The 277694-nt window shown below is 43.8% G+C and overlaps 9 protein-coding genes, 1 long non-coding RNA gene and 1 other non-coding gene across 28 annotated transcripts; 4 read left to right on the plus strand and 7 right to left on the minus strand.

Annotated features, from left to right (window-relative positions):
* Positions 1-877: 877 nt before the first annotated feature.
* ADNP2 (ADNP homeobox 2) lies at positions 878-22977 on the minus strand. 4 transcript variants are annotated; one of them, XM_052799692.1, is made up of 7 exons: positions 22450-22977; positions 16286-16446; positions 14591-14710; positions 10356-10445; positions 8256-8305; positions 6514-6597; positions 878-6428 (listed from the first exon to the last, which is right to left on the minus strand). In XM_052799692.1, exon 7 carries the CDS (start codon positions 6327-6329, stop codon positions 3249-3251), a length of 3081 nt encoding a protein of 1026 aa, XP_052655652.1. In that variant the 5' UTR covers positions 6330-6428; positions 6514-6597; positions 8256-8305; positions 10356-10445; positions 14591-14710; positions 16286-16446; positions 22450-22977; the 3' UTR covers positions 878-3248. The 4 variants fall into 4 exon arrangements, with proteins under 4 accessions (XP_052655652.1, XP_052655576.1, XP_052655490.1 ...); XM_052799616.1 differs by lacking the exon at positions 6514-6597 and having other exon boundaries at positions 22450-22976; XM_052799530.1 differs by lacking the exons at positions 6514-6597; positions 8256-8305 and adding an exon at positions 16623-16797 and having other exon boundaries at positions 22450-22973.
* Positions 22978-48837: 25860 nt separating this feature from the next.
* RBFA (ribosome binding factor A) lies at positions 48838-58951 on the minus strand. Of its 2 annotated transcripts, XM_052799800.1 has the most exons (7): positions 58811-58951; positions 58316-58358; positions 57482-57658; positions 54818-54930; positions 53536-53620; positions 51271-51347; positions 48838-49574 (listed from the first exon to the last, which is right to left on the minus strand). In XM_052799800.1, the coding sequence occupies exons 1-7, from the start codon at positions 58921-58923 to the stop codon at positions 49184-49186; spliced, it is 999 nt and encodes a 332-aa protein (XP_052655760.1). In that variant the 5' UTR covers positions 58924-58951; the 3' UTR covers positions 48838-49183. The 2 variants fall into 2 exon arrangements, with proteins under 2 accessions (XP_052655760.1, XP_052655844.1); XM_052799884.1 differs by lacking the exon at positions 58316-58358 and having other exon boundaries at positions 58811-58920.
* Positions 58952-59463: 512 nt separating this feature from the next.
* LOC128147420 (probable 2-ketogluconate reductase) lies at positions 59464-64706 on the minus strand. Of its 2 annotated transcripts, none has more exons than XM_052800095.1 (6): positions 64538-64706; positions 63450-63836; positions 62326-62497; positions 60793-60971; positions 60139-60235; positions 59464-59757 (listed from the first exon to the last, which is right to left on the minus strand). In XM_052800095.1, the coding sequence occupies exons 2-6, from the start codon at positions 63829-63831 to the stop codon at positions 59604-59606; spliced, it is 984 nt and encodes a 327-aa protein (XP_052656055.1). In that variant the 5' UTR covers positions 63832-63836; positions 64538-64706; the 3' UTR covers positions 59464-59603. The 2 variants fall into 2 exon arrangements, with proteins under 2 accessions (XP_052656055.1, XP_052655966.1); XM_052800006.1 differs by having other exon boundaries at positions 64345-64706.
* A 3752-nt stretch (positions 64707-68458) lies between these two features.
* Positions 68459-76963, minus strand: LOC128147729 (probable 2-ketogluconate reductase). Of its 2 annotated transcripts, none has more exons than XM_052800689.1 (5): positions 75078-76963; positions 73150-73321; positions 70916-71094; positions 70605-70701; positions 68459-69720 (listed from the first exon to the last, which is right to left on the minus strand). In XM_052800689.1, the coding sequence occupies exons 1-5, from the start codon at positions 75460-75462 to the stop codon at positions 69609-69611; spliced, it is 945 nt and encodes a 314-aa protein (XP_052656649.1). In that variant the 5' UTR covers positions 75463-76963; the 3' UTR covers positions 68459-69608. The 2 variants fall into 2 exon arrangements, 1 of the variants encoding a protein (XP_052656649.1); XR_008237106.1 differs by having other exon boundaries at positions 69557-69720; positions 70605-70748.
* A 115-nt stretch (positions 76964-77078) lies between these two features.
* Positions 77079-85125, minus strand: LOC128147537 (probable 2-ketogluconate reductase). Of its 5 annotated transcripts, none has more exons than XM_052800375.1 (7): positions 84587-85125; positions 83712-83959; positions 81093-81477; positions 79669-79840; positions 78662-78837; positions 77827-77923; positions 77079-77451 (listed from the first exon to the last, which is right to left on the minus strand). In XM_052800375.1, the coding sequence occupies exons 2-7, from the start codon at positions 83910-83912 to the stop codon at positions 77295-77297; spliced, it is 1188 nt and encodes a 395-aa protein (XP_052656335.1). In that variant the 5' UTR covers positions 83913-83959; positions 84587-85125; the 3' UTR covers positions 77079-77294. The 5 variants fall into 5 exon arrangements, with proteins under 5 accessions (XP_052656335.1, XP_052656180.1, XP_052656271.1 ...); XM_052800220.1 differs by having other exon boundaries at positions 78662-78840; positions 84587-85116; XM_052800311.1 differs by lacking the exon at positions 84587-85125 and adding an exon at positions 84438-84557 and having other exon boundaries at positions 78662-78840.
* A 1684-nt stretch (positions 85126-86809) lies between these two features.
* TXNL4A (thioredoxin like 4A) lies at positions 86810-95587 on the plus strand. 3 transcript variants are annotated; one of them, XM_052801050.1, is made up of 5 exons: positions 87224-87340; positions 88470-88547; positions 89516-89624; positions 94217-94320; positions 94999-95587. In XM_052801050.1, the coding sequence occupies exons 4-5, from the start codon at positions 94277-94279 to the stop codon at positions 95168-95170; spliced, it is 216 nt and encodes a 71-aa protein (XP_052657010.1). In that variant the 5' UTR covers positions 87224-87340; positions 88470-88547; positions 89516-89624; positions 94217-94276; the 3' UTR covers positions 95171-95587. The 3 variants fall into 3 exon arrangements, with proteins under 3 accessions (XP_052656828.1, XP_052657010.1, XP_052656918.1); XM_052800868.1 differs by lacking the exons at positions 88470-88547; positions 89516-89624 and adding an exon at positions 86810-86908 and having other exon boundaries at positions 87166-87340; XM_052800958.1 differs by lacking the exon at positions 89516-89624.
* A 2652-nt stretch (positions 95588-98239) lies between these two features.
* On the minus strand, positions 98240-100758 carry HSBP1L1 (heat shock factor binding protein 1 like 1). The gene is given in 4 exon segments (XM_052801181.1): positions 98240-98991; positions 99234-99335; positions 100301-100360; positions 100595-100758. Coding segments are annotated over 4 exon segments (294 nt in total). The 5' UTR covers positions 100640-100758; the 3' UTR covers positions 98240-98904.
* Positions 100759-106811: 6053 nt separating this feature from the next.
* TRNAW-CCA (transfer RNA tryptophan (anticodon CCA)) lies at positions 106812-106883 on the plus strand. Its single transcript has one exon. It is a non-coding gene; the product is annotated as a tRNA-Trp (tRNA).
* Positions 106884-112215: 5332 nt separating this feature from the next.
* On the plus strand, positions 112216-177708 carry SLC66A2 (solute carrier family 66 member 2). 3 transcript variants are annotated; one of them, XM_052801302.1, is made up of 7 exons: positions 112216-112308; positions 112644-113021; positions 122846-122979; positions 127289-127342; positions 129669-129707; positions 157473-157689; positions 177233-177708. In XM_052801302.1, exons 2-7 carry the CDS (start codon positions 112819-112821, stop codon positions 177438-177440), a joined length of 855 nt encoding a protein of 284 aa, XP_052657262.1. In that variant the 5' UTR covers positions 112216-112308; positions 112644-112818; the 3' UTR covers positions 177441-177708. The 3 variants fall into 3 exon arrangements, with proteins under 3 accessions (XP_052657262.1, XP_052657352.1, XP_052657423.1); XM_052801392.1 differs by lacking the exon at positions 129669-129707; XM_052801463.1 differs by lacking the exons at positions 127289-127342; positions 129669-129707.
* Positions 177709-183974: 6266 nt separating this feature from the next.
* On the minus strand, positions 183975-244807 carry KCNG2 (potassium voltage-gated channel modifier subfamily G member 2). 3 transcript variants are annotated; one of them, XM_052801599.1, is made up of 3 exons: positions 244660-244807; positions 208684-209507; positions 183975-186233 (listed from the first exon to the last, which is right to left on the minus strand). In XM_052801599.1, the coding sequence occupies exons 2-3, from the start codon at positions 209437-209439 to the stop codon at positions 185421-185423; spliced, it is 1569 nt and encodes a 522-aa protein (XP_052657559.1). In that variant the 5' UTR covers positions 209440-209507; positions 244660-244807; the 3' UTR covers positions 183975-185420. The 3 variants fall into 3 exon arrangements, with proteins under 3 accessions (XP_052657559.1, XP_052657714.1, XP_052657646.1); XM_052801754.1 differs by lacking the exon at positions 244660-244807 and adding an exon at positions 241669-241688; XM_052801686.1 differs by lacking the exon at positions 244660-244807 and adding an exon at positions 231187-231393.
* Positions 244808-244951: 144 nt separating this feature from the next.
* LOC128148244 (uncharacterized) lies at positions 244952-250860 on the plus strand. Of its 2 annotated transcripts, XR_008237233.1 has the most exons (4): positions 244952-244988; positions 249532-249669; positions 249942-250028; positions 250682-250860. It is a non-coding gene; the product is annotated as an uncharacterized LOC128148244 (long non-coding RNA). The 2 variants fall into 2 exon arrangements; XR_008237228.1 differs by lacking the exons at positions 244952-244988; positions 249532-249669 and adding an exon at positions 245117-245257.
* Positions 250861-277694: the final 26834 nt, after the last annotated feature.

Genomic DNA, 277694 nt, shown 5'->3' on the forward strand with positions numbered 1-277694 from the left:
TACATATTCAAATAATAGGTTATCACACTATCTCACAAGCACAATTTTTCTGCTCATAAACTCAAGACACCACAACAAAGTATTTCTCAAACACAGAGACTTCTCCAGACCAATACATTTCAGAAGAACAACACATGGCAGGTGGGTTTTTTTTTGTTCCCATAAGGAACGAAGTACTTGCTGCAATCATCCTGCAAACCGACCAGTATTCTTCCCACGTGCTTTAAGGACTTGCATTCGGAAAATCTGCTGCAGAGGGCAGCTCCGTTGCTAGATTTCTCTTCCCCAACAGCATCCACCAGGACCGTTGGGGTCTGCCCTTAGTAAAGCACCAGAGGCATTTACATTACTGCCCACACATGGCCCTTGACACGGGCAGGAGAATCTTTCCAGACTAACATTTTCTAACCAAACGACTTCACAAGTGAGAAGCCTACAGCAAAAGCCTAATTTAGTTAAAGCCGCTGATTTAACTTGGCTGTTTTCAGGCTCCTTGGCTTTTCTGAAAACCATGACCATACTCTGTCTCAGTCACTGCTGTCACATTTCAAAATTCTCCTGGTTTTTGTTTGTTTCTACAGTCCTCTTCTAATTAAGAGAGCAGGGGCATTTAGTGATAGCAAATTAGTACCAAGACTTAAGAACATCAGTCTCTAGGAAAATATGCAGCCCTCAGTATTTGAGATAATAAAAGATATTACTATAATGCACTAAGGTCTACCTAAAGCATCTGGATCTAAGTTCTAGGTCTTACTTGCCTTTTGTGTCTTTTAATAGCTATTTTGCACCAAAAGAAATTTTCACATCAAGTTCCCTGAATACATTAAAAAGGGCGGGGAGGGGGGAGATAGGCAATCATTTGCACACACACCTAAGAGAAAGTTAGAAAGCTGGTTTATTTGAAACTGTGAAATCAAAGTCCAATAAATAAAATGCTCAAAATCAACACTGGACACTAGGTAGGAAAACTCTGGTAAGACTGGACTGCTCCCTTGGTGCCCCAAGCATGGATGAACCCTGAAATGACTTCCCAGCTCCCCACTCCAAGCCATGCTGTTATCTCAAGAACAATCTTTAACCATTCGTGGCAAGCCTTCCCCAGATGCACGCTGCCAAATTCCTCCCTGCTGGAGTTTCAGCAATACCAGCAGAACTACCCCAAAGATGACAGGGCTCACAGTATCGAGGTTTTAAGAGTGAAAATGAGTGCCCAGATTTCAGAACTTCTATAGAGCATCCCTCTTGCCCACTCAGAGCCCTTCCAACTGGTTCATGAACTGTGTTATGCCCAAATATCATTTTTTTATTTTTAATGAGCTATTATTAGGCTATAAGAACACACTGCTTCTTACTGTCACTCTTTGGGGTGGGGCGTGCGGACAATCCCATAAATGGTACTTATCTTTGTTCAAGACTGCTATTAAATGACTAGGTTTTTCCAAATAGCAGATTCTCTCAGTTTAAGTAACTGTACGTTACATATACATTAAAATTCTTTGAAGTGATCAATATGAAAATAGCAAGATTGTATCCAAAATAGAATTTCAAACAGCTTACAGAACTTCAGGTGGACAGTCACCAAATTCTGCTAAAAATGTCATGCCCTTTTAGAAACGGCACAAAAAACATTCTGTATCTGCTTTAAAAACTATTGCACAAGGCAAAAGTATGCTTACTACCTAAAAAAATAGAAATAAGCTTGGGCATATCACCCTTTCCTTGTAACACTGGCACAAGTGAACTGACGGAAGAGCCTGCTCTTTTTTTTTTTTTATTTCTGGGAAAGAAGGGTGGGGAGAGGGGGATGAAGAGGAGGAAGAAAAAATAATGCATATTATAAGTTATTTATTGTATAACTGGCTATTAATGAATATCAGAGGCACTGTTTGACAAGCCAGATGAAACAAAGCATATCCAGAAAGGACGGACAGTACTAAACAGGGCCTCAATGTGGCCACCAGTACTATAGTTTGTTCAACTCAGTGAACTTTCCCAACAGCTCTTCTGTAATCTGTAATAGAGATGCTAGCTCATATTGAACCAGATAGTCTACTTGGGTTTTATACTATTCTTATGCTCTCTATAGGACAATTAAAAACAATCACTACATGAGTATCATTGGTTCAGGTACTCAACAGTTTAAAGTCTTGATGTTACCAATTCATCCAGTTTCAGCCTGTACAATTTCTGACTCAAAGGACTTCAAGCCATGTATATAATTTGCTGGGGAGGAGGCACTGCTCAGTCACTACCTCACCCAACAGCAATTTAAAATAAAGATCAGATTTTTTACCAAACCTCGGTGATATTCGGATAGGGCTTCTACAGGTAAGTGATGTGCACAGAAGTCATATACTCATGTATCAAAACAATCTGACACTCTCCAAAGCAGTTTCGCTTTTTGAAAAAGAAACCAGATGCTGCTACCAAGCTTTGAACAACAGGTTTTTAAACAACCAGGCTTCAACACCAACAAAAAGAGTAAACACTTCTGGTTAGCAAGATCTATTTAACAGGTAATAACACAACCATTTGAAGTCAGTTAATTATAACACTTCAATAGGCACCCCAAGCCCCTCAATCCCCACCATGTTAACACTAGTTAGATACTACAAGTCACCAGACTTAACTGGCACAGGTATTTTGACTAAGAAAAAAAAAAAAAGAGATTGCCATGTATTTTATTGCTACCAGTGCATTGGGAATTTGAAGGGGCAATGGCTGTAAAGGCTACAATCACTTCTTGAGTAGATAGAACAAAAATAGGTTAAAAAAATTAGGAGGACTTAAAAACACAAATAATCAAATAGATGTTTTTCACGTAGTTTACCGCAGTATTTTAACCAATATTACACATTTTATTGTTTAGAAAAGATGATGACATTGCAGAAAAATAAAATAAAATTTGGTTTTAACAGGACAAATGTTTTCCATGGTGGTATAAAAAGTGTAATGGGAGCCTGGAGGGGAAGGAAGGGAAACGGAACAAAAAAACCCCAAAAACCCCACTACTCCAGAAAAAGTAAAAAGCTAAAACAAATTCCAGATGCGTAAGTCTGAAGGTTTTAGCTTTTTCAAATACACAACTACGTGTGCCTTTCACAATAACAGTCACAACTGAACGAGACTTTTTGTACTACTGCACCCTTCAACAGGCCAGTCTGCAAGTTAAAACAAGTAATACAATAAACTGCTAAATCGATAAGTATGCAATTATGGATTGCTTTCAGCTGTTATAAAAAGCTTGTTTACATATCTAATGGTTCATCTTTTATATTCAAACTGTGCTTAATATTTTTTAGTTCAGACATACTGAAACCCAGCAGCACAGATGGTTTGTGACTATTTATCGCCTTTAAGCATATATTCCTCCTTTTTCCAAAGAATGTTGCAACATCAATTTTCCACGCATATAGCAGCGAGGAAAGTAATTCCATCTCTTTTTTAGAAGGATATGGCCTCTCGTGAAAGTAGTCTGTCAAAAACTGTTTTTGAGCCTCATACGAATTGTGATCATACTGTTTAGGATCTACTGCTAGAATGCGAAGATCCTCACTCGAAGGAAGCTTCTTCATCTCAGTTCTAGTATTAATCTTTTGTCGTTTGAAAGGCACTACCCCTGAATTCACTTCTTTTTCTGGAGCTAGAGCTATGCCAGTACTTAAGCTCAGAGGCTGCTGTTCCTTATTCCTTTGGTCTTCTGCAACAAAGCAGGAATCCGATTGCTTTCTTTTCAGTATCAGAGAGTCATGCTTTTCACCATTCACAAACAGTAGCTCTTTCTTCTCAGTACGCTCAAGCTGCATCTTCACGCTTGAGTTGCTGTCTTTGGGAGCACTTCTACAACGGAGCAAATGTACAGCAATAGCTGTTAGAGTCATATTTCCAGTGTACACACCACAACAGTGGATGCACTTGAAAGCAGGAGACTTTAAAATTGTATGTACAGTTGGCATTATATGATGCCGCTCTTTCAAATGCATTTCATAGATTTCTTTACTAACAAACGTACCAAAGCAAAAGGGACAGGTTAACACTTTTTTGTTGCATCTATTGTTCACTTCTGCTGTCTGAGGTTTCACTTTGATGTAAACAGGGACAAGTGTCCTTGAATTTAGTCCAGCAAGCACTGCCAAATGTACTTCTCTTTCACCGATGTCTTCTTTTGGTAACGCTGTACTGAAATCAAAGTGTGGAAATACAAGGTCACCCTGAGCATCATTACCTAGCTGAAATCCTCTGTTGCTATAATCCGCATGTAACTGCTTTTTCCCATTGTGTGTAGTTTTATTGTGCTCCACGAGGCTTTTTAAGTCATGGAAAGTAACTGTGCAAAACAAGCAAGCTAAGCCATGCATCAAGAGATGTTTCATCAGCTCTTCCTCACAGAGAAAACATTTACAGGAGAAACACCGGACCGTCTTTTCTGTCATCCACCTCAGAAAGGGTGCGCAAGCTGCAAGTTTGTCAGGTTCCAGCGCTTCCTCCATTTTTACTTCACCATGTTTGTGGGCCACCTCCATGTGCACCTGGTAGACATTTGATGGGAAAAGCTCATTGCAAACAGGGCAAGTCTTCCACTGCTTAGCCTGCCTGATAGCCTGACTTGTTTCGGGACCAGGCGGGGAGGCTTGTAATGCTATATTCTGAGACGTTAAAACCACTGGAGGAGAGGGTGCGCTAGCCGGTGACTGCGACAACTGAGTTACTGTCCCAGGCTGCATTAGTTGGATGGGCACGTGTGGTGGCGTAACGGTTGCTACTCCACCACCAGGAGGTACGGGCAAAGTAACTGAAACTGGGGCAAGCGTGTACGTAGGTATCCCATTAACCTGCTTACCAGTTGGAATCAACTGCCTAAGTATAGAACCCGCTGTCAAAAAAGTTGTGTTTTGAGAAACTGCAGGTTGAACTGGCTGATTTACTGGGATAACTGCTGGGGCAACAGGTTGATTAAACTGAAGAAAGCCCGGTCTGACAGGCTGTCTGACAGGAACAACCCCCGAGGCAACAGGCTGGTTAAACTGGAGAACGCCTGACGCAACTGTCTGCGCCACGGGAAGGACCCTGGGACCAATGGGCCTAGTCACATTCCCAAGCGACTGGTTGACGGAAAGAACTCCTGGTGCAACCGGTCGATTCACAGGGAGGACTCCTGGTGCAACTGGTCGATTCACGGGGCTGACAGGTTGAGTTACAGGCAGCGTTGCAGCTGCAACTGGACCACTTATAGTACCAATGGGTTGATTAATAGGAAAGAGCCCAGGCCTGACAGGTTGATTAAGAGGAAGAACTGCAGGGGCCACAGTTCTATTTATAGTCCCAACAGAATGATTAAGAGGAATAGCTCCAGCCCTCACAGGCTGATTAAGGGGGAGCCTATGGGAAACAATGATAGGCTGGGAAGGTGACGGCTGAATATTAAGGTTATTCTGACCTACAGGAAGATTACTAGATACCAGAGTAACATGCGATGGGGTAACAACCGGAGCAGAAGTTGCATATGGAAGGCTACCAGAGGCACTTGGAACAGTCAGTGATCTGACTGTGTTTTGAACTGCTGTTGGCTGCACAACACCCTGGTTTTGAACTCCTGTTGGCTGCACAACAGCCTGGTTTTGAACTCCTGTTGGCTGCCCAACAGCCTGGGTTTGAACTGCTGTTGGCTGCCCAACACCCTGGGTTTGAACTGCTGTTGGCTGCACAACACCCTGGGTTTGAACTGCTGTTGGCTGCACCGCACTCTGGGTTTGATTATTCTGTGGAAATGCAAGCTGGACGCAAGCTGGAGCTGTGACGGAACCTGCTGGGGCAGCAACAGGCCCTGCAGATGGAGCAGCCACTGCCACACCTTGGGGAGGCTTTGGAGCAATATGCATTTGTTTCACGAGTCCTGGTTTCTTAATATGTTCTGAAATCACAGACCTAAGTTTGTTCTCCAGGTCTCGGTGTGTTTCAGCTGTCAAGACATGATACATTAAAGAATCTTGGCTGTTTGCAGAAGCATTACATTTTTTACAGTAGTGCTCAATAGAATTCTCTTTACTTTCATGAGGTTTCTGGCCAAAATATGTACTTATTAAGTTTTGAAAATGGTTCATCAGCACATGTTTCTTCATATTGTAATACAATGTGTCTGTAAAGTGACATTTTAGACATGTAAAGTTTATGATGTCACTCCTGAATTGTTTCATGCCATCCAAAATGCTGACTGTATAGTTCTGTATTCTTTTATTAGATGAATGAAACATCCGGATATGTTTTCCCACTATTTTGGGATCAGAAGCAAATGCACATTTTGGGCAAGGAACCACCAGCTCTTGGTCCATTTCATCCTCGTGGTAACGGTGCAAGTGATTCTTGAATGAAGTAAGCAATTTTGACGAGAACTTGCATAAGCTACAGCAGTACGGCTTTGTTCTGTATCTCTGCAAACAAAACAAAAACAACCACTTAGAAACTGCCAGTTCCTAAATCCCTGTCATCTGTTTGAAAGTAAGTCTGCACTATCACCTGTCAAAAATGCCTTCATTGGATGTATAGCATGTATCTTCTCAGTTTCTTCTGTTTTTGAAAAGCAAGCTTAAAGATGACATACTTAAAGGGAGAAAAATACTTTAACTGTATGAAAATAAACCTATCTTCAACAAAACTGTGGTTTGCTCCCCCAATTACATGTCACTTGATAGCATTACTTTTCCTACCCATAGGAACATTATTTACTCTTTCCGAAAAACTGGTAGCCTTGTCAACCATTTTTTTCTTATCAACTTCCTATAGGAAGTTAACCCTGGCTCCTGCCAAAAACTACAGAATCAGTCACAGCAACATCCGGGTGACAAATCTGCACTCTCAAACATCCAGTGAACTTGTCTGTTCTGTCAGATGTGTTTTTCACCTTACTGACTTCTGCCCCTTATGAATCACCATCCAAAGGGAACAAGCTGCTCCACCCAGCCTAGCTAGATCACCCACATACACGTCACAGACATGTTATGAAGAACTGTAGCAAAAATTTGTGCAGTTATTTTTTTGTCATCTCATATAGCCATGAAGGTGTCATCTGTTAGCAGTACTAGAAGAGTCTCTTGATGGTAACCAAAATCTAACCTCCAAATTCAAAAGATTGGGTCAGATAAAGCCACTGACTGGCTAAGGCTGCTGAAGAGCACACTGTGAAGTTATCAGTGAATTATCCTCTACTTATACTCTCTAGGTGTCTGGTCTCAACTGCTAGTAAACACTACTGCAGCAAATTAGGAGAGGCTTCGATCTTACTTTTAAAGCATACTGAGTAGAGAAAGGCCACTGACACTACTGAACTAATGAAGCATACAGAGCATTATTAAAAGCTGCGCCTCGCTAGCCTTATTTCTGAAGAAGTCAGGTGACAGAGAGGCGACTGCTTATTTTTACTGGTTGTCCAAGGCTTAGAAAAGTTTATATGCCTTTAAATACTGGGCCAATACAACTCTCTACTCCTCCCCTGCCCCATTTCTGGTTTGGGTCTTTCTGTCCCCATAAACTTATACCATAGTGTAATACACGGTCAATATTTCCTTGCTGCCAAGCCTGAACAGTTGTTGTTAGATGCAGTGAGAATACTCTACTTTACAAGTTGTCCAAGTGCTGAATTAAGTTACTATTCCATAGTAACAATGTTTTCATTTCGTACACAAACAACCATTGCGGTACACCACTACGAAACCACCCCAGTACCTGCACACTGGTAAGTCTAGGAAAGATAATGTTCCGTGCCTTATTAGATATTTATTTTTTGATGGAAGTAAAAATCATGAGACTTCAGCAAAAGAATAAAAAAGTTATGTTCCTCAAGTTCTATCAAATTAGGACAAATCTTTAAGTCCCACTACTTGGTTCAAAAAAACCCCAACAACAAATAAAAAAAAAAATCTGTTTCAGCAGAACAGAAGTATGTGGAAGTCTGCTACTTTGCTATTTTCTGTATAAAATAGAGGTCTTCCACACAGATAGCTTAGAAAATCATTTTGTCAGCATGTTCTCCTTGCACACACATCTAAGCTGCTTTTTATGTTTGCAAGTGCTACTACAGTCTACTAATGGCATCTCAGTTTTACAGAAAATTTGACAAAAATAAGAATTCTAAGCCATTTAGGAAAAATGAAGCGTCTTGAAGATTGACCAACACAATCCTTAACTGTACAAATGGAATCCAAAAAGGCTTATTAGAGGCATTTAGGAAAGCTTAATTAGTCCCACTCCAAAGAACATACCCCAGAACGCAGTAACACTTTCCGTTGTGTAGTCTCACATTCCCCACAACCTAGAGACAAGCAGAAAGACACGATAGCCTCCAAAACCCGAAGTTCTTCCAAATTATTAATGTCTCCCTAAAAATAGTACCAACAGTAGAAACCACCAACTCATCGAAATACACATCTTCTCCAGCCTTCTGAGTTTCCAATGTAACTCAAACAACTTAATTTACCCTTATGGCAACAACTTTGGAATAGAACATCCTGAAGGACCAACTCCTTTTCTCCCAAATCTAGGCAGCATGATGCCAAGATACGTGAATGATATAGATCAAGGAACCACGGCTGTTTAAAGAAAAGTTTAGTATCCAAAAGACTTGGCTTGGCAAATCTGTTCCACGGCAACACATTACAAACTCTACACTGAAGTTCATCACATCAGATTCCAAGCTTTTTTTGACAGATATAGATACTACTGGTTGTGCTGACTAGCTGAGTCAGGATCTGTATTTCTCCCTTCTGGTAAGGGATCAGGTCTCTCTGCAGACAATAGGGATGAAAGAAGAGTACCTCTCTGGTGCATGATTTTTAGTTCTTTTCCATTTTCATTGAAATGGCTAATCATTTTTCCTAAAGGACTGTGGAAGAAAGACAGAAAAAAAAAACCCCTTCATCTTAAGTTTTAGACAGGAAGCTTCACTTGCTCTGTCTTCATCCTCCTCTTCCCTGTTTCATGTCTGGGGAGGAGGGGGAACCTCCCCATTCATCTAACACAGAAGATCTCCCAACTCTGAATTTCTTTCTTTAGTCAGAAGGTACAGGAAAAGGCAAAAAAAGACAAAATCAGCAAGGCTAGAGCTCAGATAACATGCTGACTGGAGCCAGGAGACCTGATAAAAGAAGTTTTCCACATGCATAAAGAACAAATAAAAAACAAGGAGGAAAAAAACCAACCACATCATCACCATGAACAGGATTTATTCCATTCGCCTAAACTAAAGGTAGTCTTGACTGAACGTAACTGTAAGCCTTACCTCAAGTGGCACTAAGAGGCTAGATGCAATCTGTCTCTACAGACTTAGTCAAGTCACATTTGACTCTTTCATCCACAAATTCACATGAACAGATGAACCTCCAGCCTTAAACATGTGAACCCAAGTTCAGGAAAGGAGACAAAGGTCCTGAAGGGCAAGAGGGGTCACTTTCTACTAAATGCCAGTTTGGCAAAGACTGTTGTGGCTTTGTTTGGTCAGCCTGCATGTTGAGGCTTTGTTAAAAAATGCAACTGTTGCACTTGGCAGCCTCAGTTTGTTTTAAAGATGGCAAAGGAAGATTAAAAAAATCCTTGCAAACCACCACCATACTATTCTAAACCATTAACTTTTGTATTCAGGATGAAAAGAGCAGACCCATGGCTGTTTACATGCTGTTGACAGGCCTTCCTAATGGAAGCAATCGGAAGCCCTAAGACTCTTCAGCAGGGCTAAGAAAAGACTACCTTTTCTTCTCGATATACTCCTATGCTCTACATAGTATCTTAGAAACTTGCTAGAATATAAAATTATAGAACTCCTTTGGTTTGTTTATCTCAACCATGCCTTTCTTGTAGATTCTAGCTTCACACAAGATTCCAGCTATATAGAACTAAAAGCTGTTTCACGTACACAGAGCTAACTGGAATATGTTTTCCACTGCAACCCTATCCCAAGATGCTAATGGTAATTTCAGCTTAATCCACTCGCACCTATGCTATCAGATTTTCATCCTTCCAATGAAACAAGAAGCATGTTGTATACAAGAGCGTGTTAAGACTACATATCAGATTAGGCTAAAAAGGCAGAATATTAGTGTGACATCTTAAATACTGATGTTCAAGGTTGTATCCTTAAAGACAGCAAACTGCATATATAGTCCTTATAACCAGCTGCACTATAGGGAAGAACACAGAGGAAAAGAAAGATTATTCCCTGACTAATAGTACTTAGAAAACAGATGTTAAAGCTGTTTTTTTTACCATAACAAAGGTGTATTTTAACTTTTACAGGACTTCTGAAAGTGATGAAATTCAGTGACTCCACAATCACATCTACCCAGAATTTCTAACACAAACATACATACCTTCCTTTTGCCCACAGACTCCCAAGGAGAGACATCACTCCATGAAGTGTTACAAAAGTATTTTTCACCTGGGTCAAAACTTTTAAGGTTCTAAAAGAAAAAAGAAAACAAGAAATAATCTCCTTTCGCAGTCTGTTCTGAATACAAAAACAGTCTCAATACAGAGCAAGGGAAAAGAAAAAAGGAAAAACCAATCAAACAGAGGATGAATGGAAAGTCCATACAGTATTCGGATACAGGTCTCAAAACTCAGTTCAAAGAAATTACTTTTTTGATCCCTCTTTGATTTATTTTACCTCAGATACTTGTTCATATGACTGCCTCGTAAAATAGTAGGAATTTTGAATACTTCATCGTTACTGAAAATAATATAAGAGTGAAAATATTACACTTTAATTCCATTGCTTCTAGCCAAGTTCACAGTGAACACCGAAATGTATTTTCTCCCTCTACCTTTCTCCTCCTAAATCTGTAATATTTCACTATTTACTTCCATTTATTAACTTACCACTATGGTTTACTTTGCAACAAGTTTTAGTATTAAATCTTCATAGCACTGCTATGCTTTTAACTTGGAAAAACAAAGACATTCCCAGAAGCTTATTTCAAAGAGCAGCAGTATTTTTCCTTAAGCTGTAAAAGCAACAATATTACCGTGTCCAGAACAACCATGACAGGATAAACAACTTCCCTTCTAGCATTCTTCTAATCAATCCCATCAAAGCAGTTTATGTTCCTCAAGCCAAAGCCAGCTACTACTCTAAAAATTGCAAGTTCCTCTCCAATTTTCTGAGGTCCATGTGTATTCAAACACAAACTTAATGAAAAAAAAATAAATAGATTCCTGTTTGCTAGGCATTTCTGAAGACCCTAGGCTAGCTTCAACAGCACACTAGAGTGTTTTAGATGAAACAGAGGCTACAAATCCAGGCTTAACCCTCAGAAAACTAGCATTGCTTCTCCCCTCACACTCTCCTTTCCTTTCACAAACCACTCTTCACTCAAAATTCTGCAAGATGCTTAGAGAGAGTAAGCTGTTTTCACCTCTGCACCAAACCTCATTGGAACAGCAGAAGCAGGTAATAAAGACCATTTAAGATTAGATCATCTTCCAAGAGAAGTTTTTTTACCAGTTCGTGGTCAAAAAAACAATGCAGTATTTATGTGAAATTTACAAGCAACACAGGATATACTGAGCAACAAAAAGAAACAAAGCCTCCAGCAGTCAAACAAATACACAATCCTACTTAATGCAGGCTCTGTCTGCACTAGGCTCCTCCCCATACCGTGCAAATGTGAGCATCCCTGTATGTATAACAGATTACAGTGAGCCAGAAGGTCATGCCAGTGATAATTTGATTTAAATTAAATTATTCAAGAATTCAAAAAAACGTAGCTAAGTTTGCAATAAGCTTCCTACCTTTTTCAACCTTCAAGTTTCCCCAAGGAGAATCCTGAAGAGCTCAGGGCAACAATAAACAAACCCCTTCCATTCTAATCAACATGTAGGCACTGGATGAGTCACCTATTTGCCCTTCAGCAAAACCTTCTTTAAAAAAAACCTTAGGAAGAACCATTGCATGGAACAAGAGAAATCCCACCGCCTTAGAGAACACAATGGTTTTCTTACATATGTTTGATAGATAAGACGAAGAGACTCAAGATTTACTAACAATTCTTCAGCCGAACACACTGGAGTGAATTACACACTGTTAAAAGAGTTTTCTTTAAGTTTATGGCCTACCCCAAATATGTTCCGCTTTTGGTTTGAGTACTTTCCACCAAGAGAGGCTCCTAACCTTGAACACCATATTCCCACAAGCCAGATGTAAGTCTAGATAGTTTTGCTGAAATTGCAATTTCCTACAGCGAAGTACTCACTGATAAAAAAAGATAACCATTCTTATCACCACAATCAGTCAGTGCTGCGAATGGCTATTCTGAACTCTTGCTTTAAACAGAGATCCACTGACATCCCAGAAGCAAGTTTTGATTGGCTAACTTGTTACGCCTTTCCCACATTTCTCACTTTGAGAAGGGGAAGAAAACAGGAGAAGGGAAAGCTAACAAGAAGGGAATAAAAACCCTCTGAGAAGCCTGATTAATCCTGATGCGTAGAGGGTATTTCTAAGTTTAAGAGAAAAACATTTTAAAACTAAGAACTGTTCTCCCCCCTGTATTAAAACCATCAGTGTCTTTCAGAACAAAAAGATAAAATGCTCAGAGTTTAAATGAAGACTTAAAGATCACAATATGTTAAAGAAGCTAAAATAGTTTACTAAACGAAAGCCTCTGATATTACAGTGTACTTAAAAGTACTACTTTGAGAATAAAACTAGTAATCTAGCTGAAAAAGCTCATGTATTCTTCCTAGCAGAGATCAATTAAGAACTTTTACCCTAAAAACTAAACCATTTGGTCTCCAAGCTACAAAGAGATACCAGTTACATGTGAAATTCCTTCACCTTCCTCACAAACTACTGTCCATTATCATGCCTTATTAGAACAGTTTAAGACCAGTTTTAAGACCAGATGGCAGGTCAAGTTTGGATCACATCATTTCAGACTGTTTCCTAAATTGTCCAACCTCCTCACAAGGACAATGTCCAGAAATCAGTCTTAATAGCTGAGGAAAAAGGAAACAACCTTAAGCTACTTCTCACCTACTAAAACATCACACACCCTATTCTACCAAACAGAAATACCATCATCGTATGAGCCAAGTGCAAATCAAGTTCTAAAAACCATTCTTCTTGCTGCTAACCAAAACCTGCTTCTGCTGTTATACCAAAACCAGCCCTAGATTACCCAGAAAAAAACAAACTGAAGTTATGAACTTGGCCGAGGGAGAATTATTTGCAAAAAACTCAAATGGTATTTTTTTGGCCCACATCGCACAGAGCTTTTTCCAGAATGGAAATGTTCACTGCGTTCCCACCACCACCACCATTTATTAAAAATTAAGCAAAACAAAACAAACACACACCACCCCCCAAAAAACAACCAAACACAAAACACCTTATTCCTCGTTCACCCTTAAACCCCATACTGCAATCAAAAAGTTAGACTGCAATCAATTTCATAGCAAAAAAAAATAGCACCAACAAAACATTTCTACTTCAAAGAGTCAAGACAGAACAGCTTCTGACTTAGAGATTTAATTACAGAACAGTACACAACACAATAAAAACGGTAAGAAAATGGAAATTACTAGACAAATACACTTTTCCCTGAGCTCTTAGAACATTTATTTAGATGTATCAAACATCATTCAACTGCAATAACCAAGAATGTTCCAGAATTATTTATGCGTGTACATCTTAAGCGGGTTTTTTTCCAGTCATTTACTTACACAGTTTCAGAAAAAACACCACAAAAGACACAGCAGCACCCCTACAGAGTTAACTTACTTTAGTACTATCATATAGAATTAATCCAAACTCTTGACTACAGTCAACATGAACTCACAAACATACTAAACAGCCAAAAAAACCTGTGTACCAGCTGGCTGAAAGCCACTAGTGTTTAGTCATTGAGTTGCGTTACTGCATTTGTACTTTTTCTGATATTAGGCTTGCCAATCTGATGGTGTGAATTCCTCCTGCTTGTTGCACAATACTTTCTCCTGAAAGTGGCAACAATGGTACTAAGTTCATCTTGATTGCCCGGTACATTTGCATATACTTTTTAAGATGCAGAACTGAACCCCAGCTCAGTAAGTTTGGTATTCTTCCCTGGACACAAAGTTTAAAGGTGTACAAGAAGATTATTGGGTCTAATTGCTTGTCCATTTTCAGAAATACTGACAATTTGTATATCCTTCAGAGGCTTGCCCTTGATATGTGACGGGATGCCTTGAGTAGACTCAAGTCTTCATCCGCTTGTGATTTTAAAAGAATCACAAAAAAGTTGCTGTATAGTACACAAATAACATTTCATTAGTCTGTGGTGTTTTTCCTAAAGCTGTACTGTTTCCTTTTGTTGAAATATTACTAGCAGAAAATATGCACCACCATCTACGACACATCCTGTTGAGAAACGGAGTGTCTTTCAATGTTATGTACTAAAATGCTAAATTCCACCCCTGGCATACGAGTAGTCAATCATGATCAGGTCCCAGTAAAGACCCCACCATGAAGATCTATGGCAGAGGAGTATCATATATACACTAAAAAGTGAAATATTTTTCAAGGGTTTATGTTTCAGATTCGTTTACATTATTTCAAATGCTTTACCTTCAACAATTCCCTGCAGCTGTCAAGCCCAAGATCCACAAGAATGCCCTTCACCTTTTTTCGAGCCTTCCTGATATTATCAAGATTTTGAACAGGAATTTGAAACATTTTGCACTTTTCCTGAAAAAGAAATACAAAAAAAGTGATGGAATACTTGAACACAGGCCCTTATATTTAACAGTATTAAACCAGAAACTAAAGTCTGAAAAACGCATTCTTAGACATTAAAACCCAAAAGCCTTAAGCCAAAGAACTGGTCTCATTAATACTTCCCAGTAGATCACTCGCTTTCTCTAAAAGGAAACAGAATCTGATTTTGGGGGGAAAAAAAATCCTTTACATATCTTTTCTCCTATCTAAACAAAATTCCAAGTTTTTCTTTCAGATCTCTTTGGGTCTATCTGGCAGCTATACTGTGTTTTGTGGGGGCTTTTGTAAAAGAATGTGAACACCAGAATTTTAGTAAGTCCTTTTCAGAAAATTACTATCATCTCATTTAGGAAGGAGGAATTCAACACCTTTCACCTTGAATGTCAGTGTCAAGATGAGAAGCCTCTTTGATAGTTTGGTTTGTTGTCATGTATGTACATGCTTAAAATATGGTTGCTAGCAAAATCTAAATTTCCTGCAGAAGTTTCTGCTGCTGTAAGCTGATATGGATCTTGGCATAAAACAAGCTACTACAATATTAATGCAGTAGAAATAAAATGTAATTAATGTATGGCACTGATAACTAAATATACTGAAGTGGGACATATTTTTTAAAACCCATATGCTTTTAGGTCTCCTCCTCTGAAGAAGCGTATAGCTTTATCACCTTCCCCTAGTCCAAAATTTGGATTTATACCCTATCCTGCTCCCTCCAGCAAGCTGTGATAGCTGGAGTCCAACATACAGAGGAGGGTGACAACTAAAGCAGATTAACTGCTGCAGCTCATCTATTTAAGGGCTGTTGTGCAGCGTGGTTGCCCACCTGTCTAGAACATACCACCAGGAAGGGTCTAGTGCTTCCCCAACAGCTAGGCTTTTATCAGTCCCCATGCAGCTGGGCTATGGACGCACCAGTTGCTTATCTTCAGCTCCCAGTACATCATAAGGTATCCCCATGGGCTTAGCTTTAGAAGTTATGTGCCTTTATCACCTCCTCCCTAGATTACAGCAAATTGCAATTTAGACTGAGATTCAAGAAACTTAAATGGGCACAAAATGCAACAGAACTACCCTGCACTGAAAAAGGTCACTGAGAGCTTCACAGGTATTTCTTTGTCCTTAAATAGCTGGCAGAGGACCCAATACAGTTTAAAAAGATCTCAGTCCTTATCACTAAACAATTCATCCAGAAGAAAAAGAAAAAAATTAAGAAAATCCCCAAACAGGACTTCAGCCTTGATGGTCTTGAATGTCTTGAAAAGCTGTACGTTTAAAAAAAAAAAAAAAAAAGCAAGATCACTGTCAACATGAAATCTTTGCCTTGAAAGGTAAGACTTTCCTGTAAACAGCTGCAAAAATCCCTCCCACATAAGACAGAAGCTACAAGCTAAGCCTCACCAAAAGGAAAAAAAAAAAAAAAACCAAAATCAAAAAACTTTTTCTACTCTGTATGTCATCACTCAAGATGACAAAAAAAAGAAACCTTAATTTATGTACAAAACATACAATTGAGGGTTTTTTTAATTAAAATTTCACACAACTCACATGCTATTCTCCTCTTCTTCTCCCCCCAAAGGAAAGGTGTGTAGAGAGAAATGGAGAGGGAGCCCCATTTGACAGATGCTAGTCTTGTTTTCTAATATTTTTTATCAGCAAGAAGTCTGGAAGACATTCTGATACCATTGGGGTGGGTGTGGAACAGGAACCTATACAGGATGGAATAATAAATAAAAGTAACTAGTCTGGCATTCTAGCAAAATCCAAGGAGTAAAATCAAGATGTAAAACCCTCTTTTTAAAGTGAAGTCAACTGGGAATTTGTACAGTCTGCACTTAAAGCTTTATGATCAGTCCCTCTATGATAGCAGGTTACATGCACCAACCCCATGGTCCACTGCAGGTAACAACAGAGCTGACAGGATGTCACCACGCTCAGATCAGCCAGAAGATGTGGTTCAATATGTTAGGCTCCACTGGAAACAGTTCCTCCATCTCAGTCCTTTAACTGATACACTGATGCTACTGAAGAAGGTGAAGCAGACATTTCTTGAAGCATGTCTATCTCACAAAAAAGAAACATTAGTCTGCAAAGGTGGTATAGTATGTAACATCCATGTATCTCAAGAGTTTTCTTAACCAAGAACTTTACTGAAATGGAAGTCATTAATCTGGGAGAAAGAAAGAAAAACAAAACCAAAACAAACAAAAAAAAGAAACCTGCATACAAATTACTTTGTTTTCAGTTGTCAAGTAGTTGGTCTTCAATTCAAAAAGATGTATATTTCTGTATCACATGCAAGGTTATTCAGCTGGTATTTAAACAAACTGCTTGGGAGTAAGGCTCTAAGTTACTCGTCTAACATTCTCTGTATTCATTAGACCAGCAGTGCCCCATGATAAAGGTCACAAAATTTCAACCTTCTAAGCTTATTCCCTCAAGCCCTTGGTTTAATTCCCTGATTACTATACAGGTTATTATCCATAGTCTTTTACTACTAATTTATTTCTCTTGTACTTTGGACATTCGTCACGCCTTAGCTTAAACTTTGTTTCCATGCATAACTATGGTCAATCTTTTGTTGGTACGCATCCCACACTTAACCAGCAAATTCAACATGAAAGCACTACAGTAAAATTAAACCTGAGTTACTCTAGCCCAAGGGTCTTGATCCTTCTACTGCATTGGCTACCTAAAAGACAAATGTATCTTAAACTACTTTTAATTGTAGTTTCCAAAAAAGTGATAATCCATTGAGTTTTCACAGACAGAACCTTTTCATAAACAGAATCAAGGCAAGTTTATAGCAAAATAAAAGAATCATTGTAGGAGCTGATGTCCCAAACTCAGTTCTAAAAAGGTCATTCAACTCTTGCTCAGGCATTTTATCCATCAGTCTGCTCCTCGGTTTACTGTTCATTTAGATAACACCTCCATAACAATAGAGCAAACTGGAGTTTTATGCAACACTAAAGGTTCCCTTCATTTCTACAACATTTGTAATCATGTATTATATCATCCAACTACATTCAGCTTTTCAACAAACATCACAAACGCAACTCTTCCCTTCCAGTAGTACCGTAATATTTTAATACTAGTCTAAACAACAAGGTAACAGTCTGGACAGTATCTTGCTAGTCAAAGACAAATACTACTAGTCTGCCAACTAACTATGCTTGACTATAATTTCCCTGCATTAAAAAAAGCGAAAATACCAACATCTCAATTCTTCAAAGTGAGAATTCACCACAAAATGGAAAGTTCCCGTTTGCCTTCCTTTAAGTCTACTTCTTGGCACAGTACTCATTCACCTTGGAAGGGACCTCAAGAGGACACCCAGCCCAGCCTCCTATCCAAAGCAGGGTCAACAATGAACTGCAACCGGGGGCACTCTGCATCTTGGCCAGTCAGGTCTTGAAAACCTCCATAGACAGAGGTTTGACAGCCTCTCTGGGCAACCTCTTGCAGTGATGGACTGTCCTGGTTTCAGCTGGGATAGAGTTAATTTTCTTCCTAGTAGCTGGTATAGTGTTATGTCTTGGGTTCAGTATGAGAAGAATGTTGATAACACACTGATGTTTTCAGTCGCTGCCAAGTAGTGTTTAGACTAAGTCAAGGACTTTTCAGCTTCTCATGCCCAGCCAGCAAGAAGGCTGGAGGGGCACAAGGAGTTGGGAGGGGACACAGCCAGGGCAGCTGACCCAAACTGGCCAAAGGGGTATTCCATACCATGGCATGTCATGCCCAGTATATAAACTGGGGGGAGTTGGCCTGTGGCGGGGGGGATCATTGCTTGGGGGCGATCGTTGCTCAGGAACTGACTGGGTATCGGTTGGCAAGTGGTGAGCAACTGCATTGTGCATCACTCGTTCTGTATATTCCAATCCTTTTATTAGTACTGTCATTATTAGTTTCCTCCTTTCTGTTCTATTAAACTGCTCTTATCTCAACCCATGAGTTTTACCTTTTTTTTTTTTTTTTTTTCCAGATTCTCTCCCCCATCCCACCAGGTAGAAGGGGGGGAAGTGAGTGAGTGGCTGGGTGGTGCTTAGTTACCTGCTGGGGTTAAACCACAACATGGACTCTGCTCACAGTGAAAGGTTTTTTTTCCTTACATCAAATCAGCACCATTTCAGTTTGTGTTCCTAGGGAAACTAGGCATATGCAATCAAATTAAATACAAAGCTGGTACAGAGCTGGAGCAAGGAAGGTGCACAAATGTGCCTTCCACATGCATGCAAATACATCCAGCAAAATCCAACAGTAAACTAGATAATTGGGCATTTCTAGAGATTTCAGGCAGCTAGAGAAAAACCCTACAGAAGACCACAGAGAAAAAGGCTGCAATGCAACCCTTCTTAGACTTTGGATAATCTACACAGAAGCCAGATCTCCAGACATGTTCCTAGGAAGCTGGCCTTCACTAATCTCTGGCTCATAGAACCACTTATAGTAGGGAAATTACGAAAGCCTTGTGGAATTTTGTCCTTTCATATCTGCTTTGGAAATTCAATCGCTCTTAGTTTTTATACCTTCTTATCTGGTAAACTGCAATTGTAACTGTGGATTTTTATACAGACTTTCAGGTTTGGGGGTATTTGGGTGGGAAGTATTTTTGAAGGTTTGTTTACCAACTTATATTTCAGCAGTTACCAGAGTTGACAAGCACCAATAAAGAATTCTTTATTTTCATTTTCGTAAACTCATTACAAATTGATAATCCAATATTAGTTGAGAAAACAATAAAAACTGCTTTATTCCTGAAAATGAAATGAGAGCATGTGATCTACTAATTCTCAGAATCTAAAGACCAGGAACACTGGATGGTAAAGACAGCAGCTAGGAGAACAGGCACGCTGAGAAACTGCCTAGAAGAATGCGAGTTCAGCTTGGCCATGCTGAATTTTAGTCTCGGCAATTTTGTTTTGTTTCTGATAAGCTTACAAGCCCTCCAAGAAGTCATAGCTGGATATCTGCTCAACTGCATATTACATGGACAGTTCCACTCCCTGGACTCTTATCTGTGCCTTCTGAGAGACACCTAACCGGATTTAAGAGTACGTAGGCACCGTCAAAGCTTATCCAGCCTTTGGAGGGAGAGGGAAGAAATGCATATAGCTTCCTATCAACATCTCTAGGTGTTTTAACAGCTTTGAAAGATTTGATTCCTGGAAAGAAAAACAATCAGTTGATTAGAATGGGTACTATTCTTGTTTATTATTTCACTTGTTGTAAATTCAACTAACTACAGAAAAAATACATTAATAAAACTTACTAAGAGTAGTTCTGGTCAACAAAATAACACTGCTTTATCTTCTTAAATTCCAATTTCTATCCAAGTGCAACTTGATAGAAATCTCCAGTAAAAAATTAAACATATTTCTTTTTTGTGCAACTAAATCAGAAACCTTTAGGGGTCTCAAATTATAGATCTCTTATTGTCACAGCAGTTTTGCTCTTTTCTTGGCTATAAATCACATACCTGCTACAACAGCCATCTATTCCCACACCAAGATGGCCATCCTTCAGTAGTTGCTAACACAGCAAAAAGCATTAAGGTATGTGATTACATAAAGATACAGCACATCAACCTGCATCTTACCTAAAAAGTCAAATCAAAACAAATTTAGATCACTAACTTTAGCTACTGTGGTTTAAATAACTACTGTGATGCTTCACTGACACACCATCAAGTCTCTGTTATCCAAGACTAGTTAGAAGAGAAAAAGGGACTATACCATTCAAACTCACAGAGCCTTCCTAGAGCACTGTTGACTCGCACAGAGCTTGACTCCCTTGGGATCAGCATTAGCCAGAAATAGGACCCAAGCTCATTCTAGATGACTTGAGCATCTAGGTGGAGCCTCCTCAAACCCCATAGGACTCCTCAGACCCATGTGTATGTGAGCAGAAGAGTCACACACCGAGCTCAGCTACTCTAGGAAGAAGTACAACTGCATTTGTACTGCACTAGTCAGCCTGGAATGACTCAAAAGACATTTCACACAGATACACAGAACCGCCCACAGCACAGATAACCCACCATCTGAACAATTCAGCGGGGGGACAGAACTGAAAAAAATAAGGCTGTGCTACAGGTTTCAGCGGAAGAATCAAAGTGTTAAACACAAGCCAGCTCTACCAGCATTCAACAAAACTTAACCCAAATCAAGGTGCTCCCAGTGGTAAAACATATGGCATTATAAAACTGCGTCTGTGTGCTCTTCGTTGTGTCTGAAGATTTGCTATAATTTGGAGGGGGGACGAGCTGTCGGTTTTTTTTTTTTTACTAAACTTTCATGAAATTAACTCTTAGAATTACAGGTCTTATTACAACTTATAGCATATTTATTACATACAGATTGTCTAAATACTGCTCTAAAGAAATTCCCTTGTTCAAAATTAAACTGAAAGTTTATTAGAAAGAGCACTGAGATTCCTAGACTACAGATTGGATTGGGGATCCCAAGAGTGAGTCTTTGTAAGTATTTCATTACAAGTCTTTAAAACTTTTAGGGGTTCAAACGTTATTTTTGGTGATAGGCAACCGTTAAGGATAACAGCCAATTCCCCCCCCCCCCCCAAGAGTTTACCTGTCAGAACTTAAGTATTTATCAGCTGAAACAGAGTTGTTCATAGCCTCGACAGTACAGAACTATGAACCGTTGCAGCAAAAGTCAAATACCTATCTTTTATTCCATTTACAAATCAGGAGAAAAAGAACTTCCCACTACTTCCTCTCAAGCACAAGGCATGCGTATTCAAATGGTTTTCGTGATTTGCATTGTGTGGGTTATGTTTGTTTACATTATTCATAAACTTTTTTATTTTTTAAAAAAATGTACGCAATCCTGAAGTACCAACAAAACAGTTGATGTAGTTTTGCATTCCATTAATTTAGGTTCTAATTTCGCACGCATACTATTCCCTTGTGCATTACGGTTTCCCACGCACTGTTTCAAACACCCATCTTGTCCAGAAGTAATTAAGACTTTTCATCCACAGACTCTGAGACGACTTGCTAAGTCGGTTCCTTAGATACCCTATCGCTGAAGTATTGACAGAGATTGGGAAAAAAGAAAAAAAAAAAAAAAAAGAAGCCAAAACAACCGCGGCCCTAATTAGCAGTGGCAAGTCAGGGAGTCTCCCCTCTGTTAAAATGCCTCATTAGGCTAATTTCTACTTCCGACCACGGGCAATCGCGGAAGTCCCTCCTCCGCTGCGGGCAGGGGGAAGGGGGGATTGCCCCCAGGCAAGCCCACGAGGGCTGCCTTCCGGGACGCTCGCCGGACATCGCGGTGGTCTAGCCGCTCCGCAGGACGCCGGCGGGCACCCCGCAGCCCTGCCCCATCCGCCGCCTTAGATCTCCGGCTCGGCTCCACCGGCAGGGGAGCTGACACCCTCGGGCCTGACAGCAGCCGTGTCCGTCCGTGTCCCGTCCCGTCGTCGTCGTCGTCCCCCCCCCCCCCCCCCCCCCCCCCGCAGCGAGGCCGGCGAGCCCTCGGCCAGGCGGGGCTCCGGGGCTCGCAGCGCCCCGCCGAGGCAAGCCGAGAAGCCTCCCCCGAGAGCGCGGCGTGCCGCCTCTCACCCGCGGCCACACCGCCTCCGCCTGCGGAGAGCCGCCCTGCCCGCGCCGGGCACCTCCGCCCCCGCCTCCCCGCGCCCCTCAGCTCGGGGCGGGCGCCGCCGGCGGCTCACCCCGCTGCACTTACCCGGCCGGGCTGCAGGGGGAGCCCGCCGCCGCCGCCGCTCCGCCGCCTCGCCGCCGCCGCCTGCCGGGTCGCGGGCCCGCGCCGCAGCCTCCGCCTCCCGCTCCTCACAGCGCTGGCCCCGCCGCCGCCGCCGCCGCCGCCGCCTCCTCCTCGGCCGCCGCGCCCCTCCCGCGCCGCGCCGTGCCGTGCCCGCCGCCCCGCGGCTGCTCCTCCGCCTGCCGCCGCGCTCACTCCGCGCACCGCGAGGGCGGCGGCGGCGGCGACAGCGGCGGCGGCATCGCTGGATCCCGGGACCGACCTCGGCTCAGCCCCCGCGCCCGCCCCTCGGCCTCCGCCCGCTCCTCATCCAGAGCCAGAAAGAGAAAATGGCGCTCGATTTATCCCAGGAAGTGACGTCGCGGCTCATTTGCATGCCAGGCAGCCAGCCAATGGGAAGAGACTTGGGGCGACGCTCCCATTGGCTCGCCTGAGGAGCTGGGCGCGGCCGGGGGGGCGGGGCCTCAGGCGGGGCCCTCTCACCTGCGCCCCTGCCACCTGCCCCTCCCGCCTGCGCCCTCCGAGGGGCGCCCGCCGGGAGCTCTCGCGAGAGCCGGGGGCGTGACGTCGTCGCGGCGTGGGCGGGGCCCGGCGGCATCGTGCCCGTCACGTGACGGGCCGGCCAGCGCTCCCCTTCAGCTGCCCGGCACGTTGAGGTGAAGCCTCCACTGCCCCTGCTGGGGGCCGGAGGCCCCGCCCAACCTCCGCCAGCCAATGGGGCGAGGCGAGGCCCGGCAGCCAGCCTTCCCATTGGACGAGGCCCCACCCGGCGCCTCCCCACGTGGCTCACACCTCCCCGCCCCGCTGCTCTCTCAGGCGGGCCCGGCGGGGCTGGGGCTCTGTGGAGGCCGGGCCGCCCCGGCGGGAGGGCTGCCGTGGCCGTGGCCGTGGCCGTGGCCGTGGCCGGGGAGCACGGCGGTGTCACGCCCGTGGCGCCGGAAGGCCGCGAAACCCGTCGCCGTCGGCCTCGGTAGGCGTGCGATTTCACTGCGGGCCCACGTACAGCTCACGCGCCGGCCAATGGGTTGGCCAACTCCCGCCAAAGCCTGTGAAGGCCGCGGCGGTAGACTGACCGGTATCTTGTCGGGAAGTAACGCTAATTAAATATTCGCATTGGCAGAAAATTACTCTGGTTTTTACAGCAGCGGCCACAAAAATTATTTATGTTTGTGGCCAACGCTCTTAAGTACACTGAAAAGGAATTAGTTCTAAGTTCTTGGAGGGTGATAACTTTCTGTTATTAAACATGTATATGATACAAGTTCATTAGCCATGTACTTTCTGCGCCGTTGTACATGCGGGAAGGGGGTAGGTAAGTCAAGACTCAAAAACATTAAAGGAGAAGAGGGCAGCCATCTATGAAAGATAAATTATTCATAGTAGACGTATGACCACAATAGAAAAAATTGTTACTACGCAGGGCGAAGAGGGATATGTCCCAGTTAGTTAGACAGCATTAGCTGCTGTCTAATAATTCGTGACGTAAAGTAATTGAATATGGCTCTGCCAGAATGGAAATGCCCAATGGCTCCCACGTAATCAACAACATTGAACTCCCGTTGCAACAACGCATCACCAAATGGTTGCAGAGTGTTTCAAACGCTGGATATGTTGAAAAGGTTAAGTGAAAGATTAAGAGAAAAACAGTTGTGAGAGAACCCATCACGGCTGAACATTACAGCACAACTGTGGCCTATCTCCTGGTTTTCACAGAACCACAGAATGGTTGAGGTGGGAAGGGACCTCAGGAGGCCATCTGCTCCAACCTCACCTGCTCAAGCAGGGCCACCTAGAGCCAGTCGCCCAGGATCGTGTCCAGACGGCTTTTGAAATCAGCCAGTGGTTTCTATCACGGTAGTAAAAATGGGAGCTACTTTATAAAGTGCGCAAAGTAAATGTACCCATATAATAACTTCAGTTGTAAACCTGTTCTCTGTTTATCTCCAGCTGTCAAACCGTGCGGTGTGCTCAGCAAAGTCAGGTCCTATTAAATGAGGTGGAGTTAGCGCTCATTCACTTGGGAAAGGAGGTTACATTTTCACATTGCAGGACCAGCGTTAAACTGTACGCTTTGGAAGAAGGTCCGTTGGCCTCCAGCACACGCTTAAGACTTTCCAAAGTGAAACCTGTGACTAGACTTCAAATTCCTCCCCTTGTAAAAAACAAATAGGAGAGCAACATGCAAAATTAATTTCAGAGAAGGACTTGGAAGAATAAGAATGGATGAGGTTCAAAGGGAGGAGCAATGTATGTATTCATTTTTCCCTTAAGTCAACAACAATTTCAAAACATAAAAATAAGTGGGTTTGAGGACAACAGAGTGAAGAGAAGAAAAGTCAGAAACACACAATGTAAGGAAGAGTGAAAAGATCGGTTAGTTTTTCTTAGATAAAAGTAATAGCTTTGATCAACTAAATCCAATGGGATTCGTCATTTGCGTTGGAAATGTGTTTCAAGACAAGTACTTCTCCAACTAGGAGACATCAAGAAATTTGGTGATTGTGTTTTAATTACATGTAGCTTTGCTGTCATACGGGAGTTAAATATTTCTTCAGTTAGTTATACCCTTTAAGTAACATTTTAAGTGGCATTTAACGGTAGCTTCTTAAGTAGTATTTTTGCTTCTACTGTTGGACAGTTCAGGTCTGGAGGAAGTGACAACAACAGCAGGAGAGTGCTTTCGCAGCTCACGGTGACTTGTGAGCGCCTTAGCCCTCTCTTCTCCTTCCTGCGGGCGAGATTCACAACTTCAGCTCTTTCCCATCAGCTCTCTCCAAGCAGAACAGCAGGAGCAAAGAGCACCTACCTGCAGGTGTACAGCCAACAGTTGGGTTGGCAGAAGGGGCTCCTCAGAGTCTATAGAAAAGTCGGGAGAATTAAATTCTATAGCTCTCTTGCAGGTCCTGGAGTAAGATCGCAAACCAGTACTGACCTAGATGGGTCTTCCGGGGAAGTGCAAGAAGACAGAGGGGAGCTCTGTCTTATTACAGGGATTTTCAGCCAATATGTTTTCTCTTCAACTCTTCAGTACATTTTCTACATCGTCATATTAATGGAATGGTAGCAAAATTTTCCCTGCTTTTGAAGCAGATACTGCAGCGCGTACCAGTCTCAGTGATCATTTTCAAAACTGTCTGTTGAATATTTTCATTGGCCTATTCTAGAAGTTTAAAGATTAATGTAATTACTTTACAAAATCTCTTCCCAAAAAACAGAAGTTACAAGTTCTCCCTTTGCATAATCCCTATGTTTAATTCATCAGAAAAAGATGTTTTATTGATTGTTGTAGTGTTGCTATGATTCTGGAGACACGGAAGACCTGGGAAGAGTTTGCAAAGGAGCCCTGTGCTGGTCTCCCACTGCCACCCCATTCTTCTGCTCCCTGCAGGAGACCTTCTCTAATCCATTCTTCCTAAGTAACAATGCCCTACAGTTAGGAGTCCTGAATTCTTTAGTTCAAACAAAATTATGTATTAAGAGCTAAAGAACTTTTCACTTAAGTCCAATTAAAATAGCAGGATATCTACTGTGCTCAGGGTTTGATGATGCAAGCCAGCACAGCCCGTTCCCTTAGGTCAGCCCCAAGTTCCACTGAAGTCTAGAAAGTCTCTTACTGAATGCGATAGATTTTCGAGCAAGTTTTTGTCAAGAATGAAGGAGCTTCTCTTCTCGAAGAAGAAAAGGAAGCCAAGAAACAAAGCACAAAGGGAAGGCAAAGCACAATGCCAGGCAAGCAGAAGTTATGCAAAAAAGTAACCATGTTCAGAAAGTCTGGTTGTTTTTACGGTTTAAAGCACATTGCCAAGTCAGTGCTGGAGAAATTGAAAGGATGACAAGGGTTAAAAACTGAGTACCATTGTAAAATAAAAAATGGATAGAGAAGCTCTTTCCAGGGAGGCTAGTCTCTCATTTACCGTAATAAAACTTTTTAATCACAACTTGCTTTTTTCACTCTCCGCTGTGAGACACTATCATAGCTAGGTGGCATGAGACCTTCTTGAGAACTCTTTAAAACCCAAGCTCTCATGTGGAAGGTACACAACGGGTCTTGATTTCTGTGCTGCAATTAGACACATTAATAACAGTAATGTAAACACGTGCAAATCTCTAGTCTCAGTCTTCGTTAGGTAATATTTACAAAACCAATAGGTCGTGTCATATGCCAGAATACAATATCTAGGCCAAATTAACTTGTCCTTGATATTTTTCCCTAAGTCAGTTGTATTAGTTTGGATACTTAATGAAATTACCTTTCCCCATTTTCTATATGAATATTTTTTTATATGAGCATAACGTAAAGATTTCAAGAGGAAAAATTTATCACAATTACTTGTTAATTATAGCTGAAGCAAGATCACTTTCTTTACAAAACAAAACAATGTTTATCAAGATGTTTTTACCTACAAAAATAGATTTAAAATTGCTGTTAAACTATGTGACTTATTTGGCTAAAAGGAAGTTGGATCTTAAAAATCCAGGTCATGTTGTAGAAAAGAATTAATAATTCAGACAAACTAAGAAGTAAACTTTACCAGAAAAAAAACGAGGAAACTTTCCACATCCATCCACTAATGAGTATCTCAGGCACTAATTCACACTCAAAATTAATCAAATTAATTTTAGAAATAATCTGATATTTCTGAACTTCAAATATCATCAGCAAATCTTCAGTTTCATTTACGTTAGAAGCACTTTAGCCAAATTTGAAAAAAGTATGCCTAGAAAGATTAAATATATCTGGTAAAAAAATTTTAATCATAAAATGTGCACAGTAATGCAGGAAATTCCTCAGCAGGTGCAAGTATTTCTGCTTTGAGAATTCTGTTGGGAAACACAATTCAGTGTGCTTTTCATAATTTCTAAAGTCTGGAAATGCAAACAAGAACATGGTAGAGAAAAACAATCACCACTGCTTTTGCCAACGCTTTGCACATACAATTCTGTTATTTTATTTTTCAGATGTTCCCTAATTTTAGAAGATGAATTAAAAACCAGTTATAACAATGGAGTAGGTGTTGCCAATCTTTGCCTTTTTAATGTCAAGCATCCCTTCAAGTTTGGTCCAATTTTCCCTCAGTTGTTCTGGAAGTACATGGGTGTATGTCTGCCAACATCAAAGGGAGCTGAAAAACTCTGTAGGAGTACAAATTCGGATCACACAGTAGGGCTAGTACGGCTAATGAAATCTACTAGAACTTCCACATTTCCGCATTTTTTTGACCTTTATTAAACTGAAGAATGTATTCAAAGAATGAGCTATATTTTTCTCACCTGTATTTTCTCCTTATTTAAGTTTTATCAGCAAATAAGGTTCCTGTAGTGCTTGATGTCACATGCAATTTGTGTGCTAAATAGGTATTTTTACATGCAGATTCTTAATTCACCTGCTCAGCCTTTCTGCTATGTTCCAGTAAAGACAGTGTTTCCATCAGGCAAGTATTCTGAGAAAGCTATAAGCCGGTATCCTATCTTCTTTCTAAATTATTTACATATTACATATTAAGTATTTTTCTTTGTTCAGAAATAATGTTTAGCAAATTCTTAGAATAACTGTAATTCATGCGCAAATTTATTTGTATAGCCACAGTAGTTACGGTGTAGTCTTTCAGGAAAGGCAACATTGCAGGAGGTGTACCCCCCTCTTGGCTCAGCGTGGTGTGCCAGACATTTGATGGGAGATAAGATAAAACAAAACATAAAGTAGTTGATGTCTAACAGAGCTGCAGAGTAATCTATAAGAGAATAATTAGCGGCTTGTTGTCACTAGATTTAGCATTAAGCGGAGTTTTTTTAAATTACCTAACCAAACAGATAATATGCCTAGTCCTTGACCAGGTGTAAAATCAACGTATTTCAGCTAATTCCAAGAAGCTGGGCTGACTTTGGCCAGTCCCAGCCCAATGTTTGTGGAGTTCTTTGAAATAAATTACAGCCTCATTTTTCTAGTTAGCATGCTGCATACATACTTGAAATAATTAAGTGAATATTTAAATATTTGATATTATGCTATTCACATATAAAGGAATTTTCCCATTCATTTGAAAGGTAATAGCTTTAAGTCCAAAACAATTAAAATTTTCATTAAATAGGGTGCTCTGAGTGTTCATGGTCAATCTGAAAAGGTTCTACGTTCCTTTTTAAAAACATCATAATCCCATCTGAATATTTCTAGGGTTGAAACTCCTTTGCCCTCTGCACAAGAGAAGAGACATTAAAATTATAGTGCTTTAGCTACATAACACCCTGAACAATCCCTCCTCTTGTATGGATTCAGAAGTTTAATGAAATATTGCTGGGGGGGGGGGGTGGGGAGGGGGACCAACAAAAAAACCAGAAATAATGGTCACTTACTGTGGAATCATAGCAGTCCCTGTAGACAGTGCCCACCACTGATGACTGGCAGACTTGCTCTTGGAAATGAGATGTTTCAGCTGTGTAAGTGAAAAAATGGCTGTGGTGCTGCTCCTTCTCCCAAAGTTGACATATAAATCCAAGTCACAATATCTAAAAAGCTTAAGAGATTATTCCATTATAAAACCTTTCAGATGCAGACAGAAACGTTTACCTTCTATTTTGTGAGAGATTAAGTTTATGTTGTGTGAGAGGTACACAGTAAATCTAAATAATCTAAATAACCATAACCATTTCTAGAGGACAAAAAGAAGTGGCAATCCCCAATTCCAGATCATCTCCCATGAAGGGTAACCTAAGGGTGCAGAATTGCTGACTGGCTTGTCAGTCGGGAGGTTGTGAACAGCAAGGAGCCCTTCACCTTCAAAATGGGAGTGTCCTACTTTCAGCTGGGATAGAGTTAATTTTCTTCCTAGTATCTGGTACAGTGTTATGTTTTGGGTTCAGTATGAGAAGAATGTTGATAACACACTGATGTTTTCAGTTGTTGCTGAGTCGTGTTCAGACCAAGTCAAGGACTTTGCAACTTCTCCTGCCCAGCCAGCAAGAAGGCTGGAGGGGCACAAGGAGTTGGGAGGGGACACAGCCAGGGCAGCTGACCCAAACTGGCCAAAGGGGTATTCCAGACCGTGTGATGTCATGTCCAGTATATAAACTGGGGGGAGTTGGCCTGGGGGGGGGGGGGTGGCTGCTCGGGAACTAACTGGGCATCAGTCAGCAGGTGGTGAGCAATTGCATTGTGCATCACTTGTTTTGTATATTCCAATTCTTTTATTATTATTATTGTAATTTTATTATTGTTATTATTATCACTATTAGTTTCTTCCTTTCTGTTCTATTAAACCATTCTTATCTCAACCCACGAGTTTTACCTTTTTTTTTCCGGATTCTCTCCGCCATCCCACCGGGTCGGGGGGAAGTGAATGAGCAGCTGGGTGGTGCTTAGTTACCGGCCGGGGTTAAACCATGACAGCGAGGAAGCTTAGATGCTGAAGGAAGAAACAAGAATGGCAAAGCTCTCTTTTCATTTGTTTTTTATTGTTTCTGTAAATTCTGCACCTCCTGTGTTTGTACATACATTTTTGTAAGGAAATTGCTTTCTTCATGTCTACCTAACCTTAAAACCGAAGGGTGATTTCAGGGAATGGGTGGGAGTTGCAGTGGTCAGTTTTCCGTGACGCCAATCCTTGTAACTGTGATACGTGACCACTGATGTGCTTCCCCCAGGCATTCAGTCAGTGAAAGGGTGCTCTTCCACTTAGCTGCATGGGGAACTGGAAGGGCAGAGTGCCTTGTGGAGGAACTGTCATCTAGGAGTACCGGGTGTTTCCTGGCAGCAGCTGACCGTTGGGGAAAATCAGTAAATTTTGAGGGGCTGCTTGTTATTTGTGACAGAGTTGCATCGTTGGACTAAGTATCAGAAGTTCTTCAAAAGGAAGGATGCCAAATCTATGAATAGAAAACAATGTTTTCAGGTTACTTGGGCTTCTACCACAACTAATTCAATATGCACAATGCCATTATGGATCTAAAATCTTTCTTACGTGTTCAGCTGGGTCATGAAGCCAGCAGGCTGTCTATAGCTATAAACTGTGCTGTTTTTCATATTTGTCCCTGCTAGCATGAGCCAGTTCAGAGATCAGTCCACTGCAAACGTGTCCAGTCAGGCACAACCATTTGGATGGTCTAATCACCTTTAAGCCTGCACAGAAATAAACATCTCTGCTAGCACCTTTCAGCAATAATGCAGCAATGCTATGCTAACCAGCTAGGCAGTTAGGCTGGGTTTTTGTCAATATTAACCTTTAGACTTCAGCTAAGTGTTTATCCTGACTTCACTGACATCTGCTCTTGCCCATAAAAAATAAAAGCATATAAGTACTGTGTATCAAGACTGAGAAACTAATTTTTAAATATTTTAATTACTTTAGAAGCTGTACTTAAACAGGCCCAGACCTTTTAAACAGAAATAGAGAATGGCTTTTCTTTTCAGCTTTGTAAGCACTCTTGCAACTTGCCTGTCTCCCTTTCCAACATCTTTTCCTAAACAAAGGTCCCAGTGGGTCTTGACAGATAGTGATTGCCCACAGTTTTCCATGCTGGAATAACTATTCCCTGTCTTGTGGAACAGTGTTGGCACAGCAGTCAGATAGCTACATAGGAGAGGGTGCAGAAAAATAAGTTGTTTTCTAGGTAACACAAATGTATCTGTTGATACTGACTTACAAGTATTGCTAATCATCTGCTGTGACAAGAGCCGCTTTTACATTTGCCCTGCTAGTCAGGTATTTTGTAACTTAGCATAAATAAATGGCTCAACATTTTTTATCCTGTCTCGAATTAGATTTTTAGAGTGCTACTAACAATCAGTTCCAAAGTGCATACACTCAACACAGACATAAAAATAAATACATATATATGTATCTCTGCAAATAGCAGGGCTCTTTGTGCAGAGGCACAGTGCGACACTGGAGACCTGTTGGCCAAGAGTGTCTGCCTCAAAATCAGAATGAAAAGTAATATTGTGGTGGAGTTTGTTGCAGCTTGTCTGACTAAGAGGATGAAGTGGATGAGCTATAGACAACTATCAGAAGCCCCTCAATTGCAAGGCCTTGCACTCCTATGGAATTTCAGTCATCCAGACATCTTCTAGGACAGTAAAACAGGACCGTGCAAGCAGTCCATGAGTTTTCTAGGCTCCACTCATGACAATTTCTGAATTCAAATGCTAGATAAGCTGACCAGGTAATGCGCTACTTGACCCGCTTCTCACAAACAGGGAGGAAGCGATGGCAAATACGGCTGTAGACAGCAATTTGGGTTGCTGTGACCACCAGATGATCAAATTGAGGATCTGGAGAAAGGCTAGGAAGGTAAGCAGCAGAGTTGGGGCTTGGACTCTGACTTATTCAGGGTAGAAGAGCAGGGCAGGTAGGGCTACCTGCTTTGCCATTGAAGTGAAAGGCAAAAAGAGAGCGTACAAGAGGGGAAACAACGGCAGGCAGAAAAGGAAAAGGAGAAGTGTAAGTGCAAGGGTATTCTGGATGAAATCAGGAAGGTCAAAGCCAAGCTGGAACTTAAACATTCTAGGGATAAAAAGGTCAACAAGAAGGATTTCTACAAGTATATTAGCGGCAGGGAGGTCAAGAGATAATATGGGTCCACTGATGAACAGTGCATACAGCTTATTGGTAGACAATATGGTCAAGGCTGAAGCGCTCAGTGTCTTTTAACCTCGCTCTTCCCAAGTGAAGTCTCCTCCTAGACGTAGGTGCATACCGGCACAGTTCGGGAAGGTGAGGGACAGCAAAAGCGCAACGACTTGGAGAAGCTAGATGTCAAATCTGTGGTACTGGAGAGGGTACGCCCAAGATGCGAGAAAGCTAGGTTGGCTCAGCGTGGTGAAGAGGAGCCTGAGGGACAATCTAATAGCAGTTTAGAGCTACTTCAAGGTTAATGACAAAGGTGACAGGACCAAACACTTCTCAATAGCGGCAGACAGTAAAATGAAGGACAATGGCCACAGGTTGCAGGTCACGATGTTTGGATTGATCATTAAGAAATATTTTCTTGATATGAAGCTGTCCCAAGCCTGGAACTGGCCCAGGGATGTTGTGGCAACCCCATCCTTAGAGGTTTCCACGGCTCGAACACGCAGAGCCACGGTTGGCCTAATTGTCAGCAGTCCATGTTTATACTCTGATTGCAATCAAAAATGATACAGAACAACAGGTCCCTTGGAGGGAAGTGTCTGAACTTTGTGCTCACTTTGAAGAGCTCAAGAACTTCACCTGAGAAAGACAGAATTAAGGACTGAAGTGTTGCTGTTGGGGAACAAGTGTTGCTGTTGGGAACAGGCACCTTCAAGAATTTCTCTTTCAATCTCTACACTTTGGCAAGATTTGGTGGTTTTATAATCACTTGATGGTTATGCTTAATTGCAGCCCAATCTAGTTGTTGATACTGTATAGCACTGAGTATTTATACACAAGGCTAACAGCGTTCAAAAGACTTTGCCATGCATTTTTCTAGGTTCATGACTCCACCTATCACAATCTCCATTGCTGTCAGAGTTTGGGGTATGGGGATGTTTTTCTGTTAGGAGAGCATTACTTTAATTCATCTCCATCAGCCTTGGGAGGGTGAAAACAATTGCCCACTTGGTAATTCCTCTTGTTGTAAAAGAAAAAAGACAGCAGATACTACCTGGGAATAGTATAACACAATTATCACAATTTGAATGTTACTGAACATAGATGAACTTTTCCAAACAGAAAATGGGGAAAGAATTAGAGTTTGCTGTGTACCTAAGGTTAATCTTCCTGCACGTGTAAGAAGTTTGGACCACTAACAACAAATGGAAAACATGAGTTTAATTGACAATTTAGTTTCCCATATCAGTCAAAACTGTCTCCATTGGGGGAAAAAAAAGTGTTAATTACCTTCCTTGCTTTTTTCCCTTTCTCTGGTGGTTTATAAGCCAAAGGACCCAGAAGACAACAGGAACCCAGCCTTCACCCCTTATATCTCTCTGGGACCTACAAGTGCCCAATACACCGCAATGAGCTACAGAGCAGACAGTGAGGTTCTTGTGGCCTCCTCGTGTTGCTGTAGTCTGCATCCAGTGAAATACTTCATGGGAATACAAGCTACCTGTCACTGCTTCCCACAGCCTGTGCACCACTGACTCCAGTGGAAGAGCTCCTGTCCCCACTGTGAGCCAACTCACACTTACAGCAAGTGTTACTTTGTTTATTTTACAGAAATTCACATGGTTAAAATGACATTTATAAGTATTTTGCAACTTAGCTTCTTTTTTTAAACATACATATACGTAGACTGATATGTGCAATGTACAAATACCAACATGGCTCATGATGACATTAATTATTTTAGTCATATACACACTCATCTCAAGACCCATTAGGTTTAATATTTTAAACTGTCTATTTAATATGGGCCAAATTAATGCTATAGCAGGACAGTGCCAGGAATGCAGTTGCAGGTTTCCCCCTCTGCCCATTCCCCATTAAATAAAACCAGTATTATCTTGGATCTCATTCTGCTTCACATAAACAAAATTGTCCATTCCTTTCATTATGGAAGTCCTGTTGCTCACCTTCTGTCCTATAATCACCTGGGATTTCACTCCTTTCATTTTATTCTCTTTCAAACAGCAAGGAGTCAGGTTTCTTTTGTTGGTTTGACCAGTTCCTAGTTCAACCACTTCAGGTACAGTTAGGCTGAAAGGGGTAGGATGCAAGTAGCAGTAGAATAGGAGAAGGAAAAGCAAGGGATGGAGCAGTTTTCTAATCCTGTTGCTATGAAATTCCAGTCTGCTCTTCTGCAAATGGAGCTTTCTAGGTATATCTACAGAGCACAACACAGCAGCATTTTCTGACAGTCAGCAACTGCTCATAGGTGTACTAAAAAGCTGCAGAGCACTTTTCTGAGGTTTTTGTGTTGTCAGCCACTGAGCTGCAGAGCACTTTTCTGAGGTTTTTGTGTTGTCAGCCACTGACCTAGAGAGTCTCAATCCAAGCAACGGCAGACCTCAGGGATATGCTAAGGGTAAGGGAGGAAAATTCATGTAGCTAATGTATTCGCTTTCTATGAAGAGCTATCACTCTTTCCACCCCATATCTTGCATGTCTGGAAAAACAGCATAAGTGAATTAATCACAAAACAGGGCAAGGCTCTGTGGCATTCAAAGTTATTTGTGTTTTTATCTGTGTATGAGAGATTTGCGAAGGGCTGTAGGGATGGCCATTTGAGAACAGAAATAATTCAAGCAAAGTTGTGTAGAGCCTTTCTAAGCACGACTGGTACAAACCTAGTTGTCATTAGTGTTCCTGAGAAGAAACAACTGGTGGAATCTCTTTACTGGGTCATCATTTACCTAAAATAAATAAATAAATAAATAAATAAATAAAAGCCAAAACCAGTTAGGAGTGGAGAGGGCAAGTCCATCCATGGGTTCTCCTGAACTTAAGTTACTTGTATTCACAATCCTCTGAGTCGCCCAAGCATGCTAGTTCTGCACGCCTCAGTTACACACTTATTGCTCTGCTTTAAAACTACTGAACTGAGGCCAACGGAGAGCATTAGCAGTGTTAGCTGTAGTTCATCAGGCAGAACTGACACTTCCAGTAAAAAAAGATAAAAATAGACAGATATAGCAATAAAAGTAATTAATTTTAAGAGTAAGACACTTAACATGTTATCCTGCAGATTACTGCAACTCTCACTTTCAGCTGACCAGCCACCATACTCAGAATATAACCATCAGGAGCAGGCTAATGGTCTTGGGAAGTTACACTGTGTTGAATTTTTTTTAATGGAAGAGTCTGTTTTGAAGACAAAATTTACCTTCTCCATAAGGTAAACTCATCCATTAATGCCTTTCTTTCCATTAATGTACTCTGGATTCTCCACCTAAAGGAAATTTGCTATCTCGTAAGTGAACTGTCAAAGACCGCAACACAGACATTGGCCACCTGAACGCTAGGCCCTCAACTTCTGCATATTCTGCATAATTTTTATTCAAACATTTCTGCAATTAGGACAGTTAGCTGTAGTACAGTATACTGACTGTATTTTAGTAAGTATATGACTACATCACAGCTGCCTGACTAATCTGGTAGCCTTCTGTGAAAGGTAGCAAGGATGAAGGCCAAAGAAGGAAAAGAGCTACTGAAGTGCAAGGGAAAAGATGGTCAAGAACACAAACCAATTCAATACTTCTTTCCAAGAGGAAGACCTCACCAGTAGCAGACGTCCCTTGGTGCATTGCTAAGGAATGGTGAGGAAATCCTGCATGCTCTCTACATCTCTGCAAAGTTCATGCAGAGGGAACCAAAACCCTGTCTTTCACCTCTGGCATCACCACAATCAAATGAATGCCTGTGGTAGAAATGCCCTTCTTTACATAGTCTGAATGTACAAACCAGTTTTGGCACCAACATACAAAATGACAAGTATTGTACCTTCTTCCTCTTTCAGGACTCAAAATACTAACTCCTAAAGGAAAAAGAGATTTGCCAGGCTTTTCTATAAGATCTGAACATCTCCCCACAAATGGAGGTAGGCAAACAACTCTCAGAAAGCTTAAAGTCACCAATGAGCTCTGAAAGTTTTACCCCGTGGCTAAAGCGTGTTTTGTATCCCATATAAACACGGCCAACTGTGCATCTCGGTTTCAGTGGGAAAAGGGGATGTGACAGCGATAGCAGCAATGGGCTCTTATCACAGTTTGGAAGAGTCGTTGTTTGCTGGGCTGTGCTTTGGGCACGGATGTAAAAATGTTCGAGGTCTGCAAATGACCAACCTTTCCACCACCCCAGTGTAACCTCTGCTCCCTCGTTTTTCAAAGCCTGTGTTATTTCCATGGCGGTCTGTTGGCACCATCCATCCCAACCTACAGCTCTGCTTACGCTTTGGCTTTCCTCCAGGCTGCGGCTGCCAAAATCATCCTCCCCCCCCCCCCGATAAAGGGTTTGTGTCCAGCCAGATCAAGTCCCCGCTCCTCCTGGCTGCGGGGCCTCATGGACGGTAGTTCTGGCGCAGAGAAGGGACGGCTAATAGGGGTGGTCTCTGGGCTGCACGCTTGGTTTCTGCCATGGCCCGAGAGAAGAGGAACGGCACTGGGTTTGTCCGTGGGAGCCGGGTGGTGGAGGATGCGCCAGGGACACCCAGCAGCTGTGCCCAGGGCATGGCCACCCAGGGCAGGGAGAGACCCCCGGGCCTCCTGGGCACAGGGACTGCCTCGGGGCCAGCACCCCAAAAACCCTCCTCCAAGGGATGCTGGCCGGAGGGACGGCGGACGGGGCTGGGCACAGGGGGGGACACATCACCCCCAGGTCACAGTGTCACCAGCCGGCACCGCAGCAGTCACAACGCCCCGGGCAGTATAAAAGGGGCAGCCTCCCCTGTCCCACTGCCGGAGCTGGTCCAGGGACAGCCCGAAGACATCCCAGAGGAAATCCTTGAGGAGCCGGTGGAATTACTTGGGGGGGGAGAGGGAGGAAGACTGGAGGCTGGAGGAGGCTGCTGGAGGGATGATGTTCAAAGCTCATCTGATGGATGGAAATCCTTTTCAGCTGGATAGCAGTGGCCAGACCAAGGGAATGCCTGCTTGAGGAGCGCTGCAGAGCTCGCCGTCCTCATCCCCTGCGGAGCCAGCGGCAGCAGCCGTAAGAAGTGGGATGCAGAGATGTTGCCAGGGGTCCCGGCGCTTTGAAGCACCCGCTGGTGCCCTGCCAGGCGCAGGAAGGATTCTTGCCCCCAAGGTCGATCAGGCTGGGGGCCTTTTGCCATTCTCGGAAGCCCCGGAGATGGCTCCAGGTTGAGGAGAACAGGGCTCGGGCATCTTCTGGGAGGCATGACCAGCCTGTGGGACCAGGAGGCAGGTCTTGCTCGCGTGCTCAGGGAATAGCCGATCGCCAGCTCTGGGGTCAGGAAGGAATTTTCCCCCGGGGCAGATTGGCACTGGGCCCCGGGGGTTTTTTGCCTTCCTCTGCAGCACTGAGCAGGACCACTTGTCAGGGCTCCTCCGGTCCGTTTCGGTGAGGTCCTTGCCTGCTGCTCTTGCACCTCCAAGGTGCTACTCGTGCCCTGGCTCTCTCGGGCTCTCTTGTCCAGCGCAAGTTTGTAGTGGGAGCGATCTCTGCTCTTCCCTTAGCTCCATTTCCCCAGGGTTTCTGGCTTGTGAAACAGCCTGTGCTTGGAAGGGCTCCAGGCTTGCCTCCCCATCAGGAGCTGCCACTTTCCAGCTCTCCCCGCACGCAGTACAAGCGCGGGGCAGGCACAGGAGTGCTTTTCATGCATCACTGGCCAAGAAGCACAGCGGAGCAAGTTCTGGAAGGCAAAAAGGATGCTTGTCATCGATATGTGTCCTACTTTGGAAAATACCCCACAGCACCACACACCTCTTCTTCTTCTTTTGTGTGTGGTTGGTCCTGATCCTCTTCCTTCAGGTTCTCACTCTTCAGGAAACAGGGACTGCTTGGCCTGTATTCCTGCTGCTACTTTCTGTAGCTCTGTGACTTGCCTTTCCCAGACTGCAAGGGATGTTTTTTTCAAGCTAAACTGAAGAATGCATCAGCCTGCTCCCGGCTACACAGGCACGTTGTGTAAATGCTTGTGAGCATCGGCTCTGAACCAGATTCAGAAAAATAACATAAAATAAGATAAAACGACACAAAATGACAAAAAATAAAATCTGAAAACAAAATCCCGTTTCCACTTGTACCCCTTCTGATTTGTGTCCTTGAAAGTGTTTTTGGAGCTGAATCCCCCCCCCCAGCTTTTCAGGCAAATAACAGTCTCGTCATTAATTGACTCATGGTGAGTGGAGGGAATGGAACGGAATGGTTATGTATGTTATGCCTAGAGTTCTTCATGACAAGCTCTGACCTATGTCTGAGGGCTCCGTCCGGGAGAGCAGCTCTCTGCAGAGCAGGTCCCAGGCCCATCCAGCAGAGAGGGGCAGAGACGGGCACACCTACAAGATGGCCCCTACAGCAGGCAGGGACCGGAGGCCCCCGGCAGAGCCGAGACCCCTCGTCCCCTGGGCCCTTGGCAGAGGACGGTGGGGCTGGGGGCCCCGGGGGAGGCCGGCCCCAGCCATTGAGGCCTGTGAGCACCCCCAGGACCCTGGCAGGAGCGGACCGGCCCTGCTCGTGTGCTCTCCTTCCGTCAGACATTTAGGGTTGGCCGCTTTGGAGACCAAGTATTGGGCCAGAGGGACCTTCGCTCTGGCGGAGTACTGCTGCTCTCTGGGTCTTTTGTTTTAGCATGTTTTTCCAAGGGAAACAGCTCAGGCATTTCTAAAAATGAGTACAAGGGGAAAAAAAAAACCCAGGAAAATGAACAGGTATCGCTCTCCTCAAAAAGGTTTGCAACCATTTAGTGCCGGAGCTCGAGGGCTCGGAGCTTTGAGCCTCGCTAGTGTCAGACTTGTTTTTTTGCCATCCTGTGGAACTCTAGCTAAACTGGATGAACATAGAAGACTTTCAAAAACCGCAGTTCCCATATGCTTTTTGCAGATTTGTTGAGGTGATCAAATGATCTCGAGATGATCCAGAGCCCTCATACCCATCAGAAGGTGCATGCCTCCTCCCCAGAAAGTGACAGAGCCAATGCCTGTGCTGGGACATGATTACCCATTCCGTCCCTTCTGCTAGTGCAGGGCTGGGAAGAAATGTCATCAAAGATTCCCTCAGCTTGTACTGGTAGGGAACGAAGGAGGGAGTGAGAAGAGTCGAATCGAATCGAGTCAAAGAGTTGAGTTGGAAGGAACCTACAACAATGACCGAGTCCCACTGCCTGACCACTTCAGGGCTGACCAAAAGCTAAAGTCTCCAGTGCTCCAGTCTATCTAGATCTCTCTGCAAGGCCACTTGTCCCTCAAGAGAGTCAACAGCACCTCCCAGTTTGGTGCCATCAGCAAACTTGCTAACGGTGCATTCAACTCCTGCATCCAGATCGTTGATAAATATATTGAACAGAACTGGCCCTAGAACTGAACCCTGAGGAACACCACTGCTGACCGGTCGCCAGCCAGATGTAGCCCTGTTCACTGCAACCCTTTGAGCCCTGTCATTCAGCCCGTTCACCCAGTGCAACGTCTACCTGCTCATCTCACAGTTGGACAACTTGTCCAGAAGGATGCTGTGAGGGACAGTATCAAAAGTCTTACTAAAATCTAGAAAAACTACATCCACCACCTTCCCTTCATCCACCAGGTGAGTGACCTTATCACAGAAGGATATTAAATTAGTTAAACAGGACTTTCTCTTTGTGAACTCACGTTGACTGTGCCTGATGATTGCACTGTTCTTTAAATATAGTGATAGGACAAGGCATAACGGTTTTAAATGGAAAGACAGTAGATTTAGATTAGATATAAGGAAGAAATTCTTTACAATGAGGGTGGTGAGGCACTGGAACAGATTGCCCATAGAAGTTGCAGATGCCCCATCATTGGAAGTGTTCACGGTCAGGTTGGATGGAGCTTTGAGCAACCTGATTGAGTGGAAGATGTCCCTGGCCATGGCAGAGGGGGTTGGACTAGATGATCTTTAAAGGTCCCTTCCAAACTAAATCATTCTATCGTTGTATGTAATAAAAGCTGTATTCGTACCTGACAAGTAATGCTGTAAAGGTCCTGACTAATAGCTTAAAGAAGAGACTCCTAAAAAATTTTTTCTTGTGCCACGTGGCTACATAGTTCTCTAATTATACACTGCCTACTGCTATAATACAGACAGAGGTATTAGAAAAACTTTTAAAGTTCTACCAGTTTGATTTAATGTGCTAGTGGACAGGCGTATGCCCCTGTAAAAATTAAACAACAGTCTAATGCAGAAATGGCACCTCTTTTCTCACTCTCTCCCCAATCCTCTCATATGTTTTCAGAATCATACTTGTAAAATTTCGTGGCATGTTTACTATATCTAACTCCGGTCTGCAAAGCAGTCACAGCTAAGTCAAGCACATCCACGCTGCTTCATTGACGCATTTCTTGCAGCAGCAGCAGGTCTCACAGATGCCACAGGGGCCTGAGCACAACCTCAGGGAACAGGGAAGCCTCTCCCTGTGCCAGGGATCTGAAACAGAGCCTCTGTAGATTAAACAGATCTTGAACTTGTTATCCAATACCACAGCAATAAACATGGACAAAATAATCTGTACCAACCTAATGTGAACTCTCTTTGAGCTGCAGTTACTCAGAGAACTTTCTCAGTTTTTTAAAGAGGTTGCGTGGCAGGTGAATGAAAGCAGTGGTTTGAAGTGCATTCTCCTTTTTCTCTTCTAGTATACAGCCATATATCATCAACTCTTCCATAACGTCTGGCTTCCCTTGAAATTGCTGACCTGTCTGAGGAGAGAAAAGAAAAATAAATACTGTCAAAGCCAGCCATCTGTAAAGATAAGGTAAGGTGGGAATGTAGCCTCAAAAGCAAAAAGGGGGAAAAAAGAGTTGTGTGAAATAAGTGTGAAACAACGCTATTAGGGTACTACCAAACAAAACTTTGTTACAGCTAAGAATCATCCAGGAGATGGCACGTATTCAAAAATGCTAGGACCTGGAGATCAGAGATGAACACAACAGCACCAGACACAGTGTTGTTTTACAGACCAGTTCTGTTCTGCCTCTGCTCATCTCGTCTCACTTCACTGGGACTGCAGCATCCCATCCCACTCTTGACCCTACTGGAAATTTCCCCAGAAAGATCAAAAAGCCGAAGTGATGGTATAGTTCATAAAACTCAAAGGCAAACCCTATGGGGAAAATGAGAAGCAAGTCTGCCCGCTTGTGTTTGCAAACGGTGATGTTTATTTACCATGACAAGTGTCTTATGAATCTGCCCACGAACAGCCTATCGATGTAAATAAAAAGTAAAAATTTGATAAGGGATGCACTCAGAATAATGATTTTTAAAGATTTCTATCCTACAGATCTTAACACAAGAGGAAAACAATTACCAGGAGTCATACACCAAAGGGTAAATGGCAGCCTGTCTGGGACTGACCAAGGGATAGGCATTCATTTTTATTCTAACAGAAGTGTTGACTCCCACTAACTGCTGCCGCTGTGACAGAAATAGAAATGCACAAAATGTCAAGCTCTTAAACAAAGCAGTCAGAGGTACCAATGAGGAAGTTAAAGTTCAAGCATCCAGATCAGTGACGCACAGAGAGCAGCTGGCTGTCTTCTGTTAGCCTTCGAATGCTGGTGAGGGCATAGAGCTTGTCCCAGCCTGCTCCCTCACAGGTTTTTCTGCCATTCTTTGTTATGAACTGCCAAAAAATACGATTTTTTTTTTTTTTTTAAGTCTGATTTCCAGTGGAAACTTTGCAAACAGATAAGAGTTTGGGAGAAGAAAGACTGAAAGACATTTCCCCTTTTCTTGCAAGACATTTCAGCGGCGACAAGAAGAAAAACACTTGAACTGACTTTCCATTGACCAAATATGCACAATTTTGCTGCTTATCAGCTGCTGGAATCACGTTCTTCAACAAAGGCTCTTTGAATGAAACTAAACTGCCAAATTTAGATGTCAGTTTTGCAGCAAGGCCTACGTTAGCAGGATGCAGCAGGTCTGCAGCAGCCCCGCAGCCTGTCCCCCCCCTCGCCTCCCTTCCCCCAGCAGAGGCGGGGGTCTCCCACAAGCCGGGAGCCGGATCCCATTCCCACCTGGGAAAGGGGAGCTTCAGTGTAGTCGTAGTTCTCAGACAGGGGTGAAATCTGAGTACAGATAAGGTGAATAATTGCATCCAGCCTGGAGAACACGCTTGTGCATTTTCTGCAGGACACCGTACTTTCTTGCTTCTACCCCAAAATCTTCTGTAACAGAACTGTGCTCTAGGCAGTATTTCCTCTCTTCTGTAGCAAAGCTCATTATTTTGATGGTAGATGGAAAGGGCTCCCATTTGTGCTGTAAGCCTTCATAACGTACTACAGGGGCACGCAGTGGTGTTGCTCTCCGTTTCAGCTGTTTTGGGCCCAATACCTACTTGCTGGGAAGCTGTCGAGTCCCGCTTGACAGCTCCAGTGACTGCCGCCGGGAGGGGAGCAGGGCCACGAAGGTGAGAAAGCCCACGTGGATCTCCTGTTCAGGGCTTGCCCACGCGTGTGGTGGCACGCGGGTTCTTGGCGCAGCACCTTGCAGCCTGGCATAACTGTTTTTGCGTGTCTGCTCCGAGCTCCGCCATCCACTTCCACCGCTTGGGTTCCTACCAAGTTTCTTTCCCTGTGTTCAAAGTCACGGCCACGCGACATGAGTCAGCAGCAGTGACGAGCGATTTGACTCTCAGGGCCTCTTAATGAGGAGACTGTATCTGAGCGTATCACTGCTGACTGTTTTGCTTTCGAATATTCATTTTTCGATATTTCTTTAAGGACGTGCGCACACTGTGGGCTATAATAACCATGTGGAATCTACCAAGCATACCAGACATACCAGTCTGCATGTCAGCTCTTCAAATCTCTTGTGCTGCCTAGGGAAAGAAAATATGTGAAGTAAGCATTTTGGTGGCTCTTTCTTTATATATGAACTGTGAAAAGTTAGATGGAGAAACATAGTGTTTATTTTGAGAGAGTTCAGCTTCCTCCCCAGAAAAACTGGCCATTGATGCAGCTGTTTGGAGTCCATTAACTGACAAATTCCATCTTTGTGTTTTGGGGGTAATCATTAAAGCCTAGCTTGACTGTTACTCAGGAAAATTACATGGTCCCCAGCCAAGCACTCGGGCAAAATAGATTTACTGTGTGAGCAGCACTTGGCTCTGTGAATGAAGCTGCCTCATCTTCAACATACTTTTCTCATTGATTTTTGCCTGTTTAAAAACCTCAGGCTAGGATAAAGATGTCAGGCACTCCCTTTGGTGCTCAGTTCAGCATTTTAAGAAGGTTTGAGATTTCTCTAGCACAGCTGATCCTTTCTTTCCATTAGCCTGTCAAATGAGAGACACGATTTTCTTTCCGCACCATGGGATTTATGCTGGATAGGTATTTTATTGCTTCAGTTCCAGATATTTTCTAGCCATAAGTTTGCAGTGGATGGGGATTTTTGTTGTATGTCCGGGTGTTCCCTGGAGTTCAGGAGTTGATGGAGGACTGGGTTAGGTGCTTCTGCATTGTAGCATTTTTGTTTTGAATTGTCTGCTTCCTCTTTGGGAACACCATGCTCTAGAAAAGCTGCATGTATTTAGCAAGTCTTGCCTCCTCATTTAGCTTAGCTTAAACATAGGCTTAATATTAAGGTGATAATTTATTTCAGTGTTATTAATTGTTCACAGTATAGGGCACGGAGCGTCTCTCATACAAGGGGAGACAGAGAGCTGGGATTGTTCAGCCTCAAGAAGAGAGGGCTCAGGGGGACTTCAGCAATGTTTATAAATATCTGGCAGGAGGCACTCTTCTCAGTGCTGCCAAGTGACGGAGAAGGCAACAAGCAGAAACTGAAACACAGGAGATTTTGTCTGAACAAAAGAGAACGCTTTTCTACTGTGGGGGTGGTTGAACACTGGAGCAAGTTGCTGAGAGAGGTTTTGGAGTCGTCTGTGGAGATATCTGGAGCCCAACTGGACGCAGCCCTGGGCAACCCGCTGTAGCTGACCTTGCTTTGCGCAGGAGGGTTGGATTAGAGAGTCCATGGAGGTCCCTTCCCACCTCAACTGTTCTGTGATTTTGTGGTTGCTATTGCAGCTTGTCATCAGGCCAACAGGAGTAGAACCCAAGCTCCGTTGTACCAGGTTTTCTTTTGTCAGGAGCCACCCTGTGGTCCTAGGAGACTCTTTTTGGCCTGATTGCAGCCAAAGATGTATTAAGCTCCTTAGAGTCCAGCAGAAGCAGCTCCTCCTTCCTCGCTGTTTGTTTGAAGCCTCTCCTCAGAATCAAGGGATGATTTTCAATTACAAGTTGTCAATTCAATTAGCAATGTCAATAAAGTCAGTAAGGTCTCATGAACCACAGCTGTGGACTGCTGCAAAATCCTGAACCAAAGTTTTCCACTGAAGAAGTAAACAGTAGAAATAGAGAAGCCTCCTTCTCCCGAGACACACACCAGTGGAGACGCTCACAGACTTCTTGGTCTAGCACCGTTGAAACTCTCATGTCAAAGAGAGTAAATACCAACTTCTGGCTTTAGTGTGGGAGTCAGGAATAGATATATATGCATTGCTTTATTTGGAAAGCCATTTACACACCACCAATAACAGAAAGTGTATAAATCCTGAAACTGCAGGTGGTTCAACAAAAGGCTACAAATATTGCTTGAACCTGCAGAATAAAATAATCATCACTCAAAATGATGCCAGGTTGTCCCCGGTAACTTGCTGAATCTGGCAGCCCATGGATCCCAGTCGCAGAACTTGTCTGCTTTACGAGACGCCACCAATCTCAACACATCTGCTGTAGCACTGTGTGCTGGTTTTGGCCGGGATGAAGTTAATTTTCTTCACAGTAGCTGGCATGGGGCTACGTTTTGGATTTGTGCTGGAAGCAGTGTTAATAACACAGGGAGGTTTTGGTTACTGCTGAGCAGTGCTTACCCAGAGCCAAGGGCTTTTCTGCTTCTCACCCCACCCCACCAGCGAGGAGGCTGGGGGGGCACAAGGAGTTGGAGGGGACACAGCCGGGACAGCTGACCCCGACTCACCCAAGGGACGTTCCAGACCATAGCACGTCATGCTCAGCATATAAATCCGGGGGAAGAAGGAAGGGGGAGACATTCGGAGTGATGGCATTTGTCTTCCCAAGTCCCCGTTAGGCGTGATGGAGCCCTGCTGTCCTGGAGATGGCTGAACACCTGCCTGCCCATGGGAAGTGGGGAATGAATTCCTTGCTTTGCTTTGCTTGCACACACAGCTTTTGCTTTACCTATGAAACTGCCTTTATCTCAGCCCACGAGTTTTCTCACTTTTACCCTTCTGATCCTCTCCCCCATCCCACTGCGGGGGGAGTGAGCGAGCGGCTGCGTGAGGCTGAGCTGCCAGCTGGGGTTAAACCCCCCCCCACTGCCATTTTCCTATGCCCATTCCCATGGCTTTGTTTTCTCTCTCTTGCTTTCCTTACCTATTCCTTGGAGCCAAAGAGAGAGTAATTAACTGAAATTAACTACAAGTGTTCTCCATTAGAATTTGTTTTCCAGTAAGTTTGAGCAAAGCCCACCAGGTAAGATGGACTACCTGAAGAACATACTACCAAAAAAAGTCAGAAGTAATTACCACAATAGACAAACCTTTCTGCATTTTTATTCTTACAGTTTGAAGTGTGATGCTTTGTTGGTTAGGTGTTTAGGATGACTGGTCTTTCACCATAGCAGATTTTAAAGTACAAATGAGTGCAGTGCAGCAATGTGCTATCAGCAGTGATTGAGTGCAAGAAAAACGTGTGCAACTCATTATTCCTTGTTAATGAAGATTTTCTTCTGGTGTGATAGGGCACATTCTATAGCGCTTTGAAATCTTTAAAACTAAGCCTTTTTGTCTTCACTTATCCTCTTAGAGAGTTAGATATAAGACAAAATGGCAAAGCATTGCACAATATACTAATTTCTTTCTCCTTGCCAAGCTTTTATTCTACATTTCTTGGCTTTACATATGCAAGCAAGGCTTAAGGGTAGATTGGCTTTCATGACAAATAAGTAATTCGTTGGACAGAAAATAAGATTTCGATGAGATGTGCATCTCGGTTTTCTAATTTCCCTGGCATGATGCCATTTCTGTCAGTGGCTTTTCTGACTCACATGTGTAAGGAGACTGTCACCCTCCCTGAGTCATATGTTTTGGAGAGGGTTAGTAAACTTCTCGCTGTCAACCTGTCTGCAGCACAGCAGTATTACTCAGCAACTCCGCTGGAGAGACGCTTCTGTTTTGGAAAGACACAAAATGCTTCAACGTTTTCATGGCAAGGTCTTAGAGGGGTCAGAGAAATCAAACCGATTGGCTAAAATGAAGCAGAGGAACTATATGCCCTCATGTGCCCTTCAAAATTAGCACCTTATAGGACCAGGTCTTCAGGAAAATAACCAGACTGGAGGGATAACGGAGGTATTTCTTTACTTTGAGTCTGAAACTTAGATCTGAACAATACACTTTTGGGGTCCCAGGGTGTTTGGGAAGGTTTGGATTGACAATGATAGGAAGCAATGAAAGCTCTTGTGCTTTTTAAAACTGTCAGTGACTAATCCAATTGATTCAAACACAAGTGGTGTAGCCCATGCTCACAGGGGCACCAATTGCTTAAATTCAGCTGCAGGTCTGATTCTGCCAATGTTAAATAACGATTACTCCCAGCTGCATATTGCTAATGAGGATTAACAGCTGAAGACAGGACTGCAGCAAGTGGCTGCCATTAAAGGTAGGGGACCGGGTCTGAAGGCCCCAGAAGTTCCTTCCCCATCTGTGGTTAAAGAATACATAAAAACTAAACCAAGGCATTCTGCAAGTGGTTATAGTTCATATTGCTCAGATAGAGCGTAACATTCATTTATTGCCTTTTGCAGCTATAAAAGCCTCAAAGTTACTATTACACGGGTAGCATAGCAGAGAAAGCTGCCCACCCCGCGCTTCCCCGGGATGCCGGCGAGGCTGGGGCAGAGCGCTAACGAGGGGGGAGGCTGGGGAGCTGCTCCCACCCCCCTACTCCGGTGCCATTCTCCAGATATCCCCTGGGCCACTTCTTCCTTCCAGTCTGTCCTGCTTTAAGATATCCATCTCTTCTAAAGCTGGTTGGGTTTGCTTCGTTTTCCTCCTCACCAGGTTCAGAATGGCTGTCCCATCTCTGGACGCCCTGCGTTAAGCGCTAGGCCATCTCTCTTCTTGAACAGAGCCCGGTTTCTGTGACGTTAGCTGTGGCAAGCAGAAGAGGTCAACTGCCCTCCCTCGCTCAACAAGGGAGCGAAGGTATCAGGGCTGACAGTGAGAATGGTTTTGGTTGGGTTTAGATGAAATCTAATCTATGAACTGCAAACCTAGCTTATAGATGTCCGAACTAAACAAGCAGCAGAGGTAATCAACTTTGTTCTCTTTGTTCTTTCAAAAGCCTACTATGTAGGTTGTTTGGGTGTTGGGTTTTTTTTTTCTTTTTTTGACCTTTCAATAGAGGCAGGACAGTCCCACATATAGCAGAAACTGAAGATGGAAACACTAGTAGTCGGTGGATTCATTTAGCAAGTACCAATTAACAGGTTCCTGTCGTTCATTCAGAAAGTTAAGAGCTTTGTTGCCAAGTTGCAACAAAATCATGGCTAGCTTTGATTGACGGTGATACTGCACATGAACAGTTTCTGATATGGTAAATACCTTCACTCACTGGAAAACAAACTAAAGCATCTACTTCAAAGTGTGTCTGTCCTGTGGAATTTAGGAAGAACTCCTGGAAAGCCCCAACAAGGCACACTGAAATTTGTGGGATTATTCACCTACTTCAAGTTAGGCAAGTACTAATGTGAGCTACAGCTTCAGTATGCACCCTAATAAAAGTGATAGATACATTTATAAAATCCTGACCCTTATTCAATACAAGCTCTGAACAGCTTATAGAATAGCCTATAGACATTCGTAGCCCATATCCTCTCTGTATTTTTACAGGCAATCAATCTTCAGAATATGCTTCAAGGGGATTATTAAATAACCTACAGTGAATTTCAGTGTTCTTTGCTGACCTGAACTCCTCTCTTCAACCTAAAAATCCTTTAGACTATCTTTTATATTCTGGAGCTTATACTCGCTGTCTTTTAAATCTTTTTGAAAAACTAGAGCAACATACTGTAGTCCAACCTCCCCTGCATTGCCTTTCTTTACTTCCCCATTAACTAATGGAATTAAACGTTCCTTATTTCTGGTAGAATTCCTTTTTACTACCTTGTTAGTTGTAACTTATTTTGAAGCTTCAGCCCTTCTGACTTTATACACTCATGCTATTATTTTTTACTTGCTTTGAGCCAGAAGGCTTTATTCTCACTTTTTATACGATTCACCATCCATTTCCAAATCTCAGACGTTACCGGGGCATTCTTCCCTGCTGCTTTGTCTCTGCCTTTGAGTTTTTAATACATTTTTTTCAGTCATGGTCAATGCTTCACCCAATTTTACCCAACAGATGAGCAGTTCTCTATTCTTTTCTGGCTGCAGTTCCCCTTGCGCAACTGTAAATTTCTAAATATTAAAATAAATAAATAAATTTATTTTCTTTCAGGGTTGTAACTTTATTGGCCATAATTTCAGTGAGTTTCACCTTCTTGTGGAAAGAGTTCCCCCATGAGACTAGGTCCTCTAGAGAATAACCTGTCCTGGTCTTTGTGCGCTGAAGGCTGCTCTTTGAACGCCACTGTCATTATTTTGCTTCCCTCTTCCTTCCTGACCTTAGAATAACAGACACCATCACTCTGTGATTATTTTTATCCAGATCACTCAAAAAAAAAGAAGACATTTTATTTCAACACAGACACCATAATTTTATTGGAAATAACTGACAGAACTGCAAGAAGTTTTAACTCAGTGCTACACTATGTATATTTTGTTATTACAAAACTGCTCTCTGGTTGACAGTCCTACAACTGCAGCAGCTTGAAAGCTGCTTAACAGAATGTCACAAATAGCATTTTTGTTTATCTTACATACTTTGTGCTAGCAAACCTCCCCACATGTGGCAAACCTATTAGTTCAAAAGAGGAAGTGGTAAACAGGCTGTACAAAACTAATCTTTCAGTATCTATGGCAGTCTTTTTTTTTTGCTATTGGCAGCCTCCATTTTAAAGGGAGTGGCTTTTTCACTTCATTTCAGTTTATCCGTAGGCTGACTTAGAGTTTTGCCATCATCCGCCTCCAATTCATCTACCTCTTCCTGTAATTCATCCTCCAGCTCATAGTCCAAGACTGATTCAGTGTTATCATCCCAGTCATCAGCTTCGTATCTGTCCAGTAAGTATTTCTGTGGTGTAATGTCATCATCAGGAGGATTCCTTGTTCTTTTCTTTTTCATTTTCTTTTGAATCTTAGAAAGCTGCTGCTCCTGCTCTTCTGTCCAGGCAATGCTTCCTATATCTCTTGACACTTTCAGTCTTTTGTAGTCCATTATCTGCTTATTCAGCAGTTCATGATCAATACCAAAAAGATTAGACTGCATGGGTGAATCTGAAGATTGAGTTGCTGAAGAGAACAGTTCACTGTGGAAAGGAAAACAAATGTGGGTTTTTTTCCCCGTGTATATTTTAAGGGGCAATGCTAACTGTGACAACTTGAGTAACACAGAAATAAACTGGAGTTTTCAGTTTGACTTTATTAATGCACTGTGTTCCGCATTGTGCTCCCTACGTTAAGAAGGAAGAGATACCACGAGACTATGTGTCCAAGGACAAGCTGTGCATAGGCCTGCCAGCGTGTCAACAGATTTAATGGGAGGAAGCCAATAAAGCAACTACATTCCAGATGAAACTGCTTGATTCTGGGAAAAGCTGTGCATAGGTAACAGCGTGAGCACTGGACCTGGGAGCCCCAAAGAAGTTAGACTTCTCCCAGCTCTTCCAAGAAGTGAGAAGCAGCAGCCTGTGCCCAAAACACATCAGACAGATGTACGAGTGGCAGTATATGGCACCTCGAGCTGGACTTAAGTATTTCCACAAGACACAAACAGACGGAGAGGTTAGGTGCCCTGTGGGAAAGTCTGTCACAACAATGATTTCCCCCAAGAAGCTATTTCTGACTTGCACCTGATGATCGTCCTGTGAGACGTTAAGGCACAAAAGGCATTTCCACCAACAGACTGCAGCCCACAAGTGCGAGGCTGTTGGCTTTGAGAGCATCCAGTCCACAGAATCATTATTCCAACAGACTGTTCAGCCCTATCCCTCAATAGCCAAAAATCCCTCACAGAAGAATGCTAAATTAACTTACTTTTTGTTAACTTAGGGAGATCCGTCAGTAAACTTGTAACTCGTGTATAACAAACCAAACTTATACCAGGAAAAAAAGTGGCCAAGTAGAGTACTGGTAAACGTAGAGCTTTTATCCTCATGAGAAAGTTACCAGCAAGAAACAAATATTACTGCTGCAAAGCGTTTTTTTTAATTTAATTATCACAAACACATTGAGTCTTGAATTCTTACAAATCCTAAAAATACTTCCCTCATAAAAGTAAAGATACTAATACGAGAACAAGTATTGGGTCTGCATGTGACAAGTCTGATGACTATGTCACTCAGAGTACAGGCGTCAAACACAGCTGACTTCTAAGACTGTGTTCTGGTATCACCTTATGGGTTAGTTGCCTCTGAAAGCATATACACTATGCTGTTACAAGTGACAATTCAGTCATTCTCCACAGCTTAACAGAGGTCCACATATATAAAAAATAGACTTTCCATATTTGCAAACCTGTGGTCTGCAGCAAGGTACCTGTGCACAAGAACCAACAACAAAACAGCCTACGAAAATGTGTCTGCACTAAAATATGAAAGTAAACCAGAGCATATATACTAAGAAATATTTTCCCTTAATTTTAGTAAATGGGTGTAACTTTAGTAAAGAAAGCTTAAGCCACAAAATAAAATGCCATCCTCTACATTTAATTTCTGGGATGATTACATATTAGTTTGGTCCTAGGCTATTCTGAAGCCTCTTCTGTTGATAAAAGGGCCCAACTGATCTCTTTAAAAGCTGAGATGCCTTTTCGGTAAGGTCTTCCAAAAAGTCTGTCTCTTCTACTTCCTATTTCCTTGTAACACCATTTGCTGAACTCTGAGATAACAACAACGTACACATCTAACTAAAATATACTTTCCGTCATGTCAAATAATAGCCAATTTAAGTGTGCCAACAGAGATGAAAATGGACACTTGTACAATTCCAATTCAAAAAACCCACCTAGAATCATTTTGAGATAATGTTTCTTCTTCTTCTTCTGGACGTCCAAAATCAGCAATTGACAATAATTCCTCAATCTGTTAACACATGAAGACAATACATGTTAAAGGTCCCGTATTAAATTTACTTTGTTGACACCTACGCAAGAAACAGACAAGTACCTAATGGCAAATATTTTATTTTCTACATGTTTGGAATATTTAGCAAAACCATTTCAAAATAGCCTTTTCCTCCATTCACATGGAACTGCTTATACTTGTTGCCTGGGAAGTTTGTGTAAAATAGCGTACCTGACCCAGGGATTCCTACAAAGTTTTTTGCCTCATGTACATTCTGAACAGTTGGCTAGGGACTGTGTGACATATATAATTTTTGTTTTATTTGGTCTTATGTCTTGCAAATCCTTTTTCATAACATCCTTGCACTGAGATTTTTTTCACTTCTTCCCCCTTTCTGCAAGCTTGTATTTCTATTACATGTAAATATTGAGTTCCCAACTCCCTTTTAACATGGCACCTAACCAGTAAATGCTACAAAACTAGTATATTCAGTGCTTATAGACTGTAAAATTGTGAAAATTTTATCTCATTTGAAATTTTCATTCCTACTTCCCTTTTAATTCAGCGTATTCTAGGAGCTGAATTGGATGGTCCTTCCCTGTCTTCCAATACTTAAAAATTAGGTTCAGCTACATTATTTCAAGCCCTGTTATTCAAATCTGTGGATTACATAAATCTGATGATCTGCAAAGTGTGAAAAGATGATCCACCTAAGTGCTTCCCAGTGCCATTCACTGACAGAAGCTATACAGGGAGGGTTTTTCTTGTCTTGTGTGGTTAACTTGCTTGGTGCCTATGCACTGAACTTGAAGGTAAGGTAGTCCAGGGGTTTTCTTCTTCAAAAAGAGTAAGTAAGTAAGTGGTCATTTAACAAAGTTTGAGAAAAAGTGATAAATGGAACAGGTTCCACAGTAACAGACCTGAAAGGCAGGACCTGCAGGAGTAGATATTTGTAGTTCCATCTAGGTATGTTAATAATAGAGTAACAGTAATGACAAAGTGCTTCCATAATCACTTGTTACTTGTTGTGCAGAATTCCTTGCGTCAATTAAGGGGAGCATAATAATGAATATAAACGGCTTCCAGAAGTGTTTAGTTCATTTCTATTCTTGTGCTTTTTGTTAATGCTAATGCAAGTGAAAAACATTTGCAGTGTGGATCAGTATATTGGCATGAAACTCAGAATTTTTCTGACCACAGAAAGTTTAAGCAGTTCACTGCATTTCTAAAGAATCTGAAGTTCTTGTTATCCCTTCCAGCTCTGCTAATACACACTGCACAAACCTGTAAGTCACCAACAGTAATTGGTTATAACAGTAACACATCTAAGAACAAGACACTTCAGGGCACAGAAATGCGAACGTGCTCTTTTCAACTAATGTTCTTCACATTTGCATCAACAGCTTGAGGAGACGTTTTTCAGGAAATTCCACTCGGTGTCACCTTTCTCTTCTGAATATCTCACTATTGAAAAGATCTCACTTTACAGTCCTAATGACAGCAAATTCCTAGAAAACATCATTATTCTAGCAATATTTCAACTAGTTAAAACTATCAACACCTTGACAGAAAATGTGAAATAGTAAAGATTATTTTAAAAATTAAAAAAAGAAAAAAATAGCATGAGTGAGCTCACATCCTCTATGCAAAGATCTGCACTTCCCTAGAAACATTTTAACAATTCACAGATGGAAAAAGATTGGGGTAAAAAAAAAAAATTAAAAATCACTGATTAGATTCAATGGAATTTAAAAAAAAACATAACATTTAAAATGTGGAAGACAGCTCCTCAGACCTCATTTCTATAATCTGTATACCAGGCAACAGACAACTGCCTACCCTATATTATTCCTTAAAATCATAATTTCATTTTTTAGGATTTCTTTTTTGGTCTAATGATCTGGCCTACAAGCTTCTTTGAACACTTCACTTCAGAAATTTTAATAGTAACATCAGAAAAAGTTCACGAGGCAATACCTACAAGAATTCTTTTACCTTGTATATAAGCATCAGTCCTACTTAAGATTCTTTGCTAAAAAGCTTTGGAATGTGAAGAGGAAAGGGTATAGACAAAGACTGATTTTTAATGTAGATTGGTAGAGCAATTGAATGATCATTCTCTCCGTGTTCCTAAGCATTATGGTATACTAAGTCACCATGTTTGCATATCATTATATTTGTACACTGAGTCAAAGATTACAATTACCTCTTTTACAGCTGCAGCTTCTTTGTCTTTTAAAAATACTATTGGAGGTACATTTCCTACAATCTGCTGACTCATCAGAAGATACCTGGCAAAAATACAGCATTCACCAGTATGAGTAACAATACAATACAGCACCTCCAGTACAGATAAAATACATTAAATTAATTCCAGCAGTACTGCAAATTTAAAGATAATGGTTTGCAAAACTTACAGTCTGATGGGTATCCATTCAGGCTAGTGCTAAGCAATACATCACTGCAGAATCCCAACTCCAAACGTATACCATACAAAAACTACTAGCTGCAGATCCCACTGAGTATTTGTCTCCTACATGCACAGGCTGGCACAGGTCTTTCCCCACTTCATTTGGCTTCCTTATCCCCACTGTAGGGGTGAGAGCAGCGGGGGACAGAGCCCTTACAGCAGGGCAAGACAACTAGTCCCACATGCGAGCTGCAGGAAGGACTGACAGGGCTCCCCTCGTCTTCTTCCCAGCCAGCAACATTCCTTGTCAAAGAGTGGAAACTGTTGGGAGTAGAAGAGAGGATTGTGCTGGAGCAGGAATTACACAGCCTAGGGAAACAGGGGGAAAGGAGATGGCCCTACGAGTATGCTTCAGTGCTGCCATCCCCATGGGGTGAAGTCCTGATCCTCCAACAGACTGGCTGGATAGCAGAGGGTAAGCCAAGGAAAGAGGGAGAGACAAAAATCTCTGCGATATCCTGAAAACTCACTAGACCCTCTGCCAAAAATGGGTAAAAGCATTACAATACACAGTAGCATCCCGACATTTATTTTTTGGTGTCAGTATTGCAAAGGTTTTCTGTAACATCAGTCATCCCTTCTGGTGGTCCAAATTGTCCATAGCGATCAGAACTGCTCAGTGAATCTGTAAGGAGAAACTTGTAATTGTCAGTCCTCTTGTGCAGCATCATATTCTGGCCTACTGTCGTGCACAGCATGTCCTGTCCACCACCACTAGTACAATGAAGTGAAACTTCATCCAGACTCCTCTTTCTTTCTGCTCAGCCCAGTCCAATCCTAGGAAAGCACAGAAGCCAAATAAGGCAGCTGTGCTCCAGCAGGAGAATACACAGCTGGTCTGATGCAGCCATCCTTCCCTGGAAGGCTCATCACAGGAGATGCTCTGACTCCAAACATCTAAAAAACTAAAGCATCCTAACAGGTCAGATATAGATTGTTAGGAATACTTAAGAAATGGCACATGGAATGGTACATGGCTATGAATGTATGAAGTAGTCTGTTTATCCCATAGCAGTACCGTATACGCGGAGCACTCTTCTGCAGTACGCTTTCAACGTAACTTTCTTCCTCCGTAGCGACAGCAGGATTCCAGTACACACGACAGGCTGAAAAGTTTGATGCCAGGGACACCTGCAAAAAGACAAACATTTCTTTTAAATTGTAGATATACACACACTTCTTACACAACAAAGTCTCTAATTCATGAATAAGCATACAGTGACCCAAATTGGATATGTAAATTCTTAGGAGAACCTCTTCCATCTCTGCTCTTAAGAACCGTAATTACATGGTGCCTTTATAGAGGTAGAGTTTAACACCAAGTAAGATTCACAGTCAGTACCTGAAAGAACTTTTTTTATTTAGGCAAGTCACTGCCTAATCTCCCCTTCAACCGAGATTAAACGGAGGAGAAGTCTGTCAACACCTGCAACGTTACTGACAGTGCTACATTTAGTCAATGCAACGGTGCTACCACCACCAATAGTCCAGAATGACAATTTATGGCATGCTGTTTTGGAATACAGTTGAAAGTGTAAGTTTCCACTACAGAAGGACTTGTGACACTGCCTGGTTTGTCATCACCCAGTGTTTGGTTTTGATATTGACAGAAAAGAGGACGCCCTCCATGCCACTGCAATGTAAGAGTCTCTCCAGTTCTAAAGGCTTCTGGCAACCTCCAGTGCCTGAACCCCTAGCTCACTAACAGCTAATATTCATAGCTGTCACGCATGCAATTGAAAACGCATGGTGTGCAGGGGCCAAAACACACAGGAGAGAGACTGACAACCTTCCTGAAGAATAAACTTCTGGAACACAAATTGGATTCTGAAAGATTTCTGTAACTGTCATTCATCGCATCCAGCAGCCTCTTACAGAACAGGTTCTCACTATGAGAGCACACTCAGCAAACTTCTAATAACCGATCTGGCTCAACCGAAGGAAGGAGCAGGGGAAGAGGGAGGAGAAAGCATAAACTACCCATTGGAAGGCACAGTTCAGAGATCATCTAGTCCAGAAACCAACTCTTCAAACAAATAGGTGTCTACATACATCAGCAGGAAAAGACAACTCCATCAGAGTATTCCCAGGAGTGAAAACTGCATCACAGTCTGCTGTTGACAGTGCTACTCTTTCCTAGGGCAGAATGGACTGTCCCCAACAACAAAGTAGATACTGATTTTTTCCACCACTAACTAACTCCTCCCTCAGGAAACCCACCACTCTATAAAAAAACCCACCATGATCATTAACCGGCTGTTTCTACTGCAGGATCAACCCTCCCCATCTCCCGCACTGAGTCAGATGTAAGCACGTAACAACCCTAGCTAACACAAGCCATTTCTTCATCATCACATGAATAATATCATTGAGTGGATAAAAGTTTGATGTATCAGGCCTGAAGCACGATTCTTATCTGTATTACTATTATGTAATTTTAACTTTTGATACCGAAAAAAACAAATTCTGATGGATTTCAGAAAGCCTGCTAGAAGATTTCTTTTGATAATGGAAGTAATGGTATCAGACCAGAATCGGCTCAAGAGTAAATCGGGACCGAGTCTCAGCCACGTCCCAGTGCAGCACGAACACTAAGCACTACGCAGTTATAGTAAAAGCTATACTATATTTGGAAGAAGGCTGTTTCTTTCCCTCTCTCACGTTGTAAGTTGTTTCATTTACAGCAATGCCTCCTGAAAGTGCTGTGGCTTGCCTACACCAGCCAGTATTTTTATGTGCAGACATGCCATCTGAGTTAGACGAGCAATCCTCAAAGCCTGAGAGAGACAGAAATACTATATGAAGGCTACTGTGCATATAGAGCCAATTCATCTTGCCCATGTAATTTTAATCACTTGCTTGAAGACAGAATGAATTCAGCTGGCAAAAACATGTTTGAACCATAAATGCCAAACCCCTTGTCCCAGATGCAGCTATGAGGTGCAAGTAATTTTTCCATGCTTCTAACTAACAAAACTAAGTCCATCAAGCTTTTAAGCCAAACATGGGTATCATTTAATCTTGGCAAAACAGCAAATGTAGAAGAAAAAACTACAGACAACAAACAAGAATGTGGAGACTGACTTAGTTCCTGAACCAGAGCTTTAACATCCCTTTCAAACCCGTGAACTATGACAACACTAGCTACAGTTAGGTACAAATTCCAATTCTTTCTGGAGCCTTGCTTGCCAATGTCATTTTCTTCGGCTTGCCTTTTTCTTTTGAACTAAGCTCATGCCCCACTTAGGTCTTCTACCTGTGTAATGACGCCGGTGAGGGACACAAGGAGGTATCAACTCTCACACAGCTGCATGAAGAAAAGACTCTTGGAAAGATACACTTACATTGGTAAAACCAGGCTCCTTCTGAAAGGCCAAGGCAAATAATACATGTCTGAGTAACAGAAAATAAGTCATACCACGAGAATCACCATTTAGTTGGCCTAAGTTGCATTTGCATCATAGTGGCAAAGGTCTACTAAGCCAGGTACAACAGTGGCAAAGTTCTCCTAGCACACAAGGTGAATCCAGACCTTGCTGTGCCCTGCCACATCAGAAGCAATGCAGTAAAAATCCTCCTGCACACACACATCACAACACCCAGGGGAGCTCCTTTGGCACACCATGCTGACCTCAAGGCGTAGTCAAAGCGGCTCAACACAAGCTGTAGCTTTGGCACTTGCCTTGCAGATTTCCAGCTTGAGATCATAAAGTTCTTGATTAACTTCAGAGGTAGCCATCATCTCTGTCACAGCTCTATGAATAAGACTATTCAAGACTCTGCAGCGTATGTTATCTTCTTTCCTAGTTTTTGTCTGGTCATCTTTCATTACAGAGGCCAAATTGGTTTGTTTATACATCTTTAAAAAAAAAAAACAACACATTAATCACTAGTTTCGAACTTGTATTAGGCAATTATATACAGTCTTGTGCACTCTACTAAGTACAGTCTCAGAATGCCATCATTGCAGCTGCGATGGCTTTATATAGGTCTTATGTATCAGGTGTTTCCATAAAGAGTATTTCTGTTCACTAAATCTTTGACCTTCATGTATTACAGTCAAGGTTTCTTAGTTTCTTCATTATTTTGTAGCAAGCTATATAGCTCAATAAATCTGTTTTCTAAAATATGGCACGTATTTAACTGAAAAGCATTGCTTGTTTGAAAAACAAACAGGAAAACTTGTCTTCTGTAAAACTGAGCTGGTATCCAGAAGTTTTAACCTGGATCAGTTCTCTGCTGTGGGTTCAAGAGCGTGCGAGAGAGTGTTGGTGTTGCTGCTGGCGCAGACGAAAGATCAGCACAGAAGAGGGAAACGGCCACGGGGAGCCGAAGGGCTTCTCTCCACAGCAATCCTGGCGTGTCGTAGTGAAACTGGAGCCCTAGTGCTCATCCACAAAATTGTGCTACTTCTCCTACAGAAAACGCTTTTCCCAAAATTGGGACACAACGGCAGAAGCCCAAGCTTGCTCCTCCCGGCGCGGATAAACGCAACGCCTTAAAAGCTTCCACTTACCATTTTAGATCCCAGGGTCGGGCTCTCGTACCAAAACTTCTTTCTTTTGGGAAGAGGAAAGGAAATCAGCTTTACCTTTCAGCAGCTCAGAGAAACAAGGGGCTTCCCCGTGTCAGGAGAAGGCCGCCCGCCCGAAGGCACACGACGACACCCGTGTGTCACACCCCCCCCCAAGCCGTTCTCCCCACCCGCGGCTGCCTGGCGGGCCGGGTGGAAAGAACAACCCCACGCTTTCCTCAGAGATCGGTGTAACGTGGCACAAGACCGAAGCACCGTCAGCGGAGCCCCACGGGGCACCGCGGTTGCTGCTCCAAGGCCGCCCTGGGGCGGGGGGCTCTCCCCCACGCTACCGGCAGCACGGGAGCTCCCCGAGACCCGCCAAATCCTCTCACACAAGCCAAATCCTCTCACACAAACCACCCCCTCTCACACAAACCACCCCCGGCCCGGCGCTACAGCCCCGGCCCTCCCTCCCTCTCTCCGCCCGGCACCTACTTCTTTTTGCGGAGCATTTTCCTCAGCAGGTTCCTGGAACCGCTCAGGGCGGCGGAGCTGCGCAACGCCCGCCACCACCGCGGCGCCGCCGCCGCCGCCCGCCCGCTCCACATCACCGCCGCAGCCGCCCGGCCCGGCCCGGCCCGGAGCTCCCCGGCAGCGGCGGCGGTGCGGGCTCCCCCTCGCGGAGCGGCGGCCTCCGGCGGGAGGGCCCCGGGGCGGGAAGGCGGGAAGAGGCTGAGGCGCCTTCGGGCACAGGCGAGCGGCGGGGCGCCGAGCTGAGGGAAACCTCATCCCCCGCCCGGCGCCAGAGCCGAGCCCCGGGCGGGCAGAGCCGTGCCCGGGCTCCGGTCGTGTGGGGGTACGGGAGTTGGCCGGGAAGCGAAGACAAGCCTGGGGGCTGCCGCAGGAAAAAAAGGCCGTGGACAGCGGTCCCCCCACCCCGCAAGAAGGGGCTGCCGGAGCCTCGGGAAGGCTGCGGTGCTTCGGTGGCACGACTTCGGCCCCCGTCGATCCGGTGTGAGGTCGGTGGGCCGTTTTAAGTGGGTGCGAGCAAAATAAATGACACCGGTGCGAGGCTCTGGGCCCTCCGGCGTTTCTCACTGGAGTTCACGGGAGAATAACGGCAGTTCTCCACACAAAATCGCTTTGGGTTATTTAAACGAATCGGAGGCACGCGTTATCGATTTTATCTGTTTAACACATGCGGGATAGTTACACGAAGAGCTATCAAACTACTGTTTCCTCACACCGGGATAAACACTAATGGCATTAACACTAAACGCAGGCCGCTTTACAGTAATACTTCATTAGGGATAGGAAGACCCGCAAGACCGGCTTGTATGCTCTCCGTCATGTTTTCCATCATAAGGCGGCGTGTCTTTTTGGTGGCACTTCCAATGTGAGGAGTTATTATGACATTCTTCAGCTTTAACAAAGGGTGATCCCTGGGAACAGAAAAGAAATGCTGAGCTAGCCACTCACAGAGCATTCACCTGTTATTTCGTCACCTGAAGGGAGCCAGGGAAATATCTAAAATAATAATTAAAAATAAAAACTAACTGCATGACCCAAGCCTACTCAGAGGAGTTCAGACTGCTGCCTAGCTTGCGGTTTTTTTGTGCAACAAATCCTCCAAATGAGTCACTGTGAATTTTGTTTGGCTAGGACGGAAGGATTGGGGACGTCATTTCAGTAGGGCTAGCGCACATACATCATGTACTCCTACTAACAAAGTATTAACCGACTTCTCACGTGCTCACAAACTTGTACTTAGTTTGAACCGGACATATACGCTCATTTATATTTAACTGAAGTACATGTCCTACCTTGGCAAAGGTTCAGGATATGTGACATCCAGAGCAGCTGCCTTAATAACTTTGTTTTGAAGGGCTTCCACCAAAGCATCCTGATCCACAACCAGACCTGGGTTACAGTAAGGAGGATACTCTTATTTTCATATTCCGCACTGTTCTCTCACCATCCTTTTGGGCATGGCGGTCAGGCAAACAACCTGGCTGGTGATGTTCACAAAGCAGCAGCAGCAGCAGAGATCCCGTGGTGAAGTGGGAGGAAGAACCTTGGGTACGCGCATCGGAGTTGGACAGTCAGGAATTTTAGAAGGCAGTACGTAGCACCGTAAAACAAAGTACGGTGCCAGACTTCAGAGCGGGCTGTGCCACCCTGATGCATGTTAGCAACAAGACTGCACTAAATAAGTAAAAAGCTTCAGTAGGAGGTTATGGAAATATACGTGGGCTTCTAACCCTCCACGCTCACTAACATTTTAGAGACTTACTTGCTCATAATTATGGAAATGCTTAAATGTTTGGCTGAGGTATGACCACGGACACCTAAATAATCTAGTAATCAGAGAATTTACTGAAAATTTCAGAGTGACAGGCTCTATATTAGGGTTGGGTTTTCCCAGGACTTTTTATGCCAGCAAACCGTAACACAGTTTCATTTATTCTGCACCCTACCTCTGCTGGTATTAATGAGAGTAGCTGTGGGTTTCATCAGCTCCAGCTCCCTCTTCCCAATCAGTTTGTGTGTCTGTGGAGTCAGGTTCACAGACAGCAACACAAAATCAGACTGCTGCAGCAAATCATCTATCTTCTTACAGTAAATAGCTCCAACGGCACTTTCTTCTTCCTTGTTTCTGAGGGGAAAAACCCAAAATTCAACTCCAGTAGTAAGCAACAAGAAAAAGTTCAAATCACCATTAGAGAAAAGGTTTCTTAATAGTTTTCTTCACTCCGTAGTGCAAAGCAGTTAGCCAGTTATCTGACAGAAAGGCAGTAAAGAAAAATGTTAAGCTGTTTCCCACAATACCAAGTGCACTATACACAAATGTGCAGTACTATACCTGTGGGGATGGAAAGTAAGAAATGAGTATCATGTAAATGCACTGAATAAATACTAAAATAAATGCATTTGTGTCACAGCTCCTGGTTGTAACAGGGCTTCTTTTCCAACCCAAAAGCGAGACTGATGTTTGACATGAATTCCCTTCCCTGTGAAAAGTAACTTGTCTGAAAATTACTGAGGAAACCCACACAAGACAGGGCAGGGGTTAAACCTGCAGAAATCTGAGTCAGCAGCAGTCTGCTTGCTCTGTGCATCAGTGCTGGTTCACTGAAACCACAGGCTGCAGGACCTGCCGGTGCATTCGATCCCTATCAGGACAAGGTCGGGCACGTACTGCCCGGCTCCCATCAGATCCCCACAAAAGAAGAGGATGGGATGGGCCTGGCGGGAGTCATGGCGTATGTGAAGGGCACAGACACCTCATCTAGAAGACAACAAACGGGCTGGCAAGCCCGGCTTTTCATTGTCAGCTGGCTCTGAAAGGGTGAGAGATCTCTGCCTGCGTCCCTGCCTCGCCTATGTCACGGGAGTTATGTCCTCCCAGGCTATTTTTCCTTTCCCCAGTCTATTGCAATGTCACCAACATGACAGGAAGGCTCAGGGAGCCCTGGACTCATGGGGAGACCAGCGAGATATGTCTCTCCCATTCCGTCCTGACTTTGTTTCTCTATAAATCGGGAAATGAATGACCACCTTGAAGCAAGTGTATGTACTTTGCCACTCAGAATAAAGAGCCTCTAATAAGGCAGCAACTTATTGTCACGGCCCCGAGGGCACCACCAGCCCTGGCTGTCCCACTCCGGCACCCTGGCACTTCCCCAAATCCCAGGACCCCATGGCAGCTCCCTCGGGGGCCGTCAGCCCCTAACCCAGCGATGCCGCAGCAGTGCCAGTCTCCAGCTCCCTTCAGCCCCCGTCTGGCCTCTGCCCTGCCTTATCACCATGAAATCGCCTGATGATTTGAACTTTTGGGCGAACCTGGCCTCGCGGCTTCCTGGCACGATATTTAATAACAATAGTGCAGAGAGCACAGCGTCCTATCCTAACACGGAGAGAACAGGAGATCAGTTTGACAGCGAAAGGTACAAATAACATTTAAAAGCAGTGGCAAAATAGACTTGCCATGGAGCTGCGAACAGCTTTACCTCCGATTCCGATTGTGGTACAAAATCTTCATTTCAAAGGCTTTGGCTCTCTCGGCCACTTTGTAGCCGATGGTGCCCATTCCCACGATCCCCAGGGTGGCTCCAGAAACCTCAGCCCCCAGCCAGTCAGCGGGGAAATACTCTGTGTCAGGGGAGACCGCAATCTGATAACCTTGGAGGAGGGAAAAGAAGGAAATACGTCACGTAAAGGATGTCCTGCCATCTGGTTACTTTTTTCCCCACTTTTTATCATAAGACAAGGCAGGAGCACAGGAGCAGTAACATCACATTACTGTGTTTCTGGACAATAATGCTGCACTGTCAACATGACATCTGACTTTGATTTCTTGCTTAGGATAGGAACGTATCCAGCCCCTCTTAGGCAGACAAGGAAGGTAAGGCCACAGCAGCAACCTCCCTTCGATGTACATCACACACCTGCCCATCACCTCTGTCTGCCCACAGTACTGATTATTGTGCCATTGAAACGCATCTCGGCAAGACAGCTTCTTACTTACGGTGGTTCATCGGCAGGGCTCATGAAACGGGCAGCGCCATGGATGTCACCTACGTTGTAAATACTGAATGGTGCAACTGATGAATCAGTTGTAATATCATCAAGACTTTCAGTAAAGCCAATACAGATTCCCAGCTGTCTTGCCAATACACCAAAGTTGACAGGGAAAAGAAAGACAGAGCACGGTGGACAGATTTCTGGAGGGCTTGCTCGTAATGACTCAGATACATGTCAGCTTGGCAAGGACAGATTTCAAGCCTCCTTGAAAATACCTTCTTTTAATCCCCTTTTATTAAAAGTTGCAAAGCAAGACTGCAGTGAACAAGTATAACGAGTAAGTGGGTGTGGGCTGAGGGAGAAGAGGCCTGAATTTAGGGCTGTCTGAAGAAGGAACACATCTACCTTGCTGATACGCCTGTTTGCAAACAGTACGCGTTGCATGCAAGTTACTGTCAAGATGACAGTTTTGTCTTAACTTTTTCCTCATCCCTGTATTTTCCTGTTTTTCTACTTTTAAGCTTACCTTTGCATCAGCACACACTTTCTAACGGCATGTTTTGAAGAGTCGCCTTTTCTATAAAAAGACTAAAACCGTTTCAGTTATTACCTTCCACAAGTCTCCTGGAAGATGCCAGCATCAAAGCCATCCCCAAGTCTGCAGTGTCGGTGGAAACAACAAACGGAGTGTTGGACACTTTCACACCATAGCTGGAGAGAAGTTTCAGGTCCAAGTGATCTATTCCCACTCCGGAGCTTGCAACTATCTTCAAGTTAGGCAAGCTCTGGAGCAGCTCTTCGTTAATAACCGGTCTGTGATACCACATATAAATAGCTCCGATCTTTTTGCTGAGAAATTTCTTGTTTTCAAGATATTCTGTCATGGTGATGAGATGAAAATGTTTCTCCAGAAATTCAACATGGTCTTCATATACTCCATGCTTCCCTCCTATACGGTCAATTAGCACGTAAGGCAGGTCCTGACCCTCCATGCCCTCTACAAAAGCAATGAGAAACCAAAAGGGTATGTCCTCAAGTGACCCATTACACCTTTTTTAAAAAACAGGAATTGATTGGCTCCATTACATGCTATTTTCCCACCTGATGACAGAGTTGGCTTAAGATAGTCACTCCCACATGCAGAACCTGTCTTGTGTTTTCCTGTGTTACTCAGAATTTCGATATGTTCTTGTCAATAGGACAAGAAAACCTTGTTTCTGGCACACCAGCTATGCTAACTCTTAAACAAAAGAGCTACCAGGCATTACTCCTGTTCAATATTCAAAGGCCAAAGTCTTGATAGTTTAAGAATGAGGCCATGTGAGTGGAAGGGTGTCTTTTAGCCCCCAAGTTCTGCCTTTGATTGCCACCTATGCAACCATATTAAGTAATTAGTAATTAACAAGCTTATCTCAAGAAAAGATCTTGTTTAATATAACAGAGCTATAATTTCACAACTATGAACTTTGGAGTTAAATCAATTTACTTCCTGAACACTAGTTTACCTTTTTTTTCTTTCACCTCCTCCAGCGTCCCAACAACTCTTCACCCTGCCGACTCTGGCACGAACCAAGCCTGTTACCCCAGGCTGAAGCCAGGAGACCCGCACGCTGCCCCTCAGCCGCTCGGGAATCACAGCCCTCGTGTCAGAGGTACACACAAAAAAAAAAAAGCAAAACAAAAAAACAAAATCTGTACCCGGCTCAGCAGCACAGACGGGATCCCCAGCTCCAGGGCTGCTGGAATGAGGCCCCACTGCTCTCGCACCGCCTGCTCCACAGGACCGGAGTCTGTCCGTCCTCCCCGCCCAAATCTCCAGCCGCCGGAGCACGGCGTGCTGTCTGCTTTTCCAGCCCTTTCTGAAGGCGTTTGCAGTTCTCTGCGGGTGGGATTTATGGATGGGAGGGAGCTGGGCTGGCCGTGAAGGAGGGCAGGGAACGGGGGAGAGATCCCCTCCCGCTCCAGCTCTGGCTCCCACTCCCGCTCCCAGCCAGGGGCGCGGAGACCCTGGGACCCCCAACCCTCTCAGGGGAGCCGGGAGAGAGCGACGGGTGTTCACAAATAGTGGTGTTTTTTGTTTTAAATGTACCGTGTTTCTGAGCTGGTAGTAATTTGAAAATAATTGGGATTTTGCATTAATGTCAAGCACACCGTTTTTTTCCATCCTGTCTTTGAATACCAGCTACGGTCCGGTCTCTGTGTCGGTCATTGCACTATTTGCACGTACATTAACATGGCACGAAGCATTGTCTCTGACCCTCTGACCGGCAGGCACCAGTGACAGATCTCATTGCACGCACCAAGTGTCTTTTCCAACCTAAAGGATTCTAAGAATACCCTCAAAACCTCTCTTGGAGAGCTAAGCCACTGGGGCAGGCTCAGGTGCTCACTCCCTGTGGCTGTTAGCCCAGCTACAGGCATTCCTGGGCCTATCCCAGCTGAGAAACGCGTGAAAATTTTCCTGATGAGGTTACTTGGGACTGTGAATCCGCGGTGACGGAGGGCGCGGAGTACAGCTTCAGTACTCTGCTCGCTCAAGCTGTACTGGAGCCGTCCCCTTTGCTGGGAAAGTGGCCAGCAGAACGCTGGAGAGGTGCCTGGCTGCTGTGGCAAGAACAGCTCGAGAGCCGGGGAACACCGCTGCGGGCACCGGGCATCTCTCTCCTTCCACCCTACGGAATAACCAGCAATTGGGCACTGCTGGGTCTCGCCTGACTACCGTAGCGCCTTGCAAAAGAATGGGTTACAAAATCGCGTCGTCTTCAATTCTACCAAATGCATTTTGCTATGCCGAACACTTAAGGCAGTCAGGTTTAACACCGAATCCTCTATAAAATGACTAATGAAAAGGTAAAGTATAATAAAATGTTGTAATGATTACACGAAACTGTAAATAGTTCTTGTTATCCTGGTGATGATTTTTGAGTATCATTTGCTTACATGGATTTCAAGTTCAGACGGTTAAACTTTAAAGCAAAAATTCATTAACTAGCAAGATGGAGTTACGGCGTATTAGCTGGATTCTTAGTTAAGTCTACTTGAATTTTCTTCTTTCAAAAGAAAGCAACAAACCCTAAAATGCTTACACATTCCCTGTTTCACATCAACTGCTTCCAAGTTTGCTGATAAGACATAATGGGTGACCTTTTAACTTACTGCTTACATTACAATACCTGAGATCAAAGGACCATTGTAAAGCCCCTCTCAAAGGCACAAGTCATTCTGCCTCGCTATGCACTGAGGAAGGAGGTCTACCACATTTTAGTAGTGAAGGTAAAAAAAAAAAACTTTGGAAGGAAAATACGGTAGTTTTTCCCTTTGCATATCAAATCAACAAATTCGAATGAACAAAATGAAGGAACAATTAGTCAGAGGAGTCAAAAAAATAATAGTCAAAGGAATGTTACTCTTTTTCAAGCAAAAATCCAGGACATACATATCAAATGTCAAGAAAATGGGTGTGTTATGTGGTTAGATGTGGAGAGAATCAGGCGGCTTCAAAGTTTTTTTGTGTAACTTGAACATCTGATTTTGAAGTTATGGTTCAGGAGCTGATATATATCTCTATAGGAGATATATCTGTATAGCAACATACGTGCAGAAGAGGTCAGGAAACCACTTATATTTTGAGTGAGTGAAGAGCTGTTCGAATTACTAGTACACAGAATGTCACAGAGTAAGATTGTGGGCAGCAACCGAACAACAGTTACCATAAGCTAAGCCTGATTAAGGTAAAACAAGATCAGAGTGTTGCACCAGCACACTATCATGTTCTAAGTAGATTTAATTTGCAGAGTACCTTTTAGACCTCCATGTAGTGTGTTAAGCTGAATTACATAGTGTTGCAGTGTGCTTTTGGTTTTCTATGATAGAAAGGGATCTATTATGCCAGCATTGTGACAAAGTTCCCTGAAATTACTAATGTCTGTGGGTATGAGGAGAGAGGTATTGCGCAGCCTGTGAACTTCATTCCCATTATTAAATATGGCCATTGGTGTCCATGTAATGCTGCAGGGCAAGCTGATGCCTGCAGTGTTAATAAGGCGCCTGCATAATAATTGTTTCTTAGGATTAGACTTTTGAAGTGTTGCGTTAGCCTAAAAGACTTTTGTATAATGTAATGTAATACATTTTCCAGCTGGGATGTATAGACTAGCTTAAACTTGATACTGGATAAGGACATACATTTCCCATGTCTACGTTATGCGTTATAAAGCAATTATCATACGTGACCAGGATTCATAGGACAAAAAAAGCAGAGGCAGGAAATCTGTATTCGCAAGTTTGTTGTTTCAGGCAAGGCCAACCCAAGTGATGCATTTGTTTTCACTGACTCTAAGCCACCATAAAGCGTTATCACTAACCGTCTGCTTGCTGTAGGTAAGGCCAGCTTTCCCAGAAGACTACTGTAGCAGCACTATAATCCAGATTGTGTACTGTTTGCCCGTCAAAATGTTTCAAACAAATCTGAATCAACGGAGTGAACTGTAATGGATCACCTCTTTGCTCATGTGGCCACTGCATTTTTTGATCCATTTTTAGTAATCTTAAGATTGGATGTATTGTGTTTTCCAAGCACAATCTAAGTAGAATAGCAGAGATGGGAAACAGCATCTAGTAAGCACAGGAAGGTTTCCTTAACTGTATGTCGGTTAATTCAATACTATTCAATGAATATTTATAAATTAAGGAAAGGCAGGGAAAAAAGGGCCATTTTTTGCAATGTAATTTGAAAAGAGAGGTAGTTGCTTCCTGAAGACATTTTGGGAAGCTGTCCTTCAAGTGACCATTTCCAGTCTGTGGAACACCAAGTTGTTCGGCGTGTGTGGGTGAACCCACGGCTCCAATGACTGACAGGTATCCTGTTGTCTAGCGCTGTGTCTTCCTGTCTAAAGCACCCACTGGCAGGACACTTCTATAACTAATCCGCACAGATTCATGAAATATCTGCAAAAGTACAAGTGAAACTCCAAGAAAATGCCAAGCGTGTTCTATTGTTTTACATAGAAGTGAAATGAAGTACTGATTTTATGTTTGCTGCTTCACGTCTGGAGAAAAGTCTGCATGTGCAAAAACTTGTGTGTTTTTTCCAGTTTTAGGATATTGATCTAATAAAAGGTATTTTGTTCTTTCTGCTATTTTAGCTTCTTGTAGCTTTGTTTTCAGCTCTGTAATTTGTTGCTTAGCCTTTTACTTTGAAAGAATAAGCTCAACTTATTTTTGTCAACGTTATACAGGTGACAATGAAAGGTATACTGGGCACCTGGACCTCAGAGAACAGGGAAGTCCCTGGGACAGTCTTGAAATTCTTGCCAGCCAACTTGCTGCTCCCGACAAGCTGCAATGTCTTGTTTCCCTGAGCTGCAAGAGCTGGTAACATCATCTTATGTTAAACTGGTGGAAGGAAGTGTCTTCTGGCAAGCACCAGTGACACCCTTTTGCAAGAAAAAGGAAGTGGAAATGGCTCTCTAAAGATGCATGAGACTACAGGCAAAATCTTAGCTGCACTTAATGGCAACTTTGCTATAAATTTCACTGATAGATTAAATAATCATACTATTCATAAAGTCATACTACGTAATAAAAGGCATGGCACTGCCACTTTGAGTTGCGTATTGGTTTATTTGTCTTTTGGACTTGTATTAAGACAACAGGGAGTACATAAAGACAACTGAGAGGATAGCAAACTGTTTCCCACAAAGCTTTAGTGAGGTGAATGAGCATTCCTTAGTGAGGCGAATGAGCATTCTTCTATTTAAAGAGATCCTTTTCCTGTGGAATTGGTATGATTAATTGTAATATAGGTGCTATTTCTAGTGGAGGAAAGCCATGGGATTTCGATTTTTTCCATAATAGTAATTGCAGTAACAAAACCAATTTGTCAAAGTATTTTCTTTCTCTTTACAGTAGTGAAGCTCCCTGTTTTATCTTGTTACAAATATAATTATTCTTGCGAATGTCCAGAAGCAGTGATACAAAGGAAAGTGTATAGATTTGGATTTTAATGCTGCGTGTGTTTTTACAGCCTTTTGTGTTCCCACTAATTTACAGGATGGTGCTGGAGGCTTAGAGGGCTCCAACCGTTCTTGCAAATATTTGCACAAAGATGGAAATCTGGAGGTAGACTGCACATAAGTTTGGTATTACAAACATAGTAGCATGTTCATCTTGAAGACTAATTTTCCTTTGTGCTAGTACTTTAAATTGTCTTCTAAAATCCAGTCTGCTTTAAATAAGTGATTCTGAGTACATTCCTGAAAACTGACTTTTGCCTCAGCATTTTGTGTTTCAGGAGCTAGTTTAAATGCAGGTGTCCATATGGAAAGTCGGTCATTTTTCTAGCCAGGTAGCTTATTTTGTTGTTTTTGATAGTTAGTAGAATGGGAACAAAGTGAATTATGTAATCTAAAAATGGCATTTTCTTTAGGACTAGGGAGCCTAGCAAGAAGTGCATTGGCAATCAGAAGTTGTTTTTCCCAGAGCCACTTAAAACCTGCATGCATCTATCTATGGTTGGAAGTGAAAAGTAATTTATTCCTCCAATTTGCAAGGAAATTAAAATGTAAAAGCTGTTTTTTAATGACATGTGAGACCAAGCCAGCGCTTTCCGTGTCCACTTGGAACAGGTTTCTCTTAATGGAGAAAATCTAAGAATAAAAACCTTAAGAGCTGATGGGAGGAAACAGAAGAATAAAAAGAGAGCCGTGATATCCTTTTGCCCATCAGCTAGGGAGCACTTCACTGGGTATGGGGAGACCATTAAGAGCCGCTAGTATGTTTTTTCAACTGCTTCCTCTGTTATCATGTAGGTGGCCTTGTCTGTTTTGATGCTGAGGTGAGGCGTTATAATGACGTTCTTTAATTTTAACAACGTATGATCTCTGGAAGAAAGGAAAAAAGAGATAGTTAAGTTACCTACTGTCGTTCATCCAAATAAAGAGGAGTCCTACTTTGGTTTTTGCACTGTATTTAAACAGAAAGTTAATTTAATATAACTTTACAAGTCCCACTTACATCCACAGAACCTGATCACCTGTGTTCAAGTAATTTTGGACATTAAAAGGACACGTGAAGAATTTATACTGTGCTCTTTTGTCTGGGAACAGCCTTTTGCCATTAGGCAGCAATTTGAACTATGTCAGAAGAGAGGATTAAGCCCTCCTGACACATTAACCCTACGCAAGGCTCTGAGCTGTAGTTACGTATGTAGACTCAGATAATGGAGAGTGATGTCCTGGCACACCAAGACCAAACTCCCCCCGACCCACAATGCAGCCAGCACAGCTAAATCCATGAGGCACCATGCTGGTAAAAGAGGTGGTTTTTTTACAGAAGCTGAGTAGCCAAGAGATCTGCAGCACTTCAGCCTTGTGCTGGGGAAACAAGCCTGCGGGGAGGGACACCTTGGGGCAATGCAGCAGGTCTAGGGAGGGATGACTCAAAAGGCTTCCACCCATTCAGGTAAAGCAATTTGTAAGCGAAGCACTGCTGCAGCTCCCCATGGTGATTCTGGGAGGGGGGTTAATGCTCCCCTGGGCACACAAGCCCCCTCCTGCTGTTTCCCGGCGCCCAGGCTTCCCTTTGCCCTGTTATCAGACCCAACATCTGGGCTTGCATCCCATTCGTATTCATGGCACTTTTAGGCAAACCTCCACCCCAGGGGAGGGTGAGGATGCCTCTGCCAGATGCCTGCCCGCTGCAGGGACGCTGCCTGCCTCTGGCCGGGCTCACCCATCCTTTCTGAGAAATAAGCAGAGATGGCAACCTGGGCAGTGGCTCGGGGTGGGTGACATCCAAAGCTGCGGCCCTGATAACACCGGTCTGCAGAGCTGTCACCAGCGCCTCTTGGTCAACTGCTGCACCTGGTTTGGAATAAGAGTGTCTCTGAGTGCCATTTGCAGGTAACGCTCTGGGAGTGGAAAGAGAACAGAAGGGGAGAGAGAGGAATTTTCGCCACGCCTGATCTGTCCTCGCTGCGTGCGCCAGCTGTGCGGTGGATGCAGCATGGCACCGCGTAACGCACCGGGAGCTGGCTCGTACTTTCTCGTCAGGCCAGTCAACGGTTGTGGACGGTACCTCGGCTGATGTTAATGAGAGTAGCCGTGGGCTTCATCAGCTCCATCTCTCTTTTCCCGATCAGCTTGTGCGTCTGAGGTGTCAGGCTCACCACCACCATCACAAAATCTGCCCGCTGGAGCAAGCCGTCTATCTTTTCGCAATAAGTGGTGCCGACAGCTTGCTCCTCTTGCTCTTTCCTGGTGGGAAAAAAAAAGCATCACGCTGTATTTCAGGGCATCAGTCACGAAAATATTTTCTTCAATGATGTCACGGGTATACAAACTAAGGGATCTGATTATCACATTCACGTAGCAAACAGGTGGCAAACAAAGGTGAAGTTAGTCTCAGCGGGCTGTTTGGGTCCTTCTGGAAGGCTTCGAGCCCTACAGCAGGGGATGGATTGCATGCCTGCCTCTCAGCCGCTGCAGTGCAGGGTCCAGGGGCTTCTTTTAAAGTCTGCAGGTGGCCTAAGGCCAAGCACCGGCACCGATGGCAGCACACGGTCCATTCTCCAGGATCCGCCGTGGGGAAAGTGCACCTCAGGATGCAGTAATCGCTCCAGCCAGAGCAATGGTATTCACCAGAACTCATGGGTGTGAGCTCTGGGCGTGCTGGTGGTCCTCATCCTGTTGGCATCCTCCAGTCAGCCTGGCATTTTCTGATGAGTGGAATCAGCAAGGCAGCTCTTTGGCAGGCTGCCGGCTGCCCCAGGACTTTCACAAAATAAAGCGTTCAACACAAAAAGTTACCAAAGTAGAGAGAGATTTTTAGTTTGAACTTTTCACAATAAAAAAGAATACTTGCCATTTCTCCTGTTCTTTGTACATTTAGCTGCCTGAACTTCAGGAACTAGGCGATTGTGTGTACAAACTTCTGCTCCTGATTGCAAGAGAATGGCTTTAATTATCTCCTCCCTAATCTAGAAATAAAGAAAGAAGTCACACTAAGAAAGTAACTTCAGTGTGACTTTGGAGCAAGTGCCTCCTAACGCATGCATTTCATTGTTTTCGTTCAGTGTCCAGGTCAACAACCAGAGATTAAGTGGGTATAGAACGGACTGGAACTACGGCCAGTTTTGCAGCATGCAGAGTGCACCTCGCTTCAGCACATAAGCTTGAAGTGCAAATGTACTTTAAAATAAGCAGGTTTTTCATTTCTGTTGCACTGTGCATTGGTTATTCATCACAGCACTTGCATAAATATTACTTTAAAGACTGGAAAATATTAAACAGAGGGAGTTAGTGATGATCCGCAGGAAAAAAGAAAAGGATTTCTGCCTTATTTTCTCTTTTTGTGGTTTATGAGGAAATTCTGAAAGATCTTAAGGAGGGTGTTCACTAGTACTTTTTTTAATGTGAGTTTGCTCAGCTGTTTTTGTAATTTCTGAAGTAGCAGGAATGCCAAGCAAGGCTAGAAATTTCTGGCCTCATCCAGCCTTGCGATTTGGTTAGGGCTAGCTAGAGCAGTCACCCTCCTTCTGCAGTCTGCATACGGAGAAAATCACTGAAAGCCACATGTACTAGCACTGCAGCTTCTCCCTTCAGTCAGGGAGGAGGAAAGTTCTCTCAGGGTAGATTGTGGTTTATAGCAGTAAAAATTTGTTCTGCTCATTGGCTGCACCTTGCCTGATTGCAACAGCCTCGAGTTGTACAAGGGGATCTTGCTCACCTTTATATTAGAAAAGCCCCTGTGCTGCATCTCTAACAAGGATCATATTCCCAGGTACACAAGTTAGGAGGGGCTAGAAATAAAGGGTGAAATCCAGTTAAATACTTGGCAAAATTCCTACTGGTTTGAAGAGAAACAAGGTTTTCTCAAGAACAGCTCTCAAGTTAATCAGTTTTAATATTGAGCAAGGTATACATTTCCTAGTTCTCCAGTCATTCAGTTTCAACAAGATCATGCCTGAACTTTGAAAGATGGGGGAAAAGTAAACAAAAGCTAGAGTTATGTGTCAGTATAGTAAGATATGATAAGAACAAAAAAGGTATAAGCTTGATTTTCCTTTTTCTGTTCACATCTCCAGGAAACCTTGGAATTTCTAATATAAAACTTAAGTTTCCAAATGTTTAATCACCAAGTAATACCTTACAAGACTGATTTGAGGCAACTGCTCTTTTTTTCCCTTTTGTTTTAATCTTGGCCCTATTCCCTCATTTCTTGCTATATTCCTGACATAACTCCTTGAAAAGGAAATACTGACTATCTAAAAGGGAGTTTCTGCTGTAATTAGGGTGAAGACGTATCTTTACCTCTGTGTCCTGTTGTGGTACAAAATGTTCATTTTAAACGCTTTGGCTCTCAGAGCAATCTTATACCCAATGCTGCCCATGCCAATAATCCCTAGAGTAGCTCCAGTAACTTCAGCTCCCAGAAAATCAGTTTCACAGTACTCCATACCTGAAGACATTGCAATGTGATAGCCTGCAAGAAAAACACTCCAATATGAGAAATGAATGGGGTCCCACACGGGGGAACAAGGCAAAAGAGTCTGGGCTTGCTGCGCTACTATAGCACACTTTTAACGGTTCCAAACACACAATTTTAAATAGCAATGGTTTTTGTAATGTCCTAGGTGACTCCCTAACATATCATCTTTCCCTGCCACCTGTATGTGACATTCCCACTTACTCTCACCATACTACAAAAAGCCTTTTGATATAATCTCCCCTAAAAATCCTTTTACTGCTTTAGACTCATAAAAACATTGCCATGTTCTGCATCACCAATCAAAATAATTATTGCCAGTAACACTGCAGAGTTTGGAAATGTCACGTGGAGAATAACACCAGATGTTGGTTTTGCTATTTAGAATAATAAGAACCGTTTTCCTGTTCATCTCTGCCACTCTCTTGGAAAGAAAAGTGTGACTTGTTTAAAAATCACTAGTCACTAATTTCCATAATTATCTGTTAAACCTACAAGATTTTGGATAGTTTGACAACACAGAAAATATATGCACGGAGATGGCACTTAATAGTCTGCTAGCAAGGTGACAGGCTTCTGATATTTCAGTCTTCTGATATTGCCAGCTCTTCTAAAACATAAGCAGAATATTGTAAAAGTATCAAAAAATGCCTCAGGGTAAAACGCAGTCATCCCAAGGCAGAGCTAACAGAAATGCCACAAGGCATAGTTTCTGTAGATGGGAACAAGAAATTAATCTCCCTTTTAATCTGCCTCTTCCTTGTGAGGTAGAAACAGATTTAGGGGGAGACAAGTCTCCTTTGAGTTTCTATGAATCCTGTGGTAGAGCTGACAAATCAAAGGCAGGTAAATTTAATAGAAACAATCTGGAGGGTCTTCTCCTGAAGCAGGAGGCATTCTAACCAAGCCAAGGGTAGGTCTATTTGGGGAAATGGCAAGGAAAAATTTGTGGAAGAAACTAGAAAGGGTGCTACTAGCAGAAGCTGGAGCAGGCTGCCTTGTTGCTCTCTAATGCCCCTTAAATTCCGCAATTCTGCACCCATCCCTTTCAGTCCCTGAGAATACACCCATGCCTGTGTCAGCCCCAGCTTTCAGCATATACCCTTATTCTGCTCCATTATTGCCTCCCACACTCTAATTTCTGCTGCCAGCCTGTGATTGCAGCGTTCGTCTGATCTTTGGCATCCCTCGCTTTTGGTCAATAGCACTGTAACGCTATCACATCAAGAAGCACGTCCTGTGTCAGCCAAATGTCATAGTCACCGAAAATGTGCTGCTGAAGAAGGTAATGACATTTAAAGTTTTCATATGTAGGAAGTACACTTCAGTGTATTGTTCATCTGAAACTGTTAAACTAAGTCTACTGCTGTATTTATTCTAAAAACTAAATTCTAGCTTCTAAACCCGCTTGGTCCATAAAGCAAAAAGCTGTATTTGAATCAAATGTGATTAGATTCTGCTCAAATATTTTCAACCCAGGCTGGTGACCTGTGAAAACTGTGTATGATCTTATTTATACCTGGTTGAAATGTATGTTTTGTATGTTTGTGTATAATGTAATAATTTAGATATATTTATGATATATAAAATATATGAAAATACCGATTATTCTGTTTGCCAACCCAACATATTTAGATTTTCACATTTTATGTGAAACTATGTGCCCTACAGATAACTTTAGAAAAAGTCAAATTAATAATGGTAGGTAAATCTTGTATAATTTTTAGAAGCCACAAAAGAATTAAGATGTTACCTTCCACTAGTCTTCTAGCAGATGCCAGCAGCAAAGCCATCCCAGTATCTGCTGTGCTGCTGGAAACAGCACATGGAGCATTAGCCATCTTCACACCGAAGCGAGCGACAAGCTTCAGATCCAGGTGATCCATCCCTACTCCTGGATTCGCAATCACTTTCAAGTTTGGTAGGCTCTGGAGGAGCTCTTGGTCAATGACTGGTTTGTGCCACCACAAATAGATCGCTTGGACCTTTTTACTCATACGCTTTCTGTCTTCAAGAAATTCCTTCATGGTGATGAGGTAGAAATGTTTCTTCAGGAATGCCAGGATATGGCCATGCAATATCCCATGTTTGCCACCGATTTCATTTACCAAAAGCCCAGGTAGCTCTCCTTCTCCCATGATGTGCTCAAAGAAGAAAGACACAAAGTGTCAGAAGAAAGACGTATAATTATTTCCAGACATTTTAAAGAAGAATCACTTTCATGTCCTGTTTCATGACATCTATGACAAAAGATCCTATAAACCACATATTTAGCTAGGGAGATAAACAAACCAAGGCAAGAAAGCAGCTCTTTTAAGTATACTACCAATTACACACACACGTATTCACATGATCAAGTCTGAACAAGTTCTGTCCCTCATGGTCTGTAAGGTCTCGCATCACTGCCACCAGGCTCATAACACGCAATTATTTCTCATTAATTACTTAGTTGCAGACCATCAATAGTCTGGTGCAATAAATCTCCTTCCTTACCCTGAAATCACAAACTGCTGTGTTTAAGTAGTTAAGAAAAATGTTGGACCAAATCTAGTTCGAGAAAACAAATTGCACAGCTTCACCATGAACTTTGTTACCAGGTTAATTTTTAAATGCTTCATTGCAGAGACTTTTGCAGCCTCCTGTCCTGAAGAGACACCAGTGAATTCTTAACTGCAGTGCCTTCTCCTGAGGCTATCATAAGTTAACAAATTAATAGATGCTTAGGCAAGTGTTTTCCAAGGACTTATGCACTCAAATTAAAACATGGGGGTTTTTTGCAGGAATCACTGACCATCTATTTGTGGTTCCCAGAGGGTCTGTGAATTGACAAGTTTTGTTTTTTTTAATAGACTATTTACAGCTACCATTGATTTTCCGTAGGAATTTTGGGAAGAGCTGCAGGGAGAGCTGTTTAAGGGCTGAAGATCTTGGAATCCCCTATAGCAATACTTGCTGTTGTCTTGTTATTGCAATACTTGTTGTCTTGTTATTGCAATACTTGCTGTTGTCTTGTTAGTAGTATTTCACTATTTGCATCTGAATGTCTAACTCTTGGCCTGTCTACACTTCCTGTACTAAAACTTCGTTTGACCATCCCTTCAAGAAGCCTAACCATATTGCAAAATAATGGAAAGGCTTCCTGATTTTATGGAGGTGACAAACATTTTGCTGAATTTTCTGACTTTGTGGCTTGCTCATAGGAAAGAGAGTGTAAGAAAAAGCTTGGCCTTGGGCTGCAAGTTAGGACTGACCACGAATTCTGCTTTAGGCTGTGCCCTCACCCATGTGATTTCAGTAGTAGATCTACCACTGTTTCATGGCCAGTCAAGATAAAAGCATCATTTTCGTCTGCATGGAAGAACTAAATCTCTTGGTATTTACTTTGGTTTTCAAAGGATCCCCTCAGGAAAATCAAAGATACTTCTTCAGTGATTGGCTTTGCTTTGCTTTAACATGTAGACGAAGCAAAGCTCTTCTTACATTAGAAAACCTTAGGCCTACAATAATTTCAAAGGAGACTGCTTTCTTCATATATATAAAAACAGAATATTGCAATATTAGCTGAAAAGTGTTTCAGGATACAGCCAAATTTCTGCAGGCAATTACTGCTCAATTCACGCTTAATATATTTGAGAGTGTTACACAAACTGCTTGGTGTACTTGCTTATTATTATGTAGCAGCCAGTACTGGGAAGAGAATGCAAGTATTCATTGAAATAATGGACTGAAGATATCAAAGTGCATAACTGTTCAGTTTAAAATCTTCAAACAAGTCCCTTTTATTAGTTCCACTTTATTTTTCAGAATTGTAAATAACAGTACAGATCAAGTCTAGTGAGATGACAGCTTTGCAGTATCATGACAAGAGCAGTGCAGGAACAGGTTGGGTTTTTTTAGTTTAAAAGTGGTACTGTAAGAAATAGCGCCTTCCCACACATATGATACTGATACTGATATCATCTGGCACACATCATTTGGGAAACACTTCACTTGGAATGGGTTGGCCATTAAGAACAGCCAGCATATTTGTTATTGCTTCTTCTGCCATCATACGGATAGCTTGGACTGTTGCAGTTCCGATGTGAGGGGTTATGATGATGTTATTTAATTTTAACAAAGGATGATCTCTGTAAGAAACAGAAAGAACAGAATGTTTTACACAGGGAATTTACTCTGCAGCTATCCCATCTTAGTTGTTAAGAACTGTTGAGATAAAAGGGCCACAAGCACAGAACCAGCAGAAAGCTGTGGGAAGCTTGCTTACCCATTTCTTCTTCGTCTCTATTGGTCTCGTTGCCTTGCCTGTCAGTTAGGCTGGCAAAGAACTGACAGATGTGGGAAAGGCTAATAGTTTGTCATTTATTTATGACTGTGCGAGGCAGGCTGAGGTTTTGCCCTTAAACAGTGAGAGAGACTCCCCATGGAGATCAAGATTATGGGCACACTTTTGCACACAGTTTAAAACATTTCAGATTAATAGCATGGAAAACAGGTTTCTTTACCTTGGCAGAGGCTCAGGGTACGTCACGTCCAGAGCGGCAGCCCTAATAACCTTATTCTGGAGAGCTTCTACCAATGCATCTTGATCAATAACTGCACCTGCATGGAAATGAAATCTTGCTATTGTGATGAGTTAATGAACATGTTTTTACCTGGCAGTGAGGAAAGGTCTCAAGGGTCTAGTGAGAAAAATTACAGGATCTTCATCTTGTTAGAAAGTAGAATGTCTTTCTAATAACCATTAACCAAACAAAACAGAGATTTTACTTATTAATCTTTAGTTAGAGGAGGATTATGATCCACTGCGTAAGGCTTTTCCTGGGATGTGACCGGTTTCAGTCTTTTCCTCATTTTGACACTGACTTCCTGTATTATTATAGACAAATCATTTAACCTCTTCAAGCTTTCCACTCTTTTATCTCTGCTTTCTTTACTGAAACTATAATCTCTCTTGTACGCTTCTTCAGTGCCAACAGATCTGTAATCCCATGTGAAGTTTCTTTTCTACATAGCTGTTCCAAATGAAACTTAGGTTTCTCCTTGCACCTCATTCATCATCGGTGATGATAAACCTTTCAGTTATTTCCACTAAAAAAAGCTGTCTTTAGGATAAGGCTAAAGAGAACAGAACATCTGCTGAGCATCTCTAAATTCCATAGGACCTTTGAACACATAGTATCTGATCTATGATAAGTCATTCATTTGTAGACTGCCAGCTACTTCATGACTCAAACAATACAGGGATATCACAGACTCAGGTTGGAGGGGGGAATGTCAACACAATCAGACAAAACACAACCTTAACTGTGGAGCCACAGTGTTTTTAGATCATCCTACCTCGGCTGATGTTTATAAGAGTAGCTGTGGGTTTCATCAGCCCAAGCTCCTTTTTCCCAATCAGTTTGTGAGTCTCAGGAGTCAAGTTCACAACCAACATAACAAAGTCAGATTGCTGCAGCAAGTCTTCCATCTTCTCACAGTAGTGGGCACCAACCGCCTCTTCCTCCTCCTTTCTTCTGAAGGAAAAATGCACCCCCCCCCCAAACTGACACAACGATTTCTAACTGGCTTTAACAATCAATCAGCCCTAGGGGAGATCTGGAACAGCACAGAGATTGAGAGGTTTGAGGCCAAGGTAAAGGAAAAGACATTGATAAGTACAGATGTTGGAAGGAGGCGGGAAGCATGTGGGCTAGAGGAAGCAAGAGGCTAGAGGAGTGGTGGGACACTGAAGGTGTGATGTATGTGTGAAAGCAAAGCATGTAGGCAATATTAGGTATAGGAGGTTGGGGATGCAGTCAGACCCCACTCTCCTCTCCTGCGTCTATGCCAATCCCTGTAGAGTCTCTCCTTGCCTGACATGTGAGTTAGGACTTGGGGTGGAAAAGGAATGAAGGGGAAGCGAAGTCTGAAAGAAAGGGAACTATAAAACTAACAGAAGTTAAGACCCTTGTCATCGGTCCCGGTGTGATGAGTGATCTGGCTGGGCTGAGGAGAGGGGTGACTGGCTGGGTGGGCCAGGGATGCTGCCAGAAGCCGTAAGAAGAGTCTGGCAGGACAGGGGACACAATGAGGGCACAAGGCCTCGTTTGCTTGGACAACATCTTCAGAAAGGTTACGCGGCCCTTGTTCCAAACTGCTAGTAGCTAACCAGGGCACAGTGAGTGCAGGAGGCGAGGGGGAAGGGAGCAGTAGGGAGCCCAAGGGAGGAAGCAGCGGCACGCTGGTGCTCCTCGTGCTGCTCACAACTGTCACAAGTGCCTGGAAAGACTGGGGACACAGCAGAGCTGTGGTTTCTGTCACAGCCCCCTGACTCATTACATGCAGAAACCAAATGTTTTTACCTCCGGTTCCTGTTATGGTACAGGATCCTCATATCGAAGGCTCTGGCTCTCTGAGCCACTCTATAACCAATGCTGCCCATCCCGATGATCCCAAGCGTCGCTCTGGTTACTTCCACTCCCAGCCAGCCAACAGCAAAATACTTCGTGTCTGGAGAAACTGCAGTCTGGCAGCCTGAATGTAAATACATGCTAAATGGGTACAAACCGACCATAAACATAGGTTTGGGGGAAAGAACAAGTTTCTCACTGTCACAGTGGTGGGGCTCTGGAGCACCCCTTAAACAACATCCTTGCTAATTTTGACCAGTTTATGGAAGGGCCTGGATGGTGCCATTCCCTGCAGCCAGCGCTGGAGCCAGAAGCACAGGAGGGCTGCCAGGTGGGTACTGTGCTGGGAGGAATGGCTCCTCAGGGAATTAACTCTTCCACGGTTGGAGTATTTTCTTGAAAGTTTAAAAATAGCTTCTTTCACACTTACCATCCCATAAGCATTGACTTCACTTTTTCTTTAGCTGGGGTAAATCTCACCATTTCTCTCCTGGATCACAACCCAAAGCAGCCCCACTGCTTGAACGGGGGTGACGGTTGCAATTTCCAGCTCAGCCACGGATGTCTATGAGCTTTTATACAAAGAACTTGAGGTCCAGCAAGATGCAACAGTGAGAAAACATCACGGGGAAAGAGGTGTTATTTCATGCTCAGGGGTGCAGCAGCAGTGACAGAAAGACTATGAGTCCCTCAAGACGGAGGCAACTTCTTGTGATAGGCTCTACTGACACCTTCCTTCCCCTGAAAGGCATTGCATAGCAAGGGTATGTGGGGAAAGGACCTACTTTTAAGGACACAAACTAATGTTGGTGGTACAGTTTGGAATAACTTTGTCAAAAGGATTATCAGCTATTTTAATAATAGTGCTGATGCTCTTCTAGAAATACAGCGCATTGGTTTAGAAAAACTCTTCACAGAAGCAGGAAAAAAACCGAAGAGTTACACTAATTACTGCTCTAGAGATGGGGACATGGCCATTAATGCTTTGTACCCTCCTGTAGCTCCTAACACTTGTTCCAAGGGAAATGGAGAAGTGGTGACATTTGATTTGGATGCATTTTGTATTCAGTTTTTACAGCTATAAACAACCCACCCAGTGAACAGCCAGAGGAGAATTATGCCCCAGACTTCATTCCGAACAGGATATCACCAGTGAATTTAAAGTGCATAATTTAGACAAAGCCCTTACTCTTGTCACTATCGCCTTACGAAGAAGCAGGCCATAGGAAAAGCAGAGGCCTCTGAAAACGGAGTCCTCAGAAAGTTTTTCCCCATGAGAACATCCCAAATATTGATTCAGACAGATCATCTGTATCATAGTAAAAGTGAGATATGCCAGAGAAGTAGCTAAGATCCAGGAAAATTTAAAACATTACCTTCCACTAGTCTTCTGGCAGAGGCCAGCATCAAGGCCATTCCTATGTCTGCTGTTGGGTCCGCCACGGCATGTGGGGTGTTGGTCACTTTTACCCCAAAGCTAGAAATCATTTTCAAGTCTAAGTGATCGACTCCAACCCCAGAGTTTCCAATTACCTTTAAATTAGGCAGGCTTTCTAGAAGCTCTCGGTCAATAGTCGGCCTGCACTCAAACACGAAAATAGATTGGATTTTTTTGCTCATTTCTTTTTTGTTTTGAAGAAATTCCTTCATGGTGATAAGGCGAAAGTGTTTCTTCAAAAGTGCTGCAAGGTTTTCTAGCACACCATGAGTTCCTCCTATATCCAGAATCAAAACCCCTGGTAACTCTTCTTCTGCCATGACCTGCAACAGGGGAATAGAAGAAATACTCCTTTGTTTAGGAGAACACCTTTAAAGGAGTGATGCTGTAGTGATCATTTAAATTCACACCTGTAAAACAGGAAACTGATGGAACTCAATACTGCTTTTAACGATACAGAATGAATCCACAGTCACTTGGTACTAGCGTGGTGCGTTAGACAACTTCCCAGTATTTTCACTAAGTGCTGATTTACTATCACAGCACCTAGACTATATCACCAAGGAATGTCCACCCCCTTAGATCTAAATGCAGTCCTACAAGGTGTCCTTCTCAAATAGTTTCAGTTTAGTCCTGAATCAATATTGATTTCATACAAATCTGGTAGCTTCTCAACTTCATTTACAAATTAACTTCTGTAAGCAGTGGTATGAAACAGAGGCCGCTAGAAAGTTACTCAAAGTTTCTTGCCTATTGATTACGGTTGGTGAAGCCACAGGTAGTGTAGGGAGGCACTGAGGCTCAGATGGGTCTGACAAACATCTGTCAGGAGTGGTTTAGGTCTAACAAATTTGCACGATGAAGGGCTATCTTTGGACAGCTCCGACGGTGCTTGCCTTCAGTGTTTTAAACATCCAGATCTGTACCTGAACTTACCTCCTGCAAAATTTAGCACACCCATGCCTATAAGCTGAACCAGTGGGGAAGAGCACTGGAGGTGATACTGTAAGTCCCACTGACAACATGGTCCTTCATACTAGAACTTTTCCCCTACCCAGACAGTTCTGAGCCCAGTCCTCTCTGCAACACTCATGCCAATGTATTGTATCCTGCAATAAGATAGGGGCTCCACAGATAGCCACATGCCTAATTAGAGGCAGTGCTTACTGACAAAAATGGCAGCTGAAGATTTGCTGCATGTCTTAACAACAGTCGTGCCCAATTTCCTACAATTCTGTTTGCTGTGCTCCACTCACTTTAGGTGTCTATCCCATACTGTGTCCTAGGCTTGGGTCCAGGAAACCTGACGTTGTGCTAACTGAATCAGAACAATTTTCCACAGCAGTATGCTGATTTATTCTGGGCACACAGTGCTGGGCAGAGATTTCCTGCTGCTTCAGTCCTCTCACACAAGCTTTCAGCGAGTAACCAGAATTTAAACCTGTGACAAAAAGGTGTCAATGCAGATTGGTAGTTTCTGTCAAACCGTATTTACCCTCATCCTGAGCAACCTCAGGCTTATGCCAACTGCATCTATTCAATGCCTTCAATCTCGACACCAGTAATACTGCTTTATCCTGGCCTTGACCTGCATTTCTGCCTCAGTTCCAGTCTGCTGCTGTACATGGGCTAGAAGGGGCCTCCATGTTAGGACAGGTCTGCAGTTCACCACGAACAGAGTCTCTGATAACACTAACTGGTTCTGAACAGCAGCAAACAACGCAATGAGATGAATAGTGCAACCATATTGCAAAGGAAGACCATGTTCTTAAATATATCTAATCTACTTCTTGCCAGCTGAAGTATTTTGAACCCCGCCAGCCCCATATGGTTGTGAAAATTGTGCAAATTTCCCCAGCTGTAGTCTGTATATTGCTTAGAGTATCACACAACGTGACCTTAGAAGGCTGAACTAGATTCGTCCTCCAGATGGAATGAGGCATAGAACAAAAGACAAGATTTGATGTCATCTTGTGACAGCATTGTCCAGCTTCTTGATGGTCACAACTTGATGCTCCTGCAGCAACTTACTCAGACTGGATGGCAATTAAACCTTATGCTGTTAAGTGATGGAAGACTGGGCACCAGATATGATGAATTGACTGGCAGAAGCCAGTGAGGTGGCACTATATTACATCATTTGCGTTCATCACTGCTTCCTCCTCCATTACAAAACACCACTCACAAAGGTTAGAGTCAGACCTGCGTTCATTTTAGAAGCACTTCCTGAACTTCACAAGCAGAAAGGTGATCCATGAGGAAGCCACAGTACAGTGCAGAGCAGCAAGAGCTGGTTTAGCTTTAAACAAACCAGCTGGTGCACTACAGACAGGCTAGTCACATGTAATTAATCTTTTCATTAGCGTGGATATGCTGAGTGCGCCACAATTTCAGCCACGTTTGATGCGCGCGTGAACCACTAATAGACTGCAGCTTTGGTTCGGGAACTGGGGTTCTGCTAGTACCAGGTACAATCTTAAAAAATTACATTGATAGCAGTAAACTAAAAACACTTCAAGGAACCTTGCAGAAGGAAGGGGGCTCTCCAGATACCAACCTTGGTCTGAGGAGCACTTATTGTTCGTCCTCCAGCACTACCAGGGTGTGTCTTGTACCTCTGTCTATAATCCACACTTCTCCTGTGACAGCAATGTCCATGAGAAGCAATAGCTGGATGAATAAATTTATAAGCCAAATTTGACTGGCCAGACATCAAGGGAATCGGTTTTAACAAACTGAATGCTTTGCTCCTGAGCATAATTCTTCAGTTATCAGATGTCTTGTCCAGTGTGCTAAATGTGACACCTGTTAAGGATATGACAATTTTGGTTTTGGACTAGTATCATCTGCAGTGTCGCTAACTCTCTTTTTTTTTAAAGCTGTGTCTCCTCACATTTTCTATTTGCCTAAGATTATCTGCTTCTGTGTATGTACACATCTATAATCACATGTAACACATTGATGTAATGTATCTGTACTAAGTTCTGGTCCTCGCATTGCAGAGAAAACTTGGAAAATATGACTCAGATCGAGACAAGTGGGCAAATAAAAAGGACCACATTGAAGTATTAACTTAAGTGCTAACTGAAGCTGGCCTTATTTCTTCTGTGGAGCTTGACTCACTACTTCCTTGCAGACTGGCACTGCTATACCACTTTGGACTTAGCCAAATCATAGCAAAACAAACCCACGTCCTTTTTCCGAGCTCTGTTTCAAACTAATAGCACGCGTTACCCAGAATAAGTTCCTCCCACTAACTTCTCTGTTAAGAAAAACGAATTACCTGAATAATAACCAAAGAATTAACCAGGGCTGGTTTCTTTCTGACGGTGTTTTTCACAGCTCCATCCTAGCTCAGCTGGAAAAGCCTTCAGCTCACGGTTCCTGCTCCCACCCGGGTGTACCCGCACCAGCCCCCCGGCCCCGGGCTACCTGTGCCCAGCTCCAGCGGCGAACTGGAGCGGTGTGTGGGGGGGTCCGGCACCCTGCTACGGACCCGGGTTTAACTCCTGCCCTGCCAGCCGCGGCGGGGAGGTCTCCGGTAACGCCGGTGAACGCTTCCAGGGAAGCCGGGGCACGGCCGGGCTGCGGTCCGCCGGGGAGGGGGGGGGTGCCGGGCTGTCACCGCCCGCTTCTGCGGGGGCGGCTGAAGGCGGAGTGCTTTGGTCTGAAATGGCTACCTTCTTCTCTTTTCCCGGCACTGAATTTTCCAGAAAGGAGACAGCACAAAACGAGGGTTTTGGTAGTTTTTGGGGTGAGCTCCGCAATTCTAGGGGAAAGTAGTTTGGTGCAAATTCAGGCTGCTGTTCCACGACTGCTCCCCACAGTCCCAGCTCAAGCCGGTGTGGATTTTTTTGGAGTGGGAACTATGCTTTTCTCCCTGTCTGCTGCAAACTAGCCTTTTAAATGAGCGTCCTGTGGAGAACACATAATGCCTTTCGGGAAGCGGGAAGACTGGCCTGGGACGCCCTATCTCCATGGCCAGCTCGATTCTGAAACGTAATGCTGAAATGTCCTGGTTTCAAAACAACCAAAACCATTTACCCAGCGTGTTCCAAGCACCGGGATTTTGACTGCGAGTGATGAAAGAGCGTAATGGTACCGAGGTGCGAGAACAGCCCAGGGCTGTGCAGCGCAGCTCCCACAGGCAGGCTTAGCTCTGGGTGCTGGGTGCATGTCCTGGTTTCAGCTGGGATAGAGTTAATTGTCTTCCTAGTAGCTGGTACAGTGCTATGTCTTTGAGTTCAGTATGAGAAGAATGTTGATAACACACACGCTTTCAGTTGTTGCTGAGTAGTGTTTAGACCAAGTCAAGGACTTTGCAACTTTTCCTGCCCAGCCAGCACAGAAGGCTGGAGGGGCACAAGGAGTTGGGAGGGGACACAGCCAGGGCAGCTGACCCAAACTGGCCAAAGGGGTATTCCATACCATGTGATGTCATGCCCAGTATACAAACTGGGGGGAGTTGGCCTGGGGGGGGGGAATCTCTGCTCAGGGACTAGCTGGGCATCTGTTGGCGAGCGGTGAGCAATTGCATTATACATCACTTGTATATTCCAATCCTTTCATTATTAGTATTGTCATTTTATTAGTGTTATCATTATCATTATTAGTTTCTTCTTTTCTGTTCTGTTAAACCATTCTTATCTCAACCCACAAGTTTTACTGCTTTTCCTGATTCTCTCCCCCATCCCACTGGGTGGGGGGGTAAGTGAGTGAGCAGCTGTGTGGTGCTAAGTTGCTGGCCAGGGTTAAACCACGACGGAGCATCAGGAAGGAACACAGAAGATGGATATGCAGTTGTGACCCAGCTGGTTCAAACATACCTGCATTTTGACACAGCACTCAAGCCACAACTAGCACCAGCTCAAGCATGAAAATGTTCATTGCTGCGGGTTAATACAGTGACAGAATCTTCCATAATCAGGAGATGCATGCAGCCGCTCACTCTGTCGCAGGATCCCCTTGATCAAATCCAATGGAGGCACAGCGAGTGTTTTAACATCCCCCGAGTGGTCAGCAGCAGATGTTTCGGAGATTTGGGCTGCGGTGACCTCTGTTCCATCCTCCCAGTGCCACCCAGCAGCACCCCTCGGGCCACTTGCGCCAACCACTGCCGCACGGCTCCACGTCCCGCTTGCGAGGGGAGAGGCCCACGGCCCCAGCCAGCAGACGGGCAGCACAACCCGCCCGCCCGTTTGGGTGCAGCTGGCTTCTCGGGCAGCGGGGACACCCCCACAGGGCCACCCGCCATTTTGGTTTGCCCTTTTGGCCGTCGCCCAGGCCCCAGGCCCCAGCCCAGGGCCTCCCCCTCGCTTTGGGCCTGGCTCCGCAGCGGGTGGGATGGGGGCACGGAGACCCCTGAGAGGACAACGCCTGCGCCTGGCCCTAGGCAGGGCTGTGACGCAAGAGGCTCTCGCAGGGCCTTTGCCACGTCACACCCGCGGCGATGAGCGGTGACGTCCCACCCGGGCCTCCGCTACCTCGCCCCCCCCCCTTTCCCCGCTTGGTACGGTCCAAGCTGTTCTTCCGCCCCTCCCCGCCCGCCTTCACAGTTGGTATGCTCCAAACGGCCTCTCCCCCCCCCGGCTCTTTCGGCTCGCTCCGCTTCGCCCCGCCCACTGAGGGGAAGCCCCGCCCCTTCCGCGGGGCGGAAGCGCGTTTCCCAGCGTACGAACGTCTGTCCTTACTTCCGCTTCCGCTCTCGCCGTGGTTCCGTCGCCCCGTTTCGCCAAGAAGAAGGACGCCCACGGGGTGCGGCGGGGACGGGACGGGACGGGGCGGGGCGGGGCGAGGCGAGGCGAGGCGAGGCGAACTTGGCCCGGCCCGGCCCGGCCCGGCCCGGCCCGGCCCGGCCCGGCGAGGTGGCATCGCGGCTGGGCCCCGGGAGGCCGCGGCTGCTGAAGGCGGGCCTGGGCCTGCGGGGCGAGGGTGCCGTCGTGGGGGTCTGGCGGGGCCGTGCGAAGGCAGGCCGGGCTGTCAGCTGCCGGGTGGTTGCTGTCGTCCCGCAGGCCCGCCTCCCCGGCCTTCAGGATGTCGTACATGTTACCGCACTTGCACAACGGCTGGCAGGTGGACCAGGCCATCCTCTCGGAAGAGGACCGAGTCGTGGTCATCCGCTTCGGGCACGACTGGGACCCCACCTGCATGAAAATGGATGAAGTCTTATACAGCATCGCCGAGAAGGTAAAGCGGAGCCGTAACGTGGGACGGTCGCTTTCTGCGCTCAGCGTTTCAAAGGGCTGACGCAAAGCCTGAGGCAGGTTCTAACTCGGTGTCTGGAGAGGTATTCCCGCTTTAGGAGGCAGCGAGAAAGCTGTTTGGTTTGCTTTCGTGAGCGTCTCCTAAAGTCATCTGCTGCTCTGATGTTTGTAGTGTTTAATGGGGGGGAAAAGAGTGTTGCAAGTTCTGAAGGCAGAATCGCTGCCGGTTAGTAATCTGTCGTTTAACGAACGTCAGCAATCAAGCAGAAAAAAAGCACTTGGTAGTAGGACTGCTGTGGCTGTAGGAAGTGCAGCACTGTCACTTCACAATCAGAATGTATAGTAGCTTCAGGTTTCCATTTGAAGAACCTGAAAAGTTACTTTCATTTTGACTCTTAAAAATGCCAAGATCCTAAAATATACAGGGTGGTTTTGATTAATCTATCAGCGATATTATTCGTAGAGGCAGATGGCATTCCCTTGAGTTGCATGGGCTGAATTAAATTTTAGGAGCCAAACTCTGAAGCTGTTTTCAGATGGAAACTGAATGCCTGCTGACAGCTGGTCACTCACTCGAGACAGACAGATATTGAAGAAAAACTGGGCTGTTTACAAACAGCTATGATTTATCTGTTCTTATATTTGGTAGAGGTTTTGCATAGCGATAGACATAGAAAATTGACATCTGCTCTTTAACTGAACCACATAGAAAATGAAGCAAAAAAATCTGAACCAGAAAAGGTAACTTGGGTAGGAAAAGGAGTCTGCTATCTTCATGTAAAATTGTATGCGTACAGAGTTCTTTTTTTGGTGGACTCCTTTCTCTTTTAATGTTATTTTTAAATAAATACACTTCTGTCTCTAAAACCCTTACAATGAAAGATTTATACCCATAGCCAAAAGCTAAGACATAATGGAATACAGTAAGGAGTTGTGACATGGTTTAATGTAGTTGTTTTGTGTTTAACATGGTGGGAGTGTCTTATGCTCAGATACTGTTAGTATCAACTTTTGGCAGGATGCTTGGCAATTTGGCAGACATATTGGCAGTTAGGGGTGACTGGGGGAAGAAAGAACAATGTAACTTCTTATTTAAAAATCTCCCTCTGCAGAAATGGCAAATTAAAGGGGGAGATCCTTCCTCATCCTCTTGCTTACAAGCCATGTTTGGATCTCTGCTGTTTTAAAGAGTGAGTAAAAGTTCCAATTGTACAGGTGGTTTTACTAGAGAATAATGCAGAATGTTAACATGCTGTAATTGCATGCTACATCTGAAGAAAATGTAGCCACGTTTTACATTTGTTACCATGGTGCCATATTCTTTTAGTCTGCAGCATATTTTGGGGTAGCAGTAATGTTTATCTGTACTTTATAATAGGAAAACAGGATTTTTTCCATTTGAATCCTTTTGGGGGAAAAGAAGCTAGAACACTATATGACAATACAAAGCAGATTATTTTCACTGAAATGTACTCCACTTACAGTTGACTGGTGTTTTTTTCCCCAGTGTTACATGAAAAAGAAGCAACTTTTCACTGAGTTTCAAAACAAATTATAAGATGTTAGATTCTTGCTTTGTCAGGGTTTCAGCCAAACATCTAAGGATTGCGTTTCACAAAATTCCTCTGGAACACCTTTTTTAAAAATACACTTTTTTTTTTTTTTAAAGGAGGCTCACAAGTATAAAAACCCATCCCCTGAAATACAGGGGTTTGGCTGCTAAATTACTTTAATACTCCTTTTTTTAAGAAATATGTTAAAACCATGATTTATGTAGGACTGAATACTGTAAATCACATAACCTCTTGTGAAACCAGGTCACTTTAACCAATAGGTTGTATTGGGTCAATGTGGGTTTAGGAAGGATTGTTCAAATATTTTGCATTTGTTTAACCATAATCAGAAGTGTGAATAGCTGTGGCTTTCACTCAAACATTAGTTGTGCCTCTGCCTTTCTGTTAAGGTTACATGAAAAGTGAGAGAGGAAAGGGGGGGGCAGGGAAAGAGGGAGCTATAAAAAAATGTATTGGTATTATAGTTACTGGTGTTTGTAATTAAAGCTGAGCAAAGCTAATCCATTTACTCATGTCTATAGTATTTTCAAAATTATTAGCTGTAAGCATTGCTCTCAGCACTATGTCTTTCTCTTTTCCCCTAGAAATTTATCACCTAAACTTACAGCATAATTAGCAAGAAAAAAAATTCAAATAAATATTGACAGTACAGACTTTCAAGTTTGCACTTACTGTGTGTGCAGCCTCTTTCAGGTCAGTAATGCAAGTCTGATAGCTGCCTTCAGCTTGAATGATGTGTTGCAAAAGCTAGTCTTAGTTCCTGGGCTTTCTTTCCTGTGATTTCCATGTCCATAAAAACTTCTAAACATAAAAAACATTGTCTAGAAACTGGTTAGGAAGATGGAAAGATGGACTGTAAGATCTTGTCTCAGATTTCCTTAGGTATTTGCTGTATGAGCTTTGGGCCATAAGGTGATGTATGGCTGTGAGATTTGCTTCTTAAAGGGAGCTGAAATCTTAACAAAAGAAGAGTATTCCTTACCCCTAAAAGAAATATAAAGAGACTTCATGATCGTTGCCATTCTTCCTAGTTATTGATCATATTCTGTGGCAATCTCATGTTGTAGGAATGCATTAATTTTTTTGGAATGACATTGTTAATGAAGAAGGTCAGGAGGGAGAACTTCGCATGACAAATGAGATTTATTTCACCTGACATATGATTTTTCCTACATCTGTGTTTCCTATTTACTAGCTAAGTGTATGGTCTTCATCAAGATAGGATACAGAATTTCTATCTGATGTTAAGGCTCCTATAGATTCCTCTCCTTTATATTGAGCCGTCCAGTTTAAAGATTTAATAGTAGTCCACCCAAGCAGATACGGTTCTGTCAAGTATTAAAATAGTCTAACTGTGGCTAGGCAATACTGTACTTTGGGGTTTTGTATATGTGTGTTGAGTAACGTAGACTAATCTGTGAAGCTACAGTAATTAAGAATAAAAAACCCCAATCAAAATTGAAGCCCAAATTCTGAATTCATGCTGCTGTTTGATTTTTAGTTTCCTACTCATCCTCATCCTGTCCCCATGGACAGCAGCTACAATGGCCTGGTAAGACAGAGAAAGTTTTGAATTGAAAGATGGCTAAAGGAAGTCAGAGTGTCAGAAATAAATACATTTGAAAGTTAATACCTGTCTTGTTTTTCTGCTGAAAATGTTTTTATCTTCAGGTGTTGAGCAAGCTGTCCAAAAGGAGGTCTATCACTAGAGTTTGTTTGTTGTTTTTTTTTTTTTTTCCCAGAAAGCAGCTGACTTACTGCAACAAATTTACTATATTTTAGTGTATGTTATGAGGTTAAGTACTTTCAGAATAAACTTGTGTTATGTGTTCAACTTATAAAATACCACAAGGTTTTTTGCATATTGTCTGGACAGTAAAATTTTGGTTTACACTAACAACCTCAGTGTAGTCTCAACTGTTGCAGCTGCAACCTCAGCAGCTGCAGCTGCTTTTATTTAGTGTGGTTTGCTTGCTCAGAGTTGTATTTAATTCTTGTTCTGAGGTCTCCATACTGTAAGCCCAGCTATACCTCAAAAGTCAGGAAGAGAACTTCTCAGCAACCACTGCCTTCAAATGATAGTGAAGCTTGTTCTATATAGGAATGTGCTTTTTGAACTGACAGCTCTGTCTGGGGAATGGATTCAAGTCCCAGTGGATGGGGAGAGGTTAAGCTTTGGTTTGTCTCCACAGACTTACTAGCTCAAGTATAGATCAACTACTGCATCCATACCGGCCTGAATCCAGAAATACTTCAATTGCTTTTGCTTAAAAAGAAGCTAAAGCCTTGTGAATTAGAACCGGCTGTGTGTGAAGCTGGCTCAGGTGCTGCTCTGTAGTGCTGTGAAGCTGGCTCTGTACTGCATCTTGGCTCCAATATTGTATCTGAGACAGCAAGTGCTGCTTCAGGCTGTAAAACTGGTCAATACTGTGCAGAGAGACACATTTGAGTAGTTCTGCAGGGCTTGTCTTGTGTTGAAATAAAATGCCTATTGGTGACAAGCCTGCCCAGCCTGCCATGGCCACTAACAGTAGGTATTATGGCCACTTCAGTGCTTCTGCATCACCCTTTCCATATTTAGCCTCTTACCCATGTTTTTATCTAGCTCATTCTTAGGCCTGAATCCCAACCTCCTGCTGCTACATATATCGGAGCATTGCATGGCAAGGCCCGTGTCACGGGCAACCTTGGCAGCCAGCGTCCAAACTCAGCAAAACACATCCTTATTCAATGCGCTTGCAAGCTGAGTGGTTTTGGAGTGGTAATGTGGTCACATTTGAAATTAAGAAAGCAAAGGGGAAAGAATAGACCCACTTTCAAAGTTCTGCATTCAAATTTGAGAGTCTGTATCTAGCTTTGAGGTCTGCTTTAGACTTCATACAAGCTTTTGAGCAGGTGACTGTCATCAGTTTCACTTCTATAAAAGTAGGTAGGAGAGAAGGAAGATTCAGTTAATGTCTGAGATACATGGACAACAGTGATAACTTGTGGATGTGCTGTGCAAAGGTGATTTGAATGATCCAGTCCTTTTGAGTAAGATTTATGTAATAACTTATTTAAGACTTGAATAGTCTGGGTCTCTTTTCTAAAATCTCAGGCTGTTGATGTTCGTTGCTAGTGACAAGCGTTTCTGGTTCTGCAACAGCTCAACTAAATTAAATGTATATAGTGTAAAACTAATTTAAAAGTTTTGTTGTTCCAGTACTATGTGGAGTACACAGTTCTTGGAAGTAAAATTTTGGTTTAGCAGTGCTTTCGTAGTGGTCTTCTGGTGCAACGTAAAACCTCCTTGGACTAATCTTTCAGTGAATAAAGCGGGTCCTAAGAATGTTGTATTAATGCTTGGTTTAACTTAAAATTATTTTCTAATCTCCAAATTAAATAATTGTTCAAAGATTATGTTTAGTTTGTCGGAATTGCCAAATGTGTTGCAGAAATTTCCCCATGTGGCAAAGCTGTACTGCTGATGCTAAAAATGCCAGCAGGATGGAAGAAGAAACGATAGGAGAAAATTAAAATGGCCCTTTGGATTTTGTGGGTTTTTTTTTAAAACAAAACCAAAACCAACAAAAAACACCAAACAGAAAACCACAACTGTCTTTTGCCTCCTAAGGCTAACCAGGGAGTAACTTCAGCCACTTCTCAACTAAATTGTTGACTCTGAACATCCCATTAAGTTTCTTAGAAATCTTTCATATAAAACTGAAATGGGCATGAATGAAGACTTCAGAGGGTGGTGGAGTTTGGTATCATGACTAACTTGGGTTTTCAAGGCTTTACGTCTTGGTTGTTTTGGAACATGGCTTAAATGGGATGTTTTCATTAGATTATTGACAGAGTCTAGGATTATAACTGGCTCCATAAAAGCACAGTAAAAACTATTTAAATGCTATTTCACTCCAGAAGAGTTTTTCCTTTCTTCACTAGTAATACTTATTTACATCTTTGAAGTGTGATTATTTTTTATCATTTAGAAACTGTCTTGAAGCAGAAGTCCATCAAAATTTATTTACTGTGCGCTTCTGGTTTTTTGTAAACAAACATCTCCATACTTTCTCAACTAGAGTGCCTGCTAGGATGTTTAATTACAGGGTATACCATATATAACATTTTTCTGGTACAGTCTAATACTGTTTTGTGGACTAAAATAAAATATCTTTATATCACGCAGAAATTTATACTCATCATAGCATTTCCAGACCTTGATAGCAAAATTAACATGTGGGAAGTACTGTGACAAACAGTAAGTTTTTCATAAATCTTAGACCACGTGTTAACCTCAGACTGGCAATTTTGCACCATCAGATAGGAAGGACCAAAATCTTATTTGTATGTAAGGAAGGACGGGGGGGTGCAACGTTGCGTGTTCATGGCATAACGCAGGAGTACTTGATAATACACCTTACAGTTAAAGGTTTGTGTAATTTAGATGTCTGCTGACTTATATTTTAGTGTGTGTGTTAATTTCTACTGTCCGTGCATAAGCTAAGTTTAGAAACTAAAACTTCCCCTAATTCCACTTGAGGCCAAATATGCTACATCTAGGAAATAAAAATGTGACATGTGACATGGTTTTCTTTCGGGAATGAAGACATTAACTGTGACATTAAAGGGGAAGGATTCTTGTGCATTTAACTCAGTAACTCTGCAAAATGAAAGCCTGTTCTACCAGAATTGCCCAGAGAATAGCTTCTCATCAAGGTCTTTTTTTCATTATCAATTAAGTTTTTAAGTTCCTGTTTTAGCTTTACACCTCTCAAAAAAGCTATCAGTTTTTATTTTTAAATTATCAGTTTTACTTTCATTTAATGAGCCTTGTTAAACAAATCAGATGGTTTAGAGAGGAAAAAAATGCTTGGAGGCAGGCACCAGGGCATTTTAGATCATTAATTTTCTGAAGTCTATAAGCAGCTGACAACAGAGGCAACATGTGTCAGCTTGGCTTGCACAAAGCAGTTACTCGTTTAGAGCTGTGCGTGTCACTGTGAGGTCTCAGTTGTATATAAAGGGCATTTGTTTCTCTGGATGTTGATTTAGCATCGTATCTTTCCAGTTGATACTGGATGTGAAATGAGCATCTTGGCTATATTTAAAAATACTTTCCATGTTAATTGGTGGTTGTGGTTAAAAATAGCAGCAATACTGTTTACTGGGATTTTATGAGTTAATATTTTGGAAAATAAATGTTGCAATAATGAAAGCTTATGTCTTTTAATTGGTAATACAAATAATCAAAGGCTTGGTAATATATATTGCTTTTATATTTCCTGTTTTCTTCTGTCTAGGTAAAAAACTTTGCTGTTATTTATCTTGTGGATATCACTGAAGTACCAGACTTCAACAAGATGTACGAGTTGTACGATCCCTGTACTGTCATGTTTTTCTTCAGGTACGTGATGGTTCTAGAATGTAACTCAGTTAAATTTTTTTGTGTGTGTCAAATACAGTGTCTAGGTAGATCATTTCTAAATGCATATTAGCATAGTGATGCTTATATTTTCATTGCTTTACAAGAGTAAACTGATTAAATAGGAAAATGGCTTGTTTTCCAATATAATAGAGTACAAATTAGTGATAGTGGAAACTGTTTTTATTATCCATTGGTTTTAGTTTTAAATCTGAAACTCCCTGTATAGAATACTGCAGTAATACGGCAGCCAAGCTTGTCAAACTTGTTTTAAAGATATACCCAAAGTACTACGTTTTTTTGGAGCCAAGGCATCTACATTGATGAGATAAAATGTGCTACTGACAAGTGTGGAACTCTCTCTGGTGTTAAGACAGTAGTGGGAAAGAAATACAAACAACGAGGAATATGCTGAAGGATAATTGCACTGAGTAGCAGTCTTGGGGGCATGTTTGCAATCTTTATTCTAGCTTTAGAAATGGGCAGTAAAATGCCAACTTGAGTGACAGGAGTGGATACTCTTTGAGGCTTATTTTGCAAGCCTGTTTATGTTATAAGGGCTTTTTTTGAATCCTACAAACCATTCTTGTGGGGGATATAAAGTTTCTTTCTGAATTAAAATACCATATTAACTTGTCTGTTTTTTCTCTCCCTTTAAAGGAACAAACACATCATGATTGATTTGGGTACAGGTAATAACAACAAGATCAACTGGGCAATGGAAGATAAGCAAGAGATGATTGACATTATAGAAACTGTTTATAGAGGAGCCCGCAAAGGTCGAGGTTTGGTGGTATCGCCAAAAGATTATTCCACTAAATACAGATACTGACGTTTCTTTGGAGATGCCTTTTTTTTAACCCTACATCCACTTAAATTTATTCTTGTGTATGTGTGTACATATATATATATATTAAAAGAAAAAAAAACTACAAATCCTTCAACTTTGAGCATATTTTGAATTATTTAAAAGGTTTGAATTCTGTTTGGAAAAGTAGAAGACACGAAGCCTGGAACTGTCTGACTGCAGTAATACTGTAGCTGAATTTTGGGTTGTTTTTTTATTTTCATTTTTTAAAGACTTTACTCTGTGTTGTGCTTTTGGTATTATGTATTTTTGTACACCAAAAGCCTGTTTGCAGAAAAACATTTAGACTGGTTTTGTTTGCTTTTGTTACACAAATAACTGGGAAAACTATACTATGGCTTTTTTTAAAAGAATAAAGTGAGTTCCACTTATTCACCTTAATTTTCTCTAGCTCATTAAATTTGAGAATGAAAACAAATGTAATTGGATGCAAAGTCATAATGTTGAAGATGAAGGCTTATCACTTCTGTCAGGATTTTCTTGCATAGTATCTTGGTCTTCTGTATCCACTAAAAATAGGAATAAAACGCTAAGGTGCATTTATCAATATTTAGCAAAACTCAGAGAAAACATCTTCCATGACTTTGTGCATACACCCCTCCCCAAACTTAATTGACTTCTGGTGATGGACTTCTTTTTCATGGTGATTATGCATACAGTAGTTAGTTTGAAGTACTCAAGATTCTGCAGTGCCACAGGGTAATTGCAGTTCTGCAGCTGGCTGCATAGTCAATAGCTGAAGAAAGGATGAGTTGTGCTTTCTCTCATTTGACTTCCAGTTTGTCTAATGGTATACTAATATGGATATATACTCCTGAGACTTGGATTGGATTCCACTGTGGCATGGCTTTTGAAGTTTCCATTTGCATTTCTGACAACTTTTGTTTTGTGGTAATGGAGCCAGTGTTGTGTGCGGTTTTTTTGGTTGGGTTTGTTTGGTTTTTGTTTTTTTTTTTAAACTGATACATGCATATTTACAGGATTAAAAAAAAACAAGCTGGGCTATGCAGAAAGGAGATACCTGTATTTTTAGTCCTGTTTGTCACAAGACAAAGTAGAATATGCTTTTTTACTGTCAAGTTTGTTTTAGAGGGTTTAGAATGAGTTAAGGAAGTAAAACACAGGGTCCTAATTTCTGCTTGAATTAATCTGGTTTACAGTGATTATTACTTATGGAATCATTTATGTTGGAAGGGACCACCAACCTCCCAGTCAAAGTAGGTCCCACTTGATCAGGTTGCCCAGGATTGTGTCCAGTCTTGAGTATCTCTAAGGATGGAGATTCCTCAGCCTTTCTGGAAAGCCTCTTCTACTGCTTGAGCACCTTTGTAGTTGAAAAAAGTCTTCCTTGCATCTAGCTGGAATTTCTTGTGTTCCAGCTTGTGTCTATTAACTCCCTTGTGTAAAACACCTCCAACAAGAGTCTGACTCTTCCCCATGCTCTACCGTGGGGTAGTTGTTGCCAGCAAGAAGCCATAGTCTTTTCTTAAGGCTGAACTAACAGAATTTTCTCAAACCCTTGTATGCTTTGTACTCCACCATATCTTGGCGGCTCTGTTTTAACACCCTCATAACTATGTATTTTTTGAACTGGGGAGCCCCAAAATTGACACAGTATTCTGGGTGTGGTCTCACAGGAGCTGAATAGAGGGGACTGACCTGCTGGCTCTACTTGTGCTAATACTGACCAGTATGTGGCTGCAGCCTTTGTTGCCAGGACACCCTGCTGACGCAGGTACAGCTTGTCCACCAGGCCCCCATGCCTTTCCTGCAAAGCTGCGTGCCAGCCAGCCCCCTGCAACTGCCCTGCAGCGTATCCTTACCCTGTCCCAGAGGCAAGGCTTGGCACTCGCCCCTTTGAACTTCATGAGGTTCCTGTTGGCCCATTTCTCCAGCCTGTCCTCTAGGATATCAACCTCTCCCCCCAGTTTGACATTGCTTGCAAATCTACACTGATTAAAGCATTGATGAGAATGATTTCTTGACATTAATGAAGACTCTGTAATATACGTGAAGTATTAACACCTGCCAAAGTTTTAAAAAGCATATTTATCCTTCGTTAGCAGGTATTTACCTGGTAATGCCTCAGTTTTTCCATTTGTTGCAAGAGGTTCCCATTAAGTTTCAAACAAAATCTTTCCTGCGAAAAGCGCCAACATTTTGGTGTACAAGAACCTTAAAGTTAGTGCAGATGTCTGGTTTTCTTTGACTCTAGCATGTCTTGCTTAGGTCATGTTTAGTAACTGGAATTCCTTATCTATCTCCAAGTCTTTAAAATAGGCTCTTTCATCAAAATGACTAACATTAAAGAACTGAAATTGGCGCACTATGCAAACCTTGATGATGTTATCTGCACAGGTGTGCACAGCTTTGGGTGGGCTTGTGAAAAGAGTAACAAATGAATAGCTGTGATCTGTGCAAATACTGCTATTTCTTTTAGTGCAGAACAGTTTATATTCATTGGACCTATGAAGTTTTGCAAAGGCACCTTTGTAATAACATCAAATAAGGTAAGGTGCATTTTGTAACGTAAAACATTTAAAGAAGCATCAAAATGGCACATGCAAATGGGAAAGTTTTGCCATAGAAGGGTCTTGTTATTCTGAGAACATTTAAGTTAAAAACGCAACAAAGAAATATGATGAAAAATTTAATATTACTGAAATAAATTAAATACATTTTCATACATTGAAAAAGTTTGTGACTGCATAAGTTCACTATATAGGATATAGTTTTCTATCCAAAATAGTGGGTTTTGCCTTCCCTGAAACTAACAGTTCTTTTCCAATTACAGGAAATACAGTGTCCCATTTAGATGAATAAACCCAGCTTGCTCCTTTTTCCCTGGGGCAATAATTAAAAAAAAAAAAATTTTTTTAGATTCTATCGTGACATGATGCAAGCATGTTTGTTTTCACTAATGCTTTTGTGACTAGTGATGCTGATTGTAAACTCCCAGATTCAGTGCAGTGCTGTTCTCCCTTTATCTTTCTTGATCACATCCTCATTTCAGTGCTGCAAAGAAACAGTGCGTAAGTAGGTTAGTGGTTTAATTATTCATGAATGTGATTCAGCATAAAAGTAGGACGATCTCTGTGCAGTTAAATACATTTTCATGGATTGTACTTCTATACTTCTGAAAATTGTTTCATAGTTTATCATGAAAAAGGCATCCAAATGAATGGATGCCTACATTAGCTCAATGTATTTACAGATATTCCTGTTTTTCACTGTGTGAGCAGTCTCCGAATGACAAGAATAATTGGTGTGTCTCAGTTTGAATCAGGAAAACACAAAACAACAGGAAGATTACATCACTTTCACCCAAGGAACAGGGAAGCAATCCTGTCTCCTAAATACCAAGAACACTGGCTAAGGCATCCATCGGGGCGGGTAGCAGTTTCAACAGATAGCGACTTAAAATCTAGCACACAATCCTGAACTGTAGCATGATTTTATATTACAGAGCGTTTGACAATAATACTAAACTTATCCTTGTTCCTTCCATCCCCCATCTTAGTGCTGTGAGAACAAACTACTGCTGTGGTCGGGGTGAATGTATTTAAGAGGTGTGCTCTGAGCCACATTGGGAAGCTGAAGCAGGTTTAAAAGCAGATGTACATAAATTTAAACCAGCAGGAATCCTCAATCAGCTAGGTTAGCATACTTGCGGGACAGGAATGGTGGGTGGGAGTGCTTTAAGCCACACACGTTTTATTACAAATGTCCAGTCTCGGTTTACATGTTTGTGATTAGTTTGCACTACCCCTTGTAGTGGCACTCAGCTGGAAGAGATTTAGCAAGCTACACTTTTTCTTTTGAAAAAGTGGTAGCATTCTTTGGCTCTTGGCAAAAAGAAAGCCAAGGTAGTTTTAAATATTTTTTTTTTTTAAATCTCAGTATACTTTAAAATCCAAGTGAATGCAGGTATGATAAATACATAAACAATATTTTCATGCTAGGTGCTGCCCATAGTTCAAAACTAAGTGGAAGTACATAAAATACAGTAAAAATTAAGTTTCTTTACTCTCAACTCTTCGTCGGTGTTTTCTATCCCAGCCTCTGTCATCAGGTCAGCAACATGCTTCTCGAGGTCATCAATGCGCTCGCCCATTTCTTCCAGTAAAAAGTTAAAGATAACTTATTTATAAATAAGAATTCTAGAATTCTGTAGGTGGTTTTTTTTCTTCTGTGAGAAAAACAAGCAGCTTTCTTCCAGATGTCTCAGCCTCTTACTTATTCATGTTTAATGCAGGATGAAGCATGCACAAGGTTGCATTATTACAAGACAACCCCACTGTCTCTTGCAACAGATAAGCATTCAAGTTCTAAATATTTTCAAATGCCTTCCTGTATGCCCATGAGTGAACTGGAGTATTTTCTGCATGAGAAATTGCTTTCTTTCCGAGGGACTATTTTAGGTGATACCATATAGTCAACCTAAAAAATCAGAATACGAATGCTGCTAAAACATTATTCTCTGACACTAAAGCAGCCGCTTCCTGAAAGGTGGAGTTTCATAAAAAATGGAAAGTGTAATAAATTCGCAGTTTCAGAAAGCAGAGGTAGTTTCTGTCAGTACATCTAATGAGAAAACTCAGAGCCCCTTCGGGTCTCAATTTCTCTTTTTGAGGGCTTGCCTTCCCAGCCAACAGCTGGTTTTAAACCAACAATGCGCGGCAATACGCTGATTTAAGTGGCATTTTTGAAGACTGTTGCTTTTTTAATATACCTTCAAAATCTTTACACGTAATTTAATGCTTCTTTTACTTGAAAGCCAGAATTGCCGCACAGAGACCAGCTCCCTGGGAGCTGACAGGACTTAGTAAAACCTTTTTTAGGATTTCCTTCTTGGTGAGGGGAAAAACAAACTGGGGGGGGGGGGGGGGAGTGTGCCATTCAGCTGTCTTTACATCATAGGTGTGCAGCAACATCAGTCACTGTATCTGAATTTGATGTTAAAAAGCAAAAACCCCTCTTTACATCGACGCCCGAGGGGGGGGACACACACACCGAGCCCGGTCCGGGGGAGGAACCGCAGGCCGCCTCTCCCGCGCAGCTCCTCACCCGCCTTCGAAAGAGGATATTTCTCAGCGTTATCTTTTCAGTCAGGGCTTGAAAATTCTCCTGCAGCTGATACAGCAGATTTTCCGCCTGGGGGGGGGTTGGGGAGAGGAATTAAAGAGAAAAAGCAGGAGCCCCGGGCGGCGGCGGCCGGAGGGCAGCCACGGCCCAGGCGGGCGTCTTCCCGCCCTTCTCCCCTCAGCCCTGAGGGGCGACCCGCCGCCGAGGCGGCACCGGCACCGGGCAGGCGCAGCCCCGCAGCCAGGGACACCCCCCCCCCCCCTCCTCCTTCCCCCCCCAAAAAAACCCGGCCCCGCAGCTCACCAGCTGTGAGAGGTCCCCGGCGTCCGGCGGGTCGGCGGCCGCCATCGGCTCCGGCTCCCCGGCCGCGGCGGGGCTGGGCGGGCAGGTGAGCGGCCCGCCCGCTCCCCCGGAGCCGCCTGCTCCGCCCCGCCGGCGGGCTCGGCAGCGGGAAGGGGAGGATGGTGGCGGTGTGTGTGTGGGGGGGAGGTTGGGCTGGGCGCTGTGAGGGGAGCGGGGTGAATCGTGAAATGGCACCTCGCGGTGCTCTTCCTCTGTTTTCCAGAGAAATCGTAACTCTGCAGGGAGGTCACTACAGAAGGATGTCGAGGTTCGACCTTCAAGGGGCCTTACCATTTCGTAGGACAGAAGTAACAAACGCAGAAAGATGCTCACCGACCAAAAAGGCCCAAGTTTGGGTTGGGTTTTTTTTTTATAAGGTTTGTCTCCTTCTCCCCATGTAATTAGTTTTCTGATATGGAGTGGTAAAAATACCGTGCTTGCTGACGTTGCTTGCACCAGAACGTCTAAGGAGGCAGGACCGAAGGCATCGGCAAGAGCTGGGCCGTGGCTCCTGCAGTCGTGCTAGCATGTAGGTCATCCCTGCGGTTTTCGGCTTCAGAGCACAAAAAGCTCCTGGTGCCTCTATCGCAGAGGTGTCTTGCTGCCCACGCAGATGTCCTGGGTGCTGTAACCGTTGCCTGATGTAAATGACGAGGTTTTCAATCTACTGTGCCTATACGTTTAGGAGAATATCACTGTTGGGCAATAGCTTTCCTTAGCCTATTACTTTAGAGATAGGCCAAACACGTAACAGTGCCTTCATCCACAAAAAGTTTCTCTCCTGAGTTAGTAGTGACTTCATGTGCTGGAAAGATTATCTCCTGTAAGCCTACCGCTTACAATCTTTTGTAATAAACTTGTTTTCCTTCTTGACCTTCCCCGCCTCATTTGGGACGGCATGTTAAATCTCTGTGGTGAGATGCTGGCACCAAAGCAAACCTCCGCATTGCTGCCTGCTTCCCATAATCGCGGCTTCTCCTCTGTACATCCTGATCTTTCCACTCTTGTAGATTATCTTCTTTGCCTTTGTTGTGGTTTAACCCCAGCAGGTAACTAAGCACCACCCAGCCACTCACTCACTTCCCCCCCACCCAGTGGGATGGGGGAGAGAATCCGGAAAAAAAAAGGTAAAATTCGTGGGTTGAAATAAGAACAGTTTAATAGAACAGAAAGGAAGAAACTAATAATGATAATAATAACAATAATAAAATGACAGTACTAATAGAAGGACTGGAATATACAAAACAAGTGATGCACAATGCAATTGCTCACCACCTGCCGACCGGTGCCCAGTTAGTTCCCGAGCAGCGATCGCCCCCAGGCCAACTCCCCCCAGTTTATATCCTGGGCATGACATCACATGGTCTGGAATACCCCTTTGGCCAGTTTGGGTCAGCTGCCCTGGCTGTGTCCCCTCCCAAACTTCTTGTGCCCCTCCAGCCTTCTTGCTGGCTGGGCATGAGAAGCTGAAAAATCCTTGACTTTAGTCTAAACACTACTTGGCAACAACAGAAAACATCAGTGTGTTATCAACATTCTTCTCATACTGAACCCAAGACATAACACTGTACCAGCTACTAGGAAGAAAATTAACTCTATCCCAGCCAAAACCAGGACAGCCTTTCTCTTTGTAGAAAGAAAAACCAAGCAAGTTTTGCAGAGCTTGAGTGCTCTAGTAGTGTTACCGCTCTAGAAAGTTTCTAGATAAAACAATTTGAACAATGATATGCATATAGATATGCTTTGCATTTGTACATAGCCACTAGCTGTAACCACATAGCTTTTTTTGTTCTGCTGCATAAATAATAAGAAACAATTGTTTCTTCTTACCTGTTTGCTAATAAATCTCCTTTCCCTTTGGGCTAGATAGTATAGCTGTACTATTTTTGCATTTTTACTCCTGGTAACAGACATAGTCTTCCTCGTTTTCCCTCCTGCCAGAACAGCTACATAAGCTTCCCACTTAGGCAGCAGTATTTTCCTGTGGAGGCAGTTGAGGTGGCTCTGGCTGCTTGTGTCCAGATATCTTGAACAAAGTCAGAGAGTCCTATTTGCAGTCAAGGGCTTGCAGGGGTAAAGAAACAGCTGGAAATGTGGAGCTGCAAGCATTACAGAGCCAACGAGTTTGCAAGAATTGCACTAAATCTTTGTAGCGCCACATTTTAGCAATGGCTAGGTTAGAGTTCAACTGAAACCAAGCATGACTCCGTAAAGGTTTTTTGTAAATAGCTCCTCTTGTTTGCGAGGCAGGTCAGGGGAGTCAGAAAAAAAACCCCATGGTATCCAGCCAGCATAGCAATGGGGAGAAAGGGAGATTAAAAGTGTGAAGGAGACTGAAGGAAATATTTTACTGTATATTTCTGCCTCCAAAGGTCTGGTTCTTTTACTTTGTGGCCTCCACAGCTAATTTGAATGGCCCTCCTGGTTCAAATCTGGAGCTGAATTAGGCCAATAGTCCACAGCTGGGTTTATGGAGTAAAAATGGAAGTGTCTGTAAATCCAAAAATTGTCATGGAAAAGTTCCAAAGTTCAGAAAACCTAAGGATAGAAGAGACAAACAACAAAAACACTGCTTAACAATGAATTTATTTAAAATAGAACTGTTGCTCTCAGCTTTGCCCTGCTGTCCTCTATTTTCTCCCGCCTCAGAGGGCTCAGTTTTTCAGAGTTGATCTGTTACATACATTTCTAGGGTCTGAAACCTGGGAATGTAAGATAAGCCATATTTTAAAAGCAGTAATCCATGTTAGGCATGTGTCCATGGACTAAGGGAAGCCAGGCAAATTTTTTTTTTCTTTTTTTTGGTGGTTTCAAAAGCAGAGGTTTAGCTGAGAACCAGTAAACAACCGGTGCTACCAGTGCTCATAACAGTATTTACTGCAGTAAGTAAAGAATGCTTCATTTACTAAGAGGGTACCAAAAAGTTCCTGTTGGCAATGAATACAAAAACAGGTCTTGAGGGGGTTAGAGAAAGGAACAAAAGAGAAGATTTGACAATAGAAATTCCTTTTCCATGCCAAATATGCTCTATGCTACTTCCTTTCAGTTAAAAGCTTAGACTTTAGTCACTTTCAATTTAAATATGGCCTCTTGGTATAAATCACGTGAAGTAAAAATAAAAAACAGGGTGACCTGGAGGCTGGGGAGCCATCTGCTTCCATCCTATTTCAGAATTGCAGTTCTGTGCTGTGAACTCTTCCCATTGTGCTTTTATGCTCAAATGGTATCCAAAGCCTATTTCTCTTGCTCTTTCCTAGGGAAATTCCAGTCCCTCCAATGTTGGAAGGAGAAATCAGGGTAGTAGGCTAGGAAATAAAAGTATGTTTAAACATTTATAGTCCTAAGCTCCAAGTTCAATGCCACTACTACATGACGCCGTGCTGTAAGAGCCTGTGGTGTGGAGTGATAAAGGAATTGTTTTGTAGAAATGCATTCCTCTTGTTGTTTGGATGTTACTTAAAGCCCCCTCCCTCTCCTCTCTGCTGGCAAATGAGATTTTATATACCAGGGGTCAGGAATGCTCCGGTCACATACTCCAAGCCTGCCTGGCTCAGAGCTGTTTTAGAATGGAGGTGAGGACAGAGAGAGGGTGTCTTGAAAAAAAGCCTAATATTACATGTGTGGTAAGAAAGAAAACAGGAAATTTAGTCCTGGAAGGAGACAAGAAGGCAAGTATTCCTGGGCCACGATGGCAGCTTGTCTGGCTGTAGATCAGAAGGCAGGATGTAAATCACACTGCAAATTTTGGGGTTTTGTTTTTTTTCCGCCCCTTGCTGGCAGAGGCATGGTCAATTGTAAAGTTTTCTCTGAAGAGAAAAAGGGCGAGGTACAAGCTAGTTCTTGCACCACAGTCACGGTATTTCTGCTACCAAATTGTAGGGTTGGGTCTTTGAGTCATGCTGTGCTTGGTCTTTCCCTCTCTCTTAGGAATTTTCTCTTGTGTCACTTTGCAATCGTTGTTCAGAGGGACACAATGTGCAGAGAAAGCATCTGGCTTTGCTAGGTCATCAGCTTTTGTATGCTGAAATCCTAAATGGTGCTGAATGGTTCTTGCAAGCAAACTATTAACATTTACCTGTTTCTCTTGACTCAGCACGGTGTAGTTCACTGAAAGCTTGTTCCGCTGGAATACTTACTGGTGAAGACATCACTTTCCTTTCATCTGGTAACATCAGTAGAAGTAACAAGTTGCTGTTATTTAAAAGCATGGAAAGATGTGGTGAGTGAAATGCAAATGCTTCAGTCATGGGGAAAAGGCATTCGGGTCAATGGTGTCTGACAACTGTAGTGCTGCTTTGAAAGACAAGTCATTTGAGGTGAATACTAAAAGCTTGGGTGTTTGTGCATGGTTCGAATTTCAGGCTCTGTGTCTTTGAAGAGAAAAGGGTAATTCCAGCCATCGGGAAACCCGATCCCTGATGGAGGTGCTCTGCCTTCAGTCAAAGTGTTGCTGCTTGGGACTGCTGCTCACAAATCCCCTTATTGTGAAACTTGTTCAGTCAGCCCCTTTCTGCAAGTTTCTCCAGAAAGCAAACTGACAGGGTTAAGAATATTCTTTATCAGAAGTTCCTTGTGTGTACTATGGACATCATGTATCGCTAAGTAGCTGTAACAGAAAATGGGATAGTTTTCCCTGTAAGTGGTCTGCATTGGGGGATAAATGTAGGAGCAGCAGAAAAGCCGCTGCAGATGGTTTGACTACAGAAGCTGGCGTGGTGGCATCCTTTGGCTCTGCGAAGGGTTGTGTGTAATTTGTGGCTGTGTGAAATCACCCGTCTAGCTGCTGTTGACTGAATTATTATGTGGCAATCCAGAAATCTCTAGCTATGTTTCCTGGGCATGGCTGGTAAGAGATGCTACCTCCCATGCCGCTTTCTGCTCCAGCCTTGTTCCTACGGTCTTTGGACAATGAGGATGGAGGAGCATTCATCGAGTAGTTTCCCTCCTGAAAGGCTGCAGGAGGGAGCTGGAGGTGTTTGTCCCCGCTGGAAAAGGCAGCGGGGTCTGTTTCTCTGGCCTGGTGGCATGCCTGGTTGGATCTGGAGGCTGCATTGAAATCACGCCGCAGCCTTGCTCCTTACGTTGGGTGTCATATGTGCATAGTGGAGTTTTCTTGAAGAAAACGTAGAGTGTAGCAGGCAAGGCTCTGCCAGCCTCCACTGTGAGGGCAAGACAAGGCAGCCTCTGCGGCACAAGGACGGTGATCCGACCCCACGTGTTTGGATCTCGCAGCCTTGTGTGGCTCTCTTCCAGGTACCTCGTGGTCCAGAGCAGATCGTGTGTTTTGTACACAGAGATTAAACATGGCATGTGGTGGGGTGTGTGATGGGAAGAGTATTTCTCTACAAAATTTGGTAAAAGAGCCTGTGCTGAAGAGGCTGGAAGCTGGGTGAACGAGGGAATGGTTCATCTGAAGATGCACGTTTTGCTTTTCAAAAAGCTGTAAAGAACCGTGGCTAAAGTTTCCTGTGAGCAAACCGCAGCTATGTTCATGCTCCCTTGCAGCTTTGGAGGTAATTTATCCCAGAGAAGACAACTGGAGTGTTTTCCTGGTGCAGGCAGTTTAAATTCACCTTGAATTAGTGGAAAGCACTTACTACGGTTGCAGAAAACATGGGTGGATTTGGGCAAATATGGGGAATAACACTGGGCAACGTCAGCTGTAGGATAAACGCTATGTGCTCTAACAACAAAGTTTGAATCAGTGAGCAAGGAGCATGATATCAAAACCCAAGAGTGTGGAAATCTGATCCTTTGGCTATTTTTGTCAGGAGAAAAAGCTTGCGCTTCCTTCTCCGAAACAAAGATCCTTTGTAAACATGCTTTTAAGACCGAAACCTTTACTGACAGTGGCCTGGCCTGCTTCGCTCGCTTTCTCCTGCGAGATGTTTGCGGCAGAAGGGGGGTGCTGAGGGTAGGACAGGTCTTCCGTGGATCTGGGCTGCTGGAGGACGCCTTCCCACCCCGAACTCCAGTGAGCGCTTCCCACGGCGTTCGGCAGCAGGAGTCTTGTGGGTGCACGTTCCGAGCGTGCCCGGTGAAAGGCGTCTGAAGTGACAAGGACGTAGAGGGACCGGCCGAGGGTCTCTGCCAGCGTGGGCTGCCACGAGTGTCCCCCGGGCTGAGGAGCTCTGGGGACTCGGTCCTCCGTGGGGGGGGGCAGCAGGGGCAGCGGTGTGGCCTCATGGCGCAACGGCAGCGCGTCTGACTCCAGATCAGAAGGTTGTGTGTTCGAATCACACTGGGGTCAGGTCCGATCACACTGGGGTCAGCCCCCTCTCCTCTCAAGGCTGCTCCTGTTTTTGGTGCTGGCCGGAGAGGCTCAGAGGACACGTGAGGATTTTCAGCTTCTCTCTGGGATAAATGCTGTGTTAGTTGAAAAGGACCTATAGCTGCAGCTCCTTGGGGTTTCAGAAAAATGAGACCGCAACTTTTGGAGCTGTCTCGTCTCGGTTATCAATGGTCTTGGACTCCGTTGTTACTCACACAATAAAGTTGCGTTTTGGTTGCCCCCCCACTCCGCTCCTGGTAAGGGCAGCGTAAATTTGTTTTGCTTTGTCCTTATGTGTAGAAGACGTTCTTATGTGTACCACAGATGCTGAGCTTATCTCAACAGAAGCAAAACAGGAGTGTGCTACAGTGTGTAAATGCCACCAGAAGCGCTTTGTTCTTGTCCTGGAACAGAGAAAGAAAAAATAGTTTGTAATGCTACTGAGTCCAGATCATATGGTGGTATTTTGAATCATGCCGAAGCTATAGTTTCTCTATAATTTTTCTTTTCTCTCTCTGCTTCCAAGCCACTCCACAGCTTCACCAAGAGAGAGAGAAAATGAGTCAGAGGCGGCTAAGGATAGTTCTGGTGAGACTTAAGACACTGCACTTGCACCTTCACTCATTCTTCAGAGATAAAGACAGTTTAAGGATTTCCCCAGTTGCATTTCACTCCCTGTGCTGGGTCTGGCTGGGATGGAGCTAACTTTCTCCATAGCAGCCTGTATGGTGCTGTGTTTGATTTGTGACCAAAACCGTGTTGATAGCACACACTATCGCTGAACAGTGCTTACACAGCATCAAGGCTGCCTCTGTTTCTCACTCTGCCTTCTCCCCCCGAAAATAGGCTGGGGGTGGGCAAGAGGGTGAGAGGGGAAACAGCCAGGACAGGTGACCCCAACTGACCAAAGGGACATGTCGGACCGTGTAGCATCACACTCAGCAATAAAAACGGGTTTGGGAGGGGGTAGTTTCTTCCAAAGTAGCTGTTGCTTGGAGACTGGCTGGGCATTGGTCTGCTGGTGGGAGGTGGTGAGTGATTGCCTTCGCATCACTTATTTTTATTCTTTTTCTTCACTTATTATCTCAACCCATGAGGGTTTTTTTTTCTTGGTTTCACCCTTCTGATTCTCTCTCTCATCCTGCTGAGGGGGAGCATGAGTGACTGGGTTGGGGCTTCGCTGCTGGCTGGCATCAACCCACCACACTCCCTCTTTCCCATCTCACTCCCCAGTATCAGCAGCTTCTTGGCGAATGCAATGATCCTGTAATTAGTAAGTATTCTGCCCCAGGGAGGGGTGAAGTGTGGGAGAGAGGGAGATGGTGCAGGGATCTTTCTGCACCTCAGCAAGAAAGGTCCAACAAAAAATGGCTTCATAAAATAGCCATTTTAGTAAGACAGAATAGAAAGAGGAATATAGATAGTGAGTAAACCTTATGTCTCTTCTGATGCTGGGCACCATGGTTCAGCACTAGACGGAGCCTGTATGGATTCTCCCATGGCACGCTGTGCAGGTCCCATCTGTGGAGATGTTCCTCGTTTCTGGTCCTTCGAGTTATTGCGTATTTTCTTACGAGAAAACAACTCTACTTCTAAAGGTTGTTGATGTGAGAACTTCTGGGTGCACTGTTAGATGCAGGCAAGGATGCGCAGGTGGTGCAGCGGCTGGTGCCGAGTGGGAGCTGCCTGTGGGCTCCTCTGCTGCAACCAGCCAGCTGAGGTGACCCCGTGGCCAGGGGACATGGGCAACGGCACACGAAGACCGTGTGTGGAAGAAATGGTCGCAGTCAACTGGACCCCTTTGACAGAAGAATAGGCTGTGGGTTAAGCGGTCCTGGTTCAACTTCGTGCCGGTGTGATATGTTGTTGTTTGTTTATTTCTCCCCTCGCCTGAGCTTTGCCCGTTGTTTCAAAGCTGGAACGGTTTGGAGAAGGGGTCCTGGTTCCCGCTCCCGGGTGCAGAGCATGCTGCTGCTGCCCGGAGGTGGGCTTGTGGGCTGGGCACGTTGGTCAGAGGTCCTCCTTGGAAGTGGTGAGGGAGTTCCTTGGCACGCCGGTGGGTGCTCCACCCGTGCTTATACTCACTGCTCTGTTTACAAAGACCAGTGCAGAAGGAGAAAGCAAAAGCGGTGAAGATGTGCAATAGAACAGTATCTCCTGTTAACGCTTGCTTGATTCTGTGCATCAGCGGCAAAACCCAGGGCTCACCAGCGTTTGAAGGGGCCAGGAGGTAGCTACTGCCACCAGTTGCAGTGGGGTTGCTTTAGAAAATCAAAAGTGGAGAGGACAGCTGATCTAGTGATAATACATCTGGGCAGGAATGGCCAATTTCAAGATACTTAAGACCCATTTACTTGCTTTATGAACAGTACAGTGAATATTTCTTTTTAATCTCGCCGTGACTATAGTTGTAGAATGAGATATAATGTGATAATTGAAGGCAATTTGGCTACCGTAGGAATTCATGTAATCCTTATGACAACATTTATTGTGCAATGTGTTCAAGGAGTGACCTAGAGCCTATCTGCACTGTGTCTTTAGCCTATGTCTTGCAGGGACTTCCTAGGCTTGCTTCAGTGCAACAGCATTTCTCTAACGTAGAATACAAAATAATTTTAATAGTCATCTTTCAAAATCAATTGACAGAACAACAGACTGGTTTGAAGACTTGCAACAATCTGCTATTTTTGCTACTGCAGTAACTACAAGTGAAGCACCAAGAGCCACCTTCCTCCTATAAAAAACTGCAAAGAAGGAGCTAAGGCTTCAGTCATGAAACTGGTCCGACTTGGGCAGTTGATTCCTGTGTCCTATGGGCCCTAGTGTCCTTCTGCTAGGAACATGGCTACATGGAGCCAATTCTTGAAACGAGCCTCTGCTTATTCTTCTAATTCAGTGGACCTATTTGCAAAACAAGACCTTATATAATAATTTTTACGACCTCTACCAATGTTAAAATCCCTTTGAAAACATTCCATGTCTGTTCCCCACTTTCAGGTTGCTTAAACTGTATCCACAGATACCACAGGAACATTTCTTTACAAGTATAATCTCTATCAGATTTCTTAATCTGGAATAAATCAAAGTTCTCGTTACGGTTGGAGGTTTAGGGACTACGCTGTCACCAACATGTTAACTGCTAGGAGCTAGTTCGTAACTAGGTGGCTAGAGCTGCTCACATACTCAATTTCGATTCTCTTACAGCAGTTGTCATTAAAAGATTAACATTAGTCTTCAAAGACCTGGCGGTGTGAAACATACCGCCTGCTTCTGTTTTCTGAACGGGTAATGCAGTTCTAGCAAATGGAGATTATTTTTTTTTTTAAATGGGGAATTTTGCCAGTCCATATGGAAAAATAAATGTACCTCCTCACTCAGAAACAGAGGATTGCTGTCTGGCAGTGAAGCAGTGCTGCTGTTTCTATGGTAGGCTCTGCTTTTACACCAAGGAAGCGGTCTTTCTGACCTCCCTCTCAGTTACTACCTACAGGACAAAGAAAACTAGTTTGATGTAAAGCCTCACAAGGCTGAGCATTCTCATCTGGCTGCACTCAGAGCTGCAGGTTGCGGAACTTTTCCTCGATGAGGCAAGACTCTCTTCAATCACCTGTTATCACCCAAGCTTTAGATAAATTTTCTCCAGGGGACTCTCCTACTGGAGTCCTGCTGGGTCTGTTGTGCTTGGATATTCTGCGTGCTGGGCTGTACGCTATGCTGGAGTCAGCGAGTGCCTTCGGGTGGCACCGCTGCCAAAGAAAGTTGCCCTTGGCTGCTTAGAATATTCCGAGACCTGAACGGTCCCTCCCTGGTGCTGGCACGAGTTTTTGTGCAGCTGCTCAGCCGGAGGAGTTCAAGCCACCCCATCATTCCTCCCCTTACCCAGTGCCTGGCATCACTAGTCAGTTTAGCTTACATCAGGGGATTAACTCCCGAACAACTAGGACATTTCTCAGTGACCAGAACTGAACTACATTCACACAGCAACATGCTGTAATTCAGCATTTTTACCCCTACAGTTTCAAGTAAGGGTAAATAACCTATGTTAAGGCAGTTATCTGTTTCCAGTTGAGTCCTTTAGAATCTTAATATCGTATGAAATTTGTTATCGCATAGACTTAAAAGTGTCCTGGAATTACGCTGGAAGCTAACCTGGAGAACTGGTGTCAGCCTGGGCAGTTTCTTCTATGTAGGTCACCATTACTTCAAAATATCGATTTTCTCCAGATAATTTCTCAAAACACTTGTACTTACATGAACAGAAGTTGGCTTCCTAATCTGGGCTATTCTTAGTTTCAGCCTAAGGCTTGTTTAGACCTTTGTGCTTACGGAAAAATAATGTGGCGAGGGCTCCCAAGAAAAGTTTGGAAAGAAGTTGGCGTAACTGCATGATTATAACAATGCACAAGTGATATATGGAATATGATCCATTAAATAATAGAACAGGTTTTAAATTATGCAGTTTATGCGTGATTTGATTGTTACACCCTCTCTGAATGAGTCAGATGCTCTGAAAGCAAGAACTTCATGCTCCTCATCCAAAAACCAGAATTAAAGATTTCCACTGTGTATTTTTAGCTTCGACAACGAAACTTTCAGGTCTCTGGAATGAAGTAGAGCTTCGTTCAAGTAGCAGAGCTACTAACTTCCCTGTGGGAAAGGCGAGTCCCCATGTTGTCACCGGTCACCTCATCTACGTAGGAGAGCGTTTTGGATGTTTGCGTGATGGTACCCCAAAAATGCTCTTTGAAAAATACTCTCTGCAGCAAGGGGGCAGGTTCACGTGCTGCGTGTACGCGGCAAAAACTCGCCAGGTGGCAGAAACGGCTGCAGCTGCGTAAGGTGCCGCTGTGCGGGAAATAGACAAAAGGCTTCAGAAGCCCCGAAGCGAACATTTCTTTCCAGTTTTACTTCAGCTCCTTTCAAGACTCACAGCAACCCATTTACAGTTGCTGATCCGCGACGCGAAGGCATACATCACCCAGTCGCGGGAAAACCCACCCGATTTTCTCCCCTACTGCGGGAGCCCACGCAAGCAAGGACGGAACGGGTCTGGCAAAGCGCACCCGGGCGGCGGCCAGGCAGTAATGCCCCAGGTTAGCAGCGGCGGCGGCGGGGCCGGTCCCGCCCGCGGGCAGCCTCCCCGGTGACAGGGACACGGAGGGGGTGACACGGCGTGGGCTGCCCCCGCCGCGGGGCCGGGCGCTAAGACCCAGCGGCGGCCCCGGCGGGGCGGCCCCGTCGCTCATTGGCGGAGGCGCGGCTGGTCATCGTGGCGTCACGGCCCGCCCGGGGCCCGCCGCTGCCGCCGGCCCGTTCCTCACCGCCCCCCCCCCCCCCCCCCCCGCCAGTTGCGGAGCGGCGGCGGGCGGAGGGGGAATGGCGGCGGCCGGAGCTCGGGGAGCAGGTGGGGAGGCGGAGAGGGAGACGGACTCGCGTGGCTCCGGATGAGCGGGGCGCGGCGGGGAACCGCGGGCGGGCGAGGGAGGCCCCCTCAGAGAAACGGCCCGGCGGCGGCCTGTGTCCGTGCTCTCCCCGCGCCTCAGCCGTGGCGGGAGGTCTGTCGCCTCAGCGGCGGCGGCGGCGGGGGGGGGGGCCGCCGGAGCTGGGGTTCCTCCCTTCCCGGTGTGAGGGCGGGAGCGTCGCGCCGGGCTGGGGGCGGGGGGGGGGGTGTTGTTGCGGTTTAGGTTTCGCTGGTGGCCGGCGGCAGAGCCAGGCTGACGCCCCGTCCCCTGTCCCCAGGTGCTGGCCCGGCGAGAGCGGGCGCAGTCACGGTGCCGCATCCCGTGGAGGAGCCCCTGCGTGGCTAAAGCCGCCCTCCCTCCGCCGGGAGAACTGCAGCGGAAGGCGATCCCTCAGCCTGACCGCCCGCCGGGGCAGCCCTTCTTCCACCCTATCCCCCCCATCCCTCCCCGTCATGGAGGCGAGTGGCTTGGAGTGGCTGCTGGTCCCCGTGCGGCAGCTGGTGTCGTGGGGTGCCGCGGGGGCCATGGTGTTCGGCGGCGTGGTGCCCTACGTTCCCCAGTACAGGGACATCCGCCGGACGCAGAACGCGGAGGGCTTCTCCACCTACGTCTGCCTGGTGCTGCTGGTCGCAAACATTTTGCGGATACTTTTTTGGTAAGTTGGTTTTGCGTGCGTGCTGTGCCTGCCCGGTCCTAAAGGTTCTTGCTTGCTTGCTGGTTGTAGAGCTTTGATTCGGAATATTTGAGGAAATAATACGTTTTGCGTGCTTTTTCCCCCTCTCTTGACGATCAGCATACTCTTTCTGCAAGCAGGCGAATCTGCGTCGAGTGAAATGAACTGGGCTCAGGAGCGCTGTCTGTTACCCTTGCCAGATCTGATTATCAGTGCTCTGATGTCCCGAGATGCAACTTTTTAACTCGCTGGTAAAGAAAAGAGGTTTATTCTAAGTCAGATCTCTTTTTCTTGCTGACTGTATTTTACATTTCCCTTGCCCCTCTAGCACCGTTCTCAGAGTGAAGGCCCCGGTCCCGCACGCTTATTCTAGCATGTAGTTGGTACTAACATCACTGGGACACTTGCCGTATGTTCTTGCATTTTCCCGGGATGCCGACTGGCTTCAGAGGGTGCTCACTTTTAGAGCTCCATGCACAACTACAGATGAAAATATTCATTCTTTGAAAATTCATTCTTTGATAATTCTGTGATTAATTCTTTGATAGGTGGGCTACCTTTCAAAGCAGATGCTTTTTGTTTTCAGCACCACTTCAAATATTTAAAAGCAAGTTTGTTTCCATATTTAGGTCTTGTGCTGCTGGACAAAGAAAATGTTATTAGGGCGTGATTGCTGTGAATGAATTTTAGTAACTTACATTCCTCGTTGCTTCGTATAATACAGATGCTACAACACTGGGAATGTACTTGAGAAACCAAAGATGAAATAGTCTGGGAAATTACTGCAACTAAGAACAGTTACTCCAAGAATATTTTGACTACAAAATACTGCTTTGTAGTCCACAAAGAACTGATAGACAGCAGGCTACATCCTTTGGTTGGTTTCCAGTTTCTTTTTAAAGCTCCTCTGGCTCTTTAAGTGTAAGGAGATTCCTGGATTCTTCCACAGCAAAATGTAACATGTAAGTGCTGTGCTGGAGTGGAGAAAACAGGGGACCCTCTCTTGGCACCACAGCTGGCAGTCGAACTGAGGGGTCATCACTAGATCAGAGCTACTTGTTGCATTGGACCTATGTTTTCCTGGGGAGAAGTGTATGGAGCAGCTGTTGGAGAAAGCAGAGAGCAGAAGGGAAGTAGAACAGGCAGGGGGAGGAGAAGTGAAAAGTCCGAGTTGACAGTTTGAGAAATAGAAATTGTCTAATTTTTTGTTTCACTGGAGGTAGTTGAAATGTACAAATGACTTGCACCTGAATGGAGATGCTGGCAGTTTCTAGGTAACCCAGGTGAGCACATCTGTTAAATGAGACTTGGACTATGGAAGAACTGAAAGCTCTTTAATTTGAATTGATTTTAAGTATATCTAGTTAAGAGATGTGGAGAAGAATAAGTACTACGAGTAATGAAAAGTTGTAATTTATGTCAATGTTAAAAGATTTGTCAACACTTCAAAAGAGAGAGAATGCAGTTATGTTGATAAGATGATATAATTTTTTACAGTGAGTATTTAAGCCACATAATAGTTACCACTCCCTGACACATACTAGCTCTGTGTAGGGTCTGGTCATCTTGGAGCTCGGTGATGGCATGGAATGGCTTCACACAGCATGTGCATAGCTGTGTCTGGCTACAGTGGGAGTGTGAGGCATGCTGCTGGCTCGTGGTGCAGCCGCTTCTATGGGGAAGCGTTGCAGACATGAGCCTGCAGAAACCTTTCTGTCTGTACTTACAATGAATCCTCTCTTTCTAGTTCTATTGAACTAAAAGACAGAAAAGAAGACTTGCATAATGATAATTCAGTGTTCCCTGAGAGAGAATATTTTGCTTCTCTACTTACAAAGGTTAGGCATCCCTGGTAGTTCGTTATAAACACCAGTAAGTCATGAAAGCAGCATTGAGGGTGGATATTATCCTTGGGCATATGGATGATTAAAGGAAGATAGCAGAGCAAGAGCCTCTGATTTCTGTGAACATGTTTAAAATGCAGCCATAGAGCAGCTTGGCAGTTCAGTTTTTGCGTTAGTTGTTTAATGTCACCTATGGCTGATGTATTATCTGGGACACAGCACTCTAAATAATTTGACATAAACAGCAGAATTATTTTAATTGTGTATGTAGTATTCATTGGAGGGAATTAGAAGGTTTTTGTTTATTTTGTTTTAAATTTATTAAGTAATTTGATCCATTCTTGTGCCGGAACAGAACTGTTCCTACAAGTAATTTTGTTTTGTGTATAGTTTTTCCCCAATCTGACTTTCAATGTACCAGTTGGTAAGATTCCTCCTCCTTCCCTTTAGCACACCAGCCCAGGCCTTACTCCAAGTCTCTCTTCTGAAAACTTTACTGACATAGAGCTGCTGTTTTCAATTGTTTTTAGTTTCTCTTCATTACCCCTGGTTATTAAGCATATGATTTGTGCCAGATTCATCCCTCCGACTTCCCCTCCACCCTGCTCCAAAAATAAGTACGTAAAGTGATAGGCCTTAAAAAACTGTCAGTGTTGCTTTTCAGGCCTTAATTATTTCTTAGGATGGCTCACGGTTGGTTTTTGTTTTTTGTTTTTTGTTTTTTGTTTTTTTTCTTTTAACTTCAAAGACATTTCTGTAATTCGTTTCTGTTGTTACTTCCAGGTTTTCCCTGAATTTCATATATTCTCGAATTTGAGGCTCACAGAGTGGAATATTATCTGTTTCAGATGCATAGGCAACAGGAAGAGACAGTTCCTGCCTTTTATGCCATGTTTCCTCTGTATTTTCACTCTTGAGTAGTGCTGGCCTTTCTGTATCTCTGTCACTCAAAACAGACCCAGTCCCACTACTCCCCTATGGCTCTACTATACTTTGTTCACCTCAGCTGTGGGGGCAATTCCCTCATTTCCTCTTTGTGAATTGGCAGATTCCATGTGTTCGTAGAACTGTACTTAGTTATCTCTGAGGGTTTTTTTTTTCTTTCTTTTTTTTTTTTTTTTTGACATTTGGTTTTGCAGTGGGTGAAGTTTGACCTTTCATCTCCCCTCCAAATAGAGTATTTACTTCCTAATCTTCTTGGCATGTTTTATGTGTCAATAGAGTTGCAGCTGGTGTATTGCACTGTGACAGTAGCCAATGAACAAAATACTACTGAGATCAAGGATAACAATCCTGTTTCCAGTTACCTGTTTTCACAGTTTCTCTTCCTCCAATTAGACTGTCTCCAATGGTAAGCCATCTTTTAAAGTCAGGAGGACTCAGTGCAATGCCTCTCCTTGTCTTCCTCCCACCTAATCCCTTAGTTTCAGGGTGTGCTCAAAGAACTTCTGTTTGCTAGTGATGACAGTAACACATTATCTATTAAGTCATTTTTCACGCTTCTCTGTTTCACAATGTCTCAAAATGTCATCTTTAAAGAGACATTTCTGCTTTCACTTATGTGTGTTTGGCCTTGCTCTGTTCCAACAATATGCCAGAACTTTGTGGAAAAGCAGTGGGAGAGGACTGGTCTGCAAGAATGAAAACTGCATATGGATAGCAACAGGCATGATTCCACTTTGTTTTGTTTATGCACACATGGCTTTTGTTGAGGAAAAAGAAAGTAAAAGTTTGACCATGCAAACTTGTGGTTCAGTGTGTTGACTGTATGTGAAGTCTTTGGCCCTTTTAAAGCTCTGACCAAAAAAAAAAAAGTTTTTGAAAAGTAGACAGTCTCTGCTCACAGCATCACACAATGGGGTTTCTGCTTACCAGTGTGAAAAGCAGATTTTGTGCTCTGACTAGACTTGATATGAAGTTAGCTTTACTTTAGTAATAATCTATTGTTGTAATTTTATATAATGCTTCAAAGCAGCATTTATTTTGGGGTGGCAGTGTAGCTGTTGGTTGTGATTTACGATTGGTATCAGCTGCTCCTTTGTTCTAGTCCTCCTGCCATTGTCCGTACTGCTTCTCCTGTCTGTCTGTCTTCAGATGCCATAGGTCATTGTTTCTCACTCTCCACTCGGTTCAACTTCTGGACTGATCAGCCTGGAGAAGGTCTGCGCTGTGGGTGAAGAGGAAGAGGCAGTGCAAAGCTCAACGCCTTTGTAATTCTGGTACATATGAAGATGCTTGGCATGCTCCAAAAAAATCTGATATCAATTTTCTTCCCCTCTGCATTTTTAGTAAGACACTTCATTAACATTTTTGTTAGCTAATGTCTTACTGTGCTTGCTAGAGTTAGCTCTGATTTCTTGTTCAAGACTGGTTAAAATATCGAAGGGATACCCTGAGTCTTACTGATGCTTGAGCTCTGAGGTGGTCAGTCATCTGGGTAAGCTGTCCTAGGCTGGTTTGAAGTAGTGGGCCGGCTTCAGAGTGCACCGTGGCACTTGAACTCAGTTGCAACCAAGACGGACATATCTTCTTGGTTCACGTGGCCTGCAGTCTGCCAGCTGATTAGCTTTGCATTGTCATGATCAAAAGAGGAACAAGAAGGTGGGCGAGAGTTGTGTAATCAGTTGGGGGTGGAGGATGCAGAAAAACTTACTTGTGAGTTCTGCCTCTCTTCCCCTTCTCTCTCTTCCCCCCTCCCCTTTTTTTAAAAAAAAACAGAGCTTATGATGAGATAAATTATAGTTTCTTTTAATATTAAAATCAGGATAAATAGCTAGATGAAAGGGAACTGCAGATTTCTTAGAAGTCAGCAGTAGGCATTTTTGTTTGCATCTTGAGTAAGTTCAGCCAAAAGTATTTATGCTCCCTGCTACTCCCAGAGGCTTTTGGACTTTTTGTCAGTTTTGCAGTCTGTAAAATGTTTTATGTAGTAGTATAATATGGTTTGTATATTTTCCAGGAAGACAATATTCTTTCCAAAGGTTTTGAGATGCAATTCTGTGGGCCACTGGCCTAAACCTCATACAGCAACACCATAGAAATCCAAACAACAGAAAATAAAGCTGTCCAATTTTGGAGTTGTTCTCACAAAATAGTTGCCTTAAGACAAACTGTGGAAACAAGTTCAGACAGTCAGGGAAAAGGTGAAAACTATGGAGTCTGTTATTTTTGAGCAAAGGTAACCCTCTACGCATTCCACATCAGTTCACCTGAAACAAAGCAGGTTCTGAAGACTGTAATGTCAGTAGAACTGGGAGCTCTCTGTGCTGAAGTCAGTGGAATAAGCTCCCTATTATGAATAGAGGTTTACTGAGACATGTATGCAGCTGGAGGTAATTTATAGGAAAATGGACTTGCTGTTGTCTGGGGTAGATTCCTACATATTTATTTATTTTGCTGTAACACATACAGTGCCACTTGTGGATCGGGTCCCTGCTGTCAGCTGTTCCTTTGTCTTCAGATGGTGGGCCAGTGGTGCCTGTTTGTAGGACTTCCTGTGGGAAGGAGAAACTTTTGCTTTTAAGACTTTTGTTACTAAAATGAATCTTGCCAGCTTTTACCATGTGGGGAAGGTGGGATGATGCTGTCAACCAAGCTGACAGAATGACTACAACTTTGAAAGATTGCGTTACATATGGCCTGCTGGTGGAATCTTGCTCAGATATTGAGAGCAAGAGAGTTACGCAATTCCTCCTCCTTTTTATAAATGCCAGAGAGCAAGGATAAAATGCACTGCTCTTTTGTATAAAAAGTAAAGGTAAAGCAGGATTTTGTATGCCCACATGAGAAGCTTGTTTCGGGTGCTCCTTAAAGTCCTGGAAGTTTACACGTCAAGGAGAAACTTGTATCAAGAGATCCTGTTGTAACACTAATTTGTTTCTTGTTCTTCCTGATGATTAAATTCTGTAATTGTATGGGATGTCTTTCAAGACAGCTACCCTGGGCTACCTGTTGTGGCCCCGGTGGTGCGTGCGGTATCTCGCATGCTCTCCGTGTTCCCTAGCACCTGTAACTTCCCAAAGAGCTGGAAAAGTGGACCCAGAGCAGTGAGGCCTGTAGGAACTTCGGTGGTTTCCACTCCTGCGGTGAGCGGAACCGGCTCTGTGAGCTGAAGCGGTGGCATGTTGGCCCTGCCAGTGTACGGGCAGAGGACGGGCCGGAGTCCCTGCCCCAGACGGGAGACCGCCTGGGACAGCAGCCAGCGGGTGGAAGCTGGAATGGCATCCAGCAGTGTAGGAGGAAACAGTGCGGTCAGGGTGATGGTGATCTGGTTGCACCAACAGCAGTCAGTTTCTTTTCAGAGCTGTCTTAGGAAAAGAGATACGCAAACCTTTTGTGTTTGGTCTAGTTTGGGCTTTTGCACAATTGGCATTTGCTGTTTTGAGTAGGCCCAGGGCTGGAATAGCAAGACTATTGCAACAGGATTGAGTTGTACCGATGGAATGATGTAGTTTGCTCCATGACTAGTTAGTCTCTCCTCTGGCTTGAATGTGCACTTCTCATGTCTTTATCACCTTGAACATGCATTAATCGTTTTAAGGCTGTTGAAACACTAACAAAATGTAAGCACCTCCGCCCCTTTATTGGCACGTTTGACTAGCACAAGAAAAAGAAAGAGTTCTTTTGTTTTTACAGTATTAAGTAAACAGTGAAAAGCTCTTTGTCTCTTTGTAGGCTGACATACGAAGTCAGAGTTCCCTGAATACTGCAAATGTCACTGTTGTTCACTTTGTCACATAACATTGTAGTAGTGGGGTGAAAATGCAGAATAATGATGGTGACCCCCTCGTTCCCAGGACTTCAGAGTTGTTCTTTTCTGTGAGCCTGTTCTAGTATCCTAAGGCTCTTCATCTTCCTCTCATAATATGATGTTCCTCCCCTCCCGGCTCCTGCTTAGGCAAAGGTAGGAAAAACGTCTGTGAGGCAGAAAGTAAACAGAACATGGAACAGCACGCTCTCCCTGCAGGGCTCACATCTTGCTGTGCTCCTAGCTCAAGCTGGCTTGAGGAGTCTTAAACTGGATTAGTGTTGCTTTGGCAGGCCCTAATATCAATGCGAAGTAGAGCAAGCAGCTGGGAGTGGTGTTTGTTTCCGTCATCCTGAGCAAAATGAGTGTTCTGGCTTTGCTTTTAAAGCTTCAAGAACCCGACTGTGGTCGTTGACACTGCTGTATTCTCTTCAGTCTTGTTGTCCAGGTAGTGTGGTGTAGGCCATGTCCTGTTTGCTCTGCCTGTTGGTCTCTGTGGCAGCTGTTTGGTTTCCTGTAGATGTGACCTAGCTTAGAGGGTTGAGTTGCCTGTGAGACTCAATTTGGGGGTTGGTGTTTGGGGAGATGTATTTCACATAAGTATGTTTTGTTGTGTAACCTTTGTTGTCTTTGGCTGGAGGGTTGTAAAAAAATCTACAGGTGTTGTGCATTGTTTGAAGTCCCTACAAGAATTTTTAAATTTCCAGTTCACCTCTCGTGTGTTGTGAGTTTTGTTTTGTTTCACTTCCCCGCCCACCATCCAGTTTTTAAGGGGTTGAGGATCTGCAGCAATACTTCCAGCCTCATTTCCAGTAAGGCTGTGGTGGTGGCAAATTGTTATGATCAGACAGCAGGTGGCCATGCTGAGGTGTGTTTGTAGTGGGTGGATGTTTATACTGCAAGCAATACTTTTGTGAGGCATCCATTACCGAATGGCCAATAATCTCATCAGTAGGGAGAAACTAACCTTGCAGTGACCTGTGGCTGGATTTACCATCATAATAGCTTCTAGTTTATTGTGCTGCTAGCTCAGCCCCTCTTAAATGCATTACTATATTTTTACGTGAAAATGCATTTGTAACTGGAGATGTTTTTCTAAACCTGATGTAAGCAGTTTTAACTGCTCTGTAATTCTGAGTAAGTCTTTCCCATTTTTTTTTTTTTCTCATTCCCTGAATAAGAGACAAATGTAACAGTAGTGAATTCCAGTAGTTCAGGGGAACTTGGCCATGGTCAGCAACACAGGCTGAATGATCAGGGGCATCAGGCATAGGCTGGGCCAAACTTTTGTTCTTCTCCCCTGCATTTTTTCCTGGTGCAGTGAAGGCCTTATCCAGAGTGCACTCTGCCTATGACTACATGCATCAGTTGTGTTCTTTATTTCCTGCCTCAGAGTGTCCTCCAAATTTGTTACGATAATGGCTGTCATGTGGCCCACCACAAATCCATCGATGCTAGAAAGAAGGGGGGGACTAAGGTACATGGAACTGCTATTCTTCCAGTAGCTACTGGTGGTGTATTTGGCAGTGGTGTGGAGGCTCAAGGCGTTGTACTTTTCCTTAGCTGTATGCCATTAGGCAGGAAATACTTGGCCATTTTCGTTTGTGTGGGCTGATTGGCTGTTCTGCGCAGGAAGATTTCCAAGGAAGCTAGTTAAGGACTTTCCAGTCTCTCTCCTGTTCCTTATTAGTTGACTCATAACAAAAAATATCTCTCTGGTGAAATGGCTATAGTGGAAATGCAGTATTGTGTGAGAGAGTATGATGGTGAACCTAATTGGTTTTTACTAACATGGAGCTTGGCCATGAAAGTAGCCCAAGCATAAGAAATTCTATTTTGGCAGGGTGCTATAAAACAGGAGCTGTCAAGAAGAGGGCAATGGTTGTCATGCCTGTGAGGCTGAGGTCTCGGGCAGCACGATGTGTTCGGAGAATGGCCTTAGTAACTGTGCTGCGAGGAAATTTAGAAAGCCTGTGTGCCTCACGGTGCAGGCTGAAGGAGCTGGGGAGCATAGCAATGTGTTTTCACCAAATCCTTTCCTCAACATCTCTGTCTTCAAGGCGTAAAAACTGGCAGAACTGAGCACAGAGAAGCAGCTTACCGTGATGTGCAGCCTTCCTATTGTAAATCTAATATGCTTTGAGGGCTGCCTATGAAAAGCTCTACCCTTTACCCCTAATGCGCTTATTGAGTCTGTCTGGTGGGGATTGCTGATCTTTCATCAAGTAGTGTAGGAAGAGGAGCTCGGAGCATCACCGGTCTTCACTGAAGGGTCTCATTTTCCTACGGCAGAACCTCGTGCAATCACATAAGAGTAAGCTCTTAAGTCAAGATTGGCCACAATCCAAGATCACCTCTGTGTTACGTGCAGGAAGGGCTCAGTAGTTCCCACCAAGCATCATCTGTGAGCGAGCAGAAATTAAACTGGGGGGGGGGGGGGGGGGGGGGGGGGGGGCAGGAGAGGACAAATCATGTACGTTCGGTTCGCGCATCTTTTGGACTTCCTTACTTCCCCCAACCTTGGTCCAAATTAGGCACAAATTGGTGAACTGGTTGGTGTGTTCTGCAGACCTGGTCTTTCCACTCAGATGTCTAGAGGCAGACAAAGCATAAACCGCAGCCCCCCCCCCCCGCCCCTGGAAGACATTACATTAAATGTAGCAAGCTAGTAGCTGTGGGTACGTATTTCTTTATAGGACAAGTGCTATTGTTTTTATGACTTCACCTTAAAAATGGAAAATTGAGAAAGGTAAGTTTTGCACGGAAGTCCTTGTGAAATCTACAGAGTGTGTATGTGGAGAGAACACATAACTGGTTATTTATGCGGCATAACTCTCTGGTCTCTCTGTACTGCCTTGACTGCTCAATGAATCTTCTCCTTTCAAAATAATAGGTTTGCTGCTGGCTTTGGAAACAAAGACTTAAGCTTCTGGCTTCAGAATTTCTAGGATCAGTCCACAGCGATGTTGTAATAAGGTTCTTGGATACTCCTGCAAGGGGATTGTGACTCTGATATACTGTATGTGCATCTAAATTTGGCTGCATCTAAATTTGGTGACTTTCTCTTCCTGAGCCTTTCATACCTGTTACAGTTAGGATTTCCTTTTTCAGGTGCTTAGATAGGATCAAAGAATGAAAGTAACTGAGTACAACACTTGTCACCTTTGAGATGTTTTATATATTTTCTTTTCTTTTTTTTTTTTTTTTTTTTTTAGGTTTGGAAGGCGTTTTGAATCCCCTCTTTTGTGGCAAAGCATTATCATGATCGTTACTATGTTACTGATGCTGAAACTGTGCACTGAAGTACGTGTGTCCAACGAGCTAAACATAAAACGCCGCTCTTTTGCAGGTTAGTGACAGGAACTGGCTTTTGCAGGATAAATCTTTTTGAAAGCATGGTGCGCTGTATTTTGGACAAAAGTTCTGTCTGAATTGCAATCCAGTCTCCTTTCTGCTTACTTCAGTGTAGCATTTCCTGAACTTCTTTTGAAACTGCTTTTTTCCAGATAAATATATAAAACTGTCATTTTATTTCAGACAGGTCTTGGTTCAGTGTAGAAATCAGAGTTCTCCTTAATATTTCACACCACGCCCTGAATATAGAGCTGGTTGTTATGCCATTGTGCTAGCCTGGATTTTTTTTTAAGATTTTGGCCAGAATAAGAAGTTATTTTCTTCAGTGGTACTTTCTACCAAGTTCTTAGGTATGATCATACAATATTATCTGAAATTTTATTTTGCAATTGCAAACACTTGCTTTTGTACATAACTTATTTTCTGCTTACTGAGTTATTGGCTGTCAAAATAGGAGGTGCTGTCATATCATAGCCGCAAAACTATGTTTTCTTGTATACCATTTCGTTGGGCTTTAGTGTGGGATTAGTTGGGATTTGTGGGAATTTTCACATATTTTTTATTTTGGTTATTTGTTAATTTTGAGGCATTGATAATTTTGGTCAGGGCCAGAGTATTATTCTTTATTTAATGAAATGTTCAAGCTTTGTGGAGAGTCCCTGCTTTTTTTCCCAGATAAGAAGCGTGAGAGGGGTAGGTTTTGTGTTTCTCTGTGTTGACTTTGACTTACAACATTTTACGTTACAGCTTATTACCAACAAGAACAGAATTAATGCTGTCAGATTTTTGTCAGTTGTTTTGCCAATATGGATGTAGAATTTATTCTCTCCATCTGTTCTCTTCCCTCACTCCCTAATAATTGAGGGTCTGATCCAGTTCCAGATATCCGCAGCCATCAGTAGAAGGCAGCAGCTACTGGTTGTGCAGTAGGCTAATTTATCTAATAGCTAAGGAAGCTACTTCCATTCCTGCTCATTGTGGAGTGTAGTGTGAAACTATTCAGGTAAGTGAATTCATGTGGAAGAGCAGCTGCACTCCAGCTCCCAAACACAAGCTGCTGTGTTCACAGGGGTTGTTAATCTGGCAGGATGAATTACTTTAAAACTACTTTCAGTCAGATTTAGCAGCAGTTAAAATCCAGGAAGCATTTGGGAGGGGCATGTATGCTTTCTTCCTCCTTTGCTCTCTGTGCTGGCGTTTTGTGAAGTGGCAGAAAGGTTGCTCTGTTTGCCCTTTCTGAGGGGAAATTATCCTCGTGCACATTTACACACACACACACAGTCTTGCAGACTCCTTCGGTAACCTTTGGACAAAAAGGGAGGCTATTCAGTTTAGTATATAGCCCTCTTCAAACAACTCTCCCTGAAAGACATACAGTCTCCTAAGGGATAATCAGTCTTTCACTTACAAGGTAATGGAAACTCCTCAAGGTTGCATTGTGCCATTTGATCCTTCTTTCTGAAACTCAGCTTGTCATGTGTTTAATTAGCTAGAGAGACTGATTTTACCTACTTGTGGACCTTAATTATTTGTTTTCATTGAAAGGCTTGCATCCTCCCACAAGCTTTGAGAACAGCTAAAATCTTTTTCTTACCTATGATTCATTTTTAGTAAGGCCAACTATAATGCGATGGCTCAGAATAAGCATATAAATGCATACAAAGCTCCTTCCAAGTGAGGTAGAAGGATAGGTTTGTATTTCAAGCCCAGTGAGATACGTGTTTCTAATCCTACACCTAATCTTATCTCTTAAGTTTTATGGTGATCTAGGCAAGCTGATAAATCTGTGTACTTACTTTCTTTCCTCATAGTTTACCGGGGCAGTGAGAAGCTAGGTTTGAAGCCAGTGTTTTTGATTAACCTTGCAGAATCCTGAGAGAAAAGTATACAATTTCTGCAGGATAATATAATTTATTATTTCTCAGATGGCTGGTCTTCAATTTAAACATTTTTCTTCGTTAATTTCTATCTTCCCTCTGAATGTTTCTGCAAAATAATCCAAAATATTTAGGAAGGAACAGAATAGACTATTTCTGTGGAAGGGAGTTTGCCACTTTCTTGTATTACTATTAAATGCGGTATTTCCCCCTGAGTCACATTAGTATATGTTTACCAGTGTGTTTTGAATTATGTGGGAGTTGCCTTTTTTCTTTTGTTTTTATTATTCTCACAAATAAAGTCCCTTAAGTAATAACTAGTTCAGAAGGAATCTACTTAAAATTTCTTGAAGCATTAAGGAGCAGTCTATCCTAATCCTGACAAGCTTGTTCTGTATTCTGTAGCCTGTTTGTGGTGTTACTGGGTTAAAATACGTATCAATAGCAATTCAGAACATAGACATAAAGCCATTCAATCAAAATGCTTGTACTTCCATTTATAGGGTGACTATCATAGCATGAAAAATACAGTCTCCCTGGATGCTTTCCAGTAATGTTTGATTATTTCTCTTAGGCTCTACGTAGAGAACTTACTAGGAAAACTCATATAATCTTTTATTTTTTTCTCTCAGTTACTTCTCGATTATGGGATTCTCCCCCCCCCCCCCCCCCCCTTAGTCTTGCAAAGTGAAAGTAAGTTGAAATTGGTGGAGCCCATCTTGTGCTGCTGCTGCCTTCTCTGACTTTTTGTTCTGGATACATGAACCTTAACCTTCAATTACATGTACTGATTGAAAACAGAGTAAGTCCTCTTTACATATCCAACTGTTTTATTATTTTTTAAACGTGGACTGTATAGCCTGTTTTTAACTGTTCTGAATTGAAAAAAAACCAAAGCAAACAACAAAACAAGCAAAACAAGAAAACAAAAAACCCCGACTTTATTTTAAAACCTCCATGACAGAACAGTTCTCTCTCCTGCATATGAATACTTTGAAAGCTGTGTTAAAGAGTCTTCAGATGAAATCAGCAGACATGAACAATACCTCCTCATCTTTTATCCCTTATTTAACACCACTTTAATTGCATCTTGACTGCTTTAATGCAGATCTCCTGGTACCACTGTTGTGGTAACAATAGCTCTCCTTATTCATTGCCCACTTTTAAATTGGTGTCTGTGCAGCCATATGTATGCTGTGTTGTTGGCTCAGTACAGAAAGGGTCAAGGTTCATTGGTAGTTTCTTTTGTTGTAATTGTTTTTGTTAAAAGTGTTGTAGTATTTCTGGGCCATGATGGTGCTACCATGCTAGAGAGTTAAATATTGAAGAGCGAAATGTGCATGTGCCATGTCTTGACTTGAGAATCAAGAGGAGGCTGAAGCAAGGTGCTCACAGATACAGACAACTAAAACCACCTCCTCACTCTTGAAAATATTGGCAGGCCAGAGCAGTCTTCATATTCTTGGAGAGACAGACACTCTTACGAAGAATCCTCTTTTTGTTTCCCCAAATAAGCCTTCCACCTCTCTCTCACAAAGATTCAATTTCAGTTATGCCCAAGACATTGTGGCAGATTTTGAGCACCCTGAATGTATGAACTATACTGAAAACCAGTGGACATAATTTGTTAAGAGCGGGCTCTTAGTCATCTCTTCTTATTATAGTACAGCTCAGGCTCCTTAAGTAGAACATGGGCTCTTGTTTTCACATGAAGGTGATTTCCTCTGGTCATTCATCCAGTTTTGTCTTCCTTCCAACTGCTGGTTGTCTTAACCTGCTTTATAACTTGTATCTTATTATAGTACTCTGATCCCTTGAAGAGCTCTGGTGTTGGCACTGGAAAGCACTCTTGCATAATACATGGTTTTCAGCTGGCAGAGGAAGGCTAGTGTGAAAAAATTTAACATGCAGAATGGTTGCAGATGGGATCTACTCTGTCCTTGATACGATTGGTTTAAGCTCAGGCTTTTTGAAACTATTTTAGAACAGCATTTTCCACAGGAGGCAAGGCAACTGTATTGTCTTAGCTGATTATATATACATATCTACACACTAAATGTTGCTGAGGTACCAACCTGTTTTCTCTCATCATGAAAAGTGTATAAAGTAAGAGTTAAGCTGTCTGTTTCACTGTTTTTAAGTCTTCATTTTCTTCCCTTAGGTAGATTGCTGTTGGGTTGTGCATTGAGACTGTTATGGGACTTCCTACTGCTCGACCCTATCTTAACATCATGGGGTGGGAGCCTTACAGAAAGCATGGAGACTAAAATTTCTGGCATGTTTTGTTTTGGCTATTATTTTTTTATAAGCAAAATGTACTAACTGACTAAACTGTAACTAAAAGACCCACTGTTGCATTTAATCATACAAGTCTGTTTGTCTTTCCTTCCTTTTTTTTTTTTTCCCCCTCAACTGTTTTTTATGTAGCTGCAGATAGTAAGGATGAAGAAATCAAAGCACCTCCCAAGAGATCCTATCTGGGTATGTACTGTGCAAACCCATTCTGCATGAAGTTGTCCTCTCAACTACGTATTTCATGCTTTGCTACTTTTTATAACCATTTTTAGAAATGATTGCATGATCATTTCTATAGAGAATGTTTGCATTACCTTTTCTTGACATACTAAAACCTGGTGCGTGATTTTATTTTTTAAAATTTTTATTTTCCTCTCCCCGCTTTTAACGTTCATAGAGGAAAAGATGCTTTCAGCTCTATTTCAGAAACCAGTTTTTTGAAGGCAGTTGAATTCACTGCATTGTGCGTCTCAGTGATATCTTCCTTTTTCCTTCCCCAAGCTAGACAGGCAAAATATTACATGATATAGGGATCCATCTTTTCAGACTCATGTTCCTCCTCTTCCAGCTCTGACTCTGGAGGAAACTATGAAAAATACAGGAGTATCTTTCAGCATTGTTCAGAATGCTAGATAAGAAATTTCCCACAACACTTGGTGTTCAAGCAAAATGCCTGCATCCTTGTGAAATTTTCTGGCTTGTTCCTCTCTCTCATTAGAGCAGCCTCAAAATTATTTGGGAGTTAGTAACACTTAAGGTGAGAGCTTCCAATCTTCAGTTTCAGAGTTGGAATCTATGTTCTTTAATTTGCCTGAGGAAGAGGAAATATTAGGTGCAAACCAGCTTTGCAGTATTTTCAACTCTTAGTAGTTTGGAAAGACAGTTTTAGTCTTTTAAATTAGTTGGGGTATCGCATTAAGGAAGTTATACTGACTAGAGAGACAGAAGTTCCCAACAGTCAACTTTTAGACTGATTTTAATTGAACCGATACAGAATCTCATATTGATACTAGTTATGCTCTGTTGCAATTCTTGAGTTACTAAGGGGTCAGCTGAAAAAATACAGGGTAAAGAAGAATATTACTCATGCAAAAGGAGAGTCTCTACTTCCAGATTTTTCAACACACAGTTAATTAAACTGGAGTTAGCTCTGAGAAACACTACCAAAGAGTAATATTAACGCGAGTACTTTGTTGAAGCCGTAAGACCATTCCTGCTAAGGTTAAATAGATTCACTTTTACTGATTCATCTTCTGGATCTTCCCTTTCAGATTTAGGGACAAAATGCACACTTTGGGAAATTTACCCTTTTTGGTCTGATACCAGTATTTTGCAAAGCACCTTTTCCTTTTGTGTTTTCAAAACATTTTTTTCTGGACTCAGTATCAAATTATTTTGTTTTTCTGTTTGTCTTTAATTCTGGTTTGTAGTCATTCTCACTGGCTTGCAACACTAACCAAGGGAATGTAAACTTAAGCAGTCCTGTCTTCCTTGTGCCTGTATTCCTGTTGTCTTTTGCTAGTGTTCAGCAATGCTTTATTTACAGTGTCAGAGCTAGAAACAGCTGTCTGTGCTCCTAGTTATGATTGAGTGCATTATTTAAAAATGCTTCAAGTGGTTAAAATTAAATAGAAATAAGTTATTTAATGTGACCTTTTACTCATTTCAGATTTTTTTTCTTGTCTTTTTTTTGGTTAAAAAGTCATTTGCCTTGGTAGTTTGATAGCTTAAAAAGTTGAGGTTTGTAGAAAAAAAGCACCACACCTCTTAATCCAACTGATTTAAGTCTGAAGCATTTGGTTAATAAATGTTACTTGAAGTTCATTTTGGAATTGCTTAGCAAAATGGGATGAATTGAATTATCACTAAGAACAGGACAGTTTTACACTACTGCTCAGAAGTTTCAAAACTGGCGTGGTCAAGTCTGTTGAATGTGATAATTCTTGCTGGGGTAAACAAATGAGAAGTGTTTTGAGGTGTTTGCTTATAATGCACATACAGAAGTATATCCCAGTGGTTTAAAGAGTGGGACGCATGGTGCTTTACGTCACAGCATGTCATACTTCGCTTTACAAAGGGCTTAACTGAGCTATGTCCTGCAGTGCTATGTTTTGCTACAGCTCTGGGGAAGCTCACTTAGATGTTAGGTAAGGGGAGTATTTGCCATACTTTCATGTGCATTCTTACAATGTCTTTTAATGAGTTTTGATTAAACTTTGGTTCAAGAAGAACAAATGGGCTTTTTCATTTCCCCTGTTTATTTCAGTGGTGTACGAAATGTTTTTCAATATGTTTTTAGACTTCAGAAACTATTATATTACTTTCTTCTTCTGGTTACGTAGTAAATGCTCTGTATACTGCATTTGTAATTGAAGATTGGCTATACATGAACACTATTTTGTTGTAGAACTGTTGAACTGTTAATCTGAAAATGTACTGGTCTACCAATGAATTTCAGGTGAACTTGTTAGATAAATACCAAGACATTTGTTTGATGCCTCTTTTTGAATAGGAACTGAGCTCCTGCTGTGCTCCCTGGGATTGCTTTTAGGTATGTTTGTCAGTAATCCAACAAACCACTTAATGCCACTGTTTTTCCACACGTTATCTGAAAAAGCCTTTATCTGGCACATGACTCTGAAAACTGATTTTCTAGCAGTCAGTGCTGAGGGGTGTTGAGACTATGGGGGAAGGTTGCTGCAGTTTCACTGACCTAGAGTAAATAAATATAATTTACAGTATGGTGGGTCCCAGAGTGTAGGGTTTCCTGATTTCATACAGAAATAAAATGTCCTGGGTTTGGCTGCGATAGAGTTAATTTTCTTTCTAGTAGCTGGTATAGTGTTATGTCTTGGATTCAGTATGAGAAGAATGTTGATAACACACTGATGTTTTCAGTTGCTGCCAAGTAGTGTTTAGACTAAGTCAAGGATTTTTCAGCTTCTCATGCCCAGCCAGCAAGAAGGCTGGAGGGGCACAGCCAGGGCAGCTGATCCAAACTGGCCAAGGGAATATTCCACACCATGTGCTGTCACGCCCAGTATATAAACTGGGGGGAGTTCGCCTGCGGGGGGGATTGCTGCTCGAGAACTAACTGGGCATCTGTTGGCGAGCGGTGAGCAATTGCATTGTGCATCACTTGTTTTGTATATTCTAATCCTTTTATTAGTGTTGTCATTTTATTATCGTTATTATTATCATTATTATTTTCTTCCTTTCTGTTCTATTAAACTGTTCTTATCTCAACCCATGAGTTTTACCTTTTTTTTTTTTTTTTTTTTTTTTTTTTCCTGATTCTCTCCCCTATCCCACTGGGTGGGGGGGAAGTGAGTGAGCAGCTGGGTGGTGCTTAGTTGCTGGCTGGGGTTAAACCACAACATAAAATTATTCCCCTAATTTTCTAGGCAAAGGAAGGATTAGGAAGGATTAAGTAGTTCCAGTTCTGAAGGAATAATGCTTTATTCCCTTTGTTTACTAATGCAAGTATCTAGTTTTACCTAGTGTCTGCTGGCATTTGATGGCTACTGCTGAGGCTGAGCAAAGCTGCAGTTGAGTGATGTTTGTTTCTCTTGATGAGAAGTTTTAGAAAAAATGTGGATAAATGTCTTAATCTGTTACACTAAAATACAAGTTTCCTATATATGTTTTTTGAGCCCTTTGAGTGTTGGAGGTTGTTGGGGCAGAAGTAGCAAAACACTAAACAAGGCATCACTCCAAAGAGGCCATATCTTTTGAAGTTGTTTGGAGTGGTCTCATTGGTGTGGCAGGCAAGTCTCAAAGTGAATGTGACTTGTTTGATTTTTTTCCAAGTAGGTGTTTAAATGTTTTGAAGGACACTTCTGGTGGATCACAAGGGTTTTCCTTCCTTCTCTGAAGTTGGTTTTAAAACTTGCCATATTACTGAATCCTGAGCCCAAACAAAAAGTTATCCATGTAACATTACATTTTAAAATAGTAGTAATAAAATGATAAAAACTTAGATTCACCAAACACCTGTTGCAAAAATATTTAAAACTACTTTTTTTTTTTCAGGGGAAAAATGTAAAATGTATGTGTAATTACTTTCACAGAGTTAGTATCTGCATAATCATGAAGAGAAAATAGTAATGTGAAGGTGCAGTCATCTGCTACAGGGGTTCCACTGGCAGTGTGACAGCCTGGTAAATAACTCACACTTTAGCCTCTTCTTTTGCCTGCACTCTTTACTTAACTCAGGGCATCAGTTGGCTTGTGATAAATTAAGTGCTGGCGTACTCTAGAACAGCACTAATATGTTACATGTGCCACGAAGGATGTAAACTTTATTTAATCGGCTCTCTGGCTCCCTCTGTTCAGAGGGTTTGGTCTGTTTGGGTTCAGCAGAGGCATCCAGCTTGCAAATGTGCAGGCGTGCGGTGTGATTTTTCTGCGGGTGCTCTGTAAATAAGTTGCACAATGTGCTTCTCTGTCCAGGCCTCGACATCCTGAGCAGAGCTGAGGACACGGCAGAGACGTGGTTTTCCTTGGCCGGTTGTGGGCAGCAGCACTTTGGTTTCATTGAAAGTATGTGACTTTTACACCATGCTCTCTAGTAGTTGAATTCCCTGTACAGCTGCTGTGCAGTTAAATACATAACAAAAGCACAGTTGTTGCTGGGATGCAGCTGCCACCGCTTCTGTCTGTGCATGACTGCACACGGGTTTGAAGGGGTTTAGATCCCTTCTCTTCAGGTTTATATGCATCCTTGTTAACAGACTACTTTCAGAGTGCTTTTGTTGATCTTTTGGGGAGAGTGTTGACGAGGGGGGGTTATAACGGTGTCTCTGTGTGAAACTAGGATGCCAAAAGGATTTTTTTTTTTTTTTTTTTTTTTAATTAATGGAGTTCTAGTTGTTGAGGAATTCAGGTCTACTTTGTGTGAGGAAATGGCACCTGGCTGCATCAGCAGTTGTAGTTATTTGGATGGTGGAAACAGTTATTTCCCCTCGTCTTTCTCTGCATCAATATTTAGACCTTTTCAGGACACAAAAGAAAATAAGAAATAGAGATTCAAAGGATGAAGTGGCAATTCTCAATTTGTTATAAATAAATACTTAAATTGAAACTGTAGAATCTTTGGGGTTTTTTAATACATAATTTTGGTTTCTTCTTAATTGATGTTGCAGATGAAAGAAACAGAAGTCTGGAAAATAATTTGTCTATCCAGGTATGGGTCTGTGCAGGAGGTCTGAGTTACTATACAGGCATTTTAGAATAATTCAGTCCAAATGGAACACTATTAATTTTTTTAACGGAACTTACAAATCTTTTGCATACCGAATGGATAACTTTTTTTTTAACTACAGATGCAGACAGAGAGGGAGTAGTTTCATTAAAAAGGTTGTTCTTTTATTTTCGTGGGGAATTTATGTTTCTTGAACCATTGCAAAACCAATACTAAAATACTTTTCTTTCAGAAAACTTGAAAAAAATGGATTTGGGTCAGTCTGTTTTCTGGGGCTAGTGTGATGTTTCAGTAGATACTCTTTCAAGCTTCAAAGTTCCATTTAGTGTAAATCTTTCTTCAGCTCCTCAGGCTAATGGGCCTCAAATGAAAAGTTGTACTGTGACCTTTTCTGTCCTGTTGAAAAGTGGTGGAAGTTACTCAGTAGGAGGGCACACCTTTTTGCAGCCTTATCTAGTATTATTCAGATGTTATAAAAGGAAGGAATAAGTTTATCTACTTAAATTCTATATTCCAGAGACACATTTTCCTTTCAGAAAAGACAGCCGGGAAGGGAGGGACCCAAATAATAGTTTATGATTGTTGAAGCCTCTGTGCAACCATGATCCCTGCCTCTGGTGGTTTGCAGTTTCCTTAACGTGAGAGACCCAGAAACGTGCACCCCCCGCAGTGAGGTGGTGGGATGAGGCCGGCATGTCTGCTGCATGCCTGTGTGCTTGTTACAGGGTGGAACATAGAGCTCTATGTGAAAGTACATTCCTGGCCACAGTGCAATGCTGGCTTTTCTTTTATTCCCTGATTTCCCTATGCCGGAGGCAACTGGGCCACCTGGCTGTGTGGCGGAGCAAGGAGGAGAGAGGGAGGCTTGTGATAAATTTGTCCACGGACTTAGAGATGCTGTGGTGAGGGATCCAGGTGGGCAGGTCGCTCTGGGAATGCATGGCATGTAGCAGGTTTATACAGGAGAGACAAATGGTGAGAGGCATGAGAGTAACGGTGATCACCAGCTGTTTCTTTTCATGGGAGACATGAATGAGCTCAGCAATAGAAGGGGAAGAGACTGACATTACCTGCACAAGCAATACATAAAGTACGAGGCAATAGCTTCAAAGTCTTGCTGCTCCATTCATGAACTACAGACATAACATGAGTAGTTGTAGTAAAGCCACAGGGAATAACACACTGTCCCTGTGTTGTGGGCTTACCCTGGTAGGCAGCTAAGTCCCGCACACCCTGGTGGGATGGGGGAGAGAATCAGAAGGGTAAAAGTGAGAAAACTCGTAGGTTGAGATAAAGATGGTTTAATAGGTAAAGCAAAAGCTACGTGTACAGGCAAAGCAAAACAAGGAATTCATTCACCACTCCCCATGGGCAGGCAGGTGTTCAGCCATCTCCAGGAAAGCAGGGCTCCATCACATGTAAAGTTTCTTGGGAAGACAAACTCTGTAGCTCCAAACATTCCCCCTTCCTCCTCCTGAGCATGTTGCTTACGGTTTTTGTGATCACTTGATGAATGGGTGAGCCGGCACAGGCAGGACACAGGAACAACCACAAAACCATGGATGAAATCCAAAGAGTAAATTTATTTTCGTTACCTTGCCAACTGGGGGATCCCCGAAGCAGCACCCAGGCAGAGGCACACAAGCAGGGACGCAGGCACCACGGAGCTTGGTCCATGCTAGAGGATTGCCCAACCTGCTGTTTGTGCCTGTATTTTAGGGATTTGCGCAGGCGTAATTTACCACTGTGCTTTGATCTGTCCCACAGTGGGGCAGGAATCTCAAGCATGTTTGATAGGGTGCCTCTAAGTCTATCACAGGCCTATGTTATCTAAACACAGATGTTCTACTTGTCAAACACACAAGATGAAACAGTGAGTACTATGATAGATGCGTTTTTTGACACCCCAGCTGCAAGTCAGTTCAGCGTGTTTACAGTCCTCCTCGCCAATCTTCCGTTATTTTCCCACAATGAACATCTGCATAAACGCCATTTGTCTAGACTGACTAAATACCAATGTTACACTGAGTGGTCAGTTTTTAGACATCCAGGCATTCTTGCCTCAAATGTTTTGTCTTGAGTTTCTTCTTGGAGAAAGGTAAGGTGATGGAATGTGGTTTATATAGAAAAAAAAAAAAAGGCTGGTTCTTTCCAGAGACTGAGAAATGCCAAGGACTCATGTCTTAATCCTGCTTTCTGGTTTATTAGTATGTGTGATCTATGGAGAGCCTGTTACTTCATGCTAGCGCATGGGTCCTTCTTTTCAAGTTGCAGTCTTGGTTTTTAGCACAGTTCATGCTGAATTCTTACTGGGTCCGACTATCATCTGAAAGTGGAATGACATGTATCTGCCAGGTAAACAGCTCTCTTGACTGCTGACCTGCTGTTTTCTTTGTGTAGGTAGCATAATTCAGGGAGGAGAGGGGTCTTGTTTGGGTGGTAGCACTTAATCCTATTTTCAGAATTTTGGTTAGCACAATGATGGTTGACCAGGTTCCTGCTGATTTCAGGCTTTGGATTGGAATTTACATATTTTACCTTCTTTTAAGATGAGACTAAGATTGGTAGGCAGAGAGGTAATGTCCTTTAACAGACTACTTGGGCGAAAAAATGTTTTCAGCTGTGCAAGCTCTTGTGCAGATCTGGAAGCAGTGAGCTTCAAGCTCCATTCAGTTTGGAAGCTACTTTTCTCCAAGTTCCACTTGTTTATCAGTTAGACCAGTTAAGTGAGAAGAATAGTTGCTACCTGTCAGGTCATTGTCCCCTGTGGGACAGAGAATGGGATGAACACCCACCATGGAATTTGGATGGGTGAGTTGCATTTCAGGAAATACTTTTAGCATGCAATGAAGCCAACAGTTCTAGAGTCTCTATAATTTTTGGTGATCATTGATTAATTTTAGTTTCTAGGCTTGTCATTTGACAACTTGACAGAAAAAATTTCTTCCTTGAGGCTTCCACTCAGAGATCAGAGGTGGCATCTTTGACAGTGAAAAACTTATCTGGTCGGTAATGTTTCTCTCTTTTGAGTTTGTATGTGGGAGTTTGTGTATAGGGGTTGTTTCGTATTAGCCACATGTTTTCCACCAGGCTATTTGATACACTGCATGAAATATTTTACATTCAGTGGTAAGTGTAAGTAGCATTCCTGGACTTCGAGGGCTGTATTGGAAGGGTCATTGTAAAAAGTGTTTTTTCAAAAGACTTGAGAAACTGGAGCTGCCACCCGCAAATTCTTTTGGTTCTTAAGTTGAAATCTCCAAAGCCTTAAGGGCTGAAGGGATTATCCTTATCTCATGCATAATGTGGGTAATAACATTTTGCTTATATATTATTGTAGTGCACACAGTAACTTGTAGTCAAGCTGGTTCGTCATCATAATTTAAAAATCTACCCATTCTTGATCTGAAAGGTCCAAAGTACCACTTAGTAGAGTGAAATGTCCTGTTTTTAAATTTTAATGGGTTAGCTTTGAATAGGAGACTGGGCTAGATGACCTGCAGAGAGCTATTCCAATCCAAGCTACTGTGGGATTGTACATAAGATATTCTGCCGATGGTTTACTGTGAGACCACCACATGCAATTTGAAAATACAGTCCTTTTGTTCTTTTTACTCCCTTGTTCATTTCAGCATAGGATATATATATATATGTTAGCTAATGAAGAGTATTTCTACAATAATCAGAAATAGACTATGTTCTTAATTTTGTCAGATGTATTAGCTTTGTAATGTTTTGCATCACACGTTAATTCATTTGGCTCCTGTCATTGGTGGTAATCAAACAATATACATCTTCTCTATCCCTAAAACAGGGAGTTCAGAAGAAGTTGTTACATGTGTTCACTAGTGATCAGGGCAGGGAAGCTGGAGGACGGTGTTATATTTTTGGGGCTACCACATTTGAAAATTATTATTTAGCCACCTTTAAATTTTCAGCTTACAGGCAGTAGGGAAAACAGCCAGCCAGAGATTTGTAAAATCTCTTCTGAGTCAGAATGGTTTCAGTGAGACATTATTTGGTGGTAGAACAGTATGTTCAGACCTGAGTTACCGGCCTTCGGACCACTCCTTTTGCACCAGCCTTGCTGCTGCTTTTGAATGACTTTGATGTGAAAATGGAAGCAGGCCATTCTTTTTATTTACTTCTAATGCAGTTTACAGTGCTTGTGTTTATAGTTTAAAATGATCTGCCAGGTTGAATGTAGCGTGTGAAGGGCCCATGCCCGTTTTGAAAGCCTACCTGCTACAAGGAGAAAGGGAATGGGACGGGCAGGGCACGGATGCAGGTCAGGCGGAGCGAGCGAGGCTCGTACGGTGGGGAGGCCTTTCCTTTGCCATGCAGCATGAAGTGCACACTGCAGTGGTTGGGGGATCTGGGAAGAAGGAGTGCAGCTGTTGTTCTCTCAGCCTCTCTTTTTTTTTTTTTAAAAAAAAAAGGTAGGCAGGGAAAAGAAAAAACCCTTATCTGCTCCCAGGAAATTCTAGTTTTATCTTAAATTGAGGGAAAACTGTCCTTTAACACTGGGAGAAAAGAGAGAGGTGGTAAAGCTGAGCCTCCAGCTTGGCGTGAGCAGTAATACCAAGAGGTATCACGGGAGGCCAGGCTCAGCGCTGTGTTTCTGGAGCGTGCTGCCCGGGGTTCTCGCTGGCTCTGACTGCTGGTGCCCCTGCTCAGCCCTTCGACAGTCCCTGCGCGGCTGTCACCCAGTCTTGTGGAAAGAAGATGACTTAAACGAGGTCTGTTGGAAGAACTGGGCGGCAGCAGAAATATTACTTCTGGCGCAGGTACCGCTTCTAGTTGGTGGTGTGGTGGGGAAATTAACCTGTGAATAAAATGTGAATTTTGCTTGTGCTGCATGTAATGTCACTGGAGGAGGGAGAGCTCATAGCAACACCTAGCCACATGAGGGTGCTCTTGGGTTTCCAAATCTTGCCTGCTGAGGCACTCAACTGGAACCTGGGAGAGGAGTCTGATCTTGCTTTCAGGGCTGGGGGGGGTAACTGTAGAAACGAGATTTTGCAAAAATCTTTTCCTTCGTGGTGGGAGCCAGAACAATTAGGTGCTTTAATAACATCAGCGATAAAACATCTAAATGTTCAAGTACAACTGATTTGTCTGCCCATCCTGCAGATCAGGGAACATGTACGTGGCAAAGCTGCTGCTTCAGTTTGGTAGCTGTGAGAAGATTTTGCAGTTGCCTACTTCTTGAGCACATCACATGCCATTGTATACTTGGTCACATCTAGATCCAAATGGTGAGATTTGTTCTTTAAACAAGGTCACAGAATAATTTGGCTTGGAAGGGACCTCTGAGGTTATTTGGTCCAGTTCCCTGCTTGAAGCAGGTCCAGTTAGATGAGGTTGCTCAGGGCCTTGTCCAGGTAAGTTGTGAGTATCTCCAAAGATGGACATTCCACAACCTGTTGTGCACTTGTGCCAGTGTCTGACCATCTTCACGATGACAAAGTTTTTCTTCCATCTAATTGGAATTTTCCTTGTAACTCCTGTCAGTTACCTCCTGTCCTGTCACCATGTGCCTTCAAGAAGAGCTTGCCTCCATCTTCTTTACACTCTCCCCTTAGATAGCTGTAGGCAGCAAGAAACTTTCTTTTCTTAAAGCTGAACAAACTTGGTTCTCTTAGCCTCTTCATGTACACCATGTACCTCAGCCCTTTAATCATCTTGGTGGCCCACCACTGGGCTCATTCCAGTAGGTCAATGTATTTCTTGTACTTGGGAGCCCAAAACTGAACACATTACTCCAGGTACAGTCTTGAGGGTATTGAACAGAGAGGAATAAACACTTTGCTCTGTCTGCTGGCCACAGACTTGCTCAGCTGTACAGCCCAGTAAGTGATCGGCTAGCTGCCTTTGCCACGAGGACACGCCACTGACTCGTGCTCAAATTGTTTGCCAGGCTATCCTCCACTAGTCTACAAAGCTGCTCTCTCATCAGTCAGCCCCCTGCACCTGTACTGTGGTGTGCGGTTACTCCTTCCCACTGAGCGATAGCCCTGAACTTCATGGTATTCCTGTCAGCCCGTATCTCCAGCCTAAGATCCCTCTGAATAGCAGTGCTGTTCCTCAGTCTATCATGAGCTCACTCTAATTTGGTATCATTCATGAATTTACCATAATCCAGGTTGTTAATAAAAGATGTTAAAGAGTGTTGGCCCTAGTATTGATCACTGTGGGCTGCTTTGTAAACTGGCCATAAATTGTATGTTTTTCCTTTGAGAGGAAAAATTCTTTGAGTCTGATGATCCAGCCAATTTTCTATCCTTTTTATTGTCCACTTACCAGTTGATATTTTGCTACTAAGGATACTGTAGGACACTGTCTACAGCCTCGCTAAAGGCTCTGTAAACAATATCCACTGCTTTCCTCTTGTCCCTAAAGCCAGTCAACTCATAATAGAAAGCAATCAGGTTGGTCAGGTGCAGTTTGCCCTTGGTAAATCCACACTGGCTGTTCCTAGTGAACTTCTTCCATAACCATCCCAGGGATGAGGTTAGGCTGACTGGCCTGTAGTTCCCTGGTTCCTCCTTCTTGAAGGTAGGTGTGATTTTTTTTTTTTTTTTTTTTTTTTTCCTTTTCCTGCCTGCAGTGATAGGGAACTTCTCCCAATCACCATGACCTTTCAGAGATGATAGAGCAGCCTTGCAAAGACATCAGCCTGCACCCTCAACACCCTCAGATGCTTCCCATCTGTGTGCCACAACTCGTGTAAATCCATTAATTTAGATGCTCCCAAACTCCTACTTTCCTGTTCTGTGGGAGCTGCTTCACTCCCTCAACTTTGCTAGTAGGGCTCAGGAGCTGTAGGGGGCAGACCTTACCAGTGAGAGCTCATTAAAGCATTATTAATGCAAGAAAGCAATAGGTAAGTTTAAAGCCACGGTGAGAATTAGTTGTCTGGCTTTCATTGTGATATCCTGCTTAGCTGCTTGTCTGATATCTTTCGGTTTCTGTAAGCAAAACAGGTGAGAAGAGAAACAATGATTTTCTAGATGATGGCCAAATTGCCAGTTAAGTGCAAAAGGTATAAGTAGTGAAACATTTAAAGGGTAATTCAACTCCCCACAGACTTCAGAATAAACTTTCAAGCTGCGGTGCTTTTATTTGTTAGTACATATGCATTGATAGCTCACTTTTTTTTTTTTTTTGTAAGTGGTTTGTAATGCTGGATGACACGGTGTGTGCTTTAAGAAGTGCTGTTGCCCAGCGCTGCCTGCTCGGACGTAGTGGATTGTCTGGACAGCTTGCTAGGGAAAAACAGTTCTGGCTGCAGCACATTTTTAGGATCTTGTTATAGATCCTGGCACATCCATATTTTGTAGATTTCATGTCTTTTTAAAGAATGTTATCTTTGCCTTTATGTAAGTGATGTAGAATCAACAGTTTAACACGTGAACACATCATCAGGGTCAGCACATCAAGAGATAACTCTGTCCTCTACAGGAGGTGGGGGCATAGCTTGCACTCAGTTTCTGCTGCTGACTCTTGTACATGGGCTCCATATGAAAGACACACATCCTGTCACTCTGGAAGGCTGCTCATTTCGTATTTTGAGGCCCTGCGGGCATCATTTGCTTAGGGCTTTTGCTTCTGTCTACAGTTTGTCTTAGTCTGTTAGAAATGAGCCTACTGAGATAACCGTACCCACTGCAGTGTATGGAGTGGGAGGAATGGACAATGAGGTGACCCAAAGTCTAGTACTTTGAAGTGCTGAGCTGGGTGGCAGCTCTCACTTGGTCCCAATTAAAATGGTGTTACAAGGGGCTGGTGTGACAGTAGGATGTCTGAGCTGACATACTGTGCTCAATGGCACTGTATGTGGAGGTGATGCTCAGGGTACAACCTGATTGTTGCACTCAGCCTGATTTATTTTTTCACTGCATTTTATGTCCTATACGTTTTATTAGCCTTCTTTTATTTAAAGTGCACTGGGAATATGAAGTTACTAGTTTCTACTGAGCTAGAAATAGGGAATATATTTAATAAATCTACGTTTCTGAAGCTCTTATTTATAAATAATGATACGTTAACAAGACATTTCTTTATGCTGGATATTGAAAGGCACTTATCGCTGAAGCATCAGTGTTTTGCCGTTTTCATTGCTATATCAAGGGAAAACAAAATAAACCCTTTTCTATTTAGATGCAAATACCATGCTTTTAACCTGTAATGCACCACACTGACCATCCTTGACTGAAAACAATTAGCGATAGCTTTATTTTACTGAAAGATTCCCCCCACTGCACACTCCCACTTTGCAAGCAGTGATGCACCAAAGAACATTTATTGGAAAAGGGTTTTCAAGCCCTAGGTGGATGTTACAAGTGAGAAAGAAGAAAGAGCTTTGCTACACTCCAGTTAGCCAGTCTCCCTGGGCTGTTTGCTTTTGGGAGACGATGCAGGAAATTCCATTTTATGTCCTGGCTCTGAAGCAGGAAAACTAAGCAGTGGAACCTAGGTGCTCTGTTTCTGTATCCCGTGGGAGTGCTAAGCAAGGATGAATCAGGGCAGGGGGCTTAGGTGCTCCTGCTTTCCTGTATGTTCGTGATCCCCTCTTGCCATCACAAAAAGGATGCGTACAGTCGGCTCTGTTTTGCCCTCACTCCCCATTTAGTTTGTGTCTGCCTCTGCCCCTGGAGGCTTCTAGCCTTTTAAAGACTGGAGCTGAAACAATCCAGTTAGGCTATAAGCCAGTATCATGGCACTGACATGGGATATGAGAGACTGAGGTAGAGGTTCTGGCTTGCATAGATAACTCGGAGTGTGTCAGTCTGAGCAAAGCGGCTCTGATGGTCCCTCTGGAAGCCAGGCTCCAGGCAGGAGAGAGGGGCCCCGGTGGGAGCCTGAGGCAAGCACGCTAGCCCTAAGGCTGTTCAGGTACTCACGTTCCCTGTCTTTGAATGTGCATATCTGAAAGAGTGTGAGTCCTCCTGAAAGAGTGTGATTCCTCCTGACTTGGAATGGAGAAACGTCTGAAATCTCAGTGTTTCCCCTAAAAGAAAAAGGTCTGCTGTCTGGTTCTACCCTTGACTCTCCAAGTCGTCCACAGAAGCTGAAGGCAGGCCAGTCTCTCCCCATTGATTGATGGAAAAGGGCCTGAATCCCTAGCTCAGGCTAGCGGATTGGACTCAAGTCTGGTGGGATGGATACTGCTCTCTGTGGTGCCGAGAGCAGCACTGCATCATGGAAAGCTTCCCTGTGCCTTACTAGGTGTTGCTTACTAATTTTCTTTTGCGACAGTAGGTTCAGTTGCCTTTATGTTTATTTTTTTGAGTCATTTTTTTATGAACCTGCAGGCCCAAGGCATGCTGAAGAACAAAAACCGAACCAAACAAGCCTCTGGTGTGAATGCCAAATTGTCACTTCTGATGTTTGGCAGTTAACAGGTGCCCGAAGAACGACTTACAAATGCTGAAGAAATTTGTTTATGAATTATTCATCGGTTCTGTTCCTGTGTGTTGGGGAGATGGGCGTTGTTATGGAAAACGGCATAGACCTTGGCATTTAGTGTGGAGGCTGTTTGATGGGAATGCTGCAGTAGCAGAGACTTGGCCTATGTATAGAAGTTAATAACTGAACACTCCTGCTCTACTTTTGACAATACAAGAGATTTGTTTCTTCTGAACTCCATGTTGTAAGTATCTTTTTCCTGTGACCGTGCTCTCTCTCATCTTCACTGAGACATGATAGTCAACTTTCAAAGATAGGCAGTACATCATCTCCCCCCCCCCCGCTTGATACTTTTTACTATCGCATGCACCCTAAATAGATTATTTCAGAAGAGGTGATTACATTAGATATTGGGACCAATTATTCAGACATTTAGTGGTGTGACAGTGCAGAGTGTTCAGCAGCGCTGGCTTACAGCTACGTTCCAGATCACAGCCTGCACTGTTGGAGGTTGTACAGGACATTGTGTCAAGGGAGAGACAGGATTAAGGTAGAAGGATTTTTTTGCAAGCCATATCAGTTCCTGAATTCACCTCAGAGTCTTGTCCCACAGTTGTTCCTGCTTTAAGGCTCAAGCCATCTCCCTTTGACTTCCAAAGACTCCAGTTCATTGAAGCTGTGATGAGGAAGTCTTACATCATAAAAGATTTTTTTCCTCCGTGAGGGTGGTTGGGTTTGAAGCTGCCTTTGCTAATCATGATTTAAATTATCAAGCAAAAAATATGGGAATAAAATAAATTATTTTGTATCTTTCATTTACTAAAGAAAGCTTGGTTCACACGGTGATGTGTGTGGCAATATAGTCATTACACTAAAATAGGTTCTGTTGCTGATGAAGGAAATGTAATACCTATACATTTTTGTAGTAAAGTACAGCATAGTGTGTGGTCCATTTTTTATCATGTTAAAAATACATTAAATGTTCATGTATTAGATTACTTTTACTTGTTACTTATATCAAGCTGTTGTGGTTGAAAACTGATTTCAAATAGAAATGCGGAATAACTTATTTAAATTTAAAAAATGTAAATAAACTGCAGTGTTTATACTGAAGGTCCATTTTGTGGAAGCATGCTTTTTAAAAAAGCCAAATAAAACAGGTATTATTTTTAGGTAGATTTTTAGTAAAATTAATTTACTCCTTTTTTATCTGGTCATCTCATCCTTTTATACTCTCAGTCACTATTCAAAGACACAGAACAAAGCAGGTGTTACTCAGCTCCCAATGAGGTTCTTATTGTTTGAATAAATGAGATATTTTTATTAAGCTAAACTGAAAAAGTAAAAAATTGTTCTTGCAGAAGCAGGCAAAGCTTTCTAAGCTCTGGTTCCAGTGCATCAGCCAGTAATTCTTTAGATTTAGTATTTGACTTGTTAAAGCTAAGAAGTAGATGCTCAGTGATTTAAATGAAATTAATAGATTGGCAAACGTAGGCCTCATTAGTGTGCATAATCACATTTTTAAATATTAATTTGTTTTATTTATCACAGTAAATGTTTTTAACTTCAAAATTTTACCTTGTTACTAAAAGAATTATATGCGGTCTCCGTCTACATGAGGAGATGACATAATACTGAGCGAGGTTGGGGAAGAAAGGATGTAACTTAGTTGTTCGTGAGAAGGTTCTTCCTGCATCCTCTTGAATCAGCAGCAGAAAAGGTGTAATTTTTCGGTGAATCATGAATTTATGGTGAGGGTCAGGGTGTACGCAGTCTCCCTCCAGACACTCCGATTGCTAGTAATCAGCATGTTTCCCTCCTTGTGGAGGGAACTATATCACCACTATTCCTGAAGTTATGAACGTCTCCTTTCATATGCATTTATTATGTGCCCTACTTTCTCTTTGCTCAGTGATCAGTATGCATTACATCTACTGCATCGGGATCCTATGTTCCCTCCCATGGGTAGGGGAAAAAATCCAAACCCCAGAATTCAGTTCTGGCAGATTTATTTTTACTTGCATTGTGCATTTAAAAAAACGGGTCTTGTTCATCCTGGACGATTCCATGGAGACACAGAAACTAGTGAAAGGAAGACAGATCCTCAGTATTTCAGGGAAACATTTTTTATTTTTAATAGCTGCTTAAAGCTGTCTTTTTTACTATTACTCATTGCAACTCAAAAGCCTGATGAGAACTTGGTAGATGCAACATTTTAAGTATTCAGAACATCACTGTTTCTTCGCTTAAGGTATATGAGTTTCAGGATTTTTTCCCCATCAAAATCAGGGCCAATACTGCTGTTTCTAAAATACATAGACTGCTTTGGTTTTTATACACACTTCAGTAGCCTTTGCAAGCTCACTGCATTTTTTGTGTGTGCATGTGCATAGCTAATCTTTAAAATTTGAAGTCTATCTTTATATTCGTGATAATAAAAATTTTGCCATCCGCTCCTTACTTAAAGTGACTTTTTAGTAGGCTGCTTTGTAAATGTCACAAACTGTGCAGTTGTTGCTAGGTAATTTTTTTTCCCCCCCTTTTTATCTCCAGTTTTTATAGCCTTTGAAAAGAAACGGTTGCTGATCTTGAAATGCTCTGCTTCCTATCGCCCCCATTTTTTTGTGCATTTATACAAACCACTAAACACTTGAAATGACTCCTTCCTTACATTACGGTTTTATACTGCTGCCCTTTCTTGTCTTTGCGCCCTTTGGCATGTAAAAATCAGGAGCAGTTATTTCAGAAGATGTCTTTTGCTTTAAATTTTGTACTGTGTCTTCAGAGGTGCTGTTTACTCCCTCGTGTCTTTCTTCCCCCCCTTGTTGGGAGTAGGTTGTAGTACAAGAACAAGTAACTGCACTCAGGGAATAGAGCAAACTTAGTATTGAAATAGCTTAAAATAGTCTTATCCACAAGTTCCTCGTTAAATTTCTGTGTACGGTAGATGTCAAAGAACTACTCAGTCTTTGAAGAACTTTACTGTTTCTTCACAGAAGAACATAGAAATTTAATGAGGAATTTGTAGATAGGACTATTCAGCAGCTCATTGTTTATGGTTCACCTGTCATCGTTCTCTGTGTCCCCTGCACTCCTGAGTACGGGATGTGCAAGGGACACAGCGATGGAAGGCAAATCCCTGTATCACTCACCCAGGAACAAAAGGACTGTACCCTGTGGTGGCAAAGTCATCTCACGGGTGAACACTGCCAGTGCCCTGTCTTCTGCCTGTTTTCTTGTGGAGTTTTTTTGTTGTCCTTTTTAAAACTAATTATATTTATAAAGGGGCATAACAGCCAAAGTCTTTTGCCTCCAGCAGTGGCTGGGTGCCAGGATGTTTGGCAGCAGTGCCAGCCTAAGATATTCCTGATCCTCTTTTTTCTTTTTTTCCCCCCACTCATTCTTGCCCCCTCAGTTGTACTGACAGAACAGTTTGTGGGATTATGTTTTGAACCAAATAACTGAACAGATCTGGCTTAAAATGCAGGCTTGTTCTTTTTTGTGTGTAAAATCTTAAAAAAAGAAAAGCCCACGTTTTGTGGCTTCAATGAGAAATGCTTCAGGGAGCTAAACAGTTGTCCTGCTGTACCTTGAGGGGGATGAGAGGGGCTTAAACTTCTGCTGGGAAATGTGAACAATTTGTGAATGCACTCCTGTATCACCACCAACAGACAGAGCAATTTTCTTAAATCTAGTACCATTACCTTCTTTGCAGATCTTGAAGATACATTGACTATGGAGCATTAAACTGCAGACACAAGGTATTCAGAAACTCTGGTATTAAGTGTGTCTTGTGTAACAACCACTGCCTGTGTCAAAGCAGGGATTTATCTTTGGTCAAACTAAACAGCTGAGAAGTTGAAGGGGAAGTTCTGTTTCAGGGTAGCTCTGTCTCACTTGGCTTCTCCAGTTACAAGTGCTGTAATCAGTAAGGCGGTCTACGAGCACTCAGGTGAAACTCTGTACTGGTCTCCCTCCCTGTAAATTCTTCCTGCTAATGCAATGACGTAATTTGTGTGGAGATTCCTCCTGTTTGGTCACTGTATACAGTAATTTAGATCTGTGCAATTTAGAACTTGTTGTTGTAAATAGAGGGAGTTTGGTTTAAAGGTTGTGAGAGAACACTGCAGGCATGTAGGTTCTGGAAAACCTTCAGCTACCAGAAGTCCATTTTTTTCCCTTTCCCTAGAAAGTAATATGGAGATTGAAATTATTCCCAGCTTCATTTACCTACTTTTTTTTTTTTTTTTAAAGTGGATGAATTTCCATAGTCAACTTTACAAATGTCAGTATGCTTAAATGATGTTTATGGTAGCAAATGAGAAATTATAAGTTGAGATTTTTCTGCTCCTGCTGGCCAGAAATTTGTGAATTGATTGTCGGGGGTAAGGGTTGTCACTGGTGAATGGTCACATCTTCACAAACATGCACATAAATTATTTCAATGAATTTGGTCAAAATTGTTCGTCTGGAAAGGACAGAATTTATGCTGAGAGGAGGCACTTCCTGACCTGACTGGGCAATAGCCTCATGACAGGGTGCTCCCTTAGGACATGGAAAAACATAGGCAGAAGGTCCTTAATTCAAATCAGAGATGTTAAAAATTTGAACTTATTTCCCAAATCCCTTCTGTATGTTTGCCTCTCTCTTCATCCTCCCCCAGATTTTCCAGAGTCTTGTTTTTGTTCCAGCATGGAACAAAAATCCAGAAATACCAATTTCTTTTTTTCAAAACGGGATGCTTGTTCACCAGCCTACCCCATTATTCTTAACTACAACAGATACTTGAAAGGAAGCCCTATGAAATGGAGTAGATTGTGCAGTCATTTTGAGATACTAGCAACCTTGTAATGCAGTTCAGATCATTAAAGAAAACATCTGACATTTTCATGTGTGTGGCAGGGACTGGGCAGAGGAGAGAGGCAAGGGAAAAAAAAGAGCAGAAAGCTTTCTACAATTTCCTACAAGCTTGTGATGATTTTGAAACGTTAAACTATCGATACTAAAATGGGTCATTCTGAGGTTAACTGAGGCAATTGCCAAGAGATGTTTAGCAGGCCACATAACATTATTTTAGCAAAGGAAGCAGCTGTACAAGGCATTATTCTGTTCGGATGCTAAATTAATAGCGCCACTTTGGGGGCTAGAATTTGTCTTGGCTGGTGGTGGGTTACCTAGGAAACAAGGATTAAACTTCCCCCCCCCCCCAATCCTAAATGAGGAGAGAATTTTATGTTTTTGGGAAGAGTGTTTAACTTTGTGTTGTATATATACTTACACATGCATGTACGCGTGCCTGACTTCAGTATCTGAAAAAAATAAATAAATGACATACATGCGTTCTTTTTGTGGTGTCTTCACGGTAGAGGAGATAGGGTCTCAGGTGTGTCAAGCTCAGAGAAGGCTGAAAAAGAGAGAGATCATTTATCTTTAGGCAAGTTACTGGCTATTCAGCATTTTCCCCAGAGATCTGCAGTTCAAAACCAGGGTGAAGTATTACCTGACAGTTACTTCCAGAGTTTCTGGGAGTAACTTGCTGTGTTACACATGCAACTTGGCATTGTCATCCCTGGCATGGTGGTATCTTAGGCAGCCTGCATCTGGGCTAATGCACAGCTTGGTTTTGTAATATTTAGAAGAACTTTTATTCATCTCTAATTGCAGTCTTTGAATGAGAAGGAGTATGGTTAGTGCATATTGTTTCTAATATTATAGTAGTCTTGATATCTTCTGAGGCTTAAACTTTAAAGAATAAGTTTCAGTACTATTCAAAATAAATTAAACTGTTTTCATAGAGAGTTTATAACTCCAGCTACAAGAATTTGGAGCCAAGGCTGCCTGCTCTGCAGTGCTTAACTTACTCCAAAGACTTTTTAGTCTTTTGTTTGGAGGCCTTTGTGTACTGCCTGGTAGGGTTGTGGGTGATAGCTTAGATACACCATGCTGAGGAGAGTGTAAAATATTGTTAAAACGATTGTAAAAATAGTAACTTGGTACTACACGTTCTTCTTGCTGTGACATTCTCATCATCCCTGCTTAGCTTACTGTCAGAAAAAGAAGTCTCTTTCTATAGTTAGCATAGGAAGGCGTATCTAGCCAAAAGAAGAGTGAGCTTGGCTCTAATCTGCTGCCTCCATCATTAGCACAGTTGGTAGCAAAGGCCTTACTTCAGAGCTGTGCTTGCAGGTGAGGGGTTGGGGGATTTATTTCTTTATTTTGACTTGCTTTGGGATTTTTGACGCTCTTGGTATAGGAGGTGAGCAGAATTGGGAGTGTTTGTATTGAAAGCATTGGCTGCCCAGAGACATCAAAACACTGCTATGGTGCTCCCTGGGCTTCCCATTTCACTCCCGTGCTGTGCCTTGAGAGGAGGACTTCCTCCTGAAGTCCATGTTTGCTCTGTCTCATGTGGTTTCTGAAGCTGTTGATGCTGCTTTCACTCCACCTTTCAAATACATATCTTATTTTCTGTAGCACTAATTCCTTTGGGTCACAGCTACCTCATTGCAGTGGCTTTCCTAGCCCCATGATCTGCCTAGTTATTAGGCTGTTCTCCTTCATCAGTCATCTTGTAAGACAGTGACTAAGAAGAACGGTCAATACATTGGAATAGAAAGAGGAGAGACTTCTTGTGTGCTGAACAGGCAAAAGTAGCAGTAACACAGTACATAATTTCAGTAGTGATGTTACTGAGGAGGTGAATCTTCACAGAGGAAATACAGTCCTATAACTACGTTGATTTAGGTATATCTAGGCTTAAGCTAAGTGCCTTGCCCTAGTGGCAATATTGGTACCTATCTGTGGTAGTGGTTGTCAGTCTTTTTTCTTTTCCTAATCTTACTGGCCTGCTCTAAGAGTACAGACCTGGTGTTTTCTCTCAGCTGGACTTGGGAAGAAACCAGAGCTTGAATGGCATGTGTTGCACAAGGTAAGTTAGTAGGGGGTTGCAAGTGTACCCCGTGCAAGATTGCCTTGAAAGCATCTGCCATCTGGAGAACTCAAGAAATGTCCTTGCTTTGGAAGAGACTAGTCTGGAGTATACTTCTGCAGGCTTTTTTTTTGGGGGAGCAGGGAAGGAGTTTGCTTCTGGCTCACCCAAAATTGGTTACACTCGTTTTGTGGTAATGTGCAGAGACGGCTGGGCTGAGCTGTCCTGCTGCGTGTGGATTTCCCAGCTCAGTTGGCATTCGCCAGCAGTCTCTGAGCCCAACAGTTGGAGCCTTGTTCACAGATACCATACTTGCTAAAACTTCCGCTGTAATAGAACAAAAAAACTTTGTTCTCCCCTGCTTGCTTTTATAATTTTCCTTTCTTTTTAATGCTTATAACATTAGCAGTTGCTCTGTGAGGAAGGGGTATGTATGTGTATGCAAGCATATTTAGGTGTATATGTAAACACACACACAAATTAAAATTTTGACAGGGCTGGTAACAGTGCAGCGCAAGTGATATAAACAATTCTGCATCCTTTTGTAAGACAATGGAAAACGTCGAAGATGAGTTAAAGGTCAACCTAATTTTGCGGGTTTGTAGAACTGCAGTTTTCTCTAAAATGTTTTTTTCTCTTTACTGTGAGACTACCATAAACTGAAGCTGTGTACAAAGCAAATTACACTGCAGATAGCAGAGCAAAGGGCGTCAGCTGTACAGGAGGTGCCCAGGGTATGAATATTTTGGTTTAGTTTTCATTCTTACTTGTCCTCTGTGTTGTTAGCAGCAGGGGTAAAACTTTCAGACTAAGTATAACTGTTTAATTGCTGTTCTTTAAGGTTCACAAAATGGTCAATATAGCTGTTATTGCTAATTACCTCTGGTCAAGACCACTGTGATTTTTATATATACCAGTGCGTTTGTGTGTGATTTTTTTTTTTTTTTTTTTTAAGTAGTTGTAACTAACATGTGTCTCTTAACCTTGCAATTACTAATTCCCTTTGGTGAGGAGGCAGAGTGGACCTCATAGGACCTGAAGGGGGAGGGCAGAGCAGTTGCTGATGCTTGGAGGTATGTTGTGCTGGGGGACAGTATGGAAGATGAGTGAGAAGTCCAGAGCGGGGGACAGTGCTGGAAAAATTTCAGCCCACTTATGTATAATTGTTTTGAGAAGGATGAAGAAGACTGGGTAATAACCCTGATGGTGGGGAAAAACATGAACCTGATGTGACAAAACAGAGACCTAGTATAAGACATTTTAGAAGCCGGTGTCATCACATACAATGAGGCAAAGAAAACCAAGGCAAGTACTTGCCTTCAGGCTACAGGAGATGACTGAGGGAGACAGGGATAATGTTGATGTAGAGGAGGTGTTATCAGACTTGAGCTTCTAATCTCAGGTGTTTTAACAGTCCTCCACCAAGTACGAAAACTTCCAGTGAGCTTTGTATGAATCTTCAAGGTTTATTTGGGTCAGGCTTTCAGCCTTTTTCTCTGTAATTAAGATTTGCCATTTTTCCCCTCTCACATGAAAATCTACTGGTTACTTTTCGTTAATTAAAGGACTTTGTACTGGGGCTTTGAGGAGAGTCAAATACTAAGAGGATTGGCTCTATCGAAACTCTGACATCAGTTTAGATGTGGCCAAGGAAAGGCACTGTACAGGCCAAAGGATGTCAAAAATGGATTTCATTAAATGACAGTGATTTGTTTAGTATAGGCTGGGGTGATATTTTCAGAAGGTTCAAGACCCTCTGGAATATTTTACTCCCATCTTAGATGTGCTAGAGAGGAAGAAGTGACAGTGTTTGGGTACTACCCAGTGTGAAGGCCACATGACGATGGCCTGTAGATGGGAATGTTGTAAGGTAAAGGCACATGGAGAGATGTTCAGGTACTGTGGTGACAGGGTTGTGCAGGTACTTGAAAGTACACAGAGATGCAGAAATTCGTAGGTCACAGGCCTGAAGGAATGGAGATGGAGAATGGTGATATTAGCATCTTTATAGAGACTCTGCAAGATGGTGGATTCCTTATTTTTTTTTTCAAAAGAAAAGTGGTTTGGATCAGAGCCAGAAGGTTTTGGTGCTAAGCTCTCATTTCTTCCCTTTTGTACCATGAGTGAAACATAACAAGTCCCTTTTCAGTCCCAGTGAGTGTAAAAGAAATGCTGGCTTCAGACAGCATTTTGCAGGTTTCTATCACTTCTTAAAAAGGAAGAAAGAAAATCTAAATGTATCAGTTCTCACTGTCTGTCTCTAATGCTGCTTCCTTCTTTCTGGAAGGAAAGAAGAAGGTGCCTAGCTGGATATGTAGTTGATGAGAGAATAAGTTACACATTGCCCAGTAACGGTCATGCAGAGCCTTCCTGCTCTTGTCACCCCAGTTATTTCTGGGTGCCCTGTGGAGTACACAGGAATTTCAGAACAGAGGATTGGTGAAACCCACCGGCTGGCTGGGAGCTGCTCGGAATGAGCAAGGTGGGGAGTGCTAGCTAGCGTGTTTCTCTCTAATCCTGCTGCTGTTTTGAGATGAGGCATCTGAAATCGGGATTGCCAGGGAGACAGATAATGCCTGAGGCAAATGCCTGAGGATTTGCTGCAGCTGGAGGACTGCAAGTGTAAAAGTCTCCTTTTCAGAATCCACTGCCTGGGCCTCACGTCCTGTGGCAGGTGCCTCCCAAGTCCTCTTCAGAGGATGTGGCAAAATTTATTTATTTTAAGATGCTACTGCTGAGTGTGGTACCCGTGTGTAGCTTAGAGCACTCAAGGTGTGAGAGGTCTGAGTTAATTTCTCTTGTGAGCCTGGGGATACAAGTCTGCGTCTTCCAGCTGTCCAAAGAGTTGCCCTTGTTGCCAGGGTGGGATGAGGACGGGCATTGTATCTGCCTGCTGCTCAGAGCTGAACCTCTTTTACAGCAGAGACCGCAAGCTTCTTGAGACAAGAAAAAGAGCAAGTGAGGGGCAGCCTGCCGTGCCGTAGCCTAGTGTTTAAGACCCACAGACAGGGCAGAGAGTTGTAGGTTCTGGCTCCTGCAGCCTCAAACTGTGTGTACATTTTACAATAAACAGACCATGGATAATAACCTGAAGTAATTCCCAGCCACGACTGCATTTTGTAACTGTTCCAGGTTGGCTGAATTGCCATTATCAGGCTCTTTCACTGCCCTCAGGTTTTGGATTCCAGTGTTAAGGGAGGCGTTGGACGTCTGACTGCTGGGGCTGGACTCCTTTGATTGTGTGCAGAAGTAGGCTGCGACAGAACAGTCAGGCCAGGTGGGCAGGCACTGCGGTCCAGAGTTAGACGATGGAAATTGGAGGTTCTCCGAACAGCACTGCAGTCTCCCAAAGCACAAGACTTAGCTGTAACCCTGGAGGAGGAGGATTAACTACCCAGGCATCTGTTTAGAAAGGCACTTGAGAGCAGAGACTGTCCAGCGTGCTCTTAGAATGAGGTAGTGGGCAGTGTTTTTTGTACAGGAGGTCAAGAGTTTGATTATGGGAGGCAATTTGGGTGAATGGCTATGAATTGATGGTGTTTATGAGCAGGAGGGAGCACAGTAAAATAAAACCAGTAGCCTTCATAAGAAGGAAAGAGTTTATTTCCTTGATGAAGCTATACAAAGGGCTCAGATGCAAACTCTCCCACCTTGCAAAGACAGGGAATGTAAATAGAAAGCTCTTCATTGACCTCAGATGCAAGAAGGAGCCAGACAAAAAGTGGGAACTAGGTCAGATGGCTAAGGCAAGTACAAGTGAATGTAGCACAAGGGTGCAGGTACAGAATTAGAAAGGTCAAAGTACAAAATAAGATGCAATGAGCAAGAGAAATTGAGAGCTACAGTAAATAATTTTTAGGATGTCAAAGTCTTTGCTTCAGTTTCCCAAAAGGAACTAGCATGGTAGCTGACTTGGTATAAAATGCTTCTTGACTAAAAATAATGTAACTGTTTGGACCTCTGTGTCATCCTTAAGTGAAAGTTAATACTGTGGACTCTTCTTTGTGTCACTTGGCATCTATCCCACACCAGAATCTTGAATTTACTACTTGCATTTTGGCCTGACTAGTGCTAACCATGGTTATTTGCAATGCTGTCTCTGCCTGCTTTACATTTTTTGTATCTGACATGCAATATGTCTCCCAGAGGAGGTCTTTTAATCTCATCTTTCTTCACCCTCAAGCTGTGTAGACTTTTCTCCAGTCCGTGCACAAAGAACCTACTGAGCTGCTCCTTCCCCCAGCATCAATAGGATTTTCCAACATAAATCTCTCATCTATCAATGGATTAACATGTTTAAAATGCAACTCACTGAGAGGATTAAAGAGCTCAGGCATGTGTAATAAGATATAGTACCTTTCACTGCAGTAATGCCAGTTTGGATCAATCCAGGATGTTAGTGACTGGGAGTTATCATTTGAACCACATCAACTGAGTATGGTTATAAACTTGGGTCATGAATTTCTCTCTCGGCGGGATGGGGAGCTTGTGAATGGAGTCAGCTGTGCAAGCAGTGCCTTCCCATTTCAGGCAATAGAAGGATATGCATCCAGATTTAACTTGGACAGATTTTAAGACATTTGATAGAAAAAAATTGTGGTGCAGTGGGATTTCTTATTTTGTCCTTTTAAAGAAAAGGGATGATGTTTGCAGGGGTGTGGGGGGTGGGGCAGAAATCCCAATATCGTCCTTATTATTCATAATTTTCTTCAAATGTGAATAACGTTTGCAATATTATTTATAACTTTGTTCAGTTCTGCACCTCAGATGACATGGCCCAGGGCACTGGTTGGTGTCCTCTGGCTATCTTCTTGGGACAGTTGTGGCTGTATCTGCCTCTCCCCTCTGCTGCAGATTGCTCTGTATGGAGGGGGATGGGACTGGTCTGCACACACACGTGGATTTTGTTCTGTTTTTAAAACTCCCCCCCCCCCCTTTTTTTTTTTAAGGGACAATTCCCTTTTGTTTTTAAGCATTTAAAAGCCTTTTTTCGATGTACCTGTCACAGTACTCAGCACAACCAACATTTTTTTTCTTTGAAAGTATACAGCTCCTATTACAGAACTAATGTGTTTGGACCCCCTTGAGAAGGGAGCCACTTGGAAAAATGAGTCACAGTTTATTTCCAAATCTTGAAGTGATGGGTATGTGATTTTTTTTTTTTTTTCCCCCTCTGAATTTTTGAAACCATTTGTCAGAGAAGATAAGCTTCAGCCTTGGTTAAAAAGAAGCAATCATGTGGCAAAACAGTTTAGCAGTTCAAGTAAGGGCCAGAGAAACTACGACCTGGATGAAAGGTCAGGTGTACTGTTCTCTACCTTTTTTTCCTTCTTTTTTTTTTTTTTTTTTTTTTTAAAGTTCAGTCATTCTTTTACTTCTTCCTGGAAGTAGTTGGTAATGCAGAGTTTGGTGATGTGTAGTGTCCTGAAAAAGACATCTGGGTTTGGCAAATACATCTGTTACACAATCGCTAATTGCTCTGCTTATTGGATTGTTTTTAAAATGTTCAGCTGTTTTTCTGTAAGGCTATTACCAAGGTTATGATTGGTCTTATCTTATTTTGTCTGTCTTTCTTGCCTTTCATTCTTTCTTTCTTTCTTTCTTGAAAACATTACCAAGCAAAATCTATAGCAGAAACGTTCTAGTTTCTTACTCATAACCTAGTATAGTGAAATGAAGACTATATAGCATTGTGATAGTTTTGAGCAAAAGAGAATCTCAGTCTCTTTCCTGTGCTAGTAATTAACTCTCCTGCTTCAGTTGAAGTCCTGTTTCACATGATAGTTTTCTCATCTATGTATGTTATTATAATAGAAATAATACTTAAGATTATCAGACAAAAGGTGATGAGTAAATTATCATCATTACCAGATTTCTTGGCTGCCTAATACTAGGTTCAGGGATGTTAGATATACTTACATGAATGGAAATAGAGTTCAGTGCAGCAGTACTGAATACGCACATGAAAAGCTGGCATAGCAGGAGGTAATTGCGTGTTTAAGTGTTCGCATGGGTCCGTGGATTTTGTAGCTGACCTTACAGTAGCTGTGTGAATGTTGACTTTTTTTGTTCCATGAACTTCTGAAACTTCTGCACCCCCATGTAGATTTAGTTCTTTCATTTCTGTTACGAAAGTGAACTTGGGGAAATAAGGATTTGGTGTACAGGGATGGGTATTTTAAAAGGATCCTTGAGCATGTGGAGAACGCAGGAGGAGAAACGCTGTATGCAGAATAGCCCTGGCAGCCGGTGGGAGGGTTTAATGAGTGAGGGGCCAAGGGTCTTGCATGCCCAAGGCAGCACGGCAACCAGATCCAAACTAATGCTGTTCATTCCAGGATTTGAGTTGTAGTGACTATATAGCTATCTTGAGAGCCCAAGATGGTCTCTTCTAGGGCTGGAACTGCCTGGAAGAGTGTGCTTCATGTGCTCTTGCCTACGGCTGCCACCAGTTGCTAGCTTTCAGGTATTGGTCTGAGACAGTATCTGTTGAACACTGTATCAAAGTTGAATGACCCTTGCTGGAAAGTAAATGCAAGTTTTGCAGCCTGCATACTTGAATGTGAGAGCTCTGAATTAAAATGAAACACTTGCCTTTTTGAGGATTGAAAGCCAGTGCTTTAGGTGTCTGTGAAGAAACTGAAGTCTGTGTGAGAACATCTCAGAAGGTTTAAAGAAATAATCTGGTAAAAGTAGTAGTTATGTCTTACTCAAAAGCCATCAGTAGCTCTCCTTTTCCAGAATGGAGGTTGCTTTTCTAAACGGCCTGAAACCTCACCAACTTTACCTTTCTCTTCATCCCCTTTTCTTCTGCTGTACTTTATTCTGTCCCCATTGTAAGCCTAAATGCATCTGTCCCAGAGAGCATCTCTTGCAAATTTAACAGTTGTGTAGTGTCAGATTTGTTATGCTGGGTCAGACCATTTGCTTGGTATTGCTCATGAAGCTGGCAAAATTAGAAGTAGATCAGGCAAAGTGAAAGGAATGGGAATTTTGGGTGTCTCTTATTCCTTCTACTTTGTCAGAGATTCTTGTTGCCTCTGCTCCTCTCCAGAAAATGCACTAGAGATAAATTAAAATGGATAATGTTTTTCCTGCCTTGGGTTGTGGTTGTCTTGTGCCTTCCCTTTTCTGCCTCATTCTGTTCTGTTCTTCCTTCACCTCCAAAAAAGAAAGCCTTCACAAAGCTCCAGAAATGCCTGATGCTCACGTGCTGCGTGGGCTGTGCCAGCACTGAGTCTACCTTTTATTTAGTCTTGTGTCCCTGAATTCTGAGGCTGAGGAGCCGCTGCCATAAAATACTGAAGGTCAACATTATATTGACAGTGGCTTTGCCACAGGTTATTTAATGCAGTTCTGGGTGACGGCCGACAATGCTACAGGTTGGGTATGGCTCCTGGCCAGTTTTGCCTTCCTCTTTGTGTGGCAAAGTAAAATGACTCAGCTGGATGCAGTCAGTAGTTGTCTTGAGGCATGGGTTTGCCAAGTACTAAAAAGGGGAGACTAGTTAATAGAAGTGTCTGAGGGCCAGACAGATGCTATGAAAGTGTGAAAAGATGCAGAAAATGAAACTATTATTTGACATGTGTATGTATCATTAGGCAGCTAAGTGTCTGTATTTCCATTTCACTGAATTTGTTGTTAGTGTTAGTCAGCGGAGGTCAATGTCTTCCTTGCCTGAGTTAACAGTAGGACTTTTTTGTAGCATTCTGTAGTTCTGCTGAGGAGGCAGCCACAGAAACCTTCTAGTGATGTGCCAATGTGTTGCACATATTTGGGCTGGTTGTAATAACCCTGTTAGGACGATGGTTCATCATCTTGATAATTAACAGAATCCAGTTGGTCTGATGTAAGTATTTTTAACTTCGAGTGCTTTTAAGAAAGGAAGACATGAACAGCACCTGCTAATGAACAGTTATTTCAGAGTTCTTATTATTCAAAATTATGTTGTTATTTTGCTGTACAGTCAACGGTAATGGGGTTTTATTATTCATCAATAAGATAGATGCATATCTTCCAGTGGTATGCTGTTAATGTGCCAAGGAAATTCCATGGTTGGTTTGTTCTTTCTGTCCTTCTCTCAAGAGAGGATATTGTGTTTTGTGGTATAGTGTTCTGTTCTGATGGACGTAGAAATGGCTGCGCACCCTGCACTCATTGGTACTGGCAAAGGCAAGAGCGAAGTGCATTTTGCCCTTGGAGTGAAAAGTGGTGACGTCTGTGGGAGGCCTTGTTCCAGCGGGGATTCTTGTCACGGTCTTGCACCTATCTCAGTAAAGCTGTACCAGCTGCACATGGCAGCTTGCCCTTCACCTGTGGGGGCCTGTGCTTAGTATTGTGAAGTTTATTGTGAAACACTTCCTATGCCAACTCTGATAGAGTTATATCCAGAGTTCTTCATGTTTGATACCTGAAGGTCAATGCTTTCTCTTTAAAAGCCATCTTTGTAAATATTTTGGTAGTTTGCAAGTTTTTTGTTTTATTGCTTCTTTATTGAATACCCCCCCAAAAATGTTTTCCAAATCAACAGTCCTATTTTTTATTTTTCTTGTTGGTTTTGAGTTTGATGGTTTTTTGTTTGTTCTTTTGGGTTTGTGTGGTTGGTTGGTTTGGTTTTATTTTTTTAATACTTTCCCTTGCTTTCTATTTTCCCCTGCCTCCGAAGACTGACAGTGGCTCCCTCGCACTTCCCAGTTCTCAATTCCACCCTGATTAACTTTGAGTCTGGTTGGGAAAACATTATTTATTCCTCTTCCATTCCTGTTCTGTTGCAGATTTTGACTTGAACTATTTTTGGCATTGGAGCAAGTTTACAGACTACGTGCAGTGTGTCCTGACCTTCACTGGTGTGACCGGTTACATCACTTACCTCTGGCTTGACTCATCTCTCTTTGTGGAAACGCTGGGCTTCCTTGCAGTGTTCACCGAGGCGATGTTAGGTGTTCCCCAGCTCTACCGTAACTACCAGAATAGGTCTACAGAAGGAATGAGGTATGGTGTTTGTCTTGCATAAAACACTTAAGTGTGTGTATGTAGGTAAACCTTTGTGTAGTGTGGGAATACTCTTCTAGGGAGGGCAATGTCATCTTTCTAAATTTTACTTGAAAATACAGCAGCTGTTGGAGTAGATTCTCTGTCAGTAGGAGCTGGTGCAGCACTGCTGAAGGCAGTGGGAGCTGCGTTACACCTCTGAGGTTTGACCCATTGTCTAAGTCCAGCCGGACAGTTCCAAGGTGAAACACGTTTTAGCGTAATAAACACGTAAAACTACTGCTGTTGCCATTAGCAACATATTGCAGTTCCACTCGAGCTGTGCTATGCTGGTAATTAGAAATGAACTAAAGAGATCTTGCATATCCAAAGTAATAAAGAGGAAGAAAATATTTTAAGCCTGCAGCGAGTAACTGTCAGTGTAACTCACATACTAGCTCATCACTTTTTTTTACATATCTACTCCTCACTTTTTTGTAATACATTATTATGCATGTAGCAAATGACATCAGTATTTATTTTTGTGTCAAAGCTTGTAACTGACATCTAAAAAAGCTCAAACGAGATGTTTACAGTCATGACTGGGAAAACCCTCTGTAAACAAGTGTAGGACAGAAAACTTTAATCTTGTGCCCATTGTTGGGGCGTTAAACTGGATTATCTATTCATACCATTTACTGGATATCTCAATGATAACACTAAGATTTCCAAATTGCAAAGGCAACTTGTAAAGCTTTTTAGGAGAGAAAATGTTCACTGTGGTGCATCAGTGCACTGGTCTGTAGAAAGAGTACAGCAGCAAATTCAGTTCATGGAGTGCTGTGATCATTTGTGACTAACAGACTCTAACTGTCTTCTCTTTCATTGTTGTGCAGTGACTTCTCTTTCATTGCTTTTAAACTTGCTGGGATAATTTTTACCTTGGTCAAAACAAATAACCACTCCCCACTGTCCCCAAACCAAAGCAATTCTGTCCTTTGTTGACATTGTTCCTTTTACTTGTTTGGCTTGGAGATGCTTATACTTTAAGTTCTTTTCTAGCTTGAAATATTGTTGAGGAATTGTTCAGAAATTTCCTTTGATGCTTAAGGCATTTTCTGATTGGGAGCCCCTTTGGTACAGAGTGAGTCAGGACTTAATTCCAAAATATTGGGGTGTTTTTGATGCACACGCTGCCTTGGAAAATTCTGTACCTGTGATATCCAGAAGGCAATTTACCTACTAGACCTTCTTTATGCTCTGGTTTGACTTTTCCCTTTGTGTTTTTTATCTGTGAATCATAATGCCATATTATGATCGCTGCTGCCAGATAGTGTTTTGCTTTTCCTTAGCTCCTCTCTGGGGACCTGAGTTTCAGGTTTCCAATTTCCTGTATATGCTATTTAGCAAAAGGAGAAAAAACCCCTTTGTTCTTCACAACAGTTTCTTTGTAAAGCATTAAGCACAGAATTGCAGAATTCTCATCTAAAACTGCTTGGCAAGAGAGTGCTGTGTTTAGTCAAGAGAAAATAGCATAAAAGCTCTCATTCCCTTGCCATCAAACAGAACCAGGTCCAGCAACAGCCACCCTCCATATCGCTTGTGCCCACAGGTTTTCCAGAATGCATTCCCCTTTCTGGTTCTACTCTTGAAGCAGTACTTTGCACGGCATTGGACATCGATGGGTCTGGGGACTGATGAGACAATATACAGCTTATGCTGCTAAACTGCAGTTGGAGTATGTTAGTATGTTCATGCAAATGCATGTTAGTACTCTTTCTTTTTTCAGCTTACATATATATATATATATATACACACCACACATACTTCCTAGCACCATGCAATCCTGAGTTGACTTGATGGTCTGTAAGCATTACCGGGCTGTTCGTACTGTGAGAGTGACATCCGCTAGCGTATTACCTTCTGTTGAAGGAGCTGTTGGAAATATTGCTTCTGAACTTCCCCTCCTGTGCCTGCTTCTCTGTCTAAAAGCATGTCAGAGAAGAGACCCCAGTCCTGGAACCACTGAAGGGAGCATGTAACAGTCCAGCCAGGCTACTCGTACGACTTAATTTTATGAGCTTGCATGGGTATTTACCAGCTGGGGGCTAGTTGATGCCCACCGCTCTGTGCAGTTATTTACTTAAGAGCAATGAGAATTAAGCTGTTCTGTTTAGTGACCTTTTGGACAATTATCACATCCTAGTTAGAGGTGGTAACTTCTTAAACCACAGTAGTTCTGTCACCTGTGGTGCATGAGTGGAGCCTATGTCCCTGATGAACACCACAGCCTTTACTACTGCCAGAGAATGGCTTGTTTGGAGGTCCTCATGGCTTGGCTGAGAAAAGCAGCAACATGCATCTGTCTCTGAATTGGGGCAGAATGGGGCACAGCAGGTGATAAGTCTGTTTCTAGTTTAGCAAATAATTCCTTTCCTAAATGTAAACTGACAAAATAGAAATGGAGAATAAGGTTCCAGTATGTGGCCACATCTGATCAGGGTATCCTGCCAGACTCCTGAGACGTTGTACTGTTTCTAAAACAAGGCGGCAAACAAATAACCCCATAGCCCCCCCCCCCCCCAAATCACCCCTTTCTATTTAAATGAGAAGTTGAGGACATCTCATGCTTGAGGTAGCAGTCATTTCCCAGTAAACAAACTTGGAGACCAGAGGCCATGAGAGAGGTAAATGGGACAGGTGGCTGTGGTGACAAGCAGGATGTCCTTTGGGAGTCTGTTGTGAAAAGAGTCCCATCATCTCGCCTCTGTTTTTCAATCTGCTACTGTCTGAAAAGTTCCTTACTGAAAATGTGCTCAGTGTCTGAGGTAAACATCCAGAGGACAGCTGCAGCGAGTCAGTTATGTTTATTGTAACAGGGCATGGCTGTTATGTGTATTGTAGTGCTGCAGAGAATGAGTCTTCCAGTTCTTTCATATCTCAATTCTGCTGGATAGAGTTCCTCTTATTTTTATTTACATTTTCATTTCTCCCTACTTCTTTCATTTTCCTTCTTTTTGTAGCAATATCACTACTAAGTTCTGTAGTTTCCTCCTGTGTTCTCAGAGAGCAGAGACCAAAGGAGAAGTTGGAAAGAGGTGTAAACAATAAAAGCAGAAAGCATGCTGAGTAACAGTTTTTATGGAGGGAAGACAGTGTAGTAAGTCCTGGTGGGCTGACGATTGAAGGGTGGAAGTTTTCCCATGATTAAGTAAACAGAACTAAGCCAGTCAAAGGAACAGAAAGTTTCATTATGTTCTCTTTGACAATTCACCTGATTACTTTTGGAATTAGTACTTTATAGAAACTTAGAGCTCTGTTCAAGCGTTTAAGTACTTTTGAATATTTCTATTAATTATGGTACTAACCTTGATAGAAGTGCTTTTTTAATGACTTGTGTTAATACCTATCAAGGAAATAATCACTTAATTTAATCTCCATTCAGTTCAAGAACTAAACTAGTTCTGTCCAGTCACCTAGTAAAAGAGTAATTTAATGACATTAATTGTTATCGGGATGGATTAGAATCATAAGCATGATTATGTTTGCATCGGTTAGAAAAAGGAGGAAAGCAACGTCAAAACTTAAGAGCTGTGGAATATAGGAGGCATCCTGTTATATGGGAAAAAAAGGCATTATGAGGCTAAAAGATTGCTCATCACTTGTACTTTTTTTTTTATATTATGCGGTAAAATATTTCAAGATCTTGACACCGAAACCAACTGTCCTCTCCCATCTTCAGGAGGCAGAGATGCTGACTCAACTACAGTTGGGATCGGATGCTCCTCGTATTACTAACTGCTTTTGCTTTGTGACAAAAACCATACAGACAAGAACTTCCTCTGTTACTTATCTTTCTGTCCCCATTCCTTCTAAGATACTTTCCCCTTCTAATAAACTGCAGTCATGAGAAAGGATAGTGTTCAACATGAGGCAGCGGAGATGGAGGGAAGGTTGGCTCTGGATCTGGCAGCAGTGCCGCTGCACACAGAGGTAGGGACCTGCTGGTCATTTCATTGGGAAAATCACATCCTTGTGGGGACAACAGCTTTGTGGAGCTCCTGCAGCGGGGAAGTGTGTGCTTTTGCGCAGGGGTGGGGAGAACCTCATCTCTGTGGGTGGCACAGGCTCCTGCAGGCACTGGTGTTATTTTGCACTCATCATAATCCCATAGGACCTCCCTCCACCAGAGGAGGAGGATGGACGGTGTTCCTCTGTATGTCTGTGACAAAGCTGTGGGTGTGCTGTCCTACTCAGGGACCTGTTAACCCTGGGACCGTACGCGAGTGGATTTGCTCCAGGACAGTCTGTTGTAGTGCATTCCTGTCTGCTGCGCTGCCCTGCTCTGCTCTGGAAAAAATAACTGTCCTTTGTTGAAAGTTTTTCACAAAAGCTCATCAGAATCACCTGGCGGTGACCCTTTTTGACTGTCAGCTGCTGCTCCAACCCCACGGAGCAATGGTTTCTTTTCAGGCAGTGCTTGGAGTTCGGAGCCGCTGGATGGCAGAATCTCCCCAGGTCCAAGAAAGAAGTCTGGCAGTGGGACTGAGCAGGGCTGCATATCTTGAAGTCTCAGAAACCACAGTCCAGGTGATACCCAAATGTGCCCATCAATGGTTAGCGTGGAAGCACGTGGGTCCAATAAGCAAGGTTCTCTTGCAGCGGTTGTTGAGCTCCTGGTGCCCGCTGTTGTCTCTTCCTGGCTGCCCGTGCCGGGCTCAGGGCTGCTTGCGCAGCTGCAGGGTCGGAGGGACGGAACCAGGGAAGGGCTGCATCGTCCCCCTGCGAGCTGTCTCCCAGGTCTCTCTTCTAGCCCGTGGCCAGTTTTCAGTCTGCTTGAAAGGGTCCTCCTTTCTGCACATCTTTGTCACGTTTGGCTGACGTTGGGTCAAAGGGTTAAAACTTTGCCGCCCAGAGACAGTCGGCACAACCAGTTACTCTGCTTATGTGTTGATATGAGCCTGTCTTGAGAAATCTGGCCTGAAAAGGCTCAATGGGGAAACTCCCAGTATTGCATTCAATCGGATTATTTTGTGATGAAATAAAGAAAATATTAATTTAGTCCCTCCTGTGGTAGTACTGGGTCAGTCACTGTGATTACCCTGTTTTAAAAACCGTAAGTCACTGAAGGAGAAGCAGTTGGCATTTTTGTCTCAGAAGCTGCTGGAGCCAAGAGTTGCAAATTTTAAGAATGCTTTTCCATTCAGAAGTGTTTTATGAGGTGCGCTGCAGCTGTGAGCTAGTTATGAGCAGGCATTTATCTGAAATGTATCCAGTGAAATAAGTGCAGTGTAAGGAGGTATGAAAGAAAGAAATGATATTAAATGTATATACTGAGATGATATTTCCTCTTTTCCCTTATAGATAATATTAAAAATTCTAGGAGACAGTATTTCTTAGGGAGATAAAATTTTTGTTGTGGGGTGCTTTTATTTAGTACTGCTCTATAGCTTTTTCCTTTGACACATGCAGCTCTTTGTATTATTTTTAAGAGAAACTTTTGACTTCTGAAGACAGTGTTTGTCCCAGAGACAAATCCTGGCTTTATTCAAACTCTGTGAAGATTAATGCGAGCTGCTAGATTTTCTGCCTGTATTGGATTAGCCAGGTGCTGTGATGAACAGATGTAGGCGGCTTTATTCAGGACTGGCTAACCATTGTCTGGCCACCTCCTCTAGTGAGATTTTAGATTTAAGGAGATCAGGCAAGTGCTCTAAAAATGCCACTGCTGTGGTTTCTTGGGATTTTTAGCCTGAGGGAATTTTTGAATAGTGAATAGGTAAAACAGCTCCAGTGAGTTACTTCTTTGGAGTTCTGCTGTTTAAAAGAAGAAAAACCCCTAAGCTAGAGAGAAGTATCAAGAGTTGTGGATGTTTCTGCTCAGGCACTAACTATGCATTAGCTTCTTAACTAAAGAATAAATTTAGTTCCATTGAAAAGAGATGTTAGATGCAATTGACATCTGTTAGAGCAACTTTGTTAGATATCTGTCCTTCTTTGGGGAGCTTCAGTGAAGGAGTAAGAGAAATTAACTGGAAAAGGACTTAAAAAGTGCTAAAAAGAAGGAAAGTTAAAAGAGGATGATGCAGGCAATGGTAGTATTGATTTTTTCTTTTTTTTTTTCTTTTTTTTTTCTTTTTTTTTTTTTTTCCCCCAGCTCCTGTTTCTCACTGACAGAAATTGCATGGATGAGAGCAAAATCAAAGTAGTATGAGTAGGGATAATGGATGCCTACAGATTTCCTTTTTCTGAGTATGCCATATACATAAAGCAGACACTGGCCAGTACAATGGTGACCTGAGTTAGTAGTGCATTGTGGCCTGTCCGGTGCTTAAGAGAGAGAACTGTTTCTCTCAGGCTTTGGAATTGTAGCCTCTAGATGCTGATATAACAGTGTATAACAGTGTCTACTCTTATTCTTAAAATAGTAGCTGCTTTATATATTAAACAGTCAAAACGGAGAAGGTGGAATAGGGGTACGGGAAGTGGGGGCCATTTAGTTTAAAAAAAAAAAAAAAAAAGGGCAGAATGGTTTTGGGGGTTTAAATCAGCTGACCTAATGAGAAGCAGGTTTTCATTACAGAAAGCATTGTACAGACAATCATAAGGGACTAAGTCATATAAGACAAAATAGTTTTCAAGAGAATAATTAGGAACTAAAATGTAAATCTGGGACCCTGGCAAATGAAGAAATCAAGGTCTTAAGTGTGAGCCAGAAACACATTGGGTAAATCCAAAATTATTAGCACTACTAAAAAGTGGTTAGTACTTAATGTTGTATAGGCCATTCCTTAGTTTCACTGCCTTTCCTATTGCACTAAGTTAATCAAAACTGTCTGTCAGTGTGCTTACAAATGGCCTATGTTAAACTATTCTTAACATTTACTGTAGTTCTGTGATTGTATTAATTTGTCTCCCTAAATGCTCGCTCTTTCTACTCAGTTCTTTAGTTTTCTCTGTGGGTCTGCAAAAATCATTGTCATTGCTTCTGAGGCTTCAGCCAGCATCATACAATTTTCTGGGGAAGTTTTACTTGTTTCATTGTTTTGCTTTGGTGACATTTCTTCTTTCCCTACTGTGGCACTGATCAGCTGGTTACTGTTGTCCTTTATGGTGGCCTTTATATAAAATAGTCCGGGGTTTCTAATTTTTGGACTTTGCATACACATCCAGGTTTGCAGGAGTTTGGGGAGCAGTCAGTAAACAATTTTCATGACTGGATGGACCAGGTTTTTGTACAACTGTAAGGCTTACGACTTACAGCTTCTCTTCTCTCTTCACCTTCTCATTTGTGGTTCTAATAGGTAGCAGGAACTTCAGATTCCCTTCCTGAATCTGGCTGTTTTAAAGTTAAGAGGTTGAAGAAAGTGGTCTCTAGTCCTCAGAAGATTTCTGGTTTCTTCTCCCTTTCAAGTCTTAACTACATCAGGAAAGTAAACAGGCTTGGTCTTTCTTCAGTGCACTCAGGATGAGGGCAGAGTCCCATCAGCATGTGAACAGATAGATCGAAACCATTTTGTTCTGATCCCAGGAAGCAAACAGATTCTGTCCTCGTCTCCACACCCTTTCTTCAGTTACAGCAGACCTGTGATCAGTGCTCCAGGTTCAAGGACCTGCGCTTTCTGCTTGACTCCCTGTGGACATGTGGCCTGCAGGTTGCTGTGCTGGGGTCAGCACCGCACTCACCTCCGTGCTTGCCTGCTGTGTCTCCCCACAGCTGTTCTCTCAAGACCTGCAGTAGCACAACACAAGGCTCCAAAGACGGTTCTTTGTGCCCTGTGCACTCACTCAACACATCTGAGGATTTCAGAGGCAGGTGGAAAAACCCAGGAGGGAATGGGAGACCTTCCTTCCCTCACCCTCCCAGCCCTTCTGATAGTGTGAGCAGGAGTATCCACTTCCCTTAAGCATCGTCCAGATTGTAGCACAGTGTGGACTGCTAAAGCTCTTGCACATATTGAACCTCTTTCTCATTTTTCTTCCCTTGGCACCTCATCCCATCAGTTCAAAAAGCAAATTCAAAGCAAATGACTTCAAACCGAAAGCATTCATCTTTTACAAATAGTTCAAGGCTTCTTTACAGTAATAGGAATAAAGCACTGCAGGCATGTCTAATCAGTGCTCTCTTCAGTTGGTGCTTTTCTCTGTGCCCTGAAAATTTGAAATACAAGAGAAAATTTATTGTATTTCTGTTACAAAAACATTCCATTAAGTTTGGGCACTCTTATTTTCTGCTGGCAAGGAAGTGTCATGCAAGGTATTTTGCATAGTTAAGGTCAGGTCTTGCCAAGTCACAAAAGGTCAGAACTGAGCTTAATTGAGCTCAGAGCCACCTGAGAGATGAAAGTTTTCTAAAAATGTCTTTTTCCTCTGTTCCCTAACAAATTTGGGAACAAAAGTGCATCAGTTCTTGAAATTCCAGCACCTGTATTGTTTTGCCAGAGTTCACCGCAGCCAGTTGTGTAAGTGGGATAAATTATCTACTTTGTGGTTGCAGAATTATCCCCCTCAGTGCAGTAGGACTGAGTGGGATTAGAAATACGGACTGGAAGTAAAATGAGATTTGGGTTTGGAGAAATGTAGGTTGAGATGCAAGGATGCAAATAGCAGTAATAGTAATACTGACTGTGATGAAGATCTGTAAAGTGAGCAGAGTGGTGAGTCATTTAAGTGGTTAATAGATGAGCCAGAACAGCAGGAAAAAGAGGTTGGTGGAACTTAGGCTGGGAAGTGACTTTGCAGGGTGGTCCAGAAAGACAAGAGATTTTCTACTAGAAGTTGACCTGCAATGGTGCATTTGGTCCCCTGCTCCTCAGACACAGAGGGGCAAGCAAACAGAAGAAGAAGAACAGAGGGAAGTGCAGTGGCCGGCATGTTGGATGATCTGCCTGAAAACTGAGACGGGAGGAAGTGCTTCTAGCATTCTTGGGTGGGATGTAGAAAGAAACAAAACTTGTCAGAAAAAGGTGTTTCAGCAAGGCTCAAAGGTAGGGTTTTAATTTGTTCCGGGGAGGATGGCTGGGAATGATATATGTCCACATAAGGGAATGCAATTATATGCCAAGCAAGATGTCCTGGCATTGTCAGGTAAGCTTTCATGGTAGTGGTGGAAGCCCTCTCCCTTCAGTTACTAAGTCTTGTGTTAGAGAATTTCCTGAAACAGGATTCATAGTGTGCAAAGGGGCAGATGGCAAGAGTTTGGGAATGAAGATAGGCTAGGGGATGTCTGTCCTTTCTGAACTGCAAAGACCCTACTTGGGCTGAAATGTTAAGATTTGTGTCATGCTACTGTGTGTGGGATGTGATTGTGATGCTTTCATTTCCTCCCTACAGCATTCAGTTCTGTCCTCAGCAGGGCTTTAAAGCACCGCTCTGCAGCCACTGTGGGTCAGTGGTAATGCTGCATGCACATGGGAAGTTGCTCAAAGTGTTGGTTTGTGGTGGCACCTTCTGACGAACACAGCCTTCCTGCTGGGCTTTGCTTTGAGAACAGCACACGTGTATGGTGCATCACCGTCGCCATGAACTTCACTTCTGTACCTCTGTGCATGCACGTGCATGTGGAAGGAAGGGGGAAAACCTGGTATTTCATATGAAGACTTAGACACTGACATACCTTCATACAGAGCTTGCAAGGGGTTGTTTCCTTATAAACGGTAAAGCGTTTTTGAGGAGAATATGAGCTTTGTTTCTTGCAAAAATCTTACCTTATTTCCAGGGAGTAAGCTGACTAGAAGGTATGACTTTGTCCCTGAGTGATCACTTATTTTACACACTAGTGTGTTTGGGATTTTCATTTCTCCAGTGTTTTCTTAGAATATGAGAAGCATTTTACTAGCTGAAGGATGTGATTAATTTATGAAAAGTAATGACTGTAATGTCATTAGATTTTGTCCTCAGGGGCGCTGGCTTTGGAGACAGCCACTGCACGCTAGTCATCCAGGACAAGGTAGGCACTAGAGCTAGGACTGTTATCTTGTGTATGTTGACCAAAGTGATAATTGCAGTTATTGAATTGGAATACTAAAAGCACGCTCAGCCTATGTACTGGTTACCATATGAAGATGAAGGGGAAAAATGTGCTGCAATTACCTCAAGTTAAATTGGATGAAGAGTCTGATCGTTTCTTTGTTGTCTAGGGCAGGAAGAAAGGAAGATTTAAAAGCGTTACGATTCGAGCCTTGGGATACGCAGCTGTGCTGAAGCAAAGCTCTATTCCCTCCCATGTTTTTATTACCTTTCAAATTGAATGTGTCCCAAGTTATTTAGAACTAGAGGAGGAAATACACTGAATGGTGTTACACAGGGACATTATCTTGCCATCTCTTAGCACTAGCACTGCGGGGCATAGCAGCGGTGTCCCTCCTGGCCGTGGGCAGGCTGCAGCAGCTGGGGTGTGGGGGACCAATTCTCCGTGCAGGGAGACGAGCTGTAGGAAGGATTTGCTGCCGGCTGGCTGCATGGCATTTGGGACATGGGGATGGCCCTTTCACCACCCACCTTTCAGTGGGTGATGTGGGGCCCCGGGGGTGGCAAGGTGACTGGTTCAGCTAGCTGTGCCAAGCGGCTGGAGAGTAGATGGGCAGCACGAGAGCATCTCGAGCAGCATCAGCCAGCAGCTGTGCCTACAGCTCCATTGATTGTAATGCCTTGAGCGGGCGGTGAGAGACAGGGAAAGGGGGACAGATACTCAAGAACAACTTCACGAGTGAGATGCTGTGAAGGGTGGTGTAATTTAGGTGTGCTGCACACCATTTACATCAAGCTCGCGCTGCTGTGTGCGTTGGCAGCTGACTGCATTACTGCGAGCAGTGCAGGGCGTGATTTGCTGCCCCGGCACCTGAGGAAAGCCGCTCCCTGTCATGGCAGCAGGTCTCAAAGCTTCCAAATCCCTCAGCAGCAGAAGCAGAGCCACTCTCATACGTGTTTGTACCACATGTCTGAGCAGACCTGAGCTTTGCAGTCTGGCCAGCATCCATTTGTGTCTCCTGGCAGGAAGGGCACTGGTGGGAATTGTGGTTCAAGTCTTTCCTCGGATCCACAGAAGAGATTTATTTTCACACTTGCTGCACAGACTTGGGGTATTTGAGGCTGTTAGGACCTGCTGCCCGTCTTTCTGCAGCACAAGTTGTAGAGTACTAGAAATATTTTGTAGCTGTTAAGGGTTACCAGTTTCTGGACCCGTACAGACTAAACTTCAGGCATAGCTGCTTGAAATAGCCAGAGGCCATACCAGTAGTCCTGGGCTATCCACCAGCCCCAGCCCCATGTTGCGTGTCTTGTAGTTTACCCTTGACTCTCCTTCCACAGACATGTTCTAACAACTACTGGCTTTTGGGTGGTGGATGTGCTAAGTGGGGTCAAAATGCCTGACTCCCTGCTGCTCGTGGGGGTTTAGAAAACAGATGTTAATGAAGAAAAATAATTGACAAATACCTGTTTACCCTATTTTTCCATAAAACTTTGTTGTTTATTTGTGAGTCTGCATAAAATGCAAATATTAAAAAAGAAGCTGCCAACAAACAATCACTTTAGAGTGCATCTTTCTGGGTTGGTTTGCCTGATGATGTTCCAGAGTGAAATCCTCCATTTCGTCTTTCCTCAGTGACATATACAGTCCTTGAAAATCACAGGAGCTTTCAGATAGTTTGCTCTTGTATTGGAGCCCTCTGTGGTATCGATTGCTCATGGACGCAGCTTCAACTCAACTGCTTTAACTCTGTTCCAGAGATCCAAAATAAATGCTGGATCTCTCCTGCTGCATGCTGCTCTGAGCTCCTGCTAGCATTGCGGGGCTGGACAAATGGCTCCCTCTGGAGATGGTCAGTGCTGCTCCAGCCTCAGAGGAATTGTTGAGAAGTGAGGTAAGGCGCTCTTGTCGAGGCAGAGCACGCAGGACTGGTGAACAGTTTCGTGCCTGGATTCCCAGCTGGCTGTGCAGTATTTAAAAACAAGATCTATGCTTGCTCACGCAGAAGGACCTGTCTTAGGGTATGCATGTTTAGTTTCCAGATTTTCAAACTTCAGACACTTTGGATATCTGGTCCCAATGTTTTCTTCTTCTCTTTTTTTTTTTTTTTCACCTTTTAATAATTTTTGACAGGCTAAACAGTTTGGTTATCATCAGGAGAACTCCTTTTTTGTTAAGCCATATGGCTTTTTGTTAGGAGCGAATGCTTTATTTATTAGTTTTTGTTTGTTTTGTGCAGTGTTAAAAATACCATGGCATTTGGCTTTCATGTTTTCCGGTCTGTGTTTCACTGTTGAAGGCAGGCCAGCCTCTGATTGAAGTGCAGTGTTACGGATGCTTGCTGTCTTCTCTAAGCAGACTATTTTGGAGCTGCAAATGGGAGCTGAAAGTTTTCCAAAGTCAGGATGTTATAACTGAATCTGCTTTCTCTTCCAGACATTCCCATGCAAATGGCTTGTGGGAGGTAACAGCTTAAAAGGTTGCAGGAAAGATACCTTCTGTACCCTCTTCTTCGCTTCCCAAAACCAAATGCAGTATTCAAAATACTCATTGACAGGCTGTTTCGATGTGGACCTTATTCCTGAAGGAAATACTAGATTGTCAGCTCTTAAATGATTTTATTCTGCTTTTATATCCCCAGTCATTTAAAGAACTGTCACCATTTTTTAACATAAATGAAAGTCAAGCGCTAATATATGAAGAAATGTCTGAAACTGTGGCAATTTAAAAAGTCAGATTTTTGAATCTGGCATCACCTGTGGCTTGGTCTAGCACTTGGCCATGATGTGGGGAAGTTGTGGTCAACTTTCACTGATTCTTGAACAAGAAAGTGTCCAGGCTAAGTCTCCTCTTTGTAGTTCCAGTTGCCTGAGATAGAAGGAAAACAAAAAGCAATTTTCAAAGTAGATAAAGGTCAATAAATTATACTCATTTTTCTGTTATTGAAAATAACTTAGGATTTTTGAGTTCATTGACTGTCTGAGCACAATTAGCACTGAGTTTGTGACTGTAGCAGGATGTAATTACATCAGGGCAACACGTACCTCCTGTTGCTATTTGTGCTGAAATGTCTGGTCAAACCACTACAGAATTTCTCAACGGAAGTCACTGTCTAACGTCTGATTCTCTTTGTGTCTTCCAGCTTGGAGGGTATTTTTGGGTTTGTGTGTTAAGCTACAAACATGCAGAGTCATAACATCGATGTGAGAAAATCTACAGTGCAAACGGGAAGCGAGTACTGTCGTGTCTTTCTTCTTGTGTAGGTTTTATACTAAGTACCAGCCCGTGTTCTGCAGACTGCTGCTCTGCAGCTCTGCTAACGTGCTGCTGCTTGTAAGTTATTTTGATGGATGGTTGCAACTAGTCTTAAGACAGACTGGTGTACCAGGAAGGAGGTAGAGGGGGCTTCACATCTCGTATTTTTTTTACAAGATCTTCTTTTTGGTAGTTTTTGCTCTTTCAGATGAAAAAAGAAGAAAGGTATAATGACCAAGACATGACTAATGTTGAGCAGAGTGTGCAAAGACTCCAGTGGAAAATCAGAGACTTGAGACTGTCACAGCCAGGTTCTGAGCAGAAGGAGTGAAGATGCTGAAAAGCTTTGTTCTGAGGAGCGTTAGTCCTGGATAAGGGGGGGTTGAGCCTAAATATCTGGCTAATCTCATTGTTCTGTAAATTACTTAGTCTCTAGTACAGTTCCTCAAAGAGAAGCAACAGAAAGTTTTGGGTTTGTTTTTTTTTTTTTTTCTTTTGAATGCACTTTACAAGTTCTTCCTACATCTGAATAATTTCAGGAGTATTCTGTAAAAGTTACGGTTTGTTGCCTGACTGCAGATATGGTGTACTAATAGGTGTTTTTTACCTCTAGTTGCTGTCACTTCAGAATTAATACACAATATACAAGGAACCTGAATGAAGCAAGTTGTTCCTTAAGAAAAGTGAATGCTGTTTTCTCCAGCATGCCATTTATTTATTTAGCAAATGAAGATTGGTACAGTGTCTTCATGAAATCTACTATCAGTGGTAGAGAACAGCAGCACTGTAGGGCATTTTTATATTACCGTATTAAAAAATAGCATTTAGCAACCCACCCCTAGTCTAGTGTCTAATCAAGAAGTGATGGTGTCTTTCTGAGAATTAATTCCAATGGCAGAATAAATAAGTGCTCTTTCAGATTTTAAGAGCAGTTGAAAAATACCAGCTTTTTCTCTTTGTGGTCAATTGCAGTTTACACAGACTTGACACCAACTGTTACTACATTAGCAACTCCTTGTAACGAGCTCAACTGTAAGGAAGGTGCTTGCTTTTAGGAGGTTTGTTGTCATTGGATACTGCAGTACTGATTTACATTACTGGGAGTGCTATTTTTACCACAAGTCTGCTTCAGCCTCTGGCAATACCAGCTATTTCAGCGCAATTCCTGCCTCCTGCCCCTCCAGTTGGCATCTCTGTTGTCACACAACCAAATGCTGCTGTTTGTTTATTTCTGCCTCCCCAAATTGCTCTGTGGCACTGCTCACCCCTAACCCACTCACTCATTTGTGCTAAGAGCAGTTGTGCTGTCCTACTAGATCGTATCGTCGTCCGTATCAACAAGGTGAGCATTTCCTGCTTTCCACATCTCCCCACCTTAGCTTTGGGCTATTTCAGGAAAGATCTCAGTTTATTTACTCCTAAATCCTGCTTTGCTGTGTAGCCAGTGCTGTGCAGAACAGCTTCGCTCACGTGGCTTTGCAGATGTCAGGAAGGTACAGCGTGAAGTTGGTCTTTGTGAGACAGGTTGGGAAATTTTTGCTGCACGGAGCTTCCTTGTGCTGTGCTGTCCAGTCTCGGGCAGCATTGACGGTGGGCCCTGACTGCATCTTGCAGCAAAGCCTCATCTATGTTAACAGCGCAGCATTTTCTCTTGCACCGTGAAGCCAAGGGCCAGATGTACGCCAACGGGCTGCGATCTGCCAGCTGGTGGCACGTACCTGGCATTGCGAAGGAGCAGAGCCATGCAGAGGGCTTGTTCGCCTCCGTTGGCAGCCTGCATTGGAGCTGCTGCTGTGTCAAGTGGCTCTCCGGGAGACTCATGCTGTTGCTGTGATCCCACAGGTTTTTTTGACACGTGGCTTGCTGAGTCCTGCAGGGGAAGAAAGCTGAGACTAGAGGGTTGCCCCGTTCGGTGTTTTGGTAGCTTGTTAAAAACGAGCCTTACACGTCTTGCAGGAAGGGACTGGAGCTTCCTTCAGCAAATGGAGGTTACAGCAGAGCAGTGGAAGAAGGGCTCGGGTGTGCTCTCCCCTTTTTCCTCTTCTTTCCCCACAACTAACTGAAAACTCCCATTTCTTTTGGGCAATAAAACCCTCCCTTTCTGCACAGACACTGCTCTTTTCTCCTCTGGGGCAGGTAAGAGGCAGCTGTCTGCCCAAGATAGGTTGTTTTTTTTCTTCTCTGCCCCAAAAGAGAGAATAAATACAAGAATTACCTCTCTTCCCTGAGTGAGTCTGTGAAGTTGAGAAGCTGCAGACAAAAGTTGGCTTTTCTATCCTGTGTGGCATCCTGACGTGACACGATAGCTGGAAGTATGAGAGCAGTGATGGTGTATCCATGCAATCAGTCACGCACGGTCATGCACGCACCACTGCATTATTGCGAATGGCATCTGCATATGCAGCGAGGACAACTGCACAGCCCAAATAAGGGGGGAGGACCATTACTCTTGTACGTGAGTGTCTGGAAATTAGGACGTGGCAGAAGCCATGCTGATGGTGTAGACTTCATTCAGCCCCTCTCCCAGCATCCTGAAGCATGGGCCCGTTGTGTGGTAGTGGGGGCAGGGGCAGCTCTATTCCCCCCTGAGATGCCACGCAGACACTCGATGGGTTTCTCAGCAAGCTCAGACTTTCAGGCTGTGTGCGCTAACGGGTGCTGGTTGAGATGGGGGAGAGCTGACAGCAGTTGTAGCTTTTCCCCTTCCTAGGGCGGGCACTGGAGGAGGGAGACACGAACATAATTGGAGAGGGTGCTGGGGGCATTCAGGGATGCTTGCAGACATTACAGTGATGAAGTGGGGGTCCTGGCCCAGCACACACCTCTTCTGCTCATTCCCTAGCCTCACCGTTGTGGTGGGTTGACCCTGGCTGGAGGCCAGGTGCCCACCAAGCCGCTTTATCACTCCCTTCCTCAGCTGGATGGGGGAGAGAAAATAAAAGGCTCGTGGGTCGAGATAAGGACAGGGAGAGATCACTCGCCAATTACCATCACAGGCAAAAGAGACTCAACTTGGGGAATTTAATTTATTGCCAATCAAAATCAGAGTAGGATAATGAGAAATAAAACCAGATCTCAGAACACCTTCCCCTCACCCCTCCCTTCTTCCCAGGCTCAACTCCACTCCTACTTCCCTACCTCCTCCCCTCCAGCGGTGCAGGGGGACGAGGAATGGGGGTTAGGGTCAGTTCATCACACCTTGTCTCTGCCACTCCTTCCTCCTCAGGGGGAGGACTCCTCACTCGTCCCCTGCTCCAGTGTGGGGTCACTCCCATGGGAGACAGTCCTTCATGAACTTCTCCAACATGAGTCCTTCCCACGGGCTGCAGTCCTTCACGAACTGCTCCAGCGTGGGTCCTTTCCATGGCGTGCAGTCCTTCAGGCACAGACTGCTCCAGCGTGGGTCCCCCGCGGGGTCACAAGTCCTGCCAGAAAACCTGCTCCAGCGTGGGCTCCTCTCTCCACAGATCCGCAGGTCCTGCCAGGAGCCAATACAACCCTGAATGCCCTTGTCCCAGGCTGTATTCCTCTGTCTGTCCACCCCAAATTCAGGTCGTTTCCAAGGACTTCTGTCCCAAGTTCCCAGTTCTCTTCCATTCCTGTCATTCCTTGTCCTGCTCCAGCCTCTTTTCCCTACCCCCTTCTCATCTGACCGACCTCTTTGCTCCTCTGATGTGTCCTGGGCTTTCCTCTGGGGCTCTTCATTGCCTTTTCTCGCTTCTTGCATGACACTGTCCCCGTTTCCTTGCCAAGCTGTTTTCAGTTACCCCATGTATCTTTTAGGTCTGTGTTGGACATGCTCCTGTTGTCCAGTCCCAGCCTCTCCTCTGGAAAGCAACCAGCACTCCCACAGTCACTGCTTTGTATTAACCCTGGGCTCTGAGAACCTCGGTGCAGCTGCAGTACTAAGTTTTTTTGGAACATCAAGTGTTTTGTATATTTTTATTCTGCATTTCTGTAGTACCTTGGTGATTTGCAGGTTTTCTCTGCTGTTTTGTCCAAGCTGCTGGACAGAGAAGGATGTATATTTTTTGATTCAGTGGCAGACTGGTGGTGTTAGCTCTTTAAACTATCCATTACGTTTTTTTAAATCATTTTTGCCAAGCACAAGTTGAGATTTTCCTGCGTGTAGAGCATTGTCATGTCCTAGTGAGACCCCAGGCACGATGCTCGATTCCTTGAGTGTCTGATGTACGAGCTGAAGAGCGGGGTTCTGGAACACGCAAAGGCTATTGGAGCATGCACCAAGTTACCCAGTCAGTACTGCAGGCTGAGTGCACAGGTGGCTTCCTAGCAGAACCCAGAATTACTTTGGCAAACTTGGCACTGCATGTGACACAGCTAGCCGTGTTCTTCTAGTGCTTGGCTCCTACGGCGCTGCTGAACTGCATGTGTCCGTAAGGTTTCCCCCAGTGATTATTCTTTCTTTGGGGGAGTAAACTCTTTTCTAGGCTGTACGTCTTCTGACAGCGTGTATTTTCTCCTCCACATCTGCACTGAACCGTGTGGTCACTTTTAAAACCCAGCCACCTTTCTCCGTGGGGAATATGTGGCAAATACCCTTTGCACGTTGAACTCCTATTCAGGTAATTCGTGGCATCTCTGAATTGCCTTTTCGTCAAGAGTGAGCAGTTAGTTTGATCTGCCAGGTTTAGTGTGTGCTTTTAGTGAGGGTCCCCAACCATGCCAGGACAGATTCACAATTAAAATGTGATCAGCTGCCCAGCAAACACTGATAAGCTTAAAATCAGAGGGGGAGGAATCGTTGGCTGCGGGCAAGCAAGGTGCCAGTTTTATTACCCTCAGAGTTTATCGCCCTTCCTAATTAAAATCCCAAACAATCCCCACCACCGCCTGCGTCTGTAAACCTCCCGTAAGCGTGATGTAAGGTGACTCAGTGTGACTGGGAACGTGCACAAGGCAGGTGGTGCAGGCTGTTTGCGCCAAGCACAAATGACACTGTGGGTCCAGCAGTTGTTTTCCTTCTCTGATTATTTATTTACATTTTTCGAATGACCTTGGGGGGGGGATGACTGCTTACTCAACCCCATGTCCTTGCTTGCACTTCCACAGAGGCTCTCTTTGGAAGGTCCGTGGCATTGTAGACCTGTTTTACGCTCTCAGTCCCACGACACGAGTTACAAAAAGGCTTGTGTTTCTGTAGTGCGATGGGGCAGTATAAACTGATGCTCTTGGCCACCCTTCCCGTATGGGGAGAGAGTGGGCTGCAGCATTTGGCTTGCAATAGCATTGTGTACTTGTGTCCAAAATACAAATTGTGCTAGCTCCCTGCCTGAATGTTTGAGAAATGAAGTCCTACCCTGCCGCATGGGCCTGACTGCATTTGATGAATTGGAGTCAGCGCTGGCAAAATGTAATTGCTCATAATTATGACAAATCATGCGCAATGCTCATGCTGTGAACTACAAAGCTTTTGTCCACTACCGCTTATCCAGCTGCTTAAAAAGCTCTCTTGTTAAAGTGCATGAAGCTCGAAAACAGCCTTCAGGATCTGGTTGTTCACGTTTTGTTGAGGGCACTGAAAAAAATTTGGTCTATTTGAAGAAGTTGCTTCTAGTCTCCAGAGTTTCTCCTGATGTGGGGGAGCAGGAGCTGGACTGCAGTACAGCAAGATGAAAGCAAGGATGGCTATTAAAAGGAAGTCTGAGCGTTGCTCTTGATCTGTGTCCTTGCTAAAAATCCCTAGTGATGTTCATCCTTCCAGTAACAGCTGCAGGCATGTCGTTTCTCCTCTTTCTGTATTACTGGACAATCTATCTTTCTGGGTTTTTGGTTTTGCATTTTCTGCAATAAGAAATGGTTCCTTGTCTCTTTCAGAAGTGTTTTTTCAGCAGATGCTAAAAAAGTGCGCACGCATGAGAGAGCAGTCTACGTGTTACTTCACCTTGCATGAGCACAAAATTGCACGCACAAGAAGTAACTGCTGAGATGAATTGCCTTTGTTTTCCATGCACTGTATTTGGTTTATGGTCAGTGCTGTCAGCATGTGGCAGTCATGTTTACAGAGCACCGCTGAGTCAAATATCCTAGCTGGATATTTTAAAAATGTTGGATACCTTCATAGCCACAGGCATTTGGAGCTGTAATTGCTGAGATAAGAGTGCTGCAGTTTGTGGGGTAGAGAATTTGATCATCCCTTCCAAGTACAGTGCTGCACGTCTTGGCTAGGCATGCTGTCTGCCCTCGTCGAGGGGAGTCCCAACCCACTCTTGAGTGTAAACCCTCTCTGAAATAGGTGGCATCCTCTGGCACTGCAGGTCTAATCACAAAGCCAAGTTCTTCTCAATAAATACTCTTCCTTTCTTTTCTGTCTTCTAGTGTCAAGATGGTGCTGATGTGGACCAGTGGGGACACGTTCAAGACTGTTTACTTCATTCTGAATCAGGCCCCGTTCCAGTTCTCCATCTGTGGACTCCTGCAGGTTTTCGTGGACATCGCTATCCTGTTGCAGGTTTACTTGTACAGCTACTACCCTCAGAAGCCCGCGTCCCACGCTGCACACCCAGCCAGCACCAAGGCCCTGTGAGGCATTTAGCTGGACAGGTTGCAGGTCAGCGGCGCTGCGGAGTCAGCCATGGCAGCTCCTCTTCCGCTTGTAAATAATCCCGTGTTGCCAAGTTGAAAGCAGAAATGAGAACAAGGATTGAAAATCTGGCTGCACTTCCAGCTCGGGAGGTTTTATTTTAAATAACTTTCTCTGTTTTCAGATTTAGCTGTACAGAACTGTTTCTTGGTGGGGGGAGGGGCACTTTATTTTTGCGTATGTACCTATGAGCCTTATCAATTCACAAATGTTTGTATATTTAATCACAAGGGCTGGATGGTTTGTGGTTTTAATGCTATTTAAAAATGTTACACCACAGAAATTATAGGATATTTTGTCTGAAACTTTTACTTATTTATATAATATAAAGTCTGTATATTGGCAGGAATTTTGCGGCATATGCTAGCATTCGGTATCTCCACGATGCAGGAAGGAGTACTGAAGAGCAAAGGCAGGAGCTTTCTCTTTTCTTTAAGAAGGGTGTGCGGTGAGCAGAGGAGGTGAGGGCGGGAGGCCCTGCGAAGAGGCGAGCAGCCAGAAATGAACCAGTCGTACCCAGCGTAAAGCATCAACATGCCAAAGAGTGACTGGCAGGTGTTCACCCCCGCTGCGGGATCAGTGTGGCAGGCGGACACATCCAGGAGATGACGAAGGGGGTCGGTCTGAGTACGGACAATGCTGGAGCCACGTTTAGAGCAGGCACAGCCAGTCAAGCGGGCAGCCAAAAGGAGGAGCTAACAGGAGAGTGCAGGTAAATTAGGTAGCCGTGCTTCGAAACGATGGCGTTTGGGAACAGCCACTGCTCCTGCAGCTGTGCTCAGGGCAGAGCTGGGCTGGAGGATGTCTTTCACGGGGCCAGTATTACCAGGCAAGTATTTCTAGATGGCGATTGAGACACAAAGGTAGAAGCAACTCCACTTCCATTGCCTCAGAAGGGGAAGTGAAAAAGTTTGAGACACAGAAAAAGCCGTATCCTATGGAGTAGGACTAGCATCTGACAGCTTGCTTTGTTGAGGCTGAGATTCATGTTCATGTTGTTTAATGCCAAACAAGAACCAGTTTATGTTTCGGGGCGTTTCTTGCATTGACCCAACAAGGAAGGAGTCCCCGTTTTCCTTCTTCTGTTGCTTAAGATCTTCTAGGCTCTTAGAAGAATCAGCAGCCTGTACTTAGAGGGACTGAGAAAGCTGAAAGAGCGGAGAGTTTATTTATAAATGTCGATGGCTGTTCGCCAGCGTAGGTCACCCTGCCCGTTCTGAGAACGGCACGTGTCTAGCAGCTGCAAGCGGTGCGGACCCGCAGGGGGCTGCGAGCGAGCCCCTGGGCTCCTGCCAGTTGCCGTCATGAAGCCGCCCTGCTTGGTGTGAGGCAGCCAGAGCAAGACGCTTAGTCCCAGCAACAGCTATGCCTGAGCTGCTTGCTTCTTCATGAGGCTCCCTCCCTGCTGCCGGGTGAATCCTGTCTGACCGCAGGCAAGGCGTTAGAGCTGGGACAGATTTTTGAGAATCACTTTTTCTCCAAGATTAGCCCAAAAGCTTATGTTTTCTTATGGATGGCAGCAAGTCTGAGGTTGAGTAACTTCAGTGTGTAAACCAGATACTTCCCCTACGCTGTTTTATTTGGGCATCTCATGATTTGAGTCTGGACTGTCTTCATGGGTGGCAAACTGTCCTCTGGAGCGGAAGCGTCAGCAGGCTGCAGCAGTGGTTGCACGACGCTCGGTTGGGAACGTCCGTCATGGGACAGGGAAGAGTGGGCTGTCCCCGTGCTGCTTTACAGACTGGTGCCCCTCTTGCTGACGTCGGGGCTCCCACTGCACGTGCCGTTTGGTTTTGGAGCTGACGTTGGTGGCGGAGGGCTGAGGCTCAAACCTGCGGGCAGAAGTCCTGCCCTGGGGCCGAGCCGTCCTGCCCTTCGGTGGAGGCACCGCAGGAGGTGGAAGGAAGGGCGTCCTCGGGAAGTCCCTCCTGCCCCGGCAGATCCAGTCGGATCTGCGTGAGTAAAGCGGAGCCGAGGAGAGCTGCTGTTTCCGAGGGCTGGGCACGGAATGCTCTTTGTTCGATACCATACTCTCTTAGGCCTGAAGTGACCTTACGAAGATGATGTACCCGGCATGGCAGACTATGAATGTTTTGTTCCTCTCTTTTCTCCAATGTTCTGGTTGTATTACAGGAACATCTGGGCTTTTGTCTTTTTTAATTGAAAACTTACTTAACAGCTGGCTTCTCCGGTATGCTGCTTTAATGAGGATTGTATTTCTACTGTATGCAAACAAACACCTTCTTGTGTGTTTTAGTGGTCGGAAGGGTTTTTTTAATAACTTGTAATGATAAGATTTTTGTATATGGTGGTCTTTTTCTAATATTCTATGAAATGGGGATATAAGAAATAAACGGCTCTTAAGACATATACTTCTGTATGTTATAGCTTCACCTGGGAGTGCACACTTTTGGCCACCTCTTTGGCTTTGAACTACAGGTATTACCGAGAATAAAACAACTGTTGTTTCTTCCTTTTGGGACTCTTTCCTGGGCAGTACCCAAACCAGCGAACTCTGCAGACCAGTCTCATTCACACCAGAGCTGCAAATGCTGGAAGAGAAGCCAGTGAAGCCATGTCTGAAGTCATCTTCTGTATGTGGCATTTAGCAAGGTAGGACTCTTGGCCAGGAACTCTTGAACTTCATCTTGCAAGGTACTTTAGGGACAGGATGTTACAGAACTTTGGTTTTGTTCTTTAATTGTCAGGAAGTATCTGTATCAATGATCACCTCAGAGAATAAGAAATCAATTACTTTAAATACATCTCTTTGAATGTATGGCACATTTCATGGCATTTATTTTCTCTGTCAGTTGCAATGTTTTTTTAAATAAATATTACCTGTTATATATAAATTGCAGTGTTGCTTGTTTTGTTCAGATGTAAGATGCGTGCTTCTTTACTCTTACTATAACTCGTCTTGTCTAGAGCATCGTCCGTAGGAATAATTAGCATGCTTTTTCCTCCTGATGGGTGGGTAAGCACAAGGCGTAATTTGTCCTGAGGTCATGACGCATGACAGGGATTCTGGATGTCTGCCCCCTGCTCTTCCATACATCCTGGGGTAAGCTTACCCTCATGACCACTTAACTCTTTTATGCTTGTGATGCTCACAGTAAAAACAAATCACTAACATCATTCTGTAGCTTTAAAAAAACCCTGTATCATGCAGACTGCATAATGAGGTCAAAGACGGGACACAGCTGAGGGACATGCTCTCGCAGCCTCTGCACGGAAGATGAGGAAACAGAGTGTGTCATCTCATGGCCAGCGGCGGTGCCAGGAAGAGTCTGGACCTCAATTACTCAACCGTACGTAGTTGCACCATCTATCCCAAATAGCACTGGTGTTAGTGGCTGCTGCTCTGGCAGTCACGGAAGGGAAGCTAATGGTGGGACTGGCCCTAAACGAAACAACAGGGAAGCCCCTTCGGTAAACGGGAGCTCTCACAGCCACCTCTGGATGCCGCAGCAGCCAGGGCAGCAGCAGGGCTTTGTCCTGCTGGCTGGGGCAGCGCTGGCCCTGTCCTTGGGGAAAAGCTCTCCCTCGGCCGCGCAGGGCAGGCAGTGCTCTGCTCTGTGGCTCCAGAGGCAACAGATTTCATGGTTAGATGTTTGGGTGCGTGTATCTACCTGTGTAGTTAGATGCAATTAAAAACATTTCAAGACAAAAGGCAAAGCTCAGATCTGGCACGGGGTAGTAAAGCAAAAGTTGGCGCACAGATGCTGTTTGTTGAATTTGGTTGTGACCCTTAGCTTAGGCTTGAGTGCCGGGAAGGCTTCAAGGACCTGACGGACAGCTGTGGCTTTGCTGGTGGCTTTCTGTAACTGAAAGAAGACGTTAATTTGTAAGTCAACAATATGCCAATAAATAAGCACGCTGCCTGGATACCTGAGCCAACAGCAGTAAATAAGAGACAAGGACTAGAACAAAATGTGAGGCACACCCTGGAGCAGGGGCAGATCTCCCTGTAAACAGCCTTGTAAAACAGCCAGGTCCCAAGCGGACGTCAGCATCTGGAAATGTCCCGACAGCAAACACGGACTTAGGACCTCAGACCCCCATCCTGCCCCTTCCGTGTCCCAGTTCATGTGGGTTTGGCTCTTGTAGGGGCTGGCTTAGCTATGCTGTGAGACCGAGGGGCTTTGCTCAGCCTCAGATGGGCTGGCAGAACCACGCTGGATTTCTCTGCCCCTCAGCCCTTCCACCCGCCTTTCCTCTTCTGCCCCAAGGCTTCGAACTCCTCTAAGCCTGGAGCTTGTAGGTGCCAGACCCGTGAGAGCCAAGGATACTTTGCCCCCGGGAAGCATCTGCTGTGAGGCTGCCATAGACCGTGTCTGTTCTGGCCTCATCAGCCTCAGACAGCAACCTCTGTCCAGCTTCCTGCTGAGGGCGTGATACCAGTGTCGTCTTGTTCTTGCAATTAGTGCTTTTTCTTAATCGAGGTTGCTACGAGGTAGGAGACGGCTGTGCACGTGTGCTGTATGAGCTGAAGGACTTGTGTTTGACTTTTTGTGCCGTTCACTCGAACTGTCCCTTTACCAGTTACTGCATCCTTAGCTCTCGAACCGTTTTCAGATGATTATTGTTGCCAACTGCCAGAATTTTTATGTCCACATGTGCTGCCACCGAGATGGCTGTGGAGAAGAGGCGGCGTTGCTCACATGCGTTGATTCTCTGTGCCATAGGAGAGAGGAGGTTTGTTTTCTTTTTCCTTGGGGCAAAACCAACGTTCTACCATCATGAAGCACTAGATTGTGTTTCAAAGAAACAGGTGTAACAACCTGCTGGCACCAGCATGCATGCAGACAGCAGCATAGCATTTATTATAGTTAAGAGATAAATGGCCTTAAATCATGTGTGTGCTGTGTCAAAGAAAAAAACAACCACCACCATACACGATAAAACCAACACTTCACCAGCAGCTGATCAAAAGTAATGAGCATCACCCATAACAACAGCTATGCTGGGTGAAACTTGCTCTCCTCTGAGTATCTTTTATGTCTGGCAATGTGTGCATCACAGCTTCCAAAAATAATTTGTTTAAAAGGTTCCTGGTTTATATTTGTTTCCTCATCTGTCATCTCAATAGATAAAATGAAACTTTATTAAAAGCTGGGCCTTGACTAACGGGCATAACGAGTGGGTTTTGTCACTTCATTAAAACGCTGTGCGTGCTGGAATTAATTACGTGCCTTTTGAAAAATATAAAGAACTCACTATTGTAGGACAATAGGAACTTGATGGAGCACAGCAATAATACAGTGTGTGTCATCAGTCTGGTTTTCTGCACAGCTGCTGAGCTGCAGTTAGCTGTCCCGGTGCTGGGTTTTCATGCTGTGGGGCCAAAAGCGGCATTCATTCATGGTTATTTGCTAGCAGTGCCAGTGTGAAACTCTTCATTCTGCAAGGATGCCTACTCCAACACGGCTCTTCTAAGAGTAAGTACTGCTGCTGATCATTCGTGGGCCTCAGCACCTTGAGGGGATGTATTCTGCACCCTCCGTGTACACGAGCCGTGATGACTGCATTCACCCCAGAGATGTAGCGCTGAACAGCACCTGGTGTGCATGAACCAAAAAGTACCACGAAAGGTGAGCTTGTGGGTTCACCTGGTGAATCTGTCGGGTCCCACCTGAAGACTGAGCACCCGAATGCCACCGTAAAATGTACTGCTGCCCCTCAGCACCATGCCACGCTTTGCCCCCACACGCCGCTCGCTTTGCTGGTTTGCATTTAGCCGGCTGCAAAGCTGTATCCCTGATGCCAAACCTTAATAAGCCTTAATGCAAGAAACGCCAGCATCGGGATTAAAAAAAAAAAAAAAAAAAAACAACCCAAATCTCTCATGACTCACAGCAACCCAGTGCTGGTGTTGCTCTGCCAGGAGTCTGAGTCAGCCCCAGCACCGTCCACCAGCCCTTGGCCCTCCTCGCCCGGCACAAGCAGCGGACGCACTCCCGGAGGCGGTGGGCGCGTACGGCTGCGCTCGGTTTGCTTGTAGTTCGATACAGGTGGGGGTCTGGAGAGCCGGAGGCAGCCTGCGGGGTGGGGGCTCGGTTTTGCTGCCTCCATCTCTCGCAGCGCTCGCCAGCGAGCCGTGCGCGTAACACGCCTGCTGCTGCGAGCTGTGTAACCCGGCGCGGTGACCCCGCTGCGCTGCTTGGGGCTGGCTGTGGCTGCAAAGGAGCAGTATCGGGGCTGCTACGGGCCGCAGAGGGCCAGTGGCACGGGACCCTGGCTGGAGCACCGGCACGCGTGGCTTCACATCAGCACAGTGAAATACCACCGCCTTCCCTGCACCTGAATCATGAGAGATGAGCATTCAGCAACAAAGCTCCTAATTTTTATTAAAATAAAGTGTAACCTTTTATTTTCCCTTGCTCCATTCCTATAAGGAATGGCTTAATACAGGAGTTTGCTATTATCAGTGGTACAACATACGCTGAGGCAAACCGCCCCCCCCCCCCCCCCCCCAAACCAGACAAATCCCATCTTCAATGCATCAGCTTTTGTTCCCTTCCTCGCAGGAGGAGAATATGGAGGGTGACGCTGCTTTAATACAAACGGGGGGGCATCGGTACAAGAGGCAGTTGTGCTCCCTCTCCCTCCATCCCCGATGGTATCCCCACCTGTACGAGCGCTGGAAGACCCACACAGTGCACTGACTTGGACCAGCTACGCAGCTCCTCCGGGGAGGGGGCTGGAGAGCTCACGGGGCCGGCATCAGTAAACAAACATGCAGATACCTCCATATGGTTCATTTTCCCTTTAAATTGACTTAAATCTTTTGAGAATTGGGAAGAAGAGCCAGAACAATAATTCTCATTTTTAGATGACAGGATTGTCTTTTTCTTACTAGGAAAAGAAAAAAAAGACTACTGGTAACGTAGAGCACAGCTGCTATGCTGCAGCTCGGGCCAGAGCCCAGTGAAGGTGCCTCATAGACTTCTCCGGGTTTGGACTACTCCTGTTTGCACGACTGCAGTCAGTGAAGCCACCACCGCTGAGGAAGAGTATGCAGAGCTGGGAGTCGCTGCTGGTTTAACATCATCCTCCCCTTCTCAGGCTGCGTGTAGTTCAGGTTTAGTCGTCCGTTAAACACATTTTTTGATACGTGAGAGATGGAAATAGTTAACAGAAAGTGGAGAAATGGCATGATTTGTAAAGATATTTGTTATATTCAACTGTTAGCAAAGGGAAAAAAACAAGTTAACATTCAGTACCATAGTCGGGAAGATTGTCTATGTATATTTCTGTCGAGGGGCTAAGCTACAAAGCTTAGGGTGGTAAATACGCATATTTACTAAATAATGCATACTGCGCTAGAGCACAAGTCAGAGCCGGCATCTGGCAGCCCAGGCTGTGCTGCCTGATCTGTAGAGCAGACAAAACCAAGCCCCTGCGAAAGCTGAAGGGATATTCCTGCCCTTCTCTTGCCCTCACGCCTCGGCTTGTCCGAGGTTTGCGTTCCTTGGCGGAGCTGCCGAACCCCCCCCGCTGTGCGCGGGGCATCGCAGCACGGGGAGCCCCCTCGTTCAGCCCCTCGCACGTGGAGTGTCACCCAGTGGGGAGGAGGCGGCACACCGGCTGCTCCGCCGAATGGCACCCTGGCACAGGCTGTGCTTCACGTTACGTTCTCCTGGCTGGCTACGTTCAACGGCTTCGCCTTGGAGGTTGCCAAAATTACCTGCTCAATAGAAAAGAAAAGCCCTACGAAAAGCGATGGAGCAGAGCGGTACTTGGTAGAGTTTCTAGGGGCACTTTTCAGAGGGCCCTTAAGATCAGAAGTTGGTCTTTAGAGACAACCTCGTGTGTGTCTGCCCCTCAGTTACGCAGTTCAGGAGGTTCTTCTTGCAGAACGGATCCCCCCCTTGTCCACTGCTTCTTGTGCTGCCAACGTAGGTCTTCAGCTGTTTCAAGTTAACAACTTCTCTTGGCTTCCCGGTCTGCTGCGGGCCGACCCTCCTGCCCAGCAGCATCTGGTGGGAATGTGACCCCGAGCCCCCGCGTGCCGTCACCATCTGGGGGTTTGGTGCTCTCTTCTCCCTGGCGTACCTGCCTGCTTGCTGCTCGTTGCTGCTGCTCCTTCAGCTCACTGTAGGAACGGGAAAAGGTATGAAAGATGGACGTGACTGGGAAAGCCATCAGCAAAATCCCGCTCAAGATACTGCTCAGGGCTACCACCTGTCCGGGGATGCTGCGAGGCACCATGTCCCCGTAGCCAACAGTTGTCATGGAGATCACAGCCCACCAGTAACTGGTGGGGACGCTCGTGAATTCTTGCTTGGCTCCCAGTTCGCTCTCAGCCAGGTACACCAGCGGCGAGAAGAGGGCCATGGCGACGCAAAGGAAGAGCAGGAGGAGCCCGAACTCCCTGGTGCAGCGGCGGACGGTGAGCCCCAGCGTCTGCAGCCCCAGCGAGTGCCGTGCCAACCTCATCACGTACAGGATGCGCAGAGCCCGCAAGAAGCGCAGCACCAGGCCCACTCGTTCCAGGTACTTGTTCCCGGCTCCCCCGCTGGGCTTGCTGCTGTTTTTTGTGGAGACCATATCCACCGTGAGAGAGATATAGAAAGGCAAGATGGCCAGGATGTCGATGATGTTGAGGGGGGTTTTCAGGAAAGCACACTTATTCTCTGCCTGGATGGATCGCAGCAGGAACTCAAATGAAAACCACGCCACGCACACCGTCTCCAGCACAAAGATGTCGTAGCACTTCCGCGAGCATTCACCCTGGGGACAAGAGGAGCAGGGAACACAGAGAAGGGGGAAGAAAAAGATTTAGCTGGAGAGCGAACCGAAGAAACAAAGAGTGGCAGTTCTTAAAGGAAAGCACCATGTGAAATCGATACGAATCGCGAGGTACCAAAGTAAAATCATCGCTGCTAAGAGCAGCTGGAACGGATAACTGAAGCCAGAGCTACTAGCTACGTGTTTGGCTGCAGGACAGGTCAACGACGCTCAGGAGCATCCCGAGCCTGCCAAGAATTTGGTGCGATGGTATCAGCTGTCGGCCAGGGAGCCCGCTGCTGAAAGGCCAGTGGCTCACACCTCGTTTCTAACCAAGCCTTTAACACCCTTTAGAAAGGATTAGTACAGGATTCACGGATTTTAATAAATGAGTGATCCCTCCCTCCCTTCCTGATCAATAATAAATTGCTTATAAATGGCTCATAAACACCTACAGCATTTTATGTTATGTGCTTGGAGTCATCTTTAATCTACTATTCAGAGAATCTAGATCATTTTTTATATTGCAGTGAACATTTATTAACACACTAGCCCTATAGTCAAAAGCTTATATAAAGTACTGTTAAATGTAGGTATTTCTAAAAGAAAAAGTACCATAAGAGTAGAGGGAGGGCCCGGGGAGATAAGCATTTTTAATTGCCTCACCTGTAACAACTAATGACCACGATGCCCTCCCCAAACCTTCTGGGGCACTGGAAGAGGGGCTCTTCCCTGCAGGCTCATTTAGTGGAAAATATACAGAGAACTCTGGTTCTTCAGTTACGATGCCTGTAAACAAACCAGCCTTGGCGCATTGGAACAGCAATAAACAATAATGCTGGTGATGACTGCTCTTTGATTCTTAATTCTACAGCACAAATACTATGGCAATTCTCTGCTACATCACAGGTAGTAACACCAGCTGAATACTAATGAGCTTCTCTAAATAAACAGATTTTGATGTGGACAATTATAGGGCTAGTGCTGTTTCCTCTGTAAATGCTCATATAAAAGTGTTAATCCTCTGGGGGCTTTGAGCGGAAGGCAAGTGTATATTTATTTAAGGGAAGTGTATATTTATTCAGTGAGCCAGTTTGATTCTGAACAGTTCATGAAAACGCTTGTAAGCATGTAGGAGTCCATCCATGCCAGTGGGGTGTGTGACTCCCACTGCATGCCACTGGTATTAGGTACCAATGTAAAACCTCATTTTGTTCACGTATGCTAAATAATAGCAATAAAATATCACTCGAGTGGCGAGGCTGTGTCAAGCTGGTCCCCACTTCACCACTGGAGAAGCTGAGAACCCGGCACTTCTATAAACAGTTCTGCCCACATGCTCACCACAGGTGTCTTTTGCTAGGCAGAGCCAAGGAAATTTTTCTGCACAGCACCACTTCCTAACTTCATCCCTCTCTACGCGTTTATGCACAGGTTCTTCCCTGCTGTGAAAGAAAACAGCAAAGGAGAGATGAGACTTTCGCCCTCTTTGCTAACCACAGCGTTCCCCAAAATGTCGGGGAGCGACTGGATACACGTTTCAAGGGCTGCTGTGCTGCTGGCAGCAAGAGCAGTGTCATCACACTGAGTGAGTATAAAGCCTTGTGTTACCTCAATATGATAACCAAAATGCCGAGGCACCCTCCCCATTTCACGCTTAAGAGATTGAGACAATGACTAAATGACAGGAAAAAAATTGTGACAAGGAATCCTGAGAGCTGCTCTTTACGGTCCTTCTACTAAACATGATGAAAGGCTGTAGTGCCTTGTATTTATAGATTTTTTATTTTTTTTTTTGTATTCCACTTTTCAATTGACATATGATGTACCTCCCACTGTCTCCCAGCGGGTCATGCTGATACGGAGAGAAAACTTACTTGTCCCATTGAAATTGCTGTCAAGATTTTAAGCATATTGCAGGGAGGAAGGATAATCTTGTTTTACTAGTGTAGTAGTTCAGATAGCCTGTCTTTAACTTCCTAATTTTGATAGGTGTGAAGACGAGAAGGAGCTGAATTTCTATCTGCCTCACCAAACTAATTTGGTCATAAACAAGTATTTTTGTCACAATCATAACACATAGGACAAAACATTTTGGTTTTAGGGGCTTCGCTCCTATCACAGCAGAATTAAGCTGTCAGGCTCTCCCATCAGATACAGCACCAAGACGCTTTCACACCACCGCACAAATCTGGCTCTGTGGGCCAGAGCCAAAGCTCACAAAGTCAGCGGAAGGACTCTGCCCGTGCCACTGTAACTTCTCACCTTATTACCAAGAAACCAGCCATCAGACCGATACTGTCCCAGAGCCCTGCTGCCTGGGAACCTCTCATCAGGATATGCTTGTTCTCACACCTACGGGCCATGGTTGCAGGTGATCTGCAGCTCCCGATACTATCCTTGCACATGCACAAAAGGATCAGGCTGAGACATTAGGAAGACAACCCATAAAAGAATAGCTACGGCTTCAGCAAAGCAGCAGCAATGGCAAGAAGAAAAAAACCCCAATATGCAAATTTGCTTTCTCTGAAAGGTACATCGCTACTTGGACCACCGCGTGTGGAAACTAAGATGTAGCTCGCCTTAAGAGACCTATCTGGCAGGAAGCATTCTGGATTCTGATGTGCATATATATAATTTTCGTGTCACTAAAAGTTTAAGGAAAGTCAGTGAAGCCTATGGAGAATTTAGCCTTGGAATAGACCTACAAAGACATTAAGGCGTTTAATAGCTAATTTGGCACCTAATTCCCCCAGCGCTCTCTATTTGGTGCATAAGGAAAGGGAACTCTCCAAAGTCCTTCTGTGTATGAGTTTTGGTGTGGGAGCAAACAAGAGTGAAAATTGCTCCTCTTAATGGACTACCAGTGGAGATGACTTTTGGAAGACTCCATCTGCCCTCCCACACTCTGACATGTTTATCCTGTGTAGGTTCAGAAACCTACAGCTTTGCTATTTATGTCTCCAATCTTCCTGCAGAACTACATCAAAAACGCAAGCGCGGGAGCAGCCTGGCAACCTTCGCTCAGCTGAGCACGAGGGGCTTGGCGATAGCTGAAGCTCGGGCCATCCAACACGGCAGAACCAAGCTGGCATCTTCGCCCATCACTGTAACGAAGAGCTGAAATATACTCCATCCAGAGCTGATGCTGGGCTCTGGCTTTTCTCCGCTCTTCCCACTAGCCACAGCAGACAGCTGACATTGTGAATGCCGAAATGTTTACTTTCAGTAGAGTGGGGCTATAATGCTCTGCTACACAGCGTTCATTTTAATGGGATGAAACAATCCCATCTTTTAGCTAATGCATAATTATCTTCAGCAAAGTGCTAGTCTTTCCCAGTATCGTTATTAACCTATTGCAACCTGAACAAGCCAGGCTCTGTCCGAAGGCAGTCCTGAGAATAAGAGGGTCTGAACAGGCTTTTAGAAAACAGACCTGTGTGTCAATTAACCTGCCAGAGGCCTTTTTTTTTTTTCACTAATCAAATGTCTTCCTGTCCCCTGGACCATGTTTCAATATCATCTAGGTATGACCTATAATTATCCTTACATGAAATCAAAAACAGGAACAGCAAAAACGTGTTTCATGCTCTTTGTGCTTTGCTTCTCTCAGCTGCAGCTGCTTTTCCTTGCAGTTTTTTCCCCTTGATTACAGCATTGTAAAAAAAAAAAAAAAAAAAAAAAAGGCAATTTTTCTCTTTCTAAAACTTTCAACTATGTATTCCAGTCCAAACGGATGCTGTAATTCTGCTTAGGGCTTTGAGGTTTTTTTTCCATTCAAGAAAATAAAACAAAAATGCACAGAAAGACACACACAGAGATGGAAAAAAGCAATCAAGAATTAATCAGCCATCAGAATAAGAGAAAAACAAGTCCTAACAGAATAGGATAGCAGCCTGCCCAAAATAGGTCTGTATGAAATCTGTCTGTTCTCAAAAAAGATCAAGCTATACCAACTCATGGCCATAAACCCGTACATTAACACCTACATACTGCTTTTTACTTTTTGTAAGCAAAATAGCTAGCTCTCATAATAACTAAGCAGATTTCTTCAGCTTGTAATCTAATGGATACATTCTTATGATCACATTTTCCTATCTAGCTTTATGAAACTGGGCCACAGGAAAGCTTTTTTTAGGTTTCATAACAATTTGATTTCTTTTTGTCTTTTAGAGGTCTAAACAAAAAATAGCATGAATGGCAGTCACAAAGGACACCCCCATTGCACCTTTCTAGTATGAAAAGACTAACATTCTTTTTTTTTTTAATGTGCATATAACCATGCCATTAAATAAACAATATCTTTGGCTTTTGATTGCAAAAAGCAGTGGTATAATAAAAATAGATGTTGTTCTTTACAAGATGTATATGTTTATTTAGGTGTGTACATGTGTTTCTTTCAAACAACAAGTAGATTTTTTTTTTTCCTGTGCAGAGATTACTGGAGTATGGGGAAATATCTGCAGTTGCACAGGATTTTGGGGCCATATACTAATGTCAGCTCAGGGCACAAGAAAATAAAAGAAGGAAGGTCTCAGTGAGTAATTCTATGCAGTCAAATTAAAGTGAATCTCCTTCACTAGGATTTATAGAAATTTGCTGTCAAAAAGCCAACCGCAGTATCTTTCTTCCGGAGAAACATTTTCTTTGCCAAAGGTTCCTTTGGCAAAAGGAAAATTACAAAAAGAAAAGCTGGTGTCACTCGAGTTCAAATCCAGCTGTACTCATTGCTCTGTATGGTCTGTCTAAAAATTGCAGGCATCTTTCAGAACTGTCTTGGTTTGGCTTGCAGGGTCCCTTTCACTGGTAGTTCCCTGCACTGCGCCTCAGAAAAACTCTCCACTGTGTGTTGTGCGACTTCTTGACCCTGCCTTTGTCCTCTGGTCTCCTGAGAAGAAATTCTGACTCTCCTCTAGACTCTTGCAGGCTTTGACGCCATCTCCCCCCTCCGGCATTAGAAGATGTCAAAAGCCACATCACCTCTAACCGCCCCAGTTCTTGTGTTGCTTTGCACACACATTTTTTTGTGGTCAGCAGCTCCACAGTACTTTCAAGGAAGGAGTTTCAGTGCTGCCCACTTCCCCCCTATAGTGAAGATTTCACTCCCTGTCAAACACGTATGTTAAGAAAAAAAAAAACCCAAACATGAGAGGCATTGCGTGCAAAAATGCTTACATAAGCTTTAAATCATCTCTAAAATGATATTTTTGTTCTCTTCCACTTGCCCCTTATCACTCGAGCCTTTTGAGTCATGGATTTCAAGTGTTTCTCTGTGCCCATCGGATCAAACTCTTTTCTAACAGCAGCAACGCGGAACTTGAAATTCTGACGTAACCTGCAGACAAAGTCCCCGAGGCTGCTGGACCCGGTCTGCCCGCAGCCTGGACGCGGGGCTTTGGCGAGCGAGACAGCCCCCAGCCCAGCGGCTCGGGCTGTTGCCCTCCGACTGGGGCGTGAGGCTGAGCTGCCCGTTTCAATGAACGTCTGCAGGGAGATTCAGAGGACAGACACCCCACCACACTTCCAATTATTCAGCAGCCCAACACTTGGAGCACTTGCCCGGCTCGGGAGAGACCCAGCTCCTGCTCCTACGCCAGCAGGGTGGAAGCCTGCGCCTGGCTCTGTCCCAGCCCGCGGGACCCCCTGGAGCACTGGGTGCTGGGTCACTGCCTTCTCTCGTCCCAACTATCGCTGTGAAATGAAGAAGCCTTCCCCCCCAAAATTCCTGCAAAACAGCAGCGTTCCCATAAACGTGCTTCCCCAACAAAACCCAAAGATTTTGCTCACACTGGCGCTTTCTGATGAAAAGCAATTTTCTGATGAAAAGTGATTTTCTGGTGAAAGCATCCAGCTAATTTTCACAGTAAGGATGAGTGCGTGACTCTTGCGATGCGACCGGCTGTTGGAAGGGCTGCAACACAGCCTGCCCTCGGGCGCAGGCACGCTCCCCTCGCCACTGACCACCTACAGCCTTGGTGACTGCAATTCAGTATATCTGCCGTTAAAGCCAGGGTCAGGCTGAACTCGCAGCCAGCCTGCTCCGAGTATTCCTTGCGCTCCTGAGCAGAGATGATTCAGCTACTGCACGCTCTGTCCTCAAAGCTGGCTGGCTGTGAATTCAAAGGAACGGTTTCTCTTTTTTAAAGTCGCCAAGGGGCCATGAAAGAGCCCTCTGCTTCTGGCTGTACACACTTTGATCTGTAACTAGAGCTCAGTTCGTGCTTCATCTTCAGCCCAGCTGCTCGAAAAGGTAACCAGAGGCTTGCCTTCACTGGGAAAGGTTGTCATTAACGGTTTGCAGTCATGTTACAGACACAAGACAGGTCTGGTACAATTGTTCCTGTACAACTTGTCTTTGTTGAAGAGACAGGGCAAGGAGGTGGGCAGGAGCTATACCTACTTTAGACTTATCTCTCTGGATTTCCTTTGATCCCGAGACAGCACAGCCCCAAATCACCACTTTTCAAAACCTCACAGCCTGTCATTTTTATTCTGCCAGTGAAGCTCCAAATAAACACGCAACACCGACAGGAACAAGGGAGATGCCGAAAGACTATGGTAACTTCAGGGTGTGCTAAAATCCATGGCCAGAGTCTAATCAGCTTGTAAAATTACATGCCGTGCCATTCAGTTGCAGTCATATAGCCAAGGGGTTACTGAGATACAGCTACCTGCAGGTGCCTTGCATTTCTGTCTCAAATTGCTCTTCTGACATGCAACTACAAAGCCAAATGGTTATTACGTTCATGGAAAGCTCAGAAAAGGGTCTGGGAGTCAATGGGAGGGAAGAGAAGACCACGTGCATGAGTTTACCCATGCACTGTGGCAGCTTATGACCACCCTTGCAGACTGAATAGGTGGGAGACACAGATGGCACTCGTGATCCAGGAGGCTGCAGAGGGAACCAGCTGTGTTTCCTGGAGTTCCTCTGCCCAATCCACCAGCAGCCTGCTGCTTTGGGCCATCTCAGCCCAAAACTGCACGACCAAAATTGGATACTGTAGGTAGGACTTGGGTTTCTAAGCCATAAATATTGAGCCTTGAGACCTGTTTAACTGTCACCTTTTTCCCTGCAAATGCTGTAGATGTCTTAACAGCTGGACTCTGACTGCATGGATTTGGCATACACATCTGAATTGTGGAGAAAGACACACACGCAGAGGATTCGATCACCCACCTACCAAGCAAGACTGTTGTTGTGATCCCAAGGCTGTCCTCCATCTCCCTGCCTCCTTCACTTACTGTCCCTGCCACATGCAGATATGTTCCTCAGTCCACTGTCCTGCTTCTGTTTGCCCCAGTAGAGTTGCTGGGAAGAATGGAAAGCAGGTAAGAAGTACTACAGATGCACAAAATGCCCTCTCATTAGTATCTTCTTCTCAACCAGCTTTTCTCACACCTGCATCCACTTTTAGCACACACTTCTCCAAAAGCAACAGTATTTGTTAGAGGGAAATGAATGTTATCTGGCTCTACTTTATGGAAAGCAACTGAGAACTAAAATCTGCAAGAAGCAAACATATAAAGAAGAAACCAGACCTTAAATACCTGTGAAACAGAACACCATCAACTTGCCTGATTTTTCAGATGCCTATCAGGAACAGCACAGTACATCTCCCAGAGAGGCTGGAGGGGGTAGAGACATCTAACATCTTAAAACTCCTCAGACTCTGTGACTGTGGCTGGGAGCAGCTTGAGGGAACAGTATGTGCTCGAGCAGCCAGCTGCTACTATCTCCCCATCTGATAAAACACCACACCAGGAGAAAGGGGCTATACTGTAACTTAAGGAGGAGCGATGTACCCAGGGTACCATTTTCTTTGAGGATACTTCTTAAGACTCTGCTCCATTCTCACTGCCTAGTGACCTCCTCATCAGCTAGTATTCCCTTCGCTTTGTATTTCTTTGGTTTTCTCATGTTCGTAATCTGCTTCACTGCAATGAGTACACACAGCTTCTCACAACCTGCGGTTTTCACCCTTGAAACAAGCCTTGACACCAGTTCCTTCTTGCTTACCAAATACACACATGCTAAACAACCAACACTTGCATTTGGAGCTCACTGATAGGTCCCAATATATAAGTGAAGGATTCCATTTGTTCAAGAACCACCCATGTTCAACAAGGATGATTCAAACTGGAATGAGATGGGAGAGTAACCCAAGGTTAGTTGGGTTGGCTAGTGGAATGGAAAACCTATCATCTTAAAAACAGACAATTAAACGCATTTGACTTGTTTACCATCATCAAGTGAAGGCAGAGTAGAGCCATGTTTGCTGTCTATAAATATACCAAGGGGATGAAGAGAAGCACTGTTTAATGGTGTGGTCAAATGCTCTCATTCAGGTCTACCTGGACCCCCCGAAAGTACTGCTATCTCCATCTGCTACCTGTCTGTTCACAATCCACAGCTCAGCCCACGGAACGGGACATAGGGTCATTCCTTAATCCTCTTCAGTGCAAAGTCAAACAGGGTAACTCACTGGATGGTTATGCTACAACAGCTGACTTCGTTCAGGAGTGGCTGGGAAGGGCAACACCATCAGCTACGTAATGGCCATCAGCAGGCGAGGTCGGAGTGGGAAGGAGAGGGACCCAAGACGCTCAGTTTGCACTAGCCATTTGCAAAGAGAGCCCGCCACTAACTGAAAGGACGGTGTTGGCAGGAGAAAAACCAGCTACACCAGCTTTCAGAATCTGTACTCTAGAAGACACATGAGGTTCCAAAAGAGCCCCCCTGCAAGAACAGGGAAGGCCTGACACCTTTTAAGATGAAGCTTCTCAGTTTCTGGAAATGGTGGTGTGATGTACCCACGACAACAGGAGACTGCACTCCCCTCAGAGGTCCTCTCCAAGTCCCACCTGTCCATAATGTCCAACTAGCAAAGGAAACGATGTGCTCGATGCTGCTGGAGCTGGGCCTTGGGGGGGGTCCGACATCCCTACCTGGCTTGTCCACGGCTTTCGTCTGTACGTGTGTGTAAGATGTAAGTAGGCTATTAATAATATTTAGAGAATTACAACCTATATGTACAAGAACAGCTTTTCTGCCATTTGTTTGAACAAATATTCCGAGTCAAAACACTGGTTTTGTATCTGGCATCCGCTTTGGCAATTTTACAACCTCTCAGTGCCATTCGGAAATTGTCTGAAGACGAACAGCTACACAGGAAGACACGGGTCCATGAGAACAAAGTTATTATATTTGAAACTCATCAACTCCCATGGCATTCGAGGCAGGATTTCAGAGGCCACTGCCCATATGGCTTGCTGTCTGGTACCTTTGCCATGCAGCAGACCCCCCCTCTGTGGGAAACACCGACGGGTGACACAGCCGACCAAGTGTGCCCACGGCTCCCACGCAGCCTGCTGTGCTTGGACCAGGCATGACCCGCACAGCCTGACCTCAGGGGGCTGCTCAGCGCGGAGGAGTTATTTATCAGAGTCACTGCCACGGACAGAGGCAGGAACGCAGGAAAAAGAATGATGATTTCACCAAGCAATGGTGTCAAAGAACAGCTTCACTTTAGAAACACTGATGGTCTTAGTGTTTCTGAGTAAAAATTACCTTGGAATTTTCTATTTCCAGATTTCCAGAATGTTTTTCTGAGTTTTGACCCTCTTTTTTAGTTGAAACTGAAAGTAAAAAAACCCCAAGAGAACAGTGAAGCACCAGAAGCCTCCTTGCTGACAAGTGTCCCCCTCTCCCCCTGATTTCACATGAACTAGAAATCTTCCTCCTCAGCCCATTCTCTTTTCTAGCTCTGACAGAGGCATCATATCCCCCGAGGCTGGGAAACTACAATGCTTTTTTTAAAAATCCATTCTCTGCAAACCTAAGAAAATGCTTGATCCTGAGCTTTTACGTGAAGAAGCCCAGTTACCTTGAGAATTAGCAAATCTCCTGATTTCTGGAGAATAATCCTAGCTTGTATTTTCTATCCTAGTGCTCTGAAAACATGACAGACTTGGTTCTTGCTTGAAAAAACTTGAGCAATGGCACTTGGCACTTACAGCACACCTGCTTCTCATAAACATGGCAGGACTGCAAAAATAAAGATGGGGGATATCTCCCGTAAGTGGCAGCATAAATCAAAACACTGCAGAAGCAGAGCGGGGCTGAGTCCTCGCCAAGGGCACTTATGTGCTGTTCAAACAGTTTTCCCAGGGAATGACAACACCTAGACCCAACACTTCCCTCTGAAAGGACCAGCCCAAGAGAGACAGGGCTGTGTTACAAAGCAGTGGCATTCCCAGCGCTTTCACACCTACACAACCCCTGGAAAAGATGACGCTGTGGTGGTACCTGGCTGTGCTCACAGATAGATGCAGATAGACAGTGTCTAGAACTGGGGTCTTCCTAAACCCAATGCCCTCTTCTCTTCTTCTCCTCAAGCTTGTCTCACACTAAAAAAGAATCTCAGCCTTGTTTTCTCTCTCTTACTAATTGTATTGAAAAGAACAACTGACTCCTAACAGCATTTAAAAGCATATTTTCCCTCTTATTTCCCCCAGTTTTCCCCTTCTTTCAATCCCTGTTTTAGAAGCTCTTCTCCTTCCTCCTGCCTCCCACTCATTGCTGGTTCTATTTTACTGACCCACATTAGTTTTACTGGTTCCTGCAACTCCATACCCTACTATAAAAGTTGGGGGTGTCTGTTTTTTCTCTTGGAGAAAAGGAGGGCAGAGTCCAGCTTACTCTTCTCCTCTTTCATTTTTTTACAAACCTGTTTTTTCCTCCCTCTCTTTCCCTTTATCCTATTATCTGAAAGCAAGTGAAGGATTTGCCTATGTTGCCTGTGGGTAGATTTGCTCTCCTGCTGGTAGTGGCTCAGTCGCAGCTGGCAGTCTGCTACCGCATTGCCCTTGCACTGAAATGCTGTAAGCTGTGCTCCTGCATTTGCAAAAAGTGGCTGAATTTTTGCAAGGTGGATCTGACCACTGCAAAACCCCGCGCTCTCTCATATTCTTTCTGCTCAAGGCAACAGTAACAGTGTTTTCTGTGACAGTAGTGCAGAATATACGAACTGCATGACTTACCTTAAATTAGCCAATATTTCTACCGCGTACGAAACAGGAGAAAATATCCACAGCTTCTGCCCACAGACACTCAGTGTTTGAACCTTTCAGGAGGGTGCTGTGATTTCTTTTCTGCTGTCGTCTCTACCCAGTACAGGGTGTACCAAGTTTCCAACAGGGCTCAGGATGTGTTGGATGGCTGGGACCTTCACACTACTCTCTGTATTTCCTCTTTGTCTCCAGGCTCAGAAAACGAGCTGGAGCAGAGGGAAAGGGAGTGTGTGTGTGTGCCTGTGCTTGCGTGGTAAGGTGAGGGCACGAGGGCTCTGCCAGTGAATGGCATCGTGCTCGTGAGTGACCCACAAGCTCAAGTCTGAACAGCAGCTAATACTGGGACTAAGCCCCACCGGTAACATGTCCCAGCCCCTGTATCACCCCCCGCGAACGCAGTCAGCGCTGGACAAGATACCTTGGTCAGGATGCTGCCGTCACAGGGCCAGACTCATGCCACGTCAGTCCTCTTCAGAAAGCTTCCAGGCTTCTGAGGTTTTCTGGCTGCCCTCGCCTTTAATCGCAATTATGAACCGCCACTGCTCATTTCATCTTACTGATGACTTCAGGTCTAAATAGACACGAGGGCCAAGGAAGCCCCAGACGTACAGCATCCTCGCTGGCACCTCCTGCACGGGGGGGGACATTGCTCCTGCAGGAGCGAGCCGGGGATGGGATGGCAATCGCTCACTGAGCCGTAGGGCCAGAAGGGGCTCTGGAGCTAATCCTCTGCGGAGCAGAGGGTCTGACCAAGTGGCTCACGAATCACACACGTGGTTTCAACAGAGCCGAGACATAATGTTTAGAAGGACTAACAGAATGTATTCAAAAACTCTATGAGATGTACTCAAGCATCTTTAGATAAACGGTTTCCATTGTTAATTACCCACACTGTAATACACTTTATTTAGAGCATGAGTTTGTCTAGCTGCAGGTTCCAGTTATTGTTCACTGCTGTCCACAGACATTCTCTTATTCTGCTGCTTACTGCCCTAAAAACTCTTCTACTGTCTCACTATAAAGCAGAATTTTCAGTTTTTAAATAATTCTTTTAACTTTTTTCTTCCACTTACCTGCTTAATGGTTACCAGTCTGGACACAGTATCTCAAGCCTCATGCTTTGCCTCTTAACTAGTCAGACGGGAAATCGTGTACAGCCAGTAGTTCACCAGGGTCTCTAAATCCTTTCTGAGTACCCACTTTCCCAAAGAGTCTTTTTTCCTGGGCTCTCCACACTCTCTACACTTAGAGGTTGCACTCTCTGCTGATGAACACGCAGTTACCTCCCCATGTTCAAATCAGTTCAGCTAACTGTGCCAGACACTTCCAATCCCTGACTAGTGTGTCATTTCTATGCTACCTGTAAAATTCATTTTCTCCCAAATCACCAGCAAAACACCTAAGTAGCTCTGGGCCAACACCAGAGACACTTGCATGCCTTTCTGTGTATGCTGTCACCAGATGATGATTTCTCATGTTAGTTTTCTGCTACTTCAAAATCTAAGAGAAATTTTTTGAACATTTATTAAGGTAGGTAAGTTTTTGAAAAATGCCATTTTTATTAAGGAAGGATGTTGTGTGGCACTAATTCAAATATCTTACAGAAGTACCTACATCAGAAGGTTTTTTTTTCAGAAAACTTTGTAACCTCATAAAAATTATACTAAGTTTGACTAATGAGTGGTGTTCTACATAGACTAGAATTAATTATGCTGTTGTCCTCAAAAATGTTGCCGATTGTACTCGGTACCATCTTTTTCATGGTTTTACTTGGAACTAATATCATGCTTACCTTTAGAAAAACAAACAACCTTCTAGTTTTCTCCTGGTCCTTTCTTAAGTCTTTGTTAAAAACCTATCGCAAAAAATGCTTTAACCTTTTTTTTTTTCATTTGTATACCACTCTTCTAACTTAATTTGTCTTGAATCTAAATGTCTCCATGGACACTACAAAAAGTCCCCAATTTCAAAAACTTATATATTTCACCTCAATCGCCACATTTTAAGCAACGAAAATGTAAGCATTTATAATGTTAAATGATTTAATGCAATTTTTCTAAGTGCTATACACATGAATCAGCTCATTACCTCAGCCTAGCTATATGAGGTCTAGCCAAACGTAAATCTGGTTGCTTTCTTTCATTCCAAACCTCCAGAATTGATAGCAACATATCCTGGAGCTCTGAGATGAAATTTCCAGATGATATTTTTATTACAAATAAATGAAAGATTTCTCTCTTTCAGAACACTAGGACAGTACTCAATAACCCCATGGAGCACAAACACTCTTGCAAAAGGCAGTGGAGCAATCTATGGAGTAAAGAAGCGATGCTGTACCCTCAGGATATTACAGAGCAGGCTATACTGAGTAGTGACAGTAATTTTACAAACATGACTGGAGGCCAAGCAACTCTTATCGTGACATTGCTTCAGAGACTCCCTGGATGATTTACCTGGAAGTTAGGAGAATAAACCCACTGGTAGGTATAGATAGTTACGGTGGTGGAACCAGAGAAATATTAGAAGAAATTAAATATGGAGCATATTTTGCTGGGTGAGCCACATTGCACCACATGTAAACCAGTTAACAACATGACAAAGTTACCAATGCTTTTATGGAAGAGTCTTAGCTGTTCCATTATTTATCGCTAATGTTATATTGCGGCATATTTATACAATATTTAAAAGAAGACCTGAGCCTGCTATTTATTCATAAGAAGACATCCTGTAGTCTGAAAGAGTTCATTACCACAGCATAAAGTTATTAACAAGTCAACAGGAATTTTGTCTTACTCAACTCTTGCGTCATCCCCAAGCTAACAGTGCAGAGAAATACTCTGTTTTTTTACTTCTAAGCCTAAAACACTGCAGAGTCTCAGTTGGTTCCCAAAGTCTATATTGTAACCCACTGTCCTCAAAATCTTCCGGGGCAGCTCCTTGTCCCATCAGGATTTCTCTCTTTACTTGGGAAAAGCAACTTGGGAAAAGACGCTGCAGTGAGACCCAGAGTTGGTGAGAGCTCAGGCGGTAACTTCGCCGAGATGGGGAATTCTGAGCCAAGGGTCTGCAGGCTCACTGGGGGACTCTGTGCAAACCTGTTCCACAGTGCCGTGTCCCCACCCCCCAATCTAAAGGCAACTCTAGTGAAAGAAAACACAACATTCCTCCTCACCCTCCTGATACAACAGAGAAAGATTTTCTTACTGGGACCACGTTTCCTTTTTTTTTCTCTTGAAGGAGCTGCCACAACAGAACAACTAGATATGTCTGCTAAATGTGTTTCCCTAGTGTGTGAATACAACAATCCTGAACTCCGTAAAATAAACTGATACCGAGATATGCTCTAATGCTAACAGCTGGATTTGGACGACCAGTAAAAGAAAGATTTAGATTCAGCTCTGCAAAGGAAAGACATGTATATATAATACATCTATTTCTTTTACATTAAGGACTGTATCATTCAGATGGTTCACAGACAAGCACACTTCCCAGAAAAATGATCAAACGACATGATCATCACTTCTTGGTATTTGCAAAGAACATTTTGCCATTAGTCTTATATTTGCAAATTCCATGGGAGTCAGATAAAAGATGCACACCACCCAAAAACCCCCCACAACTCAACATTTAAGGTTTAGATTGAGCAGTGCAGAGGTTCTCGACTCCTTGATTTTAAAGCTGTGTGACCCACAGAAGCAATGTCACTTTTATCTTTCAAACCTCATCACTTTCAACTGCTTTCAGACAAACCTGAGCTGTCTGAAAGGCAACATGCAAAGCAAATTTCTCTGACCATCAGACAGGAGCTAGGAGACCACACTATGATGACTCAGACTTACACTGCAGAACTTTGCAGTTACTCCTCAGTTTTGGACTCTAAGGATATCATACAGTAATTGCATCTTGCATGAACTAGGTTGGTCTCACTTATGGAAAAGAAAAAAATGTCCTTGCTTAGAAACCTAGCTCACAGCCCGAGGCATGAGGAATGTGCCCATGTACCTGAACAGCAGTGTAGATGTAATTTTTATTTCTGTTATGATGATGGTCGCAGACGTTGTGTTTAAAACCTTCTGTCCCAAAGCATTCACAATCTAAGTGCAGGACTACACAGAACAGGTGATGAAATTACATGAGGCAGATTGAGCACATAAATAACAAAGCAAACTTTTGCTTATTGCTGATGACTAAAGCTGTGGGCAAAGGATGCTCTCAAAGCTTGTAATTTGGACTGTGTTACCATTTTGATTTAACTACCATCTGAGCAGAAAACCTACTTTAAGCTTATGAAAGAAAAAAATAAGAAAGACCTTACTTTTAGTTAAAATAACCGCTCTGCAGTGGTGCAAGTCCTACATCCCTTAACCAAGGGCACGTGAATGGGAAAGTGAATATGAATCTCACGTGTCTACAGGAACATCCTTGTGCACAATGTTGTAGAAAAGACAGGTGACAATTGTTACTGAGTCATTTGGTCCTTCCCTGGCCTCCAGCCAGCTGTGGCCTGAACTGCCCAGAGCAAACACAAAATGCAAACCAGCAACCTAGGGGATGAGTACATCAGTAGATCAGTTCAGAGGCCATAACCGGTGATACTGGTACAGCTCATGGTTTTTGCATTTAACAGCAGAGCTGAGGGAATGGTATAACGAATTCTCAGATGATCCCCAGGGAAATTAGTTAGTCCAGTTCCCCAAGATTCTTTTTATAAAAAGTCACCCTCGGTGCCTATATACTATAAATAGTTATCTCTAATACCAGCAGGGAGATTTTTTTAAATACATGTTTTATGTTGATTACGTTGCAATTTCTAGAACAGTTTATTCCACAAAGAAAGGGAAAACACAAGCTGCAATTTTAAGACTTTCATTCATGAAAACAGACCACCTATGCATCACATAAACATGTGGCTCTAAGTTAAAATCAAGAAGGTCTCAGTCTCATATGCAGAAAAACAGCTGAACAGTCACAAAAGAAAGTGCTAAAAATGAACTCTCCAGTAATGAAAAGCTTCATTCCAGAGTCTCAAGCAGAGTGCTATCTTAGGATAGAAAGCACCAACAATAACAACTGTTTTACTCCTTTACATTACTTTTTGCTGAAATAAGTAAATGATTTAGTGTAAAAATGACAGTTTTCCCCACCCAGAAGTACCTGAAACTGCAAGAGTTTTGAGACAAGATGATATCATTCATTCAACAAAATGTCTGGCATTTCTGACACACTGAGGCCCTGAATACTTGTATTTCTTCCTATTTAGCTACCTATTTAGGTTACAAACCTAAACAAATCAATAGTTATAACCACAGAATCAGAGAATGGCTGAGGTTGGACGGGAGGTCATGTAGTCCAGCCCCCTCCACCTGCTCAAACAGGGCCACCTGGTTGCCCACGACCATGTCCAGACAGCTTTTGAGTATCTGCAAGGATGGAGACACCACGACCACCCTGGGTAACCTGTCCCAGTGCTTGGCCACCCTCACAGTGAAAAAGTGTTTCCTGATGTTCAGAGGGAGCCCTCCTGTGTTCCAGTTTGCGCCCATCACCTCTGGTCCTGTCACTGGGCACCACTGAAAAGAGCCTGGCTCCGTCCTCTCTGCACCCTCCCTGCAGGTATTTATAGACATTGATAACATCACCCCTGAGCCTTCTCTTCTCCAGGATGAACAGTCCCAGCTCTCTCAGCCTTTCCTTTGTGGAGAGATGCTCCAGTCCACCACCTTCATGGCCCTCTGTTGGACCTTCTCCAGTATGCCCATATCACTCTTGTACTGGGGAGCCCAGAACTGGATGCAGGACTCCAGGTGTGACCTCAGCAGTGCTGAGCAGAGGCGAAGGATCACCTCCCTCGACCTGCTGGCAACACATTACCTAACACAGCCCAGGATACTGGTAGCCTTCTCTACCGCAAGGGCACGTCGCTGGCTCATGGTAAACTTGGTGTCTACCAGGACCCCCTTTTCTGCCAAGCTCCTTTCCAGCTGGGTGGCCCCCAGCATATACTGGTGTGTGGGGTTGTTCCTCGCCAGGTGCAGGACTCTGTATTTCTCTTTGCCGAACTTCCCAAGGCTGCTGTCAGCCCATTTCTCTAGCCTGTTGAGGTTGTTCGGGATGGCAGCACAACTCTCTGGTCTGTCACTCGCTCATCTAAAGTTTGTGTCATCAGCAAACTTGCTGAGGGTGTGCTCTGCTCCATCCTCCAGATCACTAATGACGATGTTGAACAGGACTGGACCCAGTATGGACCCCTGGGGTAAACTGCTAGTTGCTGGCCTCCAACTAGACTTCGTGTCATGGCCGTTCAGCCAGTTTTCAACCAACCTCACTGCTCATCCAGCCCCTGCATCAACAGCTTGTCTACGAAAAGCTGTTGAGAATCATTATACAAGCCTCTCTTAACCTTGTCTGAAATTACTTTTGTGTGTACCTTTGTGAAATGAAATCTTTAGTCACAAGATTGTTTAAAACGCACATTTGCAATTTATCTATTCCCCATCCTCACCAATATGAAAGTTGAAGCACAGTGTGTAAATTAAGCTTAGAAGGTTAAATAGTTTCAGGCTTCTTTATGAGCTATTATTAACTTCATTATTTATAAGTCTCTCTCTCTTTGTTGTAATGTTCTTCAGCTGAAGGTTATTGAACTGTAACTTCCTATCACAGCATCTTTAATTAGACTAGCTTTTCCCGGTACGTTAGAAAGCACGGTGAAGAAGGAAGTACTCTCTGATCTTCTTCTCCTGTTTTACACTGTGGTACTACAAATGATTGAGCTCAGTGGGACTCAGGCCTATAAATGCTTTTGTGAATCAGGACAAATGCTTGATGTTAATCTCTGCGTTCACCACCTTTCTTCTGTGATGAGGAAGACTGTCTAACAAAAGAAAGAAGCTTTCTTCAGATAGAAATGGTTGACATTTCTGTTTTCACCAAGAAAAGAATGAAGAGTCTCGTATGATGACCATCTGGCTTTCAGTTGAATCTCTCAATGTCTTTTGGCTGTTCAGCTCTTACTGTGTTGTTAAAGTTTTTGCTGTAATGCATCTCCAACTGGTTTAAGACTCCTGTGATGTATTAGCTGCTTTTCTTGAGTCACTTGATCCCTGCCATTTGTTTAGAGAGTTGAGAAGCCCACTTAAAGGCATCATATGCCTAAAATGCCTTAAGGATACTCTATGCCTCTGGCTATTTTTATGTCTTGGAGATCATTTTTGTGGTGGCCTTGGAGATCATTTTTGTGGTGGCCTTGGAGATCATTTTTGTGGTGGCCTTGGAAGAACTCAGTGCCTGAGGGCTCCTGCTACGATTTTTGTCTCAGCAGTATTTTGCCTTAAGAGAGGACTTTTCACTATTAAATCTACATCTTGCATAGAAATCTCCCATTCTGAAAATTCTGAAATTAAAAATCAATTATTGCTTTGTTACTTTACATGGAAGAACCTGACTCTCTTCACAGGTTTGTTTTCTTTATACATCTGAAGTGTCCCTTTCCTGAAATTTCCAGAAGCAGCTATTAGGCACATTACTGGATTGGTGGGTTTTATTTAATTTAAGCAGTAAATAAAAGCTAAATGAGAAAAAAAATTGACAAAATAAAATATATGTCCTAGTTTGGTAAGTAAGAAGTAGTTTAGGATCTGATTCTGTTAGCTTGACTGATAATTGTGCAGCATCTGAAATACACGATACTACTTCCAAAAAAGAGCAACGCTCAAGATGAATCAGGGTGACCATTAGTAAGAAAAAGACAGCTATGGTACACGGGAACACAATCCTTCCCACTCTTGCTAAACCACTAGGGATTGCCACTGTCATCAAGGACATCTGGAGCAGTTAATAAAGTTACCAATATTGTATGATCGATTCATCTTCTGTATTTTAAAAGAGAGAGGCAGGCACCTAAAGTAATGTCCTCACATACTTGGTGATTACTTCTAACTTTCAAGGTCCCACACTTACATCTGTGTGACATCACTTACACCTCTGCAGGACATCACTGGGTGTAACAGCTGGTCCATTCAGATGACATTAAAGGACCTGGGTCCGAAAAATTGCTCTCCAGCATGGTTTTTTTCATGGTCGGTTCCTCTCCCTTTCCCTGAAGCAATAACAGGACAGATAGGTGGCACAAAAAGCTTTTGTTTTCTGGAAAACGCCAGCTCAAGGAAAAGACCGCTGCTTGTTAGCCAGAGTATCTACGATAGCTCTGACATGGAACCGTAACAACAGTAGTGCCAGCCAGTGAGCCTGGAAAATGTACGCACCGAGTACGGTGCGTCCTTGAAATAATATTCGCTGTTTATTTGTTCCTTAGCCAGGAGGGATGCACATACATTTTCTGCTTGTTAGGAGACTGCACCACCAGACCAAAGAGCTATCCCTGGGCACGAATTTTAAACTAGGTCCTAGGGATACAGCTCAGGATGATTACCATGACTTTGAATTCACATGAGCTCTCTTCTCTCCATACCTGTTATCTGATGAGCTGCATCAGCTTGCTAAGCCATGTACAAATGACAGGCAAGGCGTTTGCAGCCTAGGTCTCTGATCCTACAAGCAATTCCACGTGGGCAGATGCCTGACTCCTTGGCCCAGCCTTACCGAGGCTGAAAAGATCTACATGGGTATTTACATCCATTTGTGCAGGACCAAAATCAGACACTGTGTACGACTCCTGGCATGACTAATTACAGCTCAATTATGAGTGTTGACCTGCACTGATTCAGTAGCAGGCAAAGGACATTAGGGATGAAATAAGCTATGTAAGAAGTGATCCTTCACCTGTACCCTGTGCTAGAGAACCACCTTTGTCTCAAACAAAATAACCACTTCCACTCTGTCCACAGACCTTCCCTGTGTAAAGGGCAGAACAAAGCCTATTTGCAGGAGCTCTGTGCTTTTAGAATTGAAGGGTACAGAAAAACATCAAATCATTTATTCTGATCTCCTCTGTATTGCAAGCATTTCACCTTTGGAGCTTGAACTGAAATCAGTAATTTACTTTTGACTGAAGTAGAGTGTGTTTATCTGAAGGCTACCTTCCAGAAGGGCACTGAGCTTTCAACTGAATACATCAAAAAATACAAAATCCACTAATTCTCTTCCTAGTCTGCCCCAGTAATTAATCACTGTGGTACTAAATATTGGCACCTAGTTTCCCATATGAATTTACCAGGATTCAGCTTTTAACCATGCATCCTCTCCCTGCTTAATTTAAAGGTCTATTAGATGATACAGTTCTCCTCCCCCCATAAAACCCACTTATTTGCTTAATCCACTCACCTTCCTTTCAATAATCTAAACAAACTGAAATGTTCAAGTTGCTTATTGTATGGCCTTTTCTCCAGGTGTCTAATATTTATAGGTTTTTTCACCCTCTCCAATTTTTCAAAACACCATTTAAAAATATGAACGTGAGAACTGACTGCAGTATTCTAGTGTCAGTCTCACCGATGCCGCATACAAGCACAAAATCATCTTTCAGCTTCTAATCACTACTCGCCAGCTTAGATATTCAAGGATCACATTAACCCTTCTGACTTTAGGCTGCAATACTGCAATTACTTTCGGTTGCTTGTACCCTAAATCCTATTTAGTCTCGTTTGGGGAATCAGGCTCTGTTTTTGCAAGAGCAAGTCTGCATTCATCTTTATTGTACAATTTTGCATTTGGCTATGAAAATGTGCTCCTTTTAATGGCCCCAGTTTACCAAGAAATCCAGGCTTCTCTCATATGCTTGCTCTACCCTCATTATTACCCTGCTCCACCCAACCAGTATTATTAGCCTATTATTATGAGTCCCTATTTATGTTCAGATTAGTAAAAATACAAGGTGCCTAAACTCTGGTAATTCTGAAAGCAACTGTTCAGCTCTCACTTAAATCCAGGAACATCTGAACACTAAATACATCTCAGTTTTCAACAGTAAAATATCACTTGTGCTTAAAATTCCAGCATACTGGAGCACTGTTAGTTAATTACAGTAAAAGGCACGTGTTTTGGAAATGATCTTTTTAAAAAATTATTAGGACAATATAGTTTTTAACTAGTACCCAGTACTACTATCCTCAAATTTTAGATCATAAAAAGCCTTTAAAACAAAGACCTTATAATAAATCCAATATCAAACAACATACCAAATGTTCTGTCTTTTTTCCTGCCTGCTACTGAATGAGCCTGATTCCACATGAAACAACTCAGCTGATACCTAGCCTGAGCATACCTCGCAAGCAAAGGGTGGGTTTAACTGCACACGAGGTACTCAGTCAAACGCAGGGGTCTCTCTGGAGTCACCGGACCCATTTTCCATCAGAATGTTTTTTACTTTCAATGCTACAAAGCAGTAAATGCCTCCTGCCAGGTAACGACCACTCTCTTTTCCGCTAGTGGCAGTGAGCGATGAGCCATTCGGCGCTCGGGCGATGGCACACAAGAAGGGTTCTGCTTTCAGGAGAGCTCAGCCTTCAGCTGAGAGGCAGAACTCGATGGGGTGAAGTACTGTAGCTGAAGTTCACAGTCACCTTTAATGACCATGGGGCTGGGAAATAAGCCCAAATGTTTAGTGTCAAGCTCGGATATGAGTAAAACTAAAGAGGCCATGAACTCTTCGAAAAGCCCCCACCTCCCAAACCCCTTAGATTGCATTTCAGCACATATTTAATGAAAAGGTGAATGCCCTCCTCTATCGATCTTCAGATGAGCTCTCACTGGCCTACATACAGCTAATCCTAGGAAAGTGAACTACTTGCACAAATAAGGGACTAAACCCTTAGGAAATTTGTTGAACTAAAGAATAAACAAAATATCCATAAGACGTGATTTTCAAGGGCATGGAGCATCCACAGCTTCCACTTGAGAATACTAAGCGTATCTGAAAATTGGGACATTTGCTTTGTTTCTGCTGTTAAATTGCTGCCTCAGCTGCCCTGCCCTTTACCTCACCTATAGCATCAAAATATTTTCGATGTGGTTTTAACAGTGGGGTACTGAGAGTTCATTCAAAGTGGTATGTTAAAGTACCTTTAAGGAAAACTGATCTCTTAGCTCGTAACCTAACTTCAAAACATTAAGCCTCAAGCGAGGCTGATTTTTATACCCACAATAGCTAGTTTGTCATCTGGTTAGAGATGGCAGAAAACAAATCTGTTGGGTAAAGCTGCCTGCTGGTGTGAACTGGCAAAGCTATGCTGGCAAGGCAGAGTTTGGCCCAATCTTCCCTCAATAATAAGCGACATAATTCTTTCTGTGCTCTACCCCGCCAGCCCTCCACATCATAAAAACTGAATGCAATACCTGCGTGATTGCTGGAGTGACTTTGCCCATCACCTTCCCTGAATAGGCAACAATGCAAAACATGCTTTACTCTGAGAAAAGCTGCACTCACCCGATCTTCTTCTTCTCTGACATCTGGCATGGTGCTGATGCAGAGGCTGACTGCAGTGATGGCAACAAAAGAGACTGAAATACAAGCAAAGATCTTTCCTGGGATCCCTGAGTGGGGGTTCTCCACCATATCCCTGAGCTTTCGCATGCACAAACTCAATCGGCTATTGTCCTGGAAGGCACATTGCGTAGTTTCACTAAATACCATCTCCCCTTCATACAGCCTGGCCTCAGCTGCCTCCTCCTCTTTCTGTCGCAATCTCTTTTTACAGCACCACTCCAGGTGGTCCTCTTCTATCCCCCAGTACACAAGCTCCTCCTGAAAAGAAAGAGCGCACATCTCCCTGAGAAGCCTCAGCTTCCCAGCTGTCAGGAAAGTCATGATCGTCCTGAAGGCACTAGGATTACGGTCAAAAAAAAATTCATTGCAGCTAACATCATAATCATCGCAGATGTTCATGATCTCATCATAATTGTTGCAAGATTTTAGCTTCCCAAGCCTGGTCAAGGGGCAGTTCTCCAAGGTGGTCCATGGAACTTTGTATTTAATACCACCTACGTTGATGATCACAAACCTGGTCCGGTCATCCAGGCGGGCTAAGCAGCACAAGTCTTCCCCAGGGTGCAGAAGTTTGGCCTTTTTGTAGAAGAATCCTTTCTCGGTTTGCACTTCACACAGGTTTTCCAAGTTATTGAAGGAGTAGGAGCTGAACTCAGGATCTGCATTCCCAGTGAGCAATGCCATTTTGTGATACATTTGTTGAGTCCATAGGGAGGTTGAGGCTACTCAAACGCACGCATCTGGAGTTTGACTGGAGAGTCAATCTGTAAAACAGAATTTTAAAATCACAATAAAATTAGGGCATTGCTCAATGAAAAACAATCCTATCCTCTCAATGCCAACAAACTTTTCACCATGGTATTATTTTTTCCCCTAATATTTTAGGACTATCTTTGCTTGATAGTCGCTTGGGGAAAGAACTTAAACTGCAATAAGGTCAGAAGCCATGTTGATACTTCTAGAGGGTTTAGTCAGTGAATGAATGGAAACAAAACCGGTGTATTATCATTTTCAGATATTTCCTTTCTAGAGGTTCGAGCTATATCCTGGACATCAATGGATACTGGAAGGGAAAAGCGGGTCTTTTGGATAAATGGCAATTTACATTTTAGCAACTTAATAAACTTAGTTGCAAATGGTTTTTTGATTATTTTGGCCCATCTACATAATGTTTCTATTACAGAGTGCCTATAGTGTGAGGATAAAATGGATACCTACAGTACAGTCAGAAATGTGATTGCAGAAATGCTGGTAATTCCCAATGTAAATTCACCAAGCTTAGGTACCAACAGCAATAAAGATGTGGGAGCTGAGAATCCAGCCTGCAGCCAGCACCCAAGCAGGTTTGGGTGCCTGAGCACAAAATGTGTGCTACCTAGATTCACTTGCCACTGGTACCCCAACTAACTGGGTTAAAGCTATACTGGGTGTATCTACCCGAACAGCCCCCCTTCTAAAAGGCAGAAAAGCTTTAGTTCTCATGCTGGGGTGCCTGCCGTCCAGGCTAGTGACATCTCCTGCAGGGAGGTGCGCATCCTGGGTCTGAGCAGAGACCAGAGCTCACCCGGGACCCCGGAGCTGCTGGGGGCTCTGCTGCGGATTTGCCTGCGGGAGGTGGACAGGGTGCCCAGCAGCCTGGCAACAGCTCTGAAATGGGAGACCAAACCCAACCGTTCATAATTAGCAGGAATTATGCACGTTCTGCGTAATTCCAGGATTTAATTTGTGCCTTCTGCTAACCCCTCCTTTACCACACCACAATCCACAGATCTCCTGAACACATTTTTCACCTGCCACATTGCTTCCTCTCTTTCTCTAGATCTCTCCACCCAGGTTCTCCAAAGCCATCTCTCCAAAGCGGTACTAGGATGTCTTGAAATGCTACTATGTAATCCTACTAATGAATCACCCAAAACTTCCTGAGTTGCTCAAATATGAAGTAGGAAACAAGAAATCGGCGTAGGACTGGTGGGACTCCACACAAAAGACCTGGACTGAAAATGGATGCAGCGATCGGGAACAATCTTAAGCAGGGGATGTAGAAACCTTATGAGTTGACAAAAGACAGGAGAAAAAGCTGAGTTGTGAAGGACAGGCTGATGTTATTGATGACAGGTCAGTAACCACGAGGCAGTGACTCCATAATTTATAAGCAACATTCTCCAATTCCCTTTGAATCTCATGCCTCAGCCTGGAGGGAACACAGAACAAGTGGGTGCCAAGAAAAACTGGAAAGCACACACATTCAAACACATTCCCAGAGCAGCATCTTCCTTTATCCATAATCAACTCACTAACTCATTAGACTTAGTCAAAACAATCTCCAACAGAAAGTGGCGAATACTTGCTACTCCCAGCCCTGAGTCACCCTCTAAATATTCTTACCAACCACACTCAAACAACCAAATCACAACAGCAGCAATGGTATTCCTGCTTCAACATTTCTGTGAGGATCCAGCCACTAAATTTTAGAAATGCATTATGTTGGATATTTGTAAAAAGTCAGAGAAAGGCTGGTTTACATACAAAAACTCTAAAGTCACCTAAAGATACTTCTCGGCACTGTGAAAATTTCAGAAGAACTAACGATGCCAAAATCTCTCCAATTTCACTTTGGGCAAAAAAATTGTTTAAACATCCGTTTATATGGGGCAACATGAACAGCAGAGAAAAGCTTCTTCATCTGGCTAAGGGCCAATAAAGGGTAAGAGGGAGCAACATGCGTTCTGAGAAATGGGTGCTTTTACAGCACAGGCTTGAGTGCAGCTGGGATTGCAAACACCATTACTGTCACAATGAGAGCGCACTCTCAGCACAGCATATGCTTTAAGGATTTAGTCTCTTGTTGCTTTTTGTTGGTAAGATAAAATATTCACTGCCACTACTCAGGGCACTGCGCTTTTGTTTTCATGCCTCACTTGTTACACAAGTCAACATACAAAAAGTAGTTTACATTGTTTTGACATCAAGGCCAGGATTTGCTTTTTCTCCTCTCCCCTGGGTAGCAGGTTGTTGCATAAAGGGGCCAGATAGATTTCACAGAATTATTCTGAATCTAATCTTACATGCGCTTCTTCCTTCTTCTAAGCAGCAGCTAAGTCAATGTGAAAATCTGTAAGCATGTTGTTTATTATAAAACCTCTGAATTACAGAGGGTTAGTCTTTTATTTTGTGGATATAAAATGATGTTGATTAAACGTAAAGCCTAAGGAAGCACCTGTTCATTTTCTTTGTATCATCAGTGGATAAACAGAAAGTGATAACAGAAGTAGTTACAGATGGTATTGCCTGTGGTTTAACAGGTTGATTCTGGACAGTACTGGTAGCATCAGATGCTGGAGTTTAGTTACTAAAGCGAATTTTCTGACCTCACACTTCAAGATCCCAGAAATGTCAGTGGAACAGCATGAAAAAGCTTGTTGTGCCACTTTAACTGTCCTACAGAAAAACAGAATACATCACTGTGGACTCCCAATTTGGTATCTATCCTGAGAAGTAAAATAAGCCTGGAAGGTCTGTTTCTGATCTTATGTGCATGGAATGTATCATGACCTTCACTGAATATTAAAGGATGTTTCAAAATTACGTGGGTCTTAAAATACTCGCTGCATGCCAAGGTTATCTAATGTATGCACATGCCTACAGTAAAGCATCCCATTGAAGATTAACTTTAAAAGCCAATACTTCCAGAAATGATACTACATTATCATCCAGTTGGCATTTCTACCATTTAATCTGACACATGGGTGCAAGAAAGACTATTAAAACACAGCCTGTAATAAGCTGCCCATTGCAGGGACACAAGACAGAATTTGACTCTATATTTGTTGTTCATCATTTTAAAATGCTGTGGGAGAAATGCTGTATAAACGTTCCAGTCTGATGATCATACACAGGGTGGGTCATACATATTGTGGATTCTTTCCTTTTTTAAGTAGAGTCAATCAATTTTTATTCACTAAGAAGTACTTTCTTTGGCCATCTATGTATGCATATGTGTGTGTCTACACACACACAAGTTCAGCCAAATTCTGTCAACAGCAGACAGTTGAGATCTTTAAAATACAGGTATTTCTCATCAACAATTTTAAAGATTAAATAAAAGTCAGAAGCATTCAACTGTTTCATATTCCCCTTTTTGTTAAATTATTTTCTCAATGGAGAGGGGGCTATTTCCCTATTTACTGCCTTTTCACCTTGCCTGCTCCCATCACCAATCTTCACGCAAACATTCTTCATCATCCTGTTTTATCAGTATTGTTGCATCTAAGTCCTATACGCTTTTGCACGTGGCTCCACTGGTCTCAGGTTGCCTTGAATAAGAATGAAAAATGGGGCAAAAGCGTCCCTGCCAACAGGCTGGCCAGCCTGGTGAGTAGAGCTTTCAAGTAGCGATGATGGGGAGGAAGCGGTGGAGCAAAGGGTGCAGGGTGACATAGCCAGGAGAGAGCTCGTGATCAGTAGAGGGCTGAAGGGTGACCACATCAAGAGTAGGCACATAAATGAGTGTACACCTACAGGGAAGTGTCATGGGCTCATACCTTTCCTGGGAAATCATCGTGACTAGGCGCCTCTGAAGTGCCTGTACACTAATGCATGCAGCCAGGGGAGCAAACAGGAGGAATTCAGAGGTCTGTGTGCAGTTGCACAGAAGAAACTGGTACTATGAGGGTGGTCAAACACTGGAACAGGATGCCAAGAGAGGTCGTGGGGTCTCCGTCCTTGGGGATATTCAAAAACCATCCGGACACAGTCCTAAGTAACTTGCTCTAGCTGATGCTGCTTTGAGTAGTGGGGGTTAAACTAGATGAACTTCGGAGGTCCCTTCCTACCTCAACTACTCCGTGATTTTGTGAACAGTCTCTTTTTAACTTCTGCCGTAAGTTACAAAGCACTGAAGGTTTACACTTGTACTACAGTAGCAAGAGGAAGCCATGAGGCTTTTTAGTAATTAATGTTTTAAGATTTTCCTTGTGAAATGAAACACACTTCAACAGAGAACAGGTTACTGTGTCATAATTTAAAGCCACAGACATGAAACATAGATTAGGGTGACCACAAGTTTTCTCTCAAGTCCAGCGAGAGTTGAGCCAGTGAATCCATTCTGCAGTGCTCAGCTATTTCCAGTCAGAGATGTGCTGGAACCTGACATTGCTGCCTAGGACCAAAGCAATTCCCACTTCTTAATGCGACATGACTTATAATTTACAACACACGCAATTATTTTAATAGTAAAGCTTACACATACAATTGACCGTACATTTGGTGGTATTATATCTAATGCTTTGGATTAAGAGATTCAGAAGATCCAGGTTAGTCTTGTACTTACTACAGTTCGGTAGAACCTGCATCCCTGCCAGGCACTGTGGAAACATGAAGAGAAGAAAGCACCTGCCCATGAGGCTTACAAAATACAGAACAGATGGGGTGCAACCAGTACACAGATTTTAAAAAAACAAAAAAGGAAAATGAGATCGAGAGGATATGGAAACAATGAAACAGACACAGCTTAGCAAGAAGGCAGACTCTTCACCTGATTCGGCAGAATTAGCTTCTGAGTTTGTCCACACTGAGCGTGAATATGGCTCCCTACATACTCATTATCATAGAATCACAGAATCATTTAGGTTGGAAAAGACCTTTAAGATCATCAAGTCCAACCCTTAACCTAACACTGCCAAGTCCACCACTAAACCACATCCCCAAGCACCACATCTACATGTCTTTTAAATACCCCCGGGGACGGTGACTCAACCACTTCCCTGGGCAGCCTGTTCCAATGCTTGACAACCCTTTTGGTGAAGAAATTTTTCCTCATATCCCATCTAAACCTCCCCTGGCACAACTTGTCCTATCACTAGTTACTTGACAGAAGAGACCAGCACCCACCTCGCTACACCCTCCTTTCAGGTGGTTGTAGAGAGCGATAAGGTCTCCCCTCAGCCTCCTTTTCTCCAGACCAAACAACCCCAGTTCCCTCAGCTGCTCCTCATCAGACTTGTGCTCCAGGCCCCTCACCAGCTTGGTTGCCCTTCTCTGGACACGCTCCAGCCCCTCCAGGTCTTTCCTGCAGCGAGGGGCCCAAAACTGAACACAGCACTCGAGGTGTGGCCTCACCAGTGCCCAGTACAGGGGAACGATCACTGCCCTAGTCCTGCTGGCCACACAAAAAATCAGGCTGTGCTCATCCAGCTAAGGCACCACACTGCCCAACCCTACTGCTTCTTGCCCTCAAGTTAACACATTTAGACCTGACATGGGCATCTTTGCACAGCCTGATGCTTTTCCATGGAGACAGAGCACTCGTAACTTTAAAAGCTGCCGTACGCTACCTCTGGCAACCATGTCATGTCTATATTCAAATTCTCTTGCTAAGGGAACCATTCAACACATGTCCAAGTAGAACCAAAGTATGCACCAAGACATATGGAGTGAGGTTGACAGGAGACTACAACTTGGACACAAAATTGGGAAGAGGTCAACCACAGCTATACAGACCCAAGACTTTCTAATTCAGCATTCCAATCTATGTTAAAGCATCATTATACAAAGATATGGACAAAGATACCTCTCTCGCATTTTGCTTCAAATTTTTGTTTCAAGTTTTCCAAGCATATTTGTACCCTACCAAGCACAACAGGGGTCTGAACTCTGCCTGTTGCTTTGCTACTTTTATGTCATGAAAGTGTTGTTTCATAAGGAATAGAAAGTGAGACTAAGTAACATTGGTTAAACCAGAAGCATCAGAGCATTCTTCTGCAAGCTTTCTAAAGTAATCAGTGCTGAACGCAATTTTGAAAAGAGTCTAGATTTTAAAAATCATGAAAACATGTAAATACAACTTGTTTGCTATATATGTTGCCAGCTTCACTCTCAAAATGTTCAAGAAAATAAAGAACAACAAATGAAAATTAGAACAGAGTAAAACTGCTATAATCTATAAAAGGATACACTGCAAAGGAGAAAGGAGAGTCAGGTTGATTTCACACAGAGTATTTTTTCTATGTAACCCCCAAAAATTGAATTTTACATATTTCTGTATTTATTATCAGTAAACTTTAATATCCCTAACCTCTTAAGCCACCATCATTCCCACTTAGAAAAGGCAATAGTCCAAGAATTTGAAAAGGTACTAGAATTTTGAACAGTCCTTCATTTTGTCCATTTCTTCATCAGAGTTACAGGAGGCAGGGACATAATCTTACGCACCTAGCTGAGATGTCCCCATCTAACAGAGAAAGGCAGGCTCCTCATGTAGTAGTGGAGAAGAACAGTTAAAATAGGCTTCTCCAGAGAGTAGTCTGGGGCTACAAGGAGGATGCTGCATCAGTCAGTCCAACAAGAAGCCCAGGAAGAGTCACACCATAATGGAGGTTGCAAAATTCAGCATGTGAAGCTGGACATTGTTTGCATACTCTGAGTGTATATTTCCCTTGTAGTTTCATTAATTTAGTGGAGGAAAAAAGGAATAGTTTTCTTCTCTGAACATCCCTCATTGCATTTATGCCACGCTATATAATTAGCTGAAACAATTCAATTTGTTAAATGAACAAATCAAATTAACTTGACTCAACACTAATAATTCTGACATGCATCCATAGCTATTTGTTTCCATTAGATTATGAGTTATCTAGTGCTGCTGCACTTGCCAGAGCTGTATAGCGAAAGTATTAACACTGTAGTATCTTTAAGAAATCAGAGATTTGGTCCAACTAACTACCTGAAGCTCTGGGATCCTTACCTGTATCTTCATAGCACAAACCAACCTTTTTCTGCACTTCCACAAGCATTCAGTGCCCATTTATCTTTGTACCCTAAACCAAATTTAACTATTGTTTCTATGAAGCTATCTGCACCCTTCAGTTGTACAGCAGACGAAGGCAGCTGTGGTAGATAAAGGACAGACAGAGGAAGCACCGCTTGCTTTTGCATTCTCCCCAGAATTACAGAATTCTGTTCAGGCTAGCAAGCTTCAAGATTTCACAAATATCCTAAAATACAGAGTGCTTTCACAGTGTATTTCACTAAATGGAACTATCTGTATCCTGAGAAATAAAAAAACTAGCAGAGCCTGCAAGGCTTAGGCAGATCCTACAAGGATTAGGCAGAACCCACAGAATTATTATTACTTACAATGAAACCAGAGCAATATGTTCAAACTATGCTTTATTTGTTTAGGTGTACTAACCCTCATTTGGTTACAAGAAAAACACACTTTTCTAAAACGTACTTTCATCCTCAGTTGATGTTTCCTGAATATCTGAACAGAGACACCAGGTGCGCACAAAGCGAGCGATGGGCTAAAGTGAACAGACTTCAGACCAGGAGCTATACTTCCCAGAGTCTGAGGAGATTAGATTGCACGCGGAGATTTGTTTGATCCAGTTCCCGTTAACTGCAACCATGGATTAAGTATACAGACTCAAGAGCCTAAAATTAAAATGTGTTCTGTCTGCACTTGCTTGGTCAGTGATTGAACCCTACTAACAGGGTACCTTTGACCCGACTGGCAGCCACTAGATGGTGAAGTTTCTACCCTTCCATGAATCATACACAACTTTATTTTAGGAGCCTTAACGATTAATCCTTTTAGTATCCTGTTTTAATCAACCAGTCTAAGAGACTCAGATAAGGTACTAAACTTTGCTACTCATGATGGTGTTAGTTGTCAATCTGAAATATTTCCTTCCCTGTCCTTAGATTGCTGTATTTCAGAAAAACCAATCATCAAAATCGAGTTTTTAAAATATCTGCTCCAGTCATGATTATGCACCCACAGCTGGCCTAAGGTACAATGTGAATGGCACTATCAAATGCAAAAGTGACAGACTGTGTAGTATGTTAAAACAGCATTGTTTATTTCTCTCACCCAGGAAATCAAACAGATTGTCTCATTTCTGTTGCCAAAATTCTGGAAGCGTGAAAAACCAAACGAGTTATGGTGTCTTTGCAAATCACAGAATTATCATTCAGGTGTTCGGTGGATCTGCAGATCACTGCAGGGGGGAAAAGCAGTTTTTAGCAAGAGTTCTGCTCCCTCTCTAACACTGATACCAGTATTTTTTCGTTCTGATCGATCCTACTGATTTTTCCAATTCTATACTTAGCAGCTTTGCCCCCCCCCCCAAGATGATTAATATGCTTGATTTAGTACAAAATGTAGCAACTAGATTTCTGACTGGAAATTAGAAAGTTTGACTGTGTGATGCCACTCTTGGCCCAGTTCCACATTCAGATGTTCATGATGATTTGCTGGGGCACTTTTCCTAATAAATGGATGGGTGTACCTGTCCTTATGTCTTTTTCAGGGACATTCACAAGTTTGTATGAATGGTTGTTAGATATACATGTTCGAATATGATAGGATGAGAGGAAACAGCCTCAAGTTGCGCCAGGGGAGGTTTAGATTGGATATTGGGAAATATTTCTTCACCAAAAGGGTTGTCAAGCATTGGAACAGGCTGCCCAGGGAAGTGGTTGAGTCACCATCCCTGGAGATATTTAAAAGACATATAGATGTGGTGCTTGGGGACATGGTTTAGTGGTGGACTTGGCAGTGTTAAGTTTGTGGTTGGACTCAATCTTAAAGATCTTTTCCAACCTAAATGATTCTATGATTCTATGAATAAATGCTTTTATGAAGTGCTCATAGGTTTTAGATGTAGATCTAGGCTTTTTCATTTCTACATGAAATCCTTTGCAGAGAAGATAAATTGTATACAGATGCATCTTGCTCCTTTTGTTAGCTTTAATTAGTTAACACTGGATTTTGTGCATTTCATTGTTTTTTTGCAGATGACGTTCTTGTTCTCATGTGTTTCATAAGTCAATTGTGCAGTGCATTGACCTCAAAAATATTCCCATCTCTGTTTAAACACAAGTCTACCTTTGAATTCAACATGATTTTAGTTAATTATTAACATCATTGCATAGAATACCTTTTAATTTTAGACACTTAAGACTGTATACTTAATCTATGGTTGCACTTAACAGGAACTGGATCAAACAAATCTCCGCGTGCAATCTAATCTCCTCAGACGCTGGTTAAAATATAGCTCCTGGTCTAAAGTCTGTTTACTTTAGCCCATCGCTCGCTTTGTGCGCACCTGGTGTCTCTGTTCAGATATTCAGGAAACATGAACTGAGGATGAAAGCACATTTTACAAACATATGAGGGTTAATACAGCTAAACAAAGCATGGTTTGAACGTGGTGCTCTGTTTTTTGTTGTAAGTAATAATAATTCTGTGGGGGAAAACTTTTCTGCCTGATCTTTGCAGGCTCTGCTAGCTTTTTATTGCTTAGGATACAGTCAGTTCCCTTCTCTGAAATACATTGTAAAAGCACTCCAAATTTTAAGACATTATGAACTCTTCAAATTCAGCCATTTGATCAGGGTGTCAAATCAGCACAGAGACAAAATGGGCAAGATAGGGATGACACACAGCTGTTTCAAACTGAACCCACCCCATGATAATCCATCTCACAGTCTACTCTTTCTATTTTATCAAGCCCCCCTCCAACAAAGAGAAGAGGGAAGAGAAGTGGAGATTCATGAGGCAAATCCTACTGCTCCCATTTCTCTGACCGCTACGAATGCAGAGGAGCACAGACAAAACAGAACACAGGCTAGAGAAAAGACAGTGAAAAGAGTGGGATGGAAGAGAAATACCACATACAATTCAAACATAGGTGAGATGGAAAAGAAACAGAGAAAGTAAAACAAAACCCAAGGCAATTATGATAAGTCTTCATTTTAACGTCAAGACATTACTATATACAAATGGCTTCTACTGTCACATGGAGGTACACACACCTTCTGATTTCAGACACATTATTTCAGTAGCCTAATATTAGAGTGATCAGTTTGTATGTAGTCAGTGAGAAGCAAACTCAGCTTACGTGTTCAGAAACTTGATTTTCGGGAAGTCACTGTCCGACCATTGTCTCTATGGCTTGGCCTGCATTCTTAATTCTGACTCCTGAATTAAATGCCTACAGCTATACAGCATAAGGATCCCACTGAGAACTTCTCCTATTAGCCTCAGCTTTTTATTCAAGCCCAGGTACAACTTGTATTATGGACACCACAAAAAGGATTGTGATAAATCAAGCAGCAGAAATCATTCAGCGTCGAGACCAAAAGCTACCACCAAAATAGTTTCCATTCTTCCAGCTATAGGTGGTAGGTTCAAGAGAAGAGGTAGGCTCTATCAGAGGGGAAAAGCAAGCACAAATGGGGGAGAAAAAAAAGATAACCTGGAGCCTTGGGAAGGCACCTGACATTTGACATATCTGCCACTGGGGTCCTACTGAAGCAGCCTGTTCACCTCAGTGCTCTGCTTTGCTGAATGACAACTCGCTACGGAAATGATCACGTCTGTCTGACAGACGCAGACCCCAGGGACTTTCCGTCCACTCTTCTGTGCCAGCACTCCAGCACCTCTGATATAGACATCACACATGCTTGGTCTCGGCACTTGCTCCAGTCTCTGTGTTGCGTGTTTGGATGCATGCTTCCAAAATCCTGGGTCTCAATTCCCTATCCAGAAGTGCTAGGTTTGCACTGACTCACGTCAGGGCTGGCAAGAAGGTTCCCAGACCCAAATGTGCTTAGGCAGAAGGATGAAGTGCCATGAAGTGGCAAGCCTTTCCCTCCTCCAAACCCTGGCTGAAAGAGCAGGGAAGCTTAGAAAACATTTTTAAAGAAGGGAGAGAAAGGAGCAGAAAAACTCTCCAGAAAGTACATATGCTTGAAATCCTATGCTGTTTGGGGAGCTGGAAGGGAATTCAAACAGCTTCAGGAGGACAGGACCTGCCAGATCCCAGTGCCCAAGGAAAAGGAGAAGCTGGAGCTGACAAATGAGCTCTACCACTTGCTCTAACTCATCCACATGTAGACCCTGTCTTATGTCCTTGACCTGAATGAAGCTTTCCCAGTTTTTCTACTCTGTCTTCCTCTTCATCCCATCTCTGTTTATTCTCTTCACTGTACCAATCCCTTTCCCCTTCTCTTCCCTCTCACACTTCTTTCTGACCAATCATTCTCAAGTGACTTGTGAGAATATGAGTATTTTCTACATTTTCTGCTATGCACAGTTTATACCTCCTCCCCCTCCAAGAAAAAGCAGCAACAAATGAAGACTGGAGTTAGATGCTGTCCAACCACTCAACATCTGACGAAGTCAAACCCAACATCCATAGACTGCATGGCAGGTACAAGTTCTACTAAACACCACTTTAATGAAGCCAGCTCAGAAGAAAAAAAGCTATGTGGAAGCCCTTGCAGCTTGGCAGGCTGTACATTCACCAGTTAAACCACCTATGCTAGGCACATACCTGTAACAGGAGCAAACTTGTTTTTAAATGGCAGCACTGCCCTTCGAGGTAATGGATGCCATGTACCAGGCCAGTAAAATTTCAAGCAGTTGAAACCATCAGTACACTACCAAATCATTATTTTAACCTTGAGACCTGCATGCTCATACGCTGCATGTGCGCACTAGCTGAATCTTGTCAACATCAAAAAAATCTGGGATTAGACTCCTCGGTCTCCAGAGCTCGTTGCTAGTTCTGCCTTGTTTGTCCCAATAACCCTACCCATGCTTGCAGGGACACACACGTATTTTGGCACGACATAAGTAAGGCTGCAGTTTCAGAGCCCTTGGATGAGGAGACCTTTAAACAGAGGGGGGGTTCTTAACTCTATGGCATGATGCCACACACTGAACACGGGGAATAATGACAACTGGCTAGTAACTGCTGCTTGATGCAGTGAGCGTTGCCCATCCCACCCTCTGTGGGCAGAATTCAAGAATCCGGTCCTCCAGACATGTTTTTTAAATGAGGAGGAGCTCCAAATCATGCCCTGTACACAAGCTGCATTTCCACAACGAACAAGCTTCCCTGCCTGGAGCGGGAAGCTCCTAGAGCCCCTCACTTCTATTCTGCACAGTCTTTACCCAGGAACATCTACATTTTGCAGCTTTCAGATGTGGTGAACTAGAAATACTGCAGCGGCTTGAAGTAAAATAAAAATTTAATTTTTTTGCTGAATTAAATATGAAAATTAATAATATAACTAGCAAAGTACCCCTCATGTATTTATATTAATTTTAACGCAAAATCATGTTTTGAAACGTCAATTTCATGACATCTTCTATTCTGAATTCCTCCTAGACAGATGCCTGTGGTAGCAACATCAGCCTTCCCAACAAAAGCTGACAGGACAAAGCCAGAGCTTTGGGTGGGAGCATTGATGCTTTTGGCTCTTGGAAAGGCAGGAGATGGTTTGGATTTCTTTCCCTCAAACACGTGACAGCAGAGGCCTTTTGCAGTTTGGGGTTACAGATGCATTTCCCCATCCTTGCCCTGCTATTAAAGAGGATGAAAATGACATAAAATGGTCTAAGGCATCTCTGTAATTTCTCTCACCAGCAACCCACTTCCCCTACGCTGAATTGCCATTGCTGTATTCAGTAGAGAAACACTTAAATTCACTAAATGCGCTTGCTCACTTAAAGGATCATCTGATAATGTTATCAGACTTCAGTTTTAATGTTTAATAATGAATCAAAAGGATTAGAAAACTTTGCACTTTCTCTAATGCAATTATTTCAGTCAGCTTGCAGAGCTCACAGAGCAAGGGTGTTAGCATTTTTAAGACCTTGTTCTCTATAAATTTGTACTTTCAATGGACTTACCTACGCAATGCAGTGGGAATGAATGGATTCCACTGTGAAGATGATGGCTTTAAAAATCAAGTAAAATATGACTGATCCAGTTATGTGCAACATCTTCAACAATCATGCTGACTCCTTCAAAAATCACCTCCCCTTTCAAAAACACCGAGACAGATACAAGAGGTAGGCTGGCAGCCTAGTTAATCGTGCAATGGATGCAATAGATGAAAACATTTCACTGACATCTTGCTGGAGAACATCAGCAGACCAGCGATCATGAACACACACTCTGATACGAAGTTTCCAAAGAACTGCTTCAGTCACAGAAAAGTGAGAAGCTCGGCTTCAACAACCATCCCTCCCATCCAGAGGTTTTTGGCCCAATAGGTTTATACGACCCACTGAATGAGGTGAGCTCTTGGGGCAATGAAAGCAGGTAGGAAAATAACATCAACATTAAGAAAACAATCCAGGTCTTTTGAGTGACGCTCAGGGTGGTTATTTATTTACTAATTGTTTTTGCAGTTGGGCTAGCAAATGAACAGTTCATGCTCCCCATGAGAAAGCTCTCCTCTGTTCAGAGCTCCTTCAGCTTCTGCCAGATTGCTTACCATCGTTCTACTTGCAATACCAGCAGATACACAGAAACATCGGGATAAAATACAGCTATGGAGTTCATTTTACAGCATCACTACTACGGACAGGGGTTTATTTCTGAGCAGTTATTTTCATGCTGCAAAAGGATGTGTCGTTACTCATAAAGCATACGTTATTCTGCAAGTGCTACAGACAATAAATCACTCTGCCAGATCCCAGTATCTCTGGCACTCTCCAAGCCTGCCGATTTCTTCCCCTATGTTGTCATGCTTTAAATCTTATTACCATCAGAAAGATCACCAGGAATCTCAAACTACTTCGGTTCATTGCCACCCAGCCTTCCCCTTCCGTGAGGAAGTCTCCATGAGCTGCACTGTCTGTGGTGCTCATGAGTTAAAAATGGAAAATTAGGAGGTAATTAACCCAAGGACTTTGTGTGTAAGACTTCAGTACAGCATCCAGGGCTCATTCAGGGTTGCCAGTGGAGCAGCTTTTTCACTTGGTTCTGACCTGCCACGGCAACATTCATACTGCATAGCTCTGTGGAGAGAAGCTAGTTACGTGGTGCTCCGTGGACGCACAAATAGGCTCTACATCAGCACAAGCAGTATAACCACACAAACCACCTTATACCTGCACTAGGTATCTGTGCAGAACTGCCACTCCGAGTGCCTGCCCTGACGACTTTGCTCACAACTAGATCTGCAAAAGGCAACAGGCCCTTGGCAACTCCATTACCAATGGAAAAGAGGAAGGTGACCGAGATGGTGATCTGGGCCAGTCGAGTCGAGGAAGTTGCTTCTCTAATTTCCCTCTTCCCACTCTGCAACTCCAGGATGCTCGCTGCTGCTTCGTTCCACCTTTACCTGACAGGCCAGCATAGTAGCTAGCCAGTTCATTATGCAGCTAAGAGGATATGCATGACTATTTCACTTTCAGCAATGGAAAGCTGCTCTAATTTTCTTGTGTTGCCAGAAGCTCCAACAGGCTCTCAAAGAAGCTGGAGACTGCCAAGCGTAGGAATGATTTTGCACCTCTTTTTCTTTCAGATTATGCTTCCTGACTGCCAAAAGAGGCTCCTTAGAAGGTGCTCTGCAGCTGAATACGCTGGTCTAACTCATCAGGTCATGGTTGCTGGAGCACTGCATTACCAGCACAGTCAGGGAAGAAAAACTTGATGTTTAGCTAAATGAGAAAAATAGTGGAGTTTCATAGGTACTAACAAAAAGCTAGGCTCCAGCTCAGTTTTAAGTAAGTCTGTACTTTGGTAAATATTTGGTATGTCTTGTCCGCTAAAGAACCTGGAGCCTGGTCTCTACAAAGACCCTTTCCTCTCCCTCCATAGTGACAGTACTGAGCAGAAGTGTTTCTAAGGCACTGTCCTGGTTTTGGCTGGGATAGAGTTAATTTTCTTTCTAGTAGCTGGTACAGTGTTATGTCTTGGGTTCAGTAGGAGAAGAACATTGATAACACACTGATGTTCTCAGTGGTTGCTAAGTCGTGTCTAGACCAAGTCCAGGGTTTTTCAGCTTCTCCTGCCCAGCCAGCAAGAAGGCTGGAGGGGCACAAGAAGCTGGGAGGGGACACAGCCAGGGCAGCTGACCCAAACTGGCCAAAGGGGTATTCCATACCATGGGATGTCATGCCCAGTATATAAACTGGGGGGAGTTGCCCTGGGGGGTGAATCGCTGCTCGGGAACTAACTGGGCATCAGTCGGCGAGCAGTGAGCAGTTGCATTGTGCATCACTTGTTTTGTATATTCCAATCCTTTTATTATTATTGTCATATTATTACTATTATTATTATCATTATTGTTTTCTTCCTTTCTGTTCTATTAAACTGTTGTTATCTCAACCCACGAGTTTTACCCTTTTCCTTCTGATTCTCTCCCCCATCCCACTGGGTGGGGGGAAAGTGAGTGAGCGGCTGCGTGGTGCTTAGTTGCTGGCCGGGGTTAAACCCCGACAGGCGCAAGGCTTATGTGCTCAACAACTCTGTGATAGTTGTATCATGCAATACAACAGAACAGCCCAGATTTAGCTCCCTGAATTTTACTTGTCCTAGGATATTACTTCCAAACAAAACTTCATTATTTTGTTTTCTTGCTACCAACCAACCTCTACTGTTAACACAAAAGAGCCATTGAAGAAACATGCACAAAAATAACTTTCATTGTCTCTCCTCCTGAAAATTTTCAATAACTAACATCTCATAAAATGTGAATTCATATCCCATTTGCTTGCTCATCAAGTAAAAAGTAAACATGGATATAAGCATCTAAAAATCTGAATAAAGATCAGTAAATAAGTAGCTAACAGCTACTTAATGAGGATGCTTGAAAGAAAAGCATGTAATCTGATTTGTACTGCATAACTCTTTTTGTATTATTTATTTTACACTTTAAATGACCTCATTTTATTTAATGCATTCAGCCGTCTCAGTAGCTCACTCTGACACAGAGCCATTTAGCTTAAGCTCTGATCAAGCAGCTGCTCTGCAGTTCATTCAGTCGCTTTCCCAACACGAAAATTTGCTCTCCAAAGTCAATCCCATACAGCTACATGAAATAAGTATTTGGCTGCTGAATACTTCTATACCCTGACGGGAACTTGCAGCCCCATTTGGTCTCAGAAACCCTGTGCTGAAGTGTATCATCATACTCCACAAGCCCTAGCTTCAACTGAGTCAACAGGAATTGAAGGGGCTATGGAAGCCAGCTCCTGGAGAGGTCAATCCTCAGGCTTTTGAGGGGCTGGAGCGGAGGGGACCCCTGGGCAGGCTTGCCAGACAGAACTGGTCAGCAGGAAAAATACAACCAATGCTATATAGCGAATCCAGTTCATAATATAAAATTCTGCATCTCTGTAGTCATTACAGGGATGTTTTTGGGGCTGTAAAGGATAGCTTCATGATCTAGAAGGGAAACAAAGTGTGAAATAAATATGAGACATGAGCAAACACAGATGGGTTTATAGAAAGAGAGTGGGAGACAGAAAGCACTTAGCTAAACCTCTTGTGGTCAACTAAGAAATGTAAATTGCACTGTTTTCAGATAAAATATGAGAATGAACTAAGATCACTTGGTGGCTTTATGCTTACAATAACTAATAAACCAAAAAGAAATATGTAATTTCCTGAAACACTGTGAAGGAAGAGGAGGAGTGAAGGATAAAAGGCTTTGAATAGAGACAAATATGGTATAAAGCAGATACTTCATTATTTTAGAGCCTAATCCAAGCATATGCTGAATCCCTGCACTTTTCATGTAAGTTAGCAAGTGCCAAGCAGCTTGTAAGAAGCTCTCTGCCTCTCAGAATCAGGACCCTAGTCTGCTATATCACCTAAGAAAACCATTACCAAGTAAACACGTAACTAGTACTAAGACCATGCTTAAATATATATAAATATATGTGAACACTTCCCTATAAATTTTTTCCCCCTATAAATATCCCATACATATATATATGTATATACATACATATATATATTCCCCTGAACAGGCAGGGAAATGACAGACATGAGATCTGAGACATTAAATGTTTGTGGGTCTCCAAGCACAGCCCTCAGGAGGTGCAGGGCCAGAAAGCACTAAAAGTCAAATCAGCCACCAGTGCTCACTGGCTTCCAGTGGAAACACAGAGCTCGAATCTGGTGCCTGCACAGAGGCACCTAGTGCAATCTGAGATACCCTGGGATCCCTGAGGATGGCAAATATAACAATGCCAACAGTTGGATGCCAAGCAAGATGTGCTAGTACATCTAAAAGAGCACTGGACACCCATCTTTGGCCAACCAAAACTGTCCTAGGTGAGCAGGGTCCTTTAGGTCCTTTGAAAATCTCTGCACACAGAGCCTTTGGGGATTTATTTTTAATTTCTTGGCAGCAACAAAAGATCCTCCATATTCATAACTTTTTAAAGAATGGCACTCTTACATCAAAAGTCAGCACTGCGTATCAACTGATCTCTCCATGGAGATAAGATACTGAAAGAGCAGAAGTGCTGTTCAAAAAAAAAAAAATCAATGTAATTCTACCATGTCGTGGTGCATGTAAACCTGAAACGTTCTGTAATTAAAAGTTAAGCACCATTCTGGAAGAAGCTTTCCATAAGATTCACATTAGGCAGCTATATTTATTACTAAATGCTTCCTGTTTTATCCAAGCTGAACATGTTCAACAATTTGTATTATGGAGCATAACTCCTTAATTCTCAAGTTAAATGCGATCACTGCAGATAGTGGTTTTGCATGTACCCAGCCTGCGCATGCAAATTTCCAATGTCCGTAGCTTGATCAGGTGTCTGCTCATACAAAGGTACTTTTGATGGGAACCAGCAGGAAATACATACATGCATATTTATAACTATGAATGTGTATCTAAGTTGAAAAAGAGCGCACATTATTCCTTATTTTTAGAGGGGAGATACCTTGGTCACACAATGGCACTATGAAAAACCTGATGGTCCTTGCATAACAAAAGGGCTGTGGTTTTCCTTTTAGAGTACTCAAGCGTCCCTTCTAAGGCACATACACATGCAGGAGAGCCAAACAGCAAAAGAGAAGCCAGTGAAAGGGTCAAACAATGTCAGTCGGTGTTACCTCTTCTGCTTCTGGATAAACATTGTTGTCTAAAAATAGTAAATAGCCTTCCTGATCCTGGACTGGTAAAGTGAGGCAGAAGGATTTGAAACAAAACTGCATTCTCCAGGAATCATGACACAAAAAAACGCTAGTTTCCTCCAAACCCTAGAAATCCTACTATTCATTATATTTATACAAAACCAAAGCCCAGCTATAAAAAATAAATAAAGCTAATCACCTAGATATCCCTTTCTGTAATACACATGCTAGGATCTCATGCTTTTGGCCTCTTGCCTCTGCATTCCCACTGACTTAAGACAACTGGGAATTTGTTAAAGTGAAAGGAAAATCAGGGTCATTGAATTCACCAGTCTGTGACAGTAAAGCAAGCTACTTTTTGTAATGTATGTACAGGCATCATATGAGCATTAATTGGCAGCTATTTCAGAATGCTTGGATATTGTGTGTTTGCCACAGTGTCATGAAATGTTATAAATACACAACTAATAAAGATGCCCAAGCTGTAGATGCAGTCTTGCAATATGGACAGCCTACTTCCATCTAAATTAAGAAGGCTCATTTTAATTCTGGATACAGAACAGTGTAGAACGTCCTCACTCTTTTTGCATGTAAACCTGTTAAGATTTCAGACTGATGGTTATTTTCCACACAGGGAATCAGCGCTTCCTCAGCTCCAGCAGACCTACTGGATCCTGTGTGGTTCTACCAAATGAAAGGAAGAAGAGAAAGCAAAGAATTAGAAACCACTACAAAGGAGCGTTCCTGAACACCAAGTCCAAAATTGTAGGGACAAGACGGGGACAAGGTGAGAGAACAGACAACATGGATCCTCATTTCCACCCCATCTACCATTTCTAAACTCCTTTATTTCCACCTGAGAGAGACAGGAGCAGTGAAAGCTCCACTACCCCCAGCCAAGCCATCCCAGACAGAGAGCAGGGAGGAATTTTATAGATATTATGGACATTTTCATTCCAAATTCTCCTGGATGTGTCATAGCTGTTGCTGAGCACCTCCCTTATGGACACCCGCTCTTAACACCCCTGTCAGTGTTTAATGTTCGCTCCCCTCAACCAAATCTTGAGCTCCACTTTTACTAAAGCATGAATAAAACACATTCATCTATTAGCCCCCTTTCTGCTACTTTCCTAATAAAGAAAAGGCAAAGGAGTCGCTTGTGGTATCTTTTCTTACTTCTCATAATTTGGCAAATCTCTTCTCCTTTTAAGTAGATTCTTTACTCTCTCTCCAAGTTATTCTCCACTGGTGCAACACACTTTTCCTCTTTTCATGGACCCTTTCACCCCAAATAAATGTCTCACAGTATCAACTCACCATGCATCAGTTCCAGCTCCTCATTACCAGGTCCATTTTCTCTTCCGCAGAGACATGCATAATTACATTTATGCGGTATAGCATATATAAATCACCTATCATGTGGTCATACGTTCTAAAAAATTGACCTGCAATTGTTATCCACCGCAAGAATTTCAGCCCAATTATTTCTAGCCATCAAATCTAAGCCGCAAAGTCAAAAGTTGACTGAATATGGATTACTGGGGCTGGGTTTTGGAAACAGTAATTTGTCATTTATTTACCTAAGTCCTACTTTCAAAGCTACTGTGATCTCATCCCCACAGGCCTTGAAATTGATTTTTGAAACAATGCTTAAATCACCTTTTCATCTGGCAAACTTTTTCTTGGTACTTGGTTCAGAGGTTGAGGTTCACCCTGCCTTTTCACATACTGCTCCGTGCACTGATGTCATCTGCTCTCCATCCTCGCTTACTGCAACAGGGCTGGTGAGTTACTATTACCACACAGGGAATACGTGGGCAACAAATGAAATTTTCCTGGCACTTTCAATAAGCAATGACTAATAGCTTTTTAAATTATCAAAACAGTGTCAAAAATAAATTATATTTAAGGTTACATTTTCGCCGCCTCCTTATTTGTATGTACAAAATATGCCCACATAATTGTATCAGCTAATTAGCTATGCAGCTATTCAAATGCATTTTCAAGTGCAGCTGTATATGCTCAAATGTAGATTTTTTTTCATATCTGAATGACTGTAAACACACAAACCAGAAGCCCGATGAAGATTTGGCTATTTAATCTAGAGGATATTGCATATTAATTAACACATTCTCAGTTTTAATAATGTAAATCATTGTTATGGTATCCCTTTATACATTTGCAGTTTCTGCATGAAAAGAATCGCACCCGATTCATTGAAGAGAAATCTGGTCAGAGACTATTATAAAATTCAGAATGTGCAAAAGCTCCCACAAACAGAACAAGCAAACCTGTATAATTGGTCATTCACAATTTACTTCAGAGTCATTCTGTTTTACTGACTTATATTCTTATTGTTCTTAAAACCTTTTCCTAAGAGTTATTTTATGCTCTAATAAATGTTACTTTAAATCCTCCCATTTCTTTTTATTTAATCCTGCAAATCTTATTGCTTGAAACTTCCAGTAAGTATCTGCAACAGTTACATTTAACCTTCCATATGCCCCTCTTTCTCATATAATCGTTTACCTTCTAGGACAAAGTCTGGTATCAAATTTCCTTTCTTTTTATTAGGCTTTTTTCTTACTGCTAGATGGCACGTGTAACCCTTAGGCTTACAGTTTTACTAAGTTAACTAACTGTCAGCACTTTTCATCTTCCCTCAACTTCTTTTCCCTCCGCAGATTTATCTCAATTGATTACCTTTGGCAGTTCTAAAAACTTTCAAAATTTGGTCTGCTGAAATTCAATACCAGTGCAAGATGACATAAGGACAGTCTATGACCTTGACAAGAGATAATGACAAATTCTGAGCACACACCTCTAGTCAGCCTTGACTAGTCTTATTTGAGTTCCCATTCAATGCCTAGAAGTGTAACTGGGACATGCTATACAAACCATGAAACCAAAAGTGCATTCTTTTCCTAGAAAAATATGTATTTCCTTCCCTTTCCCAGCCAATGAATAAACAAACATTTCTAAGTTTTCCTTCTCCTCATCACTTTTACAACACTCCAACTACTTTGAGTGGAATCACACCATCTGACTGCTTTCCCTAAGGTAGATGGATACAGATTATTTTAACATCTCTTTCTTTTTTTCCTTCAGGAGGTCGAGGCCAGCAAATTTTATACCTGACAACCAACATGCTGGAAAGTCAAAATTTAAACAAATACTCTGTATGCCTCCTGCTCTAATTTTTGCTCTGAAAATGAGTATTTCTTATGCTGATTTGAAACATGAGAAATAATCATGTGTGGCCATAAAAGGGCCACATATATAGGAAAACAAAATCTGTTGGTTACACTGAGCTATTTTTGTCATATCTGGCCTTCTGGCTCTACTCCAACCCCATCACTCTAGTTATGTCACTGACTTACTACCATTTGCTCATCAACTCATGGCAGTGCTCCATGACTTCTCCAAGGTGATTCACAGAGCACGAGATGCAGCTTAAGGTAGCTTCAAATGACAATAAAACGTGCAACTTGCCAGACCAAACACAACTTCTCTTCTCTTTCTACTAGCCCCAGTCTCCTCCTACCTGTGCTTCCCCTCCCAGCCTGCAGATCTTTCCGAGCAGGAGGAAGGACGTTATTTGAAGCATCAGCCTGCAGATGTTTCCAAGATGTGTCCACGGTTAAGTGAAGGTGTTCCTTTGATTTTGTCCAGCTCAGGAGTGGATGAAAGTAAACGGACTTTTTCTTTCATGATTCTTTCTTCTGCATTTAGCTACTTCTGAAATGCTTTCCAAATGTTTTCTCAGGGTTTGGCCTAAAATCTTGGTATGCTGCCTCCTAAAATTCTCCTCCAACATATGTTATTTGCCTTGAAGTTGATAGTGTCTTTCCACTTCAGAAAAAACTTCAGTCAGAGGAACCATGAGATTCTCTATTTCCAGACCAAATCCATTCAGTTATCAAGGAAAGAATTAGGTCTTCTACAAAATCGAGTTAGGGCATCCAGAGAGGAAGCTGATCTGCTAAATAAGGAGGTGCCATTTTGCACAGTGCCTTTTCAGAGCTGAACTGCCATATGCTGCTGTCTACCCCTCCTTCACTCGCATCCTCTCTGGAGGGAATCAGCTCTGTGTACTGCAGTCCACTAGCTCAGCCTTCCCCAAAATTGTGTGTACTTCACAACTGGTATCTAGTTGCAGGCTAATGTCTTCTCACCCCACCCCAAGGTGCTGAAATATGTTTTCAGCTCTTTAAGCACCCTTGAAAGGAGCAGATGCATCTTTTCCACACACATTGCGCTGGGTGATGCAACAGGGACGCAGGCTCCTCGGAGGTCCCCTGGCAGGCTGAGTCACAGGCACGAAGCGGCTGATGGGGAGAAGTGACAGTCGCTCGCTCTGTGTGCGTGACACCGTCTTTTTGTCTCCGATTCCTCGCGTGTAGCACATGGGGTTGAGGAGGTGGAGGGAAGCCACAGTCTTGTTCTGATTCTCTTGCACCGCACCAAGGAAGCAGAGGAGAGAGGCAGTGGGAGAAGAGCTAAAGCTCTGCTAGGCTCAGCCTAAATCTATCCCTGTAACACGTGTTAACAAAACAACAGCTTCACCACGTGCCGTTAAGGCTGAGCAAGCAGTACCTTCTGTGTAAAGACAGACTCTTCAAAGTGCTCTACAACGCTAATGCCCATAAGGAGTCAGGACTGTCTACTGCACTAATACTCAAAGCTCTTACAGCTTGGTCCCTATCTTCTCTAGCCACGCACGCACCCAACCACTAGCTTCCCAGCCCTTCCCAGGTGCAATAAACCCATTGCCCTCAAAAAGCTTTGAAATGGAAGCTCCAGCCCAGACCTCCCTCTTGCAACCTCACCTAAGCCTTCTCTCCTGCCACGTCCTGCGTGCCAGCTCACAGAAGGCACTCCTAACACCACCACCCCGCCTGCCTGCCTTGCCCCCCCTCCAAAGGGACTTTGGCATCACTTTGCGCACATCGTGCCTCCGCAAAGCTCCAAGGGACTTGCTTCTCTCTCTCTCTCACACCCATGCCTGCCTCTCCACTCAATAAAATAAACTAAAAAAAAGGATGGAAGTCAGGGGTCAGGTCTCATACTTCTTCCCCAGAGAGGCTGTCCCTTCAGGGAAAGGCAGGCACTGGCAGCAGCCAGAACCGTATCAGCGTCAGTAAGTGCAACAGCAAGGAAGAAAGCACCCAGCCTGACACACAAACACACATTGCATTAATGACCTTTGTCTCATTTTCTGTTAAAAACGTTTAGTTTCCTTCAGGAGCTATGGATTTAACAACCTCGACGGCTACCGTGTTGTTTGTTTCAGTGACACTTTAAGGCATCTCAGAACACGCAGTAAAAAATGCAGGTGGCAAATAAAAACTGATAAATGAAACTGCTTTTACATAATTACAAAAACCTAACCATAACTGTACTAATATCGTACTTATTGCTGTGCTGTTGAGAACCCACTGGTGTAGCAGAAATGTAACATGGGTGAGTAAGCAACATAAAAATGTTTTTAAATCCCTCCTTGGATCCCTGGAAACCCACATGTTGTTTCCTGGCACTCCAACACTTACCAGTTGGCTTGGATGAAATTACGGAAGTGGCAGAGACATACCCGTTTCATCATCACATTCATTCATCACCCTTTATCCTCACTCTCGCTGTATGAGAAGCAAGCTACATGCCACCATGAATACAGGGCACAGTATCATGGTCCCTCTCGCCTTTGCCTTCTCAATCCAGCCCCAAGAGTTTCTGGCACGGGTGGCACAGCTTCAGCATGGGAGTTGAAGGGAATGCCCAGCCAAGAAGTCAGAGCACTGCCTCAGATGTTCAGAATCAGAGGTTTTCACTCCAGAGGGCAACTTAGTTCCCGGACTCATGGCTCCAGCTCAAGAGCACTGTTGTCCCACCTCACTGCCCTTCCAAAGAAAACAGTGGGCTCAGCTCTGTCCTTTCAGAGGATTGAAGGTGACTACCCCTGAAGACCACCCCATTTTAATGGGACTTAGGGAGGCACATGCTCACGGCTTTGTCTCGGCCTTGGCTATGCGGCAGGGGTTCAGAAACACTCCTGCGGAGAAAAAAACCCAAATGATAATGACGATGTCTGGTCTGGAGCACTTTCTGCCTTCTGCAAACAGGTACAAAACCTGGCCGTATCCTGAATCTATGCTAAAGATATCTAGATGCCTATTTTCCTGCCTGTTCCCGCACTTTCTAGTACTCTGGTTTCCAGAGGACGGAAACTCAGCTGCGCAGGCTGCAGAAAAGCTTCGGGTCACGCTACACAGCTCTCCAGTTGAGTAACTGGGGAGCAGGACAGGAGGGTGTTACAGAACAGATCCGTTCAGGGACTCACCTGTAGCACACACTCACGGTGCGGGCAGCACAGAAACCAAACCTGGGGCTTAGGACTTCATTCAGAAACCTGAAGTCAGGCACAGCTGAGCCTAGCTTGTAAGGACCTACACCTTTTTTCAGACAGCCCGATGAATATGCAGGTGATGACTGAGAAGGCATCTCTTTGAGACACGCATTATCCCTGCGAACAGGTAAGTGAATGCACAAAATGAACGGAGACAAAAACTCATGCTCATGACAACGGAGGACAGAAAATAGTGGCAGGTGTATGGATAAACAGCCTGAACACTGTTCTACTTTGACCTCGTACCATTTTAAGTCAAAACACCAGTCTGTGCAATTTTACACTAACTTATTTTAAGTGAAATAAGTGGATCAGTATGTTTATATTGCGACTATTTGAATACATTTAATGGCCAGCTGAAATTCCAGCAATGAATGGCTCAAAGTCAGGCCACCTCTACTAGCTTTCATAAATGGAAATAGGATAGAAAAATCAGTAGCTCATACAACAGAATTCACTGGAAGGTTCAAGGAACCTCAAAATGCGCAATCACGACATATCCCGCTCTTAGGAGCCGTTTGCTCCTAAACCCAAACACTGCATTTTCCTTTACATTTTGAAAATAAAGGGTCTGATTTCTTTTATACCTTTCTGTGCTATTTAATATAACTGCAGCTGTGTCTCTTGCTTCATTATTTTGCACTGAAATCTCCAGTGATGCATAGAATAACTTAAAAATTGTAGAGTAGGATCTTTCTGTGGTACAATTACTTTTTTCTTTTTAATAATGGTCCACTTTTAAGAATGCCAAGAGTGGTATAAAATGACATACTCCAGTGGATTCTCGAATTCTTGGAAAAAGATAATTAAGAAAATATTGCGCTCTGTCAGGATTGCAAATTATTTCTGTGAATTCCTCTGAGATCTGTACTCTGTCTCTTCAACAGTTCTGCCTGCAACTGAGGTTGGTTGAGCTAAGGAAGGTACACAGGCAATAACTAGGTTATTGAGAAGGAAAGCACTATCAAAATCCTGTTAAGTAGGTCATTATGGGCCTCATATAGCTCTTACAACAAAGTTCAAGGCAAGGACTACAGCATACGATGCCAGGACCCTGTAGAGATCTCTGAAGTGATGGTGGCAAAGAGTACTGGAAAGAAAGATGAAATCTATCCTGTCTAAGCTACTGCTAACACCACAAAGGCCAGGACGGTGGTAATTGGCTTCTTTCTTCCAGGGAGATGCAATCTGAGTTTAAACAGGTATTAATCTGCACAGCTCACCAACCGCACACGCCACCATTGAGCCTACTGTTTATCTTGCTCCTTGTGCTTGTTAGCCTTCTACAATGAACAGTACCCTGAGCTTAGAGTTCTAATTGGTTAATTTACCCATACTTCCAGGGGTAAAAGAAGAACAAATAGACACTGTCCTTTTTGCAAGGATATTCAAGCATGAATAATCAGAACAAAGGATGCCAAGGAAGCAAAAAGTGGGGGGAAGAAAATCATGTTGTCAACTCTCTTTGATCTTTATATCATGCTTGAAAAATCTTCTCAACCAAGGAGGAGGCAAGAAAAGCCCAGGGAAATGCTAACTCCAGAGGCTTCAGAAAAGAATCAGGCTGCTGCCATTATACATAACAAATCCTCATCTGACTTTGGTTTTTCACACTGATACATGCATACAGCAATGTGCCCCCCTTGTAACACTTTTTTATAAGCAGCTCAATTAATCCAGTTCATTAAAACATACTGAAGTATGAGCCTTGGATCATACACTGGTCTTCTCTCAATTAAGCTAAAAGTGGATCCCTTCATTTGGAGAATAAATTAATTCTAGGCAATTTAAAAAAAAAAAAAAAGAAAAAAAATCCAGCATTTAGAATTGTAGTAGGTCATTGCATAAGGGGCCATGTTTGATATGAAACAAAAAAGTGTGTTTCTGAGAAGCACGCACATACACATGTACAGCATTTGAACAGGTGCTATTTGTCACAGTCTACCACAGATGCTGTCAGAGCTTACAGAGAAACACAACGGCTATTAAAAATGATTCACCATGCTTATTAACATGACAAAGCATAGGAACTGTGAGCTAGTAATTAGGATGTATGAGATTTTATAAATAAAAGGTTTTTAAATGTTCTGTAAGGACCCACTCTTAAAACTCCTTACTTACATGAGGCCATCAGCTTCAGGACACCAATGTATTCAGTAGGATTGTTTGTGTGAATAAGAATTACTCATAAAGGGTAAAGTCTGGCAGGATTAGGCACTGAATATAAGCTCTTTTCACAAACTTTAAAATAAAAGTTAGACAAGAAATAAAATCAGAAGTTTTACTCTTGCTTAGCCCAAGGGCAATAAATTATTAATCCATAACTCTGAGGGTTTTAACTCCAGACCACAGTACAAGTACAAAGAAATACAAGAACAAACATCTAGGACTGAGACGTGCTCTCATTTATACCAAGGTAGATCTGGACAGGCTCCTTTGATTTCCCTCAGCATAGCCAAGAACATTTCTCTGCCATCTAGCCAGGAACTGCTCCCATTGCAGAGCCCCTAACAGCAGTCTGCAGAACAAATTCAAGTCCTTCTGCAGCCAGAGGAAGCCAGCACAGCACGAAGCCTCATAAAACCACCAGCAGAAGCTGGACAGAGAGTAAGGGGTTTAGGGAAACACTAAATTTAATACTAAACCGAGAAATATTTTAGTGACATTTACATTGCAGAATATACACACAAAAGGGGAGATTCGCAATCTACTATTATCAAATGCTGGGACACTCAAAAGCGTGGAGGATACGCTGCTTCTACTCTCAGTGGATAAAGAAAAGGTTGTGCATACCGTGCACTTCCAAGCCTCAAAGGACCCAACCTTTTGTTTCGAAATCAGTAGGTATAAAATGAAGCCTTATACCTGCTTCAAGACTACTTCAACTTGTCATGAAAAGACTTTTTAAATTTCTCTTATTTCTCTCTTTCATACATAGCCCTGAGGAACTTCCCTAATCCATATATGTTTTCAAAGGTTTTCACAGGTTTTAGAGTCATACCCAGAACAAGTCCTTCCTGAAACACCTTTGATGACTTTACAGACATCTAATAACATTAAGAACTACAGCTCAAAGACAAACCTGAACAAATGACCTTGAAAAACATGAGAGACAAGAACACAGCAAGAAAATTATTCTAGGTACAGAACTTACAGCAAATCAACTGTATCTGAACTAAAACTGGTATGACTGGAGTTGTTCCTGCCTTCTTGTAGGCTGAAGAGTGGGAGCTCCCTAAGGCACTGATGTGGTACCATGACTTTCCCTTAATCAACAAACACAAGTTCAACTGAATGACAAGCTGGAAAAGATACATAAAACTTAGCTGGGAACTAAGACTGAATATATTAATGTGAGTACTGCCACAGGAACTGTCTTCACAATTAAACACAACAGGGTCAAGATTTTACTGTGTGCTTCTGGGTATTGAAAGACATCATATAAATGATACTGTTCAAACTAAGCATACCCATACACATCAACAGAAATTGCAAACAAGCCTCTCGTGGCTTCGCTGATTGCTTAGGTCTGGGAGGTAAGACCGGTCATTATTCTGAGCATGGGGGTAAGCTCAGAACTAGGTCAATGTGCATTATTGTGAACAAATTTAACAGCTCAGCCGAACAACGTCTTGCAGCCTGAAAAGATGGCATAAGGTCCGGTAACGGTAACAAAGTGCTACTAGCCTTTCTGTGGAGATACACAGCAAGTCTCTGCCATCAAAACATAACTGCAAATTCATTACAAGAAAAAAAGAGGAGGGAAGGAAGCATGAAATAAGGAAAGATGGTATCAATCTTGATGGTCTATCATAATCTTCATTAACTACAAGCACGTTACAGTGCTCTCCAAAAGCAATCATTTCTGATGTCAGAATTAGAAATTAAAATGTCTGAGGATGTGCTCCACATCCTGGGAAATATCTGCTTTTTAAAGTATTTCCTCCTTAACAGAATAAAATTATCAAAGGCAGTTTCTGAGGAAAGAGAATTCATTCTTGAGAACCAAGTAAAAATTTCATCCTGGCAGGTCAGAATAAAGTAGAATCCTAACCCATACAGACTTTAGCCTTGGAATAATATTTGAAAAGCTCTAACCTAAAGAGACTTGGGTTTCACTCAGAGTTTTGCTGAATGAATTTATATTGTGATTGCAGAGTCTCCATGGAAGCTCTGGCTTCTGGGCTTTACCAGATGAAAAAACTGCACCGATAATCTGAAGGAAGACAACTATTTCTCCTGCTGTCCATCACAATCTATTCAGCACGGACTACCTGGGATTCTTGCACTTCACTCTGAGGAGTTCAAAACCCCCTCATCTTCCCTCAAGCTCAGTCTATCCTTTATCCTATTATTTTGACCCTTCAATGATTTACAGTGTTGACGATGCACTTTCTCTAGCAATTGTTTCCATTTCATTTCCAAAGCGGGATGTTCCTCTTTTTAAAAATATAAAAAAAAAAACCCACCCAGAACATTTTTCTACACACTGAAAAATCCATCCATCAGTGTGATAACCAACTTCAGACAGTGGGCCGGGCTCCTGGCTGACATTGCTTCACACCACCCATGCAAGCAACATGAACTTAACTCATTAATGGGAATCACATATCGTTTCCTTCATTAATCTACATCACTTGTGCAGTTAAACCAGCATGTTCCCATTGTTGTTGATGCTGAGTATGGTGTTCTTATATTGTTGCTTACCCAATTCAGTGTTGCTTCAGCTGTAACCAAATTTTGAGTTTAGATGTGAATGAAATCATTCCATCTCAGGCCAGTAGCAGCCCAGTAATCCCAAACCCACCTGAACCAGCAGTGGTATAAGGCACAGAAACCAGGGCTCATGACCCATACGCTGCTGAGCCCCATGGCAAGGGAGGCACTGAGGGGGAGGAGGAGGTGAAAGGGAGAGACTGTGAGATGATGCAAATTTTCACAACTTCAAAGTCACCGTATTAGGCAGATCTGCCCTAAGAGATAGCCGTTTTCAGTTGAACGAGTAACCAAGCAGTATTTTCCTTGATTCAAAGCTGGTTTGATGTGATGAAGATTTAAAAGCAATCACTTAGGTCCAGTTCTAGCTGGAGAAATTAAAAAGTGGGTAGAAATGAGCTGCCCATTCAGGATCCAGTTCCTTTCAACACCCCGGATAGATAAAATCCCAAAGACTCAGAAATCAGCTACACTTGAAGAAGTTAACTATATTTTTCAGGGGTACAAGGCTTGGCACAAAAAATTTTATTCTCACAGCTGTGCCAAATCCCTGGAGGATGGTTTATCCTAAAACTGACTGGTTTACTTTTTCTCCTTTTTCCTTCATCTATCCAGTCTCTACTTAAACATTTTAAAATTACAGATGTCTTATAATTCAGACAGTGGGGTTAAATATGCATAAAATGACGACACGTGTGAGGAGTTTCCTTCACAGCCAACACACAATGCCTGCTTTACAGTACCTCTGAGAAACCTTGTTTTCAGCTCATTCCAGTAATATGTCTGACTAGAAACATTAAAAAAAAAAAAAAAGAAAAATCACAGGATGGCAAGAGACATACACATTCAGAATGGCTCTTCTCAGAAAATAAACACGTTTATCATTCCTCTCCAAAGTTCCCAGGGGACCATGCCCAAATCCCAGGTGTACCAAGCAAAGCCAACGTAGTGGTGGACTTGGTAGCGTCAGGTTAACAGTTGGACTCAACAATCAACCTAAATGATTCTACGATTCTATGATGTGTCAGCACCCCTTTCCACCTGGGGGGTGATGGAGTTCAGATGCAGAAGGGTATCGCCAGCACACCCACAGCTGTTCCCACGGAGCTCCTATTCACTGCAGGGTGAGCACTGAGCATCCTGGCACAAGACAACCCTGCACACACACAGTGCTGGATCTTACCCATTATTCCCTGCCCAGCTGATATCAACCTATTTATTCTGCTAACGGAGCCATTTATAGAAGGCTGAGACAAATGGTTCTAACTCAGTTGTCAAAAAACCCCTACACCACTAATATTTACAAAGTGCTTCTTGTGGGTACCATCTCAGTCTAAACACTATTTGTTTCTTCAAGAAACACAAAGCTCTGAAAAAGAAGATGAGAATAATCTCCATAATCACCACGGTGTGTAATTCTTCACCTTTTGAAACAACACTGAAAGGATACATTTTTGATGCTTTATTTTTGTTTTGTCTCGGTTGCTTTAATATTCCTAGAATCTTGAGTACATTTTTCCTTTTAAATGCTCATGTTCTTTCCCATTTGTCTAATATTGATTTACCTCCTGCCAGTTGTGCAGAACTCTAATTTAACATGTTTTAGTCGGATCCCTTGTTTTCAACAAACTTCACGAATGCTACCAAGAGAGCTCAGAAAATGAAAGACACTAGCTAACCAAGTAGCACAGAGCATGGAGAACCATTATTTGTGTAGATACCCTGTAAACATAGTGGCTTTACGTTTATTTTTACCAATAGCTAGCATCACAGTTAACAGTCTTAATAATTATCCTTATTTTTAATGTTGTTATTTAGAATCCTGAAAGACAATGAGAAAAAGATCATTTGGGACCTTTTCTACTCAGGAGTAGGAACACATTAAAGTGACTTGATTCAGTCACAGTAATTTAAACCTTTCCTTTAGTTTTCTGTCACTTGGAAAAAATACCACAAACCTCTGATTTGCTTTAAAGTTTTAGATTTTATCATCAAATGGCTGTGAAACAGCAAATTTGTTGGTATAACCTGAATGATTATCAGAGATGCCAGTTCACGTTAAGAAGCTGGAAGACTGTATGCTTCTCATCTTTTTCCAGGGTGCAAAAACATAAAGAGATTTTAAATATTTAATAAGAAGAATAACGTTCCAGAAATTGCTCTTCAGTGGAATACATGCACCTGAGGTTAGTGGAAGCACTGAAAGTTTTAAAATGTGAAGCACTCATCCTAAAGCACATCAGCTTTTAGTAAGACATCACAGATGATTTTTGAGTTGGTAAGGGCAGAAGGACAATATTAAGAAAGCAGAGGGACTCTGGCCCCTCTCTCATCTTGAGTAACATGGGGAGCATCTGCCCATTCTGCTGGAAGTCAGGAGAAAGCCACTTGTCTTCCATCAGCCAATATGACCAGCATCAGTCTTAAAAAAAAAATTTTTTTTTTTTTAATCATTCTGCTCGCCATTTAACCACACTGCACAGAATCTTGATTTGCCTTGGTACCTTAGTCCCACTGAAAAGGAAAAAAGCGAGGAGCAAGGAAAAGGTCTTCCACAGGCAAGACACTACACAAGAGGAACAGAAGCAACAGAATCTGACTTTCCATATGGCTAAACCAGCCCCTGAAATGGGACATAGATTCAGCTGTGATGCAGAATACGAATACACCAGGAAAGCAGTACAAAGTAACTTGAAGTTGTCAGGTTTAATTAATAAGTACTTAAAAATGCCTGATGCAAACAAAGCATTAAGGTCCATTGATTATAAAAGATGTCATAATCAATCTGATGAGGACATTAATCCGAGTACAGAAACATGCAAGTCACATAACTCAAAACTGATGTCTTAATTAAGCAAATAAGCTACTCGATGCAATGCAAAGCACACTGAATATTTAAAGAGGTACCTGGCCAGAGCTGATAGGGCTTCTTCATTTTTTCTTTAGTAGAGCTACAAAAAATTGGTAAAGAACCAGTCTCAATCCTTATCACTTACATACATTTGACAAAGTTTTTGAACCCCCTACTGAGACCCACCCATCTGTATCACAACTTTAAGACTCTGGGCCTTGACTGCTTACGTCATCTTTAAAATAGGAGAAAGGCTCCTCAATCACTTAGACCTTTAGAAAATGTTTAAGAGTTTTCACTATCTCTAGTTTTCTGTTTCTTTCCTTAATACCATTCAAACTGAACATTTATTTTTGTCATCTGTTCAGTCTTTAAATGCTGCCTTTCTTTCTGCCTTGCAAACAATCTGAGGACACAGTGATCACATCCAGTTCAGTCTTTCCCCCAATTGCTCAAAACAAGCAATCAAATAGCTGTCTAGATGCAAGTTCACAAGCTAAAAGCTCTGCCGAGCTTTCAGAAGACAATACTCTGGAATAATTCACCATCTGGGTACTCTTACCCTGTACCAAGAGTACCCGTGCACAATATTAGCACAGGTTAGCTACAGCATTGTCAGTTCCCACCAGCTTTCCTGGCTCTAGCTTCTCCAATTAGACAGGTCTTGTGCTACAGAAGTATGAGGGTTTCCAGAGTGTATAAAAATCCATCCAACACCGGCTTCATTACTGATCCTCTCTGATTGCAGACAGGACTGGGTTCAGTGCGAGGCACAATCCAATTACCTGGGAGCAATTTCTTAGATTGTCCTGAAATTGTAGTCAGGCACTTTTAAAAGCATTTCTCCCAGAATCAAACACAAGAATGACAAAGAACAGGGAAAGATGAGAAACATCTGAATACCATCACAATCCTGCCTAAGTATCCTGTTCAACAAAGAAATGCAACTCTTCTCTTGTCTGTTTTATCAACACAGAGCTGCTAAAGGGAAATAAAAAAATGAACTCGTACATTTTAGGGCTTCAAAGCCACATAAACAAAGCAGGACTTTATTAATGGGGACACTGCTGATAGATCCACGCACCACAAGAGTTACTCATACAAAGGGCTGTATCACCTTTAAAAGCTGGGCTGAAACTTTCCTTTGTGTGCTGTTCTAAAACCATTCTGTAATTAAGCCCAAAGAGATGACAGACATTTATTGACAGTTAATGCAATGCTCCCACGATGTATTATCAGGCACAAGACCAGAGGCGCAAAGCCAAGTGCTGTTAATCTCCTAGCGAGTGCAGTAGTGCCTCAGATACATACTGCCTGAAAATATCTGGTGATATTGCTAGTATTTTTTAAAAGGCAAAAGTCTTGAGTCTTCACAGAAACTGATACACTGATTAACCCAGCAAAATAAAAGCGTCGTGGAAAAAAACCTGACACAATTTTCCTAGTTTTTAACCCCCTTTCCCCACATAAGGCATGATGTCTAAAAAAGGACTCCCCTCCTTCTCCTTACCTCATCTTTTACTTTAGCAGTGTCAAATCTGATCTTTCGTGCTTGGCTAGAAACCTTTCCAAAACAAGTGAGAACGTCTACCAGCTTTTACCCAAGGGAAAGGAAGTGCTGAATATTCAATCATAGGTTTCCTTCCAAATGCTCTGCTTGTTTGTTTTAGGGAAGCCTTAAGAAGAGCAAATAAGAGAGGTTTGAAATCCTCCCAGCAAAGCTGACTTCTTTCTCTGAAGGTCATCCTCAAGTCATTTCAGAACCACAGAAAGAGCCGGGGGAGGGAGAAGCAGACTCAAAAGAGACCTTTCCTTCTGAAATAAGTTTGGTGCTGCTGGCTGAGCTACAAACATGCCCTCAGGTGGAGGTTTGCCACTTTTACGGACCCAGCCAACCTTCCCCTGGGGAGAAAGATGCAGTAAGAAGTTCTTCTTGCAAAAGTAACTCCAGCACAAGCACCACACAAAAAAGGAGAGCTCGCCTCTTCAGAAACACTCCGCTAGAAGTGATCAGGGTTGCCAAGGGTCTTATGGGCAAGAACCTTCTTCCTCGGGACAAATCTTAATCCCTTTTTTTCAGGGCCAGTGCTGAAGCTGGTATATTAAAACTGTACGGTGTGGTTCTGAATCAGACAGACCCTGGATATTCCTTCACAATTTACGGTCTGATCTTACTGAGAACATGCACTCAAATTTTTAGTAACGCATTTAGCAAACATTAACTATGACTGACATGCATATTCAGAGCAAATTTTGCTTAGGATCCAAACTGAAATTCATAATCACGTTAGCTATACATGTTATTTAGCAGATGTTGCAACCTGACTAAAGACTTAATTTTGCGTAAACCTCGAGAAAGACCCGGGAACCCAGCGGGAGCTCTGCCTCAGCGAAAACTGCAGGATTTGGGGCTCCCGTGCAGTTCCACGCCAGGGCAACACCACCGTCATTCCAGCGACAGCTCCAAGACACCCTGTTTCTGTAACTAAAACGAAACGCCACCCCCCCCCCCCCCAAAAAAAAAACCCCAAGCAAGCCAGAAAACAACAACAAAAAAGCACTGGCGGGCAGTTCAGGCACCAGCCGAAGCGCTGCGTCCCCTCCGCAGCCCCCAGCGCCGCCGACCCCCCGCCACCGGCCCCGTTCCCTTTCGGCTGCCGCCGGCGGGAGGACGGGGTGCCCGGGCAGGGGCGGCCCGGCGGTTCGGCAGCGGCCGCGGCGCAGCCCCGGGACTGAGGCCCGCCCGCGGGCAGCGCCGTCGGGGCCCGGGCCGGCGGAGGGGAGCGGGGGGTCCCGCCGCGGCCCGGCGGGAGGGACGGGGAGGGACGAGGCGGGGCGGCCGCGCTTCGTCCCGGCTGTGGCTGCGCCCGGCGCACGGCTCGGGGCGGGGAGCCGGTAAGTTAGCGGCCGATGCCGGCTGCGGGCGGGAAAGTTGCCTCCAGTCAGGGCCGGGCGGGCGGCACGGGTAGAGGCGCCGCCGTCCCTCGCCTCACCGGCCGACCCTCCCCCGCCCCTGCAGCCCCCCCCCCCCGCTCCCCTCACCTCACCTCAGGCGCTGCCTCCTCCTCCCCGCCGGGGTGAGGGAAGGCGCCGGCTGCTCCCCGCTCCATCGCGGACTCGCCGCCTCCCCAACTCCACCCGCAGCTCGCTTCGGATCGGCGCGGCCCCTCCACCGCCGAAACACCCAGTGCCGGCCGCGGAGCGCCGCCTGCCGCCGGGGGCACGCAGCTGGGGGCGGCCCTGCCGGTACCGCCGGGAGGCGGCTCCCGCCCCGCCGGGAAGCCGCCGGGCTGGGGCGGAGGGGAGGCGGGCAGCGCTGACCCCAGCCCGCCCGGCGGGGCGGGAGGGAAGCAGCGAGGCGTACCCCGACGAGGAGGTAACGGCGTTAATACCGCCGTTAATATATTTAACCGTCCCGGGGCTCGTAGCTCCCGCCCGCAAGCAGCTGATGTGAGTTGCCCCCCCCCCCCCCCCAAAAAAAAACAAACTAAGCCCCAGCCTTAATTTAACGCACTTCCAAAAAAGTGAACGCGCTCTCCCGGTCGGTGGGCTTGTCCCAGTCGCGTTGCTGGTTTGGGGTGAGTTTACTCCTTCCAAATCCCCTCGTAGGCTTCAGCGCAGCTAGTCCCAGCCTGACTCCGGCAGGTAAGTCCTGTCAGCGAGCCCGGGGTGGGTGCGAAATGGAGCCCGGGGTGGGTACGAAATGGAGCCCGGGGTGGGTGCGAAACGCTCCCCGCGGCTGGGGAGAGCTGTTTTTGCCCCGTTTGTGCCTAACTCCGGTGGGGTCGGTCGGCCCCGGGGGAGCCCGAGCGGGGAAGCGGCGCCCAACCGCCCCCGTCACGCAGGGCCCCGTTCCCTTCGTGGGATGGGGGTTTTTGCACGGATCCCCCTTGCCAGCGCCCGGGGGGTTTGCGACTGCCCGCGGAGGGGGGCTGCCAGGACCCTCTCGGTGGGCAAAGCGGGGAGCGAGGTTCACCGAGGCGCTGCCGTTTCCCGGCCCGAGGTCTGCGGTCTGGCGCTGGGGGAAATGTAAAGGCGCCCGATGCTAGCGGGGGGGGGGGGGGGGGGGGTGTCTGCCCGCAGGTGGACCCCCGCAGGATGCTGCTGCACCACGCAGAGAAAACATCAGAGTTGTCACTTTCGTGGTTTTGATAACGAGGATGTCTTGCTGGGGTTATTTTTCCTCCGCCCCTCCTCCCCTCCCCCGGCGCTACACCAAGTCGCGACTTATTTGCAAAGATTGAAATAAATTTCCTGAGGTGCCTCCTTTATCTCTTGCCAGTTTCTTCAAAATGTCTCTGTGGCTAGTGTCTGGCTCCAGATTTTTGTCAGTCTTTACATCTTCTAATTTATGTACTGTGTATTCTGGCATTCATTCAAATTTTTTTTTTTTAATATCCCCCCCCCGGGGAAACTTCTGGCTAGTTCTGGCATCTGTCATGATTTTTGCCTCTCAAGACTGAAGCAAAGATTATGTATGTATTAATTAGTGTCTATTCTCAGGTAGTGGATCAGCTGCAAGAATATGTCAGGTCAAACTTGATAAAAACTGCCAATCCCAGGCAGCCCCTTGTTTCTGCAAGGAGCCAACTCTGCACGTCTCGGAGAAAGCTGCCTGTAGTTTTACTGATGCTATCTGTAGATATTAGGGAGGTTCTCTTTATACGTACATAAGCATTTCATGCTTTTACTGATTGTTGCTTACATTCACTACAAAATCTATCAAGTTTCAAGGAAACACTTCATTGCTCTTGAACTATTTGATTTTCAAGGTAATGTTGGAGAAGTAATTGTCAATTTAAATATATTGTCCTCTAATTTCACTTAATATTCTGTGATTCTTGCATAATGAGAGAACAAACAAACAGGACCACCCATTCAACCTTGCTTATGTCCTTCTCGGCTCCATCTTGGCACTGCTTCTTCCATGCTCTCCATGAATCACTCCCTTCAGCTCTCCCACTGAATTCTGTGGCAATGAGACAGGCATCATAATATCTGACCTTGTTTTTACCAACACTGAAGAACTATGTGAAACCACTTGCCTTTCTCATACAGCAAGATCTTTTGATTTGTTTGCTGCTTGACAGCACACATAGCCTGGGACGTATTTCCACTGGCACGAGATCTTCATGCATTTACTTTTCGGTGCCTGTTCTGTGTATTTATCCATTTAGCTTCACCTGCGTACAGCTTGCACTTCCTCAAAATGCTCTGTGTTAAAATACACCGAGATATACTTTTATTATTTCTTTTTTTACTCTGTAATTCCTAACCAGTGATTTGCCGAGGCTATGGACATTAGGAGCCCAATTCCGTTCACAAACTGAGGTGGCACCATTATCTTCAGCGATTACCTTTTGGTTTGCACTGGATCAAACCCTGCTGTGTATGGTTAGTTGCACGTCCCCAGAAGTGAATAGTGAGCGTGACTGCACAGGTGTAATTCCACTTTTGTATCTGTCCAAAGTATTAACCAATATTTTTCCCCCCAAATCCCACTAAGTTGCAATTTCTTTACTAGATGCAATAATTCTGATGATAGTGAAGAGTGTCAGTGAAGATCAATAGCAGAATGGCATTTATGGGATCCATGCCGCTTACCCTCAAAAATAATCCAACTCTGCATTTTCGAACAGATAGAGAAAAGGTTGCATGGAGCAGTTAACTGCTTTAGACAGGATCATATTTGTACAGTCACGGCAGAGCTGATGTTGACAGCTGGGTCGCTGGCTCCAGCCTTCTTCACACAGTGACGTTGCTGTTGTGCTGCTTTGTGCTGATGCCCCTCGTAGGCCATCTCGTGCGTGCCATTCCCCGCCTCGCGCAGCACCCAATCCTTCTGAAGACCCTAGCAGCAAAAGTGGGCCGCAAAAGGTAAAATGGCAGCTTTGTTTCGTGCCCGTGCCCATGGAAGAGTGGGATAGCTACTGTTCCTTCTTACTCTTGTTCCCAGGCTTGCCTGGAGTAAACGCAATTGAGTTTGGTTTACAATCAACCCTTCCTACTGCAATTAAAAAGACATTTATATGGTTTTCTGCGAGGAGCTCTCTTTACATAGGAGCGTGGGTGCAGCCACTTCCAGTTTAAAAATTCCAGTTTCTAGTTGGACCAGGTCCTGGTCCTGCTCCAAATGAAATCACCATCTGAAGTCCCAATTATGTCAGAGGAAGTACGATTAAACACTTTGTGGGTGTGTTTACCCATTTCTTCCTGATCCATCCCACTAGCGTTGCCACTGCTTCTGTTCCACAGATGGCAGCTACAATGGCAGTGACAGGGCAAACACAGACGCCAGGGTGCACCTCAGCTTAACTTGTCCAATTAGTTTAAAATTTCTTAAATATGTTTAAATTTTTTTAACAATAATAAAAGCACTCACACTTTATATGCTTGCACTGCTTACTGAGAGCTACTTTCAGAAAGCAAAAAAGTAGCTTTAAGTGTGATACTTCAAGGTTTTTTTATCTGAAAGCTGAGAAAAGCTGGACTGTTATCCCAGAGCTGTGAAGAGGAAAGGGTTACCTTTTCCTCTGGACTCACAATAGGATGACTCTTAGCATTGCTTTTTTGTTATTTCTTTGGATTATGTTATCACCTCAGTTGTTACTACTGCCATGATGAATTTGGTTTAGGACTTGTATCATCTAATCCAGAAAGGATTTTACAGGTCAATAAGATGTTTCAGGTGAGGGTCGAAAAGCACTCTTCAAATATATTCAGCTTCTCGGGACATTTTGGGGATAAGTAGTATTAGGGATTCGGGTTTATGTATGTGTTTGTTAGTACATGTGTTTCACAGATGGAGGAACTGAGACACCGTGGTTAAATTACTTCACTGGTGACCGAAGAAACAGGACATGGCTGTAGGCAGTAAGAACCTGTCCTAAAGCTGTAATTTTGTAGTTTCACCCTGGTGTCCCAGTCAGCCAAGTTGTTTTAGCTGCACGCTGGTATAAAAAGTTATCTCCATCTGGCTGGAAGGGACCGAGTGGTGAATTGGAAGCCTTTGCAGAGGACGTGCCTAGAAACAGTGGCATCAGGCAGAAGCTGAGGTTTATGTGTTATTCCTGTGTAAAAAGAGGAATCACAAAAAGGGAGGGAAGGGGACGGTGACCATGAATTTTGGGCACCTGGGGTGTGTGTAGACGGACTGTGGAGATGGGTATAGAAACTCGCTCTTCAGAATTGGTGGCAGGGATAAAAGGAGGCCCCTGGAAGCCTGACTCCCACTCCTCAGCCCTCATAGCAGACAGAAATCCCAGAGATGGTTAAGTGAATGTGTCTGTGAAGACTGTGTTGAAAACTATTATTGTAATATTTTTGATCGATTGTCACAAAGTATTGCTGAGTGTGCTTTTGAAGGGAGAGAGAGGCAGATAGCAAAATTTTGGTACCTGTCATGGAGATAATTATTTTTGTAGCTGTAGGGAGGGAAAAGGATGGGGGAAAAACAAGAAAGGGAAATGAAGCATTGCTTGCTTCAGGTAAGAGTGATTTTTTTCAAACGGGAAAATAATTAAGCTGAACTTCTGTTTACGTGACTGCAGCTGATTCCATTCAGGGCACCTGATGCGAACAAAGTTCTCAGAGCTAAGAAATTATACTGCAGATAGCAATGCAGTGGGGAAGGATAATATAATTGTATCGATGACAGCAGTGTAGAAAATACAGTAGTTTTTCCCCTCAAGTTATTTGTGAGTAAAGTGGTCAGTGCGTGTGCAAAATATTAATGATCTGTTATAACAGTGGCCATGTGTATATATTACCTAAATATAACATTTTCTTTGTATTTATGTTCTTTTGTATAAGAAGAAGGAGAGTTTAGGGTTTTCGGCAAACTATATATAGAAATTATATAACCTGCTGGAAGCAGGATGTACTTTTTATATTAAAGCCAATTTTTCAAATTATTTCAGGGAAAATTACCCAGGTTGGAAAATCACAAGAGTTAAATAAACAAAGGAAATTAAGAAAGTCACAGAAGACACCATAGAGCTACTGTGGTGATGGCTTATAAACACTCCATATCCTTTTTGTGTGGAAACAATCTTGCTGTGAGTTACAGCTCTCGTTTTTCCTCTTTTATTAGACATCAGGCTATGTTACTGCAGCTTTGCTGAGAGTCACAGCAATGAATTCGGGTCTCTATAATCTCTTGTATCCAGTTGCAAGAGCACAGTCGTAACAAACAGCATACAAGCCACCTTCCAATTAACGCTAAACTCAATTTTAAGGTAGTATATGCAAATCTACCCTGAAACAGAAACCTCATTAAACTTGTTATTTACAAAGGTGTTTATTTTCTTCTCGTTGTGTTTATCTCCAGAGTCACGGGAGTGGTGGAGGGGAGAGTAACTCTGCCAAGCAAGAAACTGTTAGCTACCTGGCTCTTCGATTTGAAAATGAGACCCAGGTATACATATTAACAGCATTTATCAAAACAGGAACCTTATGAGAACAACATGTGTAGTTAGATTTCAGCTACTTTTTTCCAGAGCAGATGCCAACTTACACTCTAAACTGTCCCTGTGTAGAGATCTGACCAAGCTGCCAAACCCAGGTGGCTGGCAGCGTACCTCGCACCCAGGCAGCAATACTGTCCCGATTGTAGACCACACCACACGTTCAGAAATTGCTTGTCTACAAAGGGCTTGGATGTAAAAATCAACATATGTCCGCCTCCGTGTTGGTATAACAAATCCCAGCAGCCATGCTCAGGCTGAAAAGATATTCTGCTAGTGTCGGGATTTGCCCACTCGAAATACCAAGGCAGAAAACATTCTATAAATGGGAAGAAATACAGAACGTAAACTGCAAGCAATTTGGAAATTAGGTTTCGTCTCGCAAACGAAACTTAAGAACCCGGGGCTCCGAGATGAAACCGTATTTACTGAATAAAGACATGGTCAGGCAGCCAAACAAATGCAAAAAGAATCCAACAGTGTTAAGCTTGATCCTGTCCTGCTTTGGGCAAAGTTTCAACCTCAAGGGTTAATGCTTCTTAAATACAATTCGTTGTGTAAATTCAACATTGTACCTAAAAGTATTATATTTGCTGCATTACAGGCTTTGTGGTCTGAAGGGTTCTCCTAAGTCACTTGACTGAAAATCAAGGACAGTGAGAGAAGAATCATATCAGGATGGTCTCTGTGGTGTTTATCTACACTACGCTTCTCAGAAAAAAATTAATCCAAATTGACTAGTTTCAGATTTTTAAAATGGATCATTAAACCAAGCTAAGTTCCTGTGTTGACTCTCTTATTCAGAACTAAGGTTTTCACAATAAATTGTAGTTCATTTTGGAAGAGAAATGAAGTACATCCCCTTTAATTCTGAATGTCAATACACAGAAATTTAAATCAGTTTAACAAAACAACTCTGAAAGTTGATTCAGATTAATATTTAATCATCCAGCATTCATGTCGACTGAAGGCTTACGAGCACGGCAAACAATGTGCTGTAAAGTAGCTTTTAAATTTTCATTGAAGGAGAATACGCCATTTTCAGGGAAGAGTAAACTGGCACTAGGAGTGGTCCACAGAAAGAGTTAGTGTACAGCAAGTTTACAGTCCCGCTCACTAACTTCACAGTAACTTCCTCTATAGACGGGCATCCAGATAGATAGGTAGAATTTATGTCTTATTCAGCTTGCTTTGCACACATTGCAGCATTTTGGGTACAAAACAGATCAGAGCGCAAACAGTGAATGACGGCTATGTCTGCATTAGGAGAAAAACGGTGCTGAGGGCCCAACATCTGCACTCTGAGTGTTTGAGGAGTTTTTCCTTCAGAGTAGCTGTAGCGTGCTCCCAGGGACTCAATGCCCATTAGTAGCCGAAGCCCATCTTTCAGTTTAGCTCCTGCAGAAGGACCCTGAGTCAGGCAGTGTGAACCTGAGCACAGTAAATGGGGAGAATCAAGAAACTATTTTCAAAAGCACGGTCCTAATCTGAACTGCAGTGCTAGCGTAGGCATACCCAAGCAGAGCTTGCCTTCCACAGAAGGGCTAGTCTGATGGCAGCCTGGGTGCGCTGCGAGTCTGGGGTGACCGGTGTCCTAGAGACCTGCTAGAGGATGGCTGGGGGACTCCCTGAGTTAGCAGAGAGGTTGGTATTTTCCATTTTATGGAAAAAAAGGATGCAGAAAAGGACTCTCCATCTTGATGCCTATGGCACCGTTCAGACTGTCACAGCACTTGATGCAGAAGTAAGAGAGACTTTGTTCAGAAGATGCACAGCACTCTGGTATGAAAACCACATTATAAAGACCGCATTGAGAGCTGGCCCTGAAGCTTTTCTTCCCCCAGCCTGTTTGCCATGAGAAACAGTAAATTAAATAGCATCAGAAATGTTGGACTCCTATATGTAATGAGCATGCAGCCCACAGGATTCACTAAGCAAGAGGTCAGTGGGCTTAATGAATTTGACTGGGTCTTTTTAAAGACACTGTATTAAATCTAAATAACATTTTCAGCTTCTTTGTGCAAGCTGAAGTTACTGCAGAGCTTTTGAAACAAATTTCGGGCTTCGGGAAGGGATGTGCTACTCCTGACTTAAGTGTTGCATTTGTTAGCTATGTACATTGCTGTGAGTTTCATCTTCTGGCCTTGAATCCACTTACCACCGAACAGGAAAGAATCAGGTAAATGATTTGCTTATGTTGTGATTAATGTCGTGTTGCTGGTATATGTGGCATCTTTTTCATAAGAAAACAACAGACCTACTGTTCCAGCAGCTTGCAACATTATTATTAGAATAATAACAATAACTTAGAGAAAACTGTGAGGTTCCGCAAGTGTGCTTTTGCTCTTTACACAGCAGTTAAGATGATTGAGAGGAAAACAGATGGTCACAGGTGGGTCCCGAGTAGCTGTACACAAACCTCAAATATCCACCTAAGGCACAGTCACCTTCTGGGATTCAGGTGGCTTTTGAACAACCAGTGGGCTGTTTGTAAATTATTCATGTGGATACTAGCCTATTCCTACACATGACAATAGCACATGAGAGAGGTGGGAATGGCTGCTGGACAGGGAAGGTTAGGGTAGCAAGATGCACATTGTGTCATCTGTGAACCCTGTCAGTTACGGATTTTAAAAAAAAAGGGAGAGTTAGAATTTGCAGATGCCGGTGCAAATGCCAACAGCCAGAGGAGGGTGGTTTGGAGGAGAGGGAGGGAATGCGCTTACCCCATTAATTCCAGCATGGCTCACATCAGCGGTGTGTCTATAAAAACAAAATAGGATGCTGCTAAGAGTGTAAAGGAAGGTCTGATGTGTGCTACATCAGTTTTTAAGCTGAATGATGTTTAAATTATTTTTTTCGCAAGTGCCGGTGGCTGAGCTATAGCATGAAGCAGAACAAAGCCACTGCAGTGAAGAACATGAGAAATTTCAGTGATGGTACCTGCAGAATAATTTAAGCAATTTTGTGTGATAACTGGGGCTTTTCTCACAGTGTTTAGTCTTGATGAGAACAAGACTGATGTCCTATATCTACACTGCTTATCACATTTACTGCTTAACAGCAACAGAGCTGCTGAAAACAAACAAACAAAAAATGGTCAGGAAAGTCAAGTGATTGCATTACCACGTAATGAATGCCCAGAGTCTCCAGCGGTACTTTTGGCAAAAAAAAAAAAAAAAAAAAAAAGGATTTTCAGGATTCGCAGGACTGAGGTGATCGCTGCGTCACAAAAGAGCCGTTTGCTTTTGGCTCCTTCTCCCTCGTTGTACTGAAGGAAACTTCTCCACTTCCACAGTGGGGGAATGGTTGCAGAGCAGAAGGACAGACAAGCAAGGAGAGGGAGGGAGGCAGTTTGTTAAGGAGCAGCAGCCATCTCGGGTGCCTTCGGCTCGTTTTATGAAGTGCAGCCAGTTTCAGAGGAAGGTAGCTCGGGAAAAAGTAGGTGCTAGGCTGCGTGGGAGCTGGTAGGCTGTCCCTCCTCACCCAGTGGTTAACCTGAGCTAGAAGATGAGGCTGCTGCTTTGTGAAATGCTTATTGTCATATAATGGTCACGACGGAGACGAAACTGCTGGGGAGTGCAAAATTGGCTCACTTATACAAGTTATAACCTGACTGACAGCATTCACAGCAGCCCGATCAAACCATGCTTCGTGCTGGGGCTTTCTTGAGCTGAATCACTGCAGGCAGAAGATTTCACTCATTTTCCATTGCCCTCTTTCAGATGCTTTGGAGGTGTGGTTTTACTAATTTCAACAGAGCCCAACAATCCTTTTCATAAAGTTTTTTGAGCCTTTTGTTTTAGAAGGATGCATCCCATAAACCTTTTTGTTAGATGGTGCACATTGAAAAGGCATCTTCGCTGAACTGTTCACAAAGATCTTGCCGGTTTTTTTTTTTTATTTTTTATTTTTAATAGGGAAGTGGCAGATCATTTAGAGCCCAAGAGCATGCCTGAAACATTCAAATGAGTTCCAGCTAAGACAGCTCTGGCTACAGTGTGAAAACAGGGAGTTTGCTTGCCTGAAGAAGGTCATCCTATAGCAGGACATCTCTCCTTCTCCTAGCTATGTCTTCAGTAAAAGCAAGGTGACTGATTAAATGTCACCCATGACCTTTGCACTTTTCCTTTTAATTAATGGCTCTCTGAGTGAATCAGCAGGCACTTAAAACTCATCTTTATTATGAGTAATTTGCTATTAAATCCTATTTCACTATTTTTAGTTCAATGGTACTATGGCTTCCTTACAGCACACATCGCAAAACACCTTTCAAAGCCCAAACAGAAATTAAAATTGATTAAACACCCAGCACATTGCCAAAAGCTACATAAAAATTGAGCATGAGTAGCTTCAGAAGCTAGAATCATTATTCTAAAAAATTTTCTTCTAATGCCAGGTTCTTTACCCATAGGAGATTCCAGAGAAGGATGTCCTTGTTTACAAAGATGCTGACTAGGAAGTCTAATCAGGCTTCACTCCCATATTACGCGTGAAACTGGATGGTTAGATAGCTTGGGTCAAAGCCCTAGAGAGAATCAACGCCTAGCTGGTGGGCTGTAGGCTCCCTTGGGGCGGCAATCCTGACCCTGGTGATTTTGAGATAGTTTTGTCCCAATGCAGAATAGAAAGCCATCTAAAGTACTGAAAACTTTCTCTATGTTGCTAGGGTAGTCAGTACAGCGGGGCAAGGACAGTGTTTTTCTTTCTTCATCCATCCTCCAAATATTTGTAATTTCTGTGAGTGCTCCCTGGGTCCATTCTTCATTAGCATTTTTGCAAGAAGTGTTAATCTAACAAACAGTTACATTTCAAAAAAACTGAACAATAATTCTGTTATTTTCTCAAGGCAGTACTAGTCAGACACCCTTATCTTATTCTCCATGAGCATTCTAAGCTGTAAGCAAACCAGGCTGTAGATCGATTAGATCCATCTTCTTTTTTCCTTCACAGTTTCCTTTTATGCAGGCTTTTTTTTTTTTTTTATAGCAAACAATTGCATTTTAACCTCTTGGTACTGGCTAACTTTGAAGCTGAAATACTGAGAAAACAAGGCATTTAAGTCTTACTATGAGAAAAAGCTACCCCAATGCAGCACAGAGAAAAAGATGCTCTTTGCTCATCATATGGCCTGCAGAGTCCTCGAGCTGCTGGGGAGGTGGAGGTGCTTGGGAAGTTACTACAAAGACCTGAGGTTCAGACCTTGTTGCCTGAAAGGGCTGGAAGTAGCTACAGTAGCTGGCCCTCGGGTGACAACCTCAACGCAGTTGCCTTCCAGGGTGTGCTGGGTTGACCCTGGTTGGACACCAGGTGCCCACCAAAGCCATTCTGTCACTGCCCTCCTCAGCTGGACAGGGGAGAGAAAATATAACAAAGGGCTCAAGGACAGGAGAGATCACTCGCCAATTACCGTCACGGGCAAAACAGACTCAACCTGGGGAAAATTAACTCAATTTATTACCAATCAACCAGAGTAGGGTAATGAGAAATAAAACCAAATCTCAAAACACCTTCCCTCCACCCCTCCCTTCTTCCCGGGCACAACTTCACTCCCGGATTCTCTACCACCCCCCCAGCGGCACAGGGGGACGGGGATGGGGTTTACGGTCAGTTCATCACACGTTATTTTCTGCCGCTTCATCCTCCTCAGGGGGAGGGCTCATCACACTCTTCCCCTGCTCCAGCGTGGGGTCCCACCCACGGGAGACAGTCCTGCGTGAACTTCTCCAACGTGGGTCCTTCCCACGGTGTGCAGTCCTTCAGGCACAGACTGCTCCAGTGTGGGTCCCCCACGGGGTCACAAGTCCTGCCAGAAAACCTGCTCCGTGGGCTCCTCTCTCCACAGATCCGCAGGTCCTGCCAGGAGCCTGCTCCAGCGTGGGCTTCCCACGGGGTCACAGCCTCCTTCGGGAACCCACCTGCTCCGGCGTGGGGTCCTCCCCGGGCTGCAGGTGGATATCTGCTCCCCCGTGGACCTCCCTGGGCTGCAGGGGGACAGCCTGCCTCACCGTGGTCTTCCCCACGGGCTGCAGGGGAATCTCTGCTCCGGCACCTGGAGCATCTCCTCCTCCTCCTTCTTCACTGACCTGGGGGTCTGCAGGGCTGTTTCTCTTACACGTTCTCACTCCTCTCTCCGGCTACCATTTCTGTGCCCCAGCAACTTTTTTCCCTTCTTAAGTATGTTCTCCCACAGGCGCTGCCACTGTCACTGATGGGCTCGGCCTTGGCCAGCGGTGGGTCCCTCTCAGAGCCGGCTGGTGTTGGCTCTGTCGGACACAGGGGAAGCTTCCAGCAGCTTCTCACTGAAGCCACCCCTGTAACCTCCCCCACTACCAAAACCTTGCCACACAAACCCAATACATAGGGCTACCATTTTTCCTCCTACCCGTCTTCCCTAGGCTTATTCCAAGAAGAGCCACAGTTAATTATGATTTCTATTTAAGAGAAATATGTTTACTTTGTTTTTCCATTTACGATATTACCAAAGATGCTATTCCTCATTTAATTTTCTGTTTTTGAGAAAAATACCATGCTCTGCTATAATCCCATTGAAGTCAACAGGTTTTTCTGAGCTTACACCAAGGAATTATACCAATTCTGTGTGCGTGTTTCTCTGTGCTACTCCCCTTGCTGCTAAAACCTTCCTATTTCTCTGCACAACTTTCAAACACCAAATTAATCAATTCCACGTGACCAGCCCCCCCCCCCCAGTTAATTTACAGGTCATTCTGCCTGGGACTGTATTGGGGGGGGAAAGAAGACCTCCCACAGCTGGGGCTGAGGGTCCCACTTGTCTGACCGGGAATTTGTGCCACCGTCAGTCTGCCAGCGGTTAATCTGCTCCCTGACCCAAACAAAGCTCTAGAGAGAAACCACCTTGGTAAATCAAAGGAAGATCATGTACCAGAGCCCCATCACTGGGCAGACTTAACCTTGCACTACTACAGCATCCAGCAACTAGCTTGTTGGTGGGAAAAAGAAACCATTCAGCTGGGATATCAGTTAAAAAAATGCAGCATAATAAAGCTTAAGATTGTTATATGTTCTGCACATATAAGCAACATCCATCCAAATGCTTTTTTCATCCTACTACTTAATTCAATTTATACTAATATAGCAATTGCCCAGGAGCATGAACATGTTCATATGCAGGAAGCAAATTAACTCAGTAAATTACTGACAAAACCAAACAAACCAAATGTTTTTTTCCCCAGAATAACATCCTCTCAACCATTATCAAGCAAAAGATACCTGTGTGAAAAGCTTATACTTAAGGCACCCTCCCCAGCACTGCACTATTCATGATACAAACCCATGCAGTTTATTACAGCATACAAGAAAATTATTTTTATCTGCAAAAATCTGCTCACATAGGTGGCATGTAGCCACCTTAAAAGGGACAGTGGAAGCACGTGCGTAATGAGGTCACCCTGGGAAATTCACGTAGAGTCAGGCAAGTTTATTGTTATTTATTAACAAGTTTACAGAAACAGGGACTGCAAGAAGATACTTCTCCATCACTTCTCAGGCTGTACAGATGGCACTCCAAACTGCTCCACTTTGCATTACAAAGTGTTTAATATGCAAGTTCAACCAATTCTATTCCAGGCTGAACATATTCAAGAACCTGGATCAAACTAGTCTCAGGGAAAGTGTTAAACAACACTTGCAGCTTAACTTTTCACCACAGACCCTGGAAATTATCGTCAGACCTGCTCCTTGCGGGAAGAGTTTCAGTAAGGGCTGAGTTAAGGATTAAAGCTGATGGATTTCGTGCTGGGATTTAGACACCTAGACATATAGGTGTTTTATTTTCTTCATCATAAGTGACTTGCTTGTGGTGACACAAGATGCCTGTGCTCTAATAGGCACTGAGTCAAGCTCCAGCGTAGCCTAAGCTATATTCAGTCCATTGGATTAGCCATAATAAGACAGTAGCAAGTCACCAACACATTGTCTCAAATGGCTGGATGTGGAAGGAATCAGCCGTCTATGTCCAGAGGCTAAAGGCAGGTACAAAAATAATAAAAATCACCAAAAGAAATGCCCTTAAGCAGCCACTTGGCTTGATCCCCTCAGCACAATGGATCAGGAAGGTGGAGAGAGGTAGGAGCAACAGTGGCTGGGAGAGTGCAAGAGAAGAGGAGAGCTTCATCCCGAGGGAAAATAGTGTTGGCACATTCAAAGGTGCAGAATGAAAGAAAGGAGGTAAGTGCGTGCCAAGCTTTCAGTGGGGTATGGGAGAATGGGTTATTTCGTCTCTGAAAATTGCAAACGACCATAAAATAGCATTCATCTGCAGAATACTGAATACCCAGATATTAGTTGAGCAGGAAACTACAGTTACAGACAGAAAAATGTATGATCTGAAAGAGTTAATCAAAAGAAAGAACAAATGTCCAAAAAGCTGGATATTACAGAAAATGTCAGACTGGTAGTGAAAAATCAGGAAAATATTTTATTTCTAAAATGGAAGGCACCATCTTCCAATGGAACCTAAACCACTCACAGTTTCGTTATCATCACATATTACTCACATTACTGATCCATGGGTGGAGAGGACATTAGGTGACCCAGGTGAAGGCTGAAGAAGAGCCACCACAGGCCCTTAGACAGTGGTGAACTGAAAAAAAAAAAAAAATTATAAAACACATCTGCAATTAAATTGTAAATCAGCTATAATCAAGTATGCACAAAGTAAAATGAGCTCTGGCTCAGTTTCTCAGAGAAAATTAGATTGTTCTGCTTAAAAAAAAGTAAGTGGGAGAAAAATGTATTCTTTTGCAAATGCATTTTTCTACATTATGCTTTTAACTCCCAGCTCTTAAACTGTGTCTGAAGAGGCCTGGGAAAACACAGCAGCACCTCTCCACAAGTGCTGTGCTTGAACATGGTTGGCTTGGGGAGAGGGGAAAGAAAGATTTCCAGACTCAGTATAGACAAAGCCCGAAGGCTGTTGGCATAAGCACAAAGCCAGAGTAGTGATTCAAGAAAATGGAAAGAAAATACCTTTAAAGCTGAATTCACCAAAAAGACATTAAACAGCAAACAGGGGACAGGGCCTTCGAGAGCAGCATTTAATAATTAGGTCACTGCTCAGTTGCAGAGCTCTTTTGTGGACGACGAAGATGTTCTGCAATAGGAGTCAGAAACCTGCCAAAAGCCAATTTGCCTGCCTGTTTCAAAAACCCTCCTGGATCTCCTGGGTCAGTTTTCACCATCTTAATTATAGGACTGCCAGGGCAACTGATGCAGCAAATTGTCTGTTAACTTCTAAAGCTGCTCACTGCTGATCTTAAAGAGTTCACAATAACAGCGTTTGGGGCAACGATGGACCTACCAGCAATTTCTGTGTGTAGAGGGACACAGTGCAATGCAAAGTTACCGACTCCATTTAAAAAGTCTCGCTTTCTGTGAGCATTACTCTCCTTTCCCTGCCTCCAGGTCAGCAGAGCACTTGCACATGCACTGTATTTTAAAGCACAAGCCGAGGTCCTACGTACGTTTCTGCCTTGGCGTTTGTAGACCCTGGCAGCCAGCTCTGTCAGAAAATGCCATCCAAGTGAATATTAGCCGGTAGTTGCACCCTGTGCAATCCAAAAGAGGATTTCACATTTGAAAGAGAGAAGATGAGGCTGCTGCGTGCTACCAGAGAGCTACTGCAGTAGAGGTGAGCAGAGAAATGTCATCCGCCGACGTAAAAGATGAAGCATGCCAGCCTCTGGGGTTTTAGTGAACACGTTTCCATTTCTTTTCTTTTCTTCTAGCTTAAATATTTTATTATTTTCAAAAAGGAGAGCGTGTATGCAATAAAAAAAAATTGCGTGCAAAGGAGAGTGCTTGCATTCTCAAGGCAGCCTCCAGATGGGTGAGATGGCACCTCGGAGGCAGATGGGTACAGATTTCCCATCAAATCAAGTCTTTAAGCAGTGTGGAGCTGGGAGCGAAGCTCAGCACAGGTTTAGGCAGGTCTGCGTGCAGTGTGGCTGGTTTTCCAGCTCGTGCTTCAACTGACAACGTCATTTTGTTTCCCGAGCAATGTTTTAGCAGTCCAGGGGTTACGGCGTGCTGGGCTGAGCGGGCTCGGGCTGTTCGTCGAGCCGCAGGCAGGAGCCAGCACAGACGGAGGTCTCTGCCTGCAGGGCTGCTCCGTGCCTGCTGCTCTCGGGCTTCGAAGAGGCTCCTGCCACCAGAGCAGGGAGCGGAGACGGTACGGGACGGCGGGACGAGACGGGGAACCACGGCGGACTTGCAGGAAGGCGAGTGGGAGCTGAGGGCAAGGCTCATCGGTCAGCCAGAGCAGGCGAGAGCTTGGCCGGGAGTCAGAGCAGCACCAGCGCTGGAGTGGAAACACGTCGAGCGGAGCATCGACACATCAGGACAAGACTAGGTTTGCGGCCAGAAGCTCAGGCAGCCCTTAAACAAGAGTTTTAAGCCCTTAAACAAGCGGAGACATGGCGAGGCTGTGGTCAGCTTTGGGTACCCCCAAGGGTGCGTCAGCCTCCTCGGGCGCATCCCCGTAGCCCTTGCCACGGACTCGGAGCGCCAAGGCTGCGCAGAAGCAGAGCGCGGACCAAACTATTTGCAATCCCATCTGCACTGCACGCTAAGGTGCTTTGGTCAAAGTCACATACAGGGCGTTGTTTTCTCAGTCTAGTGGGAACAATGGTGTTCTCCGGTGTTCCTTCTTTAGTGCAATTAAAATTTTGCTTCTGTTTTGCGGTAAGGGAAATCGAAGGTGTCAATAAACCTCAGCAACTCTTCTTAGGAAAATGTGTTAGAGGTATAGGTGCTTGTGATTTTATAGCACGTATTTTCTTCCAGTTGCAATGTGGAAACAATTTTAAGGGTTCTGTGTTTTATATATATATATAAAATATAACTGACATAATTTAAAACCAATTTTCAAGGCTAAGATGAAGCTTTCTTTTACATTTTTGCACTAGTGTTGTATAATCATTAGATTTAATTGTAGATTTAATTGATGGAGTAGTCGTCAGGTTTTGTTGTTTGGTCTTACCTTCCTGTGTAAGGTCTGCTTCAAACCATCTGAAATTACTGGATATGGAGCTTACTGAACAACAAAATTCAGTGAACTGTCATTGGTCTCTGTATGATTAATAGAGATTAAGAAAGTGCTGGCATATGTACTAGCATATGCCATCATTGTTCCTAAAAGGAACCATTACTCATCGGCTCAACATTTGGGATTAATTGGCTTTGCTTATTACCAGGGGGAAACAAGCAAAAAGTTCAAGTTCCACTAGCAAAATCATGCACTATCACTTAGTAATCTCTCTTCAGCAGGAAATATTCACCGAACTGAGTGAGAACAGTTTGGGGGTTTTTTTGTCAGACTGATCCATTTAGTTTATGTAATTACAGGCTAAAACAAATGTATATACACTGACAGCCACTCACTGCCTGTGGACCCCTTTAGTTGTATACTGCCAGTCATGTGCCACTATAACATTTTTTCAGTGTCATTGTTTATCTTAGATTAATTCAAGGCACTTCTGACACTGTGTTTTTGCTGTGAGTTTGGTTTTGCAGAAACAAATCAGGACTGCTTTGGAAATATTTGGTGCTGTTTTAGGGCCTACGAGGCTACTGTTGGTCCAACTCTCTGTACAGGCAGCAGTTACTCAGTTGAGACCTTTGCATACTTTAAACCATCTTTTTTACAGCATTTATGTGAACAATTCTGCGATGCCATTTACAAATTACGAAGGATCTGAAATTAATGATGAATGGAGAATGGCTGAGGTGCTGAATAGCTGCGTAGAAACATCTTCCGTCACAAAGAAAATCGGACAAAGGAAAGGTGTGGTATATGTACGCTGCTTACGCAAAGTGCAGGTGTGATCTCTAAATAAGCAAACTATGGTAATGTGAGGTGTGTGGGCTATTTTAGGCTGTTTCTAAGCGAGCAGGGAGAAAAACATTAAAAGCAATATTGATAAGGGATTGATTGGCAAAGACCTAGAGATTTTGCAGAAATCCTTCAGTATCGCGGAGGGGGGAGTCGTAGGGGTCTGAGAGTGTCCTTCTCCCACTGAACAGCGAGAATCAATGAAACCCAACTGGGTTTTGGCCAATAAACTCTCTATATCACTGATGGAAACATTACAAATTTGGCACAGCCCAAGACTTTCTAGAAGCTTAAAGATCAGTAAAATCCGTACAGGATTGTCAGAAGAGGTCTGATTTCCTACTCTGGCCCAGTTATGGTGTGAACACCAAGAGGGGAAAAGTCCCTCTCCGTGCAAGCATGCAGGTCTTGAAAGCCTTGGAGAGCATTTCTGATAGCGTGAAGACTGGGATATCGTAAGCAGGGAGTGCCACAAAAACACAAGGAGAGAAATGCGAGCAATGTAAAAGTAACTGCTTATCCCACCGCTTAGGAAAATACAAAGGTAAATGGGGAAACAGGGATTTTGTTCCTCTTGAAGCACTTGGATTTAAAGACCCTTCTTTGCAGTTCTGGGACAGTATGCTCACAGTACATTGCAAATTTTTTTTTTTATTCTTCTACATAAGATTTGAAATGGGAAAAATATAGAGGGAACTAATAATTTTCCAAGAAGAACTAAATTATGCTTCAAAAAACAGGACCCGGATTTATGCTGTAAAAACCAGGACTTTACCTTTCTTGAGGGTTATTTCCATACGCAGTCAGCATTCGGCCAGATTTTTGACTAATTTCACTGGAAACACAATTAATAATGAAAAGGCTTTGCTGGGCTTCTGAAGCCAGAAAAAGTAATTTCTAGTTTCCAGTAGTCTGGTATAGTTTTGTCACAGAATGAAGATCTATTTTTTCCTTTGAAAGGTAATGTCCTTTCAGAGCCACAGAATTTAATTTAAAAAAAGAGTCAATAATGCAAAGCACAGAATTGTCATGTCTTTCTGAGCACCATTTTTTGTCAAGGTTAATAGGTAACAGCAAAATTACAAAACAAACAGCTCTGGGAAAACAACATACGTAATACAGACTCTGCAGACAAAAGAGACTGCAATGGTCATCTCATATGACCTCCTCCTACTGTTATATTTGGAGTTATTTGTAGACTATTTTATGAGAGTGTCCATTGAATCTTCATCTCAGCATCATTTACTACGGTTAAGAGATGATCATGTCTTTTAAAAATAAAATTAAACATTGTAAACAAATGGTTGTAGTAACGACGTATAGGTCAGCAGGGACACTAGCAGAGACATTTGTTAAATAACTTGCATCTGTTCTTTTACGCTTTTACTAATTATCTAAAGTAGAGGATAAAGACCATATTAATGAAAGTCCCAGATATATTAAATTGAGGGAAATTACTAATACAAAAAAGACATGAAAAAAATAGGAAAGAACTCGCCCAGATGAAAAATACAGGGAGAAAGTGAGAAAATGAGATACCATTTGTGGAATAAAACCCAATCAAAATGAAAAGCTGTTCTAATTCACAAGGGGAAAGAACAATCTAAGGCATGCACAATCAGATAAACTTGCAAAGAAATGACATGGAAAGAATCTTAGGGGACTGTATTTGCCATGCGGGATAGCAAGGTAAAAGAGCCAGAGCAACATATAATGAGGCTGGAATATATAGATATAATCTTTTCACAGTCACACCTGGAATAGCCTGTTCATTTCTTTATCAGATGAAGATGATCTGACAAACGGGAGAGAATTCAGATCAGTGCAGCAAAGAGATTCATCAAGGTGCAAAGTCGGATTTACAAGGAAGAATGAAAAGACTTCAAAATGTATTAGATTAGTTAGATTAACAGACAAATACAGCCTGGGAACAAAGGAACAGTCTTGAAATACATAAAACCTATAAATAATGTAGATAAAGGGACTTAACTAGCAAATCCAAAGCAAACATAAATAAATAGGTGAAGCTAAGAAAGGAGGAGTTCAGACTGGATGTCAGCAGTCCCTTTCCTAACAGCACAGCCTGTTAGCTTGCGAGGAGTCAGAATGAAAGAAACGTCACTTGGCCCATACAAAACCGGAGAAAAAAATGTGCAAGAGAAGACAGCCAGGAGCGGGCAGATTCGGCTGCCCGGCTAGAAGTGACTGATGTTCCCCTGCCCTCCCTCGTCCCCCCCAGTTCCCACCAGAGGGACGGCACAAGGCAGTCCCACGTCAGTTGGATGCGGAGACCCCGGTCGGTGCTACCCCCGTGCCCCTGCCCTGCCCACGGCTGGTTAACCGCTTCCCACTCTCCGCGAGATGCTTTCAGGCATGAAAACCTCCATCTCGCCAGAAGTCAGCCTTCGCCTTCCTCGGTTCAAGCGTTTCTTGGTCATGCAATGAGTCTGTGCTGGAAGAACGGCACTGTTGGTTTTGCAAATCCAGCTGTGCCAAAGCCAGCCTGTCCAGCAGATGCTCGTGGGATTTCTCAGCCGTGGCGAGTACAAGAGCATCGGTGGGAAAGGGTGTCAGCTGGGAATGAGAAGCCCTAACTGGGCAGCTGCAAGGCTGACCCTCTCTTTGGGAAGAAGTGCAGCTTTGTGTCCCGGTTCACAAAGCAGAGGAGAGCAGCAGGTAGGATTTGAATGGCAAATCTAGGGAGCAAAGAGTGACGCCATGGCTCAGCAACCCGGCAGTGCTGAAGCTGGAAAAATGCTTGTTAAATTTCTTGGCATTAATGTCCTGCTGAGCAGTTAAGGCGTATAGCATAGAAAGCGAGTTGCTGGGAGGTAATGTCTGCTCTGTCCACCTCTCTGATCCAAGGGGATATTTCCCTCAAACTCAGTTTTCTCTCCAGGCCGGCGTTTCAGCACCAGCCCTGCAATAAAGGAGTATTTGCTTATTAGCACGGACGACCCTATTTCGTGTACAATGTGCCCCAACACACAGTTCCTGTTTCCCTAAAACAACTTTTCTGTAGCTATTGGTAAGGATATCATGTTATTAATTAAATCTTTTATTAGCATGCTGCTGGCTTTCATTGTCTACCAGCACCCACTGTGTTAATGATCATAGAGTGTAATGTTGAATATGTACGGTGGGAAATAATGCACATAATACAGGCAGGAGGGCAATTGATTGGACAGTTTAATCTACTGGTTTATTCCCCCGCTACCATTAGGAAGTCAATATCATTGAGTGAAAATGCCAAGACATCACCTTGTGAGAAACCTTGCCTTCGGTGGGATTTAAAGAAGTGATGAAAAGTAAAGAGAACATTAAAAGTAAAACAACACTTACATAAAACTCTTTCAGACCCAAATTAGTCACACTGTGTTTGCAGGTGGATATTGGTTTCAGGCAGTACATTCAGACAGTAGCACTGAACGGCTTTCAGCTTCGTTTGCTGGATGAAGTAAAATGCAGTGACCTTTCGATGTTTTCTCTAGATAAGCCTGAATCAGAATCCCAAACCAAAACACCCCCAAACGTTGGGGACATTTGGATCTGACAGACAGATTAGCTAGGTAGTTGGGGATAAGTTTAGATATTTGTGGAGGAGGGAAAAGAAACCTTCCAGTGCGTTACAGCCTGCGTAATCCTAATATCTGCATGGAAAGAGCATGCACGCGAAAAGGGGAGCGTGACTAACTGAGACAGAGGAGAATGGAGAGGAATACACGGGAGAGGGATAAAGTTTTCCAAGCACTGTGATGGGCACAAGCCACCTGACCTGTTCGGTGCCTGCGCCCAGCCGAGGCGATGCCGCAGGAAGAAATCTCCTCGTGAGACGCAGCCCGACTGGATGCGGGGCCTGGATGATGATGTCCGCGGGACCTGGATGATGATGTCCACAGGGCTTGGATGACGTCCGCGGGGCCTGGATGATGTCCGCAGGGCCACAGCTCCCGCAGCAGGTCTGCTGCGTAGTGAGATGCTAAAAAGCAACAGCTGAGGTTGGGCTGGAAACGTCAGCTTCTTCTGCAAGGGAAAGCGAAGCATCGTCTCACTTAGTGATTTACATCAACCCCTCGCCACTTCTGCCTCGGCAAATGGGTGGCTGAGCCACGTGAACTACTTGGAAGCGGAGTTGTGGTGGGGTGCTGCGTGAGCCCGGCAGCATCGCTGCTGGAGTCCGAGTCCCGCTTTCCCTTCTTGGCTCTATGCTGCCAGCGAGAGGCTGGAAAGCTGGGAGCAGAACCCAAAAGGCGAGCGATTTAAAGGTGATCGCGGAGGCGCGTCTCCTACCAAAGCCTGAATGCTGAAGAGCCACAAAAGATTGAAGTGTTCGGGGCTGTGACATTCGTGGCATTTGAGGAGTGCAAGCGGCGAGGTTAGCAAAAGCTGGCAAAGCTGACCCCTGAAAACTGTCGTTGAGATATTGGGAGGAAAAGTTTCCTGGACATCAGTTTGCTGGAGGCCACTCCAGCGAAACAGTACTCTAAGGAAATGGCTAATGTCATAATTTTGGATTCTTTCCACTAACTCAACAAACCATTAAGAAATTTATTACAAGAGAATACTGTGCAGGAGGAGTGGGTAAAAACTATTATGTGCCTTGTAGCAACTATGTTTTTCTGAACATGTCTACAACGCTCCTGGCCTTTATGTGCTAAAGGACATGAACTCCACCTGCAATTGCACATATGCAGTTTGGTATGGAAAAACACCAGGGCGGGTGTTTTTCTGTCTTGTGGCATTTGCAGGCAGCAGTGCAGGCAGGGTGCATGCACCCTGAGGCTGACGCCTGCAGCAGGAGCTGCTGAGAGCTGAGGAGCAGCCGACTTTTCAAGGGAATGCCCTGCATCGCTGTGCGATGGGGGGGGTAACTTGTCTCCATCCCTGCCATCTCTGATGTGTTTGGAAATAGGATGCCAGGTTGCTGGCAGGCCCAGAACTCGGTGGCTTTCAGGGGACTGGATTTTAGAGCTTTATGTTGGGCAGCACCGCTCCTTTTCGCCAAAATGATAGGAAGGACGAAGGCCTGAAGCCCTCAGTACCAACACCACTTCTAGTGCCGTTGTTCCGTGGCACCAGGGCGGGCAGCGGTAACACGGCTGTATCCCTTTTCCTTCCCTTTCCTGCTTTGAGAGGGAATGATGGGATGCGATCACAGCGGCGCGCATGCTAGGAATCTACCTAGTACCGGGCAGGTCTGTCTTTGAGGTAACCACTGCCCGAATGTCCCAGACAAGCCCCTTCCCATAGTAGAAAGGGCACACGCTGAGCATCTCTGCAAAATTCTGCAGTCAGCTGAGAGGAGCCGAAATGGCACTGGGAGCTCAGAGCTGCCCAGGAGGACGGGCTGCAGCCATGCTGCTCAGCTAGTGTTTCCATCATTATTCGACTTTATAATTCAGAATGCAAAGCTTTTCGTTCGCTAACAACCGGTGAAGATGCATGACAAAAATCAAAAGCAGATGTCGTACACGGAAAAAGAAAGCTTTGGGAGCGAACCGGGAAGCTTATTTTGGGGATCCCTGATGAGGCGTGCTGCTTCAGGGACCTGCAGCAGCGTCCACAGGGCAATCCCTGCCCTGCACCTGTGTCCGGGAGACGGAGGGAATCAAAACCCGGTAAGAAATCACGGCAAAATGCAACATTGCCTGCGCTGGGTACCGCAGCAACACGGCTAAAAGCCTGGAAATGCTGCCGTGGTGTTAGAGCCAAGCCTGCCGCGGAGCATCCCCGAAGCAGGCTCCACGCGGGGACAGCCAGGCACCCGCGCCCCGTGTCACAGCCACGACGTCGCTGTGCCAGAGAACAAGACCCCTCTTGCAGCACGACGTACCTCGGAGCCCCGCAGGCTGCTGCCTCGGGTCGGTTGTCACCGTGGTCCCACCAGCTTGCAAGACACGTCGGCGCGAGGCGGTATTTTATCACCGCGCGAAAAAAATAACGTGTTTCTTTTCAGCTCTCTGGCCTTCTTCCCATCATGAACGCTGCTATTTGCAATGCTGGCACCAGCCGCCCCTTGGGGTTTTGCAGAGCCCTCTCTGCCCCGAGGAGAGAACTGATGAGCCTGACGCAGAAGCAGGCAGCAAAGCCGGGGCTGGGACGGGCACGGTGAGGTGCGGGTGGTGCGGGAACAGGAGCCTTTGAAACGTTCACACTAACGAGGCTGCTCCTTGTGCCCGAGACATCCCTGCCTAATGGTCCAAGAGCCGGGACTTGCAGTCCCCATCGTAAAAAGGCAATTGCAGTCACACGACGGCCACCCTGGCCCTGGTTCTCCCTTCCTCTGCAGCTTATTTTCTCCTCTACAAGCAACAATAAACCCGACCCCTGCAGCGATGTTTGAGAAGCGAGTCGGTTCATGATTCCTCTGGCACCCGAAGCCCCGCAAAGGGTGGCAGAAAGAAGGGGTGCGAAGCCCAGCGGGGACCCCTCCCCGAGGGTGGGGTGCATGGAGCAACGGGTGAAGGCACCCACTTAGCAAGGGGGGGCTCCCACTCACGAGGGCTTTGCCTGCAGAAGGCTTGAGCCCACGCCTGGGCTCACAGACCTCGCCACGTTGTAATTTTTAGTGAAAGAAGTGGCTAGAGAAAACAGAATAAAATTCAAATCAATTATGCTGTTCAAAGCCAGTCTCTAAATTAATGCAATTATGCTGCAGCAATCTTTGCTTAATGCCTAGAAGCTAGGAAATGATTGTTAAAGCAGTGGTTGGGGAAATTAGTTGATAATGACAATAACCAACAATGGAAGATGCTATTCTGAAAGTAAAGTCGGGGGGGGGGGGGGGGGGCGGGGAGAGAAAACACTCCATTATTCATCCTTCAAGTGAAGTATATTGCTTAGCTATTAAAGGCTAATGCACCAGAGCTAACCAAACACAGTGCTGCCTCCAGGTCTCAGTGAGGAAGAAGCTGAAACTTGCTTATCATTCTTTACTAAGAAAACCTCCCAGCACTGTTATTATGGAAGTACAGCTCTTAATAACCATTGCACAGCCGTCTTCTGGAACAGCTTGCCCACACAATGTCTCTGCCTCTGTCAGGCAGGCTGCTAAAAGCCTATTTTTATATTTTCAAAATTTAGGCTTCAAATCAACTTGGTGCAGCAGCTCAGCTTCAGGGTTGATGTTTTTCATAGAATCACAGAATTGTAGAATAGTTTTGGGTTGGAAGGGGCCTTTAAAGGTCACCTACTCCAACCCCCCTGCAATGAGCAGGGACATCCACAACTGGATCAGGTTGCTCAGAGCCCCGTCCAACCTGACCCGGAATGTTTCCAGGGATGGGGCATCGACCACCTCTCTGGGCAACCTGTGCCAGTGTTTCACCACCCTCAGCGTAAAAAAATTCTTCCTTACATCTAGTCTGAATCTACCCTATTTTAGTTTAAAACCACTACCCCTTGTCTTATTGCTACAGGCCCTGCTAAAAAGTTTGTCCCCATCTTTCTTATAGGCCCCCTTTACTGAAAGGCCACAATAAGGTCTTCTCGGAGCCTTCTCTTCTCCAGGCTGAACAACCCCAACTCTCATCTTTTCCTCGTAGGAGAGGTGTTCCATCCCTCTGATGGTTTTTGTGGCCCCCCTCTGGACCCGCTCCAACAGGTCCACGTCTCTCCCGCGCTGAGGACCCCGGATCTGGACGCAGGACCGCAGGTGGGGTCTCACCCGATCGGAGCAGAGGGGCAGAATCCCCTCCCTCGACCTGCTGCCCACGCTGCTTCTGATACAGCCCAGGACACGGTTATCTTTCTGGGCTATGAGCGCACATTGCCGGCTCATGCCCAGCTTTTCACCCACCAGTACCCCCAAGTCCTTCTCCGCAGGGCTGCTCTCAATCCCTTCATCCCCCTAGCCCGTGTTGATACCGGGGATTGCCCCGACCCAGGTGCAGGACCTTGCACAATTTTTAACACAGTTGGCCACACTGGACTTCCAGTTTGGGGCCTGAAAATGCCGAGGAGCAGCAGGTACAAACAAGAATATACCATTGCTTTAATTAGTTTGTGTGCACACAGCTAGCCAGCTGAACTTAGACCTCTTGAAAGCACCGATGAAGAATTGCATATTGACAATTTCAAGACAGAATATTAAAAATATTTAAAAACATTTGGCCCAAAGTGCCTGAGTAATGGATAGCAAATAGCAAGTGGAAATTCGGCTAATTGCCCTAGATGAATTTCGCTCAGAACCTGCACCTCGGGTAATCTTACCGGGGGCAAAAACTGCCTGAAACATGAAGGATGCTCATGAGTTTTGTGAGGGACTCCTATTCATGCCGCTACATTGAAGTCATTGGTCTCTGGGGTGGTTTGCATGCCTCTCGCCCCAAATATCTCTGAATCTTGGTCTAGCTTTCTTGTTTTGTAGGGTACTTCATAGCAAGACATTATTTTTGAGCTCTAACTCCTCTCTTCGAACTACATCGTTCAGATCCTCTCTGCTGGAAAACAGATGCATCCTCCAGTGCCCGATCTCACATATCAGAACATAAAGAATATATTTATAAGATACTCTGCTCTGAAATTGCTTGGATGTAATTTCTGAGGCAGGATCCTTGCTCGTTAACACTGGAAGAACCTGTTCCCAATATTGCAGCCCACATGCTGCTCAGAAAATGTTTCTTCGAGCTGTGTTGAAATTTCACAAAAGACTCGAAGGACTCTCATTTCGACCCAGTGGGGAAATCTCACATTGTTTACACCTTTACACCTCATTGCCTCAAGACCACTATTATTATTCATAGCCCCTCACTTTCAAAATTGCACGTAAACCTCACAAAGCCGTGAGCTTAGCTTAAAAATCACCAGGTATACTTGTTGGTGCTGTGCTTTTTCACTGTGCAGCCAAGACATACTTTCAAACTTTGCTTCGTGACCTGAAGGAGTACAGAAAAAATTTACATTTTCTTGAAGTGCAAATTCTTAAAGTGCAAATTCAGACTCCAGAAAGGACAGTTTTAAATGGAAGGAGGGTTGTAACAGCCGGCTTTGTAGCAAAAGTGCATCACAAGAGTCGTGCGGCTACATTTACAGATACAAATGTATTACATTCTACTGATTAGCTAAATATCTTCCAAGAAAGCCAAGTGAACATCACAACATGAGAGCTACAAGCATTGAGCCTTCAATGTCACATCAGGAAACTAAGCAATGAAGGTGTTTTTCTCCTTTGCGCTCTCCAGGTTTCCAAATACCACATGCTTCCACAACGACCCAGAAGAGGATCCTGAATTAGTTCTGAATTCTTACTTCTCATCCAGAAAGTAGTCCATAATGACTTCCAGAGATGCCAGAGAGCACCTCCTCAGCCAGCGAGAACTCCTTGGAGGGCTTCGGGGTTCACGTCAAAGGAGCCATAGCAGCTTCCACCAGGCAGGAGCTGCCCCTCTGGGAGCCCTGGAGTGTCCCGCGTCCCTTTGCAGCATTAAGGGCATGCATGAAGGCAACGAGCAATGGGGGGAAATCTAAAAAAAAAAAAAAAAAAAAAAGCAACATATTGTGCCCATCATACCAAGACCTGGATTCCAGATGGGGGTTCAGGGTGATGAAACGTGCGGCTCATGCTGACTGTGAGGTCCTGCTTCACCCAAAGCCCAACAGAGACCAGAGCACGGGGGCTTTTGCACATCTCTGCTCTGGGGTTGCTCCAGGGCAGCTACAGCCCGAGGTAACCGAGCTGCAGCTCAGTTGCAATCCAGTCCTCTCCCGCACGGGCAGCGTTTTTCGGTGTTTGCTCTCCGAAAGCGGCAGTTGCTTCTGCGTTGCCGCTCGCGTCACGGCACGTGCCGCGTCACGGCGAAGCGCTGCGGCCGGGGGTTTCTCTTTGGACGTCTTAAATTTTCAGCGCGCAGCTGCTGCATCCCAGTTACAGAGCGCTGGGGTTGTCTTCACGCTAACCCACCGGCAGCAGACACAGGGGAAGTTATCTGGTGTGTCTACGCAGAGAGGGAGTTTAGCTGAGAGAGGGAGGTGGCACAGAGGCATGTGAAATCTATTAACTCTGAGTAAGCAAAGAGCAGCTGCAGGCAGTACCATAATGAGGTAAATGATAGAAGCTGGGGATAAAACAGGAATTACTCATGGACTTACTCCTCGGCACTTCCACTGCAGCTGTTAGTGCCTTAGCCTCACAGGTGTCAAATGCAGGCAATTAAAATAAGAGTTACCTGAGGCTGCAGCTGAGGTTAACCCCTGCCGTGCAGCAGTTCGTACCCCTTGGCAGGCGGAGGGCACGCAGATGACCAGAGCTGTGATGAAGCAAACGAGGGGCCTCTGCTTGATGGCTTGGGCTGGGCTGATACGGTCTCACCGAGCTGCAAGAGCCCCGGGCACACGCTGTAGAGGACAACCTCTAACCCGATGGTGTGCTGTTTTGCCGCCCTCCTTCCCCTTGTAGACCGATGACCCTCTCATGTAAGGAAACTGTCCAGCCTTTGTTCGCTTTCCCAGATTTTTCCTCCTCCTCCTGTCCTTAAAAGCATCCCAGGTTTGTAACACGCAGACATCTGTGTTGTGGTGTCTTATAAACACGGGTGGGCACGGCGCGGAGGAGTGGGGCGCGTGTTCCGTATTTCCCCAGAAAAACCCAGTTTGCGCAGACAGGCTGTTTCAGATCGCAACCGTACAACCTTACAGAATAACACCAGCATCACAAAATTGCAGCGCTAAATCCAATGCACCTCTCAGGGCCATCAGGAATAGTTGCAGATTGTACCATGAGCTGGAAAAAATGCCTGACTGATACCTTTCCTTGCCTGACGGGTACGTTCAGATTAAATGCACGCCAAGCATAGCCGCTGTCGTGAGAGATGAATTCTTCTGGCAACGCACAACTTTTAGACTGTTGAGTTTCCTTTCTTTTCCATCCCACAGCCCACCTGGGGCCTGCTTTCACCTCCTTAGCTGCCTTCTGAATTTTAAAAAGGGAGAGAGATTTAAAGAACCATGCAAAAACAAAGTGCCAAGAAGTGGCTTGAATTACTGACAGGAGGAGCCAGCTGCCGCGGGGAGTGTTTCACGCAAGCAAGCCGAAACGCCATTTCCACCAGCGAGGGAAAGGTGATGGTCAGTGAAGCAGATGGATGCTGGAAGACATGCAGCCGTCACTCTGAATGTGCTCAGAGGTGGCATCTCCTCCTCGGGCAGCCCCGGGAGGGAGAGCCAAGGAGGACGCCTGCCGATGCCTGCGTCCTCTGGAGTTGGCACAGGGCTGCGGCGCACGTAGGTCCCGCGGTGGGGCTCCTCTCTCGTCTCAGAGGCTGGCTGAGAAGTTGGATTCAAGGACAGAAAGTGAAACAACAGAGAAATAAAATGGAGCATTCTTCATTTGGAATTCAGTGTCAAGGAAAAGAAAGCTTTTCTGTGGGTTGCAGCTATAAGATTAGGAGAGACAAAGTTGAATTATTAAAACATTTATTCACCCAAGTACACGCTGAGCTCTCCAAGGACCAAACGCATCCACTTAATTAAAACAGAGGACTTCCCAAGGACCATTTATATTGGCACTAAGTGACACATTTAATACTTATGTCCTGAAAGGGTCATACATATCCATAGCGGTAGATCTGAAAAGATAAAAAGCTTTTCCAACTTCTTGCTGTACTCCCTGCCAAAAAGCACCGGCACTTGGTCTGAAGGCAGCATGATGAGGAGGAGGCTGTTGCCTACGGGCTTTGCCGCTGACAGTTGATCAATAGCAATGGTAGGTTATGCTTTAGCGAGAACAGCTTGCCTGTTGTGAAAGAGTGACAACATCCAAAATCTGACAGACAAGGCAGGCAAACATTCTTGGGGCCTTAGAGATGTTGGTCTCCTGTAGAGAAGGGAAAGGGAGGAGGACACAGCCCTTCTGAGGGTCCTTGGCCGGGGTTTCACCCTTATGGTTCCTGTGAGCAGAGACCCGTCACTGCGATCCGCTTTTTCAAGAATTCCTGTGGCAGATGTGGAAGGGCCAGAGGAGAAACATCTGCATCGCTCACGTCCCACAGCAGACTTAGAGAAGGACGGACCTTCTGTCATCACCTGTTAAACATACATGGCTTTGCAATATGGTTACTGTCTGCCAAATCTGGGCAGAGTTTGGCTCAGGAAGAGAGCAGCGGTGACTCAGGAGGAAGGTCTGGCCCCGTTCCCCTTCCCAGTCTCCTGGCAAGACACACCGACTCACAGCTCAGTGGAAGAGGGCAGCACGTAGCAAGCTGTGGACACAGCTGCCCATCCCAGAGGTACGGCGGCAAAATGCACTTTTCTTACCTCTGGTGTTACAGGTTAGCATCCGCTTGACCTTTAAAATGCCTCTTAACCTACCCAATGGCTAAATCAGTCTAGCTCTTTCTTGGGACGGAGGTATTTAGACGTGCCATACATGCTTGTATCTACCAGATGTGGCTCCTTGTCTTGTCAGGAAGCAGAATTAGGATGGAGGGTGGAAAGAACAAAGAGTTCATCACAGGGGAAACATCCTCTGCCAAGAGAGCTCTGTCTCGTGCTGTGGCTTGGCTTCATTAATGTGGCAGCACAGGCTCTGTGGGCATGACACCTGTAGAGAACTCCAGGGAGGTTAAAAACTGCCAGTGCATGGCAGGAATGTAGAGTAATGCAAACACATCAAACCTGTCCTCTGCTCAGCGCACACTCTTACAGAATCTGTGTCAAAATCAGCCCCCATCTTGCCAAGTAAATGATCTTAGTGTTCTGAGGTTGGGCTATATGAGCAACCCCATCATGCCCAGGGATCAGACCACAGGTCATCTCTGCTCCTCCAGCAAAACGAGAAAGTGACAAAGAACAAGAAGTGCAGAAGGGATAATTGGCTTTACCAGAAACAGAAGTTGTGCAAAATAGGGCCTTGGCTTTTAGCTCATCTCTGTTTCTCCACAGTTCTAGCAACTCTGCATTCCGAGTGCTTGGCATCCTTCTCAAACCTTGTTCCCATATGAAAATCCCAAGCGGCTCAAAACCCCCATCAGGTATATATTAAAATCCACACTCTCCTTAACATGTGGCAGGGAATTCTCCAGTACAGTGGCAAGTATTGGACTTGGAAGACAACAGGCTTCTGGCAATCGTTCATCAGAAAGTTTCAGCTCTTGGAGAAACCCAGGAGTGAGGACAACACCTACCTTATGCCTCCTCTGTCTTAGCCAGCATGGAATAGTTAAGGAGCTTGTATGACACACGCAACAGCAATCATGCTCCTTGTGCTCGTTCTTTTTCCCCTTGCACATCCCCTAAAAAAAAATAACAATCTTTTTACTGTGAGGGTGACGGACCACAGGCTGTGGAGCCTCCATCCTTGGAGACATCCAAAACCTGACTGGACGTGGTCCTGGGCAACCAACTGTAGGTGGCCCTCCCTGCTTGAGCAGGGGGTTGGACTAGATGACCTTCAGAGGTTCCTTCCCACCTCAGCCATTCTGCAGTTCTGTGAATTTCTCTGTTTATATGCATATATTGGTGACAAAAGACTCAGTTTTTCTTTTTCCTTGGAGGAGAAAGCTCACAGGGGTACCTGTGGGCCCCGTGGAGATCCAGGAAAGCAGCTGGCCTAGCTCTTGGGGAAAATGACCCTACAGCTGCTGGGAATGATCCAACTGAGAGATTTACGTGGGAGCCCAGACCAGAGGCAAAGGTGAGTTTCAACATTTATGGTTATGAGCTGTACGACACCGAGGAATAAAGTTTTCCTAGATGAAACATGTTCCTCCCTCCACATGGAAGCACTGACACCCAGCCTACAGAAAGGCGGTGGTTTCACTTGTCTGTACCATTTGTTACTGCTCTGTTACTATAGTTCATATATATATAAAATAAAGTCAGTCGAAGACTCTTAAAACAACTGTGGTAGCTACTTTCCCACCTGGATGAAACTGAGACTCACCTGGATGGGTTTTGTGAAGCCTCCAGCACCTCAGGTAAGGACTGTGTGTGCAGCAGGCGGAGCACCGGGTCCTTCATCCTCCTGCCGCTCCTGAGCAGGACTACCTTCCAGTACTTAAAGGGGGCCTGTAAGTAAGACGGGGGCGGATTTTTAGCAGGGCCTGTTGCGATAGGACAAGGGGTAACGGTTTAAAATGAAAAGAAAGGAGATTCAGACTAGGTACAAGGATGAAATTTTTTACGCTGAGGGTGGTGAAACACTGGCACAGGTTGCCCAGAGAGGTGGTCGATGCCCCATCCCTGGAAACATTCCGGGTCAGGTTGGACGGGGCTCTGAGCAACCTGATCCAGCTGTGGATGTCCCTGCTCATTGCAGGGGGGTTGGACTAGGTGACCTTTAAAGGTCCCTTCCAACCCAAACCATTCTATGATTCTATACCTTACCTGTGTGGCCATGCCCAAGAGCTGCCTCTGTATCTGCTGGGTTCCCGGTTGAGGAACACAAGGCTTTTGCTGGGCCAGCAGCTGGGAGAGCAGCAGCACGCCAGGATGAGGAGGAGCGTGTTGATGGAGCTGTGCCAGCGGAGGAAACCTTACCTCTAGTGCTGGGTTTGGAATTTTTATGGGGAGATCAGATAGGTGATGTGATTGCAAGAAGAAGCGCTGCCTAAGCTGCATGTTCTTTTGGCGTGCTTTAGACGGGGAGGGGAAATGCTGATATAATCAGAACGGTATGATAATATAACAACTATTAATGATGTGTGAGTAGGAAGGAAGGTCTCATTAGAAAGAAAGTGCAGAAAAAACCCAGCCGGGTCAACAGAAGAGCCTAGGGTATGCAGCTGCGGCAAACCAGCCTGCTGTAGGTGATGCTGCCTGGGGGATCAGACACCGCTGCCTCCCGTGCCTCCGAGAGCGGGGGGAGAGGAGGCTGTACCAGGCGCCGGGCTCCAAACACCTCTGAAACGACAACAGAAGGTGGTATTGGATACAAAACCCAAGTGTATAAAAAGCTTGAGTGCAGATAGTGAGAACTGGGACCTACTGACTAAAGACAGTGACGGGAAGATGTTACTTCAGTGACGGAACTGGGCGCATGATGGCTAGGGTTCACTGAAGAACACAAACAAAGGAGACAAGCCAAGACAAGGTGTGGAGTGGCCCACACGGTGTACATAAACTTGAACTGGACAAGGAAAAGAAAGAGGATTTGGAGGCTCTGCTGAGGAGAGAAGCAAAAATAATGCACAGCCTCCTTCCTATTTTAACTTTTGTGTCACATAAACACACCTATTTTTTTTGTGGTATCAATTTGGCTTGAAGGCTGAGCTACCAGGGAACACTTCTACTTGAAGAAAAATCCGTTTTTAAGAACTTCTATGTGCGCTTTTGTTTTTTAATTAAAAATGATTCACGAATGTTTTGCTTTTGGCTAAGCCTGATTTAATCATTTATGGGAGACTTCTCATGCTGAATTTTCAGCTACATGAAGAGATCCACTTCCTTAACAGGACCACTATATATTCGTTCTCCGACTTGTCATCTACTGCAATGTTCACTGTAGTAAAATTAGGCAGAGCTGAGAAATCTTTAGGTACCACTCCAGGTTTGTGTGTGTGGATTTTCACGCTTGTAAAGACAGTCACCTATTCTGCAAGCGGTAGTGCCAAGAAGGAAACTTGAGACTTTCCACCCTCCGCAGAGGATGTTACTATCTAACACTGAGAAGACACGAGGGCCCACACCACATATGCACAAAACCCGACACCGAAAAGTATTTGCATGCTTGGAGTTTTTCACATCTCAGCGCTAAGCGACACCGTTCCCTCGTCTTCCCCCCTCCCCAGCACATGCACAAAGAGAAAAG

Source organism: Harpia harpyja, chromosome 1, assembly GCF_026419915.1.
Source record: "Harpia harpyja isolate bHarHar1 chromosome 1, bHarHar1 primary haplotype, whole genome shotgun sequence".
NCBI lineage: Eukaryota > Metazoa > Chordata > Aves > Accipitriformes > Accipitridae > Harpia > Harpia harpyja.

Bases quoted from the DNA above. Each gene is read 5' to 3' on its own strand.
- ADNP2 (XM_052799442.1), bottom strand. From the start codon at position 14,698: ATGTTTCAAATTCCTGTTCAAAATCTTGATAATATCAGGAAGGCTCGA. The intron at 10,446-14,590 runs GTAAAGCATTTG...TTTTTCTTTTAG, and splicing joins GCTGCAGGGAATTGTTGAAG to AACCTTAAAAGTTTTGACCC. The intron at 6,429-10,355 runs GTATGTATGTTT...TTTTGTTTGCAG, and splicing joins AGTCTGTGGGCAAAAGGAAG to AGATACAGAACAAAGCCGTA.
- RBFA (XM_052799800.1), bottom strand. From the start codon at position 58,923: ATGTGGAGCGGGCGGGCGGCGGCGGCGGCGCCGCGGTGGTGGCGGGCG. The intron at 57,659-58,315 runs GTAAGTGGAAGC...TTTTTTTTAAAG, and splicing joins CGACCCTGGGATCTAAAATG to ATGTATAAACAAACCAATTT. The intron at 49,575-51,270 runs GTGGGTTTTTTG...TCCTTTCCACAG, and splicing joins TTATCTCAAAATGATTCTAG to TGAACTGTTCTCTTCAGCAA.
- LOC128147420 (XM_052800095.1), bottom strand. From the start codon at position 63,831: ATGGAGGGTCAGGACCTGCCTTACGTGCTAATTGACCGTATAGGAGGG. The intron at 62,498-63,449 runs GTAATAACTGAA...CCCTCCTCCAAG, and splicing joins TTCCAGGAGACTTGTGGAAG to GTTATCAGATTGCGGTCTCC. The intron at 59,758-60,138 runs GTAGGACATGTA...TTCTGTTCCCAG, and splicing joins TATCCTGAACCTTTGCCAAG to GGATCACCCTTTGTTAAAGC.
- LOC128147729 (XM_052800689.1), bottom strand. From the start codon at position 75,462: ATGGGAGAAGGAGAGCTACCTGGGCTTTTGGTAAATGAAATCGGTGGC. The intron at 71,095-73,149 runs GTAAAGATACGT...TTTTCCCACCAG, and splicing joins TACCACAACAGGACACAGAG to GAAAGAGCAAGAGGAGCAAG. The intron at 70,702-70,915 runs GTACCGTCCACA...ATTCCAAACCAG, and splicing joins TCTCATTAACATCAGCCGAG to GTGCAGCAGTTGACCAAGAG.
- LOC128147537 (XM_052800220.1), bottom strand. From the start codon at position 83,912: ATGCTCAGGAGCAAAGCATTCAGTTTGTTAAAACCGATTCCCTTGATG. The intron at 81,478-83,711 runs GTTGGTATCTGG...CCCCTGTTGCAG, and splicing joins TAAGTGCTCCTCAGACCAAG to GTCATGGCAGAAGAAGAGTT. The intron at 77,452-77,826 runs GTAAAGAAACCT...TGTTTCTTACAG, and splicing joins TACCCTGAGCCTCTGCCAAG to AGATCATCCTTTGTTAAAAT.
- TXNL4A (XM_052800868.1), top strand. From the start codon at position 87,188: ATGTCGTACATGTTACCGCACTTGCACAACGGCTGGCAGGTGGACCAG. The intron at 87,341-94,216 runs GTAAAGCGGAGC...TCTTCTGTCTAG, and splicing joins TATACAGCATCGCCGAGAAG to GTAAAAAACTTTGCTGTTAT. The intron at 94,321-94,998 runs GTACGTGATGGT...CTCCCTTTAAAG, and splicing joins ACTGTCATGTTTTTCTTCAG to GAACAAACACATCATGATTG.
- SLC66A2 (XM_052801302.1), top strand. From the start codon at position 112,819: ATGGAGGCGAGTGGCTTGGAGTGGCTGCTGGTCCCCGTGCGGCAGCTG. The intron at 122,980-127,288 runs GTTAGTGACAGG...TTTTTTATGTAG, and splicing joins AAAACGCCGCTCTTTTGCAG to CTGCAGATAGTAAGGATGAA. The intron at 129,708-157,472 runs GTATGTTTGTCA...GTTCTGTTGCAG, and splicing joins CTCCCTGGGATTGCTTTTAG to ATTTTGACTTGAACTATTTT.
- KCNG2 (XM_052801599.1), bottom strand. From the start codon at position 209,439: ATGTATCACAAAATGGCATTGCTCACTGGGAATGCAGATCCTGAGTTC. The intron at 186,234-208,683 runs GTGAGTGCAGCT...TCTTGTCCCCAG, and splicing joins TCAGAGAAGAAGAAGATCGG to GGTGAATGCTCGCGGAAGTG.